Here is a 203,526-nt window from a genome sequence, read left to right as displayed (position 1 = left end):
CATATAGTATCAAAAATATTCATGTTAGAGCACTCATCAGTGCATTCACCAATGAACTCTGTTTAGGTTTTCTTGAAGTCAAAAAAATGTATTGTGTTTGCTCATGATTGGCTACTATCATCAGTTATATACATTTCAGAACGATGTTTATATTTAATATGTCAATTAGAGGGTACACAATGATGTCTTAAGGAACACTAGATATACTTAAATTTGTGGACAGTTATATTAACATTATGTATTTAATACTACAGGCTATTTTATTTAATAAATAATCCCAGATAGTTGGTCTTTGGTTCCTGGTCCCTTGTTAAACAGGCAGAATATATTTCTATATTTTATTGGAAAGTATTTTGACTAAAATGGCTAAAAATAAAAACATAGGCATGGATTAAATGTTATATACTTACACTGCTGCAAAACTACCGATTTTTCTGTTTACACTAACATTCAAAGTAAAAAAAGCAAGGCTAGTTGCCCTTGAACTGTGTTTTAACGTGACACATCAGAAGATAGCAACCAGCCTACTCTATAGGTAAATTTGATAAAGACAACAGGGAAGTGAGCAAAAATAAACAGGTAGATGAAAAAAAACAATGTATTTTAGTTACGGCTATCCTTTCTTGTGACAACATAAGTATGGAAAGCACCTCTGCATAATTTTATGAAGCATAGGTCTTGGGGCCCAGGATTAAAAATTTACTTGTGTTGACTTTCAATGAGGTGACAATGAGTTGCCGCCTTTAGCAAATCTTCTTACTCCAGGATTCCACCCTGAAATGAACGTAGAGGGCACAGCTAAGACTCTTTCGGGGTCCAAGTGTACCATGTCTACAATACTGTTTGATGTAAGAGTTGTGTACGGATCATCAGGGATCAATGACAGGAAATTATCCAGCTGTTTTTTGACGCAACTTGTAGTACATTGAGTTATTTATCTGATCTCTTTCGGCATTTGGTTGAATAAATGAGATCCATTGGTTCAAAAGCTGGTGAGTTTCAGAGAGTGAATAGCTTTGGGGGCTTTTGAGGTTTAGATTCTATATAACAGGAACGCCCTTTTCTGTCAGTTGATTATTTTACAATTATGGGCACAGAAAGGTTGAGAACTAGATTTTCAAGGATTTTCCATACATATATAATACAGTATCGTTCTCTTCTACATTGGAGAGAGTACAAGTAGAAGTGACATAGAGCATTGGTACATGATAGTCCATACCCTTCTTGGATTTTTTTGATGTAGTTACGCTGTAAGTCTTCTAATTGAAGGATTTCACCTTACAAAACTGGCAATAAATCTTAAACTCACTACACTTTTTGTAGTCGCTCAAGGAAAAATAAAAGCAAGACTGCTAATTTGATGTATACTGCTAAGTAAGATAATTAAACAAAGATAAGTTAAATCTGCAGCTACCCAAACATGGACGTGTAAACTTTGAAAATGTTGTCGAAAGTTGTACCACTTGATATTCAGACCAGGATATTGGTTTGTTTAATTCATGGAATCTCAGTCCCAATATTTACTTGCGCACACATCTAAGTGATTACGCAATGCCCAATGCACGTGCATAAATGGAGGTAAAAATGTAAACAAACTAAGCGGAAAAGTTACCTCCATTTCTGTACGCGCAGGAAAAGCATGACACTATGATTGAGTGTACTTTTTGCCTGTGCATATGTGTGCACAAGTCCATATGTTCTGAGTGAGTTTGCATTTTCCTAACTGTTGGTGGCTAACTAGGATAGCACAAACAACCTGCCTCACCTAACAAAAAACCTTAACACAGCATTATTACATAGTTAGCTATACTTTCATTTTCATCTTGAAAAATACTGACAGGGCATTATAAATCAAAGGCACTACTAGCTATATACACCCCTGGACGTTTTCTCTATGCAAAGGTGTTAACTTGCCTAGACTTTATATATTCTGCAAAAACCAAAATAAAAAGAAGTAATATAGAGTTTTAATGAAATTCTAACGATATAGGATTAAAACAGAAAAATAAGCTAAAATCGCAGGTGTATTGAGCGTTATTAGCTTTTAAAAAAACCATACGATATGATAGATATCATCCAAGCTCGCCATGCACATGGAATGAAATGAAAACGCCGTTCCAAACAAACATCAGGTACATGAGATTTTTTTCGCCCAACCTCGTGCGCATGAAATTTTGGCCTCCGTGTTTTTTTTACCAGACATTTACAGAGTCAGAGAGAGCCGAATTCTAGATTTGAAATAACAGGTATCAGGGGCGGCGCCACTAGGAGGGCTGGGGGGGGGGGGGTTTAGCCCACTTTTTTGCTAAGTAATAATTTCTTATTTTCTGCCAATAAGTGTCTCTATCACTGCATGAAAATTGATGTTATTCAGCCAGAGAACCTGCAGGTTATCTCACTAAATAATGCGATTTTTTAGTCTGAAGTCCAAGGTATAGCCGTTTTACGTGTTTTAGGACTCTAAAAACGCGTTGGATTCCTGGGGCTTCGCCCCTAGACCCAACCAGGTTGCTCACAGCGCCCCCTGGACACCAGTTGTTTCGGCAACTCGCTTCGCTAGTTGATTGTCACTAACATCTCAACTTTGGAAATTGTGGCGCCGCCCCTGGGTATAACATTTAGAATAATATTTTATTGGTCATTTAATTTTTTTCCGGAAAATACATATATCTAAACAAGAACCATAATCATTTCAATAAAGAAAACACATACAAACTGGACACTTAGCGTAAAAAAATAACATTGGACATTTGAACGTAGCTAATACTACAATGCTAACAGTAGTCCCTCCATAACAATGTATGCTAAAGATATTAAAACTTTAAAATATAAAAAACGTCAGCTTTTTATTTGGATTTTTTTCCTATCTTTACTCCCGGATTTTAGGGCTAAATTTTCTGAATCGTGAAAGGCCCGGGAACGAGTTGTACTAAAAATAGCCCAGTTAAAATCTACCGTCCACCGGTCAGGTCGATTCTACAAACATGGTGGACGAAGCAGCGAGATTTGACGATTGGGTTCAAAATGAACTTTCAGTTTTACTTGGATTTCCAGCAGGGGAGGAACTTGTCAAGTATGTTTTTTTGTTTTTAGATGCTATCTTATTATCAATATACAAAGAATTGCGAAGCAGAAACAGGTTACCTATATTCGCAAATTTAAGTACCAAGTAAAGTTTTGGCGCCGTAGATTAGTGGTTATAGCTCTCGTACTCTGTGCGGGAGACCGGGGTTCGATTCCTCTTGACGGCGATTCAACATGGGCGAGTGAATGTTACCATAGCCCCGGGTTAACCCAAGCCATGTGAGGGAAATTGGGAAGATGGCACACTGTGTGGGCCGTTGGATGTTGCCGGGAGTTGTCTAGTAGAGCGCGGGCTCTAATTGGGTCTGCGTAGCTCAAAATGAGCATTAAATACTCTAGGACTCTCCATCTACGCCATGGCCCCTCCTGGAAATAATAGACAGGGTATATCCCTCGATATTTGTGAGGCTAGCCATGTAAAATATGCACATCTATCTATCTATCTAAAAACAATGTTGCAATAAAACTTAACGTCAGTTTTGGCAGGGTTAAAATAGCTAGCTTCTAGCTAGTTAATATACCTAGAGATAACTAGGCTACGGCAGCCTAAGTAGGTAACTCGCCTAGTTAGGCAATGAGTGGTATCTTAAATAGGCCATTTGTGAATTAAGTTAGCGATTAAAAACTTACCAATGCAAATGGTGATTGTAAATCACAGCAGCTTTGACTTGGATCAAGTCTGTAGTCTTTATAGAAATGCCTGACCAAATATTGTTGTATTTGAGCTGTGCATTGACAGCTTATGGCACACCCCACTGTGGTAGCTTTGTTGTTTAAAAAATTGGAGCTTAGCACTTAGCCTATATCCTTAGCCATAATTGAAACTTATACACTTCACAAAACAGACAGTTTAAACATCACTGGGGTTAGTTTACCAGTGAGAAAATGTTTGCACTGTGGGGGTATGACATTGTAATCTATTGTTAGGCACTTCAGTAGGTGACTGACCAAAACATGAAATCCGCTAGGGAGATTTATGAAGAAAATGGGTCCGGCTAAAACTAGGATGATGGACATTTTGAGTTGGACTTAAGATGTAAAACTCTCCATCTTTATTGATTTTATGATAAACAGACTGACCAAATAACTGAACTATAGTCGTCAGTATGCTTCTTGCTTAACCGTTTATTTTCCATTTCTCTTTGGCGTCAGATCTATTTTACTTTTTGTTTAATTGTTGTTTTGTCTAGCAGTCTTGGTCATGATTATTTGCACCCGCGTGCAGTGGTACGTACGCCTACACTAATACAGTTGTGCGATCAGTATTGCACACCTAGCTTACGATTTTGGTGTGTAATTATTACACTCAGGAGAGCGGCAGCACAGAGTTTTTGAAGCATAGTAGTTGCCAACAAAATTGCCGACGTAATTTTGTTGTGAAATTTAAATGAATGGTGAAGAACATAAGGTATAGAGAACATTAAGTCAGCCCCTTTCCTTCATGGTGACACTCTTATGCTCGGCTGGTGCATTACACTGAGACTCAAACAACAACAAAGAAGGAAGACCATTTGGAACCATGCCACAAGTCAGTCTTCATCGTCACAGAGAATAATGCGAGAAGAGTGGGCATCCATGCAAGTTAAATAAAATCAGAACAAGGGAGAGCTTAGGTGTCCTGTACCTTATACAGCTTTCGGATGAATGTTCTTGTAATGTAATAATACCAAAGAAAAAACATGTTCATTAAAGTTTAAAAAATCTTTTTAAAAGGAAAAGAGAAATCAAATATTTTTAGTAATAATAATCGAAAAAATTGTATATCGTATTAAAAAAAGTCCGGAAGTTCTGTCTCCCACACGACACAGCAGGCAATAAGTCAGCCTTGCCCTCGGTTTTGTGAGAAGAGATGTTCTGCGAAGACTCTAACGACTGAGTCTCGTGTACGGTTTTGCTTTGCATTGAACTGTACCTGTGACAAGCATTTTCAAAGCCTGTCACCGGCGATTTCTGCGATATTCAACTTAATGATGCCCTGACCTTCAGTTCGTAAATAGCACATGTACAACTTAATTCCTAATCAGTTTATCTTAAAACATAGAGAGCTAGTTGGGACAGAACTATTACCTTAAGAAGTACACCATCGCGAAGGTAGGTCAATAGGAATTGTACTTCATTTCCATTTGTCATCATCTTAAGGAGATCAATAAAAGGTTAATGACGATTTTTGGCCAACTGAAAAACAAAAAAATATTGTCGACGCAATGCCGACGCAAAACATTTAAAATGTATCTCACGTCAGCAATTTTAATGAAGGTGGGTATTTAATAGAAATACATTTTAGAGATACATTTTAACACAGAAGAACAATTATGAATTGGGTAAAGTCTGGGTAAGGGATTACTCTGAAATAGCTCAGTTCTGCTTGGCGTGTGTACGAAGTAGAACAAGGCGTGTGATAAAGAGCACGCCTGAATTTCACATGGCGTGTGCGGAGGCGTGCGCGTGCAATTGCATGCCATTCATGACCAAGACTGTCTAGTAATTTATTGTTTTAGATATTGTCTCCATATTGTTTGGTTTGTCCAAATACTGCTAAACGTGAAATATATATTTGATGTTTTGAATTATGGTTCTGAATTGTGTTTTTAGGGCGTCTTTGAAATTTAGAAATTTTAAAGCTTGAAATACCTGATTTGTTTAAACTGCCACATTTTTATTAATGTTTTGACATACGCATTCAAAAGTTGTTTTGTGTTAAATTTTATAACTAATAATTTGTATTATGTGATGCTGTAGTAATCCTGTCTAAGGTGCTATTTGTGTCAGAGTTTTTTGCATCTTCAATTGAAAAAAATGTCACTTTCGGAACACCACGTGCCAAATAAAGGATGTAAACAAGTTCCGTCATCAATGGCCACACTTTCAGTGCTGCTGTCACTAAGTACAGAAAAAAAGCGAACATTTACTAATTCTTCCAATAGTCCTGATTTCATGTAATTTCCAACCTCGTCAATAAATAAAGCACCCGCACGGTCAGTTGTGTGACCTTTTCCAGGACTTGGCATTTTCCCATTTGTAATCTTACAATAAGTTTTAAACAGATCAGGGTACTCATTAAATAGAAGTTCGTTTTTAGCCACATGATAAGTTCAGTGAAATTTGACACGGAAAAAGCACAATCTTTATCGCCCTTTTTTGCGTACTCCTCTTCCAATTGGGGATTCCTTCACAACTCTTTCCAAATAAGGCAGCACCCCAAACTTACTGGACTCTTCCAATCCCATGGCCTCCTTATGCTAAGCACTATTACAATGCACTTTCACACCATCTTTTCTAATTGAATGTGTCCCTCGTCTGATTCAAATCAACTGATAGCCCTGAGTGTTTTTTTTAAATTCTTGTCTCCCACCTTTTGCAAACTTTGCAGCACAAACAGGTGATATCATTTCCAGTTAACTTGAATTCAAATGTACAACCAACCTCCTTCTCTCACTTTCGAACAGTTTTGAGACTGGCTATTTTGCCCTTATTAATTTTTGTCAAAGCTGTTCAATTAAGCAAAAGTATTTTTACTATTATATATTTCTGAATAAATAAATAAATAAGAACTTACAAAAAAATCTATTTGTCGTTGATATCTATTTCCTCAGTTCTTAAAAAACTTAAAAAGCGAGGAGAAGAGCGAATGAACGAACAAAAAATCTCTGTATTTCTTAAATTTACACCTCAAAAACAAAAGTGTGAAACTGATTGAATCTCTCAAAATTTCAATAGAAATTGCAAAAAATGGATCATAGCGCGCATTTAAAAACAGGGATTTTTCCTGTGACAAAACTGACGTCAAACTTTTTGAAAAATACTTTTTATAAAAAACAAACAGACTGGTGGGTAAAAAATAACGTGTTTTGTGATACTTGTTTCATTATACTTTTTATTACCGTTAAATTAAATATTGCTAAATACAAGAAAAATGTCATTTTAAGATTGCAAATTTGTGTATTTTATTCACTTCGATAGCAAGTTTGCAAAAATAGCGAATTGCGATTCCTTAATTCGATCGCTGGATGTGTTTTTTTCGTTGTTATGTCATTATGTTTAAACAACTTATTAACTTTTATTTGTGTAAAAGCTTTTCAATTTGTTGTTAAAAACATATCTGGTACTTTTCTGGTATGTTATATGTTCTGGTACATATCTGGTACTTTTTGCTACTTTTTTTTTTTAAATTTCCTCTGCCAAACTCTAAAACTAAATTTTTTGGATTTTAATTTGTCATTGCACTTTATGATTTTTAGTTACATTTTGGCATTCGAGAGTATCAGAGAACTTGAAGAGCACTTCTCCAATTTATTAGATGGAGATGATCCAAAAACCAAGCAGTTTATTGATGAATTTTTCAGAAGATGGAAACCTCATTCAAATACAGCTGACAATGCACAGTTTTACAAGAAAGCTGATTTCAGTAGTCCATCTGTAAGGAAAAAAACTAAAACGGTAAGCTGTTTTTATATTTGTTTACAAATTTAATCCTCCCTTCTGTGTTACAATCACAGAAAGCTTAAGCGTATTATTAGCTATAAAAACTTATTTTTATTCTTGACTTCTGGACTTTCGAATTATGGAACAAATTTGTTAAAATTGGAAAAGTATTTTTCTTCCAAAAAACCGCACTATAAGTGTTTACCTAAACTAATGAAACTTTGGTAAATAGATTTACAGCATTGTCTGCCTAAAAGCTGAGACTATCACCACTGGAGCTTAGAAATAGAATGTAAAGAAAAATGAAGATTCTTTTCCTTATAAAATCTAAACAATATTTATATATTAATACGCCTTGTGTGCGCATGGCAAGGCCATGTCACACAAATCACGGGTCACTTTCTTACGACGTGGCGTTACACTAAAATTTACCAAGTTAAAAAAAACGCAAATCAGGGGGTTACTATTTAAATATTTAATTCCCCTTACTTATTACTTTAAGAAATAAAACTCTTTTTCTTTATTTTATTAAAGCTAATTTTTATTTTATTTTTAAATGTTTTTATTTGTTTTTTTGTTTTAAAAGCCCCGTTGGTCGTTATATATAGAATAATTTAATTTTCCCCCCGGTTTACTATGTGCGCACCGTATCTCACGGAAACAAAGTTTATCAACTAAAAAATGAAAACCAAAGCGAAAAAAATTGTCTCTTTTTCAAAGTAATCCTGAAAAAAGTTATTTCACACAATGTTTACTCATCATGAGGTTAGATTAAAGCTTATTTGTTTCTTCTATCATTTTTGTGTTCTGGGACTGAGGTTCGGTTGCCTTCTTTTTTAAAAAAACTATCGAATTCGAATGATAATTTAAATCTGAAATGTAAAAAACAAAACTGTTGTTGTACAGCGACTGTTGTGTTGTTGTCGAGCAAGTATAAAAAAAAGTTTATGTTGTTGTCAGAAATATTTGTTATAAGGAAGAAAAACGTACGATGATATAACGTGAAAAAGAGAACTGATTGGAAATGTATCAGACAATTGTAGCTAGCTATACATTTTCAATTTGTTTTCGTTGGGATGAACGAAATTTAGTAATTGAAGTAAAAAACTGATTGGACTTTTATCCACAGAACGCTAGCTACTACTGAGAAAGTGAAAGAAAAAACAGGTGTGTTGTTTAGATTATCTGGTAGAGAAATGAATTTAGGTGAATAACGTGAAGTTAAATATGTTTTGTCTTCAGCCTGAACGTATTTTTTTTGTAAGAATATACTCAGCGTCAGTTAAAGATATCTTAAGAATAGGTCCAACCACGATTGTTTGTTCTAAATAAGTATAAAAAGAATTTGCCAATAGCTATAGCAACTTATAGCAAGCTTTACTTTCTTGAAGCATTATATATTTTTAGGCCACAAGGATAGTATTTGTCAAAGAACTTTTTTTTGTAAGAATATACTCTAAACAATGGGTCAGAATATTCTAAGAATATGTTTAAGCTTGATTGTTTGTTTTAATAAAAATTTGTATGATGCACAAATTTAATTAGAAGTTTACTTTTTTATTGCGTATATATTTCACAAACTGAACCTTTTTCTCTCCAAAGCAATGGGAAGTACACCAGGGAAAGTTAAGAACATGAAGGCTGAAACGAAAAAAACACTATTCTTATAAAATACAGCGTGTATATCGTGGAAAAGAATTAATATAAAATGTAAAAAGTAATTTTTCCGTTGCTACTGTTTTTAATGCTACGAAGTGGTTGATGTCGTTATAATAAACCTTAATTTTAACAAAGTTAAATCAATTACATCTGTTACGTTGCCGTTTGAAATATATTCAATTCTTAAATTCGAAAACGCTGCATTGTTATCATGCACGGCACGTTTACGCATTGGGAGGGTTGCTGTATGCAATAGACTAAATAGCTAATTTGGTATGATGCATTAGAAACTGGAAATTTTGCAATAATCTTTTTTGTGTGACTTGACGATTTTTTTTTATGTCTGGTATACTATTTTCCCTGGTGTATTTCTGGCATGGGAAAGCAAATATATAGTTATATCAGATTTAGCTTTTTACATAACCGTTGTTAGACACCTTTTTATTTTATTGAACCTGCTTATATTTTTTTTTTAAACGTTCTGTATAATGCAGATTGTGAGCAACCACAATCCCAGGGCTTTTTTTATCTTTTATTTTTTTTATTGCTGCACATGCTTATTTTTTGGACATTTTGTTCCAGTGGTTATAGATATAGAATAATGCAAATTGTGACTTTTAAAAATTCAAATTACTGTGTTCTATGTTTTTATTTGGTACCCATCATGTGGACTCAATGAAAATTCAGTGGATTGCTAAAATAAATCATCATGGTGCTCTTTAAAATAGAAAATGAAATAAATTCTAATCTAATGATGAAATGAGTATGAAAACTCGGCATGTTAATGTTTTTATTTCTAACAAATTGGTTTTGCTACCTGCTAAATGTTTTTTTCTGCATATTTTAAAATTCTAACCTGATACAGTGGATGGAGGTAAAAAAGTAAAAAAAATTCACAGAAACTTATCAATGTTTTTCTATTTGAGGACATATGAAGGAATGTATTAAAAGTTGAGTAAGAATTCTTTTGGCAAAATCAAAAATTCCAAAACCTCAAAATGGGGTAAAAATTTTTTGTCTGGGTAAATAAGTACTACTTTTTTTACCATTGACTTAGAGCAATGGTATGGTGACATCAGTTATCATTTACATGCCTGGCTAACTGTAGACCATCTCTAACCAAATTAGGATTAATTGACTTTTGTTTGGGCGTTTGGAACAGACGGGTTGATGACTTCATCAAAAAACCTTCAACTCAAGTATCAAAAACAATATCTCTTTAATTTGTTGTCACACGCAATCCTATATAATAAAAAAGTAAAAAAGTAAAAATAAAAGTAAAGAAATACCATCTCAAAGTTTCTTATTTTTGCATAATTGCTAATTAAACTTTAACCTTACAACTAGTACTCTAAATAATATGATATTCTACCAGAATACAAGATCCTAAAAGAAAAGACAGACACTTGTTGTGTGGGAGTAACAGTTTTTTTACCCCCAGCGATTATATATATATTATATTGTATTTGTGAAGATTTTTCAATTACTTCAAGTACTTTTTTAACTATTTATGTTACTAGCAAAAAATCAAAATATTGCCCCGAAAGTTTTAACCCTAACTTCATAAAAAAATAAATAAAAATAAGCCCACCTTTTTTCGATGTTTTTTTATTTTTCTTATATTTTTCAGAAAGGAAAAACTGAAGTGAAGCCTAAAGTTGAAATGTTTAATGCAGACAAAACTCCTAACATGATACAAAGTGTTAAGGATAATATGTTGGAAAATATTGGTTTAGACATTCCAGAAAAAATGGTTGTAGATGTAACAGGAGCAGAATTTCTGGATAAAAACATGTTATACCCAGAAGAAAAAAAATCCAAGGTAAGTGTTTTTATAAATTTGTTTTTAGTTCATTATTTAAAAAATCATTTTTAAATCAAATTCTCATCCAGAGTTCCAGTCCCTTCAAAAAGAAACATCTGAAATATGTACCATTGTACAGTGCCGATGGAAAATTGAAAACAGATACAGCAATGTTGCCTGGCCGTCATGCTTGTCAATGTCTTGCACAGAAACATAAATTAATAAACAATTGCGTTGAATGTGGAAGGATTGTTTGTGAACAGGAAGGTTCAGGTAATTGCAGATATGTGTATTTTCTTGGTTTAGCTATTTTTTAACCTGTGTACACTCCATAAGTTAGTTTGTCGAAGATATTCCAGTCCTCAGATTATCCCCTATCATACATAGCCTAAGAATTGCTATTTCTTGCATCCTTAACACGAAGAGATATTACAAAGTCTTGATGCAAGTTTAATGTGTTTTGCTTATAGGACCTTGTATGTTTTGTGGAACTTTAGTTTGCTCATTAGAAGAACAAGATATAATTTCAAGACAATCCAAAAAAAGCAAAAAACTTATGGAAAAATTACTAAACCAAACACCAGCAGTATGTGATGTTTGTGTTACCTAATCTATTGTTTAACAGCATGAGTTTAATAATTCTTATTCTTACTAGGAAGAAGGCGAAGAAGCTGAAGATAAGGCACTACAAACTGCTATTGCTCATAAGGAACGTCTTCTTGAATATGATAAAAATTGGTTAGAAAAAGTTTTAAAACTATTTAAATAATGCTGATATGTTTGACACATGTTGTCTCGCTGCTTCATTCAATGAAATAAATTGCATGTTTAATGCTTATGTTGTCTGTTTTAGTACCAAAAGAACCAAAGTAATTGACGATGAAGCAGATTACTTTACTTCAGACAATCGTTGGATGACTAAAAAACAACGTGAGGCTTTAGCAAAACGAGATGCAGAATTACGAGAGAAAAGATTTGCATCTAGAAGACACCAAAAATTTACGATTGATTTTGCAGGAAGAAAAGTTCAACAAACTGTTGAGGACAATTGTAAGACTTTATTCACTTCTCACTAATAAGACTTTACATGGAAGAAAGACCTATTGTCCATACACAGCTGCAAAATACCATTTTTGTACCTTGACTATTTTTTTTTTATATTTTTAGATTGATAGATTTCGTACTTTCTGATTGCAGTATACATTCCATATTTTATGTTCTCGCGAGTTGTTTCTGTCTTGTGTGTGTGGTTAAGCAACTTATTATTATTGTATGAGCATCATTTAATTATTTTCTCACTGACGTCAGAAATCACTAAAATTTAATTTGATGAATGGTAAACCCTAATCGAACTAGAATAATGTTCTAGTTCTTCTAACTTTTAAATGTTTTTTATTTAGATATGTATGATGCAGAAGATGCAACTGTGCAATCAGTAACAGACATTGGTACCACGCAAAGAGGCGAAGTTGCATCAGCAAATTCGCTCGTTGATCCTCGTATTACTATTGAACCGCCAAAGGTAATTCCAGTTATGACATTAGTCTTCAGCAGCATCAAGAATACTGTTTATATAAGGATTTTTTTTTATTTTTAAGCTTAATAGGATAAAAATACTATACAAATCTTTAGCTACTTCATAATGATTTTTAAAGATAAGTTTTCTGACTGGAGGCTTTGATAATCCAAATCAACATTCTAATAATTTTAATATTTAGTTCAACTCGAATAGCTTTAAAGGTGATGTGACAAATTTTTTAAAAGCGCAACAAGACGCCGTAAAAAATTCTCTTCGACTACAGGAGATGGTTGACCAAGGTATTTCTGTTGGAAGATTGTTATTGAATAATCTAAAAAAGAATATTTTTATCAAACTACTATTTAATACCTTTGTATTTTAGGCATGTGTATGAGCATGCATCAACCTTGGGCATCGTTACTGGTTCAAGGAATTAAAAAGTATGATCAGATTACTTTTTTTTTTTTGAAATTTATTTTCTAATAATCTTCTGATTTTCTCAAGGTAAATAAAACAATAAAATTCAATGAACGTTATAGATTAGTACTTAATCCAGGTGTATTAATTCAGGTGTATTTTGTTTTATCTGAGAAAAACTTTTAAAAAACACATTTAAAATGACCGTAATAAACATCATTATTAAAACACTGTTTCACATTTAATTTTACAAGGTTAGAAGGTCGAAGTTGGTACACTGCCCATCGTGGTAGATTATGGATAGCGTCTACTACAAAACCTGCAGATAACGAGACAACAAAACAAGTGGAAAACCAATACAGAGATTTCCTTTTTGGTATGTAACGATTTAATCTTAACTATGTCTTTAGCGTTTTAGCTTTTCAGTTGAAATCTAAAGATTATACAAAAACCACGGTTTCCTTATCAGAAAAAAATTCTGAAAAAAGGAAATATGAATACACGTACCCATAATGGCTTAAATAAGCGCCTGGGTGCTTATAAAATTTTTCTGCTTTCAAGGAGGGGGGCTAATTCGGAACGGCCGCTTATTCAAGACAGGCGCTTATAAAATTATTTTTCAAAAGTATGTTTTCTAGGAAATTTATTTAAAATTCAAAGATTAAATGAGACTACATTTATAATTTCTTTCGTATTTATATTTTCCTTACAATAATTGCCATTGGTTTACTCTATAGAGAACCTAAGAAGTTTCCAGAAATAAAAAAGATTACAATTTTTTAAATAAACTGCATTTTTCTTTCTTTTTGGTTACCCCTTTTTCTTTAAAAATTCCAAGACATTGAATTTCTTGTGTAGTTCGAATAAGCGCCTGTCTTAGGCCAGAAGGAGGGGGCTTATTTGAGACAGGCGCTTATAAAAATATTTTCTAGAAAAGAAGGTGTGCTTTTTCGAGACGGTTCTTATTCGAAGCGGGTGCTTATTCAAGCCATTTGTCTATTACCATTTTGTTATTATTTTATTGTGTTAAACCGAATTTATTGTTCATCCTACAATAGTAAAAATGTATTTAATAATAAGCAAGTTTAGATTTTTAATAGATTTTATTTCTTTACTCAAATTCTTTGTAAGGATTTGTTACTTTGTAATTTAGATAGAGATATAGATTTTCCAAAGGAATATCCGTGTTCTGCATTGTTAGGATGTGTCACAGTTGTAGATTGTGCATCAAATGAAGAATACTTCAAAAAGGTTTGCGAATAATAGTTACTGTTAACCTTGAAGTAGTTTTTTTTTCCAAAGCAATAGTTGTAATCATGTCACAGTCGCGTCACAGTCACCTCACGATGATTATTGTAAAGCCATCAGTCTTTTTTACACACTGCTTTGAAGTTGTCTTAAATAGCCCAGATGCATCTGTTTTTATGAGTCTCTTTAGAGTGTGGTGTAATAGTGCGAGGTTGAATTCAGCTTTCCCTTCCCACTGTCCAACTTAATGTTATAACTTTTTATTCCTTTTTTTAGCTTTAATTTCCCCAGTTAACTTTTGTGTTGCCATGGTCACTTTTCAATTTGATGTCAGTAAAATTAAGCAGTATTTCTTTCACAGAAAATATTTTTAGAATATTAAAGTTTTAAATTTAAGGTTGGCGAAGTTGTTGCCACCCCAGCATTAAGGAGCCCCAAAATATTTCACTTTTATTGTTTGTTCGGTGTCTATTCTATTACTTATCTGCATAATTATCGAATTCCGATTGTCTGGCTTGTTGAATCAGGAACAATCATCCTTGTGACATTTTTCTTTAAAATTAACAGAAAATACACGGAACTGTATTTACAAATTGGATACATACAAATACACTTTTATTGTTTGTTTGGTGTCTATTCTATTACTTATCTGCATAATTATCGAATTCCGATTGTCTGGCTTGTTGAATCAGGAACAATCATCCTTGTGACATTTTTCTTTAAAATTAACAGAAAATACACGGAACTGTATTTACAAATTGGATACATACAAATTGGATATATACAAATTGTGATTTTTGTACACAGTGCTGACATTCTATTGAAAGCCAAAGCTGTAAAACTTTAACTCAATATGTGTTTATTTATTTATCTTTTTTTAAAAAAAAACTCAAGGGATATAAATTTATTACGCAAAGGGAATATTCCATAAACTGAACTAACTTAAAATTGTATTATGTTCATGTTTAGCATCCCAATTGCAATGAAGAATCAGATTCGCCATATTTGTTTGTTTGTGAAAATCCACAACAACTTAAAATCAAATTCAGCATGAAAGGCAAACATAAAATTTGTAAGTATATTCAAATAACACAAGTTGATTGTTAACCACAGGAAACTGTTACATTTCAATATAGTTTTTAAATTTTATAGTTCTTATAATACATGTAACATAGTGGTTTTTCTAATGAATGTGTATTTTTTTGTTTCTAGATAAATTGGAGCCACATATTCATGCTGCAGCAAGAAAAAGTTTAATGCCATCCTGAGAAGAATTTTTCTCCAGAATTTATAGAATAATTATAAGTATTTTGTTAAATGAAATAAAGAAATTATCATAAAGTGTGTTTTCTTATTTATTGTTATCTAATTGAGTCAAAAGGGGTTTACTTATTTAAGTTTGAAAGTTTGAAATGTTTCTGTACATAGTAAAAAAGGGTGTTAATTCACACTTCTTTGGACGTAAAAATGGTGAAAGTAATGACATAAAGGGTATTTCTTTTATAGGAACATGTAAATTTTAGTTGAGGTTGTGTTTTTAGAAATCTTCAACCTCAATGTCTTGCTTGTGTTTTTCTGACAATGTGGAGAGGTCCAATTTATGCGTGGTGACTAAGTTATTTATGCTAAAACCATAGTTAGTTCTTTAAGATCTTATCTAAAAATGTGCTTTTTTTCAAGTAAGTACACTTTCAGACAAGCATTTACATCATTTGCTTGTTATTAAAGTTGCTATAATCTATGTGTTAAAACTTTGCAGAATAGAAGAAATTTTTGAGACTATAAATTGTTGTTGCAGAATATATTTTCGCAAATCATGGGTTCGAAAATTGCGAATTTTACGAAATAAATTTTTTGCGAATTACAATTAAAAGGCATATTTCACGAAAAAAAATTTAACGAATCAAGGCTATAAGAAATCTTTCAAACAACAAAATATGAACATTTCTGAAAAATTAGAGTTGGGAACTATTGGTAAATTTCGCAGAAATTCATTTTCGTGATTAGGGCTAAATTTGCCAAAATTTCTTCTTGCCAAAATTTCTTCTTGCCAAAATTTCTTCTCAGGTTAAATGTCTTTGCTTCAGGTATAATGTTGTTGGTGAGATGAATTTTATTACTTTTTGCACAAAGTAGCTATGAGAACTTCATAAAAAAACAAATAGATTGTAATGTAATATAGGAAAGTTTCTTTTCCATAGGACATTAATAAAAAGTACATCTAAAAGATGATTTAAATGGAAGAACAATTGGTATGTGTTGAATTTAATAATCTATGGTTGCAACTGTGTTAGTGTGTCAGAAATATGGAGTTAAATTAGGAGATTTATTTAACAATCCATGGTCACACATGCAGTTGTATAATTGTATCGTGAATATGTGATTGAGTCAGGGATTTTATTTAGCATAGTAATCCATGGTCCCACAATCAAGTGTGTAATTGCATAAAGAATATGTATTTAAATCCGGGGTTTTATTTAACAATCCATAGTCAAACATGCAACTGTGTAATCTCCTATATTAATACGCAAATTATGTCTTCCACGATTTTCTTTAAGAGCGCTAATAAAACGTCTAAAATCTATATTTAAAACCTTTTGTTTACATTTTTTAATTGGTTGAAACAAATTGTGATTTTATGATCATTCAGGTGCCTTGGGTGTGTGCAAAACCAAAATATCCTTTTAAGATATTTTTTAGTCATAGTGCCTACTTAGATGCTATTTCTATATTTGGTTAACAAAGTTCATGCCTCTTATTCTCATTCGTGACGTGTTTTTAGGTTTTGCTACGCGAAGAATGTTCTTCAGAAGAGTACAAAAGTTCAGTTAAACTCCTTTTCACATACGTCAAAAATATACACAACAATAGCACTGTGGAGAAGTACAGAAAACTTCGAACAGGTAAGTTATCATGTGTTGGAACTAAAAACTTTGTAAAATATAGACAATAATAATTTTAAGGTAACGGTAAGTCCTGTTGAATTTATGAATTAAATAAGACACGACACTTGAATCCTTTTTTAAGTCTTCTTCAATGTGAAATACCAGGAAATTATTTCGAGGGTTTTCACTTTACAAGCTAAGCTGTTTATGTAAGCAAAATATGTGTTATTCATTTTGATTTATTGCAGGAAATGAAAAGTTTAATGCAAATATATGGAAATATGAAGCTTGTCGAACAATGTTACTTTTAGCTGGCTTTGAACAGGTTTGAAATTATTTCTTACTTACATCACAATGATTGAGGCTTTGCTCACTATTGTGTTCTCTATAATTGTGCTACCTTTGTAAGAAAACGTACAATGTTGTAAAATTACTAAACAATAAATTTTATGTCTTGCAAAGAAAACTTGGTATTACAAGAAAGCTTGATAACTATAAAATTAGAGTAATGATAAACATTTTGCTAAATATGTATATAGTTATTTCTGTATAGCCATCTGGAAAAACGTTTGAATATCACAGGTTAAACTTTAAAAAAAATTAGTTCTTTTTAGGATTTTGCATAATTTCACAATAATTGAGTGTATCGTGGAAAAACTAAGCCAATAAAAATATTAATCTGAGACAATCAGCTCATTCTGTATATTGCAAATGGTAATTTTTTAAAATTTTTTTGTAACATAATTGGATCATAGCCCAAATGAAAAGTATCTCATGTTCAGGCGACAGTTTCCTGACTAGCATGTCATACTGATTTGTAGCATCTGCATTGTCCAATATAGTCATCCACAAAGAAGTTTATAACACAAAATTCAGCATATAGCTACTTAATAAAAAAAAATATTACTAGTTACAAACATTTGCAAATAAATTTTCTTACTAAAAAGAGAAAATAATTAATCCAGCTACTACTACAAGCGTTAATATATAACGTCCACTTTTTAAAATGCATTCACAGAAAATATCTACAAGCGTAAATATATAACGTCCACTTTTTACAATGCATTCACAGAAAATATCGGTAAAAATGCTAGCCTTCCTGGTGACTAATTTTTTTCATACAACAACTTAAAGTTTCACCAAAGATTTGCATGACCAAAATAATATTTCTAGCTAAACTGACACACATTGCAGCCAAAACTCGAAACTTAGTGCCCCAATTAAAAAGTAACTTTTACCAATAAGCCTTAGTTTGGTTTTAACACAAAATACCTAAGCCTTTATTCCTAATTTGGACAGTGTAAAAACACCTTGTCAGGTACCTAATTCTAATGTCATTTATAAACATACTTATTAAGCTAACATAGTCCTGTTGTAATGTGTTTTCATTTTTAGCAAGATGAATTTATCGTTCTACCTAAAGGAATTGATGTTAATCATCTATACACAACATTAAATGATGTGTTAGCAGAAATAGAACCTTCTGCTCTTCCAGCTGCTTCTCAAAAATCTACACAGGATACAACTGCGTCCACTAGTCAGACAGGAAGTCTAAATTTGATGGGTGCAAAAGGTATGTCCCATTAATTTTATAGGCCTCAAAGTTGGTCCCATTAATATGAAGGGTGAAAAAGTTGGTCCCATTAATATGAAGGGTAAAAAAGTTGGTCCCATTAATATGAAGGGTGAAAAAGTTGGTCCCATTAATATGAAGGGTGAAAAAGTTGGTCCCATTTATTTGAGAGGTGCAAAAGTTGGTTCCATTAATTTGATGGGCGCAAAAGTTGGTCCCATTAATATGAAGGGTGAAAAAGTTGGTCCCATTAATATGAAGGGTGAAAAAGTTGGTCCCATTAATATGAAGGGTGGAAAAGTTGGTCCCATTAATAGGAAGGGTGGAAAAGTTGGTCCCATTAATAGGAAGGGTGAAAAAGTTGGTCCCATTAATTTGAGAGGTGCAAAAGTTGATCCTATTTATTTCAGTTTATCTTAAAATTATTTGCTTATTTATAAATGCTAGGGAGTGACGATTTTGGATTTTTAAAAAAACTATTTTAGTCAAAATCAACTGAATTTGGAGTGTTGAAAAGTACATATTTATATAAATGTACCTTTTTGCAGGTGGCAGTTTATTTGAAGAAGATGTGAAAGCTGATTTAACTTTACTATCATATCTAATGGAAATGGGTAAGATCTTGATTCGTATATGTAAAGTTTTTCATATAAACCAAGAACAAGACTTTTAAAGGTGAATGCCACGTATTAAAAAGAAAGACTTTTCAAAAATCTAAAAAGGACCAATGAAAGTTTAAATCTTTCGTTTGTCACGATGGAAATGGCTGGGGGGGGGGGGGCTAATTCTACATGGTATGTTTTAACGTATTCATTATCTAGCAAAAGAAGTGGTGTGAGGAAGATGGGAGCTCGGGCCTGACGTTTGCTTTACTGAACTTTTGACTCCCACTTCTTCTCGTTTAACCTTGTGTATGATAATAGCATAAGTTGGTTGTTATATTAGGTTATAGTAAAGTGGCTGCAGAACGCGGGTTAATAGCGACTGGTAACAAGGGTGTTCAACCTGCAATGGACTGGTAAGCAAATTTGTGTGAAAATAAATAAGCAAAAATAAATAAAAATAAGTAAAGAGACAAATACTAATGAAATCTACCTTACTCTTGCATTTTGGGCAAGATACAGTTTAGTAGGTTGCGCAGTATTTTTGTGGTGTTATATAGTCTTGTTTAGGATAGACGCGCATCCTGGATGCCACACTAAACCGTCATCAGCAAAAGTGTCGACGACACATGGTACAAATGACGCGTCTTTGATGGGTATCATGGAAAGTTCAAGTGTATGTTTGTTGTATCCATTTATGTTTTAAATAATTATAATTTTTACTATTTGACACGTTATACTTTTTTTATGTGTAAATAACCAAGTACCTAAGGGTCAGGTTGTGGTTTAGGTTGTGGTTTAGGTTGTGGTTTAGGTTGTGGTTTAGGTTGTGGGTTAGGTTGTGGGTTAGGTTGTGGTTTAGGTTGTGGTTTAAGTTGTGGTTTAAGTTAACCCTAACGCTAACTAACTTGCCAAGCTGAAAACTTTGAAATTTAGGCAACCAAGGCTTCAATATGGATAATCTAACAAGCAACCTAAGAAAGAGTTTTGTAAATAAGTAACAACATTAAAGCTAAAAAAATAGCAACTGTAAATCTGAAATTAAAGTTTTGCCCTTAGCAACTGAGTCTGGAATAAAAAATAGAGTTGTTTATATATTCAGCTGAATTTGGTCAAGACTTTTATTTTGTCAAAAATGTTCTATAGTATATCTACCCATCGAAGTAAAATTTTCTTTTTTACGTACAGGGTGAAATAGTGACATCTCGTTTACAAAAATCTCTTGATGAGAAGCATAAATACCAAGAAAAGTTACGATTACAAGCAATCAAGAAAGCAAGGTAAGTTAGGCCATGATTGTTCGTGCATAATTTTTTTTGCACACTTGTACATCATGCGCTTCTTTTCTCTAATAATACCGTTGTCTATCTGTTCAACATTGCACGCAGCTATATTTCGAACCCCACAAAGTGCAATTCTCTTGTGTTAACGACGCACGAAATAACTATGCGGGGAAGTACGATGGGTAAATTCTTGTGACAAGGTTTCTACGCTTCTTGAAGATCCTAAAAAATCATAAAATAAAATCCTTAATAATTTTAAAAAGTCATAAAATTTCCTTGTTTTTAAGAAGACTCCTAAAATTCTCCTAGTCAATTGTTCCATCTGTGTTTATAATGTACTTCTTTTGTTAAATGAAGTCAAATATCAGCTAATGCAGATATGAAATATGATCAATCCAACTTGTCTCCCTTCTTCAATCTTTTTATATATATTTTTTCTTGTGATTCTAAATTACACTTTTGCTAATTAAAATTCTCCTAAAATCTTCTAAATTTTTTGTATATATTTGCCCCGCTATTCAATAAAAATCCCCTTAAAAAAGCAGCTAAAATTCTCCTAAATTCTTTTCGCTCTGCTTAAGCATCATCCCTATGTTAAAAGCATAATACCCACCCGAATTTCGTTTCCCTTAACCTACCTACTATGGTTAACGTGTCAGCGTTTTGTGTTATTTATATTACAGGTTAGATAAAGCTGAGGATAAAAAAGCTCGTGAATATTTAAAGAAAAATATAGAATCAGAAAGAACGCTAAGCAAAGAAAAGGTAGGACTAACGTCGCCTTTATGTTTTTTTAAAATGTTGAATGTGGTACTCGCTCTGTCGGGAAATTATCTACCACTTTAAAAGCATTGATAAATTGTGAGAAATGCGCAAGAAAATCTTTAAAAATCGTATACAACATCCTCTATTAATTCCCTGCTTCTAGAAGATTCTGATGATTATATTTAAAAAATTCTAATGATCAAAGAAAGTTAAAATCGATTTGCTTTTTTCTTCTACTACCCACTGATATCAAGCACACGATTCCACTGTTGTTGTCTACCCTCAAAAGAAGTTTGAATTTGTGATTTCAAGACAGTACAAACCAAAGTGCGATTGAACAGACCTTCGTTGCTTACAGCACAATATAATAATCCATGTTTTTGTTTCAGTTTGAGCGGGAAAAGCATGTTCGACATGCTGAAATTGAAGCAAATACGACGTCGCACGCAACTGATCATCCAGCTTTGTCAAGTTCATCTGGTGCAAGTAGCAACATATGTCGCATCCGTATCAAAAATATAGACGGAACTGTAAGTTAGCATGTTTTCACTATAATGAAGTTGTACTTTAAGTTCGCGAAGAATAATTTTTGCAAATTTTATCCATTTTTTGCGAAAAGATGCCTGCGTGAAAATTCCCAGAAAATTTCAATTCGCAAAACTTTTGGGCAAAATTGATATTTTCGTTTTTTTATTCTCTAGTTTTTCTCGGTAATTTTTTTTTTGTAATTGATAAAAAAATCGCTAGCCTCTGTGATAAGTAAGTTCAATTGAAGGCTATTTTATCTGTGCGACAAAAATTCTAGAATCGTAAAAATGATTTCATGCAAAAAAACTTAAAATTGTTTGTTCGCGAAAAAAATATCATAGCGAAATATCTTGTCTTGACTGATTCGCGAAAAGCATTTTTTGGACCTCGCGAAATTAAGTCCTGGTGAACATTAATCAACTAGTCAAATCTTTTGTTGTAGCATGTTACTTGGGAAGGTGATAAGAACACGAGTGTAAAAGATTTTTACAGGTAAGAAAAATATTTCGTTCAATTTACCTTAAAACTACATGCGAAATATGCTCTAAAAGAGTTGTTTAAAAAGTAATTTTTAATCGATACAATTACCACCTCTTAGCATTCTTATTCAATTCGTTGGAATTAAATACCTTAATGGTTTAAATTTTCGTGAATAGATATTCCATTAAGGTATGTACAAAAAAAAGTCCCATGCAAGTATACTTAATTCTTATTGCGCGAAAGTATATTCGCGTAGAAATTACTACAAATAAGGAATTTCACATGTGTTTTCGTGTTTCAGTTACGTGAAAACATTAGTAAAAACTGCTGATGAATACCAAGCTGTTGTACCTCATCCCCACGTGATCTTAGAACCAAATGACGAGGCATCGTTACTGGAGAAAGGTAAGTGTATCGTGGTCGTGTTTTTGACTTCTTGTCGGGCCGTATTGCGACGGTCCTAGGTAGAGATAGGAGAGGTCACATCTGGAAAACCTTCGTGCATATTTATGCACTCCGATAAACTAGCACCTATCTACACCACCTATCTGAGACTACTTGTGCATTGTTGTGAACATCGTGTATAAAGCCATATTCCTTAGTAGTTATTGGAAAAATCAACTCCCATCCAAAAGTGGTACCGCATAAGTCATCTTAAATGGAGATTGGAAAAATCCCTACTTAAAAAGTGATGCTAGTTGGAGGTTTCAGAATGAGGTTTATCCAAAGGAATCAAATCGCAACCACATGCGTAATAGTAACATGAGCACTGTAGGAAAATAACGAGAGATTGCCAAATGTCGTGACATGACAGGATAACGCAGGCTACCCAAGGCTGATCCTGTCTCTTTATTAAAAGCAGAGACCTCTCAGATTAAGGGAACCAAGGAAGCCAGTCCAACCTGTCACAATACTTCCTATGCCAGAGGCAATGGATGCATTAGAAAAGTAGAGATTGACTAAAGAGTCGACTGGTGCTGAAAAGCAAGATGCGTGAATAGTATGACTGGATAAACAAGGCTGTACCGAAACCAAAAGGTTTATATCAAGGTTTTAAGAACAAGGTGATTGTACGACAAAGCAAGCAACACCCGGGCAAAGCCTACGCTTCATGATTAAAATTGATGAAGAAATAAGGAAGACTAAGTCGGCGATATCCAGCGTCTATATGAAAAAACTCAAGAAGATTTTGGCCTCACACTTGGAGAGCATAAACATGTGCTGCGCAAGACATGTGGAAACTTCGTATTCCTAGTATAGGAAAAGATGATGTTGACGGGCATATTATGATGGTGACACCTAACGTGAAGGTGTTATTGCATAACAAGTTAAAGATACGAGGTGTGTCAAGGTACATCTGTCAAGAGAGAATAAAAAGTGTAGCACTGCAGCAGTAAAAGATTTTCCATGATAGTGACGTTGGTGTTTGTACAGACTAAAAAGCATGTAGAGTACCCAGCACCATCTGGGAGTGGTTTTACTTTAGATATCATGCGCATGGGCGTGAATTTCCTGTAGCTGCGATTTACTCTAAAATCTTCATACTTAGAGCTGCCTGCATGGATTAGTAGCAAAAAGGCTATCATCAACCGTAGGAACGAGAATGAAAAGCGCATCAGTATGAGCATCATAGCATCCCTACACAATGAAGTGATCTGTAAAAATCCGCATTGGATATCTAAACTACAAGAGTTTGAAGATCGCTACAACTGCAGGGGATAAAGTTTCCAAGCTTGAAAAGAACCATCTGAATACCGTGGTAAACGTACTGCATGTCATATCCAAGAGTATTGACACCGTGAATAAATCCGGCTGCAAACCAAACGCGATTAGCAAGTGAACAAACGCGATTAGCAAGTGAACCTACTGCTAATCACAGACTGTAAAAAGACGCACTACACAGCATTAAGAGGATACCTGGATTGCTGAGCAGGAAGAGTCAAGCAACGCGTCATGAGCAACATTTTGGTTTAAACTGTATACATGCTTTTAACACAGCTATGTCAAGAGACAAGCACTATAAATACTGCACAGATCACAAGGCAATCAAAGTTACAGTGTCAAAATATGGTTATAATATCACGATGCAATTCATAGCACCGTGCGTCGTCTTCTTAGACCTTCAAAAGTCTCCTCATACCTGTAGTGGATAACAGAGACGCAGAAAGACGCTGGAAAGTCATACACGAGAAGATCATGTACAATACGGATGGTGCACACACAGCAAACAATTTGCGTATTGGGATTTCCCAGAACCGTGGAAGGTTTACTGTGAAAAAACTACAGCAAGCGATTCGTGGACCACCTAAAGTTGAGATAAAGGGGGGGGGGGGGGGGGGGGGGGTGTTCTAAAACCATGTAGGACATGGTTCCCCCAGCAGCCTATAATAGCTTACAGATGTGTTGAAGAGACACAACGATGCTTCGGTATGTCACATCTGTGTGAAGCCCTTTGACGATTCTCGAAACAATTGCAAAGTCCATTGTCACTACACAGGGCTATGCCAAGGTGCAGCGCATAACAACTGCAACCTGCAAAATCCTGAAACACATCACTACCGTCTTCCGCAACTGAAGTGGTTATGACGCGCATCTTATCATCAGAGTACAGTACAACACGCAAGACATCAGGAGGATTGCGGAGAACAAGAAGTACGTTAACTTCAACGTCAAAGTTAAGGTGCCGCTGGCTGGCCTCACAATCTCGGATGGAGAGCATGTTTTTTAAAAATAACGGTCAGATGATGCTTGGCGATTATCATGATGTCTATCTGTGCTACTGCTGTCAGATGTCTTTGAGAATTTCTGCCTAGACAACTATATGCTATAACCAGCAGATTTCTACACTGCTGTGGGAATAGCATGAAGGAATCACTCAAGTTACCAGCAATAAAGCTATAGATTCTAACAGACACTGCCATGCTGTTCATGTTGGAGAAGGGTATTCGAGGAGCTATCATTTTATCGTGCATCGCAGTGTCGACAACAGAGACATGGATGAGCAGTGTAATTCAGACGAAGAAACCTTGCATCTGCAGTACTTTAATGTCAACGATATTTACGCAGAGTCCTTGGCTCAAGCTTACATCATCTTAACACAAGGCTGAGAACTGTAGGTAGAAACGATTTCGAAAAGGACTTTTCAATCTTATGAACTGTTCCGTTTTTTTTATAAAACCATAGAAAACATTTGCCATCATCGAGACTTAAATCTCATAATGAGCAAAGGAGAAGCAACTTATGCTCTGCTGTACTGATATGGATAGTTTTGTTTACCATATCCGCACGGAGAACTTCTACAAGAACATAGCAGGCAATATCAAGGCAGGATTTAACGCCAGCGCCTGCAGTAAGGCTGATACAAAATTACTGCCGATTGGTAAGGATAAAGTGGAAAAATCATAAAAAAATTTGTTGCACTGAGGGCAAAACTCTATGCCTACAGAAGTCTGCCGACAGGGAGATAAGGTGCAAAAAATGTAAAGAAATGTGTGACGAGTAATAGGTGCCTGAACAAAGGCGTGGATATGTATCGCAGAAGTCTTACAAAGTTGTGAAAAGATGGTTGATAAGCGACAAGTTTTAAAATATGTTCTGCGAAAAAGCGGGGATACTTCTTTCCAAAAGAGTGCAGTGAAGACTTTGTAGATACGGGACCCGATGAAGCAATAGAAAAGATGTATTTCTATTTGTTCAACGAGTGCTACACGAGAATAAGGACAAAACACGTAAAGCACTCTCTGCGCATGTAGTCAATATGTACGTGAATGTCATAAAACTTGATAGTGTGGAAAGTCTAAAAAGCAAGACATAAAAAAGGCTCTATTATCAGGGATTCCATATCCAAATTGTGGATTCTTGTCAAGCAAGACACTATTACCAGGGATTCCATATCCAACTTGTGGATTCTTGTCAACTGTACGTTACGTAAATATCTCGCTCCATTTATGTTAGTGGCGCATACTTTGTGAAATTGTCCAAGTAGATAAATGATTCCGAGAAAGGACACGCAGCCATAGCACGCAGCTTTGCACCGCGGAATGATTGAGATCAAGTGGAACAACGAGTTGCCTATCTGGGAAACTAGATCGAATTTTATGTGCAAGAACAAAGAAAACTTACGGGAAAACCAGGGTGAAATATCATCAAGTGACCAGGAGCATTCAGGTGGAAAGTAAGTCTAATACCGTGTATCTGGAGTCATGTTTGCGATTGCAGTTTGGTATAAAAGGAGCGATTGCCAGCATAAGGCGCGGCGCTAACGAATAGTGAAGTCGCCAGCACAGAGTTCAAGTCTATACAGTCTACGGAAATGTGGGCCTAGTAATTTACCAAACCAGTTGCCAAGATGAGTATATGACGACGTATGTCATTTTGTTTGATGACTATGTGATAAAGCGAGGCCGTTACAAGCGTTCTTTGATCCATCCAAGTAATGTACCTAAAAAGTAGACACGGAAAAGCACCTACGGCGAAGTTGTGCGAGGTGGTCGACTCTCCCCGTACTTTCTTAAATAAACGGTAGTAGGTGTAGTCATTTCCTAGGAATAATTTTCTGTTCATTAGAATATCTGGGTAGTGGAAAAATTTGTGCTTCACAGAACCCTTTGCTGAGGTTAAAGACACTCGCTTTGCCATCTTTCGCTAGAGGTCTGCCACTCCCGTGAAGCCTGTTGCATTGACCCTGGACTGCCCTATGCACGCGGCATTGGTTGAATTTTTTTTTGTCTGCCGGAATTGAAATAAACCTTCATGCCAATCTTCTCTGCATTTTAGGTCTCCATCCTACATCCACGATCGTAATACAAAAATTAAACCAAAATCAGGCAGCTACTTTCATAAACGGGTTGATTATTGAATCGTCGTCCGATGCATTGACGACACACAACGATGTTGAAGACGCTGCTGAGAAAATGTCATAATATTGATATGTTTTTTTACTGTATATTTTTAAGAAGAAAAGAATAATTACTTCTCGTTAGTATGCTGCGTATTCCAGCACGTTGGGTGTAGTATGGTCAGAATTTTGCTGCGTATTTGAGCACGAGCTCGTTTGCGGCTTAAAATTTCGGCGACGACCAAATCAAGCAAATATCCACTTTCTATTATTTTTTATAAGATCTACAAAATACTTTCTATTAATTGTCATTGTTTTTTTAAAAAAATGTGGCTGTAAATCCTCTTGCATAAACGCCTTGTCAATTATTGTTGCTATAAAAATTATTCAAATTTGATTCCTTGAGCGAGCGGTAGGTCTTTGCTGTAATTTATAGTGCTGAAAAAAGAATACGCAACATATAAAAAAATAATTTAGGCAGTTATAATTCATTCTCTTAACAATGGTTTCAATGAACCTACCACGTTGATCGACGCATGTATTGTCTCCATGAATCGCTCCCAGACTCCCTACCACCACCAGTATGTTTTTCTCCACCAAATGCTCCACCGATTTCAGCTCCAGAAGTAGGGATATTCACGTTCACTACACCACAATCCGAGCCAGCTGGTCCCATCCATCGAAACATGCGCCCCATATCTTTTGTGAATAAACTGCTCGAAAGACCTATGTATAAAATATTTCTAATACAAATCAATTGAAACATAACGGCAACTTCGCAAAATTCGATCGAACTTTTCGTATTGTCAAAACTCTCTTTATTAACTTAAGCTAGAAATGTAACCTAAACATGCGAAGGGAACAAAACACGGGAAGAAATAAATAACTAGCCTTGATCCACTTCATTATTCCAGGCTACTGCCTCCTCGTAGCTACTACATTTTAACACGTACAAAATAGGAGCGAATGTCTCTGTGTGTACAATTGGCGCGTCGTGAGCAATATCGCTAATTATTGTTGGTTCCACGAAGTTTCCAACACCTTCTAACACCTGCATATCAAAGAGAAAGTTTCTATACCTATAAAAATGTTGAGTGAACACGATTGGTAAAGCACTTACCTTGCCGCCACATACAAGTTTTCCACCCTATGAAATAATAAGCAACTTTTATCAGATTTGATTTCAAATAGTGTGGTTCACAAATTCTAACCACAATGATCAAGTTTGGGAGGACAAGAGAACCAGTAATCCTCATCATCACTTTTATTTTCGTCAAAATGCATCAAAGAGAGTGAGATTTGAAAAAAGTTGCAAATGAATTTGTATGCAAATTTAATTTACGTTTTAATTATTATTATTATTATTTAACGAATGTTTATACAGGATTTGCATGTCAGTATATAAAACACTGTTATAAATATGCGTCCTGAAAATAAAATGTTAAAAATATTAATATTCATTTAAAATGGTTATATACAATAGATAAAAAGTAAATATGTAATGTGAAGATTATGTATATTTGTACGGAATAAAATGAGAGACAAAAAGAGAGAAAGACTATATCGAGAAAAACAGGGAAGCAAACTAAGAAACTGTCACAAAACGGAGCACTATATAGGGTCCTCAGTTGAAAAAGAATGTTAACACAAAACTCAAAAAGATTGTGTCAAAAGCTAAACCAGGCTGTATGGAAAACACACTCACAAATACACTTATCAAATAAAATGTGCTTGACACAAAGCTTTAAATTCCTCAAAAATTTCACATTGCCTAATTCCAATGGGTAAAGAGTTGAATAAACTCACACCCATTGAAAAGAAGCTTCCCTTTGCAAATTCTAATTTCACTTTAGGTATAAATAAAAGAAAACCGTTGCTTCTTGTTGTTCTTTGATGACGCTTCACAGTGAAGTAGTCTTGAAAGTTATCACAGACATTACCATCCAAACATTTTTTAACAAACAGCACAGCTCGTTTTTCAATTTCTTTTCTGATCTCAGGAACATTTTGTTGAGTCAGAATTCTAGCACGATTGTCAATGGATTCGAGTCTCTTTAATTGAGTATCACTGAATTTGAGCTGAACGTTACTGCAATAGGATAATCCTGGTAAAATAATAGCTGTGTAGATCTTTCTAACAGCATCCGCAGTAAGACCCATTTTGAGTGAACTTAACAAACGTAGCTTGTTCGAAGCTCTTTTGTAAATCGTGTTGAAGTTTTCGTTCATGTTCAAAGATGGATCCAAAACAGTACCAAGATACTTATAATGTGTAGTTGAAGATATTGGAACGTCATTGTAATATAAATTCATTTGTCGTGAATACATCGAGAGTCGTTTTTGAGTTCCAAATACCATTGACTCGGTCTTTCCTTTTCTGAGATTTATTACTAATTCGTTATCTTTGAGATATTCGGCTATCTTCTCGAGATCGTAATTGAACTTGTCTTCGATGTCTTGTAACCGTTTGCTCGCAAAATATAACACCGTGTCATCTGCAAACTCTATGACTTCAGAATATTTAACGCACTCTTCAAAGTCATTGAAATAAAGTAAAAACAAGATAGGTCCTAAGATGGATCCTTGTGGTACACCACAGACAATACTTTTCTCTTCGGATGCTACGTTGTTTACTACGCAATACTGCTTTCTATTGAAGAGGTAGTCTGAGAACCAATTCAAAGCAATTCCTTTAATACCATAAGAACATAATTTTGACAGTAATAATCCATGACTAAGAGTGTCAAATGCTTTTGACAAGTCAACAAAAATTGCACCAACTAGATTGCCACTGTCTACTTCTTTCCTGATGTTGTCCGTTAATAACGTAGTCGCCATCTCCGTTGATCGTTTTCGACGGTACCCAAATTGATTTCGAGAAAGTAAGTTATTTGATTCTAGATAATCAATTAATTGGTGATGAACAGCACGTTCTAGAATCTTGGAAACTATAGGAAGAACTGAGATAGGTCGATAGTTTGTTTCTTCAGATGAATTTCCTCCCTTAAAAAGTGGCGTAACTTTTGCGATTTTCCAGTCCGACGGTATTGTACTGGTACGCAGCGACAGGTTTATAATGAATGCTAATGGTTGAGAAAGGAGTGTAGCAGCATCTTTCAAAACACCCGGTGGTATGTCATCTGCACCGGTGGCTTTCTTTCTCTTCAAAGATTTTAATTCTTTTTCGACAAACACTTTCGTGACGTAATGAAAATGAAAGAGTTTATCAGTCCTGGTCGAAATTATTGGAGTATATCTCCATATAAGGTTTCGTAATGGAAAAGCGACGTCCTTCAATTTTCTAGCGCAATCTGAAAAGTATCGACAAAATTTGTTAGCGTAAAGAAGTTTCTCAGCTGCGAAAAGTATCGACAAAATTTGTTAGCGTAAAGAAGTTTCTCAGCTGCATCCGGCTGATCACTATTTGTTGGAGATGATGACTTTCCTGCAGGAAATATGCTTTTGATTGTTTTCCAAAACTTACGAGGATTATGCCGGTTTTCCACTAACAAGTTTTTCTGATAACCATTTCTTGCAACTCGAATTTTGTTGTTACAAAGATTTTTTAATTGTCTGTACAAACACCAATCTGACGCTTTCTTCGTTTTTCGTGCCTTTCTCAAGAGTTTATCTCGATTGTTCATATGTTTCTTAATTTCAGCACTCAACCACGGACAGGAACGTCCTTTTACCATTTTGGTTATAACGGGAGCGTGCTTGTCGATTATAGCATGTACTGTTGTTTTAAAATATTCCCAGGAACTTTCCACGGAACTCATTTCATACATAGGTTGCCAATCATGATTATTTATGTCTGTGTTCAATTTTTCAGGGTCATATTTGTTGTAATTTCGACATCGTGTGGTGCGCGATTTAAACTTTTGATGGTTAACTTTTCTTACGCAACCAATACAATCGTGATCACTCAGACACAGAGGTAGAACGTCCGTGTGGGAGATCGTCGAACTTTTGTTAGTAAATATCGCATCAATTAATGTTTCAGTGTCTTGCGTTATTCTCGTGGGCTTTTTTACGAGCTGTACAAATGATTGCAATTTGAATATATCTTTGATTTCACGATGATCACCTTGTTTCAAATAATTCACATTAACATCGCCCATAATGATTGTTTCTAGTGTTAATTTATTAACAGCTATTAACATTTCTCTTAAAATTTCGTTAAAACGAGAATTCAGATATAGAGATGAGTCAGGGGGTCTATACATACAGCATATAAGAAAACATTTTGCGTTTTTCGGAAAAATTTCGAGCCAGATACATTCAATGTCATTCACCTCTAGATCTTCCCTCCTTTTCCATGTCAATTGTTCCGATATATAAGTGGCCACACCTCCACCTTTCCCAATTTCTCTACAACGTGAAATGAAGTTGTACCCCGGTATTGTGTATAAATCGTTGTTATCAAACCCACTCTGTGCTTCGATAATGTCAAAATGTCTATACGATTTTCATAACATAATAATGCAGTAAGATTTGCCATGTTATGAAAAATTCCTCTGATATTTTGGTGTAAGAACTTTATACCTTTCATGTTTGTAAACGATTTTATCTGTTCATATTGCGGTCCTGGACAACTTTCGACATCTCCGCAAGCCAGTAATAACAAACAAATCAAACTTCTTTTTCTGTATCGAGCTATGGACTTGATCTAACTGCAAACAGTGACGAATAAACGAATGTTTCTTCTTGTTCTTTACACAAACCAGTAATAGTGATACTGATCCCATCTGGTTGACAAAAGCAACTTTTTCTGATGCAAAAACATGTATAAATAAAAATGAACAACAGGAGCAAGCAAAACACGTCCGCACGCCTTGCCGCCATTATGGATATATAAGCGCTGTAGGCTGAAAATGAAAATTTTAAAGGGCGTGCGCTACAGCAAAGATTTATTAAGGGTAAGGAGAAGGCATGGAAGATTAATAACCTGTGCTTGAGCGTCTTTAATTGCTTTGGAATAATCCTGGACAGCTTGTTTTGTATGAAGCGGTCCACATAAAACGCCATCTATAAATATATCATATGAGATTAGATGTGAGAGTGAGAGTTTTAAACAGATGACATAATATTAATTCGTATGTTCTAATATTTTGCAACAATTAATTGCGAATTTCGCATTGAAATTTACATCAAGTGGTAGGTAAATCAGAATAAAAATCCGCGAAATTCGCGTGCAACAAAGTTTTAAGCCTAATTCACATCCAATGAACATATAACACAAATAGAAAAAATGATCCGATTAAACGCCCAGCATTTTTTAAGCGGCCCCTTTGAATAAGCGCTCATCTGATAAAAGGGGGCGCTTAATCGAAATCTACCTTGTGAAACTGGGCGCTTATTAGAAAATTTTACTTTCTTATATCGGGAATAAAAAAACACAATTTATTTTATTTATACGGACGTAGTTGGAATAAGCTATTCAAACAAAAGGTTGTAGAGCTTTATGATGAATGTTTAAGTAATTGTGTTCAACAGTTCACAGAAAGTGGCAACATGCTGCTCGTACCACGGAGGTTGGTCTTTCATTGGATTCTAACCGCATGGAAAGCCCTCCTTAAGGAAATGATTGAATCTTCTTCTAAGAAATGTGCTTTAACAATTCAACGACAATGGCGAGGAAGATGATCAAATCAGCTTTTTTTTAAACCTGGAAAACCCTGTGCTGAAGGATCCAAAGTGCTCAATGAATAAATGACCATTTTCAGTGACAAAAAAACACTGTAAACCCATTTGAAATAAACAATTCCGATCTCGAGGATGCTTAGTTTCCTGGTAACATATTTCATCTGACGATGAGGAAGATGATATCGATGTTGTATAAAAAGCAAAACTAAAAAACCCTAGAAAGACTAAACTTCATTTTGTTACAACTTTTGTTCAGTTTTATTTTTTAGGCAAAAAACAAAAATGAAAATTACCGTTGTCTTTAATTTGTACAAAATTAGGAAAATATTTATTCTTTAGCGCCCTCCTCGATTAAGCGCCCATGCAAAAAATCCAAAAATTTAAAACGCACCCAGGGCGCTTATTCGGATCATTACGGTACACAGCTATGAAGTTAAGACAATTATAGGTTTTTGAAATTGCACTGTTAATTTTCACATTTTAATAAACCTTAAGGTCAGAAATTAAAATACCTTTCCACTGCATATCCAACTATAATCGCAAAAAGTTTTCTGTTAGCGCATGTGTACATGCGCATGATTATACGATTGTGTTAGCATGATAAGAACAAAAAAATCAGGAAAATCTAACCTTCCAACGGGTTACCAATCTTTACTTGCTTGTATGCTTTAACTAGCCGTTCCAAAACTTGATCGTGAATGTCTTCATGTAAAATCTACATGAAAATGTATAGGATAAATAAGCAAAAAAAAATAAAAATTTAAGCAAACAGCTATTAACGTGAAAAAGCAACACTATACTACAAACAAAGTTTCACCAATCATTTCTACACCCATAAAAAAGTCAAATACCCCTTTTTTAAGCATAGTGAATTTTTCAGTTTTATGCTTATGGTATTATTATTATTCGTTGACCACGATTTTCTTTTTACGTGTTACTTTATTTTTATTCATTTCACCTCTACAAATTATTATCAGCCCATATGCTACTAACTTATAGTCAAGAAGAAAGACGGACATGACATTTTCGAAATACTGAAAATCAATTTCTTTAGTTACAGCTGTTCGATCAGGTTTTTTGTTATATATAAAAAAAATTATTTTCATTTTTTAGCCTCAAAATATGCTGACTTTATTTTAGTCAAGACAAGATCGCTCATTTTAAGCTTGTCAAAATTCACTTAGCAATGTTCAGAGTTGACTTAAAGAATAAAACCTGACGTGGATTATTACGGTGTGCGGGCATGTTAGAGAACGCTATCTGTCTTGCCCTACCTGTGTGCAAAAGTAGCGATTTGCACTCCGTCGTCTGCAGAGCATTGACTGTTTACGCTTTTGTCCATATTTGAAGAATGAGAAAAAAAATGCCTTTGTCTTAATGTTTTTGTCCAATATTGTAGATATACTTATGCTTATAAAAGTTTATAATTAAGTATAAATCGCGGACCAGATGACTTACTAGTCGACGTGTCGTGGTACAACGCTGACCAGCGGTCCCCACAGCCGCGAACAGAGTAGCGGGTACCAATAAATCAATATCAGCATCATCCATTCCTAAAGAAGAGAAATATTTAAGATGTCTCGCTCATACAGTAAAGAAATTCTCAGAAAAGCAAGGCAAAAATTAGTAACAACAAATTTTGCTTCTTATTTATTTCGATAATACCAATAATAAAATCCATACCGATAATTGCATTGTTGCCACCCAATTCAAGCAAACATTTTCCTAAAACCAGTTAAAGCTAAGTTAAATTTTTCAATCTATCAAAAAAGGATGCAGTTAGCCCATGTATTTTTCAAACACAAAATTCCATGAATGTTCTAAAATGAATTAGAAACACCCTTACCGAACCTTTCATGAACTTGCATTTTGACGACATGACCAATCTAAGCATAAGAAAACATGCAAGTGTGAACAGACCATAAAATACACAAAAATAGCCACACATTGCATATCTTGACACGATCAGTAATATAGAAGCATGTGTGCACATATCTCAACAGATAAATGTTGAGATATGTGCACACAGCGATATCCAGTGTGGTAGAACACATTCAAACAATGATGGGTGCTAGTTAAAATACACCAAAAACTTCACTCACCTTCGTACTGCCAGTAAAAGAAAGTAACTTGACATCTTTGTCGTCTGCCATAGCCTTTCTAAACAATAAAACAATGTTGCAGTGAACTACATTCGTTACAAGGAACATTTAAATCGACTGAGTTCATCGAGAATATGGTTTTTTCGGTTTTATAGGCTACCCTTTCAAATCTAATCGACTGGTTCAGTTAAGAAAATCTTGTTTCACAAAGTAAAGATACTATGTTTATATCGGGACTGAAGAAAAAGTTTATAATTCAGCCTGCTGTTGTCTGTGTGACAAATCTATGATTATCAGAAAACCGCACAAAAAGTTTGCTGCTCACAAACACATTTTCATCATTTTTTAGATGAATGTCGTAAATTAAAAAGTGAAAAGCAAATCATTAAAAAAAATTATGGTCGAAATTCAGACATTTTTATAAAAACAGCCTTTCTGGTTCAATTTATTTAACGTCGGCAAAATGTCATTTGCCTGATTCAGGTCAGCACACATTATGTTTCACGTGGGCAATTTATATTTTGCTTCGCGATCGCATGCTTTAATACACAAACAACAGTTAAATAAAGAAAATGAGAGCAAGACTTTTGGTATATTCATCCAATTTAAAGAGAAACCATGTGGCCAAAAATTTACTGCCGCGAATCAAGAAGTTTGTTAAAATGTCGTGATTTTCCGTGTGTCGGCGTGTGGTGACGTGAAATAGAAAGTCTGTATGATGTCCACTGCAACCAACACTACGATTGAACTGTGTGGAAGTGATTGTTTTTGTGAATACACTTCTTACCCAACGTCAGCTCCACCTTGCACGAGGGAACAGATAGCACCAGGTAAATTATTGGCTTCAAACACATCCTGCATGATTCTAAAATACAACTAAAACATTTAGATTGAAAAATAACAATCACTTGTCTGAAATCAGAAAACTGTAACGAAATTTCCAATCATTTACAAATAGTTGAAAATAATTTTACACAACATTTTAAAACCGAACAGATTAAATCATAATTCGAAAAAACAATACTCTAGGAAGAACCTGGATTTCCGCTTTTTTCCGGAATTAATTGCCGGGTCATTCTAGATGCCAGACATTAAGTTCACATCTTGATAAATGTATCACAAAGAACATTAATTTTACTTCAAGAGAGTTACATGCTATACTTACTTCGTGACAGCTACTGAAGTCAAAGGTGTGGTAGGTGCACCCTTCCTATGATAGACAATAAAGTAGGTTATGTATTACTAACTTCTACGATGGCCAACATCTTTGTTTTTTTTATTATTATTATGATTATTATTAACAATTATAATTTTACAGGTTGACTACGTCAGAAATATTTACAATCCTGTACCAATGTAGGACCTGTTAGCTTAGTTGTTAGCTTGAAAACCATTTGTTTAATATTTTTCCAAAACTTTGCGGATTCTTAAGTTTCCTCAGGATAAACATTCATTTCATCTAACGTTGTTTACGAGTCAGTGCTTAAAGGTTAGTGAAAACATTTGCGGTTCAGCTTTACCCCTAAATCGCGGTTCTGCAAAATCGAAAGTTTTTGCGCTACAATCTATTTCCCTTCTCCAATATTTCTCATCTAACTCCGATATGAATTGCGTGTAATAGTAGCGACATTGTTAGATATGGTTTTCAACTGGAACATTTTGACGAAAAAAACATTTGAAATTTTTTCTAATAGCAGCAAACGCTGCAAATGTTACTTCCGCAAACACTTCCCTTAATGTATAAAACTACTACGGAGTTGTTATGTGGAACAACATTGCACATACCAAACTTGTGTGTTACCACAAACCAAACTTATAGCTGTGTTCCATCCTGCAGGAGCTACTGGAAAATTAAATGCTGTGATGATACCAATCAATCCAAGTGGATTCCACTGTTCCAACAAGGCGTGGCTCGGTCCTTTAGTAACAAAATGAAATGGTAGCATGTTAGAAAATATAATTCACCTGTCCTGTTGTAAGATAAACAAATGCTCAATTTTTTGTCACCTAAACACCAATAACAAAAAGTTGCTACTCAAAAAAGTAAACAGATTTCAGCACACACACACACACAATGTGTTTCAAAATAAACAATGCTTGAAGAACTCATATTTTTGTCCAATATTTAGAATTTTTTAGAGATTTTAGGAGGAAAGAAAAAATGAATAAAGTTTGGAAAGGCAAATGCGCTTCAATCGAGCGGCAACGGCATTGATACCTACTCTCAGATGGTATAATTCTTCCAGGAAGCATTCTTGACAAGCCGACAGCATAATCACAAATATCAACATATTCCTGAACTTCTCCGATACCTTCTGGGATGATTTTACCCATTTCCAGTGATGTCTAAATGCAATCAGTAATATCATTTCTGAAATATTTTTACAGGATTACGCATACAGGTGACGGCTAACAAAATCTCCGTACACACTATTTTGTAGACAAACTGAGTGAGATTAGTCTAGTCGTATTACCTTTCTCATGCTATGGAAAATGGTCGACTATGTGCGTACTAATATCTGCTAATTTAGCATAAAATATTTGTGTGGATTTATTTCCAACTCTTTTTGCCTTAAGTTTGTAAAAAACCCAAAAGTAATGCGTTTTTAGGGCAGCTCAGAAATATGTTATGTAAACTACTTAGGTATCAAATTAGAAAAACCTATAATTTCATTTAAATTCAAAGGATGCATAATGAAATATTACCAAGTATAAATACCACATTGTAGAAGAACTACTTTGTTCGTCACTAACATACTGCCTGGCAGTGAGCGGGATTCAGTTCTGGGGACCGCAGATCGAATCCCGCTTACTGCTTGGCAGTATGTTAGTGATGAACAAAGTAGTTCTTCTACAATATGACTTACACGCATTATACTCGCCCGTCATGATCAGAGGTCTGATCAGGGTGAAGCATTCTCTGTTGAGAATGAAATACAGATGTGCTATGATAAATATTCACCTATGTATAAACATCACGTTCGTATAGAAAGTAACATTCTATACTCCTGCAAACAACTTCAATAAAAGTGATCAAACCTACCAGTTGTCCCAGTGGCACTAATTTCTGTCTCAAATGTTCACCAATCTGTCGTACTATCTCACCACGTTTTGGAGCAGGGACCTAGATGAACAATTCACGTAGTGACACAAACAAGGATTAACTTATTCATTTACACTGCTACATATAATTTATGTTTTATGCATATAATTTATGTTCTATGCACATAATTTATGTTCTATGCATATAATTTATGTTTTATGCATATAATTTATGTTTTATGCATATAGTTTATGTTTTATGAATATAATTTCAGTTTTATGCATATAAGTTATGTTTTATGCATATAATTTATGTTTTATGCATATAACTTATGTTTTATGCATATAATTTATGTTTTATGCATATAATTTCAGTTTTATGCATATAAGTTATGTTTTATGCATATAAGTTATGTTTTATGCATATAAGTTATGTTATGTAACAAACTACATAAAGTCATATTTCAGTATGTAATACCTACTTCTCTCCATATTTTCCAAGCCTCTGTTGCAAGTTGAGCTGTTGTTTCATAATCTGATACGTTGCCCTGTGTAAGAAAAACATTGTTTGTTTTATGCATGATTTTTGTAGCGAAATACCCAACAGAACATTTTATTATCTATCATTACAAGGTTTGTTGACTCAACAGAATAAAAATAACGCTTATATCTACCTGTTTGACTGCAGCGATAACTTGATTATTAATTGGACTTGTTGACTCAACAACCTAAAAATAGACAGTTTTACCATTATTTGAGTGAACACATCTTGAGCCTCCTTATATGCATGTGCAAAACATTCTAACATGTTCAATTGTTGTCTTGTACATAGGGCTGTCCTTTTAACATTAATTTAAATATGGGAAATATGCATCCTAAATATGCATCATCATTTCCACCAAACTTGAGTATTTTTGTAACAAGAAATTTGCATCCCTTCAACTCCTCCATTTTTTAAAAAAGTTTTTTACTCTACTGCGCACAAAACAATCAACAATCAGCATTTTGTTTCTTTCAATACTTTTACAGAATATTACTGACTGAATCCAATGATTTGATTAGTTTACAGTTCGTTAAACAGGGTTTGTTAGGATTTAGGAAACCAAAATCGTAAACAAATAGAAAACAGATTAACATAGCACACAAGGAAATGTAAAAGTCGCTTCGTCTGTACTATTTCACAGTGCAACATTAAAACCGATCTTCCTTTATTAATGCATATCTTAAAACAATATCGTAAACAAATCAATTTAAACCTACCTCTCCAGAGCCACTCCATGTACCATTGTATACACCCAGATTTTCTTCTTGTAAGCCAAGATCTTTTAAAAATGAATATTTGGGATCATTAATGAGATATCCAGATGCTGATCTACTCTGTATAAAATTTCGGAATGTTTGATATTCGCATGCTTTACCGCAAGCACGCCACAACATTTTAAGATTCTTTTCTAAAAAAAATTTAGCTAATTGGTGAAATTATATTGAAGAAATTATTATGCTACTTATTTATTATCAGTTATGTTTTTTGTTAAATTTAAAAACAAGGTTTAACGCGATTACAAGTCCTTTATACATGGAGCAATGATTAAAACAACAAAAATTTAATGTTTAAGATATATTTCGGAGATATTTCAAGATATTATTTTGTTTGTTCACTGGCCATTATTTTTAACCATTTATCATTTTTTGGTTAGTAGACTGTTCAGGGAGCATTTCTTGGTTAGTAGACTGTTCAGGGAGTATACTTTAGTAGGCAGTGATAAACCACCTTACATACTATAAAAATTGTTTTTAAAAAAGTAAAAGAATATAACAAAATCTTTTTGTAGGCATTTAAGTTTATCTCAGATTCCACTTGTCATGTATTTACTAGCTGTATATCAAAAAAATTGAAAGTTGCATATTTATATAATATTTTCTTAAGATAACATAAAAATCTTAATAAAGTATTACAATAAACAATATATCTACAAATAATAATAACAACAATATTGTACAATAAATAATATTAATAAAAAACATCTCTTATAATATTTAAGTTTTCGAATCGTAAAGAGATAATCTTGTCCATAGTAAACAACAGGTCATCTCAACACAATAATAGACTGGTAAATTTTCAACAACAGGGGAATGGAAACATTCCAGAACAGCAATAGATAGGACTTAAGAAACATTTAACAATCTGCAAAAACAGAACCTTTATACTATTTTCCACTTGCATTTCCAATAGGGACAAGTTTTAAGCTGCGATGCAAAAACGTGTCAACGAAGAAGTATGATATGAATATCCAAGTCAAGATAATTCAAGAATAAAATACTCTTTACAATTCAACACAAAATGAATAACAAATTTAAAAACTAGATAACACATGTGCTAGCTTTCCACTTCCATGAAATAATTTCGAACTTCATCCCACATTGAGCGAGGAAATCGCAAATCCAAGGAGGCGTGCTGATCCATACTTTCAACTAAAATATAAAAAAGTTGGATTTCAGTACAAAAGTAAAATATATAACAAAATGGCAGCTAAAAATAATAATATTTGAGAAGGTATGTGCGAGATGGATTCGAGTGTGCAATAAATCTTTCTCATAATGGTTCGAAGTGATTGTTTTTTCTAAGTTGCCCATAAATCTGACTTCTTTTCCATAACCTGGGTACCGCAAACAAAGGATAACCCCATGCTGGAAAAGATGTCACTTAATTAGACAAAAAAGATTGTAACCATTGACGACACAAAAACAAGAGTGAGCAATGCCTTAAAATTCAAAAGACTGCTAAAAAAGTAGAAAAATAATGTGATAATAAATTTTAAAGAAAAGATCTTACTAGGCTTGCTTTTCTCTTTCATCTTCTCCTGAAATCAAATAAAAATGATTGTGTAAATAAAGACAAGCAAATTAATGGAAGAACTCTAGTTAGTAACAACCCTCGATATATAATGCAAGCAATGTGGGATTAACATCCAAATAAAAATGATTGTGAAGATAAAGACAAGCAAATTAATGGAAGAACTCTTAGTTAGTAACAAACCTCGATATATAATGCAAGCAATGTGGGATTAACATCCAAATAAAAATGATTGTGTAGATAAAGACAAGTAAATTAATGGAAGAACTCTTAGTTAGTAACAAACCTCGATATATAATGCAAGCAATGTGGGATTAACATCCAAATAAAAATGATTGTGTAGATACAGACAAGGAAATTAATGGAAGAACTCTTAGTTAGTAACAAACCTCGATATATAATGCAAGCAATGTGGGATTAACATCCAAATAAAAATGATTGTGTAGATACAGACAAGTAAATTAATGGAAGAACTCTTAGTTAGTAACAAACCTCGATATATAATGCAAGCAATGTGGGATTAACATCCAAATAAAAATGATTGTGTAGATAAAGACAAGCAAATTAATGGAAGAACTCTTAGTTAGTAACAAACCTCGATATATAATGCAAGCAATGTGGGATTAACATCCAAATAAAAATGATTGTGAAGATAAAGACAAGTAAATTAATGAAAGAACTCTTAGTTAGTAACAAACCTCGATATATAATGCAAGCAATGTGGGATTAACATCCAATGCAACAATCTTTTTGTTTTCATTATTATTAAAACAACATGATATCAATGTAGGAAAAAGAATTGATTTTAATCTAAAAAGAAAAAAACAAATAAAGAATGGTTCACTTTGGGGAGTTGAATTAATACCCGAAGATACTGAATTCTCTTTGTTTTTTTATCTTTTTCATTTTTTGTGGAACACAAACTGCACTCCTTTAAAATTTTTAACCTTTTTCACAATCACAATCAGTTAGAATTTTACACCATAATAACTGAGAATGTCGCTCATTCACATACAACGCAGCTTTATTTCGAATGTTGGACAGATGTGAAAAAGATTGTGGTCAACATGCAGTCACTGCAGAGAGTCTTTAGATGAAAAAAATCAAAAACAAAAAAAAACAGATTGTCATAAACAAAAGCTCACAAGAAGTTGCAAGTCCTTTGATTGTGTCTATAAATCAACTGAGCACGTATAATTTCTTTTAACAACTTTGGCTTTCTCAGAACGTATAATTTCTTTTAACTACAACTTACTTGGGATCACTAAAATAACCGAACGGTAATGTACATAGTTGTTGTATGAGAGAAGGAGCGCGTCCAAATTGTAGAAACATCTAAAAACAAATTGCACTGTATTAATCTTTTTTAAAAAGCTTGATTATTCAACAACATTGCGTAAGGTACACTAAGATATATAAATTACAACACCAACATAAAACACTAACAACCCTCCACTAAATATTGGGACATGGTAATTTTTTAGCCATTTTAAAAGATGCTTCTTTTCAAATGGCAAATTGCAAGGATCCAGTATTAACTATAATTATAGATTATAATTGTGAACAAACTTCAAAATTTGACATCTAGTAGAATCATATTTCCCAGGGGATTAGGGGCCTGATTAGAATTTCCTAACAATACTTTAAAATATTTAATTACCTGATTTTCATTGTTCAACAAAGTAAAGTAACCAATGCTTAATATAACTTCATGTAACAGATCATCACACTTTTCGTTTGATGTATATCTAAATTACAGTAAAGTTTCTAGAATAAGACACAGTGTAAATAAAATAAATAAAAAAGGACATGTGCAAAAAGTGGTAATTTTATTTTTTGTCTATTATAAAAGTAAAAAGTACCAGCTTATAATCACTTTTTAAGCAGTTTTTTAGTCAAAGAAATGGCAATTAATAAAAGCATCTTAACACTCCAGCCAAAAAGTTTTTGTACGTCTGTTTTTAGTACTGTCTCACTCAGCACATCGCAGGAGACACATTGAAAAAAAATGTGGAGTAGTATCTCTTTAAAAAATTTTAACATTGAGAAATGACTCGCAATAAGGTATCCAAATTTCAAGTTACAGAATGTCATGCGATTAATTCATTATTTTCAAAACATTTTTAAATTTTACACCAAAAATAATTGGTCCTAAAGTCGACAATGTAACCAACCTTAACAAGTAGCTAACAACAGATCGGTATTGTAAAGATGTTCCTTCGGACACAACTGTACTCTAAAAATGTAAACTTCGAGATTAATTATTTATACTTTTTTGCAGCATATCTTGACAGCATATCACAAATACCTATTGCCTATCTGTCCAAAATGGTTGCATCAAAGCTTGACTTCATACCCCAGAGAGTAATTTTATTAGTTTTTACTGCAGGCGGGCAAAAATGCATAAATTACTGATGTAGAAAATATCTATGACAGGTAAAAATTTTAGGACCAGCAAATCTGTGGATTCTACCACAAGCTAAAAACTGGTAGCCCACATTCTGTTTAAAATGGCTACAAAAGCTGGATAAATGAGCTTCGTACGACTATTAAAACCAACATTTTCCCAAAAGCTTTCAACACCATAAAGTGAATTCATGTAATAACACACAGGCACACAAAGATTTTCATAAAGAAATCAAGTTCTTACTTGAAAAACATGAAGATCCAATAGAGCAAGTGCATTTAGAGCTTTTAGAGCTGAGACTAACGTTAACATTGTAGAATCAGCCAATGGAAGGGGACTAGGTGAGATGCGTGTAGAACTTCCCTGATGTAACAATGAATACATGAGAGCAACTAGTCCTAAATAGAAAATGTAAATAAACATTATTACCACTTATCCTTAAATTTTAGCAGAAATGAGCTTTCTGTTACATTAACAATGAATCGCTTTACCACAACTATTTATTCCACTTTTTAAAGTAAGGATACAAAAATATTATTTATGTTTTCGCTCATCAATTCACTTGGATTACTGAAGGTTTACAAATGATATTTACTGTCAATACCTTATCATTTCTGCAAAACCTAATTTACCTTAACAAAAATTAATTTCATCATTCTGTAAGATTCAAAAAGCAGTGACAATGAATCGTATCCTTAGACTTGACAAATTTCCAAGCCAGACAATTAACAATTAAAATTATTACCCTACTTTCCTGTTGATAAAAATTCCAATATTTTTAATAACCAGTTTTAATATTAGGCTTGCATATTTTAACTTTTTCACGAAAGGTTTTGGTAACTTTACATCAGGATTTAAATTTGGACATCAAATAATTTCAATAGATATTATTTCCAAAGAAGTTATAAACGTGATTACAAAGTATCAGAATCAATTTGCCAATACATGACTAACGAGAACCTAAACTGGTTTATATTCGCATAACAGACTTACCTAAACTGTTTTTAACTGCAAAGCTGACTTTATTTTATGTTTACAAATTTTTTTTAAAAAAATAGAAAAATAGAAAAAGGTAAAAAATAAAAAAAGTTTTAATAAAACTCCATAAGAGAAGTTATATAAATATAAGGACCCAGTATTTATTTTGTCATATAGGATACAATCATGGCCATAATATGTTGAGAAAAGATTTCAATTGAATAGGCTATTTCTAACTCTTGAAATGTTCGTAATTGTTGCTGAAAAAAGCATTACCATTGTTCACCAATTTCAGGACTTTTGTGGCCCCTATGTGGATTATTTTGTTGTGCAGGAGTGCTAAAAAATGTGACTAGCACTGTCCACCTGCCCTATGTGTTTTGCCCATATTTGAAAATTGACGAAATAACTGCCTTTGTCTCAAACATTTTGTTGTGTAGTCGATTCAACAGTCAATATTGTGATATTGTCTGTTAAATATAACTTTACAATCACTCAAAGGACTAGAATGTTATGCTTATGCTTACCAAATGCTTCTGATGTTTTCATTGTTTGAGAGATTAATGACAAGTCCTCTTTCTTTTCCATAAATACCAAATCAAGCCTAAATAAAAAAATTACAGAATTTGATATTGTTGGTTCATTAAATTGCAATATTTTCAAAAATGTAAGTTACCTTGCTACGCAGGTCACTAGTGGTTGATAAAATTGAAGAATTGATTGCAAAGTAGAGGATAAAGATAAGTCTTCCAAGGGTCCTTGCAGATGATAATAAATGTTGATTAACTTCTCCACGATGTTATTACAGACAACATAACTAAAAAAAATGGAGGTAAAAAGTTAAATTTCTAGCATAAAAAGGCTAGCTCTATCAAAGATCAACTGGTAGTAATTTCTCTATTTTCATTATAGTTACTTTAAAAAATTTACATGTTGTATTACTAATATAAAGAGCATAACCTACTTAAAAACACTTTTCTTTGAAGATATAAAGCTTGGTTTTAAAAGCAACAGTCAAGGCTAGGAATTTAGTGCAAACAATCTGTGCAAGAAAAGAACACTGAAGAATGCCTATTCCCTATTACGGAAACACGAAATGCGATATATAAAGGACGGGCGACCAGGTTAACCACTAGTATATACATAATCTTTATAACAGTTCAGAATTTCTATTGTAATTACAGACTTAATTGGAACTAAATCAAAGCTTTGTGACGGGCAGGGATAAAAATATGATTTCAAGAAAGACTGCCAATATGAATGTGAACATCTTAGCATTACATTACTCTTGATATCAGTGGATTATGATGAATTCCATTAGCTAAATAATTAGGCCAAGGAAAGTGGACTGGCCACAGTTTTGAACTTTTTTCATTTAAAATGGGAGCAGAAACCATACTCTAAAAATACTTTAACTTAACTAAACATTACTTTCGTACCATTAACAACGAATTGACAGAAATGGGCAGCTCTGAGTATAAAATAAACAATCACAATGCGTGGAATTACGGAAAACATAAACTTTTCTTGGTCTTATAGTTAATTATTTCAGCCTTGAATTTTAATTGATTGATTGGTTCCTTCAAGTCAAGCCAAGCATAAATAACATTGGCAAGTATTAAAATAATTTTTGGCCAGAAAATATCACCAATGTACTCCAATTGATTTTTGTTATATTTGTCAAATCCACAAAAAAAACTCCATCCAATCATTTCTTATTATCAGAATATTTTTTTTTAGTTATTCACCTGACAATGTCTAAGACTCTTTGACTACATTCCTGTGAAGTATCATTTTTCTCTTTCTGTTGTGGCCATTTTGGGTAAAACCTTTGCAAAATCATAGAAATCGTGTTCATGATAACAATAGTCAATTTATCATCTTGCTCCAGCATCTGCAACTGAGTTTTAACTACTTCCATTCCTGTCACACTTTTTTCACACTCATCAATGGTGTCCTCTTCCTTGTTTTCATGAGATTTGCACTTCTCCAAAGGCTGTAAAAGAAATATCTTACAATAATATTAAGTAGTACAGGATATGAATTTTGATATTTTCAAATTATCAAGAAACGTTCTTTGCAAACTATTTTGAGACGTTATACCAATTGTTGTTCTGTTGTTATGAATTTGTGTTTTACTCTTAATTCCGATCCTGCAGTAACAAATAAAATAATTACTTTTTTCTTACTTTACAAATGTTGTTTGTTTGAAAATTTTATGTTATAATAACCTACCAAAAGTCTAAATGCAAGTAGATCCACCAATATTCCTAATTTATTGCTGAGAAGAAAATAACTAGAATTCTCTGTGCAACCAGTACAAGCCAATTGGATTACTTCAACTGCATGTTTTATAATCCTAAAAACAATAACACACTGAATAACATACAAGTATATTTTTATTTGAAAAATATTTATATGCATGTTAAATTCCCTATTTATTTATACACACTAGTTCTTAGCTTGCCGTACATACTGCCTGCATAGCTATTTTGTGCATCAGCTGCCTGTTAGCATGAAGTAGTAAAAAACAGGGTTGTTATTATAATTATAGGTGCGATAATAACAGCGTTCTCAATTACAAAGTCAATTACATAGTCAATAAAAATATATTGTTGTATTATTATTTTTATTATTAGTGATACTCTCTAGGAAAATTGACCACTTCTCTTTTCGTATTAAAAAACACGGATTTCGTATTTTAAAATACAGCTTTTAAAGTACATGGACCAGAAAATAAATGACATCTTTTGCCGGAAGCATCGGTGGCTTTACTGCTATAAAAAATCCTGGTTAAAATCCAGTCCGTTGCGTTGTTTTTAAATAAAATTTATGTAGTTTATAAGCATTTTGTCAAAACTAAGGAATGTACTCAGCCTGATTTCCCAGCTAACATTACAAAGAAAAGGAATCAAGAAGCTTTTTTGTAGTAGATTGACTTCGTATTAATAAATATATAACAATACGGACGTTTTCTCATCATTTTAAAATGAAATAGGGCAACTTTAAAGCTTTGCAGGGACGTTTTCTCATCATTTTAAAATGAATTAAAGAACTTTAAAGCTTCGCAGGGACGTTTTCTCGTCACATTAGATTAAAATGCTGCAACTTTGAAGCTTCATATGTACGTTTTCTTCTCATTTTAAAATGAATGCGGCGAGTTTTTAAAAAAAAAAACAAGTTTATATTTCACAAGTTTTGGTTTTTAATTATTTCATTCATTTCAAAATTCGTTTCAATTATGCGTCATGCACATTTCACATCGTATTACATTTGATATTTTGACAATCATATCAAATCGTTTCATACTTTTTTTACAAAATTGTTTTAAAATCGTTTCATACTTTTTTTACAAAATCGTTTTTAAATTGTTTTTAGAATAGTTTCGAAGTCGTCTTGTGAAAAAAATATATAAAACATTTAATTCGTTTCATGGTACGATTATGAAACGATAAACGATTACCATATGATGAAAATAGTTTCAATTGGTATCAAAAATGAAACGATCTCAGAGACAATTCCTAACCAGACAATACGAAATACGGTTTTTAAAAAAAATACGCTGATTTTTAAATACGCAGTTTTTTTAAAAGAAAATACAAAATTCGTATTTTTAAAAATAAGAAATTAGAATAGAAGCGGTCAATTTTCCTAGAGAGCATCACGATATTCAAAAACTTAAACATACTTAGAAGGCACAATCAAGTTCTTTTTATTTTTGTCAACATGTGATGTATCCCACAACAACAACACTCTCGAAACCACAGATAGTCCACCAAGTTGACAGAAAAGTCGTTGATCATTGGTGGTCTATAAGAAAGTAATTGTCGTGCAATTTGAAACAACTAAAGAATAAATATTATAAAACAATTAAAATGACTACTAAATAACATACATGTCCCTCTAATGATCTACAGATCTCACTTAAAGCTTTATCCAATGACGCAACTTTATTTGAAGGCCACGGTCCATTTGAATGAGATTGTAGTACTTTGTTTATCTCTTTGATACTTTTTTGAAATCTTAAAAACAATGTTAACACTCAATTAATCATGAAGATAAAATAAAAAATATTTTCGTAGTGTTTATATTTGTTGAACGTACTTTCCTTTCTTGGGTGATTCCACCATATTTGATAAGATATTGGCTTCATATTCTTTGCCTCTAAACAAAAAATTGTTCCTTTAGCAGCTGACCGAAACAAAGATTTTATTTTTGTTGCTAAAAAAGGCTTCCTTCTCTTATTTTCTGAGTAGCTTACTTGCTTGCCATTCTGGCTTTTATCTTTTTTGCTCTTTTCTTCATTGCTTTTGCTCTTTCAATTTGTTCTTTTAATTTTTTTGTGTTGTTAGGTTCAGCCTCTTTGATGTACTTGGATGAAAACGCATCCTAAATAAAGAATATTTTGTAGATGTTTGTTTAGTATGTGTGTGCTGCTTAGGATGATGTTAAATGATGTTGTGGATAATTGAACAGGTCTTTCAGAGAATAATATTTTAGAGAAAATAACGTTTGGTAAAAGTCACATTTGCACAGCACTACTCCCTTTCTAAGCAATGTTATAAACCTAAATTAATACAAAACGCTGAATAACTGAGACTAAAAAAAGTCATTCACCATTTCGGCTTCTGTTATCTTTTTATTGACTTCTTTCACAGCATTGCGATGTTTGTTACCTTTTAAATGACTGACAAGGTAAACATCTGATGCTATCTGAAAATATATTAAATGTTTAAAGGATTGAGGATGATTGATAAATTTAAGGTAACTACAAAGCAATAACTAAAGGTGAAGTACAATGATAACAAAATTTAGCTTATAAAAAACAAAATATAGAAATTAAAAATACCTCTACTTCACATAAGGTACACTTTTTTAGCTTATCATATGGAACTGAGCTTGGAGTATCTTCAACTGTGGCATGACGCGATGAACTAGCAGCCTAAAAGATCATGGGAAAACAAATAATAATATGTTGAAGGATCAAAACCAACATTTGTTACCCAGCATCTTAACTTTTTGACTTATTGCTTAAACTGAACATGGTTTTTGTCAAATTGTGAAGTTTTCAAGCTCAAAAAAAAAATCCTACCCTTGACTTTTCCTTTACTTCTTCTATACGTTGTTCGTGTCTTCGAGTTGATTCAATATGCTGTAAGAAAATACAACTCATAACAAATGAAATTCTTAATATAATTGGGTCTCAGCAATCACGTCAAATCTTTAGCACTAATTGCTTTAAAAAATGACATTTTACTGTGAAATCTCTGCATGTACTTGTTAGCTAACTACTGCACAAATAAAAATTTTCTAAAATTTGATCTCCTTAAGAGAACATTTTTTGATATCCTTTAAATTGCATAACCAGAAAGTAATTTTTTTTCAAATTATATATTTTAAAAACTCATGATTTTGCAGTTTCCATTAGATAATTAAAATATTTTCTGCAAATCAAACAACCGCAAAATTAAATTTGAACAAAAAAACAAAAATATAATTCCCACAAAAATAGTTTGGTGGACATATTTACCTTTTGTTCAATCCGCTTCTGCAGCTCCTCAGCTGCTTGTTGGATGGCCTCTTCTCGTGCAGCAGCCCTCATCTTTCTATTTCTACACACAAAAACTGAAGGTTGTAATTATACACGCATACAATTCACATGTTTCAATAGTGTAATACAACATTGAACATAACATGGAAAAATTACAGCGGAATATTACAAATTTGAAATTGTTTACTTAATGTGAGAACCTTACATGTAAAAAAAGTAAATATAGTAAAGGATAAGAGATTAATAAGAAAGAAACTAGTTATATGGCCTGTGAAAAAAATTCATCTTATTTTATATCTTGATTTTATATTTTGATATCCTCTCAGATTTTTTAGGAGCACAGTAACACAGAATGAAAGAGCCTGAACAGTTATTTTTTTTATGAATAGTTAAAGAGATGCAGTTTAATGGCATTTGACATAAATAGAAGTCTACGAATTATCTCTGCTATGATGACTTAGACTGTTAGTGGTTTTTTGTTGGAAAGGTGCAAAAAACAGCTGGCATGTGTGACACTGGTTCTTACCAGCTAGTGTACAATTGAATACTCTAATAAATAATCTCTACACAAGCCAAAAATAAGAGACAAACTGTTTTATTTTTTATGAAAACCTTTCCCCAATAGGATGGAATAATAAATCTTTATTTATCAATATGAATTTATCATAACAATAAAACTGAATAAATAATAACACATACTTTTGTCTTTCTTTTGCTAATTCATCTCGTGCTTTCTCCCTCTCTATTCTCTCCTTCATCCATTTTGCAGCCTAAATATTAATAAAAAAGTAAGAAACACTAACATTTAGGAAATAAATAAATGAAGTATTCATCACTGCATACCTGGTCTCCTCGCTTTTGTTTAATTTCTTGGAGACGTGCTAACCTTTCTTGTTCAAGGGCATTTCTACGTTCCTGTTTACAGAAAAACAGTTAAAACATAAATGTTACAATTTTTAACTGAAATCTTGCATTTTTACTTAATTTAAATTTTGAATTTAACAAGAAAATGTTTTTGTGTAATAACAAACTTGTATTATCATGAATAATTTATGAAGAGGTTAAAATAATCAATTTGCACAGTTTTTCTGCCCTTTGTTAATATAGTACGTATAAAAGTATTTGTTTTTAAGCACCCTAAAAACGCCAAATTGACAATAAGCCTGAGCAGAAACCAATCCATCGTGCTATCAGGATTAATATTTTCACACAATTGATGTACCTGTACAGCTTCTTCTTTAGCGTGTTTGTCTTCTTTTCGTCTCTGTCTTTCCTCCTAAAAAACAAATATTTAGTAAAAATAAATACTAAATCTAACTACCTCTCAGGGGATCATCACCTGTTGTACGTTTCCTGCAACGCTTAGCGTGCTTTCTTGACTGCAAGTTAGCATAAAGTAATGAAATTTACTTAGACAGGAAATGACATTTTGTCACGTCAGAAATTTGAAATAATTGGAATTAGAAAAGGCCTGAGGGGAGTAGAATTCTCAACAACAGTATGTGTGCCGACACAATACACAATTTCTAGCTCTTTGCCCTGAAAATTCCCTGTTTTTTTGTTTTTAAAAAAAACAGGCTTATTTTTTACATTCCTTGATAAATTTGCTTCATAGATTTAGATATTGTCACAAACCATGGAATTTCTAAAAAATATTGACTTTCTTACAATTGATACTCAAAAGAAGTTACAACAACACTCACCAAAAGATCCTGCAATCTAGCTTCTGAAACCTAAGCAATAAAAGCAATATGATTTGAATGAAGTCCTTATTTTTTTTAAAGCAAGCAACTTAAGAAGTATATAAGTTTTCAGAAGATATGTCATTTTAACTATTCTAATGACATATTTACCATAAATTCATAAATCAGATATTTACTCTGCATGTATTTAGCTTAAAACCAGCACCTTATGCAATAAGCACAAATATTTCTCTGAATTTTCTATTGCCTTTTTATCATAATCTTTTTATCATAATTTTTTTCAATAATTAATATGAAAACAAAAAAAGGGAAAACTTACCTGATGCTTTTCTTGCACTTCAATCTTTTTATTTTGTGCTTCCAAAGAATTTATGAATGCGATTTCATTAACCTGGTAACATACAAAAAATTTTGGTAACCACAAATAAAAACCAGAAAAAAGAAAGATTTAAACAGACACAAACAACAGGGCCTTTTTCTCTGATATCGATTTTAATTAAAATTTAATCAATACAAAAAATCGCACACAAAAACCTTTAGTTCTTCTTCTTGCGCCTTCTTGATTTTTTCTTGTAGTACAATTCTTCTGTTCAGTTCTGCTCTTCGCATTTGGTCTAACATGGTGCGCTCTTTGTCTTGTATTAATTTGTTTTTCAGCTCACGCACATTCTGAACCTAAGACATATCAGTTAACGAAATAAAAATACTTGTATTTTCTTTCGTGCTTAATTTGAAATTTCTGGTTAATAATAAGAATTTTGATGATAAAATAACCAGTACGAAATTACTTACTCGCTCAGATAAATCCCGAAGCCTTTGGCATTTTTCAACTAGGAGCCGCAGTCTTCTTCTCTCAGCTCTTGCCTAAAAAAGAGGTAAGAGGAACAAGAAATTTAAAACATATACAGTCAGACTGGTGCAAGACAATCACTCAGGGTCAATGAAAAAAGTGGCTGTCTTAGACAAGTGGTCATCTTAAAAGAACCTTTGTATAATTGTCAAATTCCAAATCTTAAAATATAGCAATTTGTAAAAACTTAGTTTTTGAAACTTGGTTGTAATGTAAAGATAATTTTTTTTGCACCCTAAATTTAAACAGTAGCAATTGCACTAATAAAATGCATCAAAGAAAATCAGTTAAAGCTGAGGTAGAGGGGTCTTACATCCTCTTATCAGGGTGACTGAAAAAGCAGACTTAACTGTAAACATACCATTTTCTCCTCTGATCGCTTAACAGACTCTGATCGAGACTTTTTTCGAGAAGGTGATGACAACTTTTGGTGCATTTCTAAAGCGCGTCCTGGCATCCGAACTGATTCTGTTATCTCCATCATTTCACCCCAATTAAATCCAATCCCACTCTCATGTTCTTTATCATACTGTGAACACATTTCTTCCCAACTTAACATACGATCAGGTTCATCAAGCTGAGGATTACGGTGGATAAGTTAAGAATTTATAGAAATAGTGATTACACAAGAGTAAATCAAACTTTGCTTACTGAACTATCTAGTGGTAGCTCTTCTGACAAATCCCTTGGAGTTTCCCGTCCCTCATCAGTATTGGTATAATCTTGATCACTACTAATATCGTCATCTTGCTCATCGTCTTTTAAGGCTTCTTGTTCTAACTCCTTTGTTAGAGTCTCCTCCTCTGCAATTGCTGATGCTAATGCCTAGTTAGCAAAGTTAAATCTAATAAATATCTTCAGTCAGTCTATTGCACATATGCAGCAAAAAGCATACATTTAGTATTTAGGCATGCTCTTTGAAACAACCAATTTGCAATACAAGTCTTAAAAATCAGTTAAAACCACAAATTAAATCAAATAATCTTTCCTGTGACCCTGTTTACCTTTTCCTGTTCTTCTTTAATTTGAATTTGAATTTCATCTTCAGTGAAGTCATAAGAGAAATCAAGTGTTGCATCTGCCAGAGAATCGTGTGATTTTGAAACATCTTCTTGAGGTATATCTAGTTTTTCATATTCCAGTAGAGTGGAGGTTGACGATGTCTTTGAGGATGATTTGGTTGTGTTTAGTTCTACGTTTTGTTTATTAGTTGCATTATTTTTATTACCATAATTGTTAAGTTCCTTACGACACAGGTCTTTACTTTCAGATTTGACAAAATTTTTATTAAAGTTTTTAAGAAAGCCTTGAGAGGATGTAGACGATGCGCTTTGACTTGATGCCTTTGAGCGGCTTCTTCCTTTTGTTACGATCTCCCAACCATCATTATCATCAATCACTTCTTCTTTTGTGTGTTCGAAAACAGGAGAAGGAAAGCTTGTTTTTTGTTTTTCATCTGTTGCTGTTTCAACAGTGATTTCCTTTATATTGTTTTCTAACACACCCTTACCTATACCTCTTACCCTATCTGCCCAGGAGAAATTTCCAGGTTTAGAATTTGCAAAATTTAAAAACTTTACAGCTGCCGGGCTGGGGCTACGTCTCATCGTTGGGCTTGGACATTTTCCAGGTGACATTTGTTTTCGCACTTCCCAAGCCAGTGATTGAGGCCTATGGCGACAAGATATAGTGCGATTATGTAATTTAACTATACTGTCCTGACAAGCATTTTGTTTCCTGCCTATTAGGCATCTATTTATTTCAAAAAAAACAAGCCACAAAAGCAACAAAAAGGTTCTACACTACCTCCGAATGGAATTTAATATTTTATTTTGGATAATATATGAAAATTGCAATATAAAATGTTTATAATAAAATGGGGCCATAATTAGACTTTGTGTAAAGCTGTTCCATCTAACAATTGCAAATTTGATAACCAAAACACATATTTGCGCATAGTCCTTCAATCCTATGATAAGTGGTACCATCAGAATTATGAGTCTTGTGAGAAAACACACAACAGGTGAGGACATATTTCCAAACCAAGTTAAAATAATTGCCTCTTATAAAAAAGCCAAAACAAGAGACATGGCTATGCTAGATGAGTCTATGCACAATGTTCTGTGAATATTTATCTGACCCACACAATGTTTTTGCATGACAAGTGTAATTGCATAAATACGCAGGTACTCAAGCTTCTGTAAATTGATGGTCCCTTTATTAAAATTATTAAAATTTTGATAACTTTTTTTGACTTTATTTTCAATTTAAAAAATATTAAGAAAGATGAAACAAAAAAATTGTAAGCACTGTTCTCTTTCTTCTCTAATGGAATTAGCTTAGTTACACTCTACTGATCTTGCAACATGAAAAACGTTGATCAACCCTAGCTGAGTTACAGACTTCATGAAGAATGTTGGCATGAATTTCAACTACATGTCCACTTTGCATTAGGTAGCCAGATATAAAAAAATATATAACTTGTGGTGAACTTTGTGTGTGTAGAATTTTGACAAAGCACCAGTACAACTGCACTTATGCAGAACAATTTTTGTGTGTGTTTTTTTAAGTTGCTTTTGTATTGTTTCACCTACTTGATTTTGGACGTCTCCAATTGATTAAAAAGTTCTAAGCGATGTATCAATCCTTGAAAATCCCGTTTGCACACATCCAGCATCATAATAACTTCCTACAAAAGTTAAAAAAATATTATATCCTCTCTTTATTACATTGAAATATGTAGTTTTAACAATGCAAAAATACATGATTTTCTCACCTTACATTCAATGATACTTTCGTCATTTTCACATGTGCCATAAATTTCGTCAACTGCACGATGAAAATTATCAAATAAGTATGACCAATAACGAGCACGTAAACTTTTTTGAGACTGCACAGATGCAGCTGACATTGGCCGTTGGCTAGGATTTTCACCTTCGAAACTTTTTTCTATTGCTTCTCTTATTCTTTCCTTATATTCTTCTGATTTACTCTCACGATTTTCCTTACTTTCACCATTTTTTTCTTTTTGAATACTGGCTTCCACTTTAACATCAGACTTGATTACACCTTCCTGTTTTTTGCTTTTACCTGCTATAGAGTTTCCAGTCTGTTTCTTTGATTTGGGTCTTCCCCGTTGCAACTGGGTGTTATTTTCATACCAATTGTCCCGTTTTGGTTTTCTTCCCCTTCTTTTATTACTTGTTTTTTCATCTAAAAAAATTAGAATTAGATACATTCAAATAATTCACAACACCTGTTTATTTTTATCACTACTGGGACATTTTATTTCAAAAAGAAGTGTAATTATTACCATTTTCTGGGGGAACTGACCATACAATTAAATTCCTTGCAGTTTTTCCTTCTTTTTCAACAATTTTGCGTACATTGTCGCGGCTACCAGATCGAAAATAATCAGGTGGATTCTAAATAACAATTTTTTTTTTATTTACAGAAAAATATTAATTAAAATTTTGTGCAGTTTGTAACATATACATATTTTGGTTCGAATATATTTATTGCATTACTGTTTGTTTGTAGTCTTGTGCACAGTTTAGTTTAGTCCACAATGCTATGTTGTTTTATTACTTGCGAATGTTCCCTCTGCCATTTCTGCTGCATCCACACAGTACAGCCCCCCCCCCCCCAAAAAATTAGAATTAACAATTCTTTTTTACAAACGTTGTCACAATTTTATTTTATAACAGTAAAAACAGAAAACAGCGTTGTCAATCTGCTGTAGCATTCAGCATTGCTGTCATAATTGCCGTCCTAGGTTAAAGGCACGTAATCACCCTTATCGAAAAAATTAACATATCCATTTTATATGTTTATTTCAAAGTTCAGACGGAGTTATGACTTTCCTGAAAATTTGAGGATATAAAACCTACTAGAAATGGAAATAATGGTACTTCAATATCTTGAATTTATTGGGTTTTTTTCCAGCCGCCATATTTAACGGTCTTGTTGATCTGTTATTCTCGTCTAATAAGTGGGCCGTCGCACAATGCTCGTGTGAAACCGTAGGTAAACAAACGGCCTTATCTTTAAATGGGCACTGAGATGGAGTTCGATAAAATCGCCATTATGGTTGGCTCCGTTCACGCTGTTCTTTTGGCTTGTTTTTCTTTGTAAAACATGGCATCAAAAAGTGGAAAGAAATTTTGGTTCTGTTTAAAAAAGAGGCCAAGCGTAAAAACATCCGTATCACTTTCTCCACTTAGATTTAATTTTCTTCTATTCTATTCGCCATTGTTTTTGGAGACCAGACAAAACAAAACTGAAAGAAGAAATCACAGCATTACCTCGTGGCTATTAATTATGATAATTAATGCTTATCATGCTCTTTCTTTTTTTATTAGCTGACCGGGATTATTGCATATTATAGGCAAAAAACCCAACAGGGGAGAATGTTCATTGTGATAGTTGAAGATAGTTAAAGCACTATGGAGATAATGAAATTTAGAGCATGAAAAGGGAAATTTTGAATATTTAGGTATTCTAATTGTGTAGATTTGATACTGTCTCCATAAGGAAACGACTAACTGTTTGAACAAAGGAAAATAATCAAAAAGTAAGACAGCTAGAGAGGCGAAGCTGTCCTCAGAAAAACAACAAGAAGTGGTCACTGTTGCAAAGAAGTCTGATTTCAGTAAGTTAAAACGTTTAAATAATAAAGAATAACACAGAAACTTTGATTGATTTATCTGATTTATCATATTCGGAACTTTGTTGATACATTTGTTACTATGGAAACACAGCTACGGATACTCTCCCTCCTTCATTATTTTTTCTGTAATGGCATAAATCCAGCAACCATGTGATCGATTTTGCCGTGCGTTTATTATCGCATGATTCGTGCAATGAAATTGGGGTGAGTTTGTTATGTCCATGAAACGTTTGAACATGTTCTGGTTGTCAGTTTTCAATAAAATTTTCTGGGTAATGTTTTCTCATGTATATCTTTCAATATTTACAATAAAATAGGCACCTCAAGAAAAGTTACCTACAGGGTGATTACGCACCTTTAACATCTGACATCAAAGCGAAATTATAAAAAAAAACAAAAAAACAATAGCATGGCCAATTATGAGAAAACCATTAATACTTTTATTGCGAGAAAATGGCTTTTACTGTTTTTGCCATTACCAGATTTTCCAGATTTACTATGCAGGTAAAATGGCTTATCATTTTAGCATTTTGCACTCAAATACACCTTTTCCGAAATGGAAACTTGTTCTGCAAAATACACCACAAAAAAAAACAGGAAAAAAAATTCAAGTTAAACTCCAAATTGCTGTATGTAAACAAAGGAAAGTGAATGTTTAAAATGTCAATATAAAGTAATTTACTTTAACTTGAGATCAAATCGTTGGTTGATTTTAAATTATATAGTACAAATGTACTTAAACAGTACTTGGCTATCAAAAAAAAAAAAAAATTAAATTGCTCGTTTTGATACTTTGGTAGCAAGGTGTGTGGTAGCTCTTCTCTTCTTGGGCGAGCTTTTCTTGCTAGATGACTATTTCTCAATTTCATGGGCATTTTCTGCTTATGAAGAAGGTGTCCCTGTTGATGCTGAAGATTGAGAAAGTTTGTTATTGAAAGAGTTTACAGAAAAGTTCTAGCCTCTCTCTTCTAAGACCGTTTGACAATAAAACACGGTTGGATAGGAGAAAATGAAGGATAACCTTATTGGCCACAGTTATATTTCCTGGACTATATCTAGGCATTTCGTCATTTTACGAGATAATTTGTGGCAAAGGTCAGAGTGTAAATACAAAGAAGGAAAGGCCTACAGATATTATTCCAATGGGTTTGTTTGTGAGATAGTTATCCACATGCTGCAACAAGAGTGCAAAAATTGTATCATTAAAATGAAGTGTCTATCATCACAAAGACTATCAAAACAACATGACATTTTAGGCTTTTCAGGAATATATGAGTAGTTGTGCAATGATTCAGCCCTTAAAATTAGAATTTTTTTACGTCGGTAATAAAACTGCCGACGTGAGATACACTGATTTGCGTCGGCATTTTTTTTTTGTAGTAAAATTTTTCAGCTGGCAAAAACTTTCGTCAAATGGAAACAGACTACAAGTCCCATGACCTACTTTCCCGATGCTGTACTTCGTTAAGTTAATAGCTCACTGCCAACTGGCTTTCTATATGTTTCAAGACGAACTCATTAGAAAGTACGTTGTGCACGTGCTATTTACGAACTGAGGGTGAGGGCATTCAATAAGTTGTATATCGCAGAAGTCGTCGGTGGCATGTTTCGAAAATGCTTGTCACCGGCACAGTTCACCATGAAGCAAAACTGTACAGGAGTCTCAATTTATAGAGTCTTCGCAGAACATCTCTCCTCACAAAACCGAGGGCAGGGCTGACTTATTGCCTGCTGTGTCGTGTGGGAGAGAGAACTACTGGACTTCTTTTTAATACGATATACAATTTTTTGATTATTGTTATTAAGAATCGAATGGCACCACGGTATTTCTGTAACGTAAATAATTTTAGTGATAATGACCTAACTTACTGAAAATCGAGTGTAATTATTCTTCAGTCGCAATGAGTGGGGGAAGCTCAAACAATACCACAATTAACATTATTTGATTCTGCTTGCCACAGTTCCTTTCAAATTTTCTTTATTTTTGTTGTTTTGATAATGACATCTACAAATTTTGCAAAGCACTTTAGCAATTTCATTAGAGTCATTTTCCGATTCAAACCCTAACTCAGGAAAATTCCACGAGAGAACTGTTTTCTTTTTCACCATGTTTACTTTTTTATTTTATTTTCGTGAATTCAGGAAATTATTCCATCCGTTTAGTTTCGAATGAAATAAACCATCCGCCGAATACTGTGTGGATTCCTGTGTGCATTCCCATGTGGAGACCTGGTTTCTTTTAGGATAAGGAACTCGAGAAAAATATATGCCAGTTTTCATATTACGCCAGAGGCAATTTTTTTGCCGACGCAACTACGGTATTTTCTCATTTTACGTCGGCAATCACGTCGGCAGTGCCGAATGACGACACTAATTTTAGGGGCTGATGATTCACACATGTAAATCAAGTAACGCATGTGATGTAAAATGCACGTGCAAAGGATGTTACATGTGCAATATGGGCTCTAAGGTTAATTTTTGATGCGCATTCATTTCGAGGTAGAAAAGTGGGGAACGTTTTAAATCGTGAACCCCAAACACAATGATCGAGCATCTACTGGTTTAACTTCCTTTTCCACATGTCCGAAATAGTATGCATATTTATTGTTTATTTTTTAGTTCATCACGAGCAAATAGGCAAAAATATGCTGTATTTTCAAATTAAAAAATTTTTTTATCCACGTGGCTTATATAAAACTTCAAAATTTATTCAGAAGGTTCAGCTACATATTAACAAAATTTATACAGAAAAAAGAATTATAAGGCACGTGGGTTTCATTTTAAAAGCATAAAGAAAAAACCCATTAAATTCGGACCTGTTATGGTTTCTGATTGTTTTGTTAAATGAAGAAATCATCTACAATTAAATCCATGATAAAATGTCTATTCTGCCTGTAAATGCAGTTTTGCAGACTTGCTTCACCCAAGCTCCGTCGGTGTTCACCTCCGCATTAGTTAAAAACTGCATTGCTGGATTTCTTGTGTAAGACCTGGTTACCAACGAAGAAGGGGCCAGGCAAAAGAGATTTATGTCTACGTAGTTCTTTTAACTAAGTCAGGAGTCATTAAATTAGCTAGGATGGTCAGGTTGTCTATGAATAGGCTTGCTCATGGATTACCAGGACCTGGACTATTCAACAATTCTGAGATCTGAAAGTGTCCAACCCAGACGGAAATCTATTGGACGTTTTGTCTGACGAGTCTCCAAAAAATATTTCAAGAGTTGCCATCGCACGCTACAAAATGGATTTTATAGGTTGATTTTGAAAACTCAATATTATTTTTCAAGCGTGCGAATAATCACATGCTTGAAACGATTTAGGCGTGTGCCAAGGCGTGCGCGTGCGATCGCACGCCTCTCCTGAAAAAACCCAATGTTTAGTGTATCATTGGAAAAGACCATAGTGAAATGCCAGGTGGTAAAATCTTTCCTGGGTATTGTAGTATTGTAGCTGTACAGCTGGTTTGCTTGGTGAATTAAAATTTAGTTTTTCCTGCACTTGCTATATATATTTTTAAGAAACATTTGCAAGAATGGAATAACTCTTTGAAAACATTTTTATTTATTTTTATATAGCGGTAGCTGTAACCATGAAGCATCTGTACTTATTGAGGTAACATACTCAACATACACAATGGAATTAGCAAGGTGGATTTGTCACGATTTTATAGCTATAATACTATTATTTTTCAGCTTTGGCAATTTCTCTTTAAACTTAAAACATGATAAATAATTATTTCTCCCAAATATAGCTTAACCGCTACAGACATTTAGTAATTAAAATTAAAAGGGCTACTTTGCGTCTCCCTTTCTTAGAACTGTATGTCACAATGTAATGATCTTCATCAATATTATCCTTGCTGCTCTATAAACACAAACACAAAAACTTATGACATGCTGCATTATCTCCCTGAATTGTTAGCTACAATGCTGGAATTCCAGGCTTGTAGTATTTCTTTCTAGGGTGCACTAAACAGTTAATCAGTGCACTCTGATTTTTGTTTAGTCAACATTCTAAGTCGCCTGCTTTGAAAGTATGGCAGATGTATAGCAACTTGTATGACCAAAGAAAATTGTGTATGTTTAGTGACTATAAAACAGGTGATGAAGACAAAATCAGTCTTGAAATTAAGTTTGAAAGAGAATCATAAGACCATGCTAAAAAAGCAAACAACAAAACATAGAGCATAGTTCTCTATAATTTTAATTTTTTATTTGAATATCAAACTACTATTCTGACATTTTCCCATGTAGACTTTAGCTTATACAAGTAAGTTTTAAAAACTTTATTAGGAGACAAAGCTTTGGCAGGAGGAAACTTTCACAGAAAAAACTATCACGACTTAACCTTATTTTCCGCAACAGTTTCTTCCACAAACATGCAAAGTAGCTCAACCAGTACAGCACTTTAGCCCAATCGGGTAAGTATCACCTGATAAGGTAAAATTATGTCTGAAAAATAAGTCTTCAGCTTCTCGATAAAGTAAGGCAAGCCTCAATCAGGTCTATAAGTATTTTTCTGATTCGATTAGGGCAAGTCATTGGCATAAAGTGTATTCCATTTTTGCACTGATTTGCCAATTCATCATGCTGTTCTGGGAGAATATGGATGGTTACTTATTTTGGATTGACAGCATGGTATGCAGTCTTCTTGCTTGCGCCTCTCAACACTAGCCAAAGTGATGCTAACCTTTAATATCAGAGTTGACAAGTTTATAATCTTTATGCCTTCTTTTTTCAACTCCCTTTCCATGAACAAATGAAACTTCAAATCAGGTGAAAAAGAAATGTCCATGCATATGAAGTGAATTTCCAACTGGATGATGTCATAAACTGTACTGCTTGAATGTGATGTTACATGTACACCCATGTCACGATGTCGGTTTCTGTTTTTTTGCAAGTGCTTTCTCTTATCGCGCTAAAAGGTTTTAATTCTTCTTAAAAATATTTGTTTCTTTTCATAGTACAAGATTTTTTAAGATAAATATTTAATAAAAATAATGCTGCTACTTTTTAAAACTTTTAGTATATTTCTTTATCATTGAAACATTTTTAACATTCAAAACTTTTAAAAGTTCTTCTTATTAAAAGCAATGTTTAACAACGCAAATGAAAAAAACCCACATTCGGAACTTTTCCTTTCATGATAAGATTTCATAAAAAAATTATATTTTAATACTGAAATATAACTTTTGACTTTTCTTAATAGATCAAAACACTTGTTTTAGCAATGCGATCTAAAAAAGTATTTCCAGAGAATTCCACGAAGAAAACAACACGCGTGCTACACATCGCATGCGTAAATCTATTTTAGAAAATTTGCGCGTGCGTTTTTTTCGATTTTTTTCCTGGTTCATTTTTTTCTTACCAGTCCCGTGAGTGTTCTTTAAGTGGTGTAAAAGTGCTAAATACATTAACAAAACACCTTGGTTCGTTGTAGGAAGCAATTTATAATACGTAAATAACATATAATTAAATTTAAACAGTGGACAAAGAGACCCTGACACATGCCACACTTTGCACTTACTGCAACGGTCTGCCATTTTGTTTCTAGTGCTATTTATCCCCAACCTTGTTCCCAGGGTTATATTTTCTCAGTAGGTTATCTATTAACTATAAAAATGGGAGTCATTTTTTATTTATTGAGGTTTCAAGTTTTGTTTGTTAGCTTTTGGGAGACGGCTTATTTGGAATAATTTAAAGTTGTTTTTAGATTTCAAGTTGTTCTTTAGATCTTTAAAGGTAAAACAAGTATGTTATGTTCTTTTATACAGTTAAGAATTTTAAAATAAAATGTTCAAAATAATTTAATTTCACACAGGCAGAAAAAAACACATTTAATTTAAACACGGGAAAAAAAACACAGCGTTTAAATAACGTTTTTAAAAAAATTTAATTTAACCACAAGTGGTTATAAACTGTTTTTAATGATACAGTTGAAGCTGCTGATGTAAAACGATTGATTTTTGGAATACAGTTTTTAAATGTTTAAAGCATAGCCTTAAGCGGCGACATTAAATACGCTGTAGAAAATCAACTTTTATAATTCCTTGGTTAATTTTTTTATTTTACGCGAGTAAAGAGCGTAATTAACGCGTGCGATGAATCGCACGCCTGAATATCTGTCGCACGTGTGTGGGCGTGTGCGCGTGCGATCGCACGCGTCTCATGGAATTCTCTGATTTCTATAGCCGTTTTTTGTTCTTAAACTTTTAAAACACGATCTAACGAAGCTTTTCTATCGCCGTTCTTCGTTCTGAATTTTTAAAATGCGATCAAAAAATAATATCACTGTGTACCTAGTGAGATTATTTATTTTTGTAAGGAAATAACTTTAACAAATAAATTCATGTGTGAATAAAAGATGTTCTTGTGCTGAAACAATAGAGACACAAAGGGTAGTTTAATTTTTAAATATTTTCTTGTGTTAATCCCTTAGCAGTTGCGGTAATTATAAAAAACAATAAGCCACATGCGATTGTTAAATTTCATGTGTGGGACATGAACTATATTGTTTTTGACATGCAAAAAAAGATCATGTATTTAACAATGAATATATAATAAAAATGAAAGTTCTGACGCTACTGAAAGCTCATGTAAAGGTGATAACAATATAACATTACATTCAGGCGGTACTGTACAATGTAGTAAGTTGAAGCAGGACTGCAGTAACATGTGCCTTGACTTACCTAACCAAGTATCCCAATTTAATGCAGAGACTTCATTTGAGAAATTGGTATTGTTAAATTTAGACCAGTTTCTCACTTTCAGTTTTCGCAAGTGATCAGAGATAAATGAAAAAGAGATAAATTATTAAATTTTATTTTGATGGAAAGTTTAAGAAAGCAGGAATACATTTTCACTTTCTTTTTCTTAACTTTGAGAGAAATGGTGGAACAAACTTTTATGGTTGACAGTACGGCACTTTAACCCAATGTATAGATGATTATCAATGTTTACGTTTTTGCAGGATGTAACATTTACCCCACAGACGACTTTCATGTTGTTTATAATTCTCACACTTCTTACGCTAATCAACAGGCAAAATAATGCAGGCGGTAAATCGTGGACCAGTCCATTTCAAACTTTATTATCAGTTAGAGGCATCTTTTGATCTTAAAATTAAAATATAGCTTGCATGTAGTTCAGATTTAGATCATATATTAGTGAAAAGATGCTAGTAGCCACAGTAAAAAAGTTTTTAACAATAATTTGACTTTCTTCAACTAAGGCCTGCATTTTTTTGCCTGTCCATTTTTCTGATTTTTTCCATGCATGCTCAAGAATCCTGCAAAAACGTAAACATTGATAATCATCTATACATTGGGTTAAAGTGCCGTACTGTCAACCATAAAAGTTTGTTCCACCATTTCTCTCAAAGTTAAGAAAAAGAAAGTGAAAATGTATTCCTGCTTTCTTAAACTTTCCATCAAAATAAAATTTAATAATTTATCTCTTTTTCATTTATCTCTGATCACTTGCGAAAACTGAAAGTGAGAAACTGGTCTAAATTTAACAATACCAATTTCTCAAATGAAGTCTCTGCATTAAATTGGGATAAAGATGTATCACATCTTTTAATAATTTCTTCAAAGCTATTGACTATATATCAACAAAATATAAAACTGAACCACAAAATCCCTAAATGACCAAAGGTATTCTAACCTCCATGAAAATCTGTGACAAACTTTATAAATCTTTTATGTGTGCAAAAAACCCCATCATTAAGTCTAACATCCAAGAAAGATATGAACGATATCGTAATAGGATTGTATCTTTGTGTCGAACCAGTAAGAAGAATTACTATTCTGATTATTTCAAAAAAAACATCCACAATATTGGAAAGGTATAAGGTCCTTAATCTTTTCTAGTAGTCACAATGAATCTAATTTAATCTCACTAAACAATAATAAATCTATAAGCACAGATCCCCTAACTGTAGCCAATACTTTCAACAACTTTTTTTCTTCTGTGGCAACAAACCTTCACAAGAAAATTCCCCACACACCTAAAAACTTTAATCAGTTTCTAAAAAACAGTGTACCCAATTCAATGTTCCTGTCACCCACCACTCCAGAGGAGATTTTGAAATATTTGTCTACTATAAAATTTTAAAAAGTCCAGTGGTCCATCAAGTATTCCTTATAATGTTTTGAGTCTTCTTAAAAATGATATTGCTTGTCCCTTATCTAAAATTATTAATCTCTCATTTACCTTAGGTGTTTTTCCAACTCAACTTAAAGATGCTAAAGTCATCCCTATTCACAAGAAAGAATCTAAACTTGACTGCACAAACTATAGACCAATCTCATTGTTATCAAATATTGACAAACTTTTTGAGAAACTGATTCATGATAGACTTTATAAGTTCCTAAACAAAAACAACGTCCTATATTCTCAACAGTATGGCTTCAGAAAAAAATATTCCACTTCACAAACCTTGCTTAACATGATTCAAAAAATTGCTGGCAACCTAGATAAAGGTAATTATGTTTGTGGAATTTTCGTAGATCTCCAAAAAGCTTTTGATAGATACATTTACAGATAATCTTTTCTGGGAATGAAAGTTAACAAAAATTAAACTGAATAAATACATGGTAGTATTAATAAACTATTACAACCAGCAGGGGACCTCTCAAAACAGCCCGGAGGCCAGTTAAAAGATGCGAGTAGGACCCTGTAAAATCTCTGAACTAGTTCTGGGTTGCATGCAAAAAAAAAGAAAAAGAAAAAGAAAAAGAAAAAGAAAAAAGAAAAAAGAAAAAAGAAAAAAGAAAAAGAAAAAGAAAAAGAAGAAGAAAAAGAAAAAGAAGAAGAAAGAAGAAGAAGAAGAAGAAATCCTAAACATATTGCCACCATAGTTTACAAGGTTAGACCTGTTATGATGAAGTGTAAGTAGGTCTGAAACAGTACCTAAATCAAAAATATTTTTCCTATTAATCATTCTATTACTGCGTGTGTTGTACTTGTGAATAAAATGAGTTGGTGTAAACCATTCTTGCGCAGTTCTTTAAAGAGCGGATTAGTTGGAGGTAATGGCCCAGGTGTGATAAGATAGTTGTCATTAGATATTAACATTCTTACTGCCTTTTTTGTAGAGTGAGAACCTGTCTAAGGACAGAATCACAAGCTGACCCCCAGACTTGAATGCCATAAACAATATGAGAATAAATTAGACTATTATAAACATTTTTAAGCACATTTATGTTCACAAATGGTCTTAGCTTATACATTAGACCTATGCTTCAACTAATGTTTTTAGACAGTACTGAGATATGTTGTTTCCAGTTTAAATGTTGATCAACATATACGCCAAGGTATTTAATACAATCACTTTGAGTGAATGCAAAATTATTAAGTTTTAGAGTAACATTGTGATTAAGAGTTTTGTTATTGCTGTGAAAGATAACAAAGTTGGTTTTACTTAGATTCAGAGCTAAACGATTGATATTTAACCATAGGCTTAATTGTTTGAGCTCTTTATTAAAATCCTATCTTTCTGACCGTGATCAGTTTCTCTCCATTAAAGGTATTTTCTCAAATAAAGTATTTATGAAGCATGGTGCTCCTCAAGGATCTGTACTTGGCCCACTTCTTTTCTTGCTCTATACTAACGATTTACACAAAGCAACAAAATTTTCCCTAGTTCATCACTTTGCTGACGATACAAACTTGCTGCATTTAATCCCTCAATGAAATCCCTTGTCAAAAAAGTCAATCTTGATCTTAGATTCCTCTGGCATTGGCTCAGTGCTAACAAAATATCTCTAAATGCTAGTAAAACGGAATATATTCTCTTTAGACATCCCTCTAAACCCATTAACTGTGAAGATAAGCTTTCTATTGGTGGTCAAAAATGAAACTAAAAAATAATCTTGGTGTACTGCTTGATTCTAACCTAGGATGGAAGTCCCAGATTAACTCAGTTGCAACCAAACTGAAAAAAGTTAATGGAATCATTGCAAAATAAGACATTATGTGCCGATGGATGTTCTTCTGTCAGTTTATAATGCTCTTTTCCACTCAAATCTAAATTATTGCTCCCAAGTCAGGGGTCAGTCCATAAGTTTACAAGTGAACCGAATCACTGTCCTTCAAAATTGTGTCTTATGAATTTTGCCAACCATAGAACAAATGCAAACCAATATTATAAAGATTTAGGCATCCTTAAATTCACAGTACTGGAATCAGGACACCTAACATCATGAGCGCGTATCATGCGCAACACCAATGATCCACGATCCTAATAATATATTAATATTATATATATATATAATTATATATATAATAATATATTAATATTAATATATATTAAACAATAGATGTGTATAACTAATCTTGTGTCTTTGTTTTTGTTATTTTACATTTAAAAATTCTTTTGCATCTTGTATTTTTATTACAAATTGGATTTTAGAAATAAAATGACTCCAACTTAATTACTTGTTCTACGGGCAAAGTAGATAGCAGTTTATGGTCTGTCAGTCAGCCAAATAAAAAAATTTTATCGAGAAGTATAAATGGACGGAACAACAAAAAAATAAAAAAATAACAACGGAGGAGGGTGTTACGACAAGCATATTTTTCTATGTATGTTTTGCTTGTAATAGCGAAAGTTAAATTAGCGAATGTTCGATTTAATGAAAGTTCATGGAAAAATAAGAATGTATGGTCAGAACAACAACAAATAGTATTAAAAAAATAACAACGGAGGAGGGTGTTACAACAACCGTTTTCTATGTATTTTTGTATAAGGCACGCAGTTTATATTTTTTAGTTGCAAAGGAAAAATAATAATAATATGTCTCACTAAAAAAATGTAACTAGTACTTAAGGTAAAAGGATAAAAATACTTGCATGTTAAAAAACTGTTCTTTTAATGTAAAATTTAAGTGCAAAAAAGTTTCACGAACTATATATATAAGAAGATATATAATGGCGGCACCGAGAGCGGACGTGTTGCTCGTGTTGTTGTTATCAATTTATACTTTTATCTATATAAAAAAACCAAGTTTTATAACTTCTGATGGTATAAGCCTTACTTTTGGAGTTGACCAAACACATGATATCTATTTATTGAAACATGGTTATTCCAGTCTATGGGTAAACAGAAGAAGATATGTGGATACAAGACCTTATTCACCAAAGAGTTTAATCGCGTTGTTGCTGATTATTTCTGGAGACGTAGAAAGTTGTCCCGGACCGAGATATACATGCCCAATTTGTACAAAAGTTATCCGAAAGAATCAAAAGTTTGACAAATGCCACAACTGTGCAAATCGTTGTCACCTAAAATGTTTTAAAGATGTTTACGAACAAGGAGAAGAACGCTTGTTTTGTAACTTATGTGGTACACACGACGCGAACGATTTAGAATCCGATCATTCGCTTAATCCTGGATTTATATCGTTTCTCAGTCAACGAGGAATGAAAATCATACATCAAAATGTTAATGGTTTATTCGAAAAATTGGATAGAATCAAGTTATTATTATCAGACTCGAAAAATCAGGTATCGATTTTTTGTATTACAGAGACACACTTGAACTCTTCATTAAGTACTTCCATACTTCACATTCCAGGATATATTGTTGAACGTAGAGACCGTAAAAATGGACCGCATGGCGGTGTTTTGATGTATATTCGTGAGGATATAAGTTACCAACGACGGTATGATCTAGAAACTGAAGGAATTGAAGGTATCTGGATAGAAATTCTTATTCCTAACACAAAATCAATTTTATTGTGTTCAGTATATAAACCCCCTGATAACTCAAAGTACATCGACATAAACTTCGACGCAAAACTTAATGACATGATAACAACCGTTACGGATGAAGGTAAAGAATGCTTAATTACCGGTGATCTAAATTGTAACTATTTGAAACCAAACGACCATGTCGATATAAAAGATATTTTTGCTACTAATGGTTTTAAACAAATGATAAAAGAAGCAACGAGAAGTATTAGTAAAACGTTAATCGATATCTTTTTGACAACAGATTCAACAAAAATATCAAAATCTTTTGTTGATGCCAACTCCATCAGTGACCACGACCTTGTGGGAATTGTACGTAAAATGCATGTAAAGAAATACGCTTCTCGTAAATTGTTTACTCGTGATTATTCAAAATTTAACAAGGATCTTTTTAAGGATGAACTTAGAAATGTGCCGTGGAAAAATTGCTTTGTTGAAGATAATATGAATTCATCATGGAACTTGTTCAAACATTATTTGACAATTGTTATCAACAAACATGCACCATTAGTTGAAAGGAAAATTCGAGGTATGCAAAATCCTTGGATGTCGAGAGATATTAAAACGAAAATGAACACTCGTGATTATTATCTCCGTTGTGCAAAACGTACAAATAGTGAAAATGACTGGTCAAGTTACAGAAGAGTGCGAAATCTCGTGTCGTATCTCATTCGACAAGCAAAAGCAAATCACATCCGCTCACTTTTTCGGGAGAACGGTACCAGCCCGAAAGACTTCTGGAAGCAAATCAAAAAGTCGTATCCTGTAAAAAACAATGAAAGTGCATCTAGATCATTTAAAATTGGAAATGAAACTATCACAGATAAGAAGCAAATAGCTGATGGATTCTGCCACTTTTTTGCAACAGTAGGATCTACACTTGTAAATTCCATCCCATCCATCACGAATTTAACATGGTTGCCATTTAATGGATCCTTTTATCTAACTAACGTCAATCCACAACATTTATCATTCAAATTCCAACATGTTGAAATTTCAGAGACGATCAAAGTGTTGAAAGAAATTAATTCATCAAAAGCTTCCGGTATTGACGATCTCCCAGCTTTACTTATAAAGGATGCAGCTGAGGAACTAGCAGCACCGCTATCATTTTTGATTAATCACAGTTTCAAATCTGGCATTTTTCCAACGATCGAAAAGACTGCCAAAGTAACACCTATATACAAGTCAGAAGCAAAACATTTGTTCTCAAATTATCGTCCAATATCCGTCCTCAACGTGATATCGAAAGTAGTTGAAAAAATTGCCTCTGATCAACTATCACAGTACTTTGAATCGAACGGCCTCTTCAGTCCTTATCAATATGGCTTCCGTAAGAAAAGATCCACACAGCATGCTGTTACTAACCTAGTCAACCATATACGTAATAACATGGACAAAGGAAACAAGACTGGAGTACTTTATATGGACTTTTCTAAAGCATTTGACACCGTACACCATTCATGTTTACTTCACAAATTACCATACTACGGTATAACAGAGAATGAGCTATCATGGATAAGTGACTATTTATTCAATAGATCCCAATTAGTAAATTTTGAAGGTACCAGTTCTAGAACGGAGAGTATCACTCATGGTGTTCCACAGGGATCCATTCTTGGCCCTCTTTTGTTCATCATTCTTCTGAATGATTTGCATTTTCGATTAAAGAACTGCTCTATTTTGAAATACGCTGATGACACAGTGTTGTACTACTCTCATAAAAACGAACGTCACATTGTATCCGTTATTAACAAAGAAGCTGATGTTGTACAATCCTGGATTAGAGATAATTGTCTTATTCTCAACATGAAAAAAGGAAAAACGGAATTTGTTATGTATGGAAATAGACTGTCAAATGTGGATGATTGTAATGTTGAAATTTTATCTACTACCATCAGCCAGTCTGCTACTTACGAATATCTTGGTATAACGTTAGATTCTCATCTGAACCTGAACGAACACTACAGCAAGGTGTATAAGAAGATTTGCTCTCGTATATACTTATTGAAGAAATTACGACATCAGATTTCTCCTGTGGTAGCTAATTCCATATATAACGCGTTGATCAAACCAATATTTCACTACTGTTATCCTGTATATTGTAACCAAAGTAATTCTTGGAAAATGAAATTTGAAGGACTTCATAATCGTGCTAACACTATCATTCATAATACTGGAGAACATTCGATTTCTATTGAAAACGAACGTAAAAGAAAAGCTGTCACAGATGTTTTCAAGATTCTCCATAAAATTGATAACGTTAGCAATATTCAATACGAGCTGGTGAATCATAATATCAACACGAGAGGTAACAAGTCGCAGATAAGATTACCAAAAGTTAGAACAGAAGCTGGCCGAAAGACTACGAGCTACTATGGTGCACGGTTGTTCAATGCACTGGGCTTGGATGTGCGGAATGAAAAATCTTTTGTGAATTTTAAACGGTATATTTCTAAGCACGAATGGTAATATATATTCATATGTGACACAAGGGATTTTTCATTTCGTGCATCCGGGTTCGGTGTATTGAGCAATTGTGCACCATACGCCTCTTTTGAAACAGTATCATTGTGTATGATGATGTCTGAACTTGTGCTTTTTTAGTAGTCTGTCATAGCATTTCACCTCAGTTGGTGTTTTAACAATTCTGATGCCTCTTTTTGACTCAGTGTCTGAAAATTTTATTTATTTATTTGATTATTTTGACACATTTTAATATATATATAGTCACACATTCACACTTACGATCAACTATGCCATTCTCCTTCACAGTGACTTATCCTGATACGTGCCTACTTGCTTACTCATCACTCGTCTTTATCCAAGAGTGCTACACTTACTAACTATGCCTCTTCGAAACCAAAATTTTTATAGTATTTTTAGCTTTTACTTTCATTTATTTTTGTACAGGTCCTGCATTGATACCAGATATGTATATATTCTGACGTAGTCAACCTGTGTAAATATGAATAATAATAATAATAATAATAGTTTAGTTGACAATATTTAAAGTCTTTTGTGACATTAAAAATATTTATTTATATTCATAACAGAGGAGGGTGTTACGACATGCGTATTTTACGTTGCTTTAATTAATTTTCTAATATCATTGAAAATGATTTAATAATATTAATTATTTTTTCTAAATGATATCGACTAAGAAAATTAAGATTTTAGCAAGCAGCGTAATTTTAAACATATATTAATCATAATGAAGGAGGGTGATACGACATTCATAATCTTTGTGGCGCCGTAGATTAGTGGTTATAGCTCTCGTACTCTGTGCGGGAGACCGGGGTTCGATTCCTCTTGACGGCGATTCAACATGGGCGAGTGAATGTTACCATAGCCCCGGGTTAACCCAAGCCATGTGAGGGAAATTGGGAAGATGGCGCACTGTGTGGGCCGTTGGATGTTGCCGGGAGTTGTCTAGTAGAGCGCGGGCTCTAACTGGGTCTGCGTAGCTCAAAATGAGCATTAAATACTCTAGGACTCTCCATCTACGCCATGGCCCCTCCTGGAAATAATAGACAGGGTATATCCCTCGATATTTGTGAGGCTAGCCATGTAAAATATGCACATCTATCTATCTATCTTTTTTTTACGAGATGGGATAAGAAAAGTTTGTTTGTTGATATTTTTATTATTTTTATATCGTGAACGTTAGGGTCGGCGGACCCGTAGAACAACTAAATAAGTTAGAGTTTAAACAAGAAAAAAGCTTACGACAACGAAAATATTTTTGATTTAAAAAAAAACAAAAAACAATTATTCATATTTAATTGCGCTATTCTTAACACTGAGTTTGATTGGGACTAGGATAATTTGTCTGCTGATGATGTCGTAGAAGGGCCAGCTATGTAGATCAAGACAGAATGGGTAGTGGAGGCTATTAGGAAATTGAAGATTGGCAAGGCTGCAGGAGTATCAGGTATTGTTGCAGAGATAGTAAAAGCATCTGGATATATTGGAGTTGAGCTTATTACAAGTCTTGCTAACCAGATTATAAAGGATGGTGCTATTCCGAGTGAGTGGCAGTCGAGTGTATTAGTGAATTGTTTCAAAGGCAAGGGTGATGCATTAGAAAGGGGTAACTATAGAGGTTTGAAGTTGGTTGATCAAGTAATGAAAGTTATTGAAAGAGTGATTCATAAGTTACTTAGAGAAAGAATTGATATAGATAAGATGCAATTTGGTTTGTTCCAGGGCGTGGCACTACAGATGCAATATTTTTACTCAGACAGCTTCAGGAAAAGTATTTAGGAAAGAGAAAGAATCTCTATTTTGCCTTTGTAGATTTAGAGAAAGCTTTTGATAGAGTGCCACGTAAAGTTATTTGGTGGGCTATGAGAAAATTAGGTGTGGATGAGTGGCTAGTTACGATGGTTCAGTCTATGTACAGCAATGCTAGAAGTCGTGTCAGGATTAACGATTCACTTAGTGATGAATTTAGTGTAAATGTTGGTGTACATCAGGGTTCTATACTTAGTTCTTTGTTGTTTATTCTAGTCTTAGAAGCGCTGTCGATGGAGTTCAGAACAGGTTGTCCATGGGAGTTATTGTATGCAGATGATTTGGTTCTCATAGCAGAGTCGATGGAAGAATTAGTTGAAAAGTTTGAGAAGTGGAAGAAAGAACTAGAAGAGAAAGGGCTAAAGGTAAACACAGCAACACAAAGTCTAAAGTCATGATAAGTAGCATTGTAGCCAAGTGTGACCTTGTAGTTGGAAAGTGGCCTTGTGGAGTTTAAAGGAAAGGGGTTAGTAGTAACTCAATTTTTTGTCAGACTTGCAAGCATTGGGTACATAAGAAGTGCTGTAGTATTAGTGGAAGGTTAAGAGCTGACATACAGTTTGTACGCAAGCGCTGCAAAGGTGAGATTATAGAGAATGAAGTATTTCCAGCTTTAATGATGTACAACAGTGGCTCGTTAGAGATAGTTAAGAACTTCTGTTACTTAGGTGATATGTTGGGCAGTGAAGGGGGTGTTGGAAGAAGTGTTACTTGCAGGATAGGTTCTGCTTGGAAAAAGTTTAGAGAGTTACTTCCTTTATTGACTAGCAGAGTCCTGTCAATTGAGGTAAAAGGTAGGTTGTATGAGGCCTGTGTAAGAAGTGTTATATTGTACGGTAGTGAGACATGGGCACTGCCAGGAAGATCTTGATCGTTTGGAAAAGGAATGATATGAGAATGGTTAGGTGGATGTGTAATGCCAGTCTGAGAGACAGAAAGAGTTCAGATGAGCTAAGAAGCAGGCTAAGTCTCCGTAGAATTAAAGATGTTATCCAGATAAGAAGATTGAATTGGCTGGGGCACTTGGAAAGAATGGAGGAGGATAATTGGGTAAGAAAGTGTAGAGACTTGATAGTTCCTGGGGCAAAGCCCAGAGGCAGACCGAGAAAGACTTGGCAGGAGGTTATAACGACAGACTTGATAGAGAGGAAGTTGAGTTTAGATCTAACACAGTCTAGATCAGATTGGAAGAGGGTCATTATTATACCCTGTCCAACCCATGCTAGCATGGAAAACGGACGTTAAGCTGAGAATGATGATGATGATGATGATGATTCTCTCATGACATTAATTACCTGATTTTTATAATGTTTAAAGATGTATCCTGACGGTCGCGATATGGATCGCAAAAGTCACGATGCATCGTGAAAGTCGACCTCACGATGGATCGCGATTTTCACGATGCTAAAAAATTTTACTATCGCGACAGCATCGTGAATCGTGCACGACGCGCATGATACGCGATCCACAATGTTAGGTGTCTTGGTTTTGTAGTGTTGTCTGTGTAAGTTGTGTGTTTTGTATTGTCCACGGTGGTTGTGTCATACTTCGAGCTCTCCTAACTTTGACAGTTTCCAGGGCTTACTAGGCCATAATTTTTAATCAATAATGTATTTATCTCCTAGTAAACTGAAATATGTTTATTTCATTCATTCATTCATTCAGCTATAGTCACCCTTGCGATATACTCATAGCTATAGCTGAATTACAATTTTAACTTTAATTCTACATTATTGTAAGGTTTTCTTACCTTATTGAGACCAGCTTGAGTTACCTTGTGAATATTGTGGTTTTCAACTGAAATTGAAGAAAGTTTTTGGCTGAGATTTCTTCGCATGAAAGGATTTGGAGATGATAACATGTCACTGTGCATTAAGGCTGTTAAAAAATAATTTCCATTTCCTTTCAAAAAATCCTGGAAAGAAATGACTGTTGGCTAAGTAAAGGTGACTGTTAGACTGCTTCTTTCCTATCTCCTCTCCACAACAGCTATGATTTTCGCTCTCCTGCTTTGCAAGGGTGACTCGACCCACGACCTCTGATTTTACTGCTCCTGCAGTAGTGCAAAATGTCCCAGAAAAGCAAAGCGGTTATTTGGTGGAAAGAAAAAATAATGATTATAAATAACGATTATATTTACTTTGATTTAATTACGACAAAATAATAATAAAGTGTTATTATCGTTTAGCATCGTGGAATAGGCCCCATAAAAAAAGGGACACCGGTCCTTGTTTTGTTTAACATTCTGGAGGAGTGCACGCAGCAAGGCTTGTAAACACAAAGAGTAGGCAAACAAAACATGGCTGAAGAAGACAGCACAACAAGAGATACTTCTTCCTCCAGTTTGAGCAACAGAAACAGAGGTTCTAGCTTTATATCGTCGATATTTAGACGAACCGTTAGCCTATCAGAAAGTACAAATGAGGCGGAGATAGTTACACACACTACTCCTGGACGACTGAGAGGTTTTTCAGAATCAAGTCTGAGTGACTTTGATGACGACGACGCACTTAGCATTCACGGAAATGATGTAAACAGATTACGTCACCGCACTACTACAGACACTACAGATGGAAACAGTTCCTCATATGCAAATCCACAAAGGCAGAGATCACTTAGTCTTTCTGGTTTATTACTGGGTCAGCATAATTTACCTGATGTATCAACAGGCATAAATGCATCAACTGTAATACAAGCTGCTGCAATGGAAGATAATAATTCAGATAATTCTCAATCACGGGAAACTACACAGACGGATCACTTAAACAAAAAACTTCTAGATTCTTTTCTAACAAGAATTAACAGCATGGCATCAAATATTTTTGACCCAACAGGAACTGGTGATACCTCTGGACAAGTGTATACAGATGATGTAATGATGGACAGAATTCTTAGACGTATTGATAGTAATCCTAATAATAAAAAGTAATTTCTTAAAAAACGAGATCTTGAATTTAAAGAGCCTTGAGACCATAAAATACATATCTCTTAAAATAAGATTGCAAAAAGATGCTATCAGCAAAATTTAATCCCTGAGAGCTTGAATCACCTTAAATTATTGTTTAGTGTGACAGCAAGATAATGGTAGTAACTAATTTTTGCCACAATTTTCTGTTGTTGATTTTTTGGCTGCCATTAATTTTTAAAGCACAAATTTACACAGTTCACTTCCTCCAACATGTGCAATATAAATAGTTCTAGTATAGTTGTATGCTCCAAATCCCTGCAAATGTTTCTCAGAGACACATGCTCCAAATCCCTGCAAATGTTTCTCAGAGACACCCAAATACTCCAAATCCCTGTATATGTACCCATATTCTGACTGTTCCGTACGATGTCATTCATTGTACGAAGTTGGGCTTTTTTCCCGTAGCGCTGAGAGTGACCATCCTCGTACAAAACTGACCATCTTCGTACAGCGGCGAATATCGTCAAAAAATGAAACTTTTATATTAAAATAATAACTTTTTTGAAATATCTTCTTTTCTTTTAAGTAATTTTCAAAAAAACACATTCGTTTTACGATTTGGATGCCTCTTTGGAAAAATACTTATATGTATATATATATATTTATACTTTGTTTTATATTAACAGAGAATAAGCAATGATGTTTTTGAAAAATGGTACTAGTGCTTCGTAAGTATAAATTTGATCTCTTTGATTCAAATAAGGTTATATCAGGTATGATATTGTTATTGATTTTTTTATTTACCTTTTCATGGTTTTTATGGTAGTGACCTTTGAATTCTAATGCTATATTAAATTTTCGTGCGAAAAACCTGTAAATCACCCTTGTCCCCAGTGCCTTTGCGTGGCTTGTACGAAACTGTTTTTGTAAACATAGTTTTGTTAATAATTGAGTGAGAACGGAGAAGAACACTATTAAGAAGAACAATATTATTTTTTTTAACCTTTTAAGTTATTTCGATAAAGAAAAAGGTAGGTAAATTTCGAATCCTTTTCGAGTGCTTTTTCGAACGCACATTTTAAATTTACATTGAAACTTTTAACGCGTGTTTTTATGTTCAGCACAATGGAGACTGAAAAGAGATACATACATGGAAGAAAAATTTCAGGAATAGTTGGAAGTTGAAAGGACTAAACGGAATTCCGTAATAATGCCCGAACAGACTTATAAAACAATGGTAGATTTTCTATGTGGAAGAATAGACAACGTTCCACGTGCTATGAAAAGAAAATTGCGAAGAAAAAAATTCCAAATGATGAGTTATCCTGCACTGGGTATATCGGATGTTTTGTGCGCTCCATTTCCCGATGTAAGAACATTTTTATATATTATCTAATTTTGGAAAAACTAAAGTCACAATTATTTTTTTTATAAACATTTCTACTTTTAAGAAATTTTGTTTAAGGCTCGGCATGGTCATATGGTGTTCTCAATTTTTGGATAGCTTCGGTCTAGATGTTCTTATGAGCTTAAGTTCTTAAGAAAGAAGGTTTATAAAATTGCCAACTCGAATAATTTTACGGTATTTTAGGGCGATTCTCCTCTAGGAAAATATCGTCGCGTAGCAACAGACCGACAGATGTTTGACATTATCAATAGAGTACACCGAAGAAGTTGGTCACCAAGGGATTCATAAAATGTTTGAAAAGGTATTAGATTCTTCGAACAAACCTCGTTTGAAAGTAAGAGTCCACGGAATATGCGTGTGTCACTGATTTTTAATTGCTAACAATTTTAGATAACACGCACCTATGATAACGTTACTAGAGACGCTGTTGGTGCTTATATAAAGCTTTGCACAACTTGCTGTCTGAAATCCAGTCACATAAAGAAAGCTCCATTGAAGCCGATTATCACTACAGGATTCTTACAGCGTGTACAGGTATTTTTAATGCTTTTTCACTTTGTTTGTGCTAGTTAGTAGTTTTTTTGTTACATTATACATGTCTTTCTTTAGATCGACCTGATTGCTATGTTATCCAAACCAGATGGGGATTACAACTACATTGGCCATGTCGTGGACCATTTTAGCAAAATCAGGATATTATTTCCAATGAAAGGGAAATCAGCAAATTAATTTGCTTTAAACTTTTTTAGAAGTTTTTTAGCGACTTTTGGGTTACCAAAAATTTTGCACTCTGATAACGGTGCCGAATTTATCAATCACGTAATGGATGCTGTAGCCGTGATATGGCCGGGTGAGGTGTCATTTGTTCATGGGAAACCGCGCCACTCGCATTCTCAAGGTTTGATTGAACAAGGAAATAACACCATCCAAGTGATGATTAGTGCAAGAGAAAAAGAGTCCCAAACTTCAACGTGGTCAGAGTGGCTTCCAGAGATTCAATGTAAATGTAGTTATATCTATATCATTCTCGTCCCTAAATATCTTCAAATTCAGTCCCAACTGGAGTCATCACCAATTACATTCGGATGAAGTACCCGTGCGAATTCGATATAGGGAGATTATCGTTAAACCGCATTCAGTTTTTGTTGGTGGAAATTATTGATAGAGTAAACAAAAAAGCGGTGTAAAGACCATAAATGATAATATATAGTAGTCTTCATCTGTGGCTTGGTATTTTAAGTTGTACGAAGTTTATATGGTTAAAAAAAATTCAACTTAAGTAGAAGAAGTGACGTTGGCCCAACCTCGTACACAGTTATTTAAGTTGGACGAAGTTGGTATGGATCAAAAAATTCAACTTAAGTAGAAGAAGTGACGTTGGCCCAATCTTGTACACAGTTATTTAAGTTGTACGAAGTTGGTATGGTTAAAAAAAATCAACTTAAGTAGAAGAAGTGACGTTGGCCCAATCTTGTACACAGTTATTTAAGTTGTACGAAGTTGGTATGGTTAAAAAAAATCAACTTAAGTAGAAGAAGTGACGTTGGCCCAATCTTGTACACAGTTATTTAAGTTGTACGAAGTTGGTATGGTTAAAAAAAATCAACTTAAGTAGAAGAAGTGAAGTAGGCCCAACCTCGTACACAGTTATTTAAGTTGGACGAAGTTGGTATGGATCAAAAAGTTCAACTTAAGTAGAAGAAGTGACGTTGGCCCAATCTTGTACACAGTTATTTAAGTTGTACAAAGTTGGTATGGATCAAAAAATTCAACTTAAGTAGAAGAAGTGACGTTGGCCCAACCTCGTACACAGTTATTTAAGTTGTACGAAGTTGGTATGGTTAAAAAAAAATCAACTTAAGTAGAAGAAGTGACGTTGGCCCAATCTTGTACACAGTTATTTAAGTTGTACGAAGTTGGTGTGGTTAAAAAAGATTCAAGTTAAGTAGAAGAAGTGAAGTAGGCCTAACCTCGTACACAGTTATTTAAGTTGTACGAAGTTGGTATGGATCAAAAAAATTCAACTTAAGTAGAAGAAGTGACGTTGGCCCAATCTTGTACACAGTTATTTAAGTTGGACGAAGTTGGTATGGATAAAAAAAATTCAAGTAGAAGAAGTGAAGTAGGCCCAGCCTCGTACGCAGTTATTTAAGTTGTACGAAGTTGGAACAGTCATCAGATAATTGTCAGAAATTAACGTTCAGAGAATATTTAAGATATTACCATTATTACTGAATGTAATTAACAATGTTTAGATATTCATTTCTTAACCAAATTATTCGTTGCCTAATTTTTGTACAGCAATTGTAATGCCCATTTTCGTACAAAATTGCCCATCTTCGTACAAGCACGAAAAATGACCAACCTCGTACAACGGGTCAATTTCGTACGGAACATGACAACCTTTTTAAATAAAATTTTTGGCTTATTTTCTACCAGAAATGTATTTTCCAGCATTTTTACAACGGTTCGTCTTCCAGAAGCTAAATCATGCAATAAGATAGTGTTGATGACAATTTTAAAAAGAAATGTTATATACTCCTTATAATTTTTAAAAAATACTTTTTTGCAAAGACAGAGCAGTGTCTGTTCGCATTTTTTTTGTTAAGAACATTTTTTAATAGCAAAATTTGTGAGTATGGGAATCTTGTCTTTACTTTTCTGAAATAGTTCTCCTGTACACCTAAATGTCTGCTCTTGCTTATCGTTTTAACTTTTCACATGTTTTTAATATTTCACATTAACCTAGTGTTAAAATACTTTATCCTTTCTCTTTATTTATAACAATAGGAAAAACTTTATATTTTAGTTTGCTTACCTAAGTTGTATAAGTAAGTTGGTTGTTAATTTATGACAAATACAAAATATATTCAAATATGTAGCATTTCTTATTTTGAAATAAAAATATTCAAAAATACTACAAAATAATATCCTAACTCAATTTTAAATATAAATATGTACATTTAATTATCTTACTACAGCTCAGCTCTATATACAAATAATTTAGGGTATCTTTTAACATTCCTTTGCATTGTTCAAAATTACCAATATTGTACCTTTATTTAAAATACAATTTCAAGGCTTTCCATGGGAAAGAAATTAATTTATACACAATATGAACACTTTAAACAAACAGAGAAGTTGAGTAAAAAGAAAGCAATGACCTGTCAAATAAATAAGTCCAGCTTAAATATAAGAACTATGGCCATCATTAGCTGAAAGTTTTAGAAAAACTTGTCATAAAAAAAGGAACGACAAACATTCTGTATAATACTACGGGAAATTGTTTTGAGCAAATCTAGGCATGCCCAAAGAAACTTCAAGATTCTGTATGAAAAAGGAAGGAAAGATTTGAAAATAAATAAAAATTGTTCTGTTTTTTTATCCACCGTTTCCTTGATGTCTTTGTCCAGAGGTGTTTCTACTACGTTGAATTTGAGAAGCCAGATTTAACAGGTCTCCCATTGTCCTTAACATGAATCCCATTTGACGAATTCCAGAATTGTTGTTATTATCTTGAGCAATACTGTTTAACTGTCTCCTCGACAGTAAATCGTTATTTATATTTTGACTGGAACTGGGTATTTCATTTACTTCAGGGCGAACTCGGTTATCATTTGTCGCGGCCGAAGAATCATTCTTGTAAGAAAAGCCCATGGTTCTAAAAAAAAAACATATGTAGCACAACATTTTGGACGTAAAAATATGATCAGTTGACTTTTCGTACGAATTTGTTTTCGTAAGTTAAATTCCTTAAAAAAAGTTTACCTTTAATTTTATAAAAGGGCAGCTATAATGAAACTTTATAACATAGACGTGCAGTAAAAACATTTAAAAAAGTGTAATTAATAGCACGCCACAAAGCAACTTCTTTTCTCTTCTAGCCACTCGTATGTTTTGATCTGATTTTCCACGAAAAAAATGTTGTTTTTGCTAGCTTTTTCCCCACGTGACTCAGACCAATGAGAGCACAGAAACAAAAGTTTAATTGTTTTAATTTCAATAAACTGATTCCCAGTCCCCATTTTTTTCTTGTAAGTTGAAAACTGCCTAGGCAAGCTCTATTTTTAAATGATGCAAGATGACCACCTCTATCCCAGGCTTCAGAAATATTATCAGCATCCTACATGAGAAATTATATGACAGTGATCATTTATCATTTCATTAAAAGAATTTTTTTTCGAAGAAGTTATGCTTTTAAAAATCTATGAACTCTCCTAGTCGGATTGGGGAGACCCATTTCTGACCAAAAAATATTTTGACTATGGTCAAGGATCTCCAGCACAGTGGATTTTAATAATGGTAGCCTAGTCACGGAAGGCACTGGGGAGTGACAACAAAACGAAACAATTTTCACTTTCCCAACGTATATGTTTTGTTTCTTAGTCTAGCTGTTTTATTACGGTACATTTATTTAAGGTGTTAAGCTGCGTAAGGCTAAATTGGTTATCAAATCCTAAATCGCGTTGCTCCGCGCTATAAGTGCTCAATTTTTTTTGGTAACACGACAAAACATGCTAGCTAGCTAGAGTGTGACAGAATTATAACAGTTCAGGAGTTGAATCAAAAAGGGAAACCACTACCCATCTGGGAAACGGTTTCCCATTTGGGAAACTTGACGGTTACCCTAAACAGGCCAAAAATACGGCAATGGTTTCCCATTAGGGAAACCACCAAAATAAAAAGGAATCTGTGCACGAGCTGGTTAAGAAGCGCACTAAAAATAGAAAACCAATGGAAAGGGAATATTTTCCCGCAAATTTTCACTGAAGGAAAAAAAATTATTGTAGCCTTTTTCCGCAATTCCGTAAAATGGTTCTGAGAATGGGTAACGGTTTCCCAAAAGGGAAACCCAAATTAAAATAAAAAAAAATTAGTTTAGGAAACAGTTTCCTATATGGGAAACCATTTCCCTATATGACATGGGAATTTCCCTATAAAACATGGGAAACCGTTTCCCTTTTAGTGTCATCTCCCGAACTGTATAAGGTTTTCTAAGAACCCTTTTTAATTTCAGGCTATTTAAGCCTCTCGTGACAATCCAGATAATTTTATACTGGCATAAGCGCTTCCCATAGATCTTGTGTGTTTTCCTGACTTTTCAGCTGGCTAGGTAGCTAAATAACTATTATATATAGAGCTAGAAATGTGATGATAATATGATGCTCTATCCTATTCTTGTTCTTATTCTTTATCTTCTAAATTTTTCATAGCTTGTCCGTAACCCATCATGAATGTGCAATAATTACTTTGGTAAGATCATAAAATATCTTACAGACATGTTTGGTACCCTTTTAGGAAGCTTTTAGAATTTTTTTTAAAGTTTTTTTAATGGACTCTTTAAAGTTTGTTTATTTTAATTTCTAAATAATAATGCCATTATGTAGTCATACTCCTGTTTTTCTATTGAATCCAATTGTTTAGTCCTATATCTTCTTCCAGATATTACGCGGTACACAAAAATATGTTTGGTTAGTGTCTGATCAGTGTCCGCTCGGGTTGAAAATGTGACTCGGTCGGTCGGTTGGTCAATAAAAATATTGCTTTTTTTTGGAAAAATACTCTTTTCTTTAAAAACTATGAACTAAAATCACTAAACTGTACAAGAATGAACATCGTCTCCAGTCATATTGCTACCATTTGTAACATCCTTCGGTCACGCATTCTAACTGAGTAGCCTGGTAACAAATAATAGGTTACTCTAATATTCAGGGGTCTCTGACCTTGTGTGCCGTGCCGTACATACTATAATGAGTTAGGTATCATTGTTTGCCCCTGCGCACTATACTGTTTTTCATTTAATAGAATAAGAATAAATAAATGTGAAGTAAATGAAAGTTGAGCATGACAATGTCTGGTGGTTTTATGTTCAAGACAAAGCCAACTCTTTCTTCTAACATTGAACCAATCAGCATCCGCGGAGTCCAGTGGGCACATAAATCCACAGGATTTATGTGCCCATTTTTTACATGAATCGCAATCGACCCAAACGATGGTGCGGCTTCTCGTCAGATCGTCTTTCATTGAGCATATATTTGTGCATGTTTTTACACAGAGTTTTTCGTACACATTATTACTCATGGCATGGAGATCGACCAGAAGACAAGGCTTGGCTAAGATTGGAGCTAGAATTTTGAGAAGCTGAGTCAAAATTGTGCATTTTTTTCAATTTTAGGTAGGGTCGGTCGGAGGACACTAACCAAACATATTTTGAGTGCCGTTTAATAATAAAAAAGATATTAGGCCACTAGACCAACTTGTTTTCAGTGTTTTCCTAACTTCAGCAGTATATACACAAAAAAAATATTTTTTAATTTTATTTGTCTGTTACCTGTAATGTGTAGAGCTTAAAACGCTAATAAAAGAAATGTATAGGATCATGTGCTTTTGACGAACGTATAAGAAAATATAAAATTGTTTTTGAAATTTGTATATTAGTTGCTTTCATTGTATATATAGATCTTGAAACCCTGATCAAGAAAATGTGTAGGATCTTGTGCTTTTGATAAAAGGGGTCATCTACAAAATTCGTAGCAATTCGTATCAAAAAAATTCGTATATGCTATACGAATTTTCTTTTGCCATACAGTAATTAAATTCGTATGAAACTTTTCTAAATTCGTATAAAATTCGTATGAGTTTTTAATTAAATTCGTATGAGTTTTAAATTAAATTCGTATAAGTTTTAAATTAAATTCGTATAAGTTAAATTCGTACGAGTTTAACAAAAAATTTGGATGAGATTTTAATTAGATGTGTATGGTTTTAAAAAAAAGAAAATCGTTTGACATTGTATTAAATTCGTATATGAGTTTCAAAATAAAATATTTTTTTAGATCGCATTTTAAAATGTTTAAAAACGACAAACGGCGATAGAAATGTTTTTTTAGATCGCATTTTAAAAGTTTCAAAAAACGAAAAACAATGATAGAAATGTTTTTTAGATCGCATTTTAAAAGTTTAAAAACGACAAACGGCGATAGAAATGTTTTTTTAGATCGCATTTTAAAAGTTTAAAAACGAAAAACGGCGAATGAAATGTTTTTTTAGATCGCATTTTAAAAGTTTGAAAACGAAAACCGGCGATAGAAATGTTTTTTGGATCGCATTTTAAAAGTTTAAAAACGAAAAACGGCGATAGAAATGTTTTTTTAGATCGCATTTTAAAAGTTTAAAAACGAAAAACTGCGATAGAAATGTTTTTTTAGATCGCATTTTAAAAGTTGAAAAACGAAAAACGGTGATAGAAATGTTTTTTTAGATCGCATTTTAAAAGTTTAAAAACGAAATATAATTCGTATGAAAATTCGTATAAAAGGGAATATAATTAGAATGACAATTCGTATGAAAAGAGAATATAATTCGTATGAAACTTCGTATGAAAATCGTATAAAAGAGAATATAATTCGTATGACAATCATATAAAATTCGTATTAGATTTTTTAAAAATCGTATAACTATTTAACACTATACGAACTGTATACGATTTTTATATGAATTAAAAGCAATTAAATTCGTATATATTCGTATAAAATATCATACGAAATTTGTAGACGACCCCTAACAGTTACAGAAATATTGGGATTTAAAGGTATTTTGGTGACATCTTTACACCATCCATTCTGAAGCAGAATTGGGGACCAGGTTTTGGGGAACTTACCAATTTGATCCTAGTTTGTCCCTAGCTGCACATGTGGTGAAAATTAAATTTCTGAGTTATTTGTTATTAAAAAACCTTAAAACATTTTTTTAAAATTACATGATCCCATATATTTTCTTCATTAGCGCTCCAAGTTCTACATATTGCAGGCAACAGGTAAAAAAATTCCCCCAAAATGTTTTTGTATATGCACTGATGATGTCAACAAAACTCATAAACAACCTATATTTTCCATTGTTTTTCTACGTTAGTGGAAGACATTCTTTGTAGCTTTATTTTCAAAACTCTAATTGCACAGCCTATGCACCGTTTCTACAGTCTATCAGTTTTAGGGGGACAGCATCCAGTTTCTAGTAAATTTAGACTTTGCTACATCCACTCTTTACTCTTTCTCTCCTAGTCCTTTCTTCTACTTCTTAACCTTTTCAACTAATTATTCCACCAATTCCTCTATGGGAACCAAATCATCTGCATGAAATAACTCCTATGACCACTCTGAACTCCATAGAAGCTTATTAAGGACTAAAATAAACAAAAGACTAAGTATATACAGAGTAAATTTAGCAGATACAATAAAAAAAAATTTAAACTAAAGAGTTTTTTGAAATCGTGAATTAAATTTAATAAAGGTTACTAAAGGAGTTTGAGAAGTTTACAAATAATCAAAATTATTAAAATCAACATATTAAACAAAACGTTGCAGATAAAATGTATTATTTTCCAAACATCCATAACTATATATATTTTTTTAAAGTGAAAATTAATTGATAAGAAGGCACATCTAATAAAATAAATTCTTATACTGAAAACAAATTTTTAAAAACAAACTTATTCGAATAATATGTATATCTTGTATTAGTTGAGTTTATTCTAGCACCAAAAGTTTCAAACTGAATACCAGCTATGGTAAAAATAACATTACAAAACCAGCAAGTTGATAATAGATAAGAAACTTCTGTTTGTTACAAACACAGGCTGTTTTAAGAGTATAACATGCATCTTGATCCTTGACCTTTCCTATGATCTGTTATACTGATAAAAATCATAAAGCTTATGATTCGTGTAGAAGAAGTGCTTACTATGACCAGTAAACACCAATCTTGCTTCTTAATGTGTTTAACAAACACCACTCTATATATGTACAAGTTTGAGTTGGATTGCTTCATTCACTAATAGGACAGTGTTTAATTAACATTTGTATTTTAGTTATACAGAAATGTTTGACAAATCTATTAACAAAACAAAGTCACACAGTATAATTAAGGAAGGAAAACCCAGTTTGGATGATGTGTATGAAGAAAGCGAAAATGATGGCACCTTACGAAGTTCACAAGTATTACCTACTGAAAATATTGATGGACCCTCACCGATACACCTGCTTGCAATAAACGGAAATAAGATACAATTATCTGAGTATATTCGTACAAAAAAAGATGCAGTTGATGAGGAAGATAACATGCGTCGCACACCACTTATATATAGTGTTTTAGGTGATAGAGTGGATTGTGTTTTGGTATTACTTAAAGCAGGGGCAAATATAAATAAATGTGATGTTGACAAAAGGACAGCACTGCATTGGGCTGCATATCAAGGTAATCATAAGCTTGTGAAATTGCTGATATCATATGGTGCCAATTGTATTGCTAGAGACAAAGAAGGCCGCACTGCACTACATTTGTCGGCAAGCCATAATAACATAAAAGTTTTGCAAGCTTTACTTCGAAGTATGACTACAGGAGAAATTGATACTCCTGACAATAAGAAAATGACTGCTTTAGCGTGGAGTGTATTTTATGATAGAATTGAATTTGTGGTATTGTTGCTACAAAAAGGTGCCAATCCAGCCAGTATTGATAGCGAAAAAAGGACTGTCCTCCATTGGACTAGTGAAAATAAAGATGCTTCTATTTTAAAAATGCTTATTGAACAAGACCCATTTATTTGCAACTGGAATGACTGTGAAGGTAGAACAGCATTACACATGGCAGTTGGTCAGTCAAATTACAGTTTAGTTGAGTTTCTTTTATCCGTTGATAAAATTGAAGTCAATTGCATTGATCACATGCATAGAACACCGTTACATTGGGCTGCAGTACTGGGAAATAAATCTTTAGTGTTGTTACTTCTAAAACATGGTGCTGATTATACACTTAGCGACAATAATGGTGTCAGAGCTTTACATTATGCAGCACAAAACAATGCACATGAAGTAGTACAAGTTATGCTTAATAAAAAGGGAATTAAAGATATACCAGATGATAAACAGGGAACTGCGTTAATGTGGGCTGCCGTTAAAGGATGTGACGCAGTTGTAAAAACTTTGTTGGAGAGTAAATGTTCAGATCCCAATGCTGCAGATATACATGGTCAAACAGCTCTTCACATGAGCACACAAGCTGGTCACTTAAATTGTGTAAAACTGCTTATTGAAAATGGAGCTCATGTGGACACTGTAGATGTAAAGCATCATATCCCATTGTTTTATGCTTGTGCATCTGGCCATGTAGAAATTGTGACAGAGCTTTTAAGTCATGGTTCTTCATCAAATCTTGATGATCGAGATTTAGAAGGCCGTTGCCCACTACATTATGCTGCCATGGTAGATAGGACAGATATTATAAAAGTGCTTATCCAAAATAATCTTGATCCAAATACAAAAGATAATGCTGGTTGCCCACCACTTCACTTTGCATCCTATGGTGGATTTGTTCATTGTATGAGTGTTTTACTAGAAAATGGTGCTGATGTCAACATGCAGGATAATGATGGATGTACAGCATTGCACTGGGCATGTCGATCTGGTTCTGTGGACGCTGTCAAGTTGTTAGTTTCAAGATTTGGTGCTAATGTCAACATGTTTGAACGTAGCGTTGAACAGTTAACACCACTTGATTATTCCATACTAGAAGATCATCAAGATGTTGCATTTTATTTAACTGAAAATAATGCATACACTGCTGCATCACTAAAAGATTTATCTGCGATGAAAATACAAGCTGTTTGGAGAGGATACAAGTTTCGGAGGCATTTTCATGAAAAAAAACAATTATTTCTAAAACATGAAATTATTCGTAGAGGTGTCTCTGACACTGGCGGGTCGTACCATTCAGAGCAGGATTTGTTTAATCAGAAATTGGGAAATATACAAACATTGCAGGTTTACAGTAATCAAAACAATATGGCCACTAATAACATTGAACACAACACAGGTCCTGACATACAACTTCAAAATTACTTGACAACAAACCATAGAAAAAGATCAACAGTTAGTAACCTTTCAGGAAATACTGTTTCCTCAAAATCCTCAGTTTTTCACCATGCTGACAGAGGCCGTAGTGATTTACGGAGTGGCCCAAAGTTTAGCACAGATAATACTAATCCAATGTCTTTACACAAAGTTAGTGCTGGCTCATTATCTCCTTACAGCTATTTACAAAAACAAGGTTTTGATGAAATATACCCACCTGCACGTAAGACCAGTACTGGATCTTTACCAGCTGTTCATGGAGGTCTTTTAGTAAGAGATCATAAAATTTACTCAAGTTCTTCTGTTGTTGGGGAACAATCTACTATGAAAAATTACAATGATACTAGAAAGACTGCTAGTAGTATTTCTATTTTTAATGGTGGTAAAGATGTTGGCCAAAATAATTATACAACAATGAAAACATTAAAAGTTGCAAATGCGAACCACTTTATACCGCACAATAACAGACCTACACATTCATCACTTAGTTCTGCTGGATCAAGTGATATTAATAATGCTGGAAACACTAAAAAAGGTGACAGAAATAATTGGTATAACAAAACTTACAGTCGATATGTTGCTGCTCATCAACAAGGTAGCATAATCTCATCTTCCTCCGAGAGTAGTGCATTGTTTGAAACAAAACCATTAAATCATGTGCTTTCTACAATAATGCAAAGAAAACAAGATATAGTAATAGATTCAGGCGCTACAAGTAGTGTTGATGTAGATTTACCATCAAAGCATATTTCACATGGGCATACTTTTCATGGCAATGTATTTCCTGTTGACACTGATCCAGAAAAACCTTGGAATGTTTATCGACGTGATCAAAAAAGAATTAATATGATCAGATTGAAAACAGACGCTGCAGTCATAATTCAAAAAGCTTTTCGAAAATATTTGTCAAGAAAGAATCCAAAACAAATTAGTTTATACAAGGATGCAAAAAATAATGTTGATTTATGCAATGCAACCTCACCTGAAACTGAAATTGATGCACAAAAAGACGAATATTGTAATGATGATGTAGATGAAGATGATGAAGAAGAAGAAAACGACGAGTTTACTTTGCAGGAAGTTGCTGCCTTAGTTATTCAGTTAGCATGGAGACAATATTTAAAAAACAAGCTGGTCTCCCAACAGAGCAATTATAGCAGTTTCGAAGATGACACAGCACCAATAAGTTCCACAGATGAGGAATCTATAGCACATGGACATTCCTCATTGCGACAAGAAGAAAGCGATGATTTTGATTCCAGCTTTGAAGAAAACAAATTTTTAGAGAAACAAGGTAAAAAGAAACTTACTGCATCACATTCAGTGCCTGTAAATATTTACACTAAGAAAAAGCGTTCCAATAAATTTTCATTCAAAAAGAGACTTCTGCAGCGCAGTTCAGCATCATCGAATTCAGCAGAATCTCCAACATTGGCATCCGTGCAGCAACCACTCTCAAAAAGTGATGCTTCGGCAATTAAAACTGGCAAGCCAAAATTATTCTTACGTGGCCGATCAACCTCTCGAAGTAATGATAACTCTTAATTGATCGAAAAAATTTTCTTGACATGAGAATTTTATTATGGGGAAGTTGCTTTTATTTTGTTTTTCAAAAAAAGCAGACTGACAGACTAATTTTTTAATGAAATCATTATCCTGAGGCGGTTTGTTTAACAAAAAGCTTTAAATATATGTTCAGGATTCATTTTAAAATTGTGTTATTAAGACAAGTTATGACTTGAAATATTTTCTTTCGCATTTTTCAATTTCTGTCAGACTTAATATTTTGTAAAAACGACACAGCTTTTTTTTCTCCATTAACTGGTGGTAAGAAAGCTCTGAAAAAATGCTATTTTTCGATTTGTTAATTAAAAAATTTATTTAATACATTATACAAAATTGTATATATTGTCCATACTTTTTATTTTTTATTTTTATCTTGGTTTTATTTGGTATATATTCATAGTTTTGTGATGTTTTACAAAGTACAATGAAATATGTCATAAGTTTAATTAAGTTTTTACGCAATGTTTAAATTTATTATCAGTTTTTCTTTGGATGACAAATTGCGTAAATAAATAATGGAGAATGCAGCTACTTAAAAACTGCAAAATCACAAAAGGTTTTTGGCATAGTTCTAAATAGTTTTTAATTTTCCATAATTTCAGAAAAATCTTGCCAACCCTGAAAGTTTTATGTAAAAATTGAAAAAGTAGAAAAAAATGCCTCGTTATTATATTATAATTTTCCATTTCTTTATATTAACCCTCGAAGTTTATTGAAATTAGGTTCAAGTCACACTTGCAACGGTTAAGAAGCAAATGTTCAGGTCTTTTCGGAGATTACATCTTAATCTCTTAAAGGCAGGTTTTCATTTAAATGAAAGCGGTTGAATTCATCAACCAAAAGTAGGAAGCATTTCTACTTTTGCACGAATTAATGTCAATCTATTTGACCAATTGTTTTAAACCTACCTTAAGCCGAGTCAGTTTCTTTTTTGTACCAATGTGAAATAAGTTTATTTGGTTTTATTTTTACTATTTTTGGTCATTGTTTGATAAGTGGGTATATATATTTATTGAATTATTTAGAACATTTTATTTAACTGGATTGTCTTTAAATGTCAAACACTTTTTGTAAATTGTTTATTTGTCAATTTGTCTTTTTATTAACTTTAGAAGTAATTATTAAAATAAGGTACCATCAATTTTTTAAACAAAGGGAAACCAGGATTTTGTAATAATACTAATAATAAAAAAATTATAAAAAACTGAGTTTCTGTTACTTTTTTGTTATCTCCTAATATTTGCCTAAATCTTTGTCCTCCAAAACGTCTATTATGTAGAGACAGCTTATCAACCATTTGTCAGCATGGAAACAGGTATAATTTAAATTTTGATAATTTTTGAGCACACAGAACCTGAAGTAATTGATGAAAGGTCAATGAAGATCTGAAACTAAAGGGGGAAAGTAAAAAAATAACAAGTATGGGAAAAATCAGGTTTCATCGACGTACATAAAGTTATATGCTACCAGATACCATAGTACTTTTAGTATGGTATTTCCTACCCTGTTTCTTGAAAAAAAAGTTAAATGGAAATTCAAAATGCTCAGTTTGCTGATTTGGTCAGGGAAGAGCCAGTATTGTGTTTTTTATTTTTGTAGCAACAAACAACAATAAAAAATTTTTAAACTGTTTTATATTATTTATAGAGAAATTTCACATAAAATGTTTGCGACATCAAACAAAGTGAGAGTAATGATACCAACATTCAAGACGGTCACTAATCAAGATGATGGAAAGAATTACACTGTAATTACCTTTATATTTTAATAGATTGTTCTTAAAATTAATTTCCCTCTGTCTTGAACTAAAAGAATCATGAAAGTGTATTTGCCATTGACATAATGATGGAAAATAAGAACAAATATATTTGAATTTAAATAAAAAATTTGCGGCTTACGCTATTTTTAGTGCATAAAATAATGATTTGTTAGTAAAAGCTCTAGATTAAGAACAAAACATATAATTAAAAACAAGGATAATTTCATAATTACACAATTACATCAATAAAAAAACACTTAAAAGCATGTCTGCAAGTTCTCAGGAGATACCATTTTGGAATGGGTTAGGCATTTTAGTCTACATTCGGTTATGTGATAATTGAGACACGGACCTTGTGTATTTTGCGGGCTTAAAATTCTCACTCCATCTTACAGATACATAGTTTTTACCACTGATGCGTATTCTTTGAACTGCATAAGATTGCAGCAAAATCACAAAAGCTTTTGTTTTAAATAAGTGTTTGTTTTCCTTATGACAAATAATTACAAATCCGACCCCTAATTTTTTTACCTTGCAGTTTATTTTGTTTATTTGCAGTTTAGTTTCTTCCAGAATATTAAATCTTCTGTAGGTGATTTTATATGAAAACACAAACAAATGATTTTACCTTGTTTCGATAATGATAAACGTGATCTCAATGATTAGGTTTATTGCATCGAAGTTATACACAATGGAAAGATTGTTCAGGTTGAGAGAAGATACAGTGAATTTTATGACATATATCGAAAGGTGGGTTGCTAATTGATGCTGTTGTAAAAAAGTGTTTTAGTTTTATGAAGATGAAGTAGACATTTATGTTATTTTTTTTAGCTTCAAAAAATAATCGACAGGAAAATTTCATTCCCACCGAAACGTGTACTGAACAAAGATGGTAAACTTTTAGAAACACGAAGAAAAGGATTGCAATTCTACCTTCAAGTATGTTTCTATTCTAGTCTGTTCACATTGTTTTCTGAAAATTAAATAAGAGAATACAGTATTAGAAAAACTCTGTTAGCTAGACTTTAACTTGTCTTTATGCTTTAACTCTTAAAGGTCCTTCTAATAAAGATTATGATTTCAAAGTCTTCTAAATCCTTGAAACTGTTTTGAAAAAAATAAATATAATAAATATAAAATGTGTGGCTGCATATTTACAGGCAGTGCTGCATCTATTTCAAGATGATATTCCTGAAAGACTTTTAAATTTCTTGGAGCTTCGTGACTTTTATGACGAAGAGATAGAAGAGTAAGGCTTGTTTGTTTGTTTTTATTTTTCTGTTTGTTTGTATGTTCTACTATAATTTGTTTATTTGTTTGTTTTGTTCCTATAATTTATTTCTCTCCTGTAGTAATACAGAAGTGAAGACTTGACTACATAAACAATATAAAACTTGGGGATTTCTTTTTTAGTAATACGTTAGATGACAGCGATGATCTTGATGAGTCATATCAGTGAGTATTACCATACTTGAAAGTAAAAAAAGAATATTTTTCATCAAGAGTGAACTCTACAATCCCGTACCAAAATAGTGAAACAAATTGGGACGAAATTTGAAGTTTGCCAACTTGTGTCAATATGTTTTGTGAAGTATTGTAGATAGGCAAAAGAAATGGTTGGGTTTTTTTTTATCAATAAGGAAAATTCAAGTGTATTAAAATTTAGTGTATATACACTAAATCGTTTTACACAAATTACTAGCTGTTTTCCGAATTTTGCAAGGATTAAATTTAACAAATGGCCATTGCTTAAATATTTCATTAGAACCTGTCCACTAACTGAATGATAAGCAGTAAATATAAAGAATTTTTCATCTGGCATATGTATCCTCAGTCATCTCTTGTATTGCCTATTTAATTGGAAACCAGGACAACGTCTTGTTTGTCAAAGTGTTTAGATTGTAGAGAAGACATACTTTTTTAGAGTTCCACAGACGAATCAGCACCAGAGAATGATTTGTTTTAAGAAGGATGTGTATCTTCATCCGACCAGTGAAGGTAAAACTAAATATTGCCATGTACAAAAACAAAATATTTTTCTTATTGTGATAGCGAAGGTAAAAATAAATATTGCCTCATTCAAATTTTTTTTAATTTTTTTTTTTATTTTTCTTATTTTGATATATTTCTTATTTAAATAATAATAATTGTAAAGCGCACATTACGTTTGTTAAAACATAAAACTAACTACATACAGGCTCGTGTTTTTTTATATTGCTGGATTTGTATATTTTTGTAGAACGAGAAGAAGAGCGACGTTTACCTTGTATTGTGATGAAGGGTTGCTTGGATGGCATATATCGAACCTGATAACAAGATTTAACCCAACAGCTTTATCGCATGTCAAATCTGACAGTGTCATCCCATGTTGAATGTAACGGTGTCAATTTACTCAGCTCAAGTAATCACATGCTGAAGTAGATGATGTCATATTTTGGCCTTCATGAAGTGACAAGATGCTGTCTATTTGGCTTTTGAGTATCCAATCCAAATATTGGTTACAACAGAGATAACTCTGTTTTTTCATAATGTTATTCTGTTGATTTTAATATTATCTGGCGATATAAAAAAGTCATAAAGAAGTAACACAAAATTGTTCAACAAGGGACGTTAAACAGAATTAAAATAAAGACAGAATATTTATTATTTTTGCTAAATCCGAGGCATAACATATTAAGATGAACAAAGACAACTTGTTACAGTCACGTGAATTTATTGGTTATTTTTTATAATGAAATTTTATTTTTAATTATATACTATTTTTATCCTAACAGTAAGGATGTAAATTGCAACTTTTGTATAAACTATAGCGAATAAGAATATAATATAAAATTGAACCAGATTTTTCATAGTAAAATATTTTCCAAGAATTGTTTATGTATCTAATCCGAGTGTCTGCCAGACCTTAAAAACCTTGACATCAAACTAGCTGACCTTAAAGGTGTTACAGATATTGTATTTGCACTGTTTTAAATGATTAACTACCCTGTGATTTAAATGTTGAGCACTGTTATTTTTAGGTATTTTTACATTATTATGTAGCAAGGTATTTTGTTCATGTTTATAACCTTAAATTAAAACAAACAAAAATAATAAAAAAGGAAAACCTTGAAAATCCTGAATTTATTAAAATGTAGACACCTGTAATGAACTAGCATTTCTTTAGATTCATCTGCTGAATGATAAATATTATAGTGACTTTACTGACTACCAACATAGTCATCTTTTATATAACAGTTTAAACTGAAAATGTGAACTGGAAATATACGAAGTTTTGTATCTTCTAATTTTTCTTTGTATCTTCTAATTTTTCTTTGTATCTTCTAATTTTTTGAGACTTTTTGGTTTTTAATGCGTTAAAATAAAAGACGAATGTTGGTGAAAATGGTCGGTCGATAAAGTTCTGCAAAACATTTTGGTTCGCATAATTTTTAGTCATGGAGCCAAAATTTAATCAATTTTACCTGACTGTTTTTTGATGATTGCTTTATTTTTTGATTGCTTCATGATTGATTGATTGATTGATTGATTGATAGGGTAGTGGGTACCGAGTTAAGTTTCACACGGAACTACATTGGTTGTAACAGAAAACATCCTGTTTAGACTAAGAAAAAGAGTTAACAATAATGTGATGGTGTGTATTTCACAGAATGGTGGATTTTTGAGACACCATGAGTGAGAGCAAAGTTGATGAAACAGCTTTATCAGATAAGCAACGTGCACGTATTGAACGAAATCGACAAAGAGCGTTGCTTCTACGTTCTGCTCGTTTGACGTCACATCCTTATGCTGAGTCAGCAGATAAGAAGAAATTAATCACGGTTGGTGGCTCACGATTGGTTGATAGTGGAGGAGGGTTTTTATTGGAACCAGATGATGAAGAAGAACTTTTATGTGCTGCTGATTTAATTGACCAACCTGGTAAGTATTTTTTCACTTGCCAGTTGGAAGAGGACATCTTGTTAGAAATATGCCAAATTGTGCATAGCTTTGTGTTGTTTGCGTGTTATTTAGCCAGTTTTGTTTATGACGATTTAATAATATGCTTTATAAATAATTTAAAGATTCTATTGTTGTTAATATAATATTTTTTTTTCCTAAGTCCTTAAATTATCGGAGTTCAAATTTAGTCAAAACAAAATATAACATACTTTCTAAAGAGCATCCGAAGAAGTTTAGTGATTGTTGGAAATAAATAAAAGTTATAATTTTTTCAAATACTTCAATTTAAATCCAGCCCAAAACTTTTTCCCCTTGAGGTGTTTATTCTTTTAAATATATGTTATTTATATTTGATGTTTTTAACTTTTTGTTTCTTACCACAAATACGACTTAGTTCAAGTTCATCTCATCTTCTCACTCTTTTAAGCTCCCGTCCTTGGTGAGAAGAAAGATGTTTGTGAAGACTGCAACACCAAATTTTCTGAATCGTACTTATTAAAACATTTCGACGTAAAAGTCTGCGACGGATGTAGGTAAATCATTAACGCAATAATTCTCAACTTCTTTTTTAAGGTGTAGTGTGACCAACCATGGTTGAGTCCGAGGTTTCAGATGAAAATTTACTTTCTAGAATGTTTTTGCCTGGTTTTGTGTAACTTTACACGACGCTACAGTACTCGCTGATATTTTTGATAGCAAAATTAAAGAAAATATAGTGTCTATAATAAAGTAAAAAATAAAGTGTCTATTGTACTGCAATTTGTAGTAACTTTTCCAGCTACACATTTGGAATTCGGCTGCGACTTCGTTTTTGTTAGCCTCCATGGTTTCAATATAGATCAGGGACAGAAATCATGCAAGTGAAAGGAACAAGGCTTATTCACCCTCCTTCTTCTATAATCAATGTTTGCACATGGTCGATGTGGCTACAAGACTTTTTGATAAGAACAGCTATTGGTCACTTAATTTTGTCACTATTTTTGTGCTGTTCGTGTGAAATTGTTCACAAAAAATAGTAATTTTCTATTATGATTTATTTTTATTTTATTTTATTCTTATAGGGATAATGAAAAACACGTGCTGGTAACAAAAACAGAGGCCAAACAGGTATTAAAATTTGATTGGTTGTTTTACTAAACAGTTACTGCTAGTTGGTTGGTTGTTTCACTAAGCAGATACTGCAAATTGAGTGATTGTTGCGCTAAATAAATACTGCGAATTGATTGGTTGTTGCGCTAAATAAATACTCCAAATTGATTGGTTGTTGCGCTAAATAAATACTGCAAATTCATTGGTTGTTGCGCTTAATATATACTGCAAATTGATCACTAAAAGATTTATTGAAAAATGTTTTTATCAACCAGAAACAAAACCTCAGAACTCTACGTGAAACACCTATTCAGTTCCAGATTTTCAGAACATAAAATCCATTTACAATTCAATGGATTTTATGTTCTGAAAATCTGGAACTGAATAGGATTAATTCAAAATATTTCTGAGCATTCAAAATCAGTTTTTTTCTTTACTTTCTTTTTTAGAACTACTGTTTAAAAGATTGTGATTTTGATATTCGTGAACCTCCTCTACAATTTATTGTGAAAAAAAATCCACACAATGAACGCTGGGGAGATATGAAACTTTATTATAACAGACAGGTTGGTGGCTGTTGTTGTTGTTGTTATTGTTTTTACAACCCTAAGGAAAAGCACGAAAAAGAATTGGTGCTTTAACTTAAATCCGTATAGTAATTTTAACAAAGAATTTATCTTGACTGTGATTTAAATAGTTGACTTATTTACATAAAAAATGTTGAGCAGCAGTTACTTACTTTAATGGTGACCACCTAAACTTGTCTTGTTTGTTATCAAACTGGTGTTGGTTCCAATCGATTTATTATCGAACTCGTGATGTTGCGATTCGATTTGTTATCGAACTCTTGTTGTTGCGATTCGATTTGTTATCGAACTCGTAATGTTGCTATTCGATTTGTTATCGAACTCGTGATTTTGCGATTCGATTTATTATCGAACTCGTGTTGTTGCGATTCGATTTGTTATCGAACTCGTGATGTTGCGATTCGATTTTTTTTCGAGCTCTTGTTGTTGTCATTTAGTTTGTTATCGAATTGCGTTGTTGCGATTCGATATCTTGTCGAAGTAGTATTGTTGTGATTCGGTTTATTTATTGTGTTTTATGTGTTTATTTTAACCTCTCAGGTGTACGATCGTGCAATGGAAGTGTGGGAAAATGAAGAGTCGTTAGAAGAACACAAAGAAAAACGAAGCGAAAATAAAGAGAAAATGAAAAAGAAAAGATATGAAAAGAGAATTAAAGGTATAACACTTTTTCTTTAAGATAAAGCGACAGGATAATCATTAAGGTTAGAGGTAGTGTATAAGTGGAGGAGGGAGGGGGGGGGAGGGTTAAGGGTCGTTCCTTTGTAAGCATCCGTTTATCATTTAACACTAAACAATGTCACCCTTTCTATCGATTGTTGCAGTAACGACATCCAACGCAACATCGAATGTGCCACTGTCTATACTGCTTTAATAGCACAAACTTTTTCATCATTTTAAAATATTAATTATTTTATTGCAAAACAGATGCCGAGTTATTAAGTCTACTACACCTAGATTCTGTTAAAATAGCCTAAAATTTGCACTTAAAATATAAATTCCTCCTAAAATTGTTCATGGTGTGATATCCATTGTTTTTTTCAACAGTAACTTTATGACATTTTGCAACAAGACCAGTTTTCTCTGACATTAAAATAAAGAAAGGCTTGATGATAAGTAACTTTATGTCCTCCTAAAATTTAAGCAAATCCTAAATACAGAAAGGTTTTTGTACGTTTTTAATGTATTCTCCTTAAATTTGGCTCAGAAACCTTCTAAATTCTACTGGTTTGTTTTAGATCTTCGACAAGCTGTTCGCACAAGCACTTGGCATAAAGATTTATCAAAACACGTCCACGAATACGATAGTGAGAATGAAACCTACGACGAAGAAGAAGATATGTACTCGAAAAAATGCAAAACTTGTGAACACGTGTTAACCTATGAAAAAATGTGATCACGTGATAAAAATATTGTCACATGGTAGGGAATAGTCACATGACGTGACCGAAGTCGCACAGTTTTTTTACTTTGATGAAAACAACTGTTTTCACTTTTTTAAAAGTGATTGTATAATACTTCAAAAATTTATTTATATGAAAAAGATCTGAGGATTTTACTTTCTCTGTGTTTCTTTAATCGCGGATGTGTTTATATAATTTATACCGATTACTACATAATATGACGTAAGTCATAAATGTCGAAATATAACTTTGTCGAAAATGTTTTCAAGTCTGCTTAGAGGTGTTATTGGTTAATTATTTTATAGTCAATACAATTGCGTTTTTTTTTATTTTTGCTATTTATTTAACAATAGTTAATACTTTCCAAGGGAAATATGTAATTACCCATCTTGGTCGTGTTTAAGCAATGCCGGGGGTAAGAAATATTTGTTATATGTAAAATACTTTTGTTTTTTATAAAGATATTTCACTTCGAAACACCCCGTCCAACCCCTACCCCTACTAATATGCACGCGCTTTCCTGCAGTTTTCATGTCAGTGAAAATCAAGTAGCCACCAGGTACAGTTTTTTTTATTTTCATCATGGAAAATGATAGATTGGAAAGGTAATCCATTTAGTTTCTACACAACTTTAACCTAAAGTAGTATCAGCCGTTGATGTAAAATTTCGTAATCACGATGTAGACCCTGTTTACACATTGTGAATATATATAGAGAAAGATCATTACAGAATATAATGTGTGTAGGGCGACTAGAAGTACCGGCAGAAGGTAGTTAATATTTTACAAAGTAGAAGCATCAACGTTTGTTTATCTTCTAAGATTGCCAGTTACCTTCTTCTCTTCAAAGGATACTACTACATTCGGATATCGGATAGGCTAGGTTGCGTGTGAACGAACACATTCGATACAAAATTTGTTTTGGAGAATTTTTATCAGGAATGTGTGGTCATAATATTATTAATTCGAGTTTGTGATTGAAACATAGTAAAAGCTATTCCTAGGAGTAAACAATAAATATTTTCTTGATAAACAATAAGTTTGCTGATTTTATAAAAATTGCAGTGTTTTAGGTCCTCCCATTAGACATCTGTTTCAATGTATTGTGCTATTCTTTGTATTAAGTCTATTTTACAACAAATATTCTTTGAATATTTTGACTGTAATTTAACTTTAAAGAAAATGTTTGCGGTACGAAAATGAAAATTAGCCTTAACAGTTAAGTTTTCGAGAATTTGCTATACTTTTGCGAATTCTAGAATTTTATATATTTTGCGGATAAAAATATGCAGTTTGCGATTTTAAAATAAAGAGCTTTAAGACGAAATTGTTGGACAATATTTTGATTTGAGGAGGAAGTTTATCAACAAAAAATTAAGCTCATCTTTACTACATCAGAGGTGCTTGCAGGTCTTCAAGTATTTAAGATTTTCTTTTTGATTCAGATCCGCCAGGAAGAAATAACTAAATATAATTTGTAAACACTTATGGATGAAAAAAGAAAAATTAAATCCTAACCTCACTTTCTGTGTAAATTTTAGTCAGACTAAATTCCCTCTTAAACTAGAATCTTATGGAAGACTTTCCAATGTTTACAAAAGTTTGTGGAGTTTTCTACATGCGCGGGCCTTCAGGTAGGTTAAAAACAAACCATATAGGGTAAAATAGCTATTAATAAATTTTATAAATGCTTTAGAAACACAAGATTCAAAAGGTTTTACCGTTGGACATGAAATTTACCATAAGAGTTGCTTCAGGTCTTAAGTAACATAACAAAAAAGTTAAAATGCGCGAATAAAGTTAAACTATATTAAACTAAAAAACAATCTTGCCCAATTTAAGCGAATATTTCTGTTTTAAATGAATATCTTTGGTTACTGTAGTCTGTTGTTCATATTTTCTACCAACAGAAATTTGTGCGCGTGTCTATTGTTCTCCACGCAGAATCGAGACATTACGTAACTGTAAAAAAGAAATAGTGGAGCATTTTTTTCTACAGAAAACTATTTCCAAACTTTTTCTCGTTAATTTATAGTTTATATATAGTTAATTTCTATAATTTAATTTTTTAGTAAAATATTCGTCGGAGGACTCCCTCCTGATGCAACAAAAGGTGAGTGATAAATTCACGTTATTGCTATAAATACCAACTTCGAACCCAGAGCCTATATCGTTTTTATCATTCTTACATTGAGATCGTTATGTCCTGATGACTAAAAACCTTGACCAATGTTTATATTTGATACATTATTAGTGTCAATACTTTCCTCATCCCCAGGGTTTATTTAGCCCTGAGTCGTTGTTGCAGAGCAAGGCAAAATGTTCTGGAAATGAGGTTAAGTGTCAACAGCTTCTACTGCATTTAAAGCTACCATTTGAACAACAAGATTGACATCCTGTCAATCACAGCCTGTTAATCATAATCACACAAAATGTTACAGATATTAAATTGTTACGTCAATCAATTAGTTGATCCTGCATGCCATTTTTTCCTTGTTTTTTTCTTAAAGTTCTTAAATATCTATTTTTAGAAACTCTAACTGATTATTTTTCTCAATTTGGAGAAGTGTCAGAATCCATTCTTATGGTAGATAACATTACAAGAAGATCCAGGTAGGTTTTTTAAAAGCATTTAGCGCACATTTATTTCTTAAAACGAGACGAATAAATGATTGGTTTTTCGACCCTAAAAAGGAGACTGGGAAATAAGAAAGTGCTAACATGTGGACACAATTATGTAACAACACATTTTGTCCTTGTAAAATTTATACAGATAGGTTATCTGCTTCTTATTAGAAAATACACCTGGACCTTTGTTATTGGACATTACTGTTTTAGCTAGTTCATCACAAGAGGTTGACAAAATGGAAACCTCGGTTTACGGATTTGTAGGTGTAGGAAAACCTAGAAATCCCTGGGGACGAGATTATCAAAATGATAGGGCTATCGTGTCCAAAGCCAGATGTGTCATCTAATCCTCGTCTTTTTTATTTTTATCTTTAGACAACTTTTTCCCCAGGGCTCCTGCCCTGACGAAGTTACTTGAAGTTAGTTGTTAGCCATCAAGTAAACGTTATCGGCTTTAACATAAGCCAACGACCCTGGGGACGAGAATGAGAATTAAAAAAGCGGCTAAGTAAAGAGTCGCTTACAAAAAATTTACACCAATGCGCTGCAGTGCATATTTTGTTCACTCTATTTCAGGGGGTTCGGATTCGTGACTTTCTTGGATGCAACAATAGTTAATAAAGTCCTGGGCCGTGTAAAACATACCATAAATGCTAAAACTGTGAGTACTTCTTCTTTGCTATTACCTTTTAAGTTGATATTAAAGTTTTTTGGTTATGGTCAAATTACGGCCACAAACACATTATCCATTTAAAGAAATAAGGCTTTTGTATATTTCCCGACCTAAAACTAATTTTTTGTTTGATTGGAACTTCTATTTGTCTTAGGTTGATGTTAAAAAGGCTTCTCCACAAGTCCGTACTCAAGAGTCGATACTTGAGGCTATGGTATATTAGATTTGGTTACTGCTGTTGTTACATTCTTTGGGAATTATTCCAACTTTAGCTTTCAAAAAAACAACTAAAAGATTTCATTTATTAACCTCAAAACGGTGTAAATGAAAATCACTACTGTCTTCATTTTTTATATGTTGTAGGGTATAACTTCAAATCAAGCTGATCGCAATCTTGATTGCAAAGTGTTTGTAGGGGGTGTGGCACAAGGTACCACTGAATCAGATTTAGAACAATATTTTCAAGAATTTGGGAAGGTATGGTTATAATTAGTAGATCTGAAAATTACTTTTTTAAAGCAGAAATTACAATTGAAATACTTATTTTAGGTCCTTGAGGTAAAAATACCTAAAGACCAAAACACTCAAAGAGCACGTGGTAAGCTTTAGATTGATAGCTTGTAAAAAAGTGTACATTTCTGCATTTCTTTTGAAGTTTTTTTTTTAAAAAAAAGCTTTTGTTCTCTGAAGATTTTCTTCGTAGAGATATTTATAAACATTGCCATTAACAGCTTTTTAATCTAACTTCGAACAGTTATCAACATATTTAGATGAATTTTTTACTTTTATTTCTTAGGTTTCTCATTTGTACTTTTTGAAAATGCCGATTGTGTTATAAATGCTACTAAGGAACGCTTCCATCGGATTAATGGAAAAATGGTATTTTTATTTTTATTTTTATTTATCACTATCTCTTTCACAATTAAGGAACCGTTTTTCTAATCACCCTCTAGTTCTGCTAGAGAATTATCTGACGTAGTCGGACTTAAACATTGCATTATTTCATTATAATCAGAATGTAAGAATATAAAGCCGAAATATTTATGTCGTTGGATTTTATTTTTATTGAAATTTATTTTAGGTCGAAGTTAAAAGTACGGCATATTTAAGTACCGGCGAACACAGTAAGTGTATTTCAAATTCAAACATAATTTTTATAATAATCATCTATTTATCTAATATCTATTCTTCTTTTTTTTTTTCTTGTATCCACGAAAATGTGTACTCTGACTCTGCTCTTCTCTTGCTTTCACTAAAATTACTGAATCTTCAGCATCCGAAATATAAATCCAACGATTTCATGAAAAACTCATTATTCGTAAAAATTATGTTTAGCAAAATAAATGTCCGCAAATATAACTTTCGCAAAAAAATTCTTGGGCGACGAATTTGATCTCGTTCTCAGAGCTTTCTTTTTTTGAAATGTCGGTCACATATTAGAAGCAGAAAGCGAGAAAGAAGCCCAGTGAAGGAGATTGTTCACTTATGTTAGATGCATGTTTTCTCATATAAATTCGGATTTCCACTTCAAGAATTTCCCGGGAAAATATTGTGAGAACTCGCAAATGTAGGAAAAAAACCTACGTTTTTGGGTGAAAAAAACATTTCAACAGAGAGAAGCCAGTGGAGAATTTCTTCGTTTAGTTCAAGAGATGAAGCTTTTTGACCATTGTAATGTTCTTTATAAAAATTAGGATGTTTTCAACCAAATTGGAAGAGCTGCTATGCTGGGTTGCACCTCTAATTGCTAACTCTAACTTAAAGCGAGAGTTAATCTCACCAGAAGAGAGGTTATGTATAACCCTTAGGTTTCTTGCTACTGGTGATTCTCAATCTAACATTTCGCGAAGTTATCGTATGTAGGAAAAATAATACCTGAAAGTTCGGAAGCTAGATGTGATGTTTCAGTTGAAAACGGTTACTTACATGTTCCTAAGAATAAACACGAGTGGATGAAGATTGCTAACGAATTCGATGAGCAGTAGAATTTGTTAGCAATATTTAATCACTATTCATATCGGGAAAAATGTCTATCCGTAATACGGCTCAGGGCCAGAGGTGATTCTAGAAACGAAAATGGAACTTTTTTAAAACTGTTCAGCATTTTCTCATAATCATCGTATTCCGTCTGCGTTTTTAAAAAAGCTCTATTTCGGACCCCAACAACCTTGCCCTTTCCGCGAATAGTAAAAATAATAGTAATAATAATAATAATCTATATTATAATGCCCGTATACGTCTCTCTGTCTGTCTGTCACGCAAAATGGTAGCTTAGCTGCGCAATAGCGAGAAGCACGCAACGCGGTATAAAAACCCGTGGATTTTCCACGGGCTAACGACTAGTATAGTCATCTTAGCTTCTTTTACGTTTGTTAATTTGATTTTTCAAATTTCTGGATTCTCTTTTTCTATCTTAAATTAATTGTTCCCTGCCAATTTTCTCTTATCTTTATTCTTTTGATTCTTTTGCCTCTTTATTGCAGATAACCCTGCTGTTAACCCTTATCTACAACAAATGCAACACGGTGTGCCTTTATCAAGCGTCTACGGTGGAGTACCTGGAGCACCCACACCATCTGCTGTTGCGAATTATGGTGAATTATCTAGCTACGGATCCTCGTCGTCAGGTAACCCTGCTGTTAATCCTTACCTACAACAAATGCAACACGGTGTACCTTTATCAAGCGTCTACGGTGGAGTACCTGGAGCACCCACGTCATCTACTGTTGCGAATCACGGTGAATTATCTAGCTACGGATCCTTGTCGTATACATAGCGTACATATTTCTTTTTTAAATTAAATTTTTTATGAGAATAAAATATAAAATGAAATCATACGCGTTGTTATTATGCATGAGATTGACGCTCGCGACTACGAAAGAGTATATAACTAAAATTTAGTATATATTTAATATAGCTGAAATACTTTTTAAAGAATTTTATTTCCGAAATTTGAAGAAAAGCTTAATACAAACGGCCATCAGCTTCCTTAGCCTTGGGACGTTCGATGTAGAATTAAATTAAGATTCCCAAACTCGTTTCCAGTCGTTTATAGTTAGCAGAAAGCTGTTCTCTGCTCAACACCAACCTCATTCCTAGGAACTTCAATGTCCTATCTGCCTTTATTACGACTGGGGACGAGTTTGGATATCTTAATTAGATTTTACATCAAACGTCCCAAGGCGTTTAGAAGAAGCTGATGGACGTTTGTAATCAGGTTTTGTTTCCGATTTCTACACATCTGTCAAAGCAAATAAGAAATTAGGACTTGCTGACTACAGGGTTTTGTTTCCGATTTCTAAGAAATGAGGGCTTGCTGACTACAGGGTTATGAAAAATATCTAAGAATGCAGTTGCGATATAATACTGATTTAGCTGTGTAAAGGTCCTTGTGTCATTCAGTGTGACTAAAATGTCGTTCCAGCCCCACGATCCTTAAAAAATCGACATTTTCAGACTTAAAAAGAATCCTTCAAATGAATTCATAAATAAGTGTCAAGAAATAGATTCCTTTAAACTTTAAAAATCGCAAAATAACCTTTTCGCGATTGATAATTTCGATGCTTTATTGAGAGAATAAAGTTTCGCGACAAGCGTGGATGATTATTTGCTCACAAAGAGGCTTTGAAATAACAAAGCAAGATCAAATGACATCAACGGTAATGAATTGATTTAAAGAGCTGGTTAACAATTACTACGTAAGTTCAGAAGAATTAGGTTTTCGCAGATGACGAACTTTAACAAATATCTTTAGCATTTAAAACATAATTGAATAAATGAGGAGGAAAAGACTAATATCCAATACTTCGGGAATTTATTTTCGTCCATATACTTCGCGACAATTAAATTTCGCAATTTTGGTAAAAAAAGGCCTTTTATTTCTAAATTTATTTAACGGCTTTTATGCTGAAGTTAAAATTCACATAATTTATATGTAGTTCTACAGAAGAAAGAAACTGTGTGAATAGCTTTTCAATGTAGGACACGTAAAAGAATGCTAAAGTTGAATTGTTCAAAAAGAAAAAGAAAACCCAAATTTCAAAGTAACATTCGCGATTTTCGCAAAATTGGCAAAGCATCGCGAAATTCGCGAAAATTAATATGCACAATTGGTTACACCACAATAATTCTACTTGTATGCCATCAATTTGTTTGAGAAAAATATATCAACTTCGTCCCCCGGTTTCGTTAAGATTTTCTATATTTATACTTATCAAAATGAGTCTCAATTATTCTTAATGTCTTTTCCTTAACATAACTCACTGCTTTAGTTGCCCTGGTAGCAATAAGGTCGACGTCTTCTAACCGACGACGTTATAACAGTCGTTGTAGCAGTATAACACATGTTTCGTTTACAATATAATAATTTTAAAATAATTCAATATGGTACACTTACAACCAAATTCTAAAATAATAAAATTAAAAAAGTATAAAAAATAAAACAAAGTGTTTTTCGTTTTTAAAGCTATGCAAGATAAAATCGATCTTCTTTGCTTAAAAAGGGGACTGGTATTTCAAAGTTATTCAATTCTTCTTAAAGAAATCATAACAACCTCGACAGGAAAATAGAACACACGGTCCTGGAAATGTTCCTTTATCTAAATAAATTCTAATTTGTATAGTTATCCAAACACAACTAAAAAACCCGGACCAAAAACCCTTTAAATGATACACGTTATCACGTAACGCAATTAATTTTTAGAAGTTGAAAAAATATTTCACTATGAAAATTGTTCAGTCACTCAAAAACAAAACTTTGAGTCTTCTTAGCTGCAGTCAAATCAAAATTTAAGGTAAATGGTTCCTCCAAGCGAGTTAAAGCCGAAGTTATTAAAAAAGAATAGCAAACATTATTAATTAGGGCAAAAAGAGGGCCTACATTTAGAGGGTGTGATATGAAAATTTTGATTCAAGAACTCGTTTAAATAAAAGAGATTTAATATAAAATTATTTTGACGTGGATATTTCTGTAATTAAGACTCGTTCGAGTTACTGAGTGTTACTGAGTGATTTTTATGAGCAAAAGTATTTAAAAAAGGTTCAACGAGACGAAGAGAATGGTTTGAGGTAAATAAACATCCAGTTATCCGATTTCGATTTACTGGGATTTCACTGCAGAATAAAAAATAATTTTTTTAAATTTAAAGCAGTTCTCAAGAGATAAAATATGAAGCATCTACGCGCATTAAACAAGATATAGTTTCATAACTCGAAATTAAAATATAACACGTTAAGCATGCTAATAAAAAAATAGGTACCAGTCAGTCTTTTTTTCGTGTTGATCTTGACCACATATTACAAATTTATAGTATAAAAGACTACCTGGTGAGGTAATCGAGTGCTTTGTTTTGGTCACATGATGTTTCTTTTAGGGCTGCATGAATATCTTTAGGTGGAAAGCCGAGTTCTTTGAAAGTAGCGACCATATCTAGATAGTCTGTTACCTAAATTTAAAATCACGATAGTAAGAACATTAGTCCGTGAAAAAATTCAGTTAGGCAAAAGAACAATGATTATTTAAATTTTGATGACGTCACCAACCACCTGTCGATACACAAAAAAATTTATTTAACAGTTCTCACTAACGCTGATCAAGAAAATGTATAGGTAGTATTTTACATAAACGATTGAAAAGAAATCGAGGTTGGTCTAATTTAGGTCCTAAAATGTCCCTAGTTACCAAGGGATGAGATGACAGTTATTTCCACCTCGTTTCCAGCTCATTAATTTAATTTAAAGCATCATATATGGAAGTTGTAACGTTGTAACGTCTAAATTGTAAAAATGTGTGTACCCTAATGAAAATTCATCAACTTGCGAAAAAAAATATGTAAAGTTATGGGCTTGAATAGCTTGAAAAATATGTTTGGCTACTTTGATCACTTTGCTTTCTTCCTTTTTCTCAAAAATAATAAATTTTTGTGGTTAATTTTCTCAGGATAACTCACAGATTAAACAGGCCATAGACGATTAATTTTTGTCGAATACGATTTATCGGAACTGATTGGTTGACTTTCCTTCTGACAAATTTGAAAAGGAACATGTCGAGCTTGAATTTGACAAATTAAATCAAAAAGGGGTGATACATTCGACAAAATGGATATGTATCGCCCGTTTAAAATATGTAACTCTACATACCTTTTCTTTGTTTTCAATATTTAAAAGAGCGACCTCTACGTCATCAGAGGCGTAACCTTTATCTCTCAAATCTTGAACGAGACAAAGAAAATCCAAAACCTACAAGAATAACATTTCGGTGATACAAGTGTAAAACAGAATTTCATTTTTACCCAGGGTGCACAATATCTTAGTTCTGTTGTTAGCGCGTGCGCAATTTGAAAAAATTAGGGTTTTGTTCAAATGCGCATGCAGTAACAAAAAAACTAGTGAGCGGAAAAAAACAGGTCTAAAATTTATTCCTTGTCAATAATATGAAGAATAAAAATAGTGATCGGTCATTCAAATCTTTTTTCGAACATTTTCCTGAAATATCGAAGAAATTGCTGACATTTAAATATTTTCATCTATCTCAATTATATTTTTTCCTGGGTTGTAGGTCCATGGCTAGATTGTTACATCCTCGTGAACTTTTAGAAATGACTAACCTCTTTATCATCCAAACCCAATCGTTTTATGGTTCGAGACACGCATGGTAATGCAAAACCCATAGCACTCAATTGATATGCAAAGTTCTTCTCGCTTGTTGAAAGCATGTGAGTTTGGTCGAGAAGCCACGAGTCAACGTGCGTCGTTTCAGCGGATGCCAGTGGACTTTGATGAAATGCAGGTTTGGGTTGAGAAATGGTTCCCTAAAAAAATTTGTTATTGATTTGTTTTATGGGAGTGTTTTAGGGACGCTTTCATTTTGCTATGTACTACATCGCCTAAATGCATGCTATGAAAATTTGTTAAAATAAGTTAACGAGCTAATAAAATATGTACTACATCGCCGAAAACGACTTCCATGTAAGGAAATAACAAAAATAAAAATAAAAACTCTCAAACAACTTTTAATGTTTTTAAGACTCCTTCCACCATTTCGGGGGTGATTTTGCAAGAATTTTAGTGAAGGTTACGGTGCACTACAATACACACAAAATACCTGTACACACACAAAAAGAGGATGTAAAAATATGCAAAAAAAAAACAAAAAAAAACAGTACTGTATATTTAAACATATGAAAAGTTTGTTTTTGAAAATATTCTTATTTTATGATTTTCAAAGTTTTTTTCTCAGAGAATGATGAATATTCAAGGTTTTAATGGCCACCCAGTCCGATTTCAAGGTCTAGCAGAGAGCTCATAATAAGGTCTAGCAGAGAGCACATAATAAGCCAGTAATTGTAACGTGACACTAAACAAAGTTTAAAAATACCAACCTCTGAATTATTCTGTATTTGAGCACCACTGCTTTGCTGGCCAAAACACACAGCTGAGTTCGAATCACCTGATCCAAAATTGTTTATAGGTTGCACATGTTCACGAAGAGCAGGTCGAAGCACACCCCGTCCATATAATTTATTGCTTGCCGGTGGTAGTTGGGGTGGCAAAGATATATTTTGATTTCCTGGCGAAATATTAATATGATTTTGTGCACTACTGTTCATCTGTGATTTAATTAACATGGGTCCACTCTTTGGACTGCCATATGTATTTTGGTACAATGGTGGACAATTGGTTGGTATACTTTGCGTGGCAGATGAATATATACTGGTTGGTGCATGAGTAAGCGAGTTCACAGTTGGTGCATGGCTAAGCGAGTTCATGTATGGCGGGACATAGTTACCAATACTATTGTGCATTAATGCACTAGGATAGTTTGTTTCTGGTGATAACTGATTAGTAATAAATGGCTGTTGTGCATTTATTGCTTGCTGTGGCATGAACTGTTGTGTGTTTACAACAGGACTTGCTACATACTGTTGTGTGTTTATATTAGACTGTGGCACACACTGTTGTGTGCTTAAAGGCTGAGGCATGAATTGTTGTGCACTTACGGTTACGTCAGGGCTTCGTGCATTCTGAGCAAAGTCAATTGTACTGACATTATTTGTGTTTGTGGAGAACTGGGAAGGGTTAGTGGGTTCAGTTATTCTCTGAAAGTTATACTGTTTCATAATATTCTCAATGCGACCCATTGGTACATTTGCATCAGAAGGTTGAATTTGCTCAGAACTTTTGTGAAAACTTGCTTTCATGTCACCTCTTGATGTTGTGCGAGGTCTTGAAAATGCTTCAAAATTTTCATAATCCTCTTGATCTTGTAAGTTTGGAAGAGATTTCGTTCTAGATAAACCTGACACAGTTCCATTGGACGGAGCATCATACTCTAATGAACTAAAAGGGGGTGTGGTATTTGGAATAATTGCATTGTATGAATTTGCTGAGCAAGCTGGTGGAGAACGAGACATATACTGAATATTCGAAACATTTAAATCTGTTTGATTGATAGGATCTGGTTGAAATGGATTGGTACTGCGATATTGAGGAATATACGTTGAATTGGATTCTGTATCAAATTTTGTCCAATTTAGAGTTCCATTTTTAAAATTAGAATCAAATGTTTTTGGTTCGTCGTAAGATGTAGTATCAACTAGAGTATCAACAGTATTTTTGTCCTCATGAGAGGTCACTGGATAAACAGAAGTAAATATACTCAAATCAAGATTGTCTTCTGTTGTACTTTCAGCTTTGGATCGAATAACTTTCTTTTTATAGTTAACAGATTTAGGTTCAAGAACAGAACGAAGTTCATCAAATTCATCAAGGGTTTGTAACTCAACCATTTCAAATGGATTCTGATTTTGATTTTCAAACTCTTCGAAATTAATATTAAATTTATTGCCTTTGACTTGATTATTCAGTTTTATATTTACCACAATTGATGGGGTTAATATTTCTGTCTCTCTTTCTCTCTGCTCATTACACTCTTCACTGCTAGCTTCAATATTACTATGCTGGTGCTCAATTTCTGCATTTTCGTAATCGTCTTCAGAATATTCAGGCTCTTCCACAATTTCTTGTTTCTGATTGATCAGTCGTTCTTCTTCAGCCAATTGGATGGCTTGTTCCTCCTTCTGAAAATTATACTGAAAAAAAAGATATCATTAAACAGAAAACAACTAAAATTTTTTGTTGTAAGCAAAAGCCAGTAGACTGCTTAATTATTTACATTGTTGGAATTTCAAACAAAACAACCATATTAAGTGAAAAAGTTTTAGAAACAAGAAATGTCAGAACACAAAAATGTCTGAAATTTTGTGTAGTCTGAAATGTTGGATCTGACTTAAATTGAAAAGTTTAAGTTATAAGTCGTCTTTCCTTCCGTCCTATTATTGTTAATAAGAACAACATCTTTACTAGCAGAATCACCATCCTTTTTTTCTTATCTTTAGCTTTTATAATCTCTACTCCATATCGTATCACTGAAGAGGACCAATTTTAAAAGAAACTCTGTAATAAACTTCCATTGTTTTGGCTGCAAATTTTTTGGTCCCAATTTTTTGCACTGTCATATATCACAAATAGAACAGAATCGAAAAGCCTACCTGATAGCTCAGCAGATCACTTGGATCAGATGGAAACCAATCATGTGGCAAACATATCTATACAAAATAATTGCACATATATGTCAAAGAAATAGAACAAGAAGTAAACTCTTGCAAAAACCAAATAGTTATTGAAACTACATATACAATAATAGCTATTATTAAAATCACTCACTTATAAACTAATCAAAAATGTGTCACTCTTAAAACATGTTTAGAACAGATGATGTAACAAACAAAATTGTTTTTTTCCTCATGAGAAACGTACTTTTGGCATGTTTCTTATGGTTTTGCGTAGAAAAAGAATATAGATTACCTTTCTAGGCGGTTTAAATTTATCACTTATTTTTACCATCACTCCATTCAATAGACCAAAACTTCCAAGATGTTGATCTAAATAAAAAAACTAGTAGCCTTTAATTTGTCTCTTGCTTTTTACAGGTAACCTTTTGATTCATTGACCAAAAAAACAGAGATAGTGTTCAATTACCCCCACCCAAAGAAAAAAAAAACAAAACAAAAAAAACGACAAATAAATGTCACTACAGGTGCTAAATAATTCCATAGTACAATTCAGATTTCCAAATTCTAAAAGATCATCTTAAATTAGGTCTAATAAAGTTTGAGTTTCAAGAACTTCTGTCATAATTCATGAAACAATGTGCAGGCCATTTCGTAAGAATTTAGGCAGGCGTGCGGTAGATCACACGCCTCAAAAATTCTGTGCGTGCGATGCGCGTGCTATCAAAAAAAATTTTTTACAAAAACATTTCCTTTACCCCTGTACACCGGACAGGGGCTGCTGTTTTGGCGTAAGGAACATACAAAGTGCAAGTTCCAACAATGTACGGCAAGGAATTTCAACCCGAATACGAAGAAGTCGTAAGCAAACTCGTTAATTAAACTTTGTTATTACTTGTGGGGCAAACAGTTATTTAAATTAAATTAAATTACGGAAAGTCGAACGGCAGCTAATAATAATATTTAATAAACCTTCGATGAATCATAAAAATTATTATCTAAAAGAAATTTCGTTATTAAAGAAGTTTTTTTTTCTTATTAATGATATTATCTTTTAGTTATTTTAACTTAAATAATGCTGAATTTCTTTTACATTCTTCAAAAGGCGACCTTACAAAGATTAAAATACTGTTGCATTTTTTTATAAAATCATTAAAATAAAACTCGCAAGCCTTAATATAGCCTGGTAGCTGGTAAATGGTAGCAATTAAATTGTGTGATCTATTGTGAGTTCAGTAAAAGAATGATTGTTTATTTTTAGAGTTCAGTAAAAGAATGATCGTTTATTTTTAAGGTTTATTTAATAAATGTTCTTGTTATAAATACAATAATTTTTAATTACAGCAACGTTTTGCGCATGCGATGAATCGCACGCCTAAACAAATCTGCACGTGTGTGGGGGCGTGCCCGTGCGATCGCACGCCTCTCACAAAATGGCCTGAACGTGAGAGCTACAGTGAGCAATTTTAAGAGGATTTCATGCAGGGAGTAATGCTAAAATTTCAAAACAATATTTAAATGTCAAAAAAACTTTCAAGCATATTTTTTGCGTATGCAAATTGAAATTCCTGCAAAAACATTATGTCTGCTCTGGATTCCACCACTGTAAAACTGAAAAAAAAAAGAAGAAAAAGGGACAATGACATACAATTCTAACAATGGATAAGAAAAATTATTACTTAAAATAATATTCCATTATTACCAAAGAGTATTCTTTATATTTTTCTCCCAAAGACAATCATACTAGGGCTTAAAGGAGAACCAACAAAAAATATATAAATTTTCACTTTTTATTATGTCTAAATTTTGACCCCAAAGAGCCATAATTACATTAACGGTCATTGCCATTATTGAACAAAAGCCAACTGGGTTCATACATATTTTGTTAATTTGTAACGTTAGACGGCGTACATAGCTCAGCCAGGACTTGTGATGATGTACCTACTTCTTGTTCTTCCAAGAGAGATTATAATTTATCGCGAGGTTTGAGCGATAAAGAAGATAAGTTAAATTGCAGTAGAACAACATCATTGTAGAAAAAAATTCAACAATTTTCAAAAATTGTTCAACAAAGGAAAACTTTGAGACTATTTTTGTTATGTTTTGCTATCACTAAATCACTTCCAGTACACGTTATTGTGCATAATCATTTGAAGTTTATTTTTCAAGACTAGCAAATTAAATGAAGCCCTCGTTGTCTTTCAAGATGTTTTAATACAAGAATAACACAAGAAAAATTTCATAATAACCTTGAATACATGTAATACTTACTACCTTGACCTTAAATAAGCAAAGCTCACAAATACAAAAAAATAAACACAGTTTATATTCACATATAATTGATATAATGATATCTATATGATTGGAAAGCTTTTAATTTATAGAAAATTTATTTTAAATAAAAATATAAATTTTTAACAGGAAAAATATGAGAAAGGAATTGGACTGTTTTCACATCTTCATTCAAAAATAATAACAAAGTTTGTTTCATTATACATTATTCTTATCCAAAACCTATAACCTATAAAAACAAATCCAGTAAAACTTTTAAAACAAACCACATACACTTTGCTTAAATCTTTTGTTTTATGGCATTATATTAAAATAATTCTGTATCATTCTGCTGGTACTTTTTTTAGTTTGGTTCTTTAGAAACATTATATATATAGTAATTTACTTTGCTTATTTTTGGTTATTATAGAAAGTTATCTTTTTTTTAAGAAGTTGTATGAAGCTTGTTAAAAAAAATTATTTAAAACAAAGCACTCCTTATGGCTTTTCGTTTAATGAAACAAATAAGTTTGTAGGGTTTCTATAATAATAAACACTTTCCCTAGAGAAAAAAAACTAAATATTTCTATTTTAAAAACACCATGATAAATTATTAGTTTAAAAATGTTAATCAATATGCTATTGCAAAGTTTTTCCCTATTGCGAAGATCATGTTAACAACATAGATTGTGTGAGTTGCGCATGAGGTGTGTTGCGCACAATGTTAAGTGTCCTGATTCAAGTACTGTAAGTGTTTCATATTTATCCCTAAATTTAAGTTTTCAAACCTGCAAATTGAAAGACTGTTACCTTCAAAAATGAAATGGTTTTGAAAAAAGACATAATATTAAACTATTGGGGAAGAAGAGCAGGGGACGTCTGCAGTGTATTCATTTCAATGCTCCGCTGAATTTAATTTTTTTTATTCAATTATTAAACTAAGTTATTATGACTCTAAATGGTGCTTTTCAAATATTTTTCACATTTGACCCAAAAATAATGCCTTTAGACAAAGCACTAAAATTAAGTTTTTTTATTCCAGATAATTTATCAACCTATGGGCCATAAAAAGGAGTTTTCTTAACTTTATTCTAGAGATATGTGGAACACATTTATCTTTGTGATAATTTCTAGGACATTTTTAGACATTTTGGTCCTAATTTACCAATGTTAGACAGGTGTCCAAAAAGTTTTTCACAATTCTTCATAATTAGCAGTTGTGTGCCTGTCCTCAATAGGATCAATGTACAAATCAAACTAGAATGCGCATATGTTGTATTGAATTTGAATCAGCTCGTACTAACACTATATATATATTTTTTGCAAAAGCTCTTTCATGATAAAATTCCAGCTACTATCCAGAATACTTTTGCAGTTGACTTCAACCATTCCCAGAGCACTCGTGCAGAAAAGGCTGGATTGAACAATCTTCCTACTGTCAATACCGTTTGTTTTGGTAAAAATTCTATTAGATTTAACACCATTAAATCCTGGAATAATCAATGACTAAAACATTTGTTTTCATAGATTACTTTGGTCTTAAAAGTAATCTAAAGAAGTATTTTATCGCCTGTTATTAATTTGTAACAAATTTTCCCTTTGTTCTCACACGGTTCATTTATCTGGTGATTATATATGTTCGTTTCATCTTTTGTGTCCTGTGCCGTCTATTGTATATACTCGTCCAAGGGTGGCCTTATCCTCGTCTTAGCTTCTGCTATTAGGTAAGTTCTCCCTTCAAAAAAAGTTTTTTTTTCTCTTCATATTACCAATTTATTTAATTATTTGAACTGAACAGCTATTTTCGATTAATAAATTATCTTATCTTATCTATCTTATTTGTATCAAATTATTTTTTTAAACGTTTTAGCAACTTTGAAACAGCCATGTAAAAGAGCCTCTACATTTTGGTGCTTTTTGCAGGCTTTAATTATTGGAAACATATGCTCAAAGTTCAACTTGCCCCACCACTATTTAAAATTATAGTTAGATGGTATCAAATTCTAAAATTGCAAATTTTTTGTTGTGCAGCTAGCTAGTGATGGTCGGGAGAATATCGCTGTTTATTTAGAAAGTTGCACAAACTTGCCCTTATATATGTAGGTGTTTGTGACATGTTAGCACCCCTGTCAAGTATATCATAAGCTATAGTCTTTAGCAGACCAAGCTTCCTTTTGTCACTCTTTTTGTGACACATATTTTCCAATAAGTTTTCCTGACAAATTAAATACCTACATGTTTCATCATTAGAGTAAGCCATGTCTCAGGTTTGAAGCGATGAAGTGAATCCAAGTTTTACTAAAATTGCAAACGTGTGCGTAGCTACAATACAATTACTCAACATAAAATGATAATAATTTGCATATTTTACAAAAAAAATCTATCGCTGCAAAGTGTGCCATTTTAGATAAAAATGTAAATTCAGTGAAATGAACATTAGGTCATTATTTTGGGTTCGAGCAAGGAGCAACAAAACAAACTTTCGTTCCCCGGGTGCGAGAGGGTTGGCAAAGAATGTTGGAAAACACATCTATTTCCTCTCATATAAGGTCACCTTGTTTAAACTTCTATGGGTTTACATACCAGAGTTTAAGCCGAATCTCCACTGGACGAGATATTTGCGACGATTTTGTGACGAAAGGTAGAAACCAATTCAACTTTTCCTCATGACGAAAATCGCGACCAACCAAATTCGAGTATTTATGACGATCGTGGTAAAAATCGTCCCGTGGAGATTTGCTCTTAGGCTCACTAGGCCTTCATTTAAAATTGCCAGAAACCACTGCAACAATTTAGTTCGAAAAGCAAAAAGAACTTACCATCAAGATTTATTGTACGAAAATCGAAACAATCCTCAAAAATTTTGGAAAGCTTTAAAGTCAGTTTTTCCGTCCAACAATAAAACACCTGAATCGTTAGTAAAACCTGTTGACGACCAAGCCAGTAACCGTTCGAAAGCAAACAAGTTTTGTAATTTCTTTAGTACTGTTGCTCGGGATTTGAAGAATCGTTTTATACCACTCGTCAATTTCGCTTGGAAACGTCAACAACAGAATCGCTCTAGAACTGAGGAAGTCTTTGAGTTTTCGTATGTCAGCAAAGTGTACATCCAAAAAGAACTGAAATCGTTAAAGCGTAGCAAAGCAACTGGATTTGATAATTTACCTCCTAACTTGATAAAGGACAGTGCCGAGATGATTTCAAAACCAATGGCATTCATTGTAAATCTTTCTTTAAAGACCGGAGTTATGCCAACTGAATGGAAAATTGCTTTGATCAAACCTCTTCACAAATCTGGAGAACGAGCAAATCCTGATAATTACCGCCCTATTTCAATACTGCCTGTGCTGTCCAAAATTATGGAAAAAGCTGTCCACAACCAATTGAGTGAATATTTAGAATCCAACAATTTACTGTCAGAGAAGCAATTTGGCTACCGTAAAAAGAGATCGACCGAGCTTGCAACAGCATTATTGTTAGATGATATAAGAAAAGCTGCAGACAAAGGAAAAATTACTGGCGCGATATTCATTGACTTATCGAAAGCTTTCGATACCCTTGGACACGCAACCCTTCTAGCAAAGTTAAAACAATATGGGGTAAGCAATGTCACACTTCAGTGGTTTGAGAGCTATTTGTTTGACAGAAAACAAATTGTTGGTTTTGACGATGTGTTATCCGATCCTTATCCGGTTTTGTGTGGGGTGCCACAAGGTTCTATCCTTGGACCTCTACTGTTTTTAATTTTCTTTAACGATTTTCCGGACATTCTGAAAAAAGCTGACGTTGTGGAATTCGCTGATGATACTGTTATCTACGTTTCTTCAAACAAAATTTCTCAGATAGAAGAATTGTTAAATAATGATTTAAAGAACATCAGCTCATACTTTCGTGAAAATGAACTTGTGATTAATTTAAAACCTGGAAAGACTGAGTGCGTGCTATTTGGGACAGCAAAAAGATTAGCAATGTCAAAAGCTGACTTTGCATTGCTTTTTGACGGAGTACCAATCAATGTGACTACATCTTATAAATATCTTGGTACAGTAATCGATCACACTCTTAATATTGGTCCGCAATTTGATAGTATGTACAAAAAGTCCTCGTCAAAGTTAAGGTTGTTGTGTAAACTCAAGTATTTCTTGAACGAAGAAGCTATCAGACGTGTTTATCGATCTATCATACAATCTGTTATTCGATATAATTGCTTGTCATTTTTAAATTTAACAGCAACACAATCACAAAAATTACGATCGTTGGATAGACGAGCAATAACGATAACAAAAGATGCGAGTATCAACACATCAGACATGATTAAAAAACATGCTGTTAAGTTGGTAAAAAAATGTTTGGATGGTGATTGTTGCTCGAATTTTGATAATTATTTTACTTTAAACTCCCATAATTTTTCAACTAGAAATCAGAATTTTCTTTTAAAAATTCCTAAAATAAAACTTGAGTTTGCTCGGTCGGGTTTCTTCTTTCAAGGAGCTAGGCTTTTCAACTCCTTGCCCAAGGAGATCCGGCAGAGTGGACATGAGTTTAGTAACAAGTTACTAAATTTTGAGTTTAGATAAATTCTTTGAGTATTTTTTATACTTTAAGTTTTCTCGTAATACACCTTTTAGATTGTTCATGGCGACTTGTTCTAAGTTACACTTGCCGAGATAGTTCGTCGAATTTTTAGTTTTTGGTTATATTGATTTATTTGTGTGATTGTGTGTATGTGTAAACTAGTTTTTAATTTCTTTTCGATGGCAACTACTTCTTTCCTGCCACTGTTTCTTTTGGTCGTTACTTTTTCGCACGTTTTGGCTAATTTTGCGTTTCCCATCAGTTTTTGAGATTATATTTTTTTTTCAGTTTGATACTTTTCTTTGCATTTTTAATATATATTACTAACTAGATTTTAACGTATGCATAAACAGGACGTATATTTATAACAGTATTTTTTACTGACATACTCATCCTGTATATAAATTCGGAAATAAATAAATAAATAAATAAATATCCGGGGGACTTTTTTTAATTTAAGAATGAAAAGAAAGTAGAAATGCATTTAGTCAAAAAATATTTCGCTTTTACAAGTACCTTTTATTGCATGTTCAGCCTTTTTAAGATAAGTTTTTTGTCCGTTAACAACATCCTTACACATGAAACTCTTTCTATTGTTTTGTGTTTTTCCAGAGACAATAGCTCTTACCCCCCTAAGTTTTAATACACAGAAGGAAGCAATGGCGTGTAACTTCCCTCGGAGCACGACCAACCAACCAACCAAAATTTTGACAGCATATTTTGTTTTTCAAATTGAAAGTTTCAAAATCGACAAAAATTCAGTTAAAAGCTCCTTGACTTTTATACGGAGAAATAGGGTATGATCAACCTCGAGCCCATGGCTCTTTATCTATTTACCAAACCTAGGGCACGGTTGATATATGACAAGAAATAGCTAAGTTAAGATTTTATGCATAACAAATAAATTTCCTGTTGTGATGCGGGTTAATATTACGTAAGTTCAAATATCATTTTGTCATAATTGTACCATATCAAGAATGCATCATCTAGAGCTTTTTTGCATAAATTTGAATTTTTAAATAGACCAACCCAAGTGACACCTACTTCGAATACAATAATTGATCACATTTTCACTAATTGTCTTTTTAAAAACCAAGTGTTGTCAGGAATAATTCAAACAGATGTGTCTGACCACTTCCCAATATTTTTTACTTCTAAAAATATCGCAAGTACCTTTTCTAAGCAGCAAGCGACAACCTTTTATACAAGAATCTATTCTAAAACTGCTATTAATAGCTTCAAATGCTCGCTAAATCATACCGATTTGACCGAGGTATTAAATACAATAGATGAAAACCAATCATATGAGCTCTTCTTAAATAGACTTTCACAAGAATATGAAAAATTCTTTTCACAACAAAAAACCAAATCGCTGCAATCTCCATGGATAACAAAGGGCTTGATAAAGTCATCAAAACTAAAACAAAAGCTTCAATTAAAGTCTAAGCCGTGTAAAGATATTGAAAACTACAAAACTTATAAAAACTTATTTGAAAAACTGAGAAAACGTTCAAGGAAGAATCACTACACAAACTTGTTAAATAAATACAAAGGCGATGCCGAAAAGACATGGTCCGTAATGAAAGAAGTGATAGGAAAGACACAGTACGGAAAGCGTTTTGCAAAAAAAGTGAATAGGAGTGAAATGAAATTGCTAACTAATGCATTTAACGTAGGACCTAGTCTAGCAGCAAATATTAGAAACAATAAAGACTATACGACATATCTACCTAAATGTACATTTAAACATATCAATTACCCGTTAGCAATAAATGAATTAGATACAGCTTTTAACAGCTTACAACGCAATAAAGCACCTGGCTATGACAATATTTGCAGTAATGTCGTTATAGACACATTTTCAGCAATAAGACATGTGATTCACAACATTTTCAGTAACTCAATATCACAGGGTGTATCTCCTAATAAATTTAAAGTTGCAAAAGTGAAACTAATTTTAAAATCAGGTGATACTGAGATATTATCAAACTATAGGCCAATTTCTATTTTGCCAACATTTTCAAAAATTTTAGAAAAAATAATGTATAACAAATTATTTTATTATTTTGCTGATCACGCAATATTTTACGAAAAACAGTTTGGATTTAGAAACAAGCACTCCACAGAGCATGCAATAATGCAACTTATTGATGACATACAAAACTCGTTTGAGAATGGTATACTTTAGGAATCTTCATTGACCTGTCTAAAGCATTTGACATCATGATATATTATTGGGATAATTGAAAGTGTATGGTATTAATGGATCTGACTTTGATTGGTTTAAAAGTTACTTGTGTAATCGACAACAATATGTCAGTTTTGACGACAAAATAAAAACAAGCAAACTAGCAATCAAATGCGGAGTTCCTCAGGGCTCCATACTTGGTCCACTTTTGTTTTTAATATACGTAAACGACCTAATAAATTGCTCTAATATACTCCAGCCGATTATGTTCGCGGACGATACTAATATATTTTACTTGCATAATAACATAGAAACACTTTTGGTCACGATGAACACAGAACTAGCGAAATTAAAAGACTGGTTTGATTCAAACAAACTTTCGCTAAATATAAAAAAGACTAAATACATCCTTTTCATCAAATACACAAAAAGAAAATATAATTTATCCACTTCCAGAACTGGCAGTAGGAGTATATAAAGTTCACCGCGTGACAGATGTCAAATTTCTAGGTGTTATGATGAGAATGTAAACCTGGATAAACATATCATTATCATTAATTAAAAAATCTCTAAATCTATTGGTATTCTCTATAAGGCTAGTCATGTATTGAACAAACAATGTCTCATACAATTATATTACTCTTTTATCCACAGCTACTTAAACTATGGAAACATAGTTTGGGGTAGTACTCAGAAAACTAAATTGGAGTCTCTCTATCGGCAACAAAAACACGCCACGAGAATAATGACCTTTCAGGACAAGTTGACACATTCAAGCCTTTGTTTCAACGTAGGAACATTTTAAACATATTTGCAATAAATACCTTTCAGACACTTTGTTTTATGAACAGGTCAAGAAAACAAGAAGCCTCTGTGGTGTTCTCAAACACATTTCGTGATGAGAAACATGTCACTAGATCTACTGTATTACACGCCATTTAGGAAAACAAAGTTCAGTCGATTTTCCATTTCGTATTGCGGCCCATATATCTGGAACAAGATCTCCAGAATAAAACCATCAATCTTACAGGACAAATGCTGTTTTAAAACTTTTCAATCGAAAGTGAAAAAATTTATCTTGTGTTGTCTACAAGAAGAAACATCCTTCTTTTAATAACAATATTCATCATCCCTTTTCGAATCGAAACTAATGTTTGCACTTACACTTTATCCTTTATCTTTTTACTAATATTTTAAACAAGTTGTAAGTATTACATATACGTCAGCTGTTATATATGGAGCCAAAAGTTAACATTTCTCTTTCGACAAGCTCGTGAACTACGCATAGCGTAGATCCCGCAGGTTCTCAATGATAAGACTTCTTTGTCTTCTATGAGTCTCTAAACTTGATGGCATTGCTATATTTATTTTTCTCTCTTCTATTTTTTGTTTGTCTATTTTAAATTTAAACGTATTAGAACTTTTTCTAACGTTTTACCATTGTATACCTTAGAAGTTAAAAGTATATTACATTACGTTACATATTTTGCGCAAATATATAAAAATTTCTTAATAAAATAGGAATTAATTATATTTTTTTGCGTGACCAATTTTTTTTGCGTGACCAATTTGTTTGCGTGAATAAAACCATTAACTGAAACAAAACATTAAAAACGATAAGGGTTTCCTAATCAAAAATCGCGCTCAGTACTGACCGCGAAAAAATTCTATTTCCACCCAGCGTGATTTTTTTTCACCTTTATTTTCCCATTCTCCGGGTGGAAATAGAAACTGCGCTGGGTCTCCTGGCTAGTTTGGGGGCTGCTTTGTGGTCGTCTATAATAATTGAACACCCAATCCTAGGAAGCACTGCCGTTTCTGAAGGGGGTTATTTGTTAGTTCATTTTTAACAATTTCTAGTAATAGTGGTCATAACAAGAAGTGAAAAGGAAATTGAGCTACGTATTAAAATCCCCCTCTCCCTTTGTAAAAAAAGTATTAAAAAAGTTGTTTTATTGGTAATATTAAGGGTTATAATGGTAAAGGATAGCAGGAGGAGGTTATTAAACTGTTTTCGGATTTGCTAAAATGTAATAATTTAACGTAAATGATATATATATATCTAAAAAACTTAAAAAGTTTAACATTCAAGTTTATTATAAAGAAATATAACAGAGAGAAAAGGTAAAAAATTGGGAAATTTTACGGCGCACTAAAGTTAAATTTAAATAGCTTACCATTAGATGGGACTTTTTTATCATAATATTTAAGACCACGTGTTTTCTTTTTACGCGTAGCAAATTTGAGACTTTTAAGCTTTTCGCGCTATAGCACCAATCTCGTCTCCAAGGCTTTTTTTTCTTTTTTGATATGCGTTCTGACGCAGCCCTACCCACATATTAGAATGCAAAAAAGAAGTCCTCGAAACAAGATTGCTGTAGCGAAAAATGCAGTCGAATGAAAACGAGCTTGAACATAGTAATTCTATATTTCTGTAAACTTTCTTTGAATCCATTGACTGTTCTTCACAAACATTTTTGGAGCGATTCCCGAGTCATACTGCCTTTTTAAAATGGCGAATATAAAATATAAAAAAAAGGGTAATATATAAAATATATAAAAATACATAAGATTTGCTAATTTTAACGCAATTCATGACAAAAAATAATTTGATAAATTTAATTTTAAACGATTAAAAAATTTAAACAAAAAAAAAACACTAAGAGAGCTTCAAGGTTCACTTTCCAGTACAAAACTCGTTCACAGATATGCTTGAAAATAATCGTGAAATAATCTCAACGTACACTTTCCAGTACAAAACTCGTTCACAGATATGGTTGAAAATAATCGTGAAATAATCTCAACGTACACTTTCCAGTACAAAACTCGTTCACAGATATGTTTGAAAATAATCGTGAAATAATCTCAAGGTTCACTTTCCAGTACAAAACTCGTTCACAGATATGTTTGAAAATAATCGTGAAATAATCTCAACGTACACTTTCCAGTACAAAACTCGTTCACAGATATGCTTGAAAATAATCGTGAAATAATCTCAACGTACACTTTCCAGTACAAAACTCGTTCACAGATATGCTTGAAAATAATCGTGAAATAATCTCAAGGCTCACTTTCCAGTACAAAACTCGTTCACAGATATGTTTGAAAATAATCGTGAAATAATCTCAAGGTTCACTTTCCAGTACAAAACTCGTTCACAGATATGTTTGAAAATAATCGTGAAATAATCTCAAGGTTCACTTTCCAGTACAAAACTCGTTTACAGATATGTTTGAAAATAATCGTGAAATAATCTCAAGGTTCACTTTCCAGTACAAAACTCGTTCACAGATATGTTTGAAAATAATCGTGAAATAATCTCAAGGTTTACTTTCCAGTACAAAACTCGTTAACAGATATGTTTGAAAATAATCGTGAAATAATCTCAAGGTTCACTTTCCAGTACAAAACTCGTTCACAGATATGTTTGAAAATAATCGTGATATAATCTCAAGGTTCACTTTCCAGTACAAAACTCGTTCACAGATATGTTTGAAAATAATCGTGAAATAATCTCAAGGTTCACTTTCCAGTACAAAATTTGTTCACAGATATGTTTGAAAATAATCGTGAAATAATCTCAAGGTTCACTTTCCAATACAAAACTCGTTTACAGATATGTTTGAAAATTATCGTGAAATAATCTCAAGGTTCACTTTCCAGTACAAAACTCGTTCACAGATATGTTTGAAAATAATCGTGAAATAATCTCAAGGTTCACTTTCCAGTACAAAACTCGTTCACAGATATGTTTGAAAATAATCGTGAAATAATCTCAACGTACACTTTCCAGTACAAAACTCGTTCACAGATATGCTTGAAAAAAAATCGTGAAATAATCTCAACGTACACTTTCCAGTACAAAACTCGTTCACAGATATGTTTGAAAATAATCGTGAATAATTGAATTAATCAAAACTAGAATCCTCTTCATCTTCATCGTCTGTTGAATCACTTGTATATTTCTTCATTTTATTCAAAGCATTCATCAACATGTTTGCAGTGACATCACTCAATCGATTGTCAGATGTGTTCGGTGTTGTTTTCTTTAATTTCGTTCTGGCATTTATTATACTCGACAAGTCTAATGTTGTGTTTTGCTGTTTTGGTGAAAGAGCTAAATTTTCACGCTTTGGAGGAATCGGAAAAACGGATTCTTTTTTGTTGGTTTGATTTTTGGACTGGTGTTCTGTGAGTGAAGGGGGCGGTGGTAGTAGTGGAGGCACAGGCGGTGGGGGTAACAAAGGCGGAGGCGGGGGTGGTATCGTTGGGGTTGGTATCGATGGGGGCGGCAACGGTGATAATAATGGCGTATCTGATTCGTCGGCTACAAGTTTTAGAGACGACTTTCTCTTGTTATTGACCTTTTCATCGGAATTTCTTGTGGTTGCTTTTATTTTCTGTTTATTAACTTCGGCATCGGACATAAACCTTAATGACATATTTGAGCCAGGTAAAACAACACTGGGGCCACCAGGTCGAAAAGGAACCTTGGTCATTAGATTACGTGTTCTTCTAATAGGAAGAGCGTAACGTGCAGGCACCCGGACCGGTTCGTCAGGATTTTTCTAAAAAGGAAATTGATCTACAACTCAACTGGAGATTTGTACTTTACATCCAGAGAGTAATGTAAAAGATTTTTTAGGTTAAATTTTCTAGACAGCGAAATATTCTCTCATACTAAAAAATAATACGCGTAATTTTAGAAGCAATTTGGTACTGATATTTGGTGCTGAAGTCGCTAAAAAATGCCTTAATATTGATAAAAAAATTTAACAGTTGTTTAGTAAAAATCAAACAATATGGAACATTATTATCCTTTTTCAAAACACGTGATAGTTATTCAGCAAATAACTATTTGATTTAATCGCAGGAAAGAAAAAGAAGTGATCTATGAATGCGTATAAAAGATTATCTTCATCTTAAGGAGAGTGGCCTGCTTTACCTTACATTTACTGGAAGAAATTTAGCCTCAAACAAATTGTTGCTTATGTCAGATATTACTTACAGATTTTCGTGCTTATAAACTGATCAAAAATAATGTAGTTAACTTGTGACAACATTTTTAAATACCATAAGGACAACCTTTTCGTCAGTATTGAATATACTTACAGTCCGATACGCCTTCAACCTCTGAATTGTTTTCCTCCTCTCAGCCTGAAGAAATTCTTTTTTTATCTCCATCGCTGCTTTACTTTCTCGTCTTTTCTTTAAATGAAAAAAAAGTTTAGTTAAAGCAAATTTATGTTGACACCCGTCAACAAGTGAACAACAAAAGTGTAACAGTGAATAAACAAAAACAAACAAACAAACAAACTCAAACGCACTTACTAAGTGTACAGCATGATGTTTCTTGTAAAGTTCCTCTGCTTCTTTTCTTACGTTAATTTTTTCCTTCCATACACCAGTAAATTTTCTCTAAAATAAATGAAGCATAGCCCAGTTAAAGCAAAAACGACTTATATATTGCATAAGCTAGAAATTTTTACTTTTTTCGCAACACGATTTGTTAAAACCAGTTTTCATTTAAAACATAATATTTAAATTGAAGACTGTACGTCATACATATATACATCTAGTTTAACTTGAGCAACAAAAATAAAAAACCTGCTTATTGCGTAGCCAAGCTCTCTTTCTAAACACACGATTTAACATTGTAGTTAATTCTTGTTTTCTCTTCCATTCCATATCATTCAGAGGTATATTTCTTTTATCACTGTCTGGTTCATCAACATTGCTTTCAATCTCCTCCTGAGATGATGAAATAGTATATGCGATGCTTTGTGTTGGAAGTGCAGCCACAAATTGATTGATAATATCAGATTCTTCTAAATATTTATTTTGAACTTCATGTTCTTCAACACAGTCGTGAAAATTCTCCTCATCGTCATCATCATCGTCATAATCTTTTTTTTTCTCTTTATCATATTGCTCTTTATGGTATTGCTTTACGTCGTCCTTTTCAATTTCATCTATCCGATTTACTGGCTCAATCTCACACTCTTTCTTTACATCATCATTTAAATCACTCTGAGGAAGACCATTATGATATGTGGTAATATCTGGATGATCTTGTAGAAATTCCAATAACTGCATACGATATAAACTTTCCTCTTCACTCAAAATTTTCATTTGCAAATCAAATATATTCATCTGGGCTTTATAAAATTTTCTTTCCAGTGCCTGAAGCTCTTTCTCCAAATGTTCTCCATCACAGAGCTGGCATACTTCAGTTTTCGCATTTTCACGCTTAATAATTAATTTTTTCTTCCTTAATTGAAGGAGTTGGAGATTAAGCTGGTAAAGTTCGATTTTTTTCTTCGACAACCTTCTTGCACCTGTTTTAGAAATACGAAGAGATTTTAAAGATTGAAGTGACAGGAATAACTTAAAGGGTGCTTCACTATTTTTTACCGAACGTAAATTTACCAAAATGAATCAATCGATGATAGGTTTTTTTTAATTTTTTGATTCTTTAAAAAACTGTAGACTATAAACCTTACAAAAGTTTCAACAGACACAATTTAAATGATTAATGTATAACTAAAATATAGCACCATGTAAACACTCTTAGCTTTATATAAACACTATGTTTTTTGTGACAGCATAAGGGGTTTCCTTTAATTTTGTTTAAGAATAAATAAAAATGGTACCAGCTGATTGTTGAAATTCCACTCCATATTTCACGTTATCTTCCACCATCATGTCGCATGAACGAGTAAGATTAGCCATACACTTTTCAAAGTAGTTTAACTGTAAGTCATTTAAACAGATTTCGTTGTCCTTTAATTCATTTTGCCATTTCAGACAAGATTGTGATATTTTCAATTTTTCATCTTCATCACATTGTTCCTGTAACTTCTTTTGTGCATTTCTGTATTTTTCTCTTGCAACTTCTCTGCAAAAGTAACACATTTATTAACTTAAAAGACTATTTAGATTTTTTTCTTTTTTGTTACTTCGTTTTGGTTACTTCATTAAACTTAATGTCTTCGAACAGAAATTTTAAATCACAAAATGAATTTGTTAGTATAAGAAAACATTGAAGATTACGCGGAGATGGTGTAGTGGTAGCACATTTAGCTTGTATTCATAAGGTTTCGAGATTAAGTCCCCACTCTGGCGCACTTTAAATGAAGTGTTGTCAGCCAATTTGGTGCCATCTACTACTTGCTAACCAGATTGCATGGTAGGCAAGCAAGTTAGAGCAATGCTATACGGATCTCTGGCAGAAATTAACATAGTTACAGTCGGAGGGGAGGAAGAGCCAATCGTTACGATGGAATCCCAAAGGACGTTAAAACTTCCCGTGACTTGCTTACTTTAATTACTAAGATATGTATAATAACAAAATGTATTTACCTAAGTTCAATAAATGGTTGTCTTTCAAAATTGTACAGAGTAGCTTCAGCAAGATCAATTTTCATTTGAGCTTCATCTTCCAGTGCGTAGATGCTTAACGTATCAAGAAGGTTGATTGATGTTGGACGAAGAATATGTACTTCATCTTTTTGGAAAAACAAAACAAATTATAATAATAGTTTTTCAAAATATCAGAGCTATGTTTTATTTTACAAGACTACGAAATTGGCAAAACTAAACATTCCAATGGAACACAGCCAATCTGCTCACTTTATTTACTCGCTAACAACTAACAGTTACAGAAGAAACATAAAAATTGTAGTAAAGTATATTTTTTGTTGTGTTATGGAGCATGTCGCAAAAGCAAAAAGTTGAAAACTATGTTTTAATTTTTGGTCCACTAATTGTGAGATAGAAACTGCAACATTACTAAATTGGCAAATCTAAGCATTCAGAACATCCAAAGCACACTGAAACACCCATGCTATGTTCCCTTTCTGATTTGTGTCAGAAGCATAACCTACCTAGCAATTCCTTTGCAGAATGCAGCTCTTCCAAAAGGGCTGCTCTGTTTAATTCATTTAAATCTTCTAAATGATCTTCATCAGATGGAACTTCAAAGTATTGTTCTAAAAAGTATTTTTCCCCAAGTTTACTTTTTATGTTCTTCAAATACTCTGTTAAATTAGATTCGAAATTTTCTGGAACAACAGATGACAGTAAATAACCCCAAAAACCTGAAATAAAGAACAAAGAACAATGCTAACAAACAATGCTGTAAAATTTCAAAAGGTATGAAATGTTTTTCATAAACATTACTTTTAGGTAGAATACGAAGAAAAAAAATGACATTCTATTTGTAAACACCATACCTTTTTGTTGTAATGGCATCTCAGGTAACATAACATTGAACTCTGGTATTAAATTCTCAAGCAATCGGTGTGTACCTATGAGTGCTTCTACTGTGTATAATACACTGTGTTTCCATTTTAGTGAATCATTCCCTTGGTGAGTGTTGCTGTTATTGTTTTCATTGTCAGTTTCTCTTACTTTGTAATGAATGTTTATAAAATGTTTATCATCATTCCATGTTACTTCTATGTCATCACTTGATGAGATATTCTTATTTGCAGAGAATATGGAAAAATCTCGGATTGCAACCCAATCATCACTTATTAAGGGACTTTCATTCATATTTCTAAAAATTGCAAACAGATTGTAAAGTTTATAAATACATTTTAATTCTTATTAAAAAACACACACAAGTGGTTTTAAAGCTTACCTCCTGTGAAAAAATAAGTTGACTTTATATGGCAGAGCCTGAAAAGTTGTCTACAAATCTTTTTATTTTTTCATTTCAATTGGTTCTTAACATCTTTGACTTGAAAGTTTTGATAATTATGCTAATTAATGCTAATTAATTCATGACATCATTGATTAGAAAAAGCAAGGTGATGTTTTAAGGGTTTATCAAGGTATGTGGTGATGTAAATATGTTTTCACCTATCCAGTTTGATATTTTAAACATTTTTTAAATGAATATTAATACTTAGTACCCTGATTATCATTCATACTAACAATTGTTTCTGAGCATCTAATCAATGATTTCATAATTTCTCATAATTAGCTAAACTGTTAAGACTTTCATCTTGGAAATCAAAAGAGATTTTTCAAAAAGATTAAAAGATTCCTAGACAACTTTTTAAGCTCTGTCATATGAAATCAATTTATTTTTTTAATTTGTTATTTAATTTGTTAATTTCGTTACGTTTTAGTCTGAAAATATTAGGTATGAGTATAGAATTTTGAATTCAATATATACCTTAACAAGAATGCTGATAAGCTGCTAAATATTGGATATATAAAGACAAGTTCACAATTTCATTTGAAGTCATCTGATAATGTCCCACTCTTTACGGTGTATGTGGTTATCTGCAGAAGTTTCTTCTTCTCAAAGAGAAAATAAGAACTGTGACAAATGGCTGAAGGAATTAGTACCTCAGTTTACCGTAGTCTGCATGGTAGAAGTGCCATGAAGGGAGTTTTCATTATTACTTCATCTCTGCACTTTCCCCTCCCCCCCTACTTGATTATGTAATATGTGAACACTCCCTTATGTGCAACGAAGTGTAGTGGAAGTAATTTTGTCAAAGCAAAGCAAAACAAAAACAGTCTCAAACAGATTATATTTCTTTACCTGTCTGTTCGCAGGTCAAATTCTTGGAAATTATCTCTTTCACAAGGATTTTTTTCTACTAGAACTTAGCTTGTCTTCTTCATCGCTCAAACCTCGCAATAAATTTAAATCATTTTTCAAATAAATAATTTTGCCGTGTGATGTCACATATAAACAGAATATTTACGAACCAAGTTGGCTTTTGTTTGATAATGGCATCGACCGTTAAAGGAATTATTGGTTTTGAGGGACAAAATTTGCACACAGAAAAATGAAAAATTTAAATATTTTTATGCCATCTTGTTTTTGTGACACGTAGTAAGAATGTTTTAAGTAAAAAAAAATAAAAAAAATATGCAAGTTTTTTTCATTAGTTCTTCTTTAAAAAAAACCTACCCCTTTGCATGTGGGAGACAGATACAACTCATGTGTATATATATACTAGATGTATTTACAGCGACACTACAATTAACCAACTGGTGGCCTTGTGGTAGAGTGTTCGCCCTCAGTGCGCAAGGTCTTAGGTTCAAACCCTGACTGAGTCATGCCAGAGACTATAAAAGTGTGAATCGATCCTTTCTGCTTAACGTTCAGCAAGAGAATAGGATTGATATCTTAGGCGGTTGTCTATTTAAGGGGTTGTTGTGCTTGCACACCTTCCGTAGCTTAAATGGGAGCTTTAAATGCAATAGGACCCTCTTCACAGGATCCTCATTGATAACAGTTCCTATATAAACTGAAGAGGCTATCCTGGGTAAATAATAGTAATAATAATAATAATCACAAAATGGCATATGTCTGATTTCGTATGAATAAAATTTTTATGCAAGGGGTATTATAGCTATAGATAGAACCAAATCAAACTTATTGTCCAGTTACACAAATTGCCAATCAAAGATTCTATTTCTGATTTTTCCTGCCATTCAAGGCATATATACCATATTTGCGCGAACCCACATTTAGCAGTTTCTTTGACTGAAATATAGCTAGCTACATATGTGGGCAGCCAACAGTAAACTGAGGTATAAATAAACTATTCTTGCAGTCAGATTCGCGTCATAATACTGGTAGAACCAATCACAGGCCAGTATTCATATTAAGCACCCATTATGAAATGATAGACAAATGCCGTAATTATGTTTTTGTGGTGAAACCTTCATAAAAAATACTGAATTTTTCAAGGAATTCTTCTTTTTTTTTAGTCAAATTTTTAATATGTTTCAGATATTGCTTAATCTTTTTGCGACATTTTAACACCGTTTTGTTTGTAAATTCTGTTTAATTACGATTTCTACCATGAAGGTTTGACCGTGAAAAGTCCACTTGTATCCTCATTGGAGAGTAACGAAGGTGATCATTCGTACCTCAAGAATCTCTCTGCCTACAAACTCCTAATAATTATGAATGTAATAAATGTTAATGGTACTTTCAACCCAATGTACTTGTAAGACTAACTTTGGTGAGTAATGCACACAAATAAGGGGCTTTGTGTTTAAAACTAAGCACTGGAGGCTGCTGCAAGTGAAATGTTAGCTAGCTCTCTAGGTAGTTAGTTAGCTAGTTATCTTTCGCTAACTTCGTAAAAAATAATGCACTGAAAAAGATTTGTGATATAGATCAAGTCATTTAAAATTTCGTTAAGAATAGATCATGTATATGCTGGTTAAATTACCTTAAAAACTTCGTTTCTTACCTTGCTTTCTTGCTTGTTAAATTCTTAAATTTGTCGTGTGGAGAAATCTTTCGCCCAAAATCGAAAGCGTTACAATTTGCTGATATCAGCAAAACAAACATTATGTCATGTCATGCGCAATAAGGGGGGGGGGCGGTGTTGTTGGACCTTCTGCTGGTTTTTTTAAATTAAATCGACACGCACATATGCCATAGAATTGTAATTTATATTCCTCAAATTAATAATGCGCAAAACAGTGCCCCCTGGAAAAGTAGAGCACCTGGTTAAAAAGGTCTCTTACTTTGAAGAAAAATCTTCTCTTCTCAGCGAAGTCTTTTATCATGCGAAACATTAAAAGAGATCGAAAAAAACCTTTTCCATAAATTCTTATTTTCTGCGCTTAATTTTTTCCTTTTATTTCTAACGCATGCTCACTTCAAGACTCTGCAATTTATATTCCTACCATTTTTTAACGCGTGAAAATAATTATTTTTTGACACGCGAAAATAGTAGACAATTTTTCTTGCAATCACATTGGGAAATGCTTTCATGTAGCTTGGTATAGAAGAACGTAAAACAAAGACGAGACAACTTCTGAAAGTTTATAATGATAAGAAATTACTAGTTGTTTTGGCTTTCACAATTGCACGGCAGCCAAAAGATGCAGATGCTAGGTGAAGTTCGGTAATTTTGAGCCATTCCTTCGCACAAAGGCATCGTAAGGACTTTAAAGGCATATTATACGAGCTAAAAGAGATCAATGAACATTGGATTAAAGCCTCAACAATGTTTTCGTGGCGTGAAAAAATCAGCAAGTTTACAGAAAGCGAAACAAAATATTTCTATTATGGTAAAAGGCGAAGAAATGCTGTTTCCGATATTAAAAATAAGGTTTTCACACATCAGTTCTGTGTCCTCGTGTTTCTTAAGTGTCAAAAACAGTCCGATTTTTGCTTTTAGATCTTTCACAACGTGACAAATGTATTATGTAAAATAACTGCAGATGAATTTCATAGTTTTGTCTTTTACTTTAAACAAAAGGTGTTATATTTTCTTAAAGGAAATTCGTTTATCGTTTGCTGGGCAAGGTGTTTCAGAGGATACTTAAAATGTATTTTCTTGAGCAGGTTTTTTTCCTTCTGTGCTACATGAAAACCAGGAAAACATCTTCCAAAGGAACTTATGTAGAGAAACGAATATTTTTTCGTGAAATTAAAACCAATTTGCATTCACTGATGAAGTAGTATTAATTATTGTTTAATCAAAGTTTCTTGTAAGTTTTTGTGCCCGGAACAATGAAACGTTTTCTGATATTTTGAGCCTATTTTTTATAACTGGAACCGTAGATTATTATTAACATAGCAAAATAACTTTTAAGAACTGATATAAAATTTAATCCTTAAAAAACAGCACTAATTGACCTTTTAAGCCTTTAATTTTTGACATTTTACTATTTCCTGAGAAATGAAAAAAAAAAAAAAAATACTGTATATTCCTGATTTTTTCCTGCCCATTTGCAATATATTCAGTCTGAAATTTACGCAACCATTTCTATGACGACTTTCGAAAGTCATATTTTTCTTCTGGGGGTTATCAGTGCAAAACAAATAAACAAACAAACGAACAAAAAACAAATTTGGCTGAATGTTTTTATTTGACACAGTGATCAGAGTAAAACTAATGAAAAGATTTACAGATTTAATTTGTATGATGAGCAGACACATATCCGAATAATCACTCCCATCGATTCTTTTTAGGTAACACCTTTTCCCTTTCGATATGAAAAAGACAAGTGCATGCTCAAAATACATTTAAGAAGACTATCAAAGTAATAAAATATAAGTGTTCAAGTTTTATCTGCATCATTTTTAACTTCGACTCCAGGTATTTTGCTTACAGAGAAGCAAAAAAGTGGAATCCAAGTTGTATATCTGCGTATATTTTGCAGCCGTTTTTATCTCCAAACATGTGAAAATATGGAATCATTTTGAAAATCAGTTTTCAGTGAAATAAAATGAAAAAAATCACAGCCACGATCTGTGAAGAGAATAATAACAAAAATAAATAAATAAAAGATTATAGTGTAAAACAAGTGCCTATCAATGCAACTTTATGCTCTCCCATGTAGCGGAATTTACACCAATATGGACATTAGTATTGGTTATATATATAATAAAACCTCCAGGAAGAAGAGCACAAAGATGCATAAAGTGATCTATAAAATCTCTTCTTTTTTCTTATTTTATAATACTCGGTATAAAATTTTAAACCCTTTGATAGAACGCGACACAGACACGATGCACACACATACGACACAACAAACACACTCGTGATAACCACACATACGATCGGGGAAGTGTGAACAAGCACAATAGGCTCGATAACATTAACAAAAACAAAGCAAACCTATCGATAAAAACTTAATACGTCTTTAAGACTAGTTGCTATACCTTTCAAACTTGTACACAAAACCAGAACACAACAAAAACAACTACGAAAAAAGGTGAAAGTTTATATATATATATATGTCTTAATAGTGAAAAACATAAAAGCTAACAAGTGCTGTTTGTGTTTCAGAAAATAAATTATTAAGTAACAAAAAAGGGGAGTAGAGAGAAAGCACAACTGTTCTTCACACACACTATGTAGTATATTGATAATGCTTTCCATCTATTCCTCTCTTGAAATATTTTTGATAGGAAAAATCATTCTGTATTATACACAAGTACATAAATAATCTCTTCATTTTTAAACAAATATAGCTTATTTTTAATAAGATAAGGTCTTATTTTAGCATACCTTAATTACTTCACAATTACAATAAAACGACTTCTCAGGTTCTTTCGTGGACTACATTGGATAGATCATATAGGGTAAGTGAATCGTAGCTTTTTAGTATTTCAAGTATATGTTCTTAAATACGATAATTCTTAAGGTTTTCGTCGCCGCCTGACTAAACTTTCAAACAGAGTACTGTACCTTGATATCTTAAAAAACGCAAACAACAAATAACAGAAAGATAATATATAATATATATAATATATATGAATCTTCACTAAAGGTGATAATGCTTAGAAATATATCTTGTCATGAAAAATAAAGACGAGAATCTATCTATATTTACCAACATAAAATGCGTTAACAACATAAAAAAGAGTGACCAGCACAACTAATAAATAAATAAAACGATTTTTATTTAAAATAGACAAGTGATTCATAATCGCAGATGAGTTTATGCGTACAAAAGCTCTGCTGTCTAGTATGACATAAAAATGTTTTTCAAAAAAATATAACAGGATGGCCAGCATTTATTTTCTAACTTCTCAATGACTAAAATGAATACTTTTAAAACACTTTTCAATTTGTACTTAGGTACTTCTATAGTTTTATGCAACAAAATTTCGACTTTTAAAAAATTTAATAAAAAAAATTTCCCTGATCTTTTGCCCTATTTTGACATTCCATGACTTTTCTAGGTTTTTCAGTCTTTCTAGATGGCTGGCCACCATGTAGATCAAGCATCACCAGAAAAAGGACTAAATATGCATCAGTTTAAAGTAGCATTCGTTTGTAAATACACTCACTTAAATACAATTCAGTCGAGCGCTGATGCAAGATAGCGTTCTATCTTGAGGTAATGAACGCTCTTATTTATAATTAAACCCAACATGATGAAATACGGTAAAATATCTAGACAGCAAGCTTTTGAGCTTCAACATTCACAAACGTAAAAATATATTTCTTCCCAAAGTGAACGACAATTAAGTAAGAAGACGAAGACCGACAATCAGATACTTTCCCCACAAACATGCAGAACATTAACAAAACAACAATATACTTGCTATTCAACAAAGGTGCACATGTAAAAGAACATACTTGATTCATAATGACCGAAAGCGACCAATTCAACGTTATCACAAAAAGTGCTGGTTAAAGGTAACCTTCACAGGGTGGCTAGAGCAATCAAAAACCAGATCAAAAGACAATCACTTACAATTTGTAAGCTGGATGTGGGTGGATGAATAAAATCAAGGCCAAAGTACATTTGTTTTTAGGATTACTTGCTAAATTGGGTTTTCGTAAATACTTCTGGACACAATCAGTTTCTAAAAAATCTTATTTGCACTGCGCCCTGGGCTACCCTGCAACAACAAAAGTAGACTATCACCATCACACATTTTCTTCACTACCATCTTAAAAATATCATCTATATCAAAAAAATTTTTGCTTGTGAAGCTAACCTACCTAACAAATACTCATTCTTTTTTGTGTAAAAATTAGATCACATATAACAATTATGACATGGTACAACACATATAAAAAAGAACAAACAACAATTTTGAACATATTGTTCTACACTTTTGATCTTCATCTGCTGAACGTTTGCACAGAAGGTACTGCTTGCGGTGTACTAGCAGGATTATATGGCATCCCATGACCACCCATAGCCCCATAGCCTGGCGATGAGGATCCGTAGCTAGATAATTCACTGTGATATGCAACCGAAGATGGTGTGGGAGCTCCAGGTAATCCACCATAGCTGCTTGATAATTGATCTCCAGATGGCATGTATTGGGGTGCACGATAAGCTGTATAATCTGTAATTGTAAATTAATCTGTGTTATCAAACGTACCAGCACATAATACTTTGAAGGAAGAAATGTTCAGGATTTGACCTTAATTGCGAAAGTTAGGCCCTGTGAAATTTTTGGAAAAAGCTTAATCACACAAGTTTATTCCCTCTAAATATATTAAAATGGGCTATTTTGTGAATTTATTCACCCGCACTAAGGTTTTGTGTAATGGTTGTTAGAGCTTCTTGACAATAAAATAATCAATAACTATGTCTATCGAAAAAGTTAATTCTTTTTTAGCGAAAAATTTGAAACATTTACGAAAAATAATTTTGCTAATTTTCGTGTTTTTTTTTTTCGAATCGTGAATGTATCATCCTTTAAAGCATACACATAAGCTTAATGTGCTTAAGAATGTTATTAGTTTCTTCTTTTCTTCCTTTAAACCTATGCCAGTAACAATCAAGTGAATAATGAACATGCAAACTTTTACCAATCTGAAAACACCTCACGTTACATAACCAGTAATGAAAACTCTGTGTGCTGTTTATGCGTTTGATGGGTTTCATTGTAAACTCTGTAAAATCTGACATCAGTAGATAATAATGAATCTGGCTTAAAAAAATTATCATATTTTCTTACTTTTTATTCGAGGATATTGTGGGCTGATAGAAAGATCTAAACAAAAAACAAAATGGATAAAAAATAAAGTAGGCCTGAAAATTCTAGGAATACTATTCATCGTTAACCTTTTCACAGCTTATTAAAACGATAAAATTTAATCTGTGCAAATTTGTTTTGTACTAACATGCAGCCATGTGATGCAAAATATAACCACGCCTTGGCTAGTTACAGAGTACCTAATATTATTAGTAAAGTTGTTCTTCTTTGTTATACTTATGGATTGATAAGCACTCTCAGCTTACCTAAAATTGGATTATTATTCATTACATAGAACTTATGTGGTGTGATACACACAATCTTTTATTTCCATAAGTATAAATATCTTTTGAAAATAATATGGAAGCCAAAATATATTGCTCATTGGACATTGTCATATCGAGAAAAGAGTTTTGAATAAATAGTGATGCCAAAACAGACCTATAATGCACATGAATATAGAATTCTTTAATAAGCGAACACATAAGAACTAAATATGAAGGTTGAAGGTAGCTTTAAAAGGACAATATGAGATGTTTTACCATTCATTGCAGGATATAATGGAGTCATATACGGATATTCATCAAGTCGTTGTCCACTAGTTGCGGCTGCACTGACATTCCCATATCCGGCAGATCCAATTGATGCTGCAAAACAACAAAGCTAGTCATAACAATGAAAGAACATACTTTCTTACGAAATTTATTCCAAGTTGGCAAAAAATTGCCAACGTGAAATGTCTTTGGTCTGCTTAACACATGTCAGAACTTTATTTTGTTTTGTCATTGTATACCCCCATACACAGAAAATGCTTACTTACGGAGAGAAAAGAGAGGAAAACTTTTGCAATCTAGCTTAAAAAAACAACTCTGCAAAAAATTGTTGACTTGTTGAAATGTCGGGATTTGCCTTGGTAATTTTTTAAAAAAACACATGAATTAAGAAGAAAGGTTTTAACATTTGCAGATTTAAATCATCATTGATCACAGAAAAACCAACTTTAGTTTGGTCCAATTCCCTCTTTTTACTAGAATATCAAGTTTAAAGGGAACTTAAGGTATAAAATGATGCTGGACTTTTATTATAAAGCTTAAAAAGTCGGTCTCTATGATCTATCTATCTCTATACTATAATTCCAACATCATTTTATACCTCAAGTTCCCTTTAAGCAAGTCAGTTTTTTTATTTGACTTTGTTCAAGTGGATTTTCTAGTGCCAGGAAGTTATTGAGATTACTTTATTGAAACAGTACCTTTATTCAGATAATACACATTCTTTACACTTGAAATTTGTTATTCCCATTATGTGTTTTAGCACATTATTAGTAAAAAACAGTGGTAGAGAATTTTTCTTAAAAAGATGTTGGAACTGTCTAAATAGAGGAAAAGGAAGAGATTTCTAAAGAAGGGCAAGATGGCTTAAAAGGGCAAGATAGATTTAAAGGGAAATGGGAGACAGCGATTCCCTAATGATCTTGCGGTAAATTATGAAGATTGCAAAAAACTCATGCTGATCTTAACCCAATCTTTAAAAGGTTCTGTGAAATCGTAAGCATACCAGCCGATCCCGTGCTTCCACTTGGTGATGGTTCATATGGCGGTTCATAAAAACCATGTGGACTCATTCCATGGTTGACACCTAAAAAATTGTTTTACATGGTCTTTATTATTGCCACTCTTATTTCTATGCTGTGTGATAAAGAGTATGCATACATTATGATCATAACTTTCTTGAGTTTGTGAAAATATAAAAAAAGGGAATAAAAAGTTGGTTTTCATTTCAAAATTTGAAAAGCCCTTCTTTAACATTTTCAAACATAAAGACCACTCACCTAGATAACTTTGATGGTACGCTTGATAATAATTTGGTCGCTGTCCTATTTGCAGAAATGGTGAAGGTGAACCTATTTGATACAAATATCAAAGTTAAGTATCAACTTTTTATACTAAAAACAATATAAAATGTTCAAGGTGATACTTACTGCGCATATGGCCGTCATCACTGTCTTTGTCAAACTGATTTTTATTTGGAACTTGTACAGTTTTTACTTCAACCTGAAAAAAATGTTCACAAAATGAATTAGAAACAAAAAAGACTGGTTAATTTTTGATTAAAAAAATAAACACAGTGTTCCATTATTATAAATTATTCCAATCATTATTCCAAACATTATTGTAAAACCATTTTACACCATATTACTACTTTGCTTAATGACATAAAGAACATCTACTAATGTATTATTTAATATGTCAGGTCACCAGCCCTTAAATTTAGATAACATTTAACATTGTTGATGTAAAAACTAATCTGTTTTGACAACAATCATTGGATTGCTGGCATGTAATACATCACAAGTTATCAACATGGGCAAGTGATAACTTTTACACACACAAAGATATACCAGGTTCTAAGAAATAAGTTAATAGCTGAAATATTAATTGCTTCCCCTTTCCAACAAAGTTTGATCTTACAATTGCTAGGCTTGAAAAATTATTTTAAACAATGGTATGAATGTCTTTCAGAGAAAAATAAAATAAAGATAAAAAACAATTTTCTAAGAACAAAATATTATTTTAAGTAATGATTTTCATCCCTTAATAATAAAAATTTAATTTAATTCTGGCGATGGAGAAGAAATACTTTTTGCAATAGAGAAATATTTGAGTGTTGCTAATTTTGATAGTTTACTTTCAAAATAATGAAGTAATGCAATGTTTAAGTCTGACTGCATTAGATAATTTTCTAGCAGAACTAGAGAGTGATTAGAAAAAAGATGTATGATAGATAGAATAAAAAATAAAAATACCATTTTTCCATTAATCCGATGGAAGCGTTCCTTAGTAGCATTTATAACACAATCAGCATTTTCAAAAAGTACAAATGAGAAACCTGTATAAGAAATAAAAGTAAAAAGTCATCTAAATATGTTGATAACTGTTCAAAGTTAGATTCATTCTTAATGGTTAGAAGCCTGTTAAAAATGATATAAGTCTCCTGAAAACAAAAAGCTTTTATTTAAAAAAAAATAAAAAAGACACTTTTTACAAGCTATCAATCTAAAAACAGCTTACCGCGTGCTCTTTGAGTGTTTTGATCTTTAGGTATTTTTACCTCAAGGACCTAAAATAAGTATTTCAATTGTAATTTCTTTTAAAAAAAAACAATTTTCAGATCTAACTTATATAGCCATACCTTCCCAAATTCTTGAAAATATTGTTCTAAATCTGATTCAGTGGTACCTTGTGCCACACCCCCTACAAACACTTTGCAATCAGGATTGCGATCAGCTCGATTTGAAGTTATACCCTACAACATATGAAAAATGAAGACAGTAGGGATTTCTTTTTAAACAGTTTTAAGGTGAATATTTCTGTTTATCTGCAAAATACATCTAGTAAAAAATATTGATTTGAAAATATATAAAGTCAACGTGAAATGTACCATAGCTCGAAGTATTGTGCCTTGATTAGGTCCCTTAGGAACAGCTCTCTTGGCATCAACCTAAAACAAATAAAAATTCAAATATAATGTTAACCGACGATAACTTTCAGGGTTATTTTGCTTCTTTCTTGTTGCTGGTATGTTACTTAAGTCTAAAATAACCTAAAATTTAAATAAATGAATTTCTTTAATGTTTATTCAAGCACTTACAATTTTTCCATTTATAGAATGTTTCAAGTGTCCCAGGACTTTATTTACTGTTATTGCTTCTAAGAAGGTGACAAATCCAAAACCCCTAAAAGAGATACAAAAATATACACTGTGCAGTACAATTAGTATGAATATATACAAATTGTTCCTTTATGTTTAAGGTCTGCATTTTTTTTAATTCTTAAATTATTCTCAAATTGACTGTTTGCAACGTTTTCAGTATTTCTTATAGTATTTGCAAAAACTTTTTTTCCTCATTTTGTAGTATTTTTAACAAAATCATTGTCAATATCTCTAATATAAGGTAAAAGTTATTTGCATGTACATTTCACATGATCATTATCAATTATATCTTTAGAATCCTAACAAATGCTTGGGCAGAAAAAGTATTTTAACAAGAATAAAATATATTTGGTTTGAAAATCATGAAATAAACGATTTGTTGGTTATCATTTTTTTTTACCATTTAAATCCATTCTTTTGCAGAATGAATTGCAATCAAAAGCCTTATTTCAGATATGTAACAAAGCCAGTATACTTCACAAGGGTTACATCAAAAACCCGCATTTCAACATGTACATTTTTTATATAACAATAAGGCATGTTAAATGCTATTAAAAAACCTACCTGGATCTTCCTGTAATGTTATCTACCATAATAATGCAGTCTGACACTTCTCCAAACTGAGAAAAATAGTCAGTAAGGGTTTCTAAAAATAGACATTTAATAATTTTATGAAAAAACAAGCATGCAGGTTTGAGGCATTGCATGAAATTTGATAGTAAGAACTAATTTTATTACAGTAGGAAAAACAAAAATAGTACAAACAATATAGTCCCGAGGGTGACAAGACTAAAAACAAAAAACCATATCATAACCAAATTATTATTATGTCCAGGAGGAGAGTATCCCTTTTAAAGTCAGTAACACTTAAAGGCAGAGTAAAAAAGCATTTAACAGAAAATTATATCATGTACTTTTTTTAGAAAATTGAAACAGGCTCCCAGACTTCCAGGCTTTGCCTGAAGTGAAACTTTCATAAAAGGCAAGCTGAGTTTGAGGCTGACCTTTATAATAAAACTAACCTTTTGTTGCATCAGCAGGGATTCCTCCAACAAATATTTTACTAAAAAAAATATTTGTGATGAAAAAATTGTTTAGACAGATGTTTTATGTATAAAAGACTACTACAGTACTGGAAAAATGTTGCTTAGCACCGCGCTTCGCGTATCGCAATGGTATTCTCGTTCCGCGATTGTCTCGAGAGGGCTTCGCGATGCATTTGTCTCGATATCATTCTCGAGTTTCTCTTACATCGCATTTTAAAAGTTTAAGAGCAAAGAACGGCAATAAAAGAAGTTTTTAGATCGCATTTTAAAAGTTTAAGAACGAAAAGCGGCGATAGAAATCCTTTTTTAGGTCGCGTTTTAAAATTAATTAATGCGCTAGAATTACTTTAATAAACGAAAGTTAAAAATTTTCTTATATTATACACTTATTTAAAATAAAAAAATAAAATAAAGCAGAGACGTGTTTAAAATTAAAAAAAATTTCTTTTTATTGTTAGTAAAAAAACTCTCTCTTTACTCCCATTATCACCTACCATGGAGACACATCGAGATGGATTTTGTCACAATACTAGATTCTCGATAGATCATGACAATTTATCTTGTTTCTTATTATTATAAACGCGGTACATCGCGTATCGAGGGAGTCCACTCATGTTGTGCGCTCGATATGTTAAACAACCAGTTGTAAATGATAGACATTAAAAAATGTATGTGTAATTTTTTTTCAAGTTAAGGGCTGTTTTAAAACTGGCTACAAAATGACTAAAATCTTATATCAGAAATAACTTTGACCTAATGACATTTATCTAACTTCATAAAACAAATTAAGGTAAAAGTTAGGTTATAAGAGGCTTGTGACATAAGCAGTAAAGTGCATGTGCAAAGAGTTTGAAAGATAGAAAGAGTTAATATGAGCTAACAAGCAAGCTAAGTATTTGTTGCATTGGAGATATCATCTATAGGTAAGGCGACTCCAATTTAATTAGTTGTTCTACGGGCGAAGTCAATAGGAGCTTACGGTAGGTCGGTCGGCAAAATAAAAATAATTTTATTGAGAATGTATGGTCAGAGCAACAAAAAAATAAATAAATAATAACAACGGAGGAGGGTGTTACAACAACCATTTTCTTCATGTATTTTTGAATAACACACGCAGTTTATATTTTTTAGTTGCGAAGAAAAATCAATAAATATTTGTCTCACTAAAAAATATGTAACTAGTTCTCAAGGTGAAAAGATGAAAATACTTGCATGCTCAAAAACTTGTTTTTACAAATTACGCAGCAAGAATTTTTTATGTGTTGTTTTGAAAGTTGTACAGAATATACTTGTATTGTTTTGAAAGTCTTACAGCAGGTTATACTTGGGCTGTTTCGAAACTTATACAGAAAGTTATTCTTCTTCTACTTAAAATAATAAAACAAATAATTTTCGTGTTTTTGGCGCAGTTTTATTGGAAAGTCTAAAATTAAATGCAAATTCTTTTTCAGACTATGGTTGTTTGGTTGAGAATATTTAAAGTCTTTTGCAGCAGTAAAATAATTTTTTTTAAAATTTATATCGGAGGAGGGTGTTACGACAAGCGTATTCTATCTTCATCATCATCATCATCATCATCATCATCATTCTTGGCTTAACGTCCGTTTTCCATGCTAGCATGGGTTGGACGGGGTATATTAATGACCCTCTTCCAATCTGATCTAGACTGTGTTAGATCTAAACTCAACTTCTTCTGTATCAAGTCTGTCCTTTTAACCTCCTGCCAAGTTTTTCTCGGTCTGCCCCTGAGCTTTGCCCAAGGAACTATCAAGTCTCTACACTTATTTACCCAATTATCCACCTCCATTCTTTCCAAGTGCCCCAGCCAATTTAATCTTCTTATCTAGATAAAATCTTTAATTCTACGGAGACTTAGCCTGCTTCTTAGCTCATCTGAACTCTTTCTGTCTCTCAGACTGACGTTACACATCCACCTAACCATTCTCATATCATTCCTTTCTAAACGGTAAAGATCTTCCTGCTTCACTGCCCATGTCTCACTACCGTACAACAGAACACTTCTTACACAGGCCTCATACAACCTACCTTTTACCTCAATTGACAAGACTCTCCTAGTCAACAAAGGAAGTAACTCTCTGAACTTTTTCCAAGCAGAACCTATTCTGCAAGTAACACTTCTTCCAACACCCCCTTCACTGCCCAACATATCACCTAAGTAACAGAAGTTCTCAACTATCTCTAACGAGCCACTGTTGTACATCATTAAAGCTGGAAATACTTCATTCTCTATAATCTCACCTTTGCAATGCTTGCATACAAACTGAATGTCAGCTCTTAACCTTCCACTAATACTACTACACTTCTTATGTACCCAATGCTTGCAAGTCTGACAAAAAATTGAGTTACTACCAACCCCTTTCCTGCAAACTCCACAAGGCCACTTTCCAACTACAAGGTCACACTTGGCTGCAATGCTACTAATTATGACTTTAGACTTTGCTGTGTTTACCTTTAGCCCTTTCTTTTCTAGTCTTTTCTTCCACTTCTCAAACTTTTCAACTAATTCTTCCATCGACTCTGCTATGAGAACCAAATCATCTGCATACAATAACTCCCATGGACAACCTGTTCTCCATCGACAGAGCTTCTATGACTAGAATAAACAACAAAGGACTAAGTACAGAACCCTGATGTACACCAACATTTATACTGAATTCATCACTAAGTGAATCATTAATCCTGACACGACTTCTAGCATTGCTGTACATAGACTGTACCATCGTAACTAGCCACTCATCCACACCTAATTTTTTCATAGCCCACCAAATAACTTTACGTGGCACTCTATCAAAAGCTTTCTCTTAATCTACAAAGGCAAAATAGAGATTCTTTCTCTTTCCTAAATATTTTTCCTGAAGTTGTCTGAGTAAAAATATTGCATCTGTAGTGCCACGCCCTGGAACAAAACTAAATTGCATCTTATCTATATCAATTCTTTCTCTAAGTAACTTATCAATCACTCTTTCAATAACTTTCATTACTTGATCAACCAACTTCAAACCTCTATAGTTACCCCTTTCTAATGCATCACCCTTGCCCTTGAAACAATTCACACTCGACTGCCACTCACTCGGAATAGCACCATCCTTTATAATCTGGTTAGCAAGACTTACGTAATAAGCTTAACTCCAATATATTCAGATGCTTTTACCATCTCTGCAACAATACCTGATACTCCTGCAGCCTTGCCAATCTTCAATTTCCTAATAGCCTCCACTACCCATTCTGTCTTGTTTTAATTATTCTTCCTAAACGGTATCGACTGTATTCCGTTTAGCTAGTGTAATTTTAAACATATATATTAATCATAACGAAGGAGGGTGTTCAGACAATAATCTGTCCTGTTTTTTGCTTGTATTATAACTATTTTAGCGAAAGTAGCTAATTTTTGTTATAAATCACATAAAAATTTAAAAACTTCTGTTTAACCACGCAATTATTTTTGTGAATAAAAAATTAGCGCATTGCGCATTTTAGTTTTATTGCAACAAATTACAATGAACAAAGAATCATCTTCCAGTGGCCTTAACAACAGTGGTCCTAAGTAAAGTAACATAATTGATTCACCTTGTTGACATTCAACCAACAAAAAATAACATTGATTATCTTCTATGCTCATTACATTTTCACGAGATGGGATGAGAATTGGTTTTTTTTACTTTTTTTTTCTTTAAAACTGTTTTGCTTTATATTATTATTTTTTTACCTTCTCCCTTGGACAAACATGAACAGTAAATACACTCATAGCAGATTAGAATCAAACATCAACACTGTTTACTGGATTGGGAGAACTTCGTTTTAAAACGTTCTGACCTCGTAAATGAGAGACAAAATCTGCTTAAAATACTGTAATATGCCTTTTTGTGTCTGTGTAATCATAGCTGTCCTTTTTCGTGCTTGTTACAATAGTTGTAATAAATTCAAAGTTTAGGAGGCAGAGTACAGAGTTGTAACCATTTTCAATGTTATAATTATCCTAAAAAATTGTTTTCAAATAACCTAAAAGCCCATACGTTGGATTACGTGTAAAATAGGATGCAACAAATATAGCTAGCTAGTAACCTGCTGGGAACACCTTATAATAAATAATCTTTAAAAGGAAGTTTAAATCTTACCCTGCATCGTCTGAAAGTTGAGTTGGGAACTGCCCACCAATGGGGTAGTAAGTTATTGGAAAGCCTGGTATCATGTTTGGTTTTCTTTGTCATAACATGTCATGAATTTAAGTTTAGTAGTGTTCTTCGGCTTCCTTCTTCATGACACTGTGCCTGGATTTATCTCCAAAAAATTGGAATAATTAGCAAAATCCCGTTCTAATACCAGTTGGATCGCATACTTTGAAATCTAGTTTAGTAAAGCGAACTTTATTATGTGTAAAAAGCCCATACATAAAGCAAATTTGTTGTTAAATTGCATTTAAATTTCACAAATTAGAAGTGACAAGAATCAAGTTGGGTAATATAGTCAGGAATTACCTACTTACTTTATGTGGAATAAAATCACACATTATGTCATTTTAAGCCAACTTGGTTAGTTTTCTTTAGTGCCGGTAGGGAATGCCCTTGAAATTAATCACAGCAAAAGAAATATTGGAGAGAGTGAAAAGTTGCAGATTTTAAACTTGTATGATTATTTTTTGGAAATTATCTATTTTACTTGAAAATTTATTTTGAGCATGAAAAAATAAGCCAGATATTTCACACTTTCGATTCGTAGATATAGAGATGCCCTTCATTCTCCCACAATGCAACATCCGAATTCCTTCCTTTGATGCTGCACCGTCGCATCGCATATACGTCATCTAAACACTAGAAGTTTGGTTGTGTGGTTGGTGCTCGCAAAACTTTAAACATCAATGGCTCAACAAGTTGCTCCAGTACCCAACGGAACTATTCCAGTAATGTCAGGAGTTCAACCTACTATTGTTTATCAGCAACAACCCGTTGTAATGGCAGCGCCCCAACAAACTTATATCCCAAGAAAGCCTTTTTCGAGGAATCCACAAGAAGAACAATGGTATAGCTAGTTATATAAAACCATTTTCTAATATTGATATTATGCAATATAGCCAAAGTTAATGTTAATTTAGTTGTTGCACAAGTGTTTTTTCCTTGAGAATGTAAAACATGTATGTTAGTCAGCAGGGGAAAACTCCTAGCTCCACCAAGCAAGTACTATTTTAGGCTGAATCATTTGTTTGAGATCTCAGTTTGGAGGGGTCATTGAAATTTCTATCATTTTGTTCAAATTTATTAAATATAAAATATGATCAGTACTTATTGAAATCAGTAATAAGGGACGGTAAAGTTATTTAAAATTAGTTTTCAACTAGTTCTTAGGACCCTTTTCGCATTTTAAAGCGAACCACAATAATAGTGGGTAATGGCTGTGGGGAGACAACAAGTGTATAATATTTTTTTGTCATTGAAACTTTTCTGACTCGTATATCAAAAATTTTGATCGAAAAATAAGGTCGGTCGGGTGACTCTAACACCAAATATTTGTGACATCCGCCTAAACAATGAAGTAGCCGCCACACAATGAACAGTATGACCGCCACACTCTTGTGGTCATACCAAACTTTACAAGCTTACTTCGTGCTTTGTTGGTGTATATAAAATGTGGTTAGTGACACGTGGGACAGTTTTGTTTTTCACCAAAAATATAGCGCTTTTAAAAGGGCATTGCATTTATATTTCAAGAGAAAATAATGGCTTTGATTTATTTGCTAGATCACAATTTGTTTTGCTGTCACAAATCAATCACGATTTGTTATTGTTGATTTCCCCTATACAAAAAGACAATTAATGCTGGTATTAAAAATTATATGTTTGCCGTCACCCGGGTGAGGGTTTCAGCACTGACCCGGTCGGTCAGGATTTTATTTTAGTATTATTTTCAAAGCATGTCTATCTACGAAATAATTTCCTTATATTTTAAGAGACTATATAAGCACCACCTAAAACACAGCTTATAAAGCCTGCCATAAAAAACAGTTGGTGTTATTACAAAGACTGAAAGGTATAGGGAATGTTAAAGTCGGCCCCTTTCCTTCATGCTCACACTCTTAAGTTCAGCCGGTGCATTACACTGAAACTCGAACGAAAGACGGTAGACCATTTGGTTCTATGCCACAAGTCAGTCCCACCTTCATCGTCACAGAGAGTACTGCAAGAAAAGTGTGCGCTCATGCAAGTTAAATATAACCAGAACAGAGAGGTTAGATGTCCTGTCCTTAATACAGCTTTTGGACGACTGCTCTCGTGATGTACTACCAAAGAAAAAACATGTTGATTAAAGTTTAGAAAATCTCTGAACTGTGCCTCTTCCGATTGTCTAAGAGTAATTTTATTTTTTATGTTTTAAAATAAATATTTTCTGCAGAATGAGTGGGAAAAATAAATCTTAGCTATGTGTAATAAAATTTATTATAAATGTTTTGTGTTTAATATTTGTGTCAAAAAATCTTAACGACAGGTTCTTCCTTTAATTTACTAGATTTGAAAACAAAACTTCAAATGATTATGTGCAACAGAGTGTACTGAAAGTGATTTTATGATAAACTAAAAACAATCTCGAGGTTTTATCGGTTTACCTACTTTCGCGTGTAGTTAAATTCTTGAAAATTAATTATGGTGATGTTGTTCTACTGGAATGCAGCTTGTCTTCTACATCACCCAAACCTGTGAATCTTCACAAGTCTTGTTCTGCTATGTACACCATGTGACTTAACAATTGTACAAAATATGTGCGACCCAAGTTAGCTTTTGTTTGATAATTGACAGCAACCGTTAATGTAATTATTGTTTTTGGGGACAAAATTTTGACATAAATAATGAAAAATTTTAATGCCATGTTGTTGCCAGGATATGTAAGAATGCTTTTATTACAAAAAAAACATATGTAAATTTTTTCTCTAGTTCTCCTTTAAATAGAATTTCTGTATGTTTTTCTCCTATTTTTTTTCTTGTGAACATTGCTTGCTAAACATTACTATTTGAGTTTTTTTCCACACACAAAATGGGACATGACTAAAGCAAAGTGCTGTTAGGAAAAAGAACTATTTAAGGCCCTTATAAAATAAAATAAGCGTTATTTTTTTTTCTTTCCTCTAAAAAAGAAAAAAACCTTATAACAAACTAGTTGTTGGCCCATGGAAAAATACACGTGTTCACCCTTTTTTTTATACCACATTACACGGGTCTGGCTACTTGTGGTACCATTTTGCATGACAGACAGACATATAGGGGTATTAAAATACAGCTTCCATTTTCTGTAAATCATTTGTACTCTTTTTTTAGCAAAATATTTGTTGGTGGAGTTGGAAAGAACACAACAGAAGGTGCATATTTTATTTTGCATCATTTAAAATTAATTTGTCAAAAAAAGTCCTTAAACATACTACAAATCCAAAACTATTCTCAAATCTCAGATGACACAAAACAATAAATATCTTCTCATTTCTCCTCAAACACAAAATAGCTAGTGGTGAGGATACAAAGTAAACCTGACTGTATATTTTAAATAAATGTTGTGTTTCACCAAAAATCAAAGCTTTAATCTAAGACTATTTGTGAAAGCAATTCACTGTGCCCTTGTATTTTTTTCTAGAATCACTGCGAGCATACTTTGGTAAATTTGGTGAAATTGCTGACAGTGTTATTATGAAAGATAAACAAACAGGAGAACCAAGGTGAAATTGGCAACCTTCATGATTATGATATCACTTCTAAGACTATCCTTTTTATTGTATGAATGATTTTACATGCCTAACTGTATCAGGATTATTTTTGTGTTTTAGGGGATTTGCATTTGTCACTTTCAAGTCACCTGAAGGTGTGCAAGGTGTTGTTGATCATTGCAAGAGTGGGGTTCATACCTTAGATGGCAAAGTTGTAAGTATATTCCTGATTTTTATTTTGCTCAGGCACTAAAAGGGACAAACATTTTTTAAGGTGGCATTAAAATTAATTTTAGGCAGGAAGAATGGTTAGAAGTATGGGATTTCTGGGAAAGCACACATATTTTTTAAAATTAAGGATGTATAATTTAATGAAAAGTACAAGGTCAGCACCTTGAAAATTTAAAAAAAATGATTTTTACGGAAAATTCTGAAAACAGCCATTTTCAAAACAGTCCAGAAAAAAATCTTTTAAAATACTTTGTTTTCTTCTCCTGTTTAATGACGATTTTTTTATGATTGATATATTTATACCTTTATTTTTAACATTATCCTTGAAAATCCCAAATTCAACTTGGAATGATCAGTTAATTTGGTAAGAAAGAGTCCTGAAACGTCCTAGAATTTTCTGTTCACTCCCCTCAAGGTTTCAATTGCTATGTATGATTTAAAGAGAAAGTATTATATTCCTTCTCAAAATAAATTGTGTAACTTTTTTCTTTCTTTTTTTTTGTAAAATTAAAGGTTGATCCAAAACCTGCTGTACCACAAGGACCAGCTCAGCAAAACAGACTACAAGCTCTTGTAAGTCACCTATAAATGCAACTTATGTTCTTTTCCCACATTTATGTAAAAAATTTACAAATGAGCATGTAATTTGTTTATGTAAATACTGTGTGCATTAAGAAATTTTCCCTCTTGAAATAGATTTTCTGTATATCTTTAAGCCATAGAAAATGCCAAGCTAAAGTTTTCTTTCTTTTTTTCAGTACGACGCGGAAAAAACAAGTCAAGTTCCAGTGTCAGGAAATCAGCAGGTAACGTTATCCATGTGTTTTGAATTAGAAGTAATTTGTTGTTAAGTCATTATTAACCCTTATTAACCCTTACAAGTTAGGGACCATCGAAAAAATATAATCTTCCGCGATACCGTCGTTTTGCCAAAAGCCATTGGTCCTTGCCCCCTTTGCTCTTATTGGCTTTGAAAATCCATCATAAACAAAAATATTTTAAATGTATGCTTCTCTGAACTTTTTTGACACAATTTGAAATCCTGATCACTCATGTCCACTAAATGACATTACGAATATAGGCTAGTTTTACTTTTATTCTTTTCAGTTAGATCTCTTCAAGTCTTGTAAACAGAATCTTGTCAACAACAGAATTGCACCAGAGTTAATTCTCAGATTTTTATTTACAAAAAAAATTGTAATTAAGTTGTTTTAAATTATGCACTTAAAATAATCTCACATTTATAAATCTAAAAATTTATTGTATGTAGAACATAATTATTATTTGTACAACAAGTTATTAATGATTAAACTTTATTTAATAAGATAATTTACACATTTTTTGCTTTAATCCTTTGCAACAAAACCAATTGACAAGGAAATTTTTTTTTTTTTTAATCTTAATTTCAATCCATTGAAATAAAGTTGTCTCTGTTCATCACCTTTATTTTTTACTTTAGTTTAAAGGGCCAATGAAGATTGCTCCAGAGCTTAAAATCTTTGTAGGAGGAATTGGTATTGGAACAACTGAAGATGATGTGCGGAACTATTTTTCAACATTTGGACCGGTGTGTTATAATTACTGTATTGCTGCTACATGTAGTTTTTTATGTGCAACATTTTAGGCAGATGAGGCTGAAACCCTTTAAATGAAGCAACTTTTAAACTACCCCAGTCTGAAGTTACTTAGACAATTTGGTCTCTGGGAGTAGATATAGTCAACAAGTAACAAGTAAGCAACGATCAAGCCTGTAAAATACAGAAATTTAAGCAACATTAAATCTCTGTCAAAATTTTTGTTGCTTATACTGTTGCTACTGTTAATGGACACCCCCCTCCCCTAGTACCTTTTCGCCTTAGTATGTAATTCAGTGTGCCCATCAATCTTGTTTAGGTAATTGGAGTTGATATGCCTCGTGATTACAACACACAAAATCCTCGAGGTACTTATTTTGTTGTATTCCTCCGTTTAGGTTGTTCAAGTTGATATGCCACATCACCATGTTTATAAATGCCCTAAAGGTATGCATCGAACGATCCTGTGTGTTGTTCTATGGTTTTTTTTCTGCAAGATCTCAACATATGGTTGTAGGAATTTAATTAAAAAAATATTTTCCTTAACTTTTTGAGGGTGGCCAGCAATCTTTAACTTTGGAAAAGTTGGGGAATTGTAAAATTACATAAGAAAGTCGGGGAAAATTCAGCGAATTTTGCTGTTTAAAAATTACCTATCATCTATCAGAGTGGAAATTTTAATCTCACAAAATAAGCAATTTTTTATGCGCAAACATTTTCTGGCCACCCTGTTTTTTGTTGTTATTTTTAGTCATTTTTTGTATATTTAATATACATATATCTTTCTTTTAACATTCAATATGTTTTTTGCTTTTCCTAGGTGCTTTCGTTTTGTTTTGAATTATTGGTTTAGTCATTGTATTTTATAACATTAGCTTCGAACATAGTTTTATAATTTTTAAATGTAACAATTTACATTTAAGTAAAGATAGGGCTTTTCCAAAATATGTATGTGTTTTCCTCATTGTGTAATATTGCAATAGGCTTTGCTTTTGTTGGCTTCGAAACTTTTGATTCTGTTGCTGCTGTGACGAAAGATCGATATCATCAGATCAATGGAAAAACGGTGTGGATTGAGTAGTATTTCGTAGTTTTTTTATATTTAGTCTTTTAAAACTATTTTAGTATTTTCATTTCATTGTCTCTAAGGTTTTAGTTTATGATCATTCTCCATATAATTTAAAATTTTCAGTTTCATATATTCTAAACTAGATTCTAGTTATTTTAGCTGTTTTCTTATTATATATCCTTTTGACTAAGAACTTTGTATTTTTACCTTTTTTTGTCAATTTTAGTCATATTTAGATATCTCACAGCTATTTTTAACTTGTTAACTTAACTATAAAACACAAAAAATTATTTATTTTCACAATATTTTAAACTTTGAAAATTTTGAAAGCTTTTTTAGCTTTGTAGTTATTTAAAAATCTAAACCATTGTGACTCTGATTGTGTATTTCAGCCTTTAGTTGATACTCCATCTGCTTTACCCACTTTCTTAGACAAGTCGATAAAAAATTTGTTTTTTCTTGCAGGTTGAAGTAAAGGGAACCGATGAACAACAGGCTCATCTTAACAAGAAACGACTAGAAGGTGAGGAAATTTTGTTCTGCATAGAACTGAGGAAAGGCAAACTTTTCCCCCATCCAAGCGTAGATTGTCAGGAAAAAGTGACTTTTATCCTAATAGTTGAATCTTGATATTTAATTCAGAAAAAGTTGCCGAAATTTAAATAGAGAAAAAATTCTCGACGCCTGTTTTAAATGACATGTCTCTCTCAAAAACATCTTAGACGTGGAAAACGGCAAGTTTTCTTTAAAGTGAAGAAACTTTTAGACTGAACCCAAAAAGTATATTTTTTAAAAAGAAGGTATATAGGACTAGACGTTAGCCCGTGGAAACCTCCACAGGATTTCGCCTTTCACCACTGGCAGCTACCATTTTGACATTATAATATAAATTTTAGTACAAAGTAGACATATTCAACTAAGTTGATATCCTAATATTACTGGAATAGGTTACAGTCGTGGTAATGGAAGAATGAATGGAGCACAAGTACAGCCGGGTACCATAGCTACTGTGTCTGGTTACGGCACGTATGCTTCTCCTCAAGTGATCATTCCACAAGGTGCTGCTGGTGTACCGCAATATGCAGGTATGATTTATTATTTTTTAGTCTGCCTAGCTTTGCTAATTAAGTCACCAATTTCCAAATCCTTTTCTCTAATACCATTATCATCAAATTTAATGGCAACCAAAATTTGACAAAACATTAAATTTGTTACGCTTAAGCCATCTCATTAGACCCAGTTTTTAGCCATCATCAAAATAAATTCGCACTGTATCTGGTCGGAATAAGGTGCGCGTATATTCTTGTGCAGGACGTTAAATGTCATTTTCTCTCATTTTAGTTCAAATGCCAGCTGCTGCCGCTGGGGGAGGATATGTGTTTGATCCAGCAACTAACACCTACTATCAACTCCCTGTTATGGGTAAGAATGGCTGTCCTATTTTTAAGGCATGCTAAAGTATATATGTTGTAAAGTTACCTGCACGACCAACTTGTAAACAGAACCACGTTAAAACTCTAGAAAATTTTGAAAAAAAATTGACAATCAGAATTCTTGTATTCCTTTTTATATTTAAGTGATAGGGAATGATAAATCCAATGTTTCAAGCCCTGTGCTTGTGTTTTTATAATCCGTGTGTTTTGTAAAAAATAAGGAATTTTATTTACAAAAGTAGCCCAACACCCTGTATACTAACGCCTTTGAATTTTATAGCAGGTGCAGGTGGACTCGCCTTGGGTGGCGCTGCGGGCGTAGTAACTTCCATGGGTGCAAATCAATACGCTGGAATGACGCTGATTGGAGGAGCCGGCGGACAACAAATTTTAACATCGCCTCAAGTTCAACGGCCAGGTATTGTGACGTCAGATATGTTAGCTGCAAATGGTGCACTAGGTAATCGATCACTTGCTATGCTATTGTGAAAATGCGCTCATTCTGTTTTATCCTGTGTGAAAATATCTCTATCGGAATTTTTAGTGTCTGAGTTGTTCAGATCTAGTTTAATTTTTACAATTTTTAATGTGATCTCGTTTCTTTAGCCATAGGCACCGCGTACGCCAGTGAGACATCGACTTTTGGACCGACACGTACACACTTACTTGGTGCAGGACAACAACCGATAGCTGGTTCTGCAGATCCTCATGTTGTGTATTCAACCGCCACATCCATCTCTGCCGGCGATGCCGCTATATCTACACCACGAGGATATCACCCATACGGAAGATAACCCACCCAAGATAATGCGCAAGATTATGTGTGTATCAGAGGAAAACAAAAAATCAAACTAATATTATTTCACATGCTTCAGACAAGAAGAGCAAGCAAGATGAAGTTTAATTTGAATTTTTATTTAAGTTTTATATCAGGAAAACTAGCTTTTAATTTTGCTTTTTGTAAATACAAGACAAAAGCTTTATAATTTTTTAAGTAAACCTTTTTTTGTTTTTTTTAATTCGTTTTCTGTTTTCACAGTTGTTTTTTATACCATCCTTGCCTTGACTTCAATTGAGCTGAAAGTCAAGCTGCTTGCTCGACAACCTTCTGGACGCAACTCATCTTCTGAACACTTTTCCCTTCACTCAGCCACTTTTTCAGTTGGACCCTGCCTTTTACAAACAAATGTGCATCATTTACTTTTTGCAAAAAATGTTACAATTATTTAGGTAGTAGGGTTTACCGTGCCTTAACTGCGCTAAACAACTAAGCAACTTGACGGCTAAAAAGATATTCCACACTCAACAGTCTGAGAGTGCGCGCGAAAATTAATGCAAACAAGACATGTTTCCTTCGCATCGGTGAGAACTAGCCTTAGTGAAACAAAGATACGCCCAATGTGAACGTATTGACTTAATGTCTTTTTCTTTGATCCATTTTTAAGATTTGTAATATTTTCTTTGCTTTATATATTACCTTATTCAATGAAATTAACGAGTCAAGAAATTAACGCGAATTAAATTAACGGTCGTGAAATTAACGCGGTTCAATGAAATTATTTTAAAAAGGCATTTAAAAAAAAATTAACAGTAACTTTATATAGTATGTACTTGTAATTTTACGAAAATGGATCCATGTTGACCTGGCTGTTTGCTTCTTTGGCGCTTTTTAATGTTTCTTTTATCCCAGCAGCCTTTAACCAGCAGTGATGATGTTACGACCTTTTTCAGTTTGGAAAAGCTCGTAGATGCTCTTCATGAGTTTCGCATGTTCTGGTTTGAAAGTTGACAAGAAAAAGATCAACTTTAATGGTTTGTCACGTCACGATCAGGGTTTATATAGTGAAGCGGTCTCCTCTGTTACAAGGTGGTTTAGAAATTGAAATAAAAGTTCACGTTGTTTTTAAAGACAATAGTAAAAATTTAAAAATTTTGAAAGAAAACTTTCAGTTAATTTTCCACTTGGACCAGACTTTGAACATAATACAAAATCTATTTTAAAAAAGATAGCTGAAAAGAGCACCGTTGAGCTATCTTAAGAAGAGATGAGATAGAAGAAAAGAAAATGAGGATGAGAAAAAAATAGCAAAAAAATTTTTTTTTTTAAATATTAAGGCTTTTTTTATATCATAAAAAACCAAATTAACAGTATTTTACTTCGTTCGTTTCGTTGACGTCAAAAATTGCAATTCACACATTGGCATAAGATTGAATTTTGATATTGGAATTTTAAATGTTATAATGTTAAACGGTTTTCACTAAACATAAATATAAAAGTTCAACGTTAGCAACACTTTCTTTTATATATATACCATAACAATTTAATTTAGCCTCGTAATTTTTTTTAAATGTTTAGCCTGAATTTGTTATTCCTTTGTTTTTATATTTTTAGCATTTCTTATTTATTTATTAGTAGGAAATTTTTGTGATCCAAAAATGATTCCGCAAAAATGTCTGTCTTTTAAGATATTTCCTTATCTCTGTGTTTTCTGAGGAAAGGGAAAATCAGTTAAATTTCTTATTTTGTTTTTATTTGCAAATCAATCATAACTTCTTTGCTCTTCAAAGTGTACAAAGGTAAAACAAAATCAACACTATTCGAATTACAAAAGTTCTGTTTCATTTTATTTCAGACGTATCTGGAAACACTAACATTCTAAAAAATTATGTTCAGTATTGTAATGCTTTGACGCGTTTTTTCACTATACGGAGAACAACAGGATCCCAAAACTGGATTTTCAGCTTAAAATAGTCTTTTTTCTGAATGTAAAGCTACCAATTTTAATCAGTCATTACACGTTTCGTAAAATAGTTGCTAAGGCGTATCCACATGCTACCATTAATAGCGACGGTGCTAATTCTTCACTATCATTATCCATATCAAGTAACGTCGTAACATCGTTGTCACTTTCGTAAACATCGGGTGCGGAAGGCGATAAATCGTCGATCATTTCCGTAATGTTTTGCGGTCGACATTTTGCATAGGAGATTGAAATCAAAGCTACAAATAATGTCAGGTATTTCATATTACGAGTTTTACTTTTGAATCAGATATAAAGGATGCAGGAGATTATCTTTAAAATTACATTCTGTATCTTATTCGATCTTCTTTCGATAGTTTCGTAAAGAAAGAAAATGCCGCATGTTCGGTATTGAATTAAATTATTTTTGTGTTCATTGAAGCTTGTAATTGTTTTCTTCCCAAACTCCCACCCAGTTCTCTACATTTTATTGATTTATCGTAAAAAAAATAAATTACAAGGGACTGCCTCTTCTCCAATTCTTTAATGAAATTCCATACAGAATTTTGTTAAAAAAAATTCTGTTGGTTGTCAGTGCGGTTATACACAACTTCTCCCTTCTGCATATCTTACGGCGAGCCGGTCAATAAGCGCAGACATAGAAAGCCCTGAGAACGAGGTTGGGTTGTGACAATCAAACAACGAAAGCTTTTTTTCAGACTACGGCAGCTTTTAATCAAATGAAGTATGACCTGCAAAACATGCGCGTAATTCTCATGACTAGTACACTCTGCCGAGTTAAAAAAAGGGTAGATCGTCAAGGTAAATTTTTTGACTATTTGTACAACATTTTATAACTCTCATATATATAAGAGAACCTAAAGTGTCATACTATTACAAAGAGTAATGGTATGACACAAATTGAACAGTTGAAAAAGCTTTCTATATGACAAAAGTGTTGTTGCGTGCGCAGGTAATTTCGGAGTTGGTCGCGTGTAAGCATCATTTCATTACGCAAACTGTGTCGTGTTTTCAAATGAAGATTGACAAGCAAAATTAGGTAAAAAGAATTAATGAATTTTGTATTTGTTAGAGTGTATCACCTTAAAGCACTCCTCCTACTGTTGCAAACACTAGAAATTTTAATAACAACAATTTTATTCTTAATAAATTTAGGCGGCCTACTGAAAAAAGAAAATTACTCGGAGTAAAATTTACACAACTATGCACATCCTCTCGTCCCAGCGGCTTTGGCTTTTTGACATCGAGGACGGCGGAGAAAAAACGTTTAACGTCTTGTTTAGCCGTCAAGTAAGCGCTAGCGGCTTTGACATAGGCAACTAACCCTACGGATGGGGATGATCATATGCATAGGATATCACATTTATTACGCTTACTAGTTATGTCAGATAATTGTCTGGGAAGTACGGAACCACGTGATATACGTGTATGGCCTTCTTAAGCCCAAAGCAGGTCGTATGGAGCTTGTCAATGATATCTCCAGCACTGATAGCACTTTGCATAGCGTAGTTCTTCTTTTGGATTAACCAATCCCACATGCGTTTAGTCTCAATTGTATTCATATATTTCCCAGGGCTTGTTGCGTAAATACAAGAATTGAAAACTTCAGTAAACACTACAAACAAGCCCTGGGTAATTCTCAATGATTTGAGCGATAAATATAAGCATATCGACAAACCATAAAGCCATCTTCTCTACCTCCATGTTTCTACTTATTACTTAGCTATATATCAAAGAGCGCAGGTGAAATCGATTGAAAATAAAATACATACCTCAATAATATAATGGCTGCCAAATTTGTTCCTACAAAGCGTTTCGCTAGTGCCCAGATCTGCGCGGTATGAAACTCTGTAAATGTGTGTCTATTTTCATTTGTATATTTTCTAGGCTATGCTCCTATTCATAAATTCAATTGCGCAATAACAACTGCTTGGCGCGAAATTGACGAAGACTGCATAAACAAATAAGATGGCAGACGAAAACCTAAAAAAAGGAAAAAAGTCTCTGGGTCGTGAATGTGCTGGTTATGGCTGCTCAACACATCAATATACTATGGTAAATGGAAAAAGACAGCAAAATAATGTTAATTTTTTTAATTTTCCTTGTGATACTTTTGCAAAGAGATCGTGGTGCAATTTAATTAAACGACAGGATGGTCTTGATTGCCCTAACATTTTGATAGTACTCGGTTATGTGAGAAGCACTTAGACATCGGTTTGATTTAATTTCCACAAATACATGTCCAAATAATTCTTTTAACTCCGCGGTCTAAAAACCAAAGACAATAAGTTTAAATTCGGTATAGTAGTCAATGTTGGACTAATTTATTTTTAATAAAAATCTAGAGGACGACACGGAAAAAAGGGTTGTTTTTTTACAAATTATATTTATTTTACGTGATGTGGTGTACATAAAATAAATTTCAAAGTCTGTTTTTGTTTTTTTATAATCAATTCCGACTAACATAAAATGTGAAAAATAATAAAAGAAAAATAACATCCTAATTTTAGGGTGTTTAAAAACACGGATACACATACATAGTAAGGTTGACATTTCAACAGATGAAGTTATAGAAATAAAGTATATTTTTACAGGATACATTTATAGTTGTAAATGTGTATATTCTAAACACCTCTTCATGAAGAAGATCAAAAATTTTTACCATTATTAAATTTAAGCGCATGGTAACTTGAACCTGGCAAGAAACGTTGAGCTTTTGTCAATATAGAGCGAAGTAAAGGAAATTCTGACTTTGGTTGATTACACTCAGTTAGAAGCACTCAGGAAATCTAATTTCAACGCACACCACACAGAAAAGGATTTTCATCTTCATGCTACTTGTATGGTGCGTCCATATTTACGTTTACTTTTAGAATGATGCATATTTTAATAATATTTATTTGTGTTGCACTCAAACATATGCCAGTTTATAGCTGCAAGCCTTTTGGAGCAAAAAGGTGCTTGATGTTAAAATCTTACAACGATCAGCCACAATGGGCTATCTGTGTGTCTAACGCGTATATCAAACTCGTGTCTGGTGGAAAATATACATGTAGGGAAGATGACGCAGTATATTGCTGGCACCAATGTGAGCATATGCGACATGGTCGCGAGAGTGGCGACGTAAGTGCGACATGTTCATGCAATTTGACAACTATGATCCCAACTACGCTTTCGATTGCTGTCATCACAAAAGAATCTGGGAACGAAGTTGGGAAGTCAATATCTACTTTTTCAACAGTAGATACTTTACGTGAAGCTCCTAAAAATGTTTATTTTTACAGAATTTTGAACGGATATATAGCTTATCTAGAGACAACTAAAAAATTTGCAACGTTTTATCAATTCTACGCAAATATATCTTCGTCATATTCAAAAATAGGAAAAATATGGCTGCAGACAACACTGCATTGTTATAAAGAACTACTTGAACATATAAAGCAAGATTTTTCTGATGAATACTATTTCAAAAATCAGCAGGAAATTCTTTACTTATCCAAATGTTTTTGTTTAGCTGGTACGGCATGTAGCAAGCAAGATATGCTTCCAATTTGCAAAATACCTTCACTGGATTGGTGGAAAATATTTTGGTTTGTGAAAACTAATACATCTAAGGAACAGTTTGAAGCACTTGACCTTTTAAATGGCTTTTTCAAATTAAGAAGAGAAAAATGCCGAAACAAGTTGTTATTAGTTAAAGGAACTACTCAAATAGAAATTGCATTGAAAACTGATTTTAACAAAATCTTTTTGGTTACATCAAGTTCTTACACACATCTTTATGAACTCTTCGCAACAGATGTTGTTGAGTTACTTTTGAAAAATTTACATTCGTACGTGTGTGCATGGTTTGTGTATGACGCGAGTGTCTCTACAACAACAACAACAACAACAACGGCTACCACCATTATAAGAGTTTTGTTGCTGGAAAAAGAAATTTTATATCACAATTTAATTCACACAAATAAAAACTTTATTTATGGCATGATTGCCGACACAATTGAAAACCACAAATATACTCAAAATAAATCGTCAAAGTTTGGCTCTTTTGTGGTTACTTCATTATCGCTCTGCATTGATATAGACTGTGCTTATCGCGAGAACTCGATTCATCATCGCAGTAAAGTGTCGTTTTTGAATCAAAAATCAACAAGAAATAGTTACAAAGGAAATTTTAGTTATGCTTTTCACGGACAAACAACACTTTTTTTTGTCGTAGTTTTGTATTCATCGTTGTGTGAATAAACGAGACAAATTGTTACAAAGTTACAAAGAAGCAATTCTTAATTCTTTTCACGGATAATTAACACTTTTTTGTATGCGAGTCTTCTATTCTTTGACGTGTGAACGACAGAAATCCTTGGTTGCCATGATGATAAACATTTTGTTTTTTGATGAATTTGAATGAATTTGTTGACCGTCCCCTGAAAACAGCTCTAGGCAAGCTAGCCTGGGGAGAGGATGAAAATACTTAAGACAGTTTTGTCTTTACCTAAGCCCCTTGTTGCTGTAGAAACAAAGCATAAATAAAAAAAATAGCATAAATATACACAGAAGATGGCGAAATTAAAAAGAAAAACAATCATTAACTACATAAACTATAGAAAATTTACGGGTTAACATGCAGCATGGTAGCATTGAGAGCTAGGTGAACTACATTGAGATCTTTTGACATATCATTGTGACAAAATAAGTTCTTACAAATATCCTATAAATTATTTTGAGAAAGTGCTTGCATTTGTAATTTTGCATATTGTTACCGTAATGATGTCAGGACATGCTTATTAAGCGTGTTAATCTTGAGAAGTTGTTTCAGTGTATGAATTGCGTCACTTATCCCAGTAGTTGTCTCAACCAATTACAATCCTTCTACGTACCAATTATAATTAGATACAATCACGTAACTTGGTCTTCTGTAGCAACGAGAAAGCACATTTTCCCTTTCCTTATAATCATTGCACGCGTTTTGTTATCGATCACTCACCAGTTCTGTTAGGCATGGCCAACGAACAAATCGAGAAAGTATTATATAGAGGTAACCCTTTCGTTATAAACAGACCCTTTATAATTAATACGCCAGGTCGGGATGTTTTGATTTTATCATGGATCAATTTCACTACCCGAGCATAAAACGGTATAAGAAACAAATTATGTACGTCTGATGAAGCCCTTTTTTCTTAGGTCATTCCTTTATCCACACAACATCCTTTCACTACATACGATACTTCGAACCCTCCACTGGAGAGTAGAGACACCCAATCGAAAAACAAACCACAGGCGCCATGCTCAATTTAACTTTTAGTGGACATCATCCGCTCAAGTGCGCTATCGAGTTGGGAGCACCAGGCGCCTATGTCGACGTTCCTCGCAATTGTAATGGACTTCCGCCTTAAAACGTGACAGTTTGAGAAAGGTTTTAAAACGTAACTGATCAACACGAGAACAAGCTTCTTCTGTACCGTCTCTTGGGAAGGCTGGGCATGAAAGACAAGAGAGAAATACAACGAAGGAGAGCGCACAACAGACATAGAGTACTATTTTAATTGACTTTCACTTTTTAGATTCTTGTATCAGCCCCTAGTTTCCATCTTTAAAGGAACTTCAACTGACATATGTAAAAACATGAACCATGTAAAATATCTAAAGAGACCTAGGATTAGTTTTCTTCAAAGGCTTCTTTACTCTTAGTAATTTTTTTAAAAAAATTTTTAACTGTTGTGAAACTCCCAAGCTGTTTAGCATTGTTTATGGCCTATGTTTCAAACCGATCAAAAAGCTTATCGTTATCTCAATTTTACGGATTCATTACCCGCTCTTATGTAAGTTTCTCCCTTGTACATTCTGAACTGTAAACATGATAATTTGGCTTCTGTTTAATGGAACAAAAATTAGGTGTTTTCCTGCTGCCTCTGTGGGCCAATCAAAACCAGACTGTAGTTTCAATCACGTTTGTTTTTAGGAAAGAACTATTGCTGATTTTATAATTCCTTTTTTCCCTTTTTTCCCCTTTTTTTTCCTTTTTTATTCCTAACTTTTTTTCCTTTTAATTTTATATTTACTATTAATATTAATATTAATTTTTAAATTTTACTTATTATTACGATTGAAATTTGGAATTTTAACCGCCTAGTTTAAGTAAAAATGCATCCCCTGGACAAGTCGTCTCTATGTTAACCAGGATCGACAAAAATTTTTAGAAGAGGGACACTCCCCCATCTCTCTAGGCTGCTGCTACGACTCGGAAGTCATGTTGCTTACATACAAGAAAGGCGTATATACTTAGGTATGTTTCTGTAATGATGTTTAATTTTTTATTTTCAGATCTTTTGATTATTATGAATATGTTATTTCTAGTTTAAAAAATCAATTTGATAATTGCACAATTACCTACATGTAAAACAGTATTGTTGTGAAGTCAATAACCTGTTTAAACACTTGTCTGAGAATAACACTTTAAATTTTTACGCTACCGGATACGTCAACATTTAAAGACCAGAAATATTAATCGGATACATTAACAAAGAAATTGCTTTGGTGTGTATATTTGACGCTCTTCTACTTTTATAAAATGGAATTAAAACCTTATTCATCGTTTGACAAATGGACTGAAAAAAATGTTGGTTCTTCTGGAGTTGACCAATCTGATGGTTTTTCTACGATGCAAGTATTTCCATCTTGAAAGATCTCACTACACATCATCAAAAACACCAGACCCTCTTATGAGAACATATAAAAAGACATTGTTGTTTTTATCCATTAATTGCATATCAATTATCCCACAAACATTCCGAATTCCGGTGTATGTTGATTCGATGAGTCATGAAATAAAAACATGATCTTGCTTTTGAAATTTTCTTTGACGTATGGTTGTACACACATCATCATCTTGTTCCCAGGGCATGTCAGTTTTGCTTATCAGTATGCAATCTTTGTTATTCTTTCCTCCAAAATGAAACCCGACCAAGAAAACTTGGTACATGCAACTATAAAACCAGTAGCACTGTTTTTTAATGTCATAATGAGATTCTTTGTCTTTGTAAATACAAAAAAGTGCTAAATTCGTGTTCGTGCAAAAAAATGAGCTTCTAACTGAATTCTTTGAAGGGAGGAAGATGAGGGAGAACAGTGGGATGTTACGAAGTTGGTTGTTTAGAACAAAGAGGCCGGGGATACAAAAAAAGACAATTTGTTTTTGTTTTTAAAACACTCTAGATGACAAAGGAAAAAATAAAAATAAATATATGATATGAGATATATGTGCATTTTATGAACTGGACTCTCTCCTTGAACGTCAATCTCGTCTTTCGGGCTTTTTATCTCTCACCGCCGCTGCACTTATTAACAGCAAGAATCCCTGGGTACGAGGTTGATTACCGCCTCTGTTGACCTTTATCACCTTCCATTCACCGGTATATGTAAACTCTTTGGACCTGTATTCATCATCATGAATTGTGAAACTTGTCCCATAGACATACCAAGAGTCAGTTTTTCTAAGTGCTTTAAGCAGTTTAAGCTTAACACTTTATGATACAACAATGTACCAGCGTTGAATATACATGAATTTGTGCTGTGATAAAGTTGAAATAACTCTGGTCGCAAGTTCACCGTAATCGGCGCAAGACCGATCCTACTAACTAATATTCCAATATAAACATCGTCGATTTTTAATGGATTTCTCCAGTTAAATCTCGGAATAATTCGATTCACAACATCCTTAGAAAGAATAAACCCTCCTCCACTGCAGTACGGTGGATAATCATCATCTGGGTACTCCTCCATGGAGACAGCGTATTTGCCGTACGTCGTATCGGATCTATCACGGAAGGGCACACTACCTGTTACCACGTTTCCTGTATATAACTGATTTTGAGGCATGTCGGGATGGATTAGAAATTTCATTAAATTTATTATATTTATATAAATATCGTCGTCGCCTTTGAGTAAGAATTTATAAGTGCAGTGTGTAACTGACCATTCCAAGCCAGTCATTACCTTCCGGGACAGGTCATAAAAATCTTCCATTCCGCTATATTGTACAATATCTCGATAAGTTTTCGATTCGTTCTGTAAACTGGACACCTTCTTTGCTCGTTTATACTACCTACTAGGAAAAACACGTCGTAGTTTAAACGAAACATATCCTGAAAGATTTTGTAGTTTTGAGATTTTCCCCATGTATTCCTGATGTTGTTTCTTCTATCAATGTTGGATATATTTGAAGAAATTAAAATCAGTGTGTGCAGGTTTTTGCATTCTCGTTGATCTCCTTCGTTTACAACAGTTGTTTTAATGTATGATTTTTTAACCTTTATATTTCTTTTCACATACTGAGTCAAGTCTTCCATTCGTTCGGTTAAGTTCACCATCATTTCTTCTAACTTTCTCAGAGAACCTTGAGGACGATTCAACTGAATATCCTTCTGTTCGTCCATGTTTTTTCGATTGTCAACTATGTCAACACTTCGTTCTGGAAAATACTTATCTTCTAATAATTTTAACTTTCGAAAATGTTTTCTATCAATTACTCGTGTTCTTCTTTTCACTGTAATTTGAAAACTACCCTTCAAATGAACAACATAAAAAGCCGATGTGAACAAACAGATCAAGATCAGCACACGTGATTTGAAAGTGATTTTTTTCTTCGAAAGTGAAAACATGGCTACTAATTTTTAGACGTCTTTCTCGTAGCCAATCTTGATTTAACTAATTTCAAGAAAGGACGTGTTTATCATATTCGGATTTATACACCGGGTAATTACAACGGTAATGAGTTCAACTTCTTAGCTTTATATTAATTACTGTTTCGTACAATTTAAAGTACGTGTAATTGCTCTCTTATCTGATTACGCTTGCATTTATTCAAAAACACTAATACTTGAGGAAACGACGACATATGTGTTTGTAAACAACAAACTTCAACAACGGGATAACATTTCAAGATGTATGCCTACCCATATTTTAAGGGTGATGACTCATTTTACATTTTGTGTTTAAAAACATTTTCATCAGCAACTGGAGATTCCAGTTTCTAGAGGTTTTCAAATCTTTGGAGTTTCTAAAACATTATGAGAAGTCAAAAGCTTACTAAAAAGGGTTGGATACTAGTTTCGTCCTTTTTGTTGTGCATGCATTACAACTTATTAAACTGTGTTTGTACACTCTAATAGCCCTAGAATTTAGTAAGTTGTAACTACAGACTTCAGTAAGTCGTAACTACAGACGTCAGTAAGTTGTAACTACAGACTTCAGTAAGTTGTAACTACAAACTTCAGTAAGTTGTAACTACAGACTTCAGTAAGTCGTAACTACAGACTTCAGTAAGTTGTTACTACAGACTTCAGTAGGTTGGAACTACAAACTTCAGTAAGTCGTAACTACAGACTTCAGTAAGTTGTAACTACAGACTTCAGTAAGTTGTAACTACAGACGTCAGTAAGTTGTAACTACAGACTTCAGTAAGTTGTAACTACAGACTTCAGTAAGTTGTAACTACAGACTTCAGTAAGTCGTAACTACAGACTTCAGTAGGTCGTAACTACAGACGTCAGTAAGTTGTAACTACAGACTTCAGTAAGTTGTAACTACAGACTTCAGTAAGTTGTAACTACAGACTTCAGTAAGTCGTAACTACAGACGTCAGTAAGTGGTAACTACAGACTTCAGTAAGTTGTAACTACAGACTTCAGTAAGTTGTAACTACAAACTTTAGTAAGTTGTAACTACAGACTTCAGTAAGTCGTAACTACAGACTTCAGTAAGTTGTAACTACAGACTTCAGTAAGTTGTAACTACAGACTTCAGTAAGTCGTAACTACAGACGTCAGTAAGTTGTAACTACAGACTTCAGTAAGTTGTAACTACAAACTTCAGTAAGTTGTAACTACAGACTTCAGTAAGTCGTAACTACAGACTTCAGTAAGTTGTAACTACAGACTTCAGTAGGTTGGAACTACAAACTTCAGTAAGTCGTAACTACAGACTTCAGTAAGTCGTAACTACAGACGTCAGTAAGTTGTAACTACAGACGTCAGTAAGTCGTAACTACAGACTGCAGTAATTTGGAACTACAGACTTCAGTAAGTCGTAACTACAGACTTCAGTAAGTCGTAACTACAGACTTAAGTCGTAACTACAGACTTCGTTAAGTCGTAACTACAGACTTCAGTAAGTCGTAACTACAGACGTCAGTAAGTCGTAACTACAGACGTCAGTAAGTCGTAACTACAGACTGCAGTAATTTGGAACTACAAACTTCAGTAAATCGTGAAATAAATACAGATTGTGGTGAGTCGTTATTACAAATTGCTGTAAATAAACTAAAAAATGATAAAAAGCCAAAAAAAGAAAAGAAGAAGAAACAGACAGAAACAAACTATCGGGAAACAAAAAACAAATAAACAAAAAAGCATATTGATAAATAAACAATGAAAATTTTAAAATTGAATAGCAGAACGATATACAATAAACTTATACTGGATATTTTTGTCAGCGATCATCTGCGTCATAAGGTCGTCTATTTCACTGTTATTATTATTATCACTGTTATTGTTATCACGTGTTAAAAACGTTGAAATGTAATTATGAATGCATGTCAATATTTCATCTTAGTTATGTTTTTGAAATTATAACATCAAGTTAATTACGTACAAGGAAAGAAAATAAATACTTGCTAATGAAATAAAAATCAATTTGATTCCCAAAATTTCGAACGGGTCCTCCAGAAAAATGCTTGAAAAAAAAAATCAGGAACAGAACTGATAAAACAATGACATGAAGAATGCATAAAATGAACCAGTAGTTACAGTGTGTCTGCTATATATACCAGATACAAGTAATAATTATTCTGTTTCAACTAAGGAGGATAGAAAACCTCTATGTTTAAAAGCAGGAAAAGAAGAAGGGGTGTTTCATGACTGACTATAAACAACTCAGGGAAAACAGATCCATTAAGTCCCCTCAAACTTTGATTCAGAAAAATGTATTCGTATCACTCACTTCGAACATAAATTTTCGTACCAAGTGTATAAGTTGCTTACCTATATTGCAGATTATAAGTTACCTATGGTGCTTATTATATGACCCACCCTTGTTCCCAAGGATATTTGTGCAGAATTCCTGGAAACAAGGGTGTTATGTGTTCCGCAATCCACTCGGCTTTCAAACATCTATTCATAGATTTTTTTTTTAATTTCTTTACATTTTTTATCTAATCTAAAACATTTCATAAAAAGGTTTAATATTCTACTTTTAAAACATTATTATTCTTAACAGAAAGAAAACTATCAAAAATAAAAACAACACCCTTAGATACGTATAAGTCCAAAGTGTACCGCGTCCTTTTTGTACAAAGAGAGCTTGTGATTTTAAACCTTATGTTAAAACGGAAGGCCGTTGACACAAATTATGGCGCAAAAAAAAGGTAAACGGAAGAAAACAAATGATTAGTTAAATAACATGTCAATAATCTTTCTGGACCACGAGCATGCTGTTTTTCCATTGGCAACATTTTATAAGCAACATGAGACTAAACTGCTAACTATGAAATATAAATCGTGCTATCAGTGACGTATTCATATAACGATATGAGATTAAGAGTGAGTAGATAGAGTAGAGTAGATAGTACACAAGCATCCAGTGAAGTACAGAAACTTAAGCAAAATTGAGTCTCACCCAAAATTTCGCTTATAAAAGAGCATTTATTTTGTCATGTTTTTAACATAGTAGATCTAAAATTTATTGAGAAAGTAGAACAGTTGCATTGACCCCGTCGAAATTTAAAATCTAGCCAAGATTTTAAAAAGATTAAAAATGTCTAAAAAATTAAGCCTATGAAAATGTAAAATATGCCAGTGTACTATAATAAGTGTAATACTGCTCAAAGTTGAAAATAGCGAGACGTTAACAATCTATTATAACTCCTTCAAATCTTCTTTAAATGAGCTTCACGTTGAATAAAAACACAGAAATAAAAAATGTTAAAAAATCGAAAATAGATATTTAAGAAATAAATCTATTATCTGTATTTGTGGAGAAAAAAAAAAGGAAAGTATATATATTCCAAAAAAATAAAAAATTATGGAGATATAATCAATTTAAAAATATAAAACACATATTCACAATTTCGTATAAGAGTTAGGGTTTGGACTATTGGTATTATGCATAATAAACGATAACATTTAACCACCACTTGCGTTGTTTTTATTCTTTCTTTCGATTCTTTACTTTCAACAAAGGCAGGAAGGTAGTTTAGTTGTTGTATTTTTGAAGTTCGAACAGCAAGGGGGTGAAGGGCGTAGTGTAGGTAATTAGAAAAGCGGGTTATGGAGGAGTGAATGAGGAAGAAAGCACAAAAAAAATTATTTTAGTTAATATTTTACGACTACTCTTGACTTTTTGGTACGGAACTTTTACCGTTTTAATAGATGAAAGTTTCTTATCTCACTACACTCCAATAATGTACAATAATGTACAATTTGTTTGTATGGAATATTATTTTTTATTATATTTTGGGACATTAATATTCCGCTTCAGTAGATAATTTTGCTGCAAAAATTAATTCAATTTTGAGCAAAAATAATAATAATTTATGTCTGCGACAAATTATGACCGTAAAAAGTAGTTAAAGAGAGGAGTGGGAAGGGTAAGGGCTGAAGAGAGGGAGACGTGGGAGAGATGGAGACTGGATTAAGGAAGAATGAGTGAGGAAAAAATTAGGTGAGGAGGAGAGAATGGGAGCAAGAGGCACATAATTAGGAGTGGGTGGAGGGTTGTGAGGAAAAAAAAGAGATAACATTAAATTGAAGAATTCAGTTTACTTCATTTTTTTAATGCTCAGAGTCTTTTAAAAACCAATTTTTAATATAAGCGAATACAGTATATAATAATAATACAGTACAATACAACAAAAGTATTTCAAAAATTTGTATACCTGTTGCCTTAACCTTATAGATTTGACACACTGATCAAGAAATTGTATTGGATCATGTATTTTTGACAAACGGTTACCCACATTTGCCCTAGTTACCTACACGGTGAAAAATGACTAACATCACCACCTTGTTTCCAAGTTATTTGGCCTCAATATTTTAAGTGAATTAATAAAGTCCTGTTTTTACTGTTGAATATCAGACTGGGAACGAGGTTGAAACTGTATGTAAAAGAATAAGGGTGTATCAGTTCAGGAAAAACAAACAAACTCAAGTAACTGCTGATTATTTTAATGATGAAGATACATAAAATTAATTAAACTACGCCCTGTTGTAAAATAAGTCTAGGGACGGGTTAATAAAACTCACTAGAATACCAAAGTTAACATGTAGACGAAATTTTTCCCAAAGTAACATGTTACTAAAGAAAAAATATATTAATATCAATATTTCGTTGAAATAAATAAATATAAATAAATAAAATATAAATAATCATTACAAAGATAAAAACCAATCATTTTTTAAAATATAGCTGACCACGCAAACAGCAACTTTTTGGACACCTCCCCTTCACTGTGCTTCTTGTCTCCTGATTTACACATCCATTGTTTAAAACTAGACTTTGACAGTTGATGTCTTTATCAAAAAAATTTGAACATCTTTCGCTTTCTGGACCTGAGCACCGACCGCAAGTACGAGGACAATCCGTTGAGAAATAACGACATTGGCTTGTCGGATTGAACGCGACGCCGATACATCGTACAATGTAGTCCCCACATGCTAAATGTCATCAGAAAGTTAAGTATATTAAAAAGTTAAATAAATAAAGGATAAAGAACTAAAAAATGCTAAAGTACCTTTTTGTGGTTTGGATGTTGTGGTTGACATCGTTGATGTTGATTTCGTTGATGTTGATGTCGTTGATGTTGACGGCGTTGATGTAGACGTCGTCGATGTAGACGTCGTTAAAGTAGACGTCGTTAAAGTAGACGTCGTTGATGTTGACGGTGTTGATGTAGACGTCGTTGATGTTGACGTCGTTGATGTTGATGGCGTTGATGTAGATGTCGTTGAAGTAGACGTCGTTGATGTTGATGGTGTTGATGTAGACGTCGTTGATGTTGACGTCGTTGATGTTGATGGCGTTGATGTAGATGTCGTTGAAGTAGACGTCGTTGATGTTGATGGTGTTGATGTAGACGTCGTTGATGTTGACGTTGTTGATGTTGACGGCGTTGGTGTAGAAGTCGTTGATGTTGTGGTTTTTGAATCCGCATTGCATTCGTAGAAAAGATTTAACTGTTTGATATCTGATGGAGATAAAATTGCTCCTCCCAAAAACAAGTTAGGATCTTTTTTCCAGACTATCGTCTTCAAAAATGCGCTTTTGGAGAAGTCGTAACTGTTAAAAAGTAAAGAAATTGTATGAAAGAAATGTTGCTGTGTCATATCTTGTGTGCAGCGTGTTTGTCGAAACTAATATTTAGAATTAAAAAGCAAAGAGAAAAGTTAAACACGTACGAAGAATAATGCATAATTGATTTCGGATCATACTCGGATCCCAAACTATTTGTTCTTCTCTTGATAACAAAGTTATGTTCAGCTCCTGAAAAAAAAAATAACAATAATAATAAAATATAAAAGTTGGAAATAAATAAGATATAAGATAAAAAAAACAAGTGTATCAATAGTGACTGTTCTGATTTAGTGGAGTAAAAAATATGTTTCTTGTGCACGATGTCATCAACTTTGAATGAAAAACAGACCCCTCGAAGTTTAATGTTTTTATAGAAAACATAAAAAATGTATTGTTATCAGTAAGTATTACGAACCGGGCGTAATATTTTCACGATTAATAGTAACATATTCATCTCGATCCGCCCTCTCGTGTTCGTGATACACGCCCAAAGTGTGGAGAAGTTCATGAATGATCGTTCTGCTTGATCTTACACAGTTGGGTGTCAACGATAATTGGTTGTGTTCGTTTGTTTTCATACCAATGTGTGAGTAACAACTAAAAAAGTAAACAAAGAGGCTGGAACCGAAGTTGTACATAATACTGTGTAGGGAAGTAAAATTACAGGGAAGGAATAAATTACAAAAGAATATATTCTGCTTCGACTACCAGTTTTAGTCACAAACTTGAAGAGTACAGACAAAAATATACAGACTATAAAAATTTAATTTCCAAGAGCCCCTTATATCCCCTTTTTCTTACATTACTTGCTATATATGGAGCTCTTTTGATTAAAAAAGACCACCGTTTTCAAAGCTAGCACTTACGCGGGAAATTGGTAGAACACTTTTAAGAAAGGAAGAGGTGGATTCGTCTGATGTTCTTTAAATTTGATGCAAGAAACGCTACTAATCGTTGCCATGGCTGCACGAATTTTATTCTTTTCGTCTGCGTCTATAAAAGGGTGAACACACCAGTGTTATTATTTCGAAATAACAATAGAGAATGGTACAAAAACCTTTCTAGTTTTATATTCTTCTCTTTTCGTACATTCATGACGTAAGCAACGGACAAGCGTTCATTTTATATATGTGAGGACTTCTACCAAAAAAATAGTGTCAGCCGTCTGTAGGAGGGTTGAAGAAACTAAAGTAATTTTTTTGGACAGTGTAAAATGTATTAATGGCATAACATCTATACTATTGGCAAAAAAGAGAAACAGGGTCGGGCGTCAGTAAGTTATGTAATATTTAGTGGCGTGAAACGTGTCCCCGTGAATGTTTGTTTTCAGTTTTCATACATCAAAAACAAAAATACGAAATAACTTTGACTTACTGTATTGGTCACTTAAAATATAGGGCACGGTTTTTTCAACCCATTTTGAAACAGAAGCTTCAGGTAAACCTCTTCGTCTTCTTGTTTTGTCAGAATTTGTGAATTCTGAGAGTTGTTCTGGCGAAAGTAATTCATCAGTATTGTAAATTTCAGGATGGTCTGGAGATAAATAAGTAAATAAATAAAAATTACACATTTTTTGTTTCCTAAGTTTACGCATGCGCGAGATACAAACTATCTATTCTGGTATCGAAAATCTAAAATGCTATTTATTTTGGATCACAATAACACGACAAATCGAACTTTAGTCTCAATTTTAACACCAAAAATAAACTGAATGGTTAAAGACGTTGGTTTTTGTTGCTGTCGTTATCCATCCGTCAAATCCATCTAATTTCTCTTAAAAATTTGGCATACGAAAAATATAAGCATATCACAGCACAGTAACATTGATGGCTGCAGAAGTAATTGACATAACAACACATTTAAAACAAAAAAGAAGCAAATATAAAATATACCTTTTAAAATTTCTCGGTTCTCGTCGACAATATCACTCATGGCGGATCTACATGACACTGATGTACCAGTGATAGCGACTACAAATAAAAAAATATAAAAATAATAAAATGGGGAAAAAACCAACAACAACAAGTTAAAAATAACGGCACCGACGATGACGCCAACGCCGCCGACAACAACGAGTATTACCACTAAGCAACAGTAAGTTAAAACAAAACATCTTCGTGTTTATCTTTTCTTCTTGTGTTTATTTTTGTTTTAGTGTTGCATGAGGCAGATTGAACAGCTTATATACTTTTGCAAAAGAAAGAGTGAATGTGGGAGGCTTCCTGGTATTAAGTAAGTGACCGGGAGTTTAAAAGTTCAAATGTGACGTAGAATGCGGAACAATGATTCCTTATCAACATTAAAGCGGAAATCACCTAAGTACCTAAGCGTTTGTCCTCAAATTGACAAAATATTATCTAATGGTTTGGAGAAACCTCGTCCCCGGGGATTTCTGTCTCTCTCCAGGCGCTACGATTTTTGACAGAGTGACAAAAATGTTCGTGTCAATGTCAGTTATCTAAACAAGGTCCTGGAGTTGGGTTTAGAAGTATATCTACAATTATTTTTTTCAAAACGTTGCCGTTGTGACTATCTAAAAAGATGGCTGACATTTTAAATACACGGTTTGCACTGGAAAAAATAAATAACAAGGGCGAATAAAATGACCAAGACATATATGTCAATGCAAAGGCCTGGGATAGAAGTTAATGAATAGAAAACTGAAAATCCTGAATCTCCTTGAAACTATATTGGTAGATTTAAAAGGTTGTTAGGTAAGCGTTGGCTCGTATTAACACGGGGGTACGCTTCATCCTGCGTGGTAAATACAACGTCAGGATATTACAAAAATTTCAAAGGAGTTACATCCGACAAACCAATTACATATGTGGTTTTGGATTTGACCTTTTTGTATTAAAACAGAAAATGATTAATTATATTTTTTGTTATCTTCGATGTGATTACTTTCTTCACACAATAAAAAGAAAGGATAAAAAGAAATTACAGACGAAGTTTAAAAATAATATGTGAACATACATATCGATAAATGTCTCAGCATGCTGATCTTAGCAGCAGGAATCCCGCAATAAAGCAATAGATATAGTCACGTGATTTGAGGCATAGCAAATGGCAGCGTATGGTAACCAAACACGTGACAGAATAGTAAGAAAAATCACATAGGTTATTCAATAAGCAATCAAACAGAAAAAAACAATCTCATACAACTGTGTATGGAATATATTTATGATGAACGTTTAAACGTGGTTTTAAAAAAAAATTCCAGTTGAAAAGTATGTTGTGAGGTAGGTATATGATGAGGTAGGTACATGATGAGGTAGGTACATGATGAGGTAGGTACATGATGAGGTAGTTACATGATGAGGTAGGTACATGATGAGATAGGTAGATGATGAGGTAGGTAGATGATGAGGTAGGTAGATGATGAGGTAGGTACATGATGAGGTAGTTACATGATGAGGTAGGTACATGATGAGATAGGTAGATGATGAGGTAGGTAGATGATGAGGTAGGTAGATGATGAGGTAGGTACATGATGAGGTAGGTAGATGATGAGGTAGGTACATGATGAGGTAGGTACATGATGAGGTAGAGGTAGATGATGAGGTAGGTAACCAACTATTTACGCATGTTTAACACCTGGTAAGTTATACCTTACATTTCGTGTGTCTCGCTAATATTTTGCGCAGAAACAGAAAAACGGCTGTTATTGTAGATATTTTAATAGAGTTTTTATTTTCCTTGTAAATAGACCTAGCTTTTTTACATAATGACGGGATTAAAGAAATTTTTTTGCTTAAAACCAACCAATGCTTTTAGGTAATTTTCAAAGAATGGTAGAAATTCCTGCTTTTTATTGAAATACATAAAGATAACATGATGAAGAAAATTAAAATTCTAAAATTAACGATATTTTTGGCGCGAATGCGAAAATTAGTACAAATAGTATAATATCCAGTTTATCTGCAGTATTATTATTGAAACCGTTACGAAAGTCGTTTACAATCCGCTACAAAGTAGTTTTCAACAATGTAGGTCACTCCACAATGTTGGATAGGAAAATGGTACTATTATGTTTGTTTTCATTATCCTTCTTTTTATGTCATCAATATATTATAAGTCTTGCATATCACATGTACTAGTCTTTTTACAAGCGTAGAAGGTCAGTTAGAAACTCTCTGAGATTTCGTTGGTTTTACTTTCACTTGCTTGCTTGACTCAGTTACTGACCAACTAGCCTGATATTATTGTGGTAAGCAGTGGTTCATTGCTCGAAAAACTATTTCAACATACTTCAGTTTACAAAGTCATGCTACGAAAAAGATATAAAATTAGTCAACACTTTGTAGCAGTTTTAGGACAACATCTATCTCATCCCTGGACCTGGACCGACTTGTATATGAGGATTAAGATTGCTAAAAGCTATTTAAAGCAAGAACAAGAACGATTAATCGAATGCAAAATTAACTTATTACTTATCAATCGTCGACATGATAGTTTTTAGCGAATTTCTGCACCCTTTTTTACATCAATGTCAATGCAAGAAGATAATTTTAAAAATCATTTACTTGCTCAGCGCGTAGTTGATGTCAGTGTTTCGCCAGAAAATGATCTTATTCTAAGAAAACAAGAGTTTATTTTCAGTATGCTGCATTGATCATTGGTATTTGTGTGTGCCACAGTGGTACCCCTAATAATTTTAGGTGCACTGCCATACTTTTACTATCTTGAGCTTCTAATATTTGTTATATATTCAAATTTATATTTACACATGTGTAAAATGCTACAGAACTGATTTAAATTTTGGAAATTGAAAGATTCCTTTACAAATGCTCACAATATTGACATAGTGAATGTTCCATGGCTTCAAACATATTTGCATGCTAAAAAAAACTTTTGAACTTAGAAGTTATGTCATGATTACTGGTGTGTGGTGGACGTTTTCACCAATTTTTTGCCACTTCAAACAATTTCTACTCCATACGCGTTGCCACTACCATGCCTTCTTGATTGCTACGTTTTGAAACGTTGAGTAGATAGAAACATAATTACTTCTCCTTACTTTTTGAGAACGTGTTGATAGAATGTACAATACAGGAAGTATTTATATTTTAAAAGAAACAGAATAACAAAATACAGTAACTAGAAAGATTCGAAACTGCGAGTAACATGAAACTGTTGCCATAGCGAGCTTGCGTTTCCTTGCTGGCGAGTTTGATTCTTCAAAAAGGGATGTCGTTGATGCGGTAGCCGAGTACTTCCTAGGTATTAGTTACCATATAATACGATGATATGACATGTAGCAAGGTAATAAAATAACTTTGAAAAAGGTTCATGAAATGTTAATGCTGATCAGTCATTGTAAGACTCAAAACTTTTTGAAAATATATTTTCCTGCAGAGAAAGAACATGGGTTTTCTTCTCTTTCAGAGGGACGAGGAGTTCTACAACTTGGCTAAGTTTCAACCTACTACATAATGCAAAAGTCCACGGAAGGTGGTTGTATTGGGAACGTCTAAGCATACCTGAAACATTCTTAATAATAGAGTAATGATTTATTAAAAACAACAACAAGAAAATATATGGATCCAATTTTTTTGATATTAACTTGCCATATAGAAAAAGTCCGGTAAAGAAGTTAATGGTAAAAAATTGTTAGTTTTAAATTCGTAGAAGTCATTTTGTTATCTTTTGTGTTTTGAGAATATTTTTTACTGCTTCAAAAATTTATCCCCCACCATTTTTTGTGCATAAATATTTCAGTTTTTCAGTTAGTTAATCTAGACATCCATCACATTCAAAAGAGTTCATATACAAATCATTAGATTTTAAGAAGATTTTCTTTTATCTCATGTCATTGAAAATAAAAAGAGATCTTCTTAGACGGATAAAGCATTTCAAAACATTTCTACAGCGGAACCTGACACGAGAAAGTTATTGGAAGTCATAATTTACAATTTGTTTTAGATACTCATTAAGTTATGAATATATTGTATGGTGTGACTCACGTTTACTGGACAAGAAAGTGTTTTAATGTCATTCAGCTGTAACGTTTGACCTTTCAGCAATTCCTATGTAAATTACGTATCTAAAATTGTGATTGTACGCGTGCAATAGGTAAAATTGTCAATTAAAGATAACCTATTGTTTTAAAACAAAAAATAGCATGATTAATTGATGGAAGACGCACCCCATAACGGTCAGTTTAGTTTGTACTAAACGAATACTTAATTCTGACTATACAACCCAACAAAAGCAGATATTTCGTAAAGTGCACACGCTTTTTATAATGAATCTTATTGCGAGTTTAGCAACTTCGTCCATAAAGTAAATAATGCATTGCAATAAACGTTTGGGTAATTGACGCCTTAATTATTTGCTGTACCAGACTTGAATACCGTAATGCTTCAAATAAACGCCCGAGGCGTTCATTAAATTTTTGACATTTTCGGGGGGCGTCTATTCGAGGAGGGCGTTTAAAAGAGGGGCCGTTTATTTCCAGATTTCCAACCTCAAACAGATTTAGGAAAAAGGTAAGTAAGTATACTTTTACAATTGCTTCAAATAAACGCCCCTTATGAAGGAGGGACGTCTATTCGAGGGGGGGGGGCTTTATTCATAAAATGACTGAAAAAGAGGGACGTCTATTCGAGGGGGCGTTTAATAGAAGGGGCGCCTTTATTCGAAACATTACGGCACTTCTCTATAATAAAAGCTGAATTTTGTATGTCTGTCCGCGAAAAAAACGACGTGCAACGGGCGCACGAAAAAGCGTGTAAATTTAAGACAAGAACCACTTGGATATTTCCACTGGTTAACGGCTAGTCGCCATGCTTGTTCGAGCACCGAAGTGTTGTTTCTGAATGTACGAAATATTTACAAACAAAACAGAGTATGCGATATATTTCTGCCGATTTAAGCGTGATACCCTCTCCCTGAGGTAGTTTGGCAGAACTCCAAATCTTGTATTCAAACTCCGCCTGTATGTCGTTAGAGAAACTGCTACTAGCCTACATTCCACTACTAAGCTTAGCTCGACCTTAGGACATCCTTAAAGAATTAAATTCCACGTCAACAAGGTACGATACACGTGGGATCAAAGAGAAAGTATTAAATGAGGTTAAATTGTAATGTTTCTTGACACTTCGGGTTTGGATCAATTCCCATGACACAAATCACATGTCTCAAATTAATAGAAATTGCTCAATATATCCTCTACAAATTCCGATTAGCAGCTTGTCAGTTACATCCGAAGAAATTGCATTCACATATAAACAGATGGTAAAAAGAGGTTAGAAATTTATTCAACAATCAACTGGAAAGTGTTTAAAATCTTATTAAAAATATGAAGTTGTTACAATTAGCGTTCTGTTTCTCTTGTATGTGTAGTAAGTTACTTAGCCATAGTACAGCTTATTAAGGAGAAACATTTCAATGTATGCCTCACTTTTCTTTATTATCTAATGTATTGTATTTGGATGAGAAGGATTATCATCTTTACTTACTCGAACATGTATGGCTAGTCAGTCATCATATCTAAGATTGTCAATTCAATTGTACCGTTTCTTTGGAGGCTTTCATTTCTATTTTTTTTTCTATTTTATATTCTTTTTCTTCTCTTTTATTTTTTCTACAAATATTTCTTTACCTTATTTGGTTATTTGCAGGTATTAGCTATTCTGTCAGTGAATCTGCAATGGAGGATATTGAGAAAGCCAACGAAGGTAAGTTATTCTTAGCTAGTCCAGCAAGGGTTCGTCCGTCCTTCATTTACTTTTTAATTACACGCTATTTCGTTTTCCCGTTGCACGACACTTTTCTTGCGGAAAGACCAACAAAATGCAGCTATAAAAGCAGTTCAATTTTTTTAGGTGGGATTTATGATCAAGTCGACATGAGACTGACAGAAGAACAACGTGCAAGTTTTCACTTTAGTAAAAGTAACAAACGAAACAAAAGGGCCATCTATGATTTAGTACACAGAAAAAGATGGCCTAAAGCTGCTGTTCCTTTTACTATTAGCTCCAATTTAGGTAAGGATTGAAATTGACGTGAGTCGATCTGTTCTTAAAAGTTTTCCTTACTATTTCTTTTCTTACTATTTTACTCCTGCTTCAGAGGATTTGGAAAAGACAAAAATATATGAAGCTATCAGAAAAATTGAAAGCGTCTCTTGTGTTCGATTCAAGGAATACCCGGTGGGTTCTGCTCCAAATGATCATGTAACCATCTACAAAGGGCCTACGTAAGTTTTAAGTTACTTGAGATAGTGTTGAAACGGTTAGCAGTGAAGACCGCGCAACTAAACGACCTCCATTAAACCAATTTGAAGTTTCAGCAAAAAATACAATTGAATTTACAACAAAGCTTGCTATTGTAGTAAGAAAATACACAAATAAATATTAGTGTCAATAGTTTTGAATTGAAAATCACTAAAGAGAGATAAGTATTTATCAAAGTACAATGTTATCAACCATTTTCTTGTTTTGTTATTCAGTTGCTGGTCATATATTGGTCGAACAGGAGGACATCAAGATTTGTCACTAAATTTAGGACGTATCCAGGTATATATTATCATTCACGAGCTTTTGCATGCTCTTGGCTTCTTTCATGAACAATCAAGACAAGATAGAGATCAGTATGTGAAAGTTAACAGACAAAATATTCAAGAAGGTAATTCGTTTGGAATGGGAAAAAAATGTTCATTAAAACTTATCCTGCACCAACAATTATTTCACTGCGATCACTAATGTTTTCACTTCTTAAATAGCCTACATTTTTTATATTTTAATTGCATTTGAAGGCTCCACTTGTTAGAATGTTTGGTTGTTACTGGTTTATATTGAAAAAAACCCATTTAATTAAACATGAACACTTAACTTGATGAAAAGCTAATAATTTTTTAATAAACTTTTGTCAATAATCCTGATAGATGCGAAATGATGTCGCAGCAAGTGTGTAAACCGGCATGACGCCTATTGCGTGATCACCCAATTTGAGATATCAAAATAGAGGCTTATATAAAAGAGAATTCGATTTCCTAGCCGACAGTTACCCACTTTGCCAACGTCGCTAAACATCGCGCTCAATGACGAAAGATTTATTCTTTTTAGGATATGAATCAAATTTTGATATTTCTGGAGAATCAAACAAAGATGGATATGGAGTTAAATATGATTCACAATCTATCATGCACTATGGAAAGTATGTTTAGTAAAGATAAGTTTGTCTGTCATTTTAGAAAAAGAAAATGAAAATAAGAAAATCGTTTTTTTATTTTTTGTAATTGAATAACCATTTCTGAACGAAAGTTTTGCCAAGTTTACCATTGTGTGCAACTAACAAGATAATAACTTATATATATGTGTGCGGTGTTTTAGGATCATATGCATACCATATATATTTCACTAGTTATTTTATAACTGTGATCAATGTGCGCTTGTTGTTCTTTTGATTATAGCTACCAGTTTGCAAAATCTACGTCTGAACCAACTATCGTGCTAAAAACCAACCCAAATCAACCTTTAGGCGGAAGAAAACTAACCCCATCGGATATTTTACAGCTTAATCTATACTACGAATGCGAGGGTATAGCGAAGAGCACCCCAACAACAACAACTCGGCCAACTACTAGCACAACGACAACTACACGACCAACAACTACCACTACGACAACTAAGCGACTAACAACTACTGCAACGACAACTGCACGACCAACAACTACCACAACGACAACTACACGACCAACAACTACTACAACGACAACTACACTACCAACAACTACCACAACGACAACTACACGTCCAAAAACTACCACAACGACAACTACACGATCAACAAATACCACAACGACAACTAAACGACCAAAAACAACAACAACGGCAAGTTGCCCTATAACTACCACAACAACAACACGTCAAAAAACTGCGACAAGGGCTGCAACTAAGAAGATCACAGGCACAATTTTCACCGCACAACCTTCGACGTTTGGCAATAAGAAAACACCAATAGCCAGGAGTACACTAAAACCAGTAATCCGATCTACAAAAGGTAAGCACAAATCTTTTATTCAAACGTATATTTCCTTGTTTGGATGTAAACGTATATACTATCTGTATGTTATTATGGAAAATATGATAATATGTGCATTTAAATTTTTTTTGTTTGTATTCAGTTTGTGGAGATGAAACCTACCTTTGTTCAAGAGCTCTTGTAAATCGAATGATCTGTACATTTCCAAAGTTTTGCAGACGGTCATGTGGATTATGTTCAGGTCCAAGCGAAAATATGTGTGATCTTCTCGTCGACGCAATAAATGTTGGTTGTGAAAGCAGCACCAGAAAGGAACACTGCGTATCGAAGGATAAGAGAGAAAGAAGAAGGATGAAGCAAGAATGTCCAAAAACATGCTGCATGCGTGGACAGTTTTACGAATAAAAAAATAATGCATTTCTAAAATATTTTTTGTTGTATTGACTAGATATATATTAAATATATAAAATTTTATAACTAAGAATATACTAATTAATAGAATATTAAAGTAGAATATTGTAATCGAACCTAAGCTTTAAGTGAAGGAATAAGTATCATGAATTCTCGTCTTTGTTGTCTTAATATAGTATACTTAATATATAGAGTTGATTTTTACGAAGTATAGGAAAGTCTGCATATCAGTTAATTGTAAAAGTATGGTGGCGTTTTTTTTGCGCAATGGTCTCATTAGCTAACAGTTTTCTTAAACGTTGATAGACAAAAATATTTATGCGGTATAGACACTATAATTACATATTCAGTTGTTGGGTCTTGGAAGTAATAATATTTATTTATTTATTTATTTATTCATTTTTGAGCAGGTAGTCTTAAAAATTGGCTAGTTAACGCATTTTTTAGTGCTTAGCAAGTATTTTAAGCGAAAAATCAATATCAATTTTGGAAGTAAGAAAATGAACATTGTATATCCAAAAATTAGAACTAAATATAGAGGAAGCCCAAAAAATGAATGTGAATTTAACCCCAGACATTACGTGTTGTGCAAAATGGTAGCTCAGGATGTCATTGCATTCTCTGTCATGACACACTGTCGGAAGATTCTAGCAGTCTTTAATATAAAAAACCTTGTTATAGCAAAAACAATCTAAGAATTAATATCTTTTAGTTTTGTCATATTATTTTAACTTTTCCTCTTCATAGACATTACATGATATAAATTTGTGTTTGGTTTGCTTTTGGGAAGAATATTAGCTTCAAAGAGTATCCACTGTATATCTTATTCCCTCGGATATAATAGATGAGGCATTGGCATCCGGGTATGTGCCTATGGCCCTTTATCCGGGCGCCTGCTTTTGAAAAAAATGAAATGTGAACTGTATTATATGAAACACCTTTCCTTATTTTTCAAATTAATTTTACATACATTTATAACATAAAAATAACTTTATTTAAGTATATGATAAATACTATTTTTTCTCTTGTTCGTTTTCAAACAACTATCCATTGATATTTTTCATATTACCAATATATTGACGTAATAACAAGTATATTAAAGTTTATACGTCTTTCAACCAAAAAGTTTTATAATTGTCAAAGCTTATGTAAATGGATTTGCCTTGTCGGGGCGTTGTATGTTTGCGTTTGTGTATTCCTAAAAGAAATATTAATGTTGTTGCAGGTAACTTTTTGTTTACTATGTGTCTCTTTTCATATTTAAGTTAGGTAACTAGGAAACCTAATATGGACGGTATGGTAGTTAAAATCAGATTGGTGAATATAACACTTGGCTGAACTATATGATTCGGCTGTTGACGATGTATTTTTGGTGTTTTCATGCATAAATTCATTTTAAGGTTTATAACCAATAAATTTTAACTATCCTTGTTCAACGGTGATTGGACGAAATATATATGTTGCAGGTTTCCAATTGGTTAACGTACACTTAGGACAAAATATTCGTTGGATATCCCTGCAAAAATGCCATTGGCTTTTAAAGCTGCACAGAAGTTGGCACAAAAACAAACCTGTAGACTGAGTTTTGATGAAGAAAAACTAATATTTTTTTTTACCTTAATGCATTTTTATGTGCATATACAGACAAAACACAGGGAGAAAAAATATATTTTATGGATTAATATACAGACTGAGACAAGTTTCGATAACACATTTTTCATCAAATTTTAGATACTTCTGATAAAATGTCTGAAGTGTAGGTTTACCGGGACAATCAGAGAGTTTAAAAGAGGAAGAAAGACGGTTAAACGAAAATAAAAAAACTTAGTTTGTTGTGTAACAGATTCAATTTCACGTTCCAGGAATTTTTTAAGTTTTAGTGTAGCGTAATTACTTAGAGTATTATAATTTTTATGACAATATAAACATGCAAAGGAAAACCTTTGACAATTTCTTGCCAATCGGATGGTTGTTAATATCAAATATGCAGCTAAGAAGTTATCAAGATTATTTGACAACTTTTTCTATGCTGACTCTATTTACTCTATGAAATAAAGGGATAAAAATTTATCATGAGAAAAAAGAAGAAAAGAATCCAGGATACTTATTTATTCATTTAGGGCGATTACAATATTCTACTTTTATATATTACTAATTATAGTAAATAATTTTACGATTTAAAATATGTCTACAGACTACTGCAATAATTTAAGAAATGCAGTATTTTTTCATTCGTAAAACTGTCCACGCATGCAGCATGTTTTTGAACACTCTTGCTTCATCCTTCTTCTTTCTGTCTTATCATTCGAGACACAGTGTTCTTTTCTCATGCTGCTTTCACAACCAACATTTATTGCATCAACGAGTAGATCACACATGTTCTCTTTTGGACCTGAACATAATCCACACGACCGTCTGCAAAACTGTCCAAAGGCGCAGATAGCTCGGTTTACAAATGCTTTTGAACATAGGTAGGTTTCATCTCCACATACTAAATAAACAGGTGAGAAGTGGCAAGTGTACGAGATCACACATATTGAAATGTGGTATATAAATTCACAGTTTTTTTTTTTTGGATTAGTTTCGGCTAATGTTTAATATTTGACTAAATTTTTTTTTACCTTTTGAAGGTTTTGTTGTTGGTTTCATCGTGTTTCTGGTCATCGTCGCCTTAGTTGGCGTCGCTTCGGTTGTTGTTGGCTGTACCGTCTTGGTTTTAAGTGTTGTTGATGTAATAGTTGTTGGACGTGTAGTTGTCGTTATGGTTGTCGTTTCCGTAGTCGTTGGACTAGTTATCGCTTTAGTTGTCATTACTAGGCGTGTTGTTGTTGCTTTGATTGTTGTTGTTGGACGAGTAGTCGTTGTTGTGGTCGTTGTTGGACGTGTAGCAGTTGTAGTGGTAGTCGTTGGACGTGTAGTTGTCGTCGTGGTAGTCGTTGGACGTGTTGTTGTCGTCGTGGTAGTCGTTGTCGTTGTTGTTGTCGTTGTTGGACGTAAAGTAGTTGTTGTGGTAGTCTTTGGAGGTGTTATTGTCTTTGTGGTAGTCGTTGTAGTGATTAAGCGCTTTGTTTTCGTATAACCTTTACATTCGTAATATAGATTCAACTGAAGAATATCTGATGCAGTCATTTTTTTTCCTCCTAACTGCCGGTTTGGATTGGATTTCCACTCAATAGTTGGTAAACTCCATCGATTTTTTGAGAAAGTGAATCTAAAATATGCATACACATGCTGAATACGTCTTCAGTTTATCAAACTCTTGTAAAAACTTGACTGCCACTTCCTTAGAGTTATTTTGAAGGAGCATTCTCAGGGTGTGACAATAAACTAATACCTACCTTCCATAGTGCATGATGGATTCAGGATCGTACTTAACACCCAATCCGTCTTTGTAAGAATATTCAGAGATGTCAAAGTTACTTTCATATCCTTTAAATAAAAACAACAATAAATGCTGAAAAACACTGTGGTATAAGGATATAATACAATATTTAGTGAATGTATCTAAAGTACCTGGTCTAATATTTTCCTGCTTGATGGTGACGTATTGATCTCTATCTGGTCTTGATTGTTCATGAAAAAAGCCAAGGGCATGCAAAAGCTCGTGAATGGCAGTATCTGCATGAACACATCCAAAACCCAACGACAATTCTTGACGTCCCAAATTAGTTCGGCCAATGTATGACCAGCAACTACAATAGTGCAATGCTATCAGAACATTGTACGTTTTTAAAGTAACTTATTAAAAATTCAGAAATTTAATTTTTACACATACCCCGTCCCTTTATTGATATATACATGATTGAATGGAGCAAGAACTGCAGTGTATTCTTTAAATCGAACACAAGATACATTTTCGATCGTCCTCATGGCTTCGTTTATTGTTGCCTTTTCCGCCTCACCTAAGAAACAATAATGCAACAGTATGAGGATGAAAAATGAAATCTTAGAAAAGTACGAGATGAGTTAGATACATTACTTACTGAACTTGGAACCAAAGGTAACGGGAACTACAGCTTCAGGCCATCTAACGTTGTATAATTTATCATATAATGATCTTTTGTTTCGACTTTTGCTGTTCATAGATTTGAAGGTTGCGCGTTGTTCCTCTGTTAATTTCATGTCAACTTGGTCATAATGTTCACCTAGAAAGACAATTAGTTGCATTATTAATGAGTCGTCAAAGCCCTACACTGCAAAAACATGAACTCATCTCGGAGTATTTCACATTCTTTACATTACTTTGTCTTTCAAAATTATGTACCTTGGTTGGCAATTTCAATTTCATCCATTGCAGCTTCATATTCAGTAGAGCCATAAATACCTGTATATAAAACAAAATGATAAATAAAAAGAAACAAGTAACAATTTGTATATGCATAAAAAACTAAAGGGAAAAGAGGACTCGCTCTTATACCTCTGTTTAAATTATTTGAACAAAATCAAGAAGCTACTAAAAGCTTAATCTGAATGGAAGTTTTAGCCTTCAACTCAATTCTACGTAACTAGAAATTATATTTGTTTATATAGTAGATTAAACTTACCAGAAACAAATGCGATACAGAGTACTAACTGTATACACCTCATTTTTTCTCAGTTGGATATTTGTTTTTATGTTAAGTGTGTTTGGTTTTAAGTTGCTTGTTAAATGATTAGAATCCTGTTCCTACAATCTATTTATACGTGAATCTGATTTATTCAGATGTAATTGAGATGATGCTGACCGGATTTTGTAAAGGATATGGTTGGTGTGATTTTTATTAATTACTGTTATATTGCTACTGTAAATCATCCTTAATTATTTTTGCGTACTTCATTAATCTGCTAGCACGCGATTTACACGGAATTGTTCCGGTGTTTAAGTGATAAACGCTCACTTCAAGCTGAACCAAATTTTTTACATGCATCACACTTGTAGGTGTGGTAATTAAAATCATGTTATAATATCCTGGCAAACACAGCTGAGTAATGTGACGTGAGCTAGTAACTCTTATGTTAATAATATCTTGATTTCACCATAAACTAGATTGTCCTTCTTTTCTATAAAGCACGATTTGCCATTTGTTAAATGATTTTTAATGTCATCAAAATGTTAGCAAATATAAAAAAAATCTGTTAATTCTTTTTATATTTTATTTAAATCAACGTTTTTATCTACAAGTGTGGCAAGATAGCTTGTTGTATTTAAAAGCATTTTGTGTGTTGGTATGACACCTAAAAATACTAAATTTGTTTTCAGCAAAAATATTATTGTTAAAAATATTACTAGTTAAGTTACAACTTTATACCGCCGTTAAAGAAAAACTTTAAGCAATGGCGGGTGTAGGATTGTCTAAGAAAATTCTGCTACGTCGGAGTTATCAGCGGAAGTTATTTAGAGGATTATACGAGATTGTAACTCTCTAGGTAGATGTTACCGAGGAAGGAGAGAGTGGGTGCATATGTCTAGGGCTTGGCGTACTTGAACGTAAGTTCCAAACCTTGTATTCAATGTTGGGAACGCATTGTGACACATCATACTTATCAATTAATTACTAGTGGCCTAAGCATGCGTTTCGATGCCAGGTCTCTGGACTAGTCTATATTAAAATATACAGTTTTCTCCCTCTAAGTAAAACACGGTACTGCAAATAGCAGCAAGCGAATCCATTGGCGTGCGGCTACTTGATTAAACTCGTTAATTGTAGCTCATGTTCAAAGGAACTGTGTATGTTAAGTTGGTGATAAATTTATAAGGAAGTAGATGTGTGAACTGCGTAATTAAAGAACTTCTAAATTTATTTAACCTACGATTGTGAAAGGTATGGTTGGATTAATTTCCAGTAATTAGCATTGCTATTACTACTCTTCAAAATGTGAGCAACTTTATATCCTATTTTTACTACTATTTCTAATTCAAAACACGCAAAATCCAGCTATTTAGAATTTCTTTTGTCTTAGAAGTTTTTCGTTCCTTCTTATGCACTATTGGCACACAGATTGTGGAAAATACAAGTTTACTGCTACCCAAACATTTTCACATTAAAAATAAAATCAATAAACTTCTCATTTTTTGTCATAATAACTCTGCTGCCATTAATTATTGTTTAGTCAATCCTTAATTGTTGGATGACGTAGATATATGCCAGAGTAAAGCCGAACTATAATACATGTATTGAATACATCTATAAACCTTAGTTTCAATATTCTTCTGAGATGTTTTTGTCTTTTTTGTGTAAGTCTGTCTGAAAGCAAAATTTTTTTTACTGTTGCCGAAACTTTGCTACTGCAATATTAGTCGAACAATTGAAAAATATTAAAAGCCTAACTATTTTTAAGAAAAGAAAAGAGAAAGCTTTGTTTTAATTTTCACCTAGTAGACGTCAATTTTGGCAGAATTGTGAATGCAGGGCCGAAAAAATGTGCCCAATTTATGGAATGTTTGCTTCGCAGAGTTATCCTAGAGTTGAGTTATTAGAGTTTCGATGGTTGTGTTTGCTTAGGAATATGTCAGTTTTAAAGATATTCTACTGTAGAATATGCAGGTGTTCTAGCTTACTAACTGTGTCCCTCTATACCATGTACATTCATTAACTTCTCTCAATGACATCTATCACAGCTTTATTCACAAAAGAATTATTAATGTGTATAAAAGATAACAGACCAAATAAACTGCGCAAATAAGTACGGCAAAATAAGTATACAACAGCTGCTTCAAACCCACTCGAGATGGAGCTTACTGGATATTGTAAAAGATGTTATTCAAATAATTCCCAATGAATGCTGTTGCAATGATGTTGCAAAAAATGAATATATTTAACCTTTATGCATAATGCATTCTTAGATTAAGGCACGTAATTTCCGTATTAATCGTTCGGAAATTAAATTGTCAAACAAAATCCTTTGATTTACCAGCGAACAGAATTAATAAATCTTTATATTAACTTTATGTGCAGCAAACGTTGTTGGTGACATAATTAAAGATATTCTAATGGCAAACTAAGTTTTACACATAGGAAATGATTTTAATAAACATTTACTTTGCTGCATGAATTCTGGCAAATCATGTTTTACAGATGTGCAAAAACTAAGCCAGTTAATTCGTTAGTAGACAACTCTAAGTCCGCCGAATGTTAATTTTGGGAATCAAATATCGGATATTCCCACAAAAAATGGATTTCGTGTTGAATATAATTCAGAATATATTATGCACTGCGGAAGGTATCTTTTGATACATGGGTGATGTTTTAAAATGATTTACATCAGATGTAGTCCATTATTGTTACGTCCTTGTGTTGCGTATATGGAACTTGACCTGTTTGATTATAAGTTATAGTTTGCAAAATGTAGGTCTACACCAACAATTGTGCTGAATTCTAACATAAATCAATCTTTAGGGGGAAGAATAACCTTATTTGGAAATCTACAGCTTTACTACAACCTATACTATTAAAGAGGACAACATCAACACAACACGTACAACAAATACCACAGCGACAACGACAACGACATTCCGTCCAACAACTACGACAAGTGCTGCAACTAAGAAGCTATCAACCAGAAAATCCAACGCTCCATCTTAACGATAAGCAGTAAGAAAACATTAATAGTCAGGTGTAGACGGAAACCAGTAATTGACACTTTAAAAGATAAGCACAAAGTTGCTAATCAAACTTCCCATACACAGGTGTGAATATACTAGTGTATATACTATTCGTATGTTGTTGTGGAAATCCTCATCATATGTGAATTTCAATTGTTTTCATTTATATTTAGTTGTGGAGATGAAAGCTACTATATGTACAAGAGCCTTTGTAAATTAAATCATCCGCGTATTTAAAAGTAATGCAGACGGTTGTGTGAATAATGTCCATGTCAAAGTAAAAGAACTGTGATCATGTCGTCAGTGCAATTAAATGCTGACTGTAACAGCAGCGAGGAAGGGAAAACTGTCTCAAAGATTGAAATAGAAAGAAGAAGGATGAAGAATGTCGAAAAAACATGATGCATGCGTGAACAGTTTTACAATTAAAAAGAATATTTATTTCTGAAAATTGTTTATTGTAGGGATATTGTAGGGTAAATTTTATTTTTATCATTATGAATTTATTTTTTTCTTCATTACCACAAAATGAGGAACGGTCCAAGGTCTCTCTAAAACTGTGGGAGCAAACCAAACAATTCCAAATTGACAAATTGATTAAGCAATGACATCTCCTTTGTAACCAGAAACAATATAGGGCAAATTAGTAGTAAAGAAATTGACTTAAATTTGAAAATTAAAAGAAATTGATTAAGATGTTTAAACTTTTTCTGTTATTGGAAAAGTGTGTGCTGTGACATTATTTACATGGAGTAGCAAGCCACTAATACAGGCCCCTAAAGAAGAATGAAATGAAGAATTATACTAAACAACTTTTCCTCTTTTCCAAACATCTTTTATTACATACATTTATAACATACAAGTTCTGTCCCACTGAATCTGGTTATTTAATTGAATAAGATAATTTTGGAGATAAAAAACAATCAGAGGTAAACAAGGCGAATGTAGAGGAAACAGAGGAAGAACGAACGAAAAAGAAGAGAAAAAAGGAAGGAGAACAAGAACAAGAAACCAAAAACAAAAGCAAAAAGGACTCTAATAACTTAAATGAATATTAAATTTGTTTTATTATGGGAAAATAAGTTTTTTTCGATTATTTTACTCTCCGGCAACATCGGGATACGTAGGAAAGTTCTATAGATAGATGGTCACTTGTATTATTAGCTAAATATAGATTTTATAACAAACTAGTTCATACGCTGAGCAATCAATTGATGCAATGTGATCGATAAATAAGTAATGGGGGAGTATTACATGTTGATAAGTATGTGTTGGTCCAGTACCACATGTAACGTTTTAATCTGTTACCAGCAATAAATGTTGATAGATGAGGAGAGAATAAATTAAGTGTCTGGGCCACTCGTACATATAATTATGAAAGGAGGCTGAGCCTTGTCATGATGCTTAGAAGATGTTTAGAAGATGTCCAAGATTATGCTTATTAGCAAATACAGAAAAGTAAAATCTTTGTGCTTATTAAATCGTTGCATAGGCGGCTAATTTTTTATACTCTAACTTTATTAACCTTTTTATTCTTCATTGAAATAAAGGGATGATGTCTTATCCAGAGAACAAAAGACAAAAACCCAGAATACGTATTTTTTTCATATCATTTTTCGACTTTTTTACATTATTAATTTATACAATTCTACACTACAACAAAAAATATTTTAGAAATGCATCTTATTTTCATTCGTAAAACTGTCCACGCATGCAGCATGTTTTTGGGCATTCTTCTTTCATCCTTCTTCTTTCTTTCTTATTTTTCGAGACACAGTGTTTCTTTCTTCTGCCACTGCTACAACCAACATTTATTGCATTGACCAGAAGATCACACATATTTTCTCTTGGACCTGAACATAATCCACACGAACGTCTGCAAAATATTCCGAATGCACAAATAGCCCGGTTTACAAATACTTTCGAGCATAAAAAAACTTCATCTCCACATACTAAACAAAAGACCAAGCATATAAGATTGCAATTATGCGTGAACACACACAATAAATTGAGTCAAACGGCTAAGTCAGTAGCTTATCGTTCATAAAATAAAGTTTCAAATACTTTTTGAATCAAATCCTTACCTTTTAAATATTCTGTTGTTGGTTTCATTGCTTTCATGTTCGAAATCGTCTTAGTTTTCGTTGTTGGTCGTGTGGTTGTCGTTGTTGTTGGTCGTGTATTTGTCGTTGCAGTAGTTGTACGTGTTAGACGTGTAGGTGTCGTCGTGGCAGTAGTCGGACGTGTAGTTTTCGCATAACCTCTACATTCGTAATAGAGATTCAATTGAAGAATATCTGACGCAGTCATTTTTTTGCCTCCTAACTTTCGGTTAGGATTGGATTTCAACACAATGGTTGGTAGACTCCATCGATTTTTTGAGAAAGCGAATCTAAAATATGCATATACGTGCTGAATACGTCTTCAGTTTATCAAAATTTTGAAACAATTTAGCTATCAACTCCTTAGATTTATTTTAAAAGAGCATTTCCAGGGTGTGACAATAAACTAATACCTACCTTCCAAAATGCATGATGGATTCAGGATCGTATTTAACACCCAATCCGTCTTTGTGAGAAAATTCAGAGATCTCAAAGTCTTCTTCATATCCTTTAACCAAAAACAAAGAAGATTTTGTTGAAACAAGGCTGTGGTGTAAGGATATAATACAATATTTGGTGCATGTGTTTAAAGTACCTTGTCTAATATTTTCTGTGTTGATGGTGACATATTGATCCCTATCTGGTCTTGATTGTTCGTGAAAAAAGCCAAGAGCATGCAAAAGCTCGTGAATGGCAGTATCAGTATGAACACATCCAAAACCCAAAGACAATTCTTGACTTCCCATATTTCCACCAACGTATGACCAGCAACTACAAAAATGTAATACTATTTGAACATTGTACGTTCTTTAAAGTAGCTTTTTAAAAATTCAGAAGTCTAATTTTTAAAACATACCCCGTCCCTTTATTGATATAAATATGGTTGGATGGAACTAAGCCGGGAGTATATTCCTTAAATCGAACGCAAGATACACTTTCGATCGTCCTCATGGCTTCGTTTATTGTTGCCTTTTCTGTCTCACCTAAATAACAATAATGCAATAGTATGAGGATAAAGAGAAAATTTTTAGAAGTTTGACATACGTTATAACTAACGTATGTCAAACTTCATTACTTACTGAACTTGGAACTAAAGGTAACGGGAACTACAGCTTCAGGCCATCTAACGTTGTAAAATTTATCATATATTGATCTTTTGTTTCGACTTTTGCTGTTCATAGATTTGAAGGTTGCGCGTTGCTCCACTGTTAATTTCATGTCGACTTGATCATAATGTTCACCTAGAAAGACAATTAATTGCATTGGTAATGAGTTGCCAAAGCTGCACGTTTTATAGTGTTAAAAACATGAACCCATCTTCGCATATATCAACTTCTTCATATTGTTTTGTCATTCAGAATTATTTACCTTGATTGGCAATTTCAATTTCATCCATTGCAGCTTCATACTCTAAGGAGCCATAAATACCTACAAATAAAATAAAATTATAAATAAAATAAACAAGTAACAAATATGTAAATGTACATAAAAATAAAGGAAAAGTAGGATTATACCTCTCTTAAATGAAATTAATAAGTTTAAAAAAGCTTAACTTGAATGGAATTTCTAGCTATTTAACTAGAAATTATACTTTTTAAGTATTAAAATAAACTTACCACAAATAAATGCGATACAGGGTACTAACTGTATAAACCTCATTTTTCCCAGTTGGATATTTGTTTTTAAGTTGCGTGTGTTTGTTTTACAGGTGCTTGTTGAATGACTAGTAGCTTGCTGTTATCATCTATTTATACGTGAATGACGCGATTTGTGTGTCAACACGCATTCTCAAGAATAACTAATGATTACTATTTGAAAAATTATATAGTATGAACTTCAATAAAGTGTAAAAATATATTAATTTCAAAATTATGTTTTGTCGAATAACAATAGCGCCATAGAACGTATGTTTTTATTTATAATGGTATATCACGCATAATGAGCAGGCTGTCTTTCAATTTGAGGTCAAAAAGATTTATTCCCGTGAGTCAAAATAGTGAAATCATCGAACAATAATTGTCGATTTGTGATCGGTAACAGCACTGTTACCAGGCAACACAGATTTACCCGTAAAAGCGGAACGACCAATGTGTTCACCAACTTTGAATGGCGTGATGTTTCTTCATAATATGTAGCGTTGCAGCTACTGCATAAAAATTTATATACCACGCATGAGATACGTGATGACGAGAATATATCTTTAAACCTGAAAAGAGATGATAATCTACAAGACGTTTTAAGCCACTCTTTAAATATCTTTCTTAATTTAGATCTAGTATCAGTAAATAATTGACCAAGAAACGGGAGAACTAAAATGATCCTTTTCTTTTCAACAGTGTCATTAATAGGGTTAGGAAAGTGTTTTTGTGCAGAAATGTTTTAAGACAATTGTCGATAAATCCAATAGAATAATCGTTTTTGCCAACAATGTTTTTTATATCAACTAATTCTTGATGAAAAAGTCACCAAGTTTAAAAATACAATAACAGCGATTAACTAAGGTATAAATCATACTGAACTTATACGTTTCAGAAACTGTCAAAGTGTGTGTGTGTGTGTATACACCGCTGAACGTTAAACTGTCAAAGTGTGTGTGTGTGTGTATACACCGCTGAACGTTAAACTGTCAAAGTGTGTGTGTGTATACACCGCTAAACGTTAAACTGTCAAAGTGTGTGTGTGTATACACCGCTAAACGCTAGTTTCCTATAAACTGAAGTGATAAATTTATTATTTGCACAGTACCGTTGATATCTAGAAATAACAAATTATAATTGTTTTTAGATTCAATAGAAAAATGCATAGAAGGGTGACTACTATTATGAATGAAACAGTTGTAATGATCGGGTAATTGAAACAAGACAAAAATATAATCGACATAAGGTATATAATATAGCGGCTTAAATTTGTCAGGACAATTATCAAGCCAATGTTTTTCATAAAGGCACAAAAACGCATTATACAAGGTTGAACCTAAGGGAGATCCCATGGCTACACCAACTACTTGTTGGTAAAGTTTTTCGTTAAAAATAAAATGACACTCATTAGTAGCTAACTTGAGGACTTTCTTAAAATCAATTTTATTTAGACTAGTTACTTTTTCCACATCTTAGAACAAAATTTCTGTGCAGATTTCAATAGCCTCTACTAGAGGTATGTTAGTGAAAAGGAAATCCACGTCAAAATTACCCATATAGTATTCTCCAGTTTAGTCCTTGCTAAAACCAACAAGTTCGATCAATCTGATTTATTTAGATGTAATCGAGCTGTGCTGAGCGGAGATTTTAATATGACTGGAGTGATATTGCTACTGTAAAACATGCTTAATAATTTTTTTGCACTTCAATAATCTAGCAGTATCTACTCGCACGTGATCTTAACGGAATTGTTTCGGCTTTTAAATATTAAGCAACCATCACTTCAAGCTGAACCAAATTTTCCCATTAGTTTTATATACATCACACTTTGTAAGCGTGGTGATTAAAATCCTGTTATAATATCCTGGCAAACACAGCTGAGCCGATTGTAACGTGAGCTAATAACTCTTATGCTAATAAGATCTTGATTTTACTAAAACTCATAGTTCTTCTTTTCCACAAAGCACGATTTGCGATTCGTTGAATGATTTTTTATGTGATTGAAGCGCCAACAAATATGAAAAAAAATTTGTTAATTCTTTTTGTGTTTTATTTAAATTAACTATTTCTTCTACAAGTGTGGTAAGATAAGTTGTCGTAATAAAAAAACATTGTCTTTGTTGATTTGACTACTAAAAATATTAAAAATGTATTCAGCAGGTTGTGTTAGAAATAGCACTAGGTGCGTTAAGGCTTCATACTGCCGTTAAAGAAAAGCTTTAGGCGACTGTCGGATTGTCTAAAAATTGTGCTACGACGGAGTTATCAGCGGAAATCATTTAGAGGATTATACCAAATGGTAACTGTCCAGTTAGAAATTACCTAGGGAAGAGTAAGTGGGTGCAACTATCCAGGCTCCGGCTTACCTCCACTTAAGCGCCAGACTTTGCATTCAAGGCTACATAACATATCCCAATTGCATGGATTTTTGAAGACATTTTATTTTACAAATAACATGTACCTTTGCCAATAGAATATAAAAAAAGTTGAAAGTTAAAAATATTGTTCAGAACAGAAATAATTCTGAGTCATTTAGATTAATATATCTACTGAGCTGAGCCTCACCATGATGTTTAGAAAATGTTGTGTTTAAGAATATGCTTATCAGTAAATGCAGAAAAGCTGAATCCTCACGCTTATTAAATCATTGCAATATATTACATAAGCAGCTAGAAAAGTGTCAAGAATATTTGACATTCTCTATACCCTGCCTTTACTACTCTTTTTATCCTTCATTGAAAAAAGGGATGATGACTTATCCAGAGAACAAAGAAAAAGAGAATCAAGGACACCTAGTCTTTCAATTAACATTTAGATTCGATTACAATATTCTACTTTAATATGTTACTAATTAATATATTCTCATAAAATTTTATTTATTTATTCTAATCTAATCACTACAACAAAAAATATTTTAGAAATGCATCATCTTTTTATTCGTAAAACTGTCCACGCATGCAGCATGTTTTTGGGCATTCTTGCTTCATCCTTCTTCTTTCTTTTTTATCCTTCGAAACACAGTGTTCCTTTCTTCTGCTACTGTTACAACCAACATTTATTGCATTGACGAGAAGATCACACATGTTTTCTCTTGGGCCTGAACATAATCCACACGACCGTCTGCAAAATCTTCCAAATGCACAGATAGCTCGGTTTACAAATACTTTCGAACATAAATAAACTTCATCTCCACATACTAAATGAAAGGTAAACATGCATTAAAACGGCAAGTATGTGCGAACACACATAGGTTAATGTGGAAAATAATGTAATGTGGTTTTGTTAAAGAGTCTTAACTAATGTTTATCCAATCAAATATTTAAATAAAATTGTTTCTTCTTACCTTTTGAAGATTTTGTTGTTGGTCTTATTGTGGTCATCGCCTTAGGTGTCGTCTTTATGGTCGTTGTTGGTTGTGCCGTCTTTGTTTTAAATTTCGTCGTTGTAGTAGTTGTTGGACGTGTAGTTGTCGTTCTGCTAGTTGACCCTGTTGTTGTCGTCGTGGTAGTCGTTGGACGTGTTTTTGTCGTCGTGGCAGTCGTTGGACGTGTTTTTGTTGTCCTTGTAGTCGTTGGACGTGTTGTTGTCGTCGTGGTAGTCGTTGGACGTGTTTTTGTCGTCGTAGTAGTCGTTGGACGTGTGGTTGTTGTCGTGGTAGTCGTTGGACGTGTTGTTGTCGTCCTGGTAGTCGTTGGACGTGTTGTTGTCGTCGTGGTAGTCGTTGGACGTGTTTTTGTCGTCGTGGTAGTCGTTGGACGTGTGGTTGTTGTCGTGGTAGTCGTTGGACGTGTTGTTGTCGTCGTGGTAGTCGTTGGACGTGTTGTTGTCGTCGTGGTAGTCGTTGGACGTGTTGTTGTCGTTGTGGTAGTCGTAGGACGTGTGGTTGTTGTCGTGATAGCTGTTGGACGTGTTGTTTTCTCATAACCTTTACATTCGTAATAGAGATTTAACTGAAGGATATCTGACGCAGTCATTTTTTTTCCTCCTAACTTTCGGTTTGGATTGGATTTCCACTCAATAGTTGGTAAACTCCATCGATTTTTTGAGAAAGTGAATCTAAAATATCGTAGCAATTTATTAATATACTTTTACAGGTCATATTCAGGGTGAAAAAATAAATTAATTTTTACCTTCCATAGTGCATAATGGATTCAGGATCGTATTTAACGCCCAATCCGTCTTTGGAAGAGTATTCAGAGATCTTAAACTCATCTTCATATCCTTTAAACAAAACAAAAAAAATGTTCCAATACACTGTGGTATAAAATTATAATATAATAGGTACTTTAGATACTCAACAATATTAATTATCTAAAGTACCTGGTCTAATATTTTCATGCTTGATGGTGACATATTGATCTCTATCTTGCCTTGATTGCTCATGAAAAAAGCCAAGAGCATGCAAAAGTTCGTGAATAGCAAGATCTGCTTGGACACATCCGAAACCCAACGACAATTCTTGCTTTCCCAAATGAGTTCGACCAATGTATGACCAGCAACTACAATATTGTAATACTATTAAAACATTGTACATTTTCAAAGTAGCTTTTTTAAATATCAGAAGTTTAATTTCAAGACATACCCCGTGCCTTTATTGATATATACATGGTGAAATGGAGCAAAGCCTGGGGTGTATTCCTTAAATCGAACACAAGAAACACTTTCGATCGTCCTCATGGCTTTTTTTATTGTTGCCTTTTCCGCCTCACCTAAATAACAATAATGTAACAATATGGAAACAAAAAAAAAAATGAAATTTTAGAAAGCATCGGCATGCGTTAGTTCCATTACTTACCAAAATCGGAACTAAAGGTAATGGGAACTACAGCTTCAGGCCATCTAACGTCGTATAATTTATCATATAATGATCTTTTGTTTCGACTTTTGCTGTTGAGAGATTTGAAGGTTGCGCGTTGCTCCTCTGTTAATTTCATGTCGACCTGGTCATAATGTTTACCTAGAAAGACAATTAATTATATTGTTAATGAGTTGTCAAAGCCCCATACTGTATGGTGGTAAAAACGTGAACCCATCTTCGCATATATCAACTTCTTCATATTATTTTGTCATTCAAAATTATTTACCTTGATTGGCAATTCCAATTTCATCCATTGCGGCTTCATACTCTAAGGAGCCATAAGTACCTGCAAATAAAATAAAAAAATAAATAAAATAAACAAGTAACAAATATGTAAATGCATCAAAAAAACTAAAGAAAAAGGGAGAGTCTTGTACAACTTTGTTTAAATTATGTGAACAAAATCAAGAAGGTGATAAAAAAGTTAGTCTGAATTGAGGTTTGTTTTAATCTTCAGATTGCTTCTATTTAACTAGATACTTTATTTTTTATAAATTAAATTAAACCTACCATAAATAAAGGTGAGACAGACTAGTAACTGTATAAGCTTCATTTTTCACTTGTTTTAAGTTGCGTGTGTTTGGTTTTAAATTGCTTGTTAAATGATTAGAACCCTGTTCTTACCATCTATTTATACTTGAATCTAATTTATTCAGAAGCAATCGAGATGATGCTGACCGGAGATTGTAAAGGATATGACCATTGTGAGTTCTAATAATTGCTGTTGAGATTGATACTGTAAAAAATGATTAATTATGTTTCCGTACTTCATTAACCTAGAATTAATTACAGACACGCGATTTTCATGGAAGGGTTCCGGATTTAAAATGTTAACCAACCATCACTTCCAGGTGAATCTCATCAAGACATTTTCCCATTGGTTTTACATGCATCATACTTTGTAGGCGTGGTGAGTAAAATCCCAGTTTAATAACCTAAAGACTAACAGAGGTGAGTACTGTGACGTGGCAAGTAGCTGACTGTTATAATAATAAGATCTTGATTCTTCTCAACTCCATTCTTCCTCTTTTCTGCAAATAAAAAATAAAGTTATAATATCTTCTTATTTTATTATATCTATTTTATCTTTAGCCTTTTATCTATTAATGTGGCAAGGAAAGTAAAAAGGGTCACCAGTTTGTTGCTTTTTCGCTTTGATTTTATTGTTCTAAAATGTTTGATAAATCGAAAATTTTCTTTTTGTTTGTCCTGCTACAAAAAGTTTAAAGCAAACGTGAGTGAAGGGTATGCCATCTAATATTGTTAGAACGTATTATCTTTTAAACTTATAAGGATATCATCGTGTTGATTTTTCTTATTTAAGGCATTATCTTCGGTAGTTATTCTCCAGGTGGAAATTAATGAGATGCTCAAGAAAACACAAACATGCTAAAATGAGAATTTTTCATTTTAATAATTTTGAAATTTTAGAAATCTCTGATTTAGGAAAAGGAAACCTTGTTTTAGTAAGTGAGGTTGTTTTAATGTTCATTCAATTTTTTCACAGCTGCTTTTTTGGTTACATAATTTAATAAACAAACATTCAATTAAAGTTTTTTTGTGCAAAAAAAAAAAACATTTGAGGTTTTTTACAAGTAAGAAGAATAGCATAACTTGACCATGAAAGACATGATCACATGTTTTGTTTCTTCTACCAATGTCTTAAACTCTTTGAGGTATGGTGTACTTTCATTTTTCCATTCAAAATGAACATTACATGTAAAAATTGAGGCGGATACTCTTAGTAAATAATTGTATTAACAGCTCGATTTAGCGTGTCTGTAGCTACATATTTTTATTTGACGATTTAGTTTAAAAGATTAGATATAAATGACTGATTTTAATTTGCGGTAACTGTTTTTTGTTACACGAGAATATAAATCAGTAGTCTCACTATTTTTTGTCATTTGTATAATGCAATGACGGCATTAGGTATAAGTAGTACACCTTCATTAAGCTATTACAGAGAACATCAATTGTTCTCGGTTTTAATTCGCTCCTTGCACGTTTTTGGGTTTGTCAAAGTGGTATATACTTACGTCATAAGATCTACCTTTGTTAATTAAACTCACTAACTGCAGGTTCATGTGCAGAGACACTGTGTAGGATTGCTTAAGAAGGAAATAGTGAAATGAAAAATACGGAAGCAGATATGGAAAATAAATATGTGAAGAGTTTCTGCAATTTGTTTAGTTTTAATTGAGAGGATGATCGGAACTTGTAAAGGATATGATTAGTATCTACAATTTTTAATTAGATTCGCCTATAGCAGCTTTGTATACAAAAAACTGTGTATGATGGCTTGGAATCAAATAACAAGGTAAATAATGCGGAAGTACATACGGAAAATGAATATTCAATTTGTCCAGGCTTAATTGACAGAAAATTGTAATTGTAAAGAATATGATTTTTATGATTTTCATCAATTACCGATCCTATTGCTAATCTGCAATAATGAACTTTTATTTTGGAAGTTCTTCACTAAGGTACTATTGGGATAACTGAAGCACAAACAGATAACTGGAGAATACAAGCTCAATCTTGCATCCCGACAGTTTTCATCCAATAAGGATTGTGCGTTCAAGGAATTATCAATATGAAACGCTGATTTGATCATTTAATATTAATCACAGTTTTGATGATTGTAGTGTCTGTTTCTTGGTACAAAAAAATAAAAATATTTTCATTTCTTGTCAATCATGATTCTCTCCTACGACTTACATATGCATTTGACTTTGGAGTTTTTTCTCTGCTCGTATAAATCTGCAATCTCTCTTGCGTAAATCTGCGATCGCACGATCATGAAACGGTAGTCTAACAATCTTAAAAAATGTTAAACCTTGTTATGGCAGCAAAAAAAACGTGTTGTCTGAATTTGAACAGTTGAAGTTAACGATCAATGCGATTTTAGTTTTAATTTCAAGTTGTATTTGCTTGTTTTTTCCTATCTGCGATTACTTTAAAACTTAAATGTTAGTTGCTCCATCCTACTGTGTATTAGTTTGGATCTTTTACTAGTTGCTTTACCTTTGCATGTTGAACAAAAAAAACAACCGGGGGGGACCCAAAGCAGTATAATTTTCCTCTGCTTTTTTTATCATATCTATTTTTAAATAATGCTAATATTTAGTGCACTTTTTCTAGATATGTTAGTAGATAAATTTTATATTAGTGCCTTAAGATTTCTTCATTTATTATCTCTTACTATATAGATTATATATTTTCCAGAGGCACAGTTGGGTAGCTACATTAATAATTAAAAATACAATATAAATCAGGACAACTAGACTAACAGTTATAGTCAAGTAATTTTATGCTGATAATCATACCAAATCATTTTGAAAGAGAGAAAAAACAACTTACACAACATATGTAAGCATTCGTTCAAGTTTATTACATATAAAAAATTTCCTAAAGATTCATAGACCTTCTTGAAGGGTTTATGCACTGTCAAGTTAGTCAGCTATTTGTTGGTCAAGAATTAAAAAACCTGCTTGGAGAAGCAAGAATATTATTTTATTTATACCGTCTAGGGATTATGAAAGCTGGGTCAACTGGGATTTGATCCAAAAAATTAAATCAAAAAACATCAGTCTGCCAATTTAATCGCTATAGCACGCAAAATGTTGTGGCTGACATATCTTGCATATATGTATATAAAGTGGAAAGGAAAACTCTTTATATTCCTATGCACCACATGTTGATGGTGGTGGCATAACCGAAGATATCTTAATGTCAAAGTAAGTTTGGTAGAACAGTAGAAGATAGTTGAATATTTTTTTTGATTGCATTAGATTTTGGTAAATCAAGTTTCATAGATATGATACACCAAATCAGATAGTTTGTGACTACAGTGGACTTTCGCTTACTGGTACCCTGGATATGTGAGACTTTTACTAAGTCGAAATGATGTTTAATTCCTCCTTGAATGTTTTTTGAAAATCTAGGTTAAAATGCTTCACTAAAGTTGTACTTTGAATAAATCGGACTATTACCTCATCCGTACTGTCTCTTCAACCAATAATCTCATGGAACTAGGACAGTAACCTCGAATTTCTAACATTTGTAAGAAACTTGTAAAGTTCGAAAATCAAGTAACTACCATTACCAAGGTTGCTGGCTGTTAAAGACTTAAACTGAAAAGCAGAACAATAACAGCAAAATACAAAATATAAAAAAGAATATATACATATTAAATTAAAGATAGACGTTTAGAAAACGTCCGACTTACCGAGAGCTCCGCTTAACTAGGTCATTCCCTAATTCGGACATTTTCCCTATTCCCCTTGAGTTTTTTTACCTAAAAAATATAAAAAACTGATAAATCATTTCAGTTCCAAGGTGGAATTGTCCAGCAATAATAGATTTTACAAGAGAGAGGTTGTTATTGAGAATCAGCCATTTGGTAGGAGAGGTGTATTTTAGGCGCTAATTGATCTTAATTGAAGGTTATTCAATAAGGCCAATATTCAACTAGTCCTTTTAGCTGCAAATTTAAATCCTCAAATAAGAATACCGAAAATGAAGCAAATTTCCACCATTGTGTGATTATAAAAGGAGTAGTAATATCTTAACAGAGGCAGTGGTGTATATGGGATATAACGTAGACTCTCTTAATTCACACCCACAAAGAAATTGAAAAAGATTCCGACTTCGCGGATGTCTCAGTTAAGCTTTTGATAAGTTGAACTTTTAGAAAACGCCCGACTATCTATGTTTTTTTAAAAAAAACTAAAAAAAGTCATGTTTATATCTTTTTTATGGATACAGATGATTCTCCTTTGTCAACTTCTCTTGTTATTTCTCGTATTTTCTGTTATTATTCTGCTTTTCATCATTTTTTACAACCAGTTACATTTAACATGTTAATAGAAATCATTAAAAACGACGAAGTTCTAGACGCCTACACGCAATAGTATTTTTTTCGAATTTTAATTTTTGAATCTTAAGAATTTCAGTTAAAACTCCGAGCAGTACGACTTATAGAATGGTCCGACTCACCCAGGATACGGCTTAAGTGGATGATTTTAACCAAGTTTATCAAAAAATTTCAAGGGGTATTAAAAATCAACCCGACTTGATAATTCAATGCAATCAAAACAAGTCTTTATAATCATTTCCTATGTACTACTAAACTTACTTTGACATAAGGATATCGTTATTTTTGTCACCAACAACAACGTGTGGTGCACATCAATATAAAAATTTATTGACGTGGTTCGGTTGTAAATTAAAGAATTGTTACTTAATCCTTGGAGAAAATTTCAAACAATTTATGCGGAAATTACGTGTCTTAAAATAAAGAATGCAATATGTTGAAAGGTTAATCAAAGATATTTTGCTTTTTATGCAACAGTATTTATTAGAAATTACTTTAATCATATCCTTTACAATCTCCGCTCAGCTTCATTTCAAATAGATTTAAAGCAATCACAGCAACCCTTGACATGTTTGACGTACTTACTTGCGCAGTCTACATAGTTTGTTATTTACCCTAGACATTAATAATTCTTTCGTGAATACAGCCGTGATAGATCAAATGGGGAAATTCGATAATGAAAGTACATGATATACTGTTAAAAAATAGGCCAGGACACAAGAATCTATCACCTTAGAAAAGCTGTATGTATCTGTATCCTACAAATGGAATCTTCTTATTCACATATCCGTTTGACATCCTAAAAATTCAACCTATCCAAAGAAGATAACTCTTTAAAGCAGAAATTCCATACAAAGGGCAAACTTTTCCGGTCTTGCGTTAATACTTCCGCTAAAATCAATCTTTCTTAGGTGGAAATTGCACACAGTTTTTTCCTTAACAACTTCTTTGAGAAACAATGTGAACAGCCGTAGGGATTGTCTCTTTTATCCCCTCAATTGTTTTTTGTCTTCCCATCAAATGATAATTACAGGAACTTCCAATCCGTATATTCTACATAAGTGATATTTTGCAAAAGTATAAATAAAGTAGAACAAAGCTTTCCTTCCAATAATAATTACTCCACCGGGAAGACTGGGAGAGCGTGTACATCATAATAGCTATATTAAACTTGGGAAAGCCTCAAACGTAAATCATATAGACTTTTTTTTCTTCGTTAAATTTGTGAGCAAAGTTAAACGTTCTATAAATTTCAGTTGGCAGAGTGCACCTTAAGGTTGTCAGTTTAAATCTTATTTGATGCAAGATATCATACAGC

The 203,526-nt window shown here is 33.0% G+C and overlaps 19 protein-coding genes and 1 long non-coding RNA gene across 29 annotated transcripts; 8 read left to right on the top strand and 12 right to left on the bottom strand.

The window, feature by feature from the left end:
* Positions 1-2,924: 2,924 nt before the first annotated feature.
* On the top strand, positions 2,925-15,494 carry LOC130630833 (activating signal cointegrator 1-like). Its single transcript, XM_057444350.1, has 14 exons — positions 2,925-3,073; positions 7,323-7,521; positions 10,796-10,987; positions 11,059-11,242; positions 11,440-11,555; positions 11,625-11,707; positions 11,823-12,019; positions 12,370-12,491; positions 12,688-12,787; positions 12,871-12,928; positions 13,160-13,281; positions 14,059-14,156; positions 15,123-15,225; positions 15,366-15,494. Exons 1-14 carry the CDS (start codon positions 2,985-2,987, stop codon positions 15,419-15,421), a joined length of 1,719 nt encoding a protein of 572 aa, XP_057300333.1. The 5' UTR covers positions 2,925-2,984; the 3' UTR covers positions 15,422-15,494.
* A 753-nt stretch (positions 15,495-16,247) lies between these two features.
* Positions 16,248-27,250, top strand: LOC130630912 (UBX domain-containing protein 1-B-like). The gene is made up of 13 exons (XM_057444357.1): positions 16,248-16,405; positions 16,936-17,056; positions 17,287-17,363; positions 18,434-18,611; positions 19,160-19,225; positions 19,557-19,629; positions 19,784-19,889; positions 20,402-20,493; positions 21,180-21,261; positions 21,651-21,791; positions 22,232-22,281; positions 22,571-22,674; positions 27,046-27,250. The coding sequence occupies exons 1-13, from the start codon at positions 16,391-16,393 to the stop codon at positions 27,189-27,191; spliced, it is 1,251 nt and encodes a 416-aa protein (XP_057300340.1). The 5' UTR covers positions 16,248-16,390; the 3' UTR covers positions 27,192-27,250.
* Positions 27,251-27,352: 102 nt separating this feature from the next.
* LOC130630849 (alpha-aminoadipic semialdehyde dehydrogenase-like) lies at positions 27,353-39,370 on the bottom strand. Its single transcript, XM_057444351.1, has 18 exons — positions 39,157-39,370; positions 38,571-38,624; positions 38,379-38,444; positions 37,898-37,978; positions 37,077-37,200; positions 36,640-36,772; positions 36,020-36,064; positions 35,642-35,719; positions 34,855-34,912; positions 34,599-34,638; positions 34,436-34,477; positions 34,211-34,305; positions 33,383-33,467; positions 32,055-32,134; positions 28,227-28,253; positions 27,998-28,157; positions 27,628-27,832; positions 27,353-27,544 (listed from the first exon to the last, which is right to left on the bottom strand). Exons 1-18 carry the CDS (start codon positions 39,331-39,333, stop codon positions 27,490-27,492), a joined length of 1,605 nt encoding a protein of 534 aa, XP_057300334.1. The 5' UTR covers positions 39,334-39,370; the 3' UTR covers positions 27,353-27,489.
* Positions 39,371-39,795: 425 nt separating this feature from the next.
* Positions 39,796-75,049, bottom strand: LOC130630749 (S phase cyclin A-associated protein in the endoplasmic reticulum-like). The gene is made up of 33 exons (XM_057444343.1): positions 74,710-75,049; positions 55,553-55,664; positions 55,016-55,452; positions 54,834-54,928; positions 53,244-53,910; positions 52,891-53,064; positions 52,601-52,816; positions 52,182-52,253; positions 51,924-52,064; positions 51,709-51,780; positions 51,390-51,419; positions 50,909-50,962; positions 50,530-50,601; positions 50,386-50,456; positions 49,666-49,747; positions 49,228-49,287; positions 48,985-49,077; positions 48,753-48,848; positions 48,397-48,524; positions 48,240-48,299; positions 48,031-48,157; positions 47,824-47,945; positions 46,371-46,494; positions 45,884-46,131; positions 44,812-44,952; positions 44,663-44,739; positions 43,401-43,555; positions 42,925-42,986; positions 42,411-42,498; positions 42,006-42,085; positions 41,449-41,560; positions 40,730-40,757; positions 39,796-40,368 (listed from the first exon to the last, which is right to left on the bottom strand). Exons 1-33 carry the CDS (start codon positions 74,830-74,832, stop codon positions 40,274-40,276), a joined length of 4,314 nt encoding a protein of 1,437 aa, XP_057300326.1. The 5' UTR covers positions 74,833-75,049; the 3' UTR covers positions 39,796-40,273.
* A 5,095-nt stretch (positions 75,050-80,144) lies between these two features.
* LOC130631022 (uncharacterized) lies at positions 80,145-81,490 on the bottom strand. Its single transcript, XR_008982121.1, has 2 exons — positions 81,044-81,490; positions 80,145-80,936 (listed from the first exon to the last, which is right to left on the bottom strand). It is a non-coding gene; the product is annotated as an uncharacterized LOC130631022 (long non-coding RNA).
* A 2,843-nt stretch (positions 81,491-84,333) lies between these two features.
* Positions 84,334-90,956, top strand: LOC130630765 (inversin-B-like). The gene has a single exon (XM_057444345.1). The coding sequence runs from the start codon at positions 86,152-86,154 to the stop codon at positions 89,725-89,727; it is 3,576 nt and encodes a 1,191-aa protein (XP_057300328.1). The 5' UTR covers positions 84,334-86,151; the 3' UTR covers positions 89,728-90,956.
* Positions 90,957-91,101: 145 nt separating this feature from the next.
* Positions 91,102-94,344, top strand: LOC130631006 (sorting nexin-24-like). The gene is made up of 7 exons (XM_057444364.1): positions 91,102-91,495; positions 92,174-92,257; positions 92,339-92,446; positions 92,668-92,756; positions 92,921-92,962; positions 93,432-93,505; positions 93,747-94,344. The coding sequence occupies exons 1-7, from the start codon at positions 91,412-91,414 to the stop codon at positions 93,815-93,817; spliced, it is 552 nt and encodes a 183-aa protein (XP_057300347.1). The 5' UTR covers positions 91,102-91,411; the 3' UTR covers positions 93,818-94,344.
* Positions 94,345-94,972: 628 nt separating this feature from the next.
* LOC130630990 (DNA repair protein complementing XP-A cells-like) lies at positions 94,973-98,687 on the top strand. The gene is made up of 6 exons (XM_057444363.1): positions 94,973-95,428; positions 95,877-95,982; positions 96,511-96,556; positions 96,988-97,104; positions 97,666-97,783; positions 98,364-98,687. The coding sequence occupies exons 1-6, from the start codon at positions 95,179-95,181 to the stop codon at positions 98,519-98,521; spliced, it is 795 nt and encodes a 264-aa protein (XP_057300346.1). The 5' UTR covers positions 94,973-95,178; the 3' UTR covers positions 98,522-98,687.
* A 332-nt stretch (positions 98,688-99,019) lies between these two features.
* On the top strand, positions 99,020-104,660 carry LOC130630944 (RNA-binding protein Musashi homolog 2-like). Of its 4 annotated transcripts, none has more exons than XM_057444361.1 (10): positions 99,020-99,087; positions 100,600-100,640; positions 101,059-101,140; positions 101,732-101,816; positions 101,983-102,042; positions 102,192-102,305; positions 102,378-102,426; positions 102,625-102,707; positions 102,910-102,952; positions 104,456-104,660. In XM_057444361.1, exons 1-10 carry the CDS (start codon positions 99,035-99,037, stop codon positions 104,602-104,604), a joined length of 759 nt encoding a protein of 252 aa, XP_057300344.1. In that variant the 5' UTR covers positions 99,020-99,034; the 3' UTR covers positions 104,605-104,660. The 4 variants fall into 4 exon arrangements, with proteins under 4 accessions (XP_057300344.1, XP_057300342.1, XP_057300343.1 ...); XM_057444359.1 differs by having other exon boundaries at positions 104,312-104,660; XM_057444360.1 differs by having other exon boundaries at positions 99,051-99,133; positions 104,312-104,660.
* Positions 104,661-106,174: 1,514 nt separating this feature from the next.
* Positions 106,175-116,068, bottom strand: LOC130630817 (uncharacterized). Its single transcript, XM_057444349.1, has 7 exons — positions 115,904-116,068; positions 111,693-111,769; positions 111,377-111,433; positions 109,208-110,917; positions 108,434-108,637; positions 107,967-108,065; positions 106,175-107,272 (listed from the first exon to the last, which is right to left on the bottom strand). Exons 1-7 carry the CDS (start codon positions 115,926-115,928, stop codon positions 107,147-107,149), a joined length of 2,298 nt encoding a protein of 765 aa, XP_057300332.1. The 5' UTR covers positions 115,929-116,068; the 3' UTR covers positions 106,175-107,146.
* A 6,772-nt stretch (positions 116,069-122,840) lies between these two features.
* LOC130630781 (junction-mediating and -regulatory protein-like) lies at positions 122,841-131,780 on the bottom strand. 3 transcript variants are annotated; one of them, XM_057444347.1, is made up of 10 exons: positions 131,663-131,712; positions 129,616-129,740; positions 128,666-128,991; positions 128,318-128,530; positions 127,794-127,938; positions 127,085-127,329; positions 126,039-126,769; positions 125,763-125,849; positions 125,544-125,639; positions 122,841-124,999 (listed from the first exon to the last, which is right to left on the bottom strand). In XM_057444347.1, the coding sequence occupies exons 3-10, from the start codon at positions 128,985-128,987 to the stop codon at positions 124,340-124,342; spliced, it is 2,499 nt and encodes an 832-aa protein (XP_057300330.1). In that variant the 5' UTR covers positions 128,988-128,991; positions 129,616-129,740; positions 131,663-131,712; the 3' UTR covers positions 122,841-124,339. The 3 variants fall into 3 exon arrangements, with proteins under 3 accessions (XP_057300330.1, XP_057300329.1, XP_057300331.1); XM_057444346.1 differs by lacking the exon at positions 129,616-129,740 and having other exon boundaries at positions 131,663-131,780; XM_057444348.1 differs by lacking the exon at positions 129,616-129,740 and having other exon boundaries at positions 128,318-128,422; positions 131,663-131,780.
* Positions 131,781-133,276: 1,496 nt separating this feature from the next.
* On the bottom strand, positions 133,277-145,953 carry LOC130630928 (heterogeneous nuclear ribonucleoprotein A/B-like). Its single transcript, XM_057444358.1, has 14 exons — positions 145,772-145,953; positions 141,612-141,652; positions 141,154-141,235; positions 140,527-140,611; positions 140,317-140,376; positions 140,068-140,181; positions 139,947-139,995; positions 139,682-139,764; positions 138,857-138,929; positions 138,707-138,778; positions 138,433-138,513; positions 137,418-137,522; positions 136,858-136,893; positions 133,277-136,239 (listed from the first exon to the last, which is right to left on the bottom strand). The coding sequence occupies exons 1-14, from the start codon at positions 145,843-145,845 to the stop codon at positions 136,010-136,012; spliced, it is 1,185 nt and encodes a 394-aa protein (XP_057300341.1). The 5' UTR covers positions 145,846-145,953; the 3' UTR covers positions 133,277-136,009.
* Positions 145,954-146,372: 419 nt separating this feature from the next.
* On the top strand, positions 146,373-154,643 carry LOC130630866 (uncharacterized). 4 transcript variants are annotated; one of them, XM_057444352.1, is made up of 14 exons: positions 146,373-146,672; positions 148,958-148,998; positions 149,268-149,349; positions 149,458-149,551; positions 150,082-150,141; positions 150,327-150,374; positions 151,028-151,135; positions 151,462-151,510; positions 152,126-152,208; positions 152,677-152,734; positions 153,159-153,296; positions 153,553-153,633; positions 153,925-154,104; positions 154,251-154,643. In XM_057444352.1, exons 1-14 carry the CDS (start codon positions 146,512-146,514, stop codon positions 154,436-154,438), a joined length of 1,371 nt encoding a protein of 456 aa, XP_057300335.1. In that variant the 5' UTR covers positions 146,373-146,511; the 3' UTR covers positions 154,439-154,643. The 4 variants fall into 4 exon arrangements, with proteins under 4 accessions (XP_057300335.1, XP_057300337.1, XP_057300336.1 ...); XM_057444354.1 differs by having other exon boundaries at positions 146,393-146,672; positions 153,928-154,104; XM_057444353.1 differs by lacking the exon at positions 151,462-151,510 and adding an exon at positions 151,541-151,589 and having other exon boundaries at positions 146,396-146,672.
* Positions 154,644-167,960: 13,317 nt separating this feature from the next.
* On the bottom strand, positions 167,961-171,279 carry LOC130630740 (uncharacterized). The gene has a single exon (XM_057444341.1). The coding sequence runs from the start codon at positions 170,779-170,781 to the stop codon at positions 170,140-170,142; it is 642 nt and encodes a 213-aa protein (XP_057300324.1). The 5' UTR covers positions 170,782-171,279; the 3' UTR covers positions 167,961-170,139.
* Positions 170,822-173,747, bottom strand: LOC130638569 (zinc metalloproteinase nas-12-like). The gene is made up of 7 exons (XM_057447050.1): positions 173,726-173,747; positions 172,792-172,833; positions 172,642-172,719; positions 172,124-172,282; positions 171,616-171,742; positions 171,196-171,346; positions 170,822-170,938 (listed from the first exon to the last, which is right to left on the bottom strand). The coding sequence occupies exons 1-7, from the start codon at positions 173,745-173,747 to the stop codon at positions 170,822-170,824; spliced, it is 696 nt and encodes a 231-aa protein (XP_057303033.1).
* Positions 173,748-179,224: 5,477 nt separating this feature from the next.
* Positions 179,225-181,845, top strand: LOC130637016 (salivary glue protein Sgs-3-like). Its single transcript, XM_057446934.1, has 3 exons — positions 179,225-180,757; positions 180,882-181,124; positions 181,598-181,845. Exons 1-3 carry the CDS (start codon positions 180,139-180,141, stop codon positions 181,843-181,845), a joined length of 1,110 nt encoding a protein of 369 aa, XP_057302917.1. The 5' UTR covers positions 179,225-180,138.
* A 1,533-nt stretch (positions 181,846-183,378) lies between these two features.
* Positions 183,379-184,457, bottom strand: LOC130636131 (salivary glue protein Sgs-3-like). Its single transcript, XM_057446140.1, has 3 exons — positions 184,408-184,457; positions 183,772-184,361; positions 183,379-183,641 (listed from the first exon to the last, which is right to left on the bottom strand). Exons 1-3 carry the CDS (start codon positions 184,455-184,457, stop codon positions 183,379-183,381), a joined length of 903 nt encoding a protein of 300 aa, XP_057302123.1.
* On the bottom strand, positions 184,068-185,737 carry LOC130635244 (zinc metalloproteinase nas-13-like). Its single transcript, XM_057444964.1, has 5 exons — positions 185,695-185,737; positions 185,415-185,474; positions 185,134-185,295; positions 184,996-185,052; positions 184,068-184,888 (listed from the first exon to the last, which is right to left on the bottom strand). The coding sequence occupies exons 1-5, from the start codon at positions 185,735-185,737 to the stop codon at positions 184,485-184,487; spliced, it is 726 nt and encodes a 241-aa protein (XP_057300947.1). The 3' UTR covers positions 184,068-184,484.
* A 4,676-nt stretch (positions 185,738-190,413) lies between these two features.
* Positions 190,414-192,625, bottom strand: LOC130630729 (zinc metalloproteinase nas-14-like). Of its 2 annotated transcripts, none has more exons than XM_057444329.1 (8): positions 192,451-192,625; positions 192,203-192,262; positions 191,914-192,075; positions 191,691-191,817; positions 191,430-191,605; positions 191,252-191,342; positions 190,817-191,124; positions 190,414-190,585 (listed from the first exon to the last, which is right to left on the bottom strand). In XM_057444329.1, exons 1-8 carry the CDS (start codon positions 192,491-192,493, stop codon positions 190,422-190,424), a joined length of 1,131 nt encoding a protein of 376 aa, XP_057300312.1. In that variant the 5' UTR covers positions 192,494-192,625; the 3' UTR covers positions 190,414-190,421. The 2 variants fall into 2 exon arrangements, with proteins under 2 accessions (XP_057300312.1, XP_057300303.1); XM_057444320.1 differs by having other exon boundaries at positions 190,414-190,684; positions 192,451-192,623.
* A 2,779-nt stretch (positions 192,626-195,404) lies between these two features.
* LOC130633659 (protein SpAN-like) lies at positions 195,405-199,236 on the bottom strand. Its single transcript, XM_057444602.1, has 11 exons — positions 199,198-199,236; positions 198,464-198,497; positions 198,277-198,360; positions 197,967-198,065; positions 197,556-197,615; positions 197,267-197,428; positions 197,054-197,180; positions 196,792-196,970; positions 196,602-196,692; positions 195,815-196,527; positions 195,405-195,667 (listed from the first exon to the last, which is right to left on the bottom strand). Exons 1-11 carry the CDS (start codon positions 199,234-199,236, stop codon positions 195,405-195,407), a joined length of 1,851 nt encoding a protein of 616 aa, XP_057300585.1.
* Between the last annotated feature and the right edge of the window lie 4,290 nt (positions 199,237-203,526).

This window comes from Hydractinia symbiolongicarpus, chromosome 1 (assembly GCF_029227915.1).
Source record: "Hydractinia symbiolongicarpus strain clone_291-10 chromosome 1, HSymV2.1, whole genome shotgun sequence".
NCBI classification, from domain to species: domain Eukaryota; kingdom Metazoa; phylum Cnidaria; class Hydrozoa; order Anthoathecata; family Hydractiniidae; genus Hydractinia; species Hydractinia symbiolongicarpus.
Note: the sequence above shows the minus strand (reverse complement) of the source record. Positions and strands in the feature narration are given on the sequence as shown.

Bases quoted from the DNA above. Each gene is read 5' to 3' on its own strand.
- LOC130630833 (XM_057444350.1), top strand. From the start codon at position 2,985: ATGGTGGACGAAGCAGCGAGATTTGACGATTGGGTTCAAAATGAACTT. The intron at 12,020-12,369 runs GTAAGACTTTAT...TTTTTTATTTAG, and splicing joins ACAAACTGTTGAGGACAATT to ATATGTATGATGCAGAAGAT. The intron at 12,788-12,870 runs GTATTTCTGTTG...TTTGTATTTTAG, and splicing joins ACAGGAGATGGTTGACCAAG to GCATGTGTATGAGCATGCAT.
- LOC130630912 (XM_057444357.1), top strand. The intron at 17,364-18,433 runs GTTTGAAATTAT...TTTCATTTTTAG, and splicing joins TTTTAGCTGGCTTTGAACAG to CAAGATGAATTTATCGTTCT. The intron at 22,675-27,045 runs GTAAGTGTATCG...TCTGCATTTTAG, and splicing joins GGCATCGTTACTGGAGAAAG to GTCTCCATCCTACATCCACG.
- LOC130630849 (XM_057444351.1), bottom strand. From the start codon at position 39,333: ATGTTGTGGCGTGCTTGCGGTAAAGCATGCGAATATCAAACATTCCGA. The intron at 37,201-37,897 runs GTAGGTTTGATC...GATTGCATTTAG, and splicing joins TAGTGCCACTGGGACAACTG to ACATCACTGGAAATGGGTAA. The intron at 28,254-32,054 runs GTTATTAATCTT...ATTATTTCATAG, and splicing joins TTAAAGACGCTCAAGCACAG to GGTGGAAAACTTGTATGTGG.
- LOC130630749 (XM_057444343.1), bottom strand. From the start codon at position 74,832: ATGCACAGTGACATGTTATCATCTCCAAATCCTTTCATGCGAAGAAAT. The intron at 48,849-48,984 runs GTATTTTTAATT...ATATATTTTCAG, and splicing joins GTACCTTATGTGAAGTAGAG to ATAGCATCAGATGTTTACCT. The intron at 40,369-40,729 runs GTAAGATCTTTT...TTTATATTTTAG, and splicing joins GAAAGAGAAAAGCAAGCCTA to TTGAAAGTATGGATCAGCAC.
- LOC130630765 (XM_057444345.1), top strand. From the start codon at position 86,152: ATGTTTGACAAATCTATTAACAAAACAAAGTCACACAGTATAATTAAG.
- LOC130631006 (XM_057444364.1), top strand. From the start codon at position 91,412: ATGTTTGCGACATCAAACAAAGTGAGAGTAATGATACCAACATTCAAG. The intron at 92,447-92,667 runs GTATGTTTCTAT...GCATATTTACAG, and splicing joins GATTGCAATTCTACCTTCAA to GCAGTGCTGCATCTATTTCA. The intron at 92,963-93,431 runs GTGAGTATTACC...ATACTTTTTTAG, and splicing joins GATCTTGATGAGTCATATCA to AGTTCCACAGACGAATCAGC.
- LOC130630990 (XM_057444363.1), top strand. From the start codon at position 95,179: ATGAGTGAGAGCAAAGTTGATGAAACAGCTTTATCAGATAAGCAACGT. The intron at 96,557-96,987 runs GTATTAAAATTT...TTTCTTTTTTAG, and splicing joins CAAAAACAGAGGCCAAACAG to AACTACTGTTTAAAAGATTG. The intron at 97,784-98,363 runs GTATAACACTTT...GGTTTGTTTTAG, and splicing joins ATATGAAAAGAGAATTAAAG to ATCTTCGACAAGCTGTTCGC.
- LOC130630944 (XM_057444359.1), top strand. From the start codon at position 99,035: ATGCACGCGCTTTCCTGCAGTTTTCATGTCAGTGAAAATCAAGTAGCC. The intron at 100,641-101,058 runs GTGAGTGATAAA...ATCTATTTTTAG, and splicing joins CCCTCCTGATGCAACAAAAG to AAACTCTAACTGATTATTTT. The intron at 102,953-104,311 runs GTAAGTGTATTT...TCTTTATTGCAG, and splicing joins TTTAAGTACCGGCGAACACA to ATAACCCTGCTGTTAACCCT.
- LOC130630817 (XM_057444349.1), bottom strand. From the start codon at position 115,928: ATGGCTTACTCTAATGATGAAACAT. The intron at 111,434-111,692 runs GTAATCTATATT...TATTTTGTATAG, and splicing joins AATTTAAACCGCCTAGAAAG to ATATGTTTGCCACATGATTG. The intron at 110,918-111,376 runs GTAGGCTTTTCG...CTTTTTTTTCAG, and splicing joins GTGATCTGCTGAGCTATCAG to TATAATTTTCAGAAGGAGGA.
- LOC130630781 (XM_057444346.1), bottom strand. From the start codon at position 131,763: ATGTTTGTTTTGCTGATATCAGCAAATTGTAACGCTTTCGATTTTGGG. The intron at 125,640-125,762 runs GTAAGTGCGTTT...TTTCATTTAAAG, and splicing joins AACATCATGCTGTACACTTA to AAAAGACGAGAAAGTAAAGC. The intron at 125,000-125,543 runs GTAAGTATATTC...TTTCCTTTTTAG, and splicing joins GGTTGAAGGCGTATCGGACT to AAAAATCCTGACGAACCGGT.
- LOC130630928 (XM_057444358.1), bottom strand. From the start codon at position 145,845: ATGATACCAGGCTTTCCAATAACTTACTACCCCATTGGTGGGCAGTTC. The intron at 137,523-138,432 runs GTATGCTTACGA...GTTGTTTTGCAG, and splicing joins TGGAAGCACGGGATCGGCTG to CATCAATTGGATCTGCCGGA. The intron at 136,240-136,857 runs GTAAGAAAATAT...TTACAATTACAG, and splicing joins ACAATATCCTCGAATAAAAA to ATTATACAGCTTATCGTGCA.
- LOC130630866 (XM_057444352.1), top strand. From the start codon at position 146,512: ATGGCTCAACAAGTTGCTCCAGTACCCAACGGAACTATTCCAGTAATG. The intron at 149,552-150,081 runs GTAAGTATATTC...GTAAAATTAAAG, and splicing joins ATACCTTAGATGGCAAAGTT to GTTGATCCAAAACCTGCTGT. The intron at 152,735-153,158 runs GTGAGGAAATTT...TTACTGGAATAG, and splicing joins TAACAAGAAACGACTAGAAG to GTTACAGTCGTGGTAATGGA.
- LOC130630740 (XM_057444341.1), bottom strand. From the start codon at position 170,781: ATGACACAGCAACATTTCTTTCATACAATTTCTTTACTTTTTAACAGT.
- LOC130638569 (XM_057447050.1), bottom strand. From the start codon at position 173,747: ATGCTGAGACATTTATCGATAT. The intron at 172,834-173,725 runs GTATGTTCACAT...ACTGTTGCTTAG, and splicing joins GCTGAGACATTTATCGATAT to TGGTAATACTCGTTGTTGTC. The intron at 172,283-172,641 runs GTATATTTTATA...ATTTATCTCCAG, and splicing joins GAACCGAGAAATTTTAAAAG to ACCATCCTGAAATTTACAAT.
- LOC130637016 (XM_057446934.1), top strand. From the start codon at position 180,139: ATGTGCGCTTGTTGTTCTTTTGATTATAGCTACCAGTTTGCAAAATCT. The intron at 180,758-180,881 runs GTAAGCACAAAT...GTTTGTATTCAG, and splicing joins AGTAATCCGATCTACAAAAG to TTTGTGGAGATGAAACCTAC. The intron at 181,125-181,597 runs GTGGACAGTTTT...CGCATTTTTTAG, and splicing joins TCCAAAAACATGCTGCATGC to TGCTTAGCAAGTATTTTAAG.
- LOC130636131 (XM_057446140.1), bottom strand. From the start codon at position 184,457: ATGCTCCTTCAAAATAACTCTAAGGAAGTGGCAGTCAAGTTTTTACAA. The intron at 184,362-184,407 runs GTTTGATAAACT...TGCATATTTTAG, and splicing joins GCAGTCAAGTTTTTACAAGA to ATTCACTTTCTCAAAAAATC. The intron at 183,642-183,771 runs GTAAAAAAAAAT...CTGTTTATTTAG, and splicing joins AACAACAAAACCTTCAAAAG to TATGTGGAGATGAAACCTAC.
- LOC130635244 (XM_057444964.1), bottom strand. From the start codon at position 185,737: ATGAGGTGTATACAGTTAGTACTCTGTATCGCATTTGTTTCTG. The intron at 185,296-185,414 runs GTACATAATTTT...TTGTCTTTCTAG, and splicing joins AATTGAAATTGCCAACCAAG to GTGAACATTATGACCAAGTT. The intron at 185,053-185,133 runs GTAAGTAATGTA...ATTGTTTCTTAG, and splicing joins TACCTTTGGTTCCAAGTTCA to GTGAGGCGGAAAAGGCAACA.
- LOC130630729 (XM_057444320.1), bottom strand. From the start codon at position 192,493: ATGAGGTTTATACAGTTAGTACCCTGTATCGCATTTATTTGTG. The intron at 191,343-191,429 runs GTACTTTAAACA...TTTTGGTTAAAG, and splicing joins CACAGAAAATATTAGACAAG to GATATGAAGAAGACTTTGAG. The intron at 190,685-190,816 runs GTAAGGATTTGA...TCTTTTGTTTAG, and splicing joins AACAACAGAATATTTAAAAG to TATGTGGAGATGAAGTTTTT.
- LOC130633659 (XM_057444602.1), bottom strand. From the start codon at position 199,236: ATGACAAAAAATAGTGAGACTACTGATTTATATTCTCGT. The intron at 198,361-198,463 runs GTGACCCTTTTT...TTTTATTTGCAG, and splicing joins AGCGAAAAAGCAACAAACTG to AAAAGAGGAAGAATGGAGTT. The intron at 195,668-195,814 runs GTAAGAAGAAAC...CCTTTCATTTAG, and splicing joins AACAACAAAATCTTCAAAAG to TATGTGGAGATGAAGTTTAT.